The sequence below is a fragment of the Prionailurus bengalensis genome, chromosome D2 (assembly GCF_016509475.1).
Source record: "Prionailurus bengalensis isolate Pbe53 chromosome D2, Fcat_Pben_1.1_paternal_pri, whole genome shotgun sequence".
NCBI classification, from domain to species: Eukaryota; Metazoa; Chordata; class Mammalia; order Carnivora; family Felidae; genus Prionailurus; species Prionailurus bengalensis.
The window spans coordinates 74,936,951-75,180,743 of record NC_057351.1 but is presented as its reverse complement, the minus strand read 5'-3'; the positions used below and the strand labels follow the sequence as shown (position 1 = coordinate 75,180,743).

The following is a 243,793-nucleotide window of genomic DNA, read 5'->3' as shown; positions in this document are numbered from 1 at the left end:
TGTTGCCTTTGTCTGCATTGTAATTCCCATGTGTTATCCCCACGCCTTCATTTTAAAACAATCATTTGTCTTAGCTGGCACTAGGGAATTGAGAGAAAGGCATGTGACCACACTGAGACCCAGAGCTGTGTGCAAGCAGACTGGCAGCAGCCCAAAGAAGCTTCTGGAGCAAGGGCAAAAAGGGAGCTGAGAAGCCCAGAGCAGCTGTCTGCCATGGGGCAGATGCCTGAGGTGAGGAACACGCCTAGGATCAATATGGGCAACATGAAAGATTCTTTAGGGCTCTGGAGAGGCCCAGGAATGGAAAGTGGTAAAAGGCTGGGCCACTTGCTAATCTAGGTAAATAAAGGCTCTTGTGGTAGGAATTTGGGCTGCCACTATTGATGCCATTTCTGCCCAGCATGTCAGAACAGAATCAATGAACATATACGCCTGAAAGGGCGGGCCTACGCCGGCCGACTCCATCTTGTTCTGTGTCCTTCACCTTGACCACACCTCCTCCCCTTGAGTAACCCGCCCCCCCTCACCTGCCTAACAGGACTCAGACCCTGCCCCATTCAGTCAATCGGCTGAGGCCACAGCCATTACCTCACCAACTGCCCCTAGGCCCCAATAAAACCTTTGTCCTTTTGAAACTCGCTCTCTCCCCGGTATCTCACCTCTGCATCAGTGCAGGTAAGGGATTGAGCTCGAGCTAGCTCAAATAAAGGCTCTTTTGCTTTTACATCAGACTCGGCTCCCTGGCGCTCTTTGGGGATCACGAATTCTGGGCATAACAACGCCGTCATCATTCAATCATTTGTTATTTCCTTCCTTTGACATTTATTGAGTGACTACTAGGCAGAGAGCCTACTTAGGTACCGTGGGAGACCACAAAGATGAGTAAAACATGCGAGTCCTGCCTTTAAACAACTTCTAGGCTCTTGGGACCAACCAGTCACACATTCAAGAAACCGGAATAGGAGACAGATCAATGTGAGAAGCAGAGGTTGCTGAAAGGAGGTTTTAAACTGCTTGGATCCAGTGTTGGCAAAATCTAGAAGCCACCACTTTCACTCATTGTGGAGGGAGCGTGAACTAGCACAGCCTTTCTGGAAGGCAGTTTGGCAAAACATACCAAAACTCATAAATACACATAGAACACTTAGTCATAGTAGTTTCACTGGTGGAACTATACCCCAAAGATACAGATAAGAATGTGTGCAAAGATGGCCTACAGGATGGATAAAGATCATAATAGGGAGAGAAATTTCAAGCAACACAAACCTCCACCAATAGCAGATTGGTTAAGTAAGCTCTGGAGCAACACTTCAGTGGTATACCTGTCAACAAGGTTCAACCCAAATCTTATCATGAGGAAATACCAGACAAGCAGACTAAGAGACATTCTACCAAAGGGACAGCCTGTGTCCTTCAACACAGTGATGGACAAGGAAGGTAAAGAAAGAGTGAGCAACTGTTCCAGATTAAAGGAAACTTAAAAGACCAGAAAACCAAATGCAAGGTGTGATTTGGGAATGGATCATGGAGGGGTGAGGAAGATTGTGTGGCCAGCTGTAAGGACATTTTTAGGACAATTGATGAAATTAAATATGGTCTGGGGATCAGGCAGTTGTGTGTTGATGTTAATATCCTAGATTTTGATCATTGTACCATGGTTATTATGAAAAAGAATGTCCTTGTTTTTAGGAAATACACTCTCAAGCAATGAGGGGCTTCAGAAAAGTAAAGTGTCATTCAAGCTGCAAACTAAGATAGCCATCAGAAATGATTAAGACACACAACATGATTCAAATATTGGCTCAAGGCAATGGTAGGGTTTTTTGTGTTTTTTTAAATTTTTTTTAACGTTTATTTATTTTTGAGATAGAGAGAGACAGAGCATGAACGGGGAAGGGGCAGAGAAAGAGGGAGGCACAGAATCGGAAGCAGGCTCCAGGCTCTGAGCCATCAGCCCAGAGTCTGACGTGGGGCTTGAATCCATGGACCGCGAGATCGTGACCTGAGCTGAAGTCGGACGCTTAACCGACTGAGCCACCCAGGCACCCCAGAAGGTTTTTGATCAAACACACAGGATTTATCTCCAAAAGAATTATGTTGATGATAGCTGCCAAAGGCATTTAGGAGACATAAGTGTCAGCTGGGGAGGTCAGAATTGCCTATATATGTGTGTTTTTAGCCAGGTCTTCAACCAGACTCGTCTAAATGGGCTAGGATTCTGCCACGTGCCAGCCACTGTGCTAGGTGCTGAGGACAGAGTAATGAATAAGATAGGAGCAGCCCTTGCCCTTATTGGGGCTTGTATGTGTCTGAACAAAGGATACAAACAAGGGCCGAGAGAGAATAACACACACAGCCTTTTTTTTTTTTTTTTAATGTTTGTTTGTTTTTGAGAGAGAGACAGAGTGTGAGCAGGGGAGGGGCAGGGAGAGAGGGAGACACAGAATCTGAAGCAGGCTCCAGGCTCCGAGCTGTCAGCACAGAGCCCAACTCGAGGCTCGAACCCACGAGCTGTGAGATCATGACCTGAGCCAAAGTCAGATGCTCAACTGACTGAATCACCCAGGCACCCCAACACACACGGTCTTTAAGGAAGTCCTCTTGGTGAGAATGACAGCTAAGCCGTGACCTAAATAAGGAGAAGGAGCTAGCCAGATGTGAGTGGACAGCATTCCCACCAAAGAGCACATCCTGTGCTGGACGTCCTGTGTGGGCAAAGTAGGAATAGACCGATATGGCTGAAGCAGGAATGGGGTGGCAGGAGCCCAATGTGTTTTCTGAAAGGAGGCAGAGGCCCAGACTGTGTAGGGCCTTGTATGAATTTGGGTTTTACTCCAATGCACTGGGGAGCCATTGGAGAGTTCTAAGTAGGACATGAACTGACCTGCTTGGTGTTTGAAGAAGAGCCACTGTTGCTGCTTAAGTGAAGAACAAATGGGAAGGAGGCAAGAGTGAAGGCAGAGAGATGGGTTAGGAGGCCTCAGGGAGGGGAGAGGGCGAGGAGGAGGAAGGCTCGCTTAGACTTCTGTAGTGTCTCCAAACCAAGTTCCGCTTAGCATTACAGAGAGAAGCTGATGGGGCTAAGAAGGGTGGCATTCATCCTCTGCTTTTCAACCTGGTTCCCATGACCAGCACTCCTGGCCCAGAGCGCATTACAAATGAATATTTCTACCTAAATTCTATGACCAGCCTGGGGATAGCATTTTGTGTTACAATTTTTATAGTGCTGTGTCCCTATAGGGTTCTCCTAGACCCTGAGACAAATCGTACGGGGAAATGGCCGGCGAGGGTGTTGTTAAGTCACTTCTGTGGGTGACTAGAACTTAACTGGTGCGGACACTCCGGGAAACACAGCTCAGCTCATCTACCCAAGTGGCTGGGGAGCTGTGGTATTTCTACACCAAATCCGTTCACCCGGCCATTGCAGGCTGGCTGCCAGGAAGGGGGTTAATTCTCTCTCATTTCTGCCTTCCTGGAGGGATGGGTCCATCCCCCTCCCCAGTTATGAAGAAAGCCCTCAGCACAGAGATGCAGGTGTCGGTGGTTGGGAACCTCTGGAGCCCAAAGAAGTGGCAGGGTCTGAGGGATTCTGGAGACATACAACAGAGTGGCCTGGACTCTGCGTTGTGTTTTCTTTCACTTTTGAAATAGAGCTCAGATGATGAAGGTGACTGAAACTCTTTAACCACCAGGAGACCCTGAGAAGCTAGGAAAGGATTCCAGGGAGAAAGGATGATGGCTTGGACTGAGGAGGTGGCCATGGAGGTAGAGAGAAATCGGTGTATAATTTGAGTGCTGGTTGGGGGTGAGGAAGGCAGCAAGGAATAGATTTGAGGAGAGAAAACAAGAGTTTGGTTTTGTGTCTGTTAAGTTTTCGGGGTGTAAGGAACATCCAAGGGGAGACGAGGCAGGACTGGAGGCACAGCTCCACAAAGTGGATGGGTCGGGGGCAACTGGGTGGCTCAGTCGGTTAAGCATCTGACTCTTGGTTTCAGCTCAGGCCATGATCTCATGGTTTGTGAGTTCGAGCCCCATAGTGAGCTCTGGCTGACAGCACAGAGCCTGCTTGGGATTCTCTCTCTCCCTCTCTCTCTCTTCCCTGCTCACTCGCGTGTGCGCTCTCTCTCAAAATAAATAAACTTAATAAATGAATAAATGAATGAATGAATGAATGAATGAATGAATAAATAAATAAATAAATAAATAAATCAGGGTGCCTGGGTGGCTCAGTTGGTTAAGCATCTCACTCTTGGTTTCAGCCCAGGTCATGATCTCATGGTTCACGAGTTCGAGCCCCAGGTAGGGCTCCACATACTGACAGTGTGGAGCCTGCTTGGGATTCTTGCTCTCTCTGCCCCTCCCTTGCTCATGTGCCCTCTCTCTCTCTCTCTCAAAATAAATAAATAAAAATTTAAATTAATAAATAAAAAATAAAAGGGGACGGGTGGCCAGGGGTTAGGGTGGAAGAAGGGAAGAATTGAGGGAGCACAGAGGATGTTTAGGGAAGTAAAATTATTCCACATTAATGGAAACATATCCTTACATACTCGTCCAGACCCATAGGATGTACAACACCAAGAATGAGTCTCAGTGTAATGAGACCTATCTCATGACCTATCCGTGCAGGTGATGCCTTTGGTGATGACCTATCCATGCAGGTCATGTCCTGTAACAAATGTACCAGTGTGGGTGTGGGTTGTCGGTGGCAGTAGGCTGTGTGGGTGTGGGGTCAGGGAATCGATGAGTACTCTCTGAAAGTCCATCCAATCTTGCGGTGAACCTAAAACTTCTCTAGAAAATAAAATCTGTTTTTAAAAAGTTGGGGGTGTGGGATAGGTTAAGGATAGGCAACAAAGATAAGCAGGGGAGAGGTTCAGAAGAGAGCAACGATGTGCCAGAGGCCGGGCAGAGGAGGAACCTGCACAGGACGAGCAAACAGGAACTAACCCCAGGCCTGCTGGGTGTAGGTACCCCCTTACTGCAGCTTCCTGGGAGATGGGTGTTCTTAGATGGGGACCCTCAGACTCTGAAAGGTGAAATAACCCACAGGTTTAAACTGAGGACAAGTGACTCCTTCCATCACTCTGCTGCCTGCCATACAGAGGACAACCTGGAGTAGTAAGGCAATGAAGGGATTGCCAGGGGATAAGACTCAAAGGAGAAGCCTTTGCTAGGAGGTATGTCTCTGCTTTGAGGCTTCACCTCCCCTGAACCCAGGAGAGAGTTGAATTTGGGGCTCCTCATCAATGAAAAAAGGAGAGAGGAAAAAAAAAAAAGAATGATTTTTGCCATAGAAAGAGGAAGAACTGGGGCACCTGGGTGGCTCAGTCGGTTAAGCGGCCGACTTCGGCTCAGGTCATGATCTCGTGGTCCGTGAGTTCGAGCCCCGCGTCGGGCTCTGTGCTGACTGCTCAGAACCTGGAGCCTGTTTCAGATTCTGTGTCTCCCTCTCTCTCTGACCCTCCCCCATTCATGCTCTGTCTCTGTCTCAAAAATAAATAAACGTTAAAAAAAAATTTAATAAAAAAAAAAAAAGAAAGAGGAAGAACTAAGCAAAACCCAGAGTAATGTTGACTGTCTCTAATTGTGGCCCCAACTCGCAGAACGTGACTTGTGGTTCCAGGGAGGTATTTTCCTAATTATCATAAAAAAATAGCATATATCTTTTCATTTGCCTTTCTCTCAAAAAGGTCCAAAAATTCTCCCAAACTCAGAAAGGAGGAATTTAGTTATTTTCTACTCTTTTGGTAATGTGCACAAGGTCAGTTTGTCTTTCTCCTTTAGCAGAACAATTTGTGTCCTTGTTGTGACAGTGAGAGAAAGCTGAATAAAAAAGATGTTTTTTCCAGGACGAGTGTGGAAAGAACGTTTTGGCCACCATGTCGGCCACTGCTTATTCATTCATTTGACAAACTTTTTTTTGAGCAGTTGCTATGAGCCAGGCACTAGCCCAGCCATTAGGACCTTAAAGACGAGTAGACAGGAACTCTATCCCCAAGAAGTTCACAGTATGGTTAAGACCCACACAAGGCAACAGAAAATTCCGCTATAATATGACAGGAATAAGGAGAACCAGAAAGGCATGTGCACAATGCTTTCTAGGTACCTGGAAGATGGACGGTGGAGGTGGGCAGGGAAGGCTTGGCAGAACAGTGCCCATATGGTGATTAAACACCAGTCACGGTTACATTTGCATGGAATGGACGATTGGAGGACTCTGCTTCCTGTTTTAGGGGAAGTCTCTGGCTGCAGCCTGGGATGAGCTGAAGGCCATTCACTTTGTAGTTCTGAACAGACCATTGGAAGGCTCTTGCATAACATTCCTTCTGGGCCTCTGGGCCTGAGATTCTAGGGTATTTCATTCCCTTTAGGATAAGAGAAATCAGGCTTTAGTCAGAGATCAGCAGACCAGGAGACCCAGCATGTCTACTGAAGGGTCCTTGGTTCTAATGGTCCCCGAGCCAATGAATCCCTGTGTAACTTGAGGAAAGCTCGTTAACCACAGGCAGCTGCCTCAGCTTCCTGTTTGGAAAAGAAGTGATAAGCAGTGAGACTTCCTCTCCTATGGCCAAAGGACTTGAAAATCGGGCTGCTGTGTTGGGCCTCTGCTTCGTGTTGAGGGAAACAGTGATGCTTTGTTGAGCATGCTTAAAATGCCAGTGTGAAGAATGACTTTGGAATGATTGAGATTTATGAAGATAAAAATTACAAAATGTCCTGGCTTGATTTATATTGAGGAAAAAGGCAAAAAGACACCTATAAGGCAATACTTTCACAAGGTGAAAGTTCAATCATGTATTAAAACCATAACAAATTTAGATACACACACACACACAATTTAGACACAAGTTAATACAGTAGAAATTAATGCCTTCCATCTGACAAAGAGAATTTCTTTCAAACTTCTACCAAGCTATTGGATACCCAACAGGTAAGAAACAGAAATCTGCATCAAGCCTAGATATGGTCACTATTTCTTTCTAATCAGAGCTAAAACTCATCTCAGGTAGACGGGGGTCTGACAAGTGCCTTACCATGATGGTCACCCTTATTCCTCAGAGTTAGTGTTAAAAGGAAAAATAAAAAACTCTAGGTTTCTTGAGTAAGAGCCTAGTCCTGGGGCAGGGACTGTGTTAGGCAGAGAACGCTGAGCTGCAGTGAGCCGGTACGTTACTTCACTTCTTCCTTTCCTTGACTTCGTGTCCCTCTCACATCCAGAAGAGCCTAATTTGAGGCATTTGGAGATCAGAGCTTGTGCAAAAACCTCGTTCTTCATTCCTGAATGAGAGAAGGGAGAGGAACTTCATTACTTTGAGAAAAACAAAATGTATTCAAAGTGTGTGCCTGCTGTTTGAAAATGCCGCAGGTCTGCTGGTGGGCAAAACAGTAACTGATATCTGTTTAACCCTACTCCATGCCAAGTACTCCCCTAAGCATTTTGCCTGCACTGTCTCTCTCTCTCTGCACAGCTAATGATTTAAGGTCGATTTCGGTGATTGCTCTCATATTACAGATGCAGAAACTGAGGTGTAGAAAAGTTAAGCCACAAGGGATGCTTGATGCCCAAGACATACACCCCGCCCTCTAAGACCACAAATGACAAAAGAAGAATTTGATCCCAAGTCCTGGTGGCTCTAGAGCCTGTGGCATTAACCATTAACCATTAGCGCAGTGGGTTTTCAAATGGGGATGATTTTGTCCCCCAGGGGATATTTGGCAGATAGTTTTGGTTGTCACATCTAAGTGGGTGCCTTTCTCTCACAAGCTCTGCAGGAAGACAGGAGCAGAAGAACCTAGAAAAGAAAAAAAAAAAAGGCTGAGAAAAAAAAAAACAGAAAAGAAAAGGCTGAGAATAGAGTGGGTAATACCAGGCAGTTTCCCACACTGGTGAACATCAATTGCAGGGGTAGAATCAACAAGAATTGCTCAGACGAAAGAACAGAGAGTACAGAACACATAAAGGAAAGCATCCCTGTCAGGCTCAGGAACAGAGTATTTGGGGACATTTCACCAAAGGACAGATGGCCAATACTCCCCCAGGTTTGGATTCAGACCACCTTTTTACAAATATTTCCTATTAAGCCCTATTAAGCACCTTATGCTTCAACAAATATGGCAGAAGGGAAAACAACATCAGGTTAAGAAGGGTTTCTGCAGTCCGCTTTTGGGGACTGGCTCCAAAAATCCTGGCTCCTTCCCTTTCCCCTTGTGAGAATTTGGGCAAATTACTAAACCTCCCTCATCTTCAGTATCCTCACCTAATGAAATGGGGATGGTGAATTAAAAACAGTACCAATCTCACAGGTTGTGTGAAGACCATAGAAGCTACTGTTTTCAGCCAGATCTTGGCCCTATAAGTTCTCAATAAATGTTGGCTGACACTGATAGAAAAACAAGGAGACAAAGGTCACCAATTCTCTAGGCCATCTTTTTCTTCTTCTTCTTCTTCTTCTTCTTTTTTTTTTTTTTTTTTTTTTTTTTTTTTTTTTTAGAGAGAGAGAGAGAGAGAGCACAAATAAGTGAGGGGTCAGAGAGAGAGAATACCAGGAGGGGCAGAGAGATAGAGATAGATAGAGAGAGAGAGAGAGAGCAGCGGGGCTCACCTGAAGCCGGGCTTGAGCTCACCCGACGTAGGACTTGAACTCACCAACCGTGAGATCATGACCTGAGCCAAAGTCAGATGTTTAGTGACTGAGCCACCCAGGTGCCCCTATGTGCCATCTTTCCCTTCATCTTCTCCCATTCCTCCCTCAAGGACAGAATCTATCTATTCTAATAACACTTGTTTCCTCTGTGAGACCCTTCTTGAGCTCTCTTTCTCTAAACTCCCATAGCACTTTGCCTGGATTCCTTTTATTTAATGTAACAAACATTTCTAGTGCTCACTCTGTACCTGATGACTGTGCTAAGTGCTTTAAAATTTAACTCACTTATTCCTCACAACAATCCTTGGGGGAGGTATTAATATCACTCCCATTTTACAGATGGAAGAACATTCAGGGAGTTAAGTAACTTCTACAAGAGAGTTAAGCACTAAATGCCAGAACTGGTGTCTGAACCCCAGCTGTACATTCTGAACATGCCCCTGTCATGCCCCTTAGTATGATGGATCTTGGATTTGGTGGTTTTGTTTTTTTTTTTTTAATGTTTAATTTTGAGAGAGAGTGTGTGTGTGAACTGGGAAGGGGCAGAGAGAAAGGAAAACACAATCCGAAGCAGACTGCAGGTTCCCAGCTGTCAGCACAGAGCCCAACGCGGGGCTCGAACTCACAAACCGCGAGATCATGACCTGACCCGTCGGACGCTTAACCAACTGAGCCATGCAGGCGCCCTAAAATCACATGGCTAATTGATGCAAAGTCATCCAACACAGAAGGCTCTACCTGGGACCTAAGTAGGAAAGGAAATGCATTATTCCAAACGCTAAAACGGCCTTGGGGCAGGGAGAATCCAGGAACCACACTCAGATGAATGGCAGCAGGAGGAGGATGGGTGAAGTGGACAGAAGGTAATGATATCTTTAAGCGTAAACAGGCCCCACCCAAACAGACAGTACTAACTAAAACTTCAAAATTTTAAAACTGAAACCAAGATGAATAAGCCTAATCATGAAGGAACTCCGCTCTGCTTTGTGGTTCATCGCAGTGAAGTGTAGTTATGAACCAAACTGCCTATGTGTGGAAACTTAGATGTGCATAAAATAGGAGAGAGAGGTGCCCTTGCAAATGCTGGAGAAAAGGAGAGGTGGACAGTAAAGGACTATGGGTCTCAGGAACATGGAAAGAGAATGCGATCCCTTGCCTTTTCTTTGCCTCCTCCCCCTCACCTTTGCCAGCTCACATACTGGCTGGCCAGGTGTGACGATGTTCTGGGTTCTAGTCCTCTGCTTCCAAGCAGCTGCGTGACTTTGGGAAGGTCTCTCCATCTCTAAAAGTCTGTTTCTGTGTCTACAAGACCAGTGCTCTAACCCTTGAGCTACGGAGCCTGTTTTTACAGTGTCTACAAAATCACAGGGCTAGACCACAGCATCATTTTTGTATTTGTTGTTAGTTTCTATTTCTTCTTCTTTTTTTAAAATTGGGGTAGGGGTGCCTGGGTGGCTCAGTCTGTTAAGCTTCTGTCCGACTTCGGCTCAGGTCATGGTCTCACAGTTTGCGGGTTCGAGCCCCATGTCAGGCTCTGTGCTGACAGTGCAGAGCCTGCTTGGAATTCTCTCTCTCTCTCTCTCTCTGCCCCCCTCCCCAACTCGCAAGGTCACACTCTAAATAAATAAATACATACCTAAGAAAAACTCATAAATTGACGTAAAATTCACATGACATAGAATTAACCACTTTAAAGTGTACAGTCCAGTGATATTGAGAACATTCACTACATTGTGCAATGACCACTTCTATGTAGCTCCAAAACATTTCCGTCACCCCAGAAGAAAACCCCGTACCCATTAAGCAGTCAGTCCCCTCGCCTCCTCCTCCTCCCAGCACTTGGCAATTGCCAATTTGCTTTCAGTTTCTATGGATTTACTTGTTTTACGTATTTCATATGAAAGGAATCATACATCTGGCCTTTTGGGTCCGGCTTCTTTTACTCAGCATAATGCTTTTTTTGAGCTCATCCCTCTTACAGTAGGTATCAATCCTTCATTCCTTTGTATGGGATTAATAATATTCCTAAAGACTACAGTACAACTTTGAGTTCCAATAGTTTGACCCCCTTTCCTTTTCAAACATCTGTTCATAAACACATTATGAGCAGCAATTAAAAAGAAGGCAGGTACTAAGGGGAAATACTTGGGGTGCCTGGGTGGCTCAGTCAGTTAAGTGTCCGATTTGGTTTCGGCTCAGGTCATGATCTCATGGTTCGTGGGTTCGAGCCCCACATTGGGCTCTGTGCTGACAGTGCAGAGCTTGCTTGGGATTCTCTCTCCCTCTCTCTCTGCCCCTCCCCTGCTCACTCTATCTCTCTCTCAAAATAAATAAATAAACATTTTTTAAAAATAAGGGGAAATTGTTGAGAAATGTGTAGCCCCTTGCTTTATATTTATATATATATAAATTTATATATAAGTTTATATATAAACAATTTAGATATATATATTTATATTTATATATTATATATTATATATTATATTTATATATATTATTTTTATATATATTTATATTTATATATATAAGTTTATATATAAATATATATGTTTATATATAAACTTATATATATATATATATATATATTTATATATAAACTTATATATAAATGTACATAAATATATATATGTTTATATATATTTATATATAAACTTATATATAAAGCAAGGGGCTACAAATATATATAAGCATATATATATTTGCTTATATTTATATATATGTTTTTAATATATATTATATATATATATGTTTAATTGGAGTATAACATTTAAAAGTGCCCAAGTGTACAGCTTCATGAATGCTCACAAAGTAAATACAACTATTAACTTTAAGCTGGGTCAACACACAATATATTATTCACACCCCATTCTTGTCTTCTCATTACCCGCCCCCAATTCTCTCTTTCTCAAGGTACCACCATTCTGACTTCAAACGCTATACGTTAGGTTTTCCTGTTTTTGAACTTCATGTAAAGGGCACCACAGATTATCACTGTTTTTACACCTGGCTTCTTTCACTCAGTATTACGTTTGTGAGACTCTTGCACTCTGTTGCATGTCATCGCGGCACATTCATTCTCGTTGTTGTACGGTATTAATAATATCGCAACCTACTTATCCGTTCTGTGGGTGATGGGCACGTGAGTAGTTTTAGCTCTGTGCCATATAATAGTGTTGCTGTGAACATTCTAGCCTGTTTTCATAAACTGATGCTCACACATCTTTTGGGCATATGCCTAGGACTGAAATTATTTGAGTCGTATATTCAGCTTTACTCATACGGACACAGAATTTTCCAAAATGGTCAGACCATTTTGGATTCTCATCTCTTGCTTCTAAGATAATCCTTTCCAAAGCATGGGGCTAGTACCCACCGCTGTACTAGTGTTGCATAGAAGGATCTATGTGAGGAGCAAAACAAATAACATCAGGCTCCAAAGTGAGAAAATTATTGCCCGTTTTAACGCTCTTTCAGTCCTTCTGATTACATAAAGAGAATCCCATGTGATGCCATGTTGCTAGCTACCTCTCTGTCTGTTTTTATAAAAAGTCTGGGACTCTCAGCAGGCAACTGTATCTACTTGATACTTAGTAACATTTTGTTTTAATGTATTTGTTTTAATTACTTTCTACTTATGGCAAGTGATAAAAGGTTTCTCATTTTAGTTATTTAGCATTTTCTTTCAAATAAATTCATTTAAGGGGTGGCTGGGTGGCTCAGCTGGTTAAGCGTCTGACTCTTGACCTCAGCTCAGGTCCTGATCACACTGTCAAGCCCCGTGTTGGGCTCTGTGCTTGGCGTGAAGCCTACTTAAAATAATAATAATAATAATAATAATAATAATAATAAATTCACTTAATTTTTTCAAAAGTGAGTCAACTTAAAGAAAATAGTAAACAATATTCAGATGATATGCAGCTTCCAGAAACGAAGTTGGTAGTGGAATGACTCCTGTTTGGAAAATACCCACTTAGAGTGTGCATGTATTTACCAGAAGGCCTCCGTGTGATTTTTATCTGCATTTGATGAGCTTACTTCAAAGTACCAGGCTCACCACTGAGCACTTGGCTTTACTAATCGACAGAAGACAAATTTTAAATTTGTTCCAACTCTAATTTGCGGAAGAGAGGCCAAAATGAAGTCCATACACCATTATAAAGGTCTTCAAATACCGAAAACTTGATGTGTCTGACCAGCTTGGCTTATTAATGGACAAAAATCGCATTGAAATTACTTCATTTCATGCAGAAGTCAGAAGGCTCTACTTGATGCCTAAACAGATATGAGAACCTTTTGCAGAACCGGTAGAAACAGTCATCCACACAGGTTAACAACAAAAATCTGTGGAAATATGAAACTAAATATCTAGTTCCCCACCTGGATTAGTCCTTTTTGGGTTGGGGCGACAATTAGAGACCAAGTGTTGCTTTCCCCAGCATTCGGCTACTCAGAGGCCACAACGGGAATCCTCTCATAACTAGGGCTGAGGCGCCCAACACGTAAGTTAACGCGGGGAAGCAGAAGGTAAGTTGACGCGAGGAATCAAAAGGCCACGAGGACTTCTCTCCGCCCCCGCTCCGGCCCAGGCCCCGCCCCGGCCCAGGCCCCGCCCCGCCGCCGAGGTCCCGCCCCCACATGCCCCGCCTCCTCCGCTTCCCAGTCGGCTTCGCGAGTCCCGCGCGCACTGGAGATGGCGGCCGCGGTGGGAAGGTTTCTCCGGGCCTCGGTGAGTGGCTGCAGACAGGGGACAGGCGCGGAGACACTGCAGTGGCACCGAGAACGTAGCTCCCAAGCAGGATCCTGCTCTCTGCCGTCTGGGGGCCTTTCGCCCTTCTTGGAGGGCACCAGCGGGTAACGGACCCCAGAGGCCTCTCCTCTAGGGAATGTGCCTGCGCAGAATCATCCTCCCCCCGCCTCCTCCTAGCTGTCCCCTCTTCTAATCCCTCCTCACCCAGGAGTCGCGGGTCCCCAGGCCTTTTTCCACCTGAGCACCTGGTCCCGGAGGCAGGCGACCTGGGCTCTGTTCCCTGTTCTGTAGCCTACTCTGTGACCTTGGACTGACTCCGAACCTCAGTTTGCTACCCTTCCTTACCTTAAGATAGAAAGAGTGATGGCCTACATCAGGGCGTTGCTGTGAGCATCCACTCGATGCTGGATGGAAACCAAAGTGGTAAAGTACCAAGTGCTAAAGTGCAAAAGGCACTTCCCTTCTCCCACCCCAGGTCTGTCCCCACGCTTCTCAGGCAAAGCCTAGTTCCCTCTTGGTACCCACCCTCCCCTTTCTCCTGGCGGGGTTCAACGCAGGCTCCTTCTTCCTGAGTCACGCTAGACACTGTAGTTGAGCACACAATTCCCTTGAGCCCTGTACACACTTTGCCGGAGCCTGAACTTTGCTCTCCTTGTTTGCTTATCTGTGAGGCCTTGTCTTTTCTGGGAAAACCTTGACGCGGTAGAAATTGCTTAGCAGATCGTGCTGGTAAAGGGCTTAAATACACAGAGCATGGCCAAGGCCTCTTGGTTTTTGGACCCTCTGTGTTGTTCTTAAGAGCATGGCATCTTTACGGTCTTATAATTCCCCTCTGCCTTGCAAGATTTTAAACAAATTATTTATATACTTTTAAAATAAAAGTTATATCTATATAAGATGTACAACGTGATGATTCGATATACATAATGAAATGATTACGACCGTCAAACTAACATATCCCTTCACATAATTCCCTTTTTTGTGTGTGATGAGTGTGCCTGAAATCCATTCTCTTAGCAAATTCCCAGGGTTCAATATAGTATTATTAAGTATAGTCATCATACCCCTCTACATTAGATCTCTAGACTTTATTCATTTTGCATAACTGCAACCTTGTACCCTTTTACCAACATCTCCCCATTCTCCTCTTGCAGTCTTGAAGGAGAAGGAGGCAGAAGAGAATGTTAGGAACATGAAGATTCAGGGGTGCCTGGGTGGCTCAGTTGGTTAAGTGTCCGACTCTTGGTTTTAGCTCAGGTCGTGATCTCACAGTTCGTGAGTTCCAGCCCTACATTGGGCTCTGCCGTGATGGTGTGGAGCCTGCTTGGGATTCTCTCTCTCTCTCTCTCTCTCTCTGCCCCTCCCCTGCTCATTCTCGCTCTCTCGAAAAAAAAAAAAGAAAATGGAGATTCAATCTATGCTCTTAAAGTTTTGGGTTTGATATTTGGTTCACAGGAACAAGGATAGCTGAGGCCACCAATGGCCTGATGCCCTTTCAGCAGGGCCAGCCTTCAGCTACCGTTCTGGGGCTACTTCCTAATATAAAGTGTTTCTCTTTCCAGGTTGCCCGACATGTGAGTGCTATTCCTTGGGGTATCTCTGCCTCTTCAGCCCTTCGACCTGCTGCTTCCCGAAGAACATGCTTGACAAACGTATTGTGGTCTGGTTCTGCTCAAGCAAAATTGGCTTTTAGCACCAGTAAGTGTTAATGCCTTGGGTTGACCCTAGAATGAAAACAGGAATCCTCATCTCAGGACAAGGGTTCTGAACCCTGTCTATGCGTTGGGCTCACTTGGGAAGATTTTTTTTTTTTTTAATGTTTATTTATTTTTGAGACAGAGAAAGACAGAGAGCGAATGGGGGAGGGTCAGAGAGAGGGAGACACAGAATCTGAAGCAGGCTCCAGGCTCTGAGCTGTCAGCACAGAGCTCAATGCGGGGCTCGAACTCACGGAGTGTGAGATCACGACCTGAGCCGAGGTCAGATGCTTAACTGACTGAGCTACCCAGGCGCCCCGGGAAGATTTTGAAAACATACCACTGCCCCAGTCCCACTACAGACAAATTAAGTCAATCTCTGAGGTGTGAGACTGGGACATCATTTTTTTTTTTAATGGAAATGTAGTTGATATGACAATGTTATTAGTTTCAGGTGTACAACGTAGCGATTCAAGATTTCTATATATTAGGTGGTGATCACCATGATAAACCTAGCTACGGGCCGTCACCGTACAAAGTTGTTACGGTATTATTAACTGTCTTCACTGTGCTGTGCATGGCACTCCACCCCGTCCGTCCGTTTGTAACTGGAAGTTCCTACCTTTTAATCCCCTTATCAGTGTATTTTAAAAGCTCTCCAGGTAATTGTGATGTCCAGTCAAAATTGAGAATTGCTGAGGCAGACAGCCCTTGTGTCACATTACCATTTTGGTCATCAGAGGTTTTAATCCTCTGTGTTGAGGAACATGGAGGGAGGGAGGTGGTACTCAGATACCTCTGGGCCTCGCTGTGTATGAGGGGATGTGAGGTGACCGGAAGTGGCCAACAGCCTGTCGGAACCAAGGCTTTTGGATTCAGACCTGTGTGCTAGTTCTAGCTGGCCACATGAGAGCGTGGACTCCTCCACGACCTGAGTAAAACAAGGCTATTTCTTGAGATTTACACTCCCATTTTCTAGAATGTGGGTTTTGCTAAGATGAGCCTCACATAATGAGTGATATTTGAAAATACCTCCTTTAAATTTGTCCCACCTTGTAAAAAGCACGTGCAACATGTAATCGCTTGAGAAATATACTTCAGCAAAGCCTTTGCTAATTTTACTACCCTGGAGCTTTAGAAAAAATTTCTAGTAATTTGATGCCCCGCATATAAAACTTTCCTTGTCCCCTGTCCCAGACCCACTCCAGCGGCCCCCACCGTTTCTGAAGCCTGGGTATTTTGACACTTTGCAGCAAGTTGCCAGTGGAAGCAAGTCCTCTCTAGTTCTGACACATCTCTCGTACCCTTTCCTTCCCTCCTGTCCTCTCAGGCACACCCCTCCTGTCCATACCTCTCATTTAGATAACTGCAACGCCCGCCTACCATCAGTCTCCCTTCCTCCTGCTCCCCTTACCCTCCCCTGCCAGACTAACCCTCCCAAGAAGAGTTGACTCATCTTCCATCTCCTGCGTGAAACCTCCAGTGAGGACTCTGTCTTTTTTTTTTTTTTTTTTAAGAACAAACTCTAGCCTGATATTTCAGGGCTGTCACAGCCTGGCTTTCAGTCATTCTTCCTTTGTCTCTCACACTTCCTTCCACACACCTGCTCTCTCTGTTCTTTTTTTGTTTGTTTAATGTTTTTTATTTTTTATTTATTTTTTTTTTTTCAAAAATTTTTTCAATGTTTTTTATTTATTTTGGGGACAGAGAGAGACAGAGCATGAACGGGGGAGGGGCAGAGAGAGAGGGAGACGCAGAATCGGAAACAGGCTCCAGGCTCCGAGCCATCAGCCCAGAGCCTGACGCGGGGCTCGAACTCCCAGACCGCGAGATCGTGACCTGGCTGAAGTCGGACGCTTAACCGACTGCGCCACCCAGGCGCCCCAATGTTTTTTATTTTTAAGAGAGAGAACGCACACACGAACCGGGGAGGGGCAGAGAGAGGGAGACAGAATGCAAAAACAGGCTCCAGGCTCTGAGCTGTCCGCACAGAGCCCGATGTGGGGCTCGAACCCACGAACCACAAGGTCATGACCTGAGCTAAAGTCGGATGCTTAACCAACTAAGCCACCCAGGCGTTCCTGCTCTCTCTGTTGTAATCAAACTGTGCCACAGGCTGTTCCCCACACTTGCCCAGTTCCCTCCTCCATGCCATTTGCCCTGTCCCACGTGGCCTTGGCAAAATCTAAACCATATTTAGAATCTATGTCCGGGCTCATGTCTTCCTCAGTTCTGTCTTAATGCCATCCCCACCATCTCTGGCATCATCTTTTTCACCTTTTTAGTTCCCATAGTACTTTGAATTGAATTAGTATACAGTCTAGACTACAGAAGGTGGGGGGGGAAATTCCCTAAGATGTACAGTTGAACTGAACCTTTTAATTTATGCTACTAATTAATTACTGTGAGAGATTTGCATAAAGTCAAGTAGGTGCGTGAATAAGCAGATGATGAACTGTACGTGCGTGTGGGCTTCCTTCAGGTTCTTCATACCATGCTCCTGCCGTCACCCAGCACGCACCCTATTTTAAGGGCACTGCCGTTGTCAACGGAGAGTTCAAAGACCTAAGCCTTGATGACTTTAAGGGGAAATATTTGGTGCTTTTCTTCTATCCTTTGGACTTGTAAGTATAATTTCTGTGATGCTTGATGTCATTCTGAGAGCAAGCAAAGGTCCCTGCTTCCCCCTGACATTTCCTATCTCTGGTTGCTCTTCTGGTCAAGGGAAGGGTTCTTTGGGTTGTTTATCGCCAGTGGCCTTGCTCAGTACAGCTTGCAGCTGCAGCTAATCTGATACCTGTGGAGGATGAGGTGGCATTCTTAGTGGGGTTGGGTTTTGATATGGCTGTTTTCTGTACTCCAGAGCAGTGGTTTCTGTAAGCCAGTCTGTCTGTAAGGAAGCTTTCATTGGCCTGGGGGAAAATGAGAAAAGTAAAGATAGTAATAAAATGAGTTTTCTCATAAAGTTATTTATTTTGGGGGGCGCCTGGGTGGCTCAGTCAGTTAGATGTCCGACTTTGGGTCAGGTCATGATCTCGCAGTCCGTGAGTTCGAGCCCCGTGTCAGGCTCTGTGCTGATAGCTCAGAGCCTGGAGCCTGTTTCGGATTCTGTGTCTCCCTCTCTCTGACCCTCCCCCGTTTATGCTCTGTCTCTCTCTGTCTCAAAAATAAATAAAGGTTAAAAAAAAAAATTAAAAATAAATAAATAAAGTTATTTATTTTTTTCTTTATTCTTAGAATATGCCTCTTTTCCCCTGCCCACCCCCATTTTTTGATATGATTTTTTTTTTTTATGTTTGAGAGAGAGAGAGGGTGAGCGCGTGCTTGCAAGCAGGTAAGGGGCAGGTAGAGAGGGCAACAGAGGATCCGAAGCAGGCTCTGTGCTGACAGCAGAGAGCCTGATGTGGGCTCGAACTCACGAACCATGACATCATAACCTGAACCAAAATCAGCTCCTTGACTGACTGAGCCACCCAGGCATCCCTTGTGATATGATTCTTCAATAGAAAGGGAAGTCCATTGAGGGTGGTTAACCATTTTTGCTTTTTTCACCTATAAGCAAGTGGAACTAGTCTTTAGACTACGTATCGTTTAAATTCTAAATCCTTGTTTTTAAATTCTCTGATGGAAATTGCTTCCCTTTTTTTCTAGCACCTTTGTGTGTCCTACCGAAATTGTTGCTTTTAGCGACAAAGCCAATGAGTTTCACGATGTGAACTGTGAAGTTGTTGCAGTTTCGGTGGATTCCCACTTCACCCATCTTGCCTGGATAAACACACCAAGGAAGGTATAGACCTCAGTTACCCTACCTTTGCAGTTAGCTTCCTAAAAACTTGGAAAGATCCCATGAAAGACTAGCCGAGAAGTTGTTAGAGCATGATTAGTCTGAAATAGGCGTTCATAGGTCCTAAACTCCTGGCAAATTCTGTTAAACTCTGGCCATATCTCCCTCCACATTGCCTGGATTTACTGCCCACCACTTGTGTGTTTTCCAGGGTACAAACAGTAACAGAGACCAGTCTCAGCAGAGCGGGGCAGAACCAGCTGGGCATGGCTGCCTCCTCTCTGACCTGTACCTTGTACATCCCACATACCCGGCCTGGCTTGTGGGACGGTGGTTAATAATTTCACTCTTTTGCATGATCATTGTTCCTGCCTGAAAAGTTGCTTGGGAGAATCAAAATTTCTAGCTGTGTTCCCAGCCTATCAATACCAAATTATTCAAAGTCTTTATTACTCTTCCATTTTTATGCTATAGAAATTAATCTTCAAGTAAGAGAATACTTCAAGAATTAGGAAAAGAAAGTTTTACAGTATTAGCTGGGTTTAAATCCTGCCTCCGTCCCTTTCTAGCTGTGACCTGGAACAAGTTACCTAACCTTTGTGTGCCTCCAGTTTCCTCACCTGTAAAAAGGTGATTATCATGGTATCTACTCCAGGATGGTTGGGAGGAGGAAGTGAGTTAACAGAAAGAGCTTAGAGCAGCACTCGGCCTGCTGTCGGTGCTCAGTCCCGCTGCCTGCTGCCATTCTTGTTGGCCTCAGACATCATGTTACCTGGCTGAGACAGTGTAACAGCCCATTGCGTTTGCATTTTTATTAGAATGGCGGTTTGGGCCACATGAACATCGCACTCTTGTCAGACTTGACTAAACAGATTTCCCGAGACTACGGCGTGCTGTTAGAAGGCCCTGGTATTGCTCTAAGGTAAGATCCTGTTCCTTATGAACTTAAACTTTGTTTTTCGTGTTTAGCATCATCTCACTTAGGGGATTTGTAGAGACCTCGGTAAAGCGCTTTGAAGACCAGAAAGCCTTCATTCACCTTTACTTAGCTTTAGTAGCGCCAGTGAGTGCCTGCTGCGAGGGTTGGCAGAGGCTTTCAGAATGGCTGTGATAGACCCGCCCCCTGCAGCACCCTGAGTGTTGATGGTCACACTGCTGCACTTGCCCTAACCACCTGGGAGCCGCTTTCATGGTGGGGGGTAGGGGGTGCACTCCTGGCGTGTTTGGGGAAGGGGAGACCAGCAGCCCATAGGAGTCAGGAAGCTGGCGTGGGTGAGATCTTATTCAAGCCCGAGTCAGACCAGAGTTTGAATTTTGTTTTTTAACTCAGCTATTTGTTTAACAGCTGTAGGACTTTGGGAAAGTTAATGTAACCTCTCTGAGTCCCACTTTTCTGTCACTGAACTGAAAATGTACCTCCCAGGTTGGTTGGGAGGGCTAAATAAGGGGAGGCAGCCAAAGTTTACAGCACGGGTTCTGGTAGCTGTGAAGACCTTTGTCCCAGAATGTCATTTCTGTCCTCATGCTTTCAGTAGTTAGAACTTCATTCCTTTGAGTGTTGAAGCTTTCCTTCTCTAACAGTCCTATATGCAGGAATGCAGGCTTCCTGCCGGAGGAGGGGGTGGGCAGAGAATAAGAACTGAGGCCTTGGAATGGCGTCTTGATGACCACTGAGTGAAGGAGGGTTGGGCAGAACTTCACCTCCAGGAAGCCGATGAGGACCTCACTGGGATGCACCTTGCAGTTTTGCTGGGGCTGCTTGGAACCTACTCACCTGCTCTGTCTTGGTACCTCACTCTTCTCTGGCCCACTTTCCTTTTGGGTTATCCCTGGGATTTTAGTTCTCCACCTTGGAGCTTGGGCCTTTTTTACTCCAGGCAGAGTCTGTCTTTCTTTAATAAACTAAAACCTGGCTTTGGCAAAGTTGGCTAGGGAAGGAGAAAAAGAGTGCTGGCTTTTCCTCCCAGGATCCCCTTCCCTGTCGGGTCTTGCTGGTGTTGCCGTTACTTCCCTGCTAGTTTCACCATTAGCATTATCCGAGCCTGGTTTGTAAGATGAGGCTTTCTTTCTGGAGTCTGTGGGCCCTGCTCCGTCCTCGCTCTGCATCTGCACCATGGACTCCAGCTTGGCTCCTCTCTCTTGAGCGTGCTCCAGGACCGCTGAAAGCCTCAAAGCCCAGACCCCCAAGAGCTGGGCCCAGGGAGGAAGAAGCACCATTTTACCTTGCTGTTTTCTCTTACTTGCTTCTTCCCTGAACGATTAACACTTGGAATGCCACACCCTTTTAAGATGGGCTGTTAAAACCTGTGGTTTAAACATATCTGCATATGTCATAGTAACACCAACACTTGTACAGAAGATGAACACAGACTTTGGTTTTTCCTTTAGATTTCTGCCCTGAGGCCTTACTTAAGGCCATTAAATTCTTTCTGCAAAGATTTCCCCTGGGATTTTCCACCATTTCCCCAAGAATTCACTCATTTCATAAGTATTTACTGAATATAGATAAAATACATCTCTGTCTTGGGGCGCCTGGGTGGCTCAGTCGGTTAAGCGTCCGACTTTGGCTCAGGTCACGATCTCGCAGTCCGTGAGTTTGAGCCCCGCGTCGGGCTCTGTGCTGACAGCTCAGAGCCTGGAGCCTGTTTCAGATTCTGTGTCTCCCTCTCTCTCTGACCCTCCCCCGTTCATGCTCTGTCTCTCTCTGTCTCAAAAATAAATAAACGTTAAAAAAATTAAAAAAAAAAATACATCTCTGTCTTTCCCCTCTGCCTATGGTTTCTTGCCAAGGTTTGATACGGCAGCTCAAAGAACACCTGCTAAATATCACTAATAAGTGAAAGAAGTCTTTGCTCTCCATGACTTTTAGACTCTGTGTGACAGTCCAGTCACATTTGCAAAAGTGACTACCTGCTTTCCATGTTGTCCTGGTCCAGTCACACCTTTGTTAAGGCATCTCATCAATAGGAGATGATCAGCTTTTTATATAACAATGAAAACACCATGTTTAAGCATATGATTGAATTTAATAAATGTTTTATTGATGAGAATTAAAGACAAAAGTGGGTAGAAGTTGGACTTTCTAGTTCTCTCTAGAACATTCTGCCGAAGTACTAATGAGCACAAATTCTGATGCAGAGGTCTCTTCATAATTGACCCCAATGGAGTCATCAAGCATTTGAGTGTCAATGATCTCCCTGTGGGCCGAAGTGTGGAGGAGACCCTCCGTTTGGTGAAGGCATTCCAGTTTGTGGAAACCCATGGAGAAGTCTGCCCAGCAAACTGGACCCCGGATTCTCCTACAGTAGGTTTCTTTTCCAAAAGCAATGAGGTCCCAGCATAAGGATCCCAGGTCCTTATTGCCTCAAGAGATGCTGGCCTGCAGCACCCACAAAGGAACCCACCCTTGGTGCCAGGGTGCAGATAGTGTGCAAATGGGTGAGGCTGCCGAGGGGTGGGGGTTGGGGTGGGATCAGGCAGGCTGTTAAAACAATTATCATCCATGCATTTTACAGGAAACAGACCACACTTTAAAAAGTAAAAGAACTTTGGGTCAAAAACTGAGCTTTCAACTCACTTTTGAGACTGTTATCTTAAAGGCAGTTACCTGATTAAATGTTTTCGTACTTTCAGATCAAGCCACATCCAGCTGCTTCCAAAGAGTACTTTGAGAAGGTAAATCAGTAGGTCATCCATCCCCTGCGTACCTGCAGCTTCTCCCATCAGAAAGAACCACATTTGGACTCATCTATTAGCATTTCAAAGATGATGATTTCTAGAAGACGAAAAACCAATTATGTTTGCATTCATAAATAATACTCTGAATGTTTTCTTTTTGTAACATTGGCTAAGGCTTTTTTAAATGTACTCACACATACAAAGCGTCCTTTATTGGTAACTTCTTGGTGGCTAGTTTATAGAATTTGCTAGTTCACCTATTCCTTCGATTGTGTCTTCAATGGGAAGAGCAAACACTCTTCTTTCTCAGCCTTACTCGAACTTTTCTGTGCAGCAGAGAAGTCAAACGAGCCCCTAAAGCTTCTGATCAAGGGTCCTGAAATTTTCTTCTTGGATTTGTTTGTACTAAACTGAATTTTCTTTTCAGGTAACAAAGATCATAGTTTGAAGGTGTTAATGTCAGCAGTCTGCTTTAACTCTTGCAGTGGACGTATATGTACTTGAAACAAACGTGAATCATGTTTTTAAAAACACACAGTGACAAATGAATTAAGCGATCATGCATGTTTCTCTTCCCTGAGATTAAAATAGTTATTTTACTTATTTGCTAGCTGACATAGTGTCCACAAATATTGTAGATATTGATTGGGCGTAATTATAAAGCATATTTATTGAATCCAGTAATTGCATTTTGAAATCATTGTAATTATTTTCTGAAGTGCTCAATGTAAAGTACATAATAAACATTTTTAAATATTTGCATGCTCAACACCATTCATTGTTGTTTCGCCTTATGTTGTGGGGCTCTAGGTCTCCTACTGATTAGAACAGCAAACATTTATGGAGCATTTAGCTCAGGGCCCCCAAATAGGAATAAGATGCTGGCTCTGTACCCAAGGAACTCAAGTTAGGGCAAGAAAGATATGGAAGCATCTATTCATTATATCAGTAAATCCCGGATGCTGTTTTGGAAGCATAAGGGTGAACAAAAAGAGACAACCCCCTTCCTTCATGCAGTTACATTCCAGAGAGGGAAACCCAATAAATATAATAAAAATACATAGAATGTTTGAAAGGGAAATAAAGTAGAGTAGGGCTAGAGCAGAGAATTGAGATGTTCTAGATGGGGTCGTCAGGAAGGCCTTAAAGTCAATGTCCAGGTCCGTTTGCTCATCTAAAATGAGGGCAATAATTGCCATACCTCAGGGTTTTGATGAGGATCAAGTGAGATAAAACATGTAGAAAATGAGGGTGCTAGGCAAAGGGTTTGGCAAGTGCAAAGGGCCTGAGGCAAGAGTAGGCATAGAGTGGGTGAAGAATTGAAGGGGCTGTGAGACTGCAGTGGTGAAGGAGGAGAATGGTCACGGGGAGCCCAGAGTGCCTTATGGGTAAACTGGGGACTTTGGACTCTCTTCTAAGAATTTAGAAGGTTTAGAATTTAGAAGGTCTCTTGGAGGGTTTTGACTGACAAGAGTCGCCTCACGCGTTTTTCTAGGAGGATCACCCTGGCTCCTTTGTTAAGACTAGACTATAAGGGTCCAGAGAAGAGAACCTGAGCTGGATTTGACATACTTGAGGGTAGAGCCAACAGAAAATCATACAGGTGTGCTAAATACTATGGCACAATACGCAGTAGATGCATTCCTGGGGTGTGAGGGGAGCACTGGGGAGGGGGGAGCTTACCCAGCCACTGGCATGGGGGTGAACTTCCTGGAAAAGGAGATGAACTCTTGAGGTTATTTTTTTTTTTAATTTTTTTTTTCAACATTTATTTATTTTTGGGACAGAGAGAGACAGAGCATGAACGGGGGAGGGGCAGAGAGAGAGGGAGACACAGAATCGGAAACAGGCTCCAGGCTCCGAGCCATCAGCCCAGAGCCCGACGCGGGGCTCGAACTCACGGACCGCGAGATCGTGACCTGGCTGAAGTCGGACGCCTAACCGACTGCGCCACCCAGGCGCCCCTATGAACTCTTGAGGTTATTGAAAAGTGAGCCAGGTGAGCTGAGCAAAAGGGGGCACAAATTCCCATCAGCCTGCATAAAACCTTAAGCTTTCATGTCCCTGGAGGGAAAGGCAAGACAAGGCAAGGGACAGAACAGGCCAGCTGGCTGTTAAAGGCCCAAACTGAGCTTTTCCAACGGACCCAGGGTCATGTTAGGGCTTGTACATGTTTTGTCCCATTTGATCGGCAACAAAACCTTAAAATGGGTACGATTACTGTCCTCTTTTTACAGATGACTAAATAGACCCATTTATGTTGATTTCACCAATGCCATCCAACTAAGTAACTTATGGTCTTCAACCCAAGACTCCTGAAGACCCCTGAACTCCCTAAACGTCCAGGAGCACACATTCTACAACCACCCCACCCACCCCAGTGCAGGGCCAGGATGTAGGGGAGGTAGCAGCAGGAGGAGGGCAGATGCATTTCTTCTCCACAACCAGACCCTACTTGATCTGGTATTCAAAGGAAGGAACTGAAACTGCCCCAGCACTAGAGAAGAACTTGGGAGATTGCACTTTATGCAGTGCCCTCTTCACCCGCAGGGTCAGGGCCCCACACTTAGAAGGGCCCTAGGCCTGGTTTAATGCTCAGGATGTTGACTTTTTGAAACTCAATCGTTTTTAAATAAGGCGTGCCACATTTTCAAATTTCACCGTGAAAATTAAGTAGCCAATCCTGACTATCCCCAACGCCCTTCCAAAAGGTTGGCACACCTGTCATCTGGGTAAGATTCAGGTTCTTCTCAGTAGGTACTGTGATGGGGGGGAGAGGGGTCCATAGGTGACCCCTCCAACCTGGAAGCGGTCCAGCTACCCTAAAGGGAGAATAAGGTTGGAAAGACTTGGTCTGCAGGAGGATGGGCAGGTGCACGGGGACGGAAGGCGCACGGGAACCAGGGCGGGATGGAGGCGTGGGATCTGGACGCTGGAGCGTGGTGACAGCGAGCATCGGGAGTTCGGGGACCCGGCAGCGGGAATACCGGGCGCACGGGGTTCCCGCCACTGGCGCGCGGCGACAAAGAGCAGCGGGCGAGCCAGGAACCCGGCAGCGGGAACACGGGACGCGCGCGCGCCTGGGGCGGGGCACGCCGCCCGGCTCCTCCTCCGCGCCTGGCGGGGTGGCGGCGGCCTCCCTCCACTACATAGGTCCCAGGAAGAGGAGCAGGAGGAGGAGGAAACGCGGGGGCCGGGCGGCTCCCAGGGCGCAGCGGCGCGGCCCCCGCATGGAGCCCAACGTGCGCTTCTGGATCACCGAACGCCAAGTACGGCCCGGGCCCGGCGCGGCTGGGGGCGGGGAGGCCCTGGGCCGCGTGAAGTCACCGGCTGGAGTGCTGGCTGGCCCGGGTGACCTTGGGTAGGCCACGTGGTCGCACCACCCGCCTTCCCATCTCAGACCCCGGGAGGGGACGAAGGGGAAACCCAAGCGTGCGGGAGGCCGACAGCCAGGGCTGGTACCGCGTGTCACCGCTACCCCAGGCCTGGCTAGCGAGGGTCGTCACAAGGTCACCCTACCCATCGCCCTGAAGAGTCAGGCCCCGCCTCGCAGGGGTCTGCCCTCCGCTGCCTAAGCTGTTGCTGAGCACCAGCTTGGAAAGGAACAGGTGCATCCAGGAGCCACCCCCGCCCCTCCTAACCTCCGTAGGCTCAGCCACTCGGAGGGCACAGGGGCTGTCGGCAGCGGTAGACAGGGAGTAGCGCGGGCCCCGCCTCCAGGCGGTGACTGGGCGGCGCTGCCCAATAGAAATACGATGGGAGCCGCAGAGGTCATTAAAATTTTTCTAGTAGCCACATTCAAAAGGGTAAAGAGGAACAACAGAAATTAATTTTAACAGTCTATTGTATTTAGCCCAACAAATATAAAATATTAACGTTTCAACACGTAATCAATGTAAAAATTATTAATGAGATATTTACATCCCTTTTTTACATCTTTGAAATCTGGTGTCTATTTTACACATACAGTATATCTCAGTTTGGCCTGGCCACATTTCAGGGGCTCCAGAGCCACACGGGGCTAATTGGACCATACAATTCTAGGGTGTTCTCTTTCAGCCTTACCTAAAGGAGGGCCTAGCTTGGTTTTGAGTAGGGAAGTTGAAAGGGGACAGGGAACTCCAGCTTTCCAGGCAGAGCCAGGACCGGAAGCCAAAACCATTGCAGAGGTGGTGTGTGTTGTGGGGGAGGGGAAGGGGAAGGTTTTGGAAGCCAACCACACTTCCTCTGTCCACATGTGAACTGAGCTGCCTTTATTGATGCCTGGCTGGGGCGTCGGGTTCTTTATGACTCAAGTTAAGTCTTAGAACAATGATAAGAGGGTAAAGAAGAAGCTTCTGAGAACTTTCTAGGTAGTTCGCTCCAGGTCATTTGTGCAATGTGAACATAGATGGGCCCATTTGACCCCAGAGTCTGAGCTTTTAACCCTCGAGAGTAATTTGATATTAGAGTAGTTAAGAGCAAAGGCTGCTGGGTTTGGTCCCGGCTGGGTTTTCTTGGGTACGTTCATGAGCTTTACCTCACCTGTAACATGGGGATGTTGCAGGAGCTGCAGTTAGAAGCCCTGTTAGGGTCTCAAACATTATGTTCACCGTTATTATTACCATATATCTTTTCTTTTCTGCCACCACTAACCTCTCTGGTGCTCTTCTCCCTCTCCAGTCTTTTATTCAGAGATTTGTTCAGTGGACAGAATTATTGGATCCTACAAATTTGGTCGTTTCAATTGTGAGTATTTCCTTGTTTTCCGAGATAGCGCATTTCACATCTTATTCTGAAATGGGAAGACCGTGTGTCCCTTTTGAAAAGCAGTGGAAACAGAATCCATATATATTATCACGTTTTCATTCCTTCAGAATGAGCTTGTTAGATTGGAAGGTGGGTAAGCATGCTGACAGGTAATACCAAGCTCTGGGCCAGGTGCTGGTGGTTGAAAAGGGATCAAAACAGTCATCCCTGGTCATGGAGGACAGACTGGCAGAGGTGGTCACAGACCTTGACCTTGGGTTCTAAGGGAGGCGGAAGGCCAGAGGGAGGAGGCATCCAGGAAAGGTCAGATAGAAGGGACTGTAAGCAAAGCCCAGGGGAGAGAGCGGGTAGTCCGGTCAGTGCGTTGGGGAACCAGGCAGTTCCTGAAGGGCCTTGTGTGTCATTCAGATGAGAGGGGTTTGCATTTAGCCTGCAGGGCGAGGTGGTGAGGGTCACCATGTGGTGAAGGATCAGAGGGACCAGACTGTAGATGAGGTGAGCTGTTCAGGGAATGGCTCAGCTATCTGAGTGAAAGACCAGGGTTTGAACCATGTGTTGCTGAGGGCAGAAGAGGAGATGCCCTGTCACCAGCAATACCCCTCAGGGCCAGAGCCACAGGGACACTCCCATTCTTGTGTTCAAGTTGTTCCAGGCAGCCTTGTTTATTTATTTTTATTTTTATGTTTTTTTTAATGTTTATTTATTTTTGAGGGAGAGAGGGAGACAGAGTGTGAGCCGCGGAGGGGCAGAGAGAGAGGGAGACACAGAATCCAAAGCAGGCTCCAGGCTCCAGGCTCCGTGCTGTCAGCACAGACCCGACCTGGGGCTTGTGAGATCATGGCCTGAGCTGAAATCGGATGCTTAACCAACTGAGCCGCCCGGGTGCCCCACAGTCTAGTTTATAATAGAGAAAAATAACCTGAATGCCCATCAGTAGGGAAATAGGAAAATATAATGTATATTCATACAGTGGAATACTAATAGAAGTTGAAAATGATGATCTAGTTAGCGATGTATTTTTTTTTAATTTTTTTTTCAACGTTTTTTTATTTATTTTTGGGACAGAGAGAGACAGAGCATGAACGGGGGAGGGGCAGAGAGAGAGGGAGACACTGAATCGGAAACAGGCTCCAGGCTCCGAGCCATCAGCCCAGAGCCCGACGCGGGGCTCGAACTCACGGACCGCGAGATCGTGACCTGGCTGAAGTCGGACGCTTAACCGACTGCGCCACCCAGGCGCCCCGCGATGTATAGTATTAACATGGAAACACGTGTATGATGTTACATGGAAAGCATCTACAATGTTAAGTGGAAAAAGCAAGACGCATAAAGTACATTTATGCAGATGACAATATAAACCAAAACTACATCTTTGTTTACAGATACATGTATTCTTATTTGTAGAAGTATAAGAAAGTGGACTGGAATTTCATACCTTGAACTCATAATACTTTCTCTCTGATAGAATAGGGAGACAGGAGACTGCGGGTGATGGCTTTTGGGGGAAAAAGAAAAAAAAAAAAAAAGAAAAATTGGAAGCAAATATAACTGAATGTTTGCAGCTGTTAATTCTGTGGAAGGGGATTGGGAGTATGTACTCATTCTTTGTATTTTCTGTATTTAATTCTTTTTTTTTTTCTCAAATTAAGAAGAAATGAAGAGAGGAAGTAAGCCTGAATGGATCAGATGTGGGGGTGAGAGAGAGGAGAGATCTTCAGGTTTCTAACTCTCAAAGCCAGGCAGATGGTGGTGGCTCTCACGGAGACAGCTGACATCAGAGAATGGGAGGGAGGTGGCAGCACCCGTGGCTTGAGCTGCTGGAGCTGTCTGGGAAGCTAGGAGCTCTGGATCTGAGTGCCACACGGGACTATCCTCATGGAAACTCTAAGGGAGTAGAGAACATCATCAGTGTGTTGTACTGAAATCAGATGTCAAGGAGCATGTGATTCCTAAATCTGAGGATATAGCTAAACAATATTGAGATCATTGCTTGATTTTTTTTTCTCTCTGATTATAGGAAAAAATAGAAAAATCAAGGCAACTATTGTTAACAAATGAAGATGCATTCATACATGACTTGGAGGACCGAAGGGTATGTGTCCCGTGCCTGGTTCAGGGTTGGATGTGGTTGCCTTCAGGAGATTCTGCTTGCATGGTCTCAAATCAGATGGAGTCTTGTCATAGTGAACACTGCCCAGGGGATCTGCTTTTTAAAACTGGATTAGTTTTTTTTTTTTATGTTTATTTATTTTTGATAGAGAGAGACAGAACACAAGTGGGGGAGAGGCAGAGAGAGAAGGAGACACAGAATCTGAAGCAAGTTCCAGGCTCCGAGCTGTCAGCACAGAGCCCGACATGGGGCTCGAACCCACAAACCGCGAGATCATGACCTGAGCCAAAGTCGGACGCCTAACCGACTGAGCCACCTAGGAGCCCCATGGATTAGTTTCTTTTAAATGTAGTGAGGATTCATTCTCGTAAACCAGATTACTAGCAGAAGGAGCTAGTATTAAGGAAAGGAGAAAAAAGCATAGGGTTCCTCCTGTGCTTAGATATTAGTGGGGATCCTCTGTGACTGATCCCTGGAGCCCAACGGGAAACTCCAGAATTCAGGCAGGCCTCTGACGTCAGAATCTATTTCCCATTAGAGGCAGTGGTCCAGGTCAGGATTACACTCCTGCCCAAAGAGTTAAACCAAGCATTTGTTATCTACCTTGTGGTAGATGGGGCTTTCCAGAGCCTACAGACATCAGTCCTGTGAGGCAGCCTGTGGAAAGCTCACATATTTAGTTTGGGGTGTGTGTGCGTGTGTGTGTGTGCGTGTGTGTGTGTGTGTGTGTGTGTGTTTATGAACTTGATAGGGCCTCTGGGCTCACAGCCTGGCTCAGATGCAGGTGCCTTGGCTAATGGCATGGTGCATCACCTTGCCTGCTCTTCTCTGAACCAGGGGCAGGCTAGATTCAGGTACTCACCTGAAGAGTAAGTTAGGTGTTGGCCTCGAGTCCTCTCCAAGGTAGGAGATTTAGGACTTTTTAATGTTCTGGCTGTTTTCTTTCTGTGGATCATCTTATTGCTTATTGTTAGTTCATTTGTTTGTTTGATACATTTGATTAATTTAAAAAATTTTTTTAAACATTTATTTATATTTGAGAGAGAGAGAGTGAGAAGGGGGAGGAACAGAGAGAGAGGGAGACACAGAATCTGAAGCAGGCTCCATGGTCTGAGATGTCAGCACAGAGCCTGATCGGGGCTCGAACTCATGAACCGTGAGATCATGACTTGAGCTGACGTCAGATGCTTAACCGACTGAGCCACCCAGGCGCCCTTGACTCATTTATTTTGATTTATTCTGTCCATGTGGCATTGAACAGTTCTGGCCTTCACTCTCTGAAAGGTGGAGTAAAGGCGGCACCAGAAATGAGACTGGAGAGATTTTCTTTTTCTTTTTGCTGCCAATTAACCTTTAAAAGCTTTGCTTGTTTTTTCTCTTTTTAGGTACAAGAAGCTTGGAAGAGAAGTCTTGTAAGTTTCAGCCCCTTGCTAATTTTTAGCCTGCTACGATAACAAAACCAAACATCAGACTGACCCTTGTGTTTGCTCTTGTGAAGTCAACAGTGCATCCTGACAACAGCAAACTGATCCCCGTTCCTTTTCGACCTGCAGGTGAGCAGATTCCAATTTTCACAAGCGGGTTGAGAAAACATGGCTTGTAACAGTTAAAAAACTCTGTCTAGAAGGATTTCTGACAGTGAGTCTGGAAACAGCTTAAAAGGGATGTTTGAAGGGTCTAGGTGCTGATAGTGGAGAAGAGCAGGTTTGGGGCCCAGAGCTGCATCCAGTGCTGTGGAAAGATCTGGAAGGTTGGGGGTGAGGGCACAGGCCTGGGTCTGAAACCTACTTTGCTCTGTTATCTGCTAAGAAACACGGCCAATCATTTCATTGATGATGGTTCTAGAACTGGTAACTCATAAGTGTTTTGGATTCCATGTAGTATCCTCTCTCTCATATCTTAATTACAATGAGGGGAATAAAACCTATGATCATACAGGGCCCTTTTAACTATAAATTCTCTCTGTGATGAACAAAAAGCTGGAAACACCATAATATCCAACAATTCAGACTATAGTTAAATAATTCATTAAAATGAATGAGGTAGGGGTGCCTGGGTGGCGCAGTGGGTTAAGCATCCGACTTCAGCCAGGTCACGATCTCGTGGTCCGGGAGTTCGAGCCCCGCGTCAGGCTCTGGGCTGATGGCTCAGAGCCTGGAGCCTGTTTCCGATTCTGTGTCTCCCTCTCTCTCTGCCCCTCCCCCGTTCATGCTCTGTCTCTCTCTGTCCCAAAAATAAATAAACGTTGGAAAAAAAAATTGTTAAAAAAAAAATAAAATGAATGAGGTAAATCCCATGTGCTAATGTAGAAGAATGGGTCTCCAGGAACTCGTATTAAGGGGAAAAAAGGCACAATATGAAACAGTGTATAGTGATCCTGTTTGTATGAGTAAGTGTTGTGAGCATGAGAGAGCACCAGAGAGTGTGGGAGTTTCCATCTAGTAGAGGAAAAACACTTGTCTCTCCTTTTAATGCCTCACTTCTGACACCAGAGACATGGGTTTTTCCCACACCCTTCAATTCTGTGACACCAGCCAGGTGTCTTATAGGTTTTTGATTTTCAAAAAAAAATTTTTTTTACATTTATTTATTTTTGAGAGACAGAGAGACAGAGCACAAGTCAGGGAGGGGCAGAGAGAGAAGGAGATACAGAATCCGAAGCAGGCCCCAGGCTTCGAGCCATCAGCAAAGAGCCCGACGCGGGGCTCAAACTCACAAACCGTGAGATCATGACCTGAGCTAAAGTTGGACACTTAACTGACTGAACCACCCAGTGCCCCTGGTTTTTGGTTTTTTTTTTTTTTTTTCAACGTTTATTTATTTTTGGGACAGAGAGAGACAGAGCATGAATCGGGAAGTGGCAGAGAGAGAGGGACACACAGAATCGGAAACAGGCTCCAGGCTCCGAGCCATCAGCCCAGAGCCTGACGTGGGGCTCAAACTCACGGACCGCGAGATCGTGACCTGGCTGAAGTCGGACGCTTAACCGACTGCGCCACCCAGGCGCCCCATTTGGTGTTTTTTTTTTAATGTTTATTTATTTTTGAGAGAGAGAGAGAGAACTAGCAAGGAAGGGAGAGAGAGAGAGAGAGAGAAAGAGAATCCCAAGCAGGCTCTCTGCTGTCAGCGCAGAGCCCGACATGGGGCTCAAACTCATGAACTGTGAGATCATGACTTGAGCCAAAATCAAGAGTCAGACGCAGCCACCTGTCCTACAGTTTTAAGTCAGTCCTGACTGTCGACCTGGGGACAGCGACAGACCCCACAGTTTAAGGGCTCAGGCCCACAAGACCACCCCAACTTCAGAGGCCAATTGAAAGTCCAGGTTCTCTGTGCTTCTGACGAACCTGCTATAAATTGGAGGTCCTCACACCCCCCCCCCCCAACCCCCTCAACTCCTGGGGCTTGAAATTGCTAGACTGGCTCACAGAGCTCAGGAAGACCATTTACTTACTAGATTCGCCGTTTATTATTAAAGGATACAGTTCGGGAACAGATGGAAGTGATGCACAGAGTGGGCTGGGGAAGAAAGAGCTTCCACACCTTCCCCAGGCCTCTGCTCTGCCAGCACCTGCTGGTCCTCAACAACTGAAACACTGTAAAAAGCAGGCTTTATCACTATGGTTGACTAGATCATTGGCCCTTGTGACTAGCCCCGCCTCCAGCCCCTTTCCCCTCCCTGGAGGTGGAGGTAGGGGGTGGGGCCGAAAGGTCCAACCCCCTCATGCGTTGGCTGGTTCCCCTGGCAACCAGCCCCTCCTTAGGGGCGTTCCAAAAGTCACCTCATTAACATAAACTCAGGTGAGCTGCACCGGGGTTCTTAGGAGTACAAAAGCCACTCATTTCTCCTTCACTGCTGTTCTCATTGAGGAAATCCCAAGGGCGTTAGGGTCTCTGTGCTCGGAACAGGGACGAAGAGCAAATACGGATTTCTTATTATAAATGACTGCATCACAGATGTACAAAGTTCGTGCAGAAGGACGAACAGGTGCGGGTTCACAGCGTTGCCCTGAGTTGGAGGGACTGGGAAGGCCCGGGGGGGGGGGGGGGGGGGGGGCGGGGGCGCCTCGCTAGGTCTTTCCTTGCTGTGCTGATTGAAATGCTTGCCATACGCACATAGTTATTATTAGGAAAAAATGAAACAATGAAGACTGTCCTTTGGCGTCTGTGCCTTCAGGGCGCTGGAGAGGAGGTTCTCGGGTAGGTGCCCCCCCCCCCCCCCACTCCGCCTGCCTCGGCGGCTGCAGTCACTGACCCTCTTCTCTTCCTTGCCAGCTCTCCTACCTTTCACGGCACCCATGGTGAGTCAGCTGAGACCCCAGGTTTAGGAAGATGTCCACTCATCTCCTAACCTCAGCGGTTTGTGTCCTCCAGCTCTGGAGCCCTGTCCCGCCCCCCCCCCCCCCCCCCCCGCCTCTGACCCTTGTCTGCTCTTCTTGTATTTTCACCCTGACCCCCACACTTAATCCAGTCAGGCATCTGGGCCTCTTGAAGGTCCCTGTGTCACAAGGTAGTCCTTTCTCTGGAGGCCTACTGTGCTCAGAGCGCTACAAGGCGGATGAAGTGCTCCCTGCTGCAAGCACACGGGACTGTCCGTGACCTTCTCTCCCTTAACCCTCCACCCCACCCCTGCCCAGTGCAGGCCCTCTCCTGGGACCTGGGATTGCCCCCCCACCCCCACCCCAGAGAAGCTGTACCACCGTCACTCTCACGGGGTGCTTTTTCACCAAGTGACAGCATTCCTCCGTCACTTCTCCCACACCCGTCCTGTGTGTGCGCCCACTGGCAAGTGCAGACTTCTCAGCTGCCCCGCCCTGCTGCATCGCAGGTCTTTGAGGCAGGGACCCGTGTGAGAGTCCCGGGTGTCCTCAGTGCCCTGTAGGCGTCACTTGCCCTGTAGCCTTCTGCATCTGGACCTTCGCCTCCTTGTCCCAGTTCCTGGGGGGCCCAGTCCTGCATCTCCCCTGGGAAGTCCTTTGCCCGGCAGCTCCCCCTCCCCCAGAACACTTAAAACTTTGCTTTATTTTCTTAAAAGATCTTTTTGTCGATGCTGTCGGTGAAAAGTCTGAAGTCCCTGATTTTACCTCAGGTAACAACTGTTTCTATTTCATGATGACTGAATTCTGTTGTGCTCGAAACCAGTGTGTGATCCGCTTGCCTCCGTCTTTGTGCAGGTTTGTTTCTACACCTACACTACGGCATTCAACATTGTCAACGGAAACGCAAGTTATGTGAGTATTATGAGGCCCAGGGGATACGCAATGCTCTGTTATTTCTTTTGGAGTTTTGTTTGTTTGTTTGTTTTAATTATCCTTCCAGGGTAAAACTGTGGTATTTGCTAAGTATGTACTTTTGTTTTTTCCTTAGAATCGTCGCCCACATGAGAGTCTATTACTAGGGACAGGAGTAATTGCTTCTTCATCCTTTTTTGGAGTGGGTATTTTAAAAATCTGTCAAATCTTATGTATTCCTCAGGACAAAACAAAATATTCTGAATTAAAATTCATGTTTCAACTCAAACTATTTTTTTTAATCTATGTTTTTTAATTCAAAAAAAATTTTTTTTTTTTTTTAAGAGAGAGAGTGCGTGCGTGAGCAGGGTAGGGGCAGAGAGAGAGGGAGAGAGAATCCCAACACAGAGCCTGACATGGGGCTCTATCCCACAGCCCTGGGATCGTGACCTGAGCCGAAATCGAGAGTCAGACGCCCAACTGACTGAGCCACCCAGCCACCCCCTCAATTCAAACAACTTAGAAAGTATGACTAAGAGATAAGAAAGGAAATGGTCACCTGTAATCCTGTCACCTCCCCCCCCAAATAAGCGTATGAGCATCCCAAGTTTCTAGGCATATACTCAGTACTCTTACCTTTTTAAAAAATGTATTTAGGCTAGATAAACATGTACAAATCATATATTGCTTTGGATGTCAGGGCACCGTGATGGTTAAAAATGCAGACATTAGAGTCAGATAAGCCTTGGTTGGCATCCTGGCTCAAATTCTTAGTGACTCAGTGACTCTGGACAAGTTATATAACCTCCCTAAGCCTCTGTGTGTTCCGCTGATAATCGGGAGAACACCTCAGCGTTGCAAGAATTAAAAAATACACGGAGAGCATTTGCAAAGGCCTGACCTGTGCCAGGAACTAAGTCGATGCTAACTCTTGCTATTGAGTATGTTCAGCTCATTTTTTGGACCTAGGCAATAATGATTTTTCTCTTGTTTTTCTAGTTACTCCCTCATTTGCTCCAGATGCGGCTGAATAACATGTTATTGAAAAAAGCCCTTCCCATCATCATTCTGAGTAAGCAGGAAGCATGCAGTCTCTGTGGTCTTTGAGCTTTCCTTCATCTTTGGGGACAGCCAGGTCCCTTGGCCACATTGTGACTGATGACAGCTGCTATTTGTAGCTTTCCGGGGTCCCCGGGGCCAAACTAGGTCCTTGGTTTGAGAGGTGACACTTGCTCTGTAGATATACTCTTCATTGTCAGAGGATGAACACAATTACATTTGCAAGACTGTGCAAGCCCTGTGCATGTATTATTTCACTTAATCCTGACAAAAATGTATGGGTAGCAATATCGTTAGTCCATTTACAGAAGCAGAGGCTGAGGCAGGGGAGCATTAACTGTCCTAGGGTCACACAGGGAATAGGTGGCAGTAGGGGGGATTCCAGCCTGGTGGACAGACTCTAGTGGGAGCAACAGAGATGTTAACCGTTTCAAGGTTGCCAGCCTGCAGATTCACTAATTCACACTCCGTGTTTGACTCTGGAAATCATAATAGCGGTTTGAAGTGTTGGCAGAATGATGTGAGCGGTAAAATTTGGGAGAATGTCATAGAAACCTGATCAGACCAGCTAAAGCAAAGAAGGGGGGGTGTATTTCCAGGACCCCGGGTTTCTCCTGGAATCCTCCCAGGGAGCTGGGCTGGACTTCCAGAGGTGCTGAAACCTGGTGCCGGGTCCTGGTCAGGGAAGGACCAACTGACTGGGAAGCCAACAGTTCTGATCCAGCTCCACAGCCCCAGGACAGAGCTCGGTTGGCCAGCTCCCGCCAGGTGACCAGCTGAGGGCGGAGGAAGCATAGCCATCAGAGAAAGAGGCGTGACATCAGAAAAGGTGTTCCTTCACTGGGCCAAACTCACCCTCTGTTGTGCATTTTCTTCTCTACATCCACAGCCCACATCAGTGCCATGAATGTTGTTGCAGCCCGAAGCCTTGAGCCCATTCGAGGGATTGAAGTCATGGACAAGGAAGGCAATGTCATGGGCTATTCCAGAAAAGCCGGGACAAAGGTAAGGGGACACAATGGAGCCTTAGCTGGCTTGCCTCTTGGGTAGAGCATTGAGTTTTCTGTTTGAGACCTGTACCCAAGTCATGTCTCCCTTCCATCTTTCCTTATCCTGTTTTCCCTCTTGCAGACAGAGCGGTTTTCCATTTTGCACTGTGATGTTTAAAATGATGTTTCCATTTTACACCAGTAATATGCAATTAGTCTGAGTTCTCCAGAGAAACAAAACCAGTCGTATGTATGCATGTGTGTATTTATTTTAAGTAATTGGCTGATTCAATCGTAGGGCCCATAGGTTGCTCAAGTGTAGGCCAGGTCGGCAGGTTAGAAACTCAGGAGCCGTTGAGGCAAAATTTCTTCTTTGGGAAAACCTTCTCGATTTTGCTCTCAAAGCTTCCCAACTGATTAAACAAGGCCCATTCACACCATGGAAGGTAATCTTTGCTTAAAGTTAACTGATTATAGATGTTAACCACATTTACAAAATAGCCCCACGGTAGCACGTCAGTGTTTGGTTTAAGTACCAGGTCCCATCGCCTAGCCAGGTTGACACATGAGACTGACCGCCGCAGACGGGCTTCCACCAAATGCTAGGCCACTCTCTGAGGGTGAGATTTTATTTTTCCAGCTCAGCATCCACACACACACACCCCCAAGGCTGCTCTGCACTTGTGGAAGTCAGTGACTCCCTGTCTGGATTTGAGAGCAATGTTCGCGGTCCCCCTCACAGCAGATTTTCTTATAGTCTTCGTCTTTCCGGACCAGTCTGCTGGCAAGGCTGGGCTGAGAAAAACCGTGCTCTGACCAGAACTCTTCAAAAAGGCTTCGGTTTTTAAAATTTTGTTGTAAGTTTATTTATTTATTTTGAGAGAGACAGTGCATGCCAGAGGGACAGAGAGAGAAGAAGAAGAAGAAGAAGAAGAAGAAGAAGAAGAAAGAGAGAGACAGAGAGAGAGAGAGAGAGAGAGAGAGAGAGAGAGAATCCCAAGCAGGTTCCACGCTGTCAGCACAGAGACCCACATGGGGCTCAATCTCACGAACCTCGAGATCACGACCTGTGCTGAAATCAAGAGTCAGACACTTAGCCAACTGAGCTACCCAGGCGCCCCTCGAAGGCCTCAATTTTTAATAAGTTTTATTATTAAATAGTTGAATTCTTTTGCTCAATTCAGCACCCTGGCTTCTGTGTGCATTCAGGTTGAAGAAACCGGACTGGCCTATGGTGGTCTCATTTGGGGTTTGAACTTTTTGTAAAATTACTTTTTCAGCAGGTGAGGTTTTTTTGTTTTTTTGTTTTTTGTTTTTCTCTGTGGAATGCCATTAGCTAAAGAATCATAGCATAAGGCAATTGTGTGCAAATGGCCTGAACAGCAGCAAAGAACAGCCCAATAAGAAGTGAAGGGAATAATAGCTTCTCATGCTGTCAGTGTTCAAGGGGACTCCTGTCGGGACACCCTCTGCCCTATGTGTCAGCAGAAGAGGAGGTCAGAAAAGATGGCTGATGGGGCGCCTGGGTGGCTCAGTCAGTTAAGCGTCTGACTTCGGCTCAGGTCATGATCTCACCGCTTGTGAGTTCGACCCCGCGTCGGGCTCTGTGCTGACATCTCGGAGCCTGGAGCCTGCTTCGGATTCTGTGTCTCCCTCTCTCTCTCTGCCCCTCCCCCACTCACACTCTGTCACTCTCTCTCTCAAAACATAAACGTTACAAAAAAATTAAAAAAAAAAGAAAAGATGGCTGCTCGTTCAGTTGGTAAATATAGCGTTGTTTGGCTCACAAACATCTTGCTGTAAACCCTGTCCGTGATTCACAAAGCTGAATTACAAACCATTAGCTACATGCCTGCCACCAGATTCCTGCCAGAACGTTTAGTAGCATGTCTGAAAAATAGGAGCCACCTTTTCTTTCTTTTTTAATTTTTTTTAACTTTATTTTTTATTTTTTTTAATTTACATCCAAATTAGTTAGCATATAGTGAAGCAATGATTTCAGGAGTAGATTCCTTAATGCCCCTTTCCCATTTAGCCCATCCCCCCTCCCACAACCCCTCCAGAAACCCTCAGTTTGTTCTCCGTGTTTATGAGTTTCTTCTGTTTTGTCCCCCTCCCTGTTTTTATATTATTTTTGTTTCCCTTCCCTTATGTTCATCTGTTTTGTCTCTTAAAGTCCTCATATGAAGGAAGTCATATGATTTTTGTCTTTCTCTGACTAATTTCACTTAGCATAATACCTTCCAGTTCCATCCACATAGTTGCAAATGGCAAGATTTCATTCTTTTTGATTGCCAAGTAATACTCCGTTGTGTGTGTGTGTATATATATATACACCACATTTTCTTTATCCATTCATCCATCGATGGGCATTTGGGCTCTTTCCATACTTTGGCTATTGTTGATAGTGCTGCTATAAACATTGGGGTGCATGTGTCCCTTCGAAACAGCACACCTGTATCCCTTGGATAAATGCCTAGTAGTGCAATTGCTGGGTCGTAGGGTAGTTCTAGTTTTAGTTTTTTGAGGAACCTCCATACTGTTTTCCAGAGTGGCTGCACCAGCTTGCATTCCCACCAACAGTGCAAAAGAGATCCTCTTTCTCCGCATCCTCGCCAACATCTGTTGTTGCCTGAGTTGTTGATTTTAGCCATTCTGACAGGTGTGAGGTGGTATCTCATTGTGGTTTTGATTTGTATTTGTCTGATGATGAGTGATGTTGAGCATTTTTTCATGTGTCGGTTGGCCATCTGGATGTCTTCTTTGGAGAAGTATCTAATCATGTCTTTTACCCATTTCTTCACTGGATTATTTGTTTTTTGGGTGTTGAGTTTGATAAGTTCTTTGTAGATTTTGGATACTAACCCTTTATCTGATATGTCATTTGCGAATATCTTCTCCCATTCTATCGGTTGCCTTTTAGTTTTGCTGATGTTTCCTTCACTGTGCAGAAGCTTTTTATTTTGATGAGGTCCCAGTAGTTCATTTTCGCTTTTGTTTCCCTTGCCTCCGGAGATGTGTTGAGTTGAGCTGAATTACAAACCATTAGCTACATGCCTGCCACCAGATTCCTGCCAGAACGTTTAGTAGCGTGTCTGAAAAATAGGAGCCACCTTTTCTTTCTTTTTTAATTTTTTTTAATGTTTATTTTTGAGAGAGAGACAGACAGACAGAGTGTGAACAGAGGAGGGGCAGAGAGAGAGGGAGACACAGAATCCGAAGCAGGCTCAGGCTCCCATCTGTCAGCACAGAGCCTGATGTGGGGCTCAAACCCACGAACTGTGAGATCATGACCTGAGCTGAAGTTGGACGCTTAACCGACAGCCACTCAGGCGCCCCGGTAGTGGCCACCTTTCTAAATGAATTACAGGTAACAAGGGGACAAGTGGTTGCCTGAAACACCTCGTTTTCGAAACAAAGGTTTTGTGCCTAAGAACCACCCTAATGAGACATTTTTAATAGCTTTATTGAGATGTAATTTATATACTATAAAATTCACCTGTGGCGCGAGTATAGTTGGATGAATTTTAGTAAATTTAAGCAGTTATGCGGCTATCATCTCAGTCCAAATCTAGAACATTTTCGTCCTAAAAATCTCCGTTGTGCCCATTGAACCACTCCCTTCTCCCACCCCCGGCCCCAGAGAAACACTGATCTGCTTTTTGTCTTCATAGTTTTGCCTTTCAGAAATTTCATGTAAGTGACTTGTACAAGTGTTTTTTTGTGTCTGACTTCTTTCACTTTTGAGGTTTATCTGCCTGTACCAGGCGCCGAAAGGTTGTTGCTTTTCATTGCTAAGCAGCATTGCATTGTATGGATGTGCCTTCCAGGTTTTGTGTATCCATTCCCCGGGCAACGGATATTTGGATTATGTCCAGTTTGGGGCTGTTATGCATAACGCTGCTCTGAACTTCCACGCAAGTCTTTATGTGGATGGCCATCTGTCTGCATCTGTCTTCAGCTCCCTTTACCTGTAGGGTGCTAGGGCTGCTGTGAATCATTTGCACAGCTGAAGAGAAGAATAGAGCAGGTGTATTTATTTTTAAGAGCCAGAGTGAGCAAGACAGGGGGAGAGGGGCAGAGAGGTAGAGGGAGAGAGAGAATCCCAAGCAGGGTCCATTCAGTGCAGAGCCCATCATGGGGCTCGATCTCACGACGCTGGGATCAGGACCCCAGCTGAAATCAAGAGTCAGATGCCCAACCGACTGAGCCCCCCAGGTGCCCCATGAGCAGGTGTTTAATCTGTGAGTTGCTCCTTGGCTCCTCGTGCCCTCCAGGTGCTGTGTGAGCACAGCCACACCCTTGGCCTTAGGATCCCTTCCCTCCAGGAGCCAGGAGCTCTCAGCCTCCCAGGGGAGGCAGCCTCAGGCTCTGCTAGCTGTCAGGACGTCTAGTCCATCTGTCCAGGAGGAGCTTCATTTTTGCATGAAGGCCAATTTAGGGTAAAAGATTTGATGGGGTCTGCTTTTAAGAAAGAAAGAAAGAAAGAAAGAAAGAAAGAAAGAAAGAAAGAAAGAAAGAAAGAAAGAAAGAAAGAAGACTGAGCACCTGGGTGGCTCAGTCAGTTGAGCATCTGAGGCTTGATTTTTGGCTCAGGTCATGATCCCAGAGTCGTGGGATTGTGCCCGCATCAGACTCTGAGCTAAGCATGGAGCCTGCTTAAGATTCTCTCTCGCTCATGCTCTCTCTCTCTCACTTGTGCTCTCTCTCTCACTTTCTCTCCCCTGCTCCCCCTCTCTCCTCTGCCCCTCTCCTGCCCCCTTGTGCATGCATGCACGCTTTCTCTTTCTCATTCTCTCCAAAATAATAATAATAATACAAAGAATAGTGTCTGCAACTGTGCATAAGGATAAGCATTCTTTCAACATTTCCCTGTCACCAAAAGTTTTATTTTCTGTGGCTAAAATTTCAGAAACTATGCAACCAGCAATATCTGATTGTAACAGGGCACCTTTGATCAGATTTCAGGGACCAGTCTGCGTTGTTTTCCCTTGACTGGCCTTGGAAGGCACTCCGCCGCGAAGTGCAACACGTCTCCCAGAGCCCCCCAATATAGGTGTCTGCTTTGCAGTGTCCTCCCCTCACACACAAGTGGAGAGAGGCCGGCCTCGCCCCACTGACGTGGAAATGCACCACACTCGGTAGCCGCTTTTCTCTCCCTGAAGTTGAGCAGTTGTATTTTATATTCCTGAAAGTTTAAGTGCCACCCTCCTCGGCCCCCTCTGTCCCTGTGGGGGAAAGGCGTTCTCTGCAGAGGAGTCGGATGAGCTGAGCATCATCTGATGTGGGAAGCAGAGAGCGGGGCTGGCGGGCATGGGAGGGGAACCCAGAAGGCAGGCTGTAGGCACGTCCTGGGAAGCCAGCTGTGGAAGAGACGGGGTTGGAAGGGGACAGTTGGCCTCATGCCTGTTCATCTTGGGCAGAGCAGTGCTGTCCGTGGAGTCATGCCTCACCTGGGGCTGGGGTTCTGGAGTTAACCTGTGAGTGTCATCTATAGTCAGAATTTCCCCGGAAAGTCTCTTACGTTGCCCTTGAGTACACATGACTTTGTGCATATATAACCCATACAGTAAATAACATGTCTAAATGTTGGATGTATAGAGTAATGTGTATTATAGAAAAGATGACAAAATGTTATCAACCGTACAACTTACTCGTGCAAAGTAAGATTTTGTAGCACCCCTCATTACACAAGCAAAAGGTGGGTGCACGCAGGTGGATCCGTGCATGGCACGTGTGGGTGTGATGCCACGCCAGTGCCCTCTGAGCTAGACTTCTGGAACGTTCCTACTCAAAGGGGTAGGAATATCTGGGCTGCTGCTCGGGATCAGGAGGCCTGTGGCAGCGTCCTGGATTGAAAGGAAATCATGCAGCAGTCCTCGGGGGGCCCTTCCAGCATTTCCACCAAGGGGCCTGCCCTTTGGTTCTAGGTGACGATTTTTCTATAAGCTGCCTTTGCTTTGTACTTTGGGTGGTTGGCAGGCCAATGGAGACCACTGTGGAGTCAGGGGAGGCAAATCCCGTCTCCAGTTGCTCCTGCACCCGCCCCAGCGGTCCTCCAGCTGCACGCCCGTGGGGCTGCCTCCACCTCTCTCCACCTGCATTATTTTTCTAAGTGAGAAAGGAGAGCGGCTGAAGGATATCCGGAAATGGCCTCATGCCGTGTGGTAAGGTGCTTCCTTTCCATTTCTACTAGGCCGTTAAAGATACGGCGACGTCCAGAATCGTGCTGTTTGGGACCTCCGCTTTTATCCCTGAAGTCTTCTCCCACTTTTTCATAAGGTAAGAGGCAGGTAGGAATAGACGTTTGACACTCAAAATCCTTACAAAACTTGTCAGACACCGAGCCTGCTGGGAGGGATGGGAAGAAGTTTCTTTGGTCAGCTTCCTGCTACATTCTGTTCATCACAGTTAAGACAGCAGGATTCACTTGGGGCACGCATGGAAATCCAGATTTGTCTGTTCCTTAAACGTGGAATCTCACCCAGACCCTGTCCTCAGCTAGCTGTGTGTTCCTGGGTGTGTCCCAGCACCTGCTGAGGCACAGCCCCTCAGGTCTCGAATGCTGAGTCGAGGTGATTGGCAGGTTCTCCCAGCTCTGATGTGTTGTGAGTGTGGCTCAAGCCTGCCTTTCCCCTTCATTCAAGCATGTGTTAAATTAGCCTAAGTGGCCTAGATTCAGCAGACCATCATCCGTTTTGAGAAGCAAGAAATGGCCGGTTGGGAGGAAGTCCTGGGGACCTGCCAGTGACAAGCCCAACACGCAGTAGCTTAGGCCAGAAGGCAGATGTGTTGGTTTAGATACTGGGTGAGGGCAGAGAGCGTAGCCCAGGGCAGCTGAGCAGATGCCCCACCGCAGGGACAGTCCTATCTTCACGGTGTCAGCTTCCCTCTGTCCTGCCACACGCTGGCTTCTTCATGGTGATGAGGGACGTGACTGCCAACGCCTCCCAGCTGCTATCCTCAAAGAGTCCGGAGGAGTGATAGAAACATGGCAAACCCCAGCAGAGACAGGGAATGTCTTCCACTCAGTTCACAAACTCCCAGAGGAGGACTCAGTTGGCCCAGATGGGGTCACCGGAACTGATCCCCTCTATCCAGCGTGGTGAGTTAGAAAGCCTTCGTTAGGACCACATAAGGAGTGTTTTCTAGAAGTAGCAGCATGCTGCTCAGAGCCAAGTGTTACTTCCCATGGGCCACCGGCTGGATGGCCGTAGAGACTAATGCTGGCCAGGTTCTTCATGGGCCAGTCTGGCTGGGTCAGAGCTGGGCTTCCTCTGAAAGCTGGCACCCTCCGGTCTATCCCTTGAAGCCCACCTAGTGACCCGAGCGGCCTGGGGAGAAGGGATGGTGTTCATTTCATAGTGGGCCCTCACAGCTATGATAGTATCCAACCTGGAGTGACCTCGGTGGCTCTTCTGACTCAGCCCTTTTATTCTGCATGTGAATGAACCCAGGCTCAGAAAGGGAAGGTGTCTTGCCCAAGACTCTGCAGTCTGTCAGTGGCAGCCGGACCCAGGCCCCTGGATCTCTGACTCCCAGGCTGGGTCAGAATGTCACATGCATGTCAGCAGAGCCCAGCATCTAGAATCTGGCCTCTCACTTTGGCGGTGTGGGATTTTGGACAAGTGACTTAACTGGTCGGTGGCTGTGTCCTTGTTTGTGTGAAAGGGGGTGATGATAACACAAACTTCAAAGGGTTGTTGGGGATCAAAGTGGGCAAATGCCTGGGAAGTGCTGAACCCCAGGCCTGATGCCCAGCGAGTGCTCCGTCGGTGCAGCTGCTGGTATCGCTTGTTTGCTGGTGAGTGGGGACCAAGGCGTGGGCCCGACCGGCTGCACGTAAGACCATTAGAGCGGAGGGCCAACCTCTGAAGAAAGCCCAGTAACCTTGTCTCTTACAGGACCCAGTTTTTCCGGCAATATCCATGGTCATTATGGACCTTCAAGCTGTCTTGTACTGTCTTAGTAATGGGACTGATGGTGCCAGTTTCTTTTAGTATGTACCCACAAATTGAACGGGTAAGTGCCCCCTATTCAAATTTCTCTCAAAACAAAAACAAAACAAACAAAAAAAAAAAACAAGCCTTTTTCTTCTCCTCGTTGTAAGAGAAAGAATTCTAAGAAATCTGCGAAGTTTACAAAAGTATAAAAATAACATTATTTAATCCCGTCCCGCAGATCACTTGTGCCATTTTGGATTCTATTTTTCTTAGTGATATACCAGAAGCATTTTTCTGGGATATTTAAAAAACCTTTGAGATATTTTAAATACCTCATAACGTTCCATAGTGATGCCTCATCCAATGGGACTTTCTGCAGCGATGGAAATGTTTGATACGTATGCTAATACAACCACCTCTAACCACATATAGCTGTTGAGCACCTGCAGTGTGGCTAATGTGACTGAGGAACAGAATTTTTTTTTAATTATTTTTTAAAATATTTACTTATTGTTGAGAGAGAGAGAGACAGAGTGTGAGCAGGGAAGGGGCAGAGAGAGAGGGAGACACAGAATCTGAAACAGGCTCCAGGCCGTCAGCACAGAGCCCAAGGCGGGGCTCGAACTCACAAGCTGGGAGATCATGACCTGAGCCGAAGTCAGGCTTAACCGACTGAGACACTCAGGTGCCCCTGAATTTTTTATTTAATGTATTTTAAGTACTTACATGCAGCTAGCGATTTCTGTATTAGACGATGTAGTTCTATAGACTAGGATATATTATAATCGATGATGAGTCAGACTACCTGGATTCAAATTCCCAGCTCCTCCATGACCTCGGTCAATTTATTTAAATTCTGTGAGATTCAATTTCCATATCTGTTAAAGAGAATTAAAGATAGTATCTCCGCAAAAGGCTGTTGCTGCTGTCAGGGACATTGTTGATGTCACAGCTTTTGGCGATTCCTGGCGTTTCTTAGCTGAAAATTTCAAATGTTTGTTTCTGTCACTGAACTTAAAAATCAGTGATGTCTTTAAAAGCATTTAAATTTATGGAATGAGCTTGTTCAAAACCCAAATCTAGGTTCATAAAATCATTAATTCAGGTAACTTTGCCATCACCTAACATAGAAACTTATATTACTAAATATTTATTTATTAAAATAAAATGTTAGAATATATTTTTAATCCTTACAGGCCCACCTGTATAATAAGAACATGGCTTATTATAATAAGATTGTAATAAAAGTGAACTCTTTTGCAAATAATTACTTCTGGTCGCACTGGCGCTCAGAGTGAAGGAGGTGGCTTAACCTGCAGAGGTTATGTCATTTACAAAAGTCGTTAAATCTTGGGGGAAGTTCCCACTCCCCTGCTGCCATGATGTGGTTTCCTCCTGGGCTCTTGTATTCATTCCCCAAACAGTGATGGGGGGCCTATCCTGCCAGACCAGCTAGGTGCTGGGGTCAGCGGTGAGTAAATGGGTCTTGCCCTATGTAGCTATGAAAAAACAATGACCTGTGGCCTGCTGGGCGTTTGGGGAAGTAGGGGAAGGGGAAGCCACAGAGCCCAGGAATCCCGACTGGGTGAGGGTGGAGGTCCAAGGGAACAACCTTTTGCGGAACTCCCTTCGCTGCCACGGGGGAGTCAGAATATGGAATCCGCAAGTTGTTAGATAATCAGGTCTCTTTCCAGTTTGTCTTGTACACATCATTGTGGGTCATGGGATTCGCTTTTCCAATGTTAGGAGTAACTTGGTTCTTTACTCTGTGATATCATTTTGGTCCTCAGCTAGTGGCTACTCTATGGCTGGGTCCTCCAAGGGCATGAGGTCACCCTTCTTCTGGGAAGGCTAGGTCCAGGACAGCCTGTCAGAGGGCAGGACCAGAGGCGATCCTCCCCCACTTTGCTGCCGCTGTTCTCACTGGCCTTCTGGAGTCAGGTGGCCACTAGACTTAAAGTTACAGGGCCGAATGGATGTGTTGGGGTCCTCGGGCCCGTGAGGGGGAGACTCCCACACGCAGGTAACTGTAGACACAGTGGGACTGCAGTGGAACGCAGTCACACATAGGGGTGGTGTGGGCACAACAGAGGCAACGTCGGTGCAGCCAGGGGCTGGGGGCCGTGGCAGGGGATGCGTGGGGGGAAAGGCAGCCTGGGCCAAGGGCACAGCTTGTGCCCAGGCATGGAGTGGTGTGGTCCACCCCGGGCACTCTGGTCCCACATGGCTAGAGTGTGAGAGAAGAGGCTACAGGTGTTCTACGCCTAATAAGTGTGGCTTCTGTTTATCCAGCATCTTCTGTGTCCTCGGGACTGTCTGCCTGGCAGTTAGTCTCCTGTCTTTAAGACAGCTTTTCAAGGTAGTTTGTATTCCCACTTTACCGACAGGAGCCTGGGGCTCAGGGGAAATAGGAAATTCGCCTGTGGGCTATTCAGCTATGGAGAGGCGGGGCCAATGGGGGGAAGGACCTTACCAGCCCCTCATGGTGATAGAACTTTATACGGAGGCAATGAGGGAGACGTTTCGAGGAGGGAGTGGCTTAGTCAGATTGTATTTTAGAAGTATCACTCTTTGGATGTCACAGTGTAGATGGGGGCAGTCCTGGAGGCTAGGAGGACAGCTGGGGGGCTGTAGACACATTCTGGCTGGAGGTGATGGGGGGCTCAGAGTAGGTCCATGGTAGTAGGTTAGAGGGAAATATTGAATTAGGCGAGTTAGAATTTGTGAGCATTCAGATTGGGGGTGAAAGTAAAGAGAAAAGGATCCAAGGGGCTATCCAGATTTCTGGTTTACGTGTGATGCCAATAACCAGGACAGAAGGAAGGAAGGGCTCTGTATTAACTAGGATTACGTTTGGGGCATGTGAGTAGCTCAGCTGGTTGAGTGTCTGACTCTTGGTTTCAGCGCCGGGCATGATCTCACGTTTCATGAGTTCAGCCCCGCATCAGGCTCCACACTGACATGCAAAGCCTGCTTGGGATTCTCTCTCTCTCCCTCTCTCTCTCTGCTCCTTCCCTGCTCATGCTGTCTCAAACTAAATAAACTTTAAAAAAATTTTAAAAATAAATTAGAATTACATTCGGTTGTAAATGAGATCGAAAATAACAGCCTGAACAAGATAGAAGTTGTTTCTCACTCACATAAAGTGTGTCATGAGCACGCTGGGAAGGCGCACACATGAGTTGTGTTTTTCCACAGTACCTTTTCCAATAAAGTACCAGTTTTATTCAGTCATAAAGCAAAGGGAATCACGATTCTGAAAGCAGGTTCAGGGTTCCAAACTGGGTGACATTTCACCATGTGATTAAACTTGGCTTCTTACACAGCGCATGGAGCAGAACATAAGTCACACAACAAACAAGGTAACAGAAAGGTGCAGAAGTTAGCGAAGCAAACGTGAAGTCAGTCTGTGGGTGCGCAGTTGAGATAAGGCCGTGGTCCAGCCGGGTCAGCTCTCGGCACTTACCGCTTATTATGGTCAAGCCGTGAACGATCTCAGTCATGTTCGAGATCAATCGGGTAGTGCCCTTGGCGGCAGCTGCTTTTTAAGTGGTCATAGAGGGGTCACATCAGAAGAGTCTGATGGTTTGCTGCAAAACTCGTCCCTTTATGAAGAGCCCCTGCAGACCTCCTCTGGTTCTGCTTGTTGTCAGTGCTGGGGTATCAGCTGATGCCGGTCCCGGCGATAATCTCGGAGCTGCAGTACCTCTGACTACTTGTGTCATTGCTTGACATCAGAGGCTCCATTTTGCTTTCTACTGCGAGGTGACCAGCCCAATAAGGCAGCGATGCGTCATAAAGTCCTCAGGGATCTTAATTCCTTCCAGGCCAGCATGCCACCATTCCTAGGGTTTGGCCCCATCTTCAAGGTACCAGATGGTACCTTTCTCATTCCACTTGGCCACGTGCCACTTTCACTTCATCACATTGGCCAGAACTTAGTCATGTGGTCAATCCTCACCGCAAGGGAAGCTGGGAAATGAGGTCTTTATTTTGGACCTATTTAAAATTCTGCTGCTGTGGAAGAACAGATGGGACAAATGGCAGGAAGGGTAATGTGTCACATATGGAAACAACTGTTACCTGCTAGGAAGTAAGTATGACCAAAAGGCTATGGGGAGATCAGGGAAAGAAGAGAATTGCCGGCTGATCCAGGAAGACTGCCTGGAAGAAGTAGGCTTTGGACATGGATGGATTTCAACAGGCAGAGATGGGGGAGTGAAGAGGGCATTCCAAGTCAGGGTATAGGAGAGCTGAGGAGTCCAATGTAGCTGGGCACAAGTCACTGAGTGTGACTGGCAACATGCTTGGGGCCAGATAGCAGGGCCTGTGTGGCCAGGCCCAGGAGGCAGGCTGTACTCTGAAGGCAACCGGTGGGTCATGCAAGGCTTGAAGGGGCAGGGCTCTCAGAGGCCAGAATAGAGGCAGGAAATGGAATCCATTTCCCCTCCTGAGCCTCTCCCCGCCAACCTCCAAGCAAGTCTTGGCATTTGCTAGACCTTGAAAGAACCTTGTTGGTCCAAGGTGGGCACAGAGGTGGCTGAATGGTGGTCCCCAGCCAGTGGGGTCCCCAAGCCCTGCCTCCTTGTCTGGCCCCCGCCCAGGACCAAGACATCTTCTCAGACGTACCACGGGCTGCAGCAACCTTCAGGTCTGGAAACTCAGTGACCTTGACAGGGAAACTTGTCCCCTGCAAAACTCCTTTTCCACGAAGCTAGTACTTCTGCCACCTCATGAGACTAAGAACCGTGACTGGGGATTAGGAGGATTGTTGTTAACTTTGGTGGGTGTGATGACAGCAGAGTAGTTGCATAACAGAGTCATTGTCCTTTGGAATTTCATACGGAAGCATTTGTAGGTAAAATGACAGATCTGAGAATTGCCTTCAAATACTCCCGAAAATACCCCCAAATTGGGATTGGGAGATGCCGGATGAAAGGAGATTGGCAGGTTGTTACTAATGCTGAGTGATGAGTAGATGAGGGCCCATTGTATTCTTTCTGCGTGTGTTTATATTTGAAATTCTCCATAACAATGTGTTCAAGAAGTTCTGCTTTTTTGTTGTCGATCAGACGTCACTGAAAAAGTTGGACTGGAAAATAGATGCTTTCTGTAATATATACATATATTTTTTTAACTTGGCTCTTAAGGCAAGAAAAGTTAATATCAATATTAAGAATTTAACTTTGTTTTTCAGATACAGTGCAATAAGCTTGAAAAGGAAATTCAGTCTGCAACAGAAGAAACGGAACTCTTCTATAACAGAGGGGTATAGGGATAAGTTTTTGGTGAATTTGTTCTGTTCCTGCTTGAACGCCTTCCTCTCTGCTCGAGGTGTCCGTTCCGAGGACTCTACCAGGGGTCTGGAACCCGAGGTGTCTGTGCCCCCAGGATGGCTTACAATTGCACAGGCCAGCGCCCTTTCCAGGCAGGTTCCTGGGGTTTCAAGCCTGGATGAAAGGAGAAACAAGAGGCTGTCCTGTCTGGTCCACCCCCATGGGGTTGCTGAGGGGATGGGTGATAGAAGATTCGATTCTCTAGGTGTTTGTTCATCGGCCTCTGAAGGGATACTGTGAAATTACTAATAAACTTATTAAAAGTTGAGTATTTGAAAAAATAGAGGAAAAGGGTCTCCCGCGCCCAGGGCTCAGGCATTAAATTGATGGCCCACCTCAAGGTAAGTGGGAGCCTCTGGTGGGCGCTGAAGGCCTCCACCCCCAAAGCGATCCTCTTTCCCTCCTCAGCTGACTCCCATTTTGGACTGAAAATCTTTGCCCCCGGGGCCATCCGCCTCCTTTCTCCTCTCTGGCAAATGACCCTGCCTCCTCCCTCACAGTGAAAACAAGGCTGTGGACCAGCGGTGGAACCTCCTGGCGTCAATTCCGCAGACCTCTTCCCACCCACGCCCAGCCTTCCCTCCTCCTCGCAAGGTCAGCTGTGGGCCGGGCTCTGGGCCCTTCCTTTCCGATTTCCTCAGGGCCTTCCGTGCCTGTGTAGCTTCCCTGCCTCTGGCTCCAGACTCCTCCCTCCTTCCCAGAAGCAAGGGAACTACTGGAGTCACCAGCCTCGTTAAAATAGCTAACATCCTTCCGGAGCCAAATGTTTTCAAGGATTGTCTCCCCTCACTGTGCCCACCACCTTCCACCCTGCTACAACTGCTCCCCACCCCGCACCCTACCCGAACGCTGACTGCCAGTCTGCTGGGTGCTCAGACTCAGCACGGGGCTTGCTCCCCTGAGCAGAGGCCCCCCTCCTGCTGCCCCCCGTACCCCGCCCCTCAGACATCCACTTGAGACCATCTTTTCCTCCCCGTCTCAGGAAATGGCACCGCCACCGACGAAGCAGCGTCACCCAAGATCATTGGCGTCACCCTCTCTTCTCCCTCCCCTCAACCCCATTCAACAGCTGAGCCCAAAGGTGACAAGTGCTACAGCCTGCCCGGCCCATCAGCATCCCCTGCTGGCGTTACTCGATTATCTCTGCTGGCTCCTCCCTTCCCTGCCTCAGCCTGCTCTGATAAACACCTGCCCAAAAGCCTTAAATGGCTTCCCAGTGTATCAGGTTCAAGTCCAAATTCCTTACCCGGCAGGCAAGAACCTTTACCTTATTCATTTCCTGCCGCCCCTTTTCTTCACTTTGGACCATACCCTGTTCCTCATGTGGGCTGCAGTCTTTCCTTCCTGGGCCTTCATACCAGCTGTTCCCAGCTCCAGGTTAACTCTCATGCATCAGGTCTGACTTGGACATCAATCAATCACTCCCTCCAGGAAGCCCTCTAGGATACACAGTACTGAATTAGGTGCCGCTGCTATGTGCTCCCATAGCACTCACACTGTATCTAGCCTGGCCACACCACAGTGGGATAGTCTGTTTGCTGACCCTGAGCCCCCCCCAGACCACATACCTTGAGAGCAAGAAGTGTGTGTGTTGTGCATCAAGGAAAGCCTCAGGACACAATGCAGTGCATGGCAGAGTAGGCACCCTAACATCTGCATGCTGGAGGAACATTTCCAACACACCCGTCCCCAAATCATCAAAGAATGTATCTGAGGCTTTCAATGTTCCCTGGGCCAGAATGATGGTTATCTGCAAATTTGGTTATAAAAGGGTTTCACAAAAGCCTAAACGAACAAAACTGTTTAAAAAAGCCTACCAGATGGTTTGGTACAGCCACAGGCATACACGAAACAAAATGAAAGAACAAAACACACAAAGGACCCAGGTGGAGGCTTAGCCACTAACAGATGACAGAGTAGAAATGCGAGGGCACCTTTTCAAAGAAGACACAAGTGCCAGCTCTAGGAAATGGGGGATGGAGAAGGGCGAGGGCAGGGAGGGCAGGGGGTGAGCCAGGCACGGAGGCAAGGAGCTGAACGCCTTAACTTTCAAACAGGCCTTGTAATAACTTCCCAGCACGTCTGCATTGACAAAAGGGTTTTATCTTTTGTTTCGAGTGGGGAGCATTACAGAAAGAGGGCACAATTCTTCATCTGCCTAAATGTCGTTGGATATCAAAATATTTTCATTTTATTTCTGCATCATAAATCTGTAATTTTAACAACTTTGATCATTAACTGCTATAGTAATACAAAAAATGGAGATAAAGACGTTCATGTTCGTTTTCATAAAGTGCAGATTTAATTTTCAATTGTTTGCCTTAGTAAACATCATCTCATTCCAGATCCTCCCTGTCCCCACCCAAGGAGGGAGGGGAAAAGGCTATTTTTTATTTTTACTTAACAAATGTCTAACACAAAGAATAAATGACAGATCTAATAAAGACAAGATTTTTTTGCAACTGTTTTTCTGGGTAAGATTTCTAAGGACAACAGTAGTGAGTGTAAAATAAATTTTCATAATTAATATGAATACATATAACAAATACATAATTTAGACCTCTATGTTTATTTTGCAACTTTTAGGCCTCCAATTATGAAAAAGGTACATAAGCTGAACAAGAATACTTTCCAGTGTGGCCAAATTACTTTCACTGAAGTATGAAGACACTCTCCGGTCTTAGCCTTTGTAATTATGTAAAGTTGCTATTTTCTTCATACCCACATTTATACCCAAAATGGGCTTATTTTTGCTCTATCATATAAGGACTGGCATCTTTTTCAAAAGAATATTGCTAGCAACAGGGTTAATTAAAGAGTACTAATGGCTTAAGTTTGCCAAGTGCTTACTTCTGTGACAATATAAATATGGATTATTAAAGTTGTCTACTCAAGTATAAAATCTATGCAAAATCCTCATAATATAGGCAAAAATGTTGAAAGGCCGAGAAAAAGAATTCTTTTCTTTTACAAGAAAGTGCAACTGCAGGATCTTTTTTGAATGATCTTCTGGACAGTTCTGCAGAAAACTTAGTAGTTTGGCTCAGAAAGTAGAGTTCCTCATGAGGAATAAAAGTTCTTCCTAGAAGAATACAAAGCAAAATTTCAGGCAGCTTTCTGAAAGTAAGCCATTCGTTTGTGGCTACGCAATGGGACGAGTGGAACTGATAATAATGAAGGCTTTCGGGTTTGCTGTGATTTGCACTAAAACTTGGCAGAGCTTTTTTTCTCTTACGCCGGGACACCACGTCGTTGCTCACGTCATAGGTGGTAGTTACAGCACTTGGTCTGACCCTGACCGCAGGCATGAATCTGACCAGGAGGACATCGGAAATGTTTTCATACGTGTTTAAGGGCTTTTTCAGGTCAAATCTCAACACTTTCACATAAATCATTAAAAATAGAACATTTTCTGTGCTATTTTCAGTATTTTACACAGTGGATAACCATGGTGAGAGAACTTTCTATCATTCATCAGGGATATGCTGTCACACAGTCAGATTTTCAGCATTTGCTCAGCTGCTGCTAGATGGTAAAGGAAGTTTTCTGTTGCTGGTGGAAATCGTCTTTGCTTTAGTGCCTCAAAATTGAGAACTAGCTTTTCTCCATCACCAGAAACTTCTGAAAATGGTTCCAGGTGGGTGAAGATTTCTCTAGTTTTTAGAGAAATATCCTTTAATGGAACAAGAAAATATGCCATTAAGTTAGCATCAAAAAATATGAATTTTTGCTGCATTTGGAGAGATTCTTCCTATTTTTTAAGTTTATCAAATTATTTATGCATTACAAAAAATGAAACAAACTTAAAACAGAAAAACCACCATGTTTTTGCCATTTGAGCCATTTTTAAGTGACAACAAGTACATTCAGTGTTTTATGACCCATTTCCAGAACTTTTTCATCATCCCAAACTGAAATCTTGTACCCATTAAACAGTAACTCCCCATCCCTGTCTCCAATGCCTGGTAACCACCATTCCACCTTTTGCTTCTGCGAATCTGCCTGGTTCTGGGTACCTCATATAAGTGAAATCACACAACATTTGTCCTTTTGTGTCTGGCTTATTTCACTTGGCATAATGTTTTCAAGGTTAATACATGTCGTAGCACATGTTAGAACTTCATCGCCTTTTAAGGCTCAATGATATTCCACCATACGCGTATACCACGTTTTGTTTATCCATTCATCCACTGACGGACATTTGGGTTATTTTTACCTTTTGGCTATTATTTACAGAGCTGCTGTGAACCTGAGTGCACAATTACTTATCTGTGTCTGCTTTCAATTCTTCCTGAAATATACCCAGTAGAATTGCTGGGTCTATGGTATTCCTATGTTGAATTTTTAAGGAACCCTGGTATTGTTTTTAGAGCAAATCTCCCCACCCCCCAAAATCCTCTTCTACCTGGAATAAGTAACCCAGCACCTGCCACATGGGCTGTATTCCTCTTTCCCGACAGTCCTTTGCATGGTTGATGACTCACGAGAGCTCACATTAAAGTCATGTCTTTTTCTTGGTTTGCTGACATCATTAATTCAAATATTTTCAAACCCATACAATATAATATGCCAGGCAATTTCATCATACATTATACTGAGTCACCTGCGTATCACTTTTAGTCCACGAAAAACGCAGTAACACAAAACTCATGTTTACACAGTTAACCAACGTTGTAAAGAGCCAGCATTTTTACTTGAGCGTTGATGGAGGGATGGATGGGCAGTGATGATCCACACGGTAGGAAAGGAAGAGTCTCAGCTCTCAGGACAAGCCCCGCCCACTCTTCCTGGCCTGAGCCGATGGGCCACCAGCGCTGAACAGAAAGAACGGTGCTGCTGGTGGGTTCCTGTCACACCTGTGGATCCTCTCAACCTTTAGCTCACGTGTCACCTCCTCAGAGAGCTGTCTAATCTCTTCTCTAGTATTCTTCACCTTGACCTTTTGTTTCTATCACAGCATTCATTTCTCATGGCTCACAATGATCTGGCATTTACTTTTTTTTAAGTTTATTTATTTATTTTGAGAGAGAGAGAGAGAAAGAGAGAAAGAGAGAGAGAGCGAGCATGATCTGGGGAGGGGCAGAGAGAAGAGAGAGAATCCCAAGCAGGCTCTGTGCCACCAGCACAGAGTCCGACGTGGGGCTTGAACTCACAAACATGAGACCATGACCTGAACTGGAATCAAGAGTCAGACATTTAACCAACCGAGCCACCCAGGTGCCCTTACATTATTTCCTATTCATCTACTCCAATAAATACAACCCTACTGCCCCATGCCTGACATATAGTCAGTGCTCAATAAATATTTTCTGGATAAATGAATGAATAAATGGAAAAAAGAACCGGGTCCAGCCAGATGAGTAGGGCCTGCCTATCAGAGCCCCCCCACCGCCACCCCTGATGAGGCGGCACAGGTACAGACAGCGGGAGACAATCCTTCCAGGCCTCTGGCCCCCACGGGATGACACAAGGGTCTAGATGAGCCAGGGCCTGGAAGCCAGGATGGAAGCATATCCCGGGAGAAGAGTAAGGAGCTGGGAACAGGCGCAATGCAAACCGGCAGCAGACAGGAAAGGAGCTGGCAGGCTGCAGTGCACAGGAGGGCCTGTCATCACCACAGGGACAGGCTTAAATAAACTCTCCAGCCATCCCCATCCAGAAAGGGGAGAGGGGAGGATCCACATGGAAGCTCTGGTCAGCTTGACAGGGAGACCCCACAGCGGGGCTAGCCCTGCAGGGTGTGAGCCCAGAGTCTGCTACCTTTGGCAGGGATCTGACTACATGCTTGCTTACTGCTGTTCTGGACACAGTACATCGAAGCTAGACTGAGACGCCCTCTCTAGTCCTCAGCAGCAACTATCTCTTGAAAGTTGTTCCTCCGTGAAAATTCTGCTGGAGCACAGAATGCGTTCGCTCAGGAAAGCGTTCCAGACCAGCTGGGGGTCACACCTGTCACCAGCCCCCCGCATGTCTCTGTCCCCAGAGCCTGATAACTATTTGGCTACGGTGGGCCTCTGCCTGCTCCTCTAACCAGGGCCACCCTGCAGACCCTCGTGCCAGCATCTGCCTACGGCTTCTCACGGCTCCCCGCACCCCAGGCAGTTCTGCCACACGCTGCCCGGCACCACCACGGCACAACTCTCAGTAAGTCAGGGGACTGAGGAGTTACCTGTATGACTTGGCTGTCTGACTTCTCCGGATCTTCTGCAGATTGAACAATCAGCTGACCAATTTCTTTGTGCAGTTTGCCCATTGTCATGGCCTCTGGTGAGATCAAGCAGAAGTTATGTAGATGTTTAGAAGTTTACATAATAAAAACCAGGACGCCTATTTGAAAATGTAAACCATCATACAGAGGAAATTTTCAAAACAACCAACAACCGCCCACATTTCCATCTTCATCCTGAATGCAAATATGATATCACTCCAAGGTACGTGCTAGGAGGCACGGCATAATCACGATTTATACTTCGTTCAAAATAAGAACATGCCAATACCAGGTTTCTCCTTCACAACTACCTGATAAGAATTTTTGTTTTTCTTCCTAGGCAAGACCTAATGAAAACTACTGACTACAAGTAAGTTGTGATTTTAAGCCAAGAGCCTGACCTCCCTACGCAGATCTTTACGGTTAAGAATTCAAGTGTAACTCGGGGGCCTGGGTGGCTCAGTTGGTTAAGAGTCCCACTTCGGCTCAGGTCATGATCTCACATTCGTGAGTTCGAGCCCCGCGTCGGGCTCTGTGTTGACCGCTCGGAGCCTGGAGCCTGTTTCGGATTCTGTGTCTCCCTCTCTCTCTGCCCCTTCCCCACTCATGCTCTGTCTCTCTCTCAAAACGAAATAAACATTTAAAAAAAAAATTCAAGTGGAACCTTCTGGTGGGGATCCTATAGCAGCAGAGCGTCCTATCAGTTCTGCAGAAGCCAGCTGAACATTCCAGGGTGTGAAGACCCTCAGAATGTGCAAAGGAAACACCCTAAGTCACACGATTTACATACACTGCTCCTTTTCTGCAGCAAAAAGATGAACAGAAATTTCTGTTTGTCCCTCCAAGGGACAAACTCCATTTGAATGGTGTTGATTTGAGACGAGCTCATCTTATAGACTCGGAGCAACAGAAGGCGGCAGGAGATGGCCACCCTTTCTGGTCCTAATGCTTCAGCAATATAAGTGGCCCTGGCCACAGCTAGTATCCTATCACTCTGGCTTTACAAAGGGCAATACTCACCTCCATTCCCTTTTGCTTACTGACACACTGACACATCGTTCAAAAAGATTTTCCATACAGGATTCATGTTCAGTCCTTGTGCAATAATAAATTTCTACGCCCTTTTTCATTCTCTGTCCTTTAAGAGGTGGAGCCTACTTCCTCTCTCTTACGTGGGGACTGGACTTAATGGCTTCCTTCTAACAAATAGAATATGGAAGAACTGGTATATGACTTCTGAGACTAGGTCATAAAAGGCACTGTGGTCTTTCTGTCTCTTGGACCACTCACTCTTGGGGAAGCCAGCTGTCATGTCATGAGAATACTCAAGCTGCCCTACAGAGAGGCCAGGTGGTGAGGCCTCCTGTTAAAAGTTAGCTTAGAAGTTGAGACTTTGGATGACTGAAGCCTTGGGAATATCTTTGTTTTTTAATGTTTATTTATTTTTGAGAGAGAGACAGAGCATGAGCAGGAGAGGGGCAGAGAGAGAGAGGTAGATACAGAATCTGAAGCAGGCTCCAGGCTCTGAACTGTCAGCACAGAGCCCAACATGAGGCTCGAACCTACGAACCATGAGATTATGACCTGAGCCGAAGTCGGACCCTTAACCAACTGAGCCACCCAGGTGCCCCTGCCTTGGCAGTATCTTGATTGAAACCTCATGAGAGACCCTGAGTCGGAACCTCTCAGCTAAGTCAGTCCTAAAACTGTGAGATAATAAATATTTGCTGTTTTAAATTTTTTTTTTCACGTTTATTTATTTTTGAGACAGAGAGAGACACAGCATGAACAGGGGAGGGGCAGAGAGAGAGGGAGACACAGAATCTGAAACAGGCTCCAGGCTCTGAGCAGTCAGCACAGAGCCCGACGTGGGGCTCGAACTCACGGACCACGAGATCATGACCTGAGCCGAAGTCGGACACTTAACCGACCGAGCCACCCAGGGGCCCCAATATTTGCTGTTTTAAACTACTAGGTTTAAAAGTGATGTGTTATGCAGCAATAGGCAACTCATACAGCTTGTTTAAACAGAAAAGTTGAGAAACGAGATAGAGACACTATCCTATTGGGGCACCCAGGTGGCTCAGTCGGTTGTATCCACTCTTGATCTCAGTTCAGGTCATATCTCAAGAGGGAGCCCCACGTCCGGCTCTGTGCTGACTGCACAGAGACTGCTTGGGATTCTTTCTCCCTCTCTCTGCCCCTCCCCCACTCACGCTTACTCTCTCATAATAAATAAATAAACATTACAAAAAAAAGATACTATCTTATTAACATATACTGTACAGCATAAGCACCCAGAATGTACTACTAACATGGCTGGGCCTGTAAGAATAAATGCTATGTTCCAGACACAGAAAATCTCTCCAGTTTCAGCACAGCGGGCAAAGCAGGCCTTTGAATACCAGTTTTAGAGCATCAGCCTAAAGATACAACTGCTTCAGGGGCGCCTGGGTGGCTCCGTCAGTTGAGCGTCCGACTTCAGCTCAGGTCATGATCTCACGACTCGTGAGTTCGAGCCCCGCGTCAGGTTCTGTGCTGATAGCTCGGAGCCTGGAGCCTGCTTCATATTCTGGGTCTCCCTCTCTCTCTCTCTCTCTCTCTGCCCTCTCCTGCTCATGCTGTCTCTCTCTATCTCTCAAAAAAAAAAATTAAATAAATAAATAAATAAACATTAAAAAAAAATACAACTGCTTCGGGTGGGCAGGAGGATGGGTGAAACCGATCAAGGAGATTATGCGCACACTTATCTTCATGAGCCCTGAGTAGCATGTGGAAGTGTTGAATCACTGTACTGAACCCCTGAAACATAACCCTGTATGTTAGCTACACTGGAATTAAAATTTTAATAAATTAATTTTAAAAAGTATAACTGCTTGGCTTACATTTTGTATCAACGACGCAAGAGAGAACTAACCTTTCGCAAGTGGGGCAATGGTAATCTCACGATCTGCCAGATTCACAAACACGTCATAGAGGTCTGACCTGTTGCTCACCTCCAAGTCCACAAACCCAGCGATGTAACCTGCATGACAAAGATGACCCACATTACCGGGATGGGAACAAATCCTGTTGCGAACGGGTCAAAAGAGAGTGGACTCCAAACGTTCACCGGCTGCTTTTCTTCTCTGCTTTATTCAGGGGCCATCAGCCGTACCCTCTGGCATTTCTTCAGACCACATTATTGCCAGTTGCCTGCAGAAACCCTTCCAACTCAAAACGTCCCCAAAACTACATTGTGGTGTCAAAGGAGAAGGCATTTACTTTTCAGTTCCTGCTATTCAGGTCAAGAATGACAGCCGAGGTAGAGGTAGCAAGGATTCTCTTGACCAATGTTCCCCCTGTAGGTCTCTGTCTCTAAGCAACCACAGCCACACGCCCGGCTTTCTCAGGGACAGCGTGCTGGGGACGGCATCATCTTTCACCAGTTTCAGATCTGATACAAATAAATGCTAAAGGAATCAGGACAACTCAAGAATTAACAGAAGTTTGGAACTGATGTTAAGAAAATAGCTACCAGACTTTCCACATTTCACAGAGCAATACAATTAAAAACAAATAAAAAAAATTGAGGACCAATTCACTATTGGGACCTCATCAAAACAAAAAGCTTCTGCACAGCGAAGGAAACAATCGGCAAATCTAAAAGGCAACCGACAGAACGGGAGAAGATATTTCAAAAGACATATCAGATAAAGGGTTAGTATCCATAATCTATAAAGAACTTACCGAACTCAGGGCGCCTCAGTGGCTCAGTCAGTTAAACATCAGGCTCAGGTCATGATCTCATGGTTTGTGAGTTCAAGCCCTGTGTCAGGCTCTGTGCTGACAGCTCAGAGCCTGGAGCCTGCTTCGGGTTCTGTGTTTCCCTCTCTCTCTGCCCCTCCCCCGCTCGCACTCTGTCTCTCTCTCACTCTCTCTCTTAAAAATAAACATTGAAGAACTTATCAAACTCAACACCCAAAAAAACAAATAATCCAGTGAAGAATTGGGCAAAAGACATGAAAAGACACTTCTCTAAAGAAGACATCCAGATTGCCAACTGACACATGAAAAAATGTTCAACGTTACTCATCATCAGGGAAAAACAAATCAAAACCACAATGAGATACCACCTTACACCTGTCAGAATGGCTAACATTAACAACTCAGGCAACAACAGATGTTGGCGAGGATGCCCAGAAAGAGGATCTCTTTTGCATTGTTGGTGGGAACGCAAGCTGGTGCAACCAATCTGGAAAACAGTATGGAGGTTCCTCAAAAAATTAAAAATAAAACTACCTTATGACTCAGCGACAGCATTACTACGTATTTATCTAAGGGATACAGGTGTGCTGTTTCGAAGAGACACATGCACCCCCATGTTTATAGCAGCACTATCGACAATAGCCAAAGTATGGAAAGAGCCCAAATGTCCATCGATGGATGAATGGATAAAGAAGTGGTATATATATACACAATGGAGTATTACTTGGCAATCAAAAAGAATGAAACCTTGCCATTTGCAGCTACGTGGATGGAACTAGAGGGTATTATGCTAAGCAAAATTAGTCAGAGAAAGACAAATATCATATGACTTCACTCCTATGAGGACTTTAAGAGACAAAACAGATGAACATAAGGGAAGGCAAGCAAAAATAACATAAAAACAGGGAGGAGGACAAAACAGAAGAGACTCTTAAATATGGAGAACAGAGGGTTACTGGAGGGGTTGTGGGAGGGGGGATGGGCTAAATGGGTAAGGGGCATTAAGGAGTCTACTCCTGAAATCATTGTTGCACTCTATGCTAACTAAATCGGATGTAAATTTAAAAAAATAAAAATAAAAAATAAAATAAAATGTGAAAAAAAATAAAATTTTTAAGGAAAAAAAAATTGGTCGCATTTACCAAAGAAATAATGCATCATCAGTAGTCCCTTTGGGAAGGCCAGAAAAAAGTCCTCCCCCAAACCAGGTGAACGCCAAGCCTCTCCTCCTGCGAGACCCCCACCGTCTACCTGGGCACATCCGCAGGGCTTCCAGCTCCTCGGCACTGAGGTGCACATAGGAATGAAGTATGGTCCAGTCCTGTCGATGCCACACCAGGGCAGGCAGAGTCCTGGGGAACGAAGACAAGAACTCAAATGGTTGCTGGCCCGCACCCGCACCCTCCTCCCTCTTCCTCCCGAGGACAGAGCTAGCTGTCAGAGGCAGAGGGGAGAATGAAGACTACACGTGCCCCGACCTCCAGGCTTCAAATTAAAGTAATGCAATGTCTTCAACTCTGCCTTTTTGGGTCAGATTAGCTACAAAAAGCTCAAGGTGAAGTTTCAAAACATCTCCGTGGTGGCAAGGAGTAACACTTCTGAAGTTTTCCTCCAAATGCCTCACTCCGCAAACCGCCACGGAGGGAGTCTGAGGGTAAAATCCAGAGCGGGGCCCTGCAAGCAACATATTTTTTTTGAAGTCTCTCGTTTCTATGTTTAAAGTTCCAATCGAACTTGCAAACCACTTTGTGTTTGTTTTTATACAAAGTAAGTTTCCTTGAAAAAACCAGTGAAACAGCTGCCGCAGAGAGAGGTGACGGATTGAACTGAGGTATGGTGACTCCGCTGTTGCCCTGCTAGGTTTCCCAAGCTGTGGACATCCCCGTTCCAGAAGCATAGGGGGAAAGGGCGACTGGGTGGCAATCGCAATGACAGCAGTCCTCACTTCCAGAGCGCACGCGATGAGCAAGGCACACGCCAAGTACTTCACACACGGCATCTCCAGTCCTGACAACAGGCTTACGAAGTGGGCACTGTTATCTTCATTTTACAGATACAGAGACGGAGGCTTAGAAAGTTTAAGTATCCTGGATGCGGTCACAGAGCGAGTAAAGCGCCCTCCAGGATTTTAACCCAAGTTCTTCTGACTACCAAACCTTCTTTTTCCCGTTTTCTAACCAGTCAGCCTCCTGGAGCCTCAATTTTCTCATCCGTAAAAGAAGGCAAAGTTCCTTGCAAAGTTCGTGTCACGAGTAAATTTAATAATTGAGGTGATTTATACAACAGCTGGCATACAGTAAGCACAAAAGCTAGGTCCTCTTGTTTTTAAAAAAGAATCTATGAACAAGTTAGATTTGGTAAAGAAAAAACTTTCAAAACATCTTTATTATAAAAATAAGAGAGGGGCCCCTGGGTGGCTCAGTCCGTTAAGCATCAGACTCCGGCTCAGGTCATGATCTCGTGGTCTGTGTGTTCAAGCCCCATGTCGGGTTCCGCGCTGACAGCCCGGAGCCTGCTTCAGATTCTGTATCTCCCTCTCTCTCTGCCCCTCCCCCACTTGTGTTCTGTCTCTCAAAAATAAATAAATTTTTTTTTTTTTTTAAAAAAAGAGAAAATCTGTGGTAAAAGTGAAAAAAAAAAAAGAAATAACTTACTTAAAACAGGGGTCAGGAAACTATGGCCATGGATCAGCTGTCTGTCTTTGCACATAAAGTTTTACTGGAACACAGCCATGCTCATTCATTTACATATGCACGACTGGCAGTTGGGTGGTTGGGACAGAGAACTTATGGCCTCCAAGCCTAAAAAATTTATGGTCTGGCAAGGAAAAGTTCAAACTCCCTGCTCTAAAATATTCTTATTTCTAAATTTAAAGAAGAATCTGCCCAAATTCGGTGACCTTGAACTACTAAAGCTCACCTGAAACATTAGACCAAGATAGCATTTCACCCACAGCCTACCACATTCTATTTATACCAAATGTGTAACAGAACAGAGCACACAGGAACACAGACTGCCCCAAGTCAGCTGCCAACAGAGCCTCTACTTTTTAATGACCAGAGACATACCTGGTGAACTCCTGGACAGCTTCTATTTTGGGGTGATAGACGACAATTCTTTTCTTTAGCATCAGTGCTGTGTGTAAGATAACGGTTTCCATTCCAAACTGAGATACAATGTCTTAAAACACAAGAAATTATAATATTACTGCATTAAATAATATGTAAGAAAATAACATTTTTATTGGAAGGAATTCTTTCCAATAAATGCAGAGTTTATTTTCTGTATACAGAATTACTTTCAATACAGAGAATAAAAAAGCACCTTATGCACTGGATGAGCATATAAATCCAGACATCTGCTCCCTAGGATGGGTGCTATGACAGCCTAAACCTGACCCTCCTCCAAGGGACTCTGCACTGGATGCACAGATGAAGCCAGAGCCCAAAGAAAGTGGAATAAATGATATGAAGGGAACCAGTATCTTTCTGTGTCATGAAACACCCTTAGGTTTAAAAAAAAAAAAAAAGTTTACTCTGGAGCACCTGGGTGGCTCAGTGGCCTAAGCAACTGACTCTTGATTTCGGCTCAGTTCATGATCTCACAGTTTGTGGGTTTGAACCCCACATAGGGCTCTACACTGACAGTACACAGCCTGCTTGGGATTCTCTCTATCTGCCCCAACCCCGCTGGCTCTCTCTCTCTCAAATAAATAAACATTCAAAACTAATAACAGATAAATAAAAGTTCATGGACACCACCCCTCCACCAATACATACGTCATAATGCAAGTCCTTTTGAGACAGCTGAACAAACCTGTCAACAAGGATGCTTAGAAACCATATAGAACAGCAGGTTCAAGAGCTAAGACAGGCACTGTAGGAGGGCAAGAGTGAAGGCCAGCGTTTCCCCTTTCCTCCCTTTTAAGGACCCTGAAATCTGTGGCTTAGCCCTGCACTGCTGTTTTGGATTTTCCAGTTGGGAGAGGAAGGCAGAGAGTTAGAAGAGGAACTCTGGGTCAGGGGCCTGAGCTCTCCACATGTAGGAAGTAACTGCTAAAATGTAAGGAAAGAAAAACTATGGAAGTCGGCAGACACTCAAGCTGTGAAATTCAGCTTACCCACAAAAGAACATTTCTGTATTATTAACAGTCAGAAGAGTGTGGAAAGGGCCACCACAAAAATCTGCTTTCCTGCAACAGAATTCTAATCAAATAAGGCAATGTAGAAGTTGAACTACCCTCCTGTATAGCAAATAAATATTACATAGATGAAAATATACAGAAAGATGGAATATTAGAATACAATGAGGATTGCCCTTGGCTTGGGGATCTTGTTGTTGGGATGGAACCATCCGGGACGGGTTTTTGTTTTGTGGGGTGTGTGTGCGTGCGTGTTCACCTTTGATGGAGCCTGCAAGATAAGCCTTTCGGGCATCAAAATCCTTGCTAAGGAAAGAGCCATTTTCTTCACTCTGGCATATCCCCTTTGTGAGTACTGCAATATAACTCTCCATCATTTTAACTGGGCTCCCATGTTTCAGGTACATTCTGTAAGAAAAGACAAAAAACAACCATGCTTTTATATAGCATGAACCACACAGAGCAATGCGCCCAAGGCTGGGTACGGGTACTTCCTAAAAAATCTAAGTCAACCTGCTGATAACGCTTCTGAATGCCTGAAACTTTTTATGACATGACTACTTCTATAATTTAATTTGATAATGTATTGAAAAAAACAACCATTCAAGAGACCTCCAACAACTCCCTCAAGCTGGCTTTCTCCTTCCATCTCTACAGCCCACTGGAGCAGGAGAGTAAGCTAAGGACTTTCTAAGGACTCATTTCTCTTTTCTTTTTTTCCCTAAGTTTTATTTTTTAAGTTTATTTATTTTGAGAGAGAGAGAGAGCATGTGCACACCCGCACAAGTCAGAGAGGGGCAGAAAGAAGGAGAGACAGAATCCCAAGCAGGCTCCACACCATCAGCACACAGCCTGATGTGGGGCTTGAACTCACGAACCCATGAGATCATGACCTGAGCTGAGATGCTTAACCAACTGCACCCAGGCACCCCTGAGGGCCCACTATTCTTAAAAAAAAATATTGCATTTTTATCTGTCTTATATTCACAAATGGTGCTTCTAGCCATAAGGACTCTAGTATTGCTGGGATTTCCTTTGACAAGAAAGGAGTTTTACACATTGTTCACAGAGAAAACAGTAATTATAGAACCTATATTTATTATCAGAGTTCCCAGAGGTAACTATATTTAGATAATTAAGAAATCAAACTCCTTTAAGTTTCTGGTAGTAAGTATACACTAGATATATTCATCATCAAGTTCTAGAAAACGCTGACAGGAAACTGCCTACATTTATAGCTCACATGTGAAATCAGTCTCTTCCCCTGAAATCTCTTCCTGTGAGTAAATAAATCTAAATTTTGCATGAGAAGCAGGACTGGGCCTACTTGAGCCTTTTAGTAGCTAAGTGGATTAAAAAACTGGAAAGAAAATAAAATTATTGTTTAAAACAGATCATTTGAGGGATACCTGGGTAGCTCAGTCAGTTAAGCGTCTGACCCTCAGTTTCGGTTCAGATCATGATCTCACAGTTCGTGAATCTGAGCCCCTCGTTGGGCTCTGTGCTGACAGTGTGGAGCCTGCTTGGGATTCTCTCTCTCCATCTCTCTCTCTTCCCCTAACCCACATATGCTCTATCTCTCTCTTAAAAATAAACATTAAAAAAAAAAAGATTTAAAAATTTTTTAAAAAATAAAATAGATCACTTGAAACTGTATTTATTGTAGGTTAAGTGAAAAAAGCAAGTGTTGTAACTACTAGCCAGTCAGTGTTTTTAAATTACTTCAATGCACAATTGAGGGAAAGAGGTAGAGAACAATGAATATGGTAAGCTATCCTACATGTAAAATAGTCAAACCCATGATCTCATACACATGCTTCTATATGGAGAAAATATCTCTGGTATGATATAAAGAAAACAGCCCCAGGAGTGCCCCGGGGTGGGGGTCAGGAGGCAGATTTGAAGGCTAGGAATAGGGAGAGGAAGGGACCTAGTTTTCACTGTATACCCTTCTGTATTGTCTGTATTTTTTTCCTGTGTGCTTACGTTACCACCACCAAACAAACAATATACCATTAAAACTGTAAAACAGACGGGCACCTGAGTGGCTCAGTCAGTTAAGTGTCCGACTCTTGATTTCTGCCTAAGTCATGATCTCACTGTTCGTGAACTGGAGCCCTGCATCAGGCCACATTGTCAGTGTGGAGCCTGCTTGGGATTCTCTCTCTCTCCCTCTCTCTGCCCCTCCCTTGCTCACGTGTGTATGCGTGCACACACACACACTCACTCTCTCTCTTTCTCAAAATAAATAAATAAACTTAAAAAAAAAAAACCTGTGAAATAGAAACAATATACTGTAATGGAAAAGAGAAACACAGGAAGGGTAGTAGGATAAGATCACTTTTTCCATAACAACCCTGGGTGATGAACTACTGACAGAAGGAAGGATCCCCCCAAATCATTCCATAGGAAAACCACAAAGTGCAACCCAGGGAACCTTACTCAGATGGAACAACCGGAGGCTGTCACACCTGGCCCGGACAACTGGTTCCAAGTGAAACCCTGGTTCTCTATCACGGCCACTAGCTGGAGGCTCCGGAAGATGAAGGGGGTCATGGCAAATGACCTGGATCCCACACAGGGAACGAACCCCCTCGTGTGGGCTTCCGCTGCCACTGTGAGCAGCGTGCTATGGAAGGCACGCCTGCTTGTCCCCTCCCCAGAAACGGAAGGGAGCACCTCCATGGTAAGCAGCAGCATCGAAAAGTGTTGGTCTATGTACTTGTGCACACAGACATGTGTTAATGGGGAGAGGGAGTGTGTGCGTGTGCAAGAGCATATGGGTATGTACACATGCAAGGGTAAGTGCAGTAAGGTGCAGGGGGCAGAAGAGATGGCTGCCAATAGCTCTCAGTCCTCATTTCTCCTAAACTGTGACAGGAGAAGAGTCCAGAACCCAACAATGCCATGGCACTACAGAAGCTGAGGAACCTTCCAGCTTCCTCCCGGGCAGGAAGTGGAATCTAAAGCAATCTTAAATTTTGAGCCCAAGAATATTTCCCAGTGAATTCACTGGGAAACCTAACCCTGACTCAGTCAAATGAAATGGGAGTCCAACGTTTGTTCAAAAGCAGCTTTACGGTGTTTTTAGCTCATGGCTTCTAGATAGCGTCTCTTCTCACAATAATAATCCCCCTTTGTGTCAGTGCCATGGTAGCAGACAACTGTTTATATTCCACAATGAACCATATACCTGGGACTTATCTGAAGAGAGCAAAAAGGTTTTCTTATCATAGCCGGCTGCAAAACAGTAAAACTTCATTCTGTCAAAATACAATCTACCTGAAACCCTTAAGTAATTAGAAAGTAGTCTGCTACATGTAGATATAGATATATAGATATAGATATAGTTATGGATATAGACATATAGATATAGATAGCCAGAGATAGATAGCATGTGTGTGTACACATAAAAATGGCAAAAAAGCAATCATTCATCAGGCTTATAGTGAGGAACACAAAAACAACTCCCTTTGCCCCCCACCGCATCTAAAACAACTTACTGAGCATAAGCCTGAGGGCTGATGTTGTAATACATAACCTCTAGAATTACAATTCCATCTAGTAACAACAATATTGAAAAAAAAATCTAAAACCCTGTCAAAGCCCTGATTGAGGAAAAAACTAATTTCCCCAACATACAAGAAAGGTTTGATTAACTCCACTATATACACTCACCAAGGCAAGAAAGCAAACTGGTATATTTTACATAAAATTTTTCAACAGCTGGGATAAAACTAAAGAAGTTTACCTGAATCACTATTAACCAATTAATCAGATTCTCAGCTTCCCAGCATTCCAGCTAAGCAGTATTTTCCTGCATTTTTGCATAATTCAAAATGCTCATTAACTTTCCCCAAAATGACTCCCCCACACAGACCTTGACACGTATAAACTAGCTTACCACTTCGCCAGCACTTAATTTATCCGTCCTGCTAAGGAAAGTTCTAGATTGGAAGTGAGCAGAAGTTGTCAGGCCAAAAGTAGCAAGTGACTCAAATACCCAAGAACTACAATGGTTGTGTAAATTGCTTTTCCTCCTCCCTTCTACCATTTTCCCAAATAAGAGCAGTGTCATAAAAGCAGAAGAGAAAGTTCCTCTTACAGAAGTTTCCAGAGGGCCAGTAAAGATTAAGTTGGGGAAGCAGAGGGCTGAAATTTGCTTCCTCCGTGTAGAAATCTGCTATGTAACTACCAAGCAAGATCTTCATTTTTGTAGGATAGCATTTAATACAGTTTTCATACAGACCTACACAATATCCTAGTGAAGGCGGCATATTTCTCTGGATTAAAATCTTTGGCGGTCAGAACAATAGAAAAATGAGTCACCTGTCCAAAAGAAACAAAAAGTATACTTTTTAAAGACACTTTCACAGATTTAAATTTTATTACTACATTCTAGCAAACCTCTTGTACAAGACATAACAGCATTAAAAAGAAAAGATCAAAACGTAACCAAGGTCTCACTTCCTTGTTTATACGTTTATGTTTATATACACACATATAAAAGATATGTACTTATATATACCTATATATTTCATTTCTTAGATAAGAATGTAGTACTTTTAGAGTTAACATCTTTTCAAAAACACAAATATATTTCAAATATCAAAAATGTGAGTTTTCATTTAAAGTACTCTAACCTCATCAAAGCAGAATTAGAAATGTCATATCAGATCTACCAATTTATCAACTCTTAATTAATGAAAGAGGATACAAAACAACAAAAATACACACAGTAAGATCACACAGTTCCTGAAATAGTCAATGCTCTACAGAATGCCATATAATCTCTGTAGAAAGCACACTGTAACAATAAGCTTCATTTGTCTATACTCCTCTATTATTATAAATATAAATTTCTTCTAATCATATACCTATTATTCCCATTAATGAGATAAAATTCAGGACTTTATAAAAGGCAAAGCATTTAAGAAATACATTTTTAGAAATCATATTCTTAAATATAAGAACTACCTCTAAATCTTGTCATTTTTCAAATCTGAAAAGCAGATTTGAAATCGATGTTGCTGCTTTGGCATTCTATGGAACAAAACACAGATAAACCTATTCAACACATCAAGACCTTTCAGCAAGAACTTAATGAACATAAACCAAAGATTTTATAACACATTGAAAACTATCTTTTTGCAAATTTACATTTTCTAATTATGAATCTGTTTTGTTTGAAACCTCTAACAGTTTTAAACTGTTGCCTTCTTGTTACTTTAAAAGTAACTCCTTAAATTTAAATTGATATCTTGGACATGTTTCATGATTATTGGCTATAAAAGTAGCCCTAGATGGTAAAAGAAGTCCCCACACAGGCACACACCAGGAGCTTCGTCACTTTCCAATATTTCTTTATTTGAAAAAAAAAACAAAAAACAAAAAAACAAAAAAACCCTGCTGGTTACTTGGAATTAGAAAAGCCCACAGTGACCACATACTGGTTTTCAACATGTCACATTGATACTGTTCATATATCAAATGACACACACACAAAAGCCTACTTAATACATGTTTCCTTAACTCTCCTTTCTATTCCTAACATATCCTTACCATCCATAAATAAATGAAAAAAAGTTTTCTTAATTATATCAAGGATAATTTTATCTTTAAAAATTTTGGGGGGGTAAGGGGCATTAAGGAATCTATTCCTGAAATCATTGCTTCACTATATGCTAACTATTTTGGATGCAAATTTAAGAAAATAAAAAATAGGGGCGCCTGGGTGGCTCAGTCGGTTAAGCGTCCGACTTCAGCTCAGGTCATGATCTCACAGTCCGTGAGTTCGAGCCCCGCGTCAGGCTCTGGGCTGATGGCTCAGAGCCTGGAGCCTGCTTCCGATTCTGTGTCTCCCTCTCTCTCTGCCCCTCCCCCGTTCATGCTCTGTCTCTCTCTGTCTCAAAAATGAATAAAACGTTTAAAAAAAATTTTTTTTTAAATAAAGTTAAAAAAAAATTTTTTTTAATATTTATTTATTTTTGAGCAGGGAGGGGAGGGAGACACAGAAGGAGAGATGGAGACACAGAATCGGAAGCCGGCTCCAGGCTCTGGGCTGTCAGCACAGAGCCCGACACAAGACCCGAAGCCACTGAGGTGTGAGATCATGACCTGAGCCAAAGTCAGAAGCTCAACCAACTGAGCCACCCAGGCATCCCAAGGATAATTTTATCTTTTAAAATAGTTTTTGGGGCGCCTGGGTGGCTCAGTCAGTTGAGCTTCTGGCTCTTGACTTCGGATCAGATCATAATCTTGTTGTCTGTGGGTTCCATCCCCATGTCAGGCTCTGCACTAACAGTGCAGAGCCTGCTTGGGATTCTCTCTCTCTCCTTCTCTCTACCCCTCCCATGCTCTGTCTCTCTCTCTCTCAAAACAAATAAACTTAAAACAAACAAACAAACAAACTTAGGGGTGCCTGGGTGGCTCAGTTGGTTAAGTGTCCAACTCTTGATCTTGGCTCAGGTCATGATCTCATGGTTTGAGTTTGAGCCCTGCACTGGGCTCAGTGCTGACAGTGTGGAGCCTGCTTGAGGTTCTCTCTCTGCCCCTCCCCTGCTCAATCTCTCTCAAAATAAATAAACTTAAGAAAAAAAAAAACTTAAAATGGTTTTTAATTATGGACAAATGCTTCTTTCCACTTTTAATCGGTCACGACTTTGCACGTCTACATTTCTACTCCATCAGAGTATAACCCAGAAAGAACTTCACTACACCAGCCATAGGGTCAGTCAATAGAATGTATACTAACCAATATTCATAGAATGAATAAGAGTGAAATTTGAAAGGGGACATTCCCAGTGAAAAGCATATCTGGTATTTTTCAAAAGTGTATTGTGAGCGATAATGTCTAAAGCTAAGAGTCACTGGAATAATGTTACGTCACTTTAAATATTTTTGGTTGTTAGACCTTCATGCAGTCGTACCTTTATCAAAACTGAAGAATCTGGAACTTCAACTGTTGTGATATAAAACCATGTTCTTCTGTACTGACCAAAGACGAAGGGATGGAGAAGTTTGTTTTCATCTGTAAGGCAGCATTTTCTCAGCAGTAAATTCCTTAAAGTAGCTGTCGTGGAAGGATAACACCACACCCACAGAACTTCTCCATTTGTGTCCTTTTCTACGGTGGAAAGATGGTCACTGTGAGAATGTCAAACAGCAGCAAGGAAGTGAATTGATTGGTTACTCAGAAGCACTTAGTGGAATCAGTTTTCACATCCCATTTTACAAAGCATCCCGGAGCATGTGTGACCCCAAATTCCCATCCACCTCTGCTGGTCAAATTATGCAGCTCTCCTGATCTTGAGTTTTAGGCCACCTGAGTAAAAACCTTTTACAACAAATCATGAATGAAAACTTAAGGGGCACCTGGGTGGCTCAGTCAGTTCAGCATCCGACATTGGCTCAGGTCGTGGTCTCATGGTTCGTGAGTTCGAGCGCTGCATCGGGCTCTGTGCTGACAGCTCGGAGCCTGGAGCCTGCTTCAGATTCTGTGTCTCCCTTTCTCTCTGCCCCTCCCCTGCTCATGCTCTGTCTCTCTCCCTCTCTCAAAAATAAATAAACATTAAAAATTTTAAGGAAAAGAAAATCTGAGCCTTAAATTTGGCAGAGTTCTTTCCTATCTCCTCCCACACAAATTCATAAACTCAGCATTTACATTTTGTTTTAATTTTAATTAAAATTAAATTTTAATTTTTAATTTTTTTTTAAGTTTATTTATTTTGAGAGAGCAAAGAGAAGACAGAGTGAGAGCAGGGGAGGGGCAGAGAGAGAAGGAGAGAGAGGGTCTCAAGCAGGCTCAACGTTGTCAGTGGAGAGCCCAATGTGGGGCTCAATCTCACGAACCTTGAGATTATGACCTGAGTTGGTCACTTAACCAACTGAGCCCCCCAGGTGCCCCCTCAGCATTACATTTTTATCAGTTAGAAGGATCTTTAATAAATACACAGGAAGTGTTTGTCAAAAACAAAACTGGAGATGAAGAAAATGGTGAAATTTCTTTTAAATCATGTTATATACTGATTGTATAAATTCTATATTTAACATTGTAATAGTAATAATAATGTAATAATAATAGTAATAATAATAATGGTTATCCTGTCACATAATGTAGTTTCCTCATCACAGTAAACACCTCAATAACCTAGCCTAAGCTCTAGAAAAACAGTTACTGTGCATAGCAGTATGGATGCAGATTTTTGTTATGGAAAATATCAAGTTCATAAAAAAATGAATTCCCGTCTCCATCATTCAGCTCCAGCAATTATCAACACCTGGTCCCTCCTTGTTTCTAATGGTCCCCCTCCCCCATTATTTTGAAGTAAATTCCTTTTAAATCCGTTTCCATACAAAAAATAAAAATCTGAATTGAAAATATGAATGTAAGTCATCTTCGTCTTTGCTGTTACCAGATAAAGTCAGAATTTAACCTAACCTTATTCACAAGTACCTTCAAGCAGGACTAAGATGCTTGAAGTACTTAGGTTTTGTTTTGAAGCAGTTCTAAAACCACATTAGAAATAAATACAGGGGAAATAAAAAAAGAAACACAGGAAGCCATTCCCAGATAAATGCACTCCTTTGAGACACTGAGAAATAATCAGCACAGTTAGCCAGTTTTGCTAAACGCAAGCAACGTTCTTCCACACTGGAGGAATAGAATGTTATCTCAATGGAGTATTACTTCAAAGGTCAACGGCACGCAGGGAACCGACAGACGTTCATTCAAGCAACCCGCGGCCGCCAATGGGATGAATGGTTCCTTGAAACACCCAACCCTGAGACACTGCACACGGCTCAGGCACACCCAAAGATCCCAACGTACTTCCTCAACCACCAATTCCTCAAATCTAACCGGGATCCCGCCATACATGATTGTGTAGACACGCCGGCTACGTGCCTGAGCTCTATCACATGATACAGGATTCCTCCACTGGTGTGAGTTGGGGCTCTGCGGCTAGACCCCAAGGGTCCCCACCCTGGCTCCGCCGCTTCCTAGCACGCGTCCGTGCGCAAAGCACACCCTGGGCCTCCATCTGCTTCTCCGAAATGTGGTCACCAAACATTACCCACACCCCCTGGAGCCGTGGTAGAAGTTTAACGGGAGATAATCCATGCATGATGCTCAGCACTCGGGGCTGGCACAGTTGGTCACGGTGACTCGAACTGCTCAATCACGTTATCGGGGCCAGCCGGGCGCCAGGCAGGCGGTCACGCGTGCCTCCCGCACGCTCCGGGGTCTGCCCCGCCGCCTCTCCCCCCTCCCCCGCCCCCCCCGCACCGCCCACTACCCGCTCTCGGCCCAGCCCCTGCCCCGCCTGCGCAGCGGCCCCTCGCAGCCGCCGGAGCTCCGTCACCCCCGACGTCCGGGCTTCTGTGCATCATGGGGCGTCCGGCAGGAGGCCCGGGGTCCCTCCGCCCTGCTGCCCCGCCCGGACGGGTCCCACGCGAGGCTACAGGCGGACCCGCCCAGGGCGGCTGGCCGGGTCCCCCGCGCCCCGCAGCCCCCCGCCCCGGCCCAACAGAGAAGGGGCCGCGACCTCCTCACCGCAGGCGGCGCCGGGGACCGCGGGAGCAGAGGCCACCCCGGGCCCAGGCGGAGGCCGAACGGGGGCGCGGGACTGCGGGGCAGGGCGCCTTCGTCCTCACCGATCAGCCCGACTCCGAGCATCAGCTGAGTGTCCGCCGCCTCCGCAGCAGCCATTTTCCGCCGCCGCCGCCGCCGCCGCAGCGCGCCGCTCCCAACAATCCGCTCGCAGGCCCCGCCCCTCCTCCAGGACACGCCCACCATCCGGCCCCACCCTCAATCAAGGCCCCGCCTCTCCCTCTGGCCCCGCTTGGGTCCCGCTCGCCCTGACTTCCTGCTCCTCCCACCTACCTTCAGCCCTCACATCTTTTTTTTTTTTTAATTTTTTTTTTGTTGTTGTTATTTATTTTTGAGAGAGACAGAGAGACAGAGCACAGGCAGGGGAGGGGCAGGGAGAGAGGGAGACACAGAATCCGAAGCAGGCTCCAGGCTCTGAGCTGTCAGCGCAGAGCCCAATGCGGGGCTTGAACTCACAAACCATGAGATCATGACCTGAACCCAAGTCAGACACTCAACCGCCTGAGCCACCCAGGAGCCCCAGCCCTCAGTTCTTCAAGCTCGGAAAACTCCTCAGCCTGGGCATCTTTCCTCAATTCCTCTAATCCAATCTTCATAAGCCCTCTCTTCAACCCACTCCAATCTTCCCTCCCCTCCTCAGTCTTTTCTCATTCTACCTCTGCCCTCCAGGCCTGCTAAAAAGAGGAGTCATGAGTATGGAGGAATGGTCTCCATCCATACACCCACCCATCCATCCATCCATCCATCCATCCATCCACTCATTCATCCATCCATCCATCTATTCATCTATCCATCCCAAAAACAAAACAAACAAAACCAAAACGAAACAAAACAAAAAACCCGGAAGATTTGAAAAAGCTTTGGGAATATAGTGTTGAACAAGATAGAGCATTCTAGTGGAGGGAGACAGACAATTGCTGAGTAAAATAATACAAAACAGCCTAGAGTGATAAGCCCGTTGCAATAACATAGTGGAGTGTGTTAGAAAGTGGAGGGGATGTACGGCTTTAAAATAGGTGTCAAGGAAGGCTCCTCAAGGAAGAGATATTTAGACAGAGATAGGCATGTTGAGAAGGAGCCAGGCAGTTTGTGTAGCTCCAGGATCCCTCCTCATGGATCTTCTGTGCCTCCAACCCCAAACCTCACAAAACTAATTAGGGAGGGTCTTTGGTATCTACAGGAATATCATACCATCTCCATCTCACTTGACGTACATTTTAAACTATTTAATACAAAATATTATATATATATACACCAACTGTTACATATATACATAAATGCTAATTTAAGGAAAAGAGGTGGTTATCCCCCAGTTTAAGAAATAAAGCATTACATGGGGTGCCTGGGTAGCTCAGTCAGTTAAGCCTCTGACTCTTGATTTTGGCTCAGGTCATGATCCTGTTGCATCCACACGACTCCTGAAACAGAATGCTATGGGCACCAGTGACCGATTGGGACCAACACTCTTGATAAGAGTGTGGCCCGGAACAGCCGGGGTACAGAGTTTTTAAAGCCGATCACATCGTTTTATCATTATCTGGGAACAGAACAAAGAAACAGTTCCCAGATGAGTTAGAAACAGTTGCCAGATGAGTCAGAAACAGTTATTGACTGTTTTAGACTTTCTGCTGCTAAGTTGCAATCAGTGGATCTCCTTGACCTTGTCTCTGATGCTCTTTTTTTGAGCTTTTGTTTCCTTCATTGGTAAAGCCTGATTCACAAGAGTATGAAGCATGATTTACAAGAGTAAAAGCAAGGCTGTTACCTTTTTATCTTTAGTGTCAGAACAAAGTTGTTATCTTTCAAGCTAAGCATTAGCCCTACACTACAATTTAACCCTTACAATCCTAGCGTTGTGGGATTGAACCCCACATGGGACTTCTTGCTGAGTGTGGAGCCTGCTTGAGATTCTCTCCCCAATTTAAATACTCTTTCTCTTAAAAAAAAAAAAAAGCATTACAAATATAGTTGAAGCACTTCCCTTCTCTTCTCCAACCTCCTTCCCCTCCCTGTCCCACAGAGGTGACCACTGCTCTAAGTTTGGTCATTGTCATTTTCCCATTAGGTTATTAAGTTTTGGTTTATTTGTATGTTTCACTCAACAAAATATTGTACTCTTTCTTTTAAAACTTTACACTGGTGCAACAATAGCTAACATTTACTGAATAGCAGACATTGTTCTAAGTATTTTACTTGTTTTTTTTTTCCTTAAATCCTCAGAATATCCTTTTGTATAAGTCCTATTATGATCCCCAATTTATAGGTGAGAAAACTGAACAGTGGCACAATTTGCCTAGGATCGCATACATGATTGCAAGTGGTGGTGCCAGGCCACAGACCCAAGCAATGAGACTCCAGCCACACAAGAAATCACTGTGCTACAAAGCCCTTCCATTCTGTTGCATACTATTTGTATTCACTTGTAAGTTGCTTTTTTTGCTCAACTTTGTTTTTTTTAAAGATTTATCCAAGTTAATACTTATAATTCTGGTTCAGTAATTTTAACTGAGTGATACTTTTGAGTATGAAAATATGATTAGTTCCACCAGCTATTAATGACAATAAATTTGTTTCCTGCTGTTTACTCTGTAATCACAGTGCTGCTATATTTTCAACAAGTCTCCCTGTTCTACTTTCTCCTTACCTTGGGAAATTCTACATCTTCAAGGTTCAAATACCATTTCTGCCCTCAACCCAGGCAAAACTAAGTTCTCCCTCTTCTAAGGTCTAATAGCATTTGGCCATAGAACTAGAATTGGGAATATATATGGCTCTTCTTTAAATTTTTAAAAAATGTTTATTTTTGAAGGAGAGACAGAGCATGAGCAGGGGAGGGGCAGAGAGGGAGACAGAGAATCTGTGGCAGGCTTCAGGCTCTGAGCTGTCAGCACAGAGCCCAACGCAGGTCTTGATCGAACTCATGAGCTGTGAGATCATGACCTGAGCCAAAGTTGGACACTTAACTGACTGAGCCACCCAGGCACCCCATATATGGCTCTTCTGTTTCTCTCATTAGACTGAACTTCCGGAGGGCAGCACCCTGAATTATGCCCCTTGGATTGATTCCCTATGCTTACTATTGTAGTAAATAGTTGCTGATGTTTCTAGATCTCACAGAAAATACAAAGGTGTTAGGGGCTGAGGAGTGGGATGCAGATTTGGAATCAGTTTGGAAGCCAAGTAGACACTTGCACTCATGTTTCATTGGCTTTTACAATCTCCTGCAAGGTTGTACAGATAAAGTGTTCACAAGGAAAATAGATCCTCTTGTAGATTCCCTTTAACGTGAACAATGCACCAATCTCCATCAATCTGCACCTTAAATACCTGCTTTTGGTGAAGGTCACTGTCATCCAATTAACTAGGATAATTAATTATATAAAATCCTAACATATTTCAGCTACCGTGATGGGCTGGAATAACTCCATAGTTATATGGTATAGGGCTAACCTCACCACCTCAGGATGTGATTGTCTGTGAAGATAGGGCCTTTAAAGAGGTAATTTAATTAAAATAAGGTTGTAAGGGTGTGTCCTAATCCAATCTAACCTGTGTCCTTATAAGAGGAGGAAATCTGGACAAAACAAAGAGATATCAGAGATGTGGCTGCCCAGGGGAAAGGCATCTGCAAGCCAAGGAGAGAGGCCTTAGAAGAAATTAAACCTGCCAACACCTTGATCTTGGACTTTTTATATCTTGAACTGTGGGAAAATGAATCTCTGCTGTTTAAGCCCCCTAGTCTGTGATATTTTGTTGTGGCAGCCATAGGAAACGGATATAGCTACTCTTCAGCCATGTGTGTTAAGTTTGAGAGAGAGAGTGAGAGAGAGCAAGAGAGCACACATGGGGGAGGAGCAGAGATGGAGAATCCCAAGCACCGGGAGTGTGGAGCCTGATGTGGGGCTCAGTGCGGGGCTCAAACCCACAAGCCTTGAAATCATGACCTAAGCTGAAGTTGGGATGCTTGACAGAGCCACCCAGGCGCCCCACTCTTGGGCCATTTGTATTGGGTGTGTTTGAAGCACCCTACTGGAGATTGTATTTCTGCGGGGTTTTTCCCCCTCTTCTCTGATAAAAGAGAAGCTTGGAAAGATTGCCTTTGAATCACTAAGGGTAAACCCCTCTTCTCTCTGCAGTAAAGGTGTGGGCCCCTCAAGTTCACTGGCCGTCTTCCTTGGGTGGGCAATTGCTCCTTTATCTGGGGTTAGGACATACTGTCACGTCCTTTTGTGGTTGAAGAGTTTCAGATGTGCCAGGCACCTGGGGAAATTCCCATAGCTTGGAGGAGAGAAAGCAACAAAGGATCTTTGTTCCTGGAGTGACGGACCAGGGAAAAAGCCCTAACCTGCTGCTCCTGAGGGACTGGAGTCAGAGTTCATCAGTGAATCAGGGAGAGCATTCCTCCTCTCCCCAAAAGCAGCACTAGGATCTGTGCACTGAGGAACATCCCAGGTCCTGGATGGTAGCCAGATGCTGCAGGCTCAGTCTTCAAGAGCAATCTTTGAGGCCAGAAGAGCCACAGCCAGAAGCAGAGTGCCCAGAACTATCTCACAGTCTCCCTGGATTTGTTTGCTGGCCCAAGAGTAAGCCCCTGGGGTCTGGGACAGTTGGAAAGAGACACTGAAGAAATACCAAAGTCTCTGGTAATAAGGCAGTTTTTAATAAGAAAGATAAAAGCAATACGAGCATAATTACCTGTTGAGTTTGTGACAATTTATGCTGACTTTACTAGGGAATACCTTGTTTTGTTCAATACGGGTTTTATGTATTTAAAGAAGATGTGTTAATGAACTGAAGACTTTCTGGAAGGCAGTCTGGCAGTATCTAACAAAACGCTGAAGTGCATACCCAGCGATTTACTTTTCAAAAATACACATACCAAAATATGCCTGTTTAACGATGTTCATCTGGTGCTGCTAGTAATCACAAAAATATGAAAATTACCTAAATATTTACTCATGAAGAAACTAAAAAAAAATAAAATAAAGGCGTATTCAACCATCATAGAGTGCTATGGAGCTATTAAGGTGAGGTAGACATATTTGTACAAACTCACTATAATCACATCTGTGTGTAAAACTCCAAGCTGGTCTGTATATACATAGGATTGGAAGGACGTACACCCGGATACTGACAGTCATTACTTCAGAGGAAGGGTGTGGGGATAGGGTATGAAGGAAGGTATGAATTGTATAATAAAAATACAAATATAAATATTTGGAAATGTATGATATGAATATATACATTTATAAATATGTATAGATGCATATATTTAATACATAAAGACATTAAATGCACCAATACAAGGTCCGTAACTGAAAAGATGTCATAGGACAATATAGAAAAATAATAGTGGTTTCCTTTAGGTGGGTAAGACTTTAGCTATTTTTCCTCCTCCTTTTACTTTCATTTCACAATTTAAAAGATAAAGAAGTATTTGTTGCTTGCAGTAGTTCAAATTAAGAAGTCTCTGAAATTGGGATGTATCCTACAATTATAATTGAAAATGTTTTCAAATGTATGGTAGATGTGCTTAAATGATGTGCTTAATCACTGATGGCATTTCTAGATTTGATGAAAGACAGTACACAGAAAAAATGAGAAAATATGTTAAATCCACAGGCCCCGGATCTCCTGTCCTTCCCACCTCACCAAGGTCATTTGCTGAATCTTACAGGGCCACATTTAGCTCCAAATACATAATATAATTTTCTGTGGTATTTGGGCTTGGAGAATCATTTTCCATTACATTGGCAGGGGTATAGGATCAGGAAAACTCCACTTCCCTTGCACAGAGTGCAAACATTTGCAAAGCACACTGTGAAATGGGCCAAAGGCTGGGGAGATGGGTGCACAGATAACCTCAGCAGAACTTGTGCCTGTGACCACCTTACAATCAGGTGGGAAAACAGAGAAGGGGTGGGGGAGGGCCTGACCAGATCTATTGCTTCTGGGATTTCAGACCTAGAGATCCAAACTTGAGGAAAGGGAAAAAGGAGACAATCTCAGAAGTAGAAGAGCATGAAAGCACCTTACGTGTATTGCCTCTCCTTGTTCCTGGTTGACTTGTTCATGCTGTGTCTCCTGCAGTCCCTGATGCCTGCTGGGCACTCTATTTTCTCAGTGAATGAGTTAGGGAGCAGCCCCTTGTGGCGGGGAGAAGGATAATGAGGCTGTGGCCAGGCTCAGGACACAGGGCAGGGGTGGGGAAAGAACGCATGCCTCCCTCCCTTCCATTTCACTGCTGGGGGCTGTCAGACCTGCCAGACAGGTTCACAGAGTTGAGGGAAAATGAGTAGAGGGCACAGAGAAGGGGAGGTATTTCTAACCTTAAGCAATAAGATGCTGCCTGTCATAGATGGAAGGGGGTTGGAGGGTGTGGAAACAGACAAGCCTGAGTTCAGATGTCACCTCTGCCATCTTGGCTGCCAAATCTCTCATTTTGCTACTTTCTGTGTACTTGCTTCCTCAGTGATCAAATGGAACTAATCATACTTTCTTCTGTGCCTTTCCCAAAGTTTGAATCAAGAAAAATCTTTATGTTAATATTATAGATCACTCCCAAACCCAATGATTTCTTAGGGGGCCCCCGCAGGATTCAGCACACAGCTGTGCTCATGGCTAGGATTCATCAGCAAGGGGAAAAGGCACATGGGGGTGATTTCCAAAGGAAACTAGGCCAATAGGCCAGCTTCTAAAAGTCCTCTCCTAGTGGAGTCACACAGGACATGTTTCATTCCTCCAGCAACAAGTTGTAACAACACAAGTGAAATATTATTGAAGAGGGAAGCTCGTTAGAGACAGGCAGGTTTTTATTGGGGGACAGTCAGGTGGCACCTTCTGCCGAGCAAGTACCCAAATTCCAGTCTCTCAGAAGGAAACACGTATTCAGCATGAACCCCACTGTTTGTGCAAGGAGTCTAGATAGTCATTCTTATCAATTCCAGGAATGGTGGGAGCACTCCCGAAATCCAAGTTCACAGATACCAGCCAAGGGCCTACCTTATCAGTAGGCTTTTCTAAGGATAGCTGGCTGAGGCCTGCTATGTCTTATTTGCACAGCCTGCTTGCTCTTTGCTCCCTGGGAAAAGAGTTAAGATGTTATTGGCACTAATATGGATTTGGAAATGCCCCAACTCCCTGGGCATGTAGGTAAGGCACCCCAACATCTTCTATAGATGTTCCAATTCCCAGATCCCTGTGAGCCAAATGTGGCTTTTCTTTTCATCATTTTTCCTTACTTGTATTTAATAAGAGGTTAGGCATATGTCGGGATGTCAGCTCTTTTCAGGGATTCCAGGCTTGCTTGGGGCCCAAGAAGTCACCTCTGAAAGGGGCTTTAGTCAAATGCCTTGACACTCTTTGCTGATGGTTAACTGACTTCCAGATTATGTGAGGCTTTCAGAACATTCCCAAGGGAAAGTCATCCTTCTTATGTTCTCCATCCATAGTTTTAGGGTGCTGATATTGGAACCTGAGTAGATCCCAGGCCCCAAAAAGCCCAGCTTTCAAACTGTGTTGTATTAAAAGAAACAGATCAGCATGAAAATGTAATTGAGATAAATTCTGATCTGTATTTGCATTTTTCTTTAAAAAAAAAATTTTTTTTTAATGTTTATTTATTTTTGAGAGAGACAGAGACAGAATGCGAGTGGGTTAGGGCAGAGTGAGAGGGAGGCACAGAATCCGAAGCAGGCTCCAGGCTCTGAGCTGTCAGTACAGAGCCCAACGCAGGGCTCGAACTCACCAGCCATGAGATCATGACCTGAGCCGAAGTTGGACGCTCAACCGACTGAGCCACCCAGGTGCCCCTGTATTTGCATTTTTCAAAGAATATTAAAGATGATATAATTCATTACCTACAGTGCTACGTCTTAAAATCCCTTTCCCCTATTTTATAAATAGATATTTTATTTTTCTTTTATCATTTTTAATTTTTTTTTTATTTTTTTGGTGCCAAAGTCTGGGATAAATATTTTATTTTAGAATAGTCTTAGATTTACAGAAAAGTTACAAAGATAGTATCTAAAGTTACCTACCATATACCCCTCAACTATTTTCCTCTTTTGTTAACATCTTACATCAATATGATACGTTTGTCACAACTAACGAACCAATACTGACACATTAGTAACTAAAGTCCATATGTTTTTTCCTTAGCTTTTTACTTATTTTCTGGGTTCTGTTCCAGGATCCTATTTAGGATGACACTATATTTAGTCAACATGTTTCCTTAGGCTCCTTTTGGCTGTGACAGTTTCTCAGACCTCCCTTGCTTTTGATGACCCTGGCAGTTTTGAAGTATGCTGGCCAGGACTTCCATGGACCGCCCTTCAGTTTGTTTTTGTCTGATGTTTTGCTCACGATTAGACTGGTCCATGCGTTGTGGGGAGAAGTGCTCCTGTCATCACATCATATAAAGGGTACATGGAGGTGTTAACCTTCATCACCTGGCTGAGGCAGTGTTTGCCAGGTTTCTCTCCTGTAAAGTTACTCTCCTTCCTCCTTTCTACGCTTTCCGCTTTGGCAACCAGTCACTGTGCATGGCCCACGCTGAAGGAGCGGGGAGTTATGCTGCACCTCCTCCAAGCCAAAGCGTCTACACAAACTATTTGAATTCTTCTTCCTGGGAAATGTGTCTATTCTCTTCCATTTATTTACTTCTCCAATCGTTTGTTCACACTGGTGTGGACTCCCTCCGTGTTTTTGTGAACCATCACTCCCATTCAGCGGCACGGGTTCTGAAATCTCCCTCCTCCTCTTACAAAAAGCTCTTCTTGTTGTCATCTCCTCTCTCCTCTTTCCTTTTCTTCCTTTTTCCCCTACCCCTCTATTTTCCTCTCTCATCTCAGCCCTTTCCTACTTGATTCTCCCACCTGACTTTTCCAGCTGTCCTCCCAACTGATTACCTTATGTATTTAAGAAGGTATAAGTGGGGGGCGCCTGGGTGGCGCAGTCGGTTAAGCGTCCGACTTCAGCCAGGTCACGATCTCGCGGTCCGTGAGTTCGAGCCCCGCGTCAGGCTCTGGGCTGATGGCTCAGAGCCTGGAGCCTGTTTCCGATTCTGTGTCTCCCTCTCTCTCTGCCCCTCCCCCGTTCATGCTCTGTCTCTCTCTGTCCCAAAAATAAATAAACGTTGAAAAAGAAAATTAAAAAAAAAAAAAAGAAGGTATAAGTGGGAAAAAAGGGGAGGAACACAGGGGGAAATGCCACTAGTCGGTAGATGATGTTAGCAGTTGAGAGGGCAGAAAGAGGCTGTGAATATTTCATGCATTGATTATTTGATCTCTCTTACATGTCCATGTATGAAAAAGACTTCTTGAGAGCTTGTATCAAGGACAGTGTGAAGGGTGCTTGGGGTCGTATCTCCTTCAAACCTTGCCCGACTCATGCATATTTCACAGGTGAGAAAATGGAAGCTCAGAGAGATTACTTGCCCAATATCATAGTGCTAATAAATGGCAAAGCTGGGAGCCATTTGACTCCAAATGAAGCCAACTGGCTCCAAATCTGGCATGCTTATTGGATGAACTGAGGTGTATTTATAATTCTAAATTCCCTAGGAAATGAAACTTAACCCCTAGTTCTAAAAACACCAGTGTGGAGTACTGTAACACGTTCATAGTCTCAGATTCCTTCTAAAGGGCTTTTGCTTGGACAGTCTGAATTTGTAAAGTTAAACCTTACACAGTCTTGCCCTTTTCTTCTACTGAGCTGTACCTTTGTTTTCATTTCATGCAAAGCAAAGTCACTTTAGAATGCTAGACTCCATTTGTGTTTCTTTCTTCTTTTTCTAGAAGTTAATATGGAGAAAATTTGTTAAGGTCTCTGTATTAGTTTTCTATTATCATGTAACAAGTTGCCACAAACTTACTGGCTTCACACAACACCCATTTATCACCGTGCAGTTCTATAGACCAGAGGTCCAAGCATGTAATGACTGGGCCTCTGCTCAGGCCCTTGTCAGGCTGAAGTCCTGGGATGGCAAGGCTGTATTCCTTTCTGGAGGCTCTGCAGAAGAATTTCCCTCCAAGCTCATCCAAGTTGTTGATGGAATTCAGTTCCTTGCAGTCGTGGGAGCGAGGCCTCCGTGCACTAGCTGGTTTTTGGCTGGGGGCGTCCCATATCTAGTAGAGGTCACCGACAGTTTTTTACTATGCAGCTCCTTCCATTTTTCCTCTCAAGCTTTGAATCTCTTACTTCCTTTGCCAGTGACCTCTAGACCTGGATTCATAGGGCTCATGTGATTGGTTAGGCCCATTCAGAAAATCTCTTCTGAAAGTCAACTGTGATACATAATATAACTTAATCACAGAAGTAACACCCCATCATATTTACAGTCTCAGGTATTATACAGGGTGTGTACATCAGGGACTGGGAATCTATGGGCATCTTACAATTCTGCCTACCACATTCTCCACTCCTTTATTTATTCACACACCCCATATTTATAGAGTGCCTGCCCTGTGCCAGGCACGGTTCCAGGAGTTGGAGCTACAATGGTTAACACGACAAGCTTGGTCCCTTAAAGATTACCATCTAGTGTGGTGAGACAGATGGTAACCAAGGAAACAACGAAAACTATCCATTAGTGATGAATGCTGTGCCGAGAATTAAAATAGGGTAGACTTCAGGTTTAGATGGGGTGGTCAGGAAGGGGCTCTCTGAGGAGGTGCCATTTTAGCTGCTTCATGAGAAGACGGCACAATGAAAAGGTCCATGTGAAGATTGTTTAATACCCACAAGCCCAGAATGAAAGCCCACACCCTGTGGTTCCAGGGTTCCTTCTAATCATATTTAACATATTTAACACAGAAGCCTATTTTCAAACCACACCCTAAACCACTCTGCCCAGCGTCTTACTCATTCTGCTCTTGGCCCTGGTTGGTTGGTGTAGCTTTGAGCATAATCTCCTAAACTCCCAGATCCCAGGCGGGAGCTGGGCTGTGTGACATGTCAACAATGGAGACTATGGACACCAGTTCCCACAAACATGCTTCTCTTCTCCCCCTCAGACTTCTCCTGGAGTCGGGCAGAATATTGATGGTGAGGACTCCTGGGTGTAAGATGCATTTCTCCCAATAAATAACAAATACTGCTAGGACAGATTTCTGCTAAAAATCTACTCAACTGAATCTCCATTCCAATTTCCTGCTTTAAAGTTACACAACCCAAAGGTTCACTGAGAACTGTTTGGCCCAGGCACAGCGCTCCCCACATCTGCTCTTGGTACACCACCGTTGAAAAGATTTCCAACCCTCATTGGTCACTTCCATGGTTAAGAACGCAAAGGTGTGGGAAAAAAAAACCAACAAAACCCCAAAGGTGTGAGGTTTTGGACCTTGTGTATCACCATGCAGTTTGAACCATCAAGGTGCTCTGAAACATACACTGAACAAACACTTTCCGGGTATGGACCATGTCCCTACCATCAAGGGACTTCCAGTGTCATGGAGGAGACCAACATGCAGGTGGGCAATGATAATACAGGAGGCTTGCTTTAATGTGTTAAATGATTTTTTCAACAAATATTTATTGAGTGCTTACTCTGTGGTAGGCACTGTTATAGGTGCTAGACTTAATATAGCAGTTAAATGGAACAGACATTAATCCCTGTCCTCATCAACCTTATTATATTCTAGAGGAGTATATCATGAAATATATAAGTAAGATGTTGATAGCTAAATAAATTCTGTGGAGGAAAATAAAGAAAAGGGTGCTCAGAAGTATGAGAGGAAGGGGGTGCCTGGGTGGCTCAGTTGGTTAAGCGTCTAACTTCGGCTCAAGTCATGATCCTGTAGTTCATGGGTTCGAGCCCTGCCTCTAGCTTTCTGCAGTCTACACAGAGCCCACTTCGAATCCTCTGCCCTACCCTCTCTCTCTCAAAAATAAACATTAAAAAAAAAAAAGAGGGAGAGAAGTATGGGAGGAAGGGAGGTTATTATCACTTTAAAGAGGTGAGGGAAGGGGCACCTGGGTGGCTCAGTCGGTAACGTGTCTGACTTTGGCTCAGGTCATGACATGAGCTCACAGTTTGTGAGTTGAAGTCCTGCATTGGGCTCTGTGCTGACAGCTTAGAGCCTGGAGCCCACTTCGAGTTCTGTGTCTCCCTCTCTCTCCCGCCCCTTCCCCACCCCCATTCACACTTTGTCTCTCTCTCTCTCTCTTGAAAATAAATAAACATTAAATAAAAAAAGAGGTGAGGGAAGACAACAGTGAAAAGGTGACACTGGCATGGCCTGGGAGGGATGGGAATGGGGAAGGGTAGAATGGGAACGGGGAATGGTAGGGTCTCGCAGGCCACTGTATGGACTTTCACTTTGACCACATGCACTGGGTAGCCACAAGAGCGTCTTCATCAGGGGACTGGCATGATCACCTCCTTTTTGCTCCCTGCTTGCTATGGTGGAGAGTAAAGAGAAGGGGGCCAAGGGGAAACAGAAAGACAAGTGAGCAGGTTATTACATATTCTAGGTGAGAAATGATGGTGACTTGGACCAGAGTGATAGTTATGGAGGTGGTAGAAATGAAATTTGCTGATGGATTGATTGCATGTGGGGCTGTGGCAGAAAATGTGGAGTCAAGGATGTCTCCAATATTTTTGGTTTAAGCAACTGGAAGAAGGGGGTTGCCATTATTTCCATGGGGAAGATGATGGAAGGAGCAGGTTGGAGGCCAGAGAGACCAAGAGTCTGGTCTGGGGCAGGTTGGGTGTATGTTGTATGTCAAACGCTTAATGGATGTGTCAAATAGGCATCTGGGTGTGAGACTGGATTTCAGGAAAGAAAGAGAGAGAGAGAGAGAGAGAGAGAGAGAGAGAGAGAGAGCACTAGTGATATAATTTTGTAACTTCTAAGCACAGAGATGATGTCTAAAGCCATGAGTTAGAACCAAAAGATGGATGTAGTTAGAGAAGGGAGAAGTCCAGGGCCTCGGCCCGAGGACTTTTCAACCTTAGAGGTCTGAGAGGTGAAGAGATACCAGTCAAGGAGACTGAGGAAGAGTCAGAGAAGTAGGAGGAAAATCAGGAGAGGGTGACCCTGGAAGCCAAGTGAGGAAGTATTTGAGGAAGGATGGAGTGAACAACATTCCGTGTGAGAGGAGACAGAATCCAGTGCACTAGTACAAAAGGCTGGCCTGATTTTTAAAATTTATTTTATTTATTTATTTATTTTTACTATTTTATTCTTAAAAAAATTTTTTTAATGTTTATTTTTGAGAGAGAGACATAGAACGCGAGCAAGGAAGGGGCAGAGAGAGAGGGAGACACAGAATCCAAAGCAGGCTCCGGGCTCCGAGCCATCAGCCCAGAGCCTGACGCAGGGCTCTAACCCACGAACCAGGAGATCATGACCTGAGCTGAAGTCGAACACTCAATCAACTGAGCCACCCAGGTGCCTCAAAAGGCTGGCTTTAGAGAGGAGCACAGACTGCCGGGTGAGAGTAGGGAAGCAGAGTCTCCGAGTACAGAAGCAAATGGGTGGGTAGATGGCAGAGTGCAGAGGCAGGTTCTCTGCTCGCTGCTCCACTGCTTACAGTGCTACAGAAAATGAAGCCATCAGCTGAGAGCAGAGGATTGGAGACAGGAAAAAGTACGAAACAGTCATTGGGGAGACTGGGGATGTGGCCTAGAGAAGTGTAGTAGGATGGCTGAACAGCAGCACGGTACTTGTTGGGGCTTGTGGTCAGGAATGTAAAGTGGGGCTTGTCAACATGGTTGTGCATTTTTCCCCAGTCATACTGGGCTGCAGGCAAGGAGCAGGAAGACACTTGGATTGGCCAGGGTTGGGGTCAAATAAATGGAAAGCGGAGCAAGAAAAGAACCACATGATGGAATCCAACTTGGGTGTGGAGGAAATAGAGGACATGGGGGACGAGGAACAGTGAAAAGGAAACAGGATTTGTGAATGGAATTGCAGGTCCCAGTCAGGCAGCAGGACCGCTGGGGTTGTGGTTCACTATGAACAAGAAAGTGAGATACTTGAAATCACAACCTGGGAACTGAGAGAGTGGGTATGACAAGGTTTAGTTAGGGGTCAGCAAACATGGCCTATCGGCCAAAGTTGGCCTACTGCCTGTGGTTTACACAGCCTTGAGCTAAAAATAGTCTTTACTTTTTTTTTAGTCTTGATTTTTTTTTAGTCTTAAATTATTTTTTTAGTCTTAAAAAATTTTATTTTTATTTTTATTCCAGTATAGTTAACATATAGTATTACATTAGTTTCAGGTGTACAATATAGTGACTCATCAATTCTATATATTACTCAGTGGTCATCAAGATAGTTTTTATATATTATTTTCTTTTTATTTTTTTCTTAATTATTTTGAAAGAGAGAGTGTACACATGTGTGGGCTGGGGGAGGGGTGGAGGGGAGAAGAGAATCCCAAGCAGGCTCCTCGCTCTCAGCACAGAGCACAATGTGAGGCTCGATCCTATGAACTGCAAGATCATGACCTGAGCCAAAATCAAGTCGGACACTTAACTGACTGAGCCAACCAGGCATAGTTTTTACTATACAACCCAACATAGTTTTTACATTTTTAAATGTAATATACACACACACATACATACATACAAGGGCAATTATTCTTTTGGCAAGAACAATTGCTCTAAGAATTGAAGACATTGCCTCCTGGCCTGCAAAGCCTAGGCTACTTACTACTATCAAGCCCTTTACAGAAAGTTTCCTGACTCTTAGACTCTAGGGTATCACCATGGGTGTGAGTAGCTGAGGTAAGGTAGAGGACACAATTGTAAGGGCCAGGTGGCCAGGATATTGGCAGGAATATCTACACGTGTATAGAAACTGCTAATAATTATGACAGTGTTGGAGAGAGTGGCAGGGAGCTAGAACTAACAGTTAAGGAATAAGGGGTTGTGACCTGGGATCTGTAGATGCCTACTGAGGACTGCAACATAGAGGAACCACATGTAATCTAATCTGATAGCATGAGGTTCAACATTCAAAGTTAAGGGAGGAGGGAGAGAATGTTCTAGAAGTAGCTGGGGGAAGAGCTAGTCAGTCATTGGTACTCCTTTGGGCACCGGTGGTTTGAGGGATGAATACAGCTACCACTCGACAGAGCTGCAGGGGAAGCAGAGTGCTCAGAGATGGCCTGGGTGACCAAGTTAATGGTGCCTTGAGGAAAGAGCACAAGTGAAGGGGCAGTTAAGTCAGCCCCCACTGGCTGGAAAGACTTTGCAGAGGAAAGCTTTGAGCAGAAGCTTAAAGTATTGGTAGGACTTAGGTAAAAATGGGTGGGACAGGAAGAAGGGAAGGGATATATAGGTGTAGGAAAGCATGATATCTTTAAACACTGACCTCAGAAAGGCACAAATGAACTTCAGTACAGCTGGAGGTTCAAGACCAGTGCAATTAGGAGCTTTGGGAGAAGAGCATTATTGTTTCTTCTTTAGTATTTGCATGCTGGGGCTTAAGTAGATTGAGGGCCTCACGTAGATAGGTAAATGCTCTATAAATGAAAGAAAACCACACAATCAACTTGCAGACTTGTTACTTCCCCACAGGTATAGTAGAAACTGTTTTAAATAAATCTGTTTTTGCGGATTCACTCATTCATCTCTCAAGCATTTTTTGAGAGTATCTCATCTGCCCAACGCTCTGCCAGGCATTGGGGGTGTAGTGGTGAACAACACAAAAGCTTCCTTCCACTCTCTGAGCTTATAGTCTGCAAGTATTGAAGTGTGATCAGGCTCAGATAGGATGTTACTGGTGCTCACTGCTTTGGCATCTAAACCAATATGGGGGCCAGGGAAGAGTCCTGGAGGAAGTGACAATGTGGAGAAATAGGTTGTTGTTACAACAAGGAATGGGTGGTGGTGGAGAATGTTCCAAGTGAAGTGACAGCACTCATTGGGTTGGAGGTGGGAGAAAGGGCTATTTAAGGCACTGAAGACATGGAGTGTGGTGAAAGATGGACTCGGAAAGACGATGGGGGTCTAGCCTGGAGTGGGGTCTGCATCCTCAAGAAGCCTCTGGCAAAGTCCAAGAAGGCAGGACCCATGTCTGTCCTGTTCGCTGCCTTGCACCTGCTATCAGGTGCTCACTTCCCATACCGGCACGTGGTAGGTACATGATAATGGTTTGTGGAAGGAGTGTGTCACTGTGAACCATAATCTAACGCTCTGAAAAAATCATTAGTTTATCAGTATAAATACCTTCATTATTCTTGTAAACAAAATGACAAATGTGAAAGCATTTTGTAAACTGTAAAACATACCTGATTTAAAGCTATATTATGTTGCGATATGTATAATGTAGTACCTCTTTTGTGCTCCTAACAACTGTTTTTTTTTTTGAGACTCTTATTTACTCAACTCAAAATCCCCAAAACATTGTATTAGAGAAATTATCCAGTCATATGTAGTACAAAAGTAGCTTGATTAGGGAAAAAACCTTCATCAGCCCGATCACTTCCTTTTACCGCTTCCTAAGGTGGCTTCTAACATATTCACATTGCTTGTTTTCTATGAAGTGAGCATAAACCAACAGAAAGTAATCACGCTTTTCTCCTGGTTCAGAATAGATCCTACCTTGTTCCTCACTGTGTACTCCTCTATCTCCACCAGGGAATCATCAACTCCTTGGAAACAGGTGTCTTGCATCGTTTATGCCCAACATCCAACATTATGGCTATTAGCTGGTATTTAATACCTACTGGCTACATTTAATAAATTTATTCTGGAAGTTGGGACTGTTCACAAATACAGTACTAGAGCCTAAATAATTATATTTAATGCACTTAAATGATCATTGGCTATTATATTACCAAATGTTTCATATACTTTAACTTGAAAGGGAAAAGAATGAAGATGCAGAAATATTGAATTTCATTTTTTCTCCGAATTTTCTAGAGTTTGTCTTGTTTTAGGTCTACCACATAATGAGCAATAACCCATGAGATCATTTTACCATCTTCTTTGATATATAATGCAAAGGTAATAATGTTGAAAAGCTTTTTCTGATATTTAGGCCAGGTTTCCTTTTATTTTATTCCGTCACATCTCTCTGTGGCCTACTAAATAGTTTTCTATCTACGGCATTTAAAAGCTATGCTTGCTCTTATGTTAAGCTCTTTAATTCTGACTTAATTATCATATACACAAACGAGTCTCTTGATCCTGCCCCATAAAACAGTTCCTGTAGCTTCTTAGTACTTGTTGCTCAACTCTGTCTGGCTCTTATTTTGGGGGAGGAGGGTAAGTTTAATTTAGAGTGGCCCAAGCATTTTGGAGAAAGAACTCTGAAGCTAATTTTTAAGTAACCTCTTTTAGAATTTGTGATTTTTTTTTTTTTTGGTCTATGTTTGCATTTCCTAAGTTTTCTTTCTTTACAGTGATACATTTAGTTACATAGAAAAACCTCTTCGCTCCGGTAGAATGAATGAGAGGAAAAGGCTTTTTGTGTGTATGTGTTGTGGGTTCATTGTTCCCGGATGTAGTATTCTGTCATTCATTCACATGTACCATCCATTTTTACAAAACGTGTAAAAAATTTGTAACAATGTATCCCACTGCTGCTTTCTGATTTTTTTCTGAACTCATCTTAATTTCATACCAAGGGCTTGAGTAATTAGATTCAGTTTAAATGGCTTTCAAGTTCCAGGTATAATAGTTACTGATTAAACATTAAAATTGTTGGTCAAGAGGCACCTGGGTCAGTAGAGCACCCGACTCTTGATCACGGAGTTGTAAGTTCAAGCCCCACGCTGGGTGTGGAGATTACTTAAAAAAATAAAATACTCAGGGGCGCCTGGGTCGGGTCCCTCAGTGGGTTAAGCTTCCAACTGCAGCTCAGGTCATGATCTCCTGGCTCGTGGGTTGGAGCCTGGAGTTGGGCTCTGTGCTGACAGCTCAGAGCCTGGAGCCTGCTTCAGATTTCTGTCTCCCTCTCTCTCTGCCCCTCTCCTGCTCACACTCTCTCTCTCAAAAATAAACAGACATTAAAAAATTTTTTTAAATAAAATATTCAAAAAAATTGTTGGCCAGTAATAAAAGGCTGTAGCAAAGGACCTGATAAATTGATTTTTTTTCCACTAACACTCATTTTTCTTGTTTGTGATGTGTGCTGAATGTAAAGCTACCACTCAAGTATTTTCAAACTATGCAAAATCTGTTCTGCTGCAGAGCTTCTGCGCTCTTGCCTCGTTACTCTCTCCAGCCTGTCCCCACCTTTTAGGTCTCAGCTCAAAACTCACCTTCTCTGAGTGTCCCTATTCCCCAATCTTGGTCTCACCAACTTTTTTACTTTACCGATATGAAATAAACTTGCTAATTTACTTATTGCGTCCCTCCTCCCACTGCTAGTCCGTCAAGGGTCGGGGCACTATTACTTCCCAGAGGTGAGCGGTGCTGGGCTAGTGATACCTGCTCGATGCGTTTCTGATTAACGGATAAATACGGCATTTTCACTCAGCGGAGACAGGCCATTCCCCAGGCGGAAGGGACCGGCCTGTAACTTTGCATGACTGCGCACAAAACATGCTCAAAATGACCCTCTGCAGACGCCTTCTTTCTCGCCAGGCAGAAACCCTGACCCCACTTTCACCTTTCCCACCCCGTTTCGCGCTCGAGGAGTGAGGGGTGAGCGGTCTGAAAACCTCCTCCCTAACGTTTCCCGGCGGAGGCCGGAGGAGGAACCGGCGCGCACGTACTGCACCCGCCGCCACGTCAGCCGGTGCGCGCGACGGTAGCGCGCCTGCGCGCGGAGGACCGCCCCGTACATCCGGGGCCTGGGCGGCGGCGGCGCAGCCGTGCGGGGGTCACGTGGCTCTTTCCTTTCCGTCTCTGGCCGGCTGGGCGCGGGCGACTTCTGGCGAGGCGCGTGGAACCTCGCGCTGGTTCCCTTTCCTCTCCTCTCGCGGCCCGGGCCACCAAGGAGTTCGCTGACGCCGGTGAGCTGAGCCGCCCGCCAAGATGCCGGCCTATTTCCAGAGGCCGGAAAATGCCCTCAAACGCGCCAACGGTGAGTAGGGGATCGGGGCGCGCCGGGCTGGGTCGGCCCGAGGCCTCGGAGGTCGAGGGGCCCGGGCCTCCTTCTCCCTGCTCCGCCTCCCGTCTGCGGCTGCAGAGGTGGTCGATGAGACCTGTCTGCCGCCGTTCCAGCCTGTGGTTGGGCATGGTTTCCCTTCTCGCTCCTACCGACCGCCGTTGGGGGGGGTGGGAGGTGCGGAGCCGGGAACCGTCGCTCTGGGGGGGCCCTTCCTTCCCCCCGCCGCTTCCTGCTGCGTCTCAGGGGCCGCGGCCCCGGAGACAGGTCTACCGGGGTCTGGCCTCCTTAACCGCCCCCCACCCCCACCCCGTCCGCCTCCGCCCGGCTCCCCAGGCCTTCGGGCCCTCGGCTGCTTAGGCCCCGCGCCCCCAGCCGCCATCTGGGAGTGCCGGGGAGGAAGAAACATGGCTCCCTCCCGGGGACAATGCACGCGAGAACCTCGACTCCACCTCCTGCCGGCGCCGGGAGCCGGCCAGTCCCACCTCCCGCCCTCTCGCAGACACCTCCGCCCCCCAAATCCAGCGCCGGGCTTTGCTGGGTCAGGGTCCACTTAGCCTTTTCCCCAGTCACTATAGCTCTGCTTCGGGGACTCTGACCCAATTAACCGGTTGTCTGTTTTTTCCTGGCATTGATTATTCTCAGTCCCAGAGCCTATCCCAAATCACATGAAGTTGGAACATTGTTAAACCTGTAAGAGACTTCAAGTTCTTTCTTAAAGATAACGAAATTGAGGCCTACAGGGAGAATGCTTACCCAAGGTCACTCCGAGAGTTAGTTGTGGAGCCAGGAGACTAGAACCAAGGTCTCTAGACTTCCAGATGAGTTGCTTTTTTTCGCCACAGCGCTGCTGCCTGCGATTTTTATTTCCATGTGTTCTTATGCCACCGGCCCTTTCGCGAAAAGTTGTGCGTGTCTCGGTCTATTCAAGAGGCATTTATTACGTTCGCATCATGGGGGTGCAATGTATTATGCATGGCTCTGGTCTTTAAAAACTTTTTCGTTTAGAGTTTTTTAAGCCTAATAATTTCCAAGTGTGTAGGTAGTTGATAGTTCTTATTTCAACCCTTCCTGTACCCCAGACAAGTTTCGAGTCTTATCCCATTTTGTAGGTGGATATACTGTGTCTCTTACAGTCCTTATGTTGGTGGAGCTTATTTTGTTAGCTTGTTTGGAAATTCCTCTTGTGGAAATGTCAATTTCAGTCGACACAAAATTGTTAGTGATCATCTGTCGGGGGTAAGGGTGCCTTCCTCACATGGTTATTTTTAAAAGCAACAATTTGGGAGGGTGGTAAGAGTGTGAAATAGGATAATGCCACATTCTTTGGAATAGAGTAGAGTAATTGTTCTAAAAATCAGTTAAAAGTACAACTTAGATCTGATGACTGCTCATTCTCACCAATGATCTAATGGTTAGGACAGGCAAGAATTAAGGACGTTAATTTATAGGAAAGAAACTCGGTGGAAATGGAGATTTATCACCAGAAAATGAACTGTAGCAAAGTTAGAATTTTTTTCTTACATTTAGAAACTTAGAAATCTATATTATGGTATACAAAATGACTTGGATTCAATTGCTACTGTAATTGCTATTGTAGATTTGTTCTACAGTTGTTTGCTTTACCAACAGGCATTTTTCCTTCTAATAGGCTGAAGCACTGTAATCTGGATAGCCTAAGTATTACACATTTGATGTGCTCCGGCCTTGTTGCTTTCATCACTCCTCCCTTTTGAATCCTCATATGAGTTTACTATTTCAGTAATTCTTTAAATTAAAAGGGTTATCTCCTGTGTAATGAATCTTAAACCTCTTTTTCACGTTTTCTAAGTTGAAATAGCCTTGACTCATGAAGGGCAAGTTAGGGAAAGCATCTGAAATTAAAGTAGGCAAGATGAGAAAGGGGCACTGTGGGGGGGCTTTTATTTGTGTAGGTTTTTTAAAAGTCTGTACTGACTCCTTGCTGCAGCCCTTTTAAATTGTAGGATGGGTGTTACAGTAGAGAGAGGCCTTAGCTTTCAAGTAGTTAGTTCTGTACCTTTGATCTTGTGAATGAAAGATCCTGTCTGAAAGTGTCAAAGTGAGCTGAATGTGGATGGCACATGGCACCGCTTACAAAACTTTAAATAGGATCGTAAAAGCGCATTTCATTCCATGGAGATAATCTCATTTTATGTAAACGTTTTATCTATGACATTTGTAGCCTTAAACACATTTAGACCTTAATCCACTGCGTTACCGTAATAAAATGTGAGTATGTTTAAGTAGAATAGTTCTTCAAGTCACTCTGAGTCTGTAATTCAGAACCATTCCTTTGGAAACTATTATAGTAATCATTCAGGAAGATGAGAACTTGGCCTAAGCAGTTACAGACAAGAAATTTATACCCCAGAATCTTTTGGAAAAAGACCCTTTTGCAGATTATGTTGTCAGTAGTGCAGAATTAATTGCTCCTGACCTTGTAACAACCTTATAATTTAGTTCTACCAGTGACTTATAAATAAAGTTATTAAACCCACAAATCGAGTAACATTATAGCTTATCTACTTGGTCTGTTGCCCAAATAAACTAGTAATGTTGAAGGGCCGACCTAAGCTTTTTCTTTTATAAATAGATACAGTTTGTCACTGTGTCTGAAAGGTAAGCTCAGCCTGTCCACCCTCCTAGTAACAGTTCATGATGCTAGATTTTTATTTTTATTTCAAGAATATCAGTTTGGAAATGAACTTTTTTTTTTTTTTTTAACATTGCAATAGAGCTTTTAATATGTGGTATGCCTTTCTAGCCTCAAAAAGTTTTTTTTTTCCCCTTACTAGAGAATTCATAGGAACTAAATTCTCCCTGTATGTGACTTCGGATAAAGACAGGAACTCACCCTCATGGACTATCATATCTGTTCCCATTCAGGTTTTTTCCCTTTAAAAATGTCCTTGCTTGGTATCCATGTTTGCTTTTTTCCCATGATGATGGTAGGGTGTCCTATAAAAATTATTTTTTAGTGCATTTGCTTTGTTTGAACCTATTGTTTCAGAGTTTGAAAGTGAATTTGTAATAATAAATTCTGATTGGCTGTTTAGGAAGTGAAAAAAATCATTTTTCTATCCCTAAACAAGATTTTTTATTTTTTATAGTGACATTAAGACACCACACTCCCCTATTTAAAAATAAGAGATAGGGTAGGTAAATTATTTTTACATAGTTTATTATTTTGTCATCACCATCCCGGGCACAGTTCTCAACTTTAATTCTCTTTGTGCCTGTTCTGTGTTACAAGCATTTTGACAGTGTTTATATACTTAACAGTATAAGATTTAAATCCTCAGTGTAAGATTGGGAATTGGATATAATAGGTTGTTCTGGTGCTGATGCTGTGCTCTTTAATATGAATGCTAAATTTAACTAAAAACATTTACTTCCAAATTTTTGGGTGATAGAGACTTTTCTGTTAAATAATTGTTAAAAACACCTAAGGTACTGTTGGATTTTAGATGATAACCTTGTATGAATGCTCCAGTTTAAAGACTGTAACGTCCTCCCCTCAGAACAGGAAGGCTTAAAAAACAAAAAACACCCAGGAAAGGCTTAGTATTCTAACAAAGTATCTAGTTGTGTTACATCTTTGTTTCCTCTTACAAGGTGTTTTTTTTTTTTTTTTGGTTCTTTGTTTTTTTTGGTAATAGCATTGACTCAAATGAAAATGGACTTTTTCTCCTAACAGTACTATTCATGTTGACATTGACGTGAATTACTGAAGAGGGGTTTGTTTTCACTAACCTATGAAGAATAGGGCTTAATATGATATGGGAAGACACAGGCTATCCTTTAAAGATAAGAATTTCAGTATATTTTGTGATTTGTTGCAAACTTCATAATATACCAGAGTTGGAATATTGTTTGTAGTTTTCCTGGAGGAAGGAACGTTCAGAAGCAGCATTCCTGAAAGATGTGATAGTTGGGAGAAAAATTACTTACTAAATCTGTAAATCTGGTAAAACTCCCAAATAAGCAGTGTTTCTGCCAGTTGTTTGCCTAGCACAGTTACATGATAATGCTGTACGCTGTTTGGTTAACTCTTAAAAATAATTCTTTGTCAAAGATTTTTTTTTAAAAAAAAAAAAAAAAAAAAAAAAACAGGTTAGAGTGGGAGAGAGCCAAAGCATAAGAGACTGTTAAAAACTGAGAACAAACTGAGGGTTGATGGGGGGTGGGAGGGAGGGGAGGGTGGGTGATGGGTATTGAGGAGGGCACCTTTTGGGATGAGCACTGGGTGTTGTATGGAAACCAATTTGACAATAAATTTCATATGTTAAAAATAAAATAAAATATCATTTGACTACTTCAAAAAAAAGATTTTTTTCTTAGGAAAATAGTGATTTTTAACAATAGGGATGTAGTGTTTTAAGATCTTTTTTAATAGTGTTAATTAGTGTTTTGGTTCCCCAAAGTATGTTTCAAATGTTCAGTGAAAAGATTTTTTCTTTGTGAAATTTGTTAATTACTGAATTTTAAGTTGAACATAACCAAATGACTTAGGTTAAATAGCCTTCCCCTTCCCTCAGTTTACTAAGTTTTGTGCAAAAGTAAATAAAGTAAAAGATGAGAAAAAAGATAAATTTTAACCTTTGTCAGAAGTAATGTGATAGAGGACTCTCTGCTTTTGAGTGAATTTCAAAATGAGCAGTGTACATGAAACCTTAGATTGGAACTGGATTTTGAAATATTGCCACTTGCAGAGTGCCTTCAGGTTTAGGTGGTAGTAAATTCAGAAATGTGTAATTTTCTCTGGTGTACATTCTAAAATTTTTTTTTATTTTTAAAAATAAACTTAATTTTAAAAGTTAGAGATTTACAGAATTATTGCAAAGATAGTACAGAGAATTCCCATATACACCATAACCTATTAATTTCTTCTGTCATTTTGGGACATTTATCACAACTAATGATCCAATACTGATAACATTATTAATGAAAGTCCATACTTTGCTCAGATTTCCGTAGCTCTCCCTCATGTCCTTCTCTGAATTCCAGAATCTCATCCAAGATACCACATTATATTTAGTCGTCCTGTTTCCTCAGACACTCTCCTCCTCCCCCCCTTGGTTATGACAGTTTCTTAAACTTCCTTGTTGGTAACCTTGACAAATTTTGATGAGTACTGGTCAGGTATGTTGTAGAATGTCCCTCAATTGGGGTTTGTCTTAAGATTTTTCTCATGTTTAGGTTGGGATAAATAAATGGGAGAGATATTTCATAGATTGGAAGACTATTGTCAATTCTTCCAAATTTTGATATGTAGATTCATTAAATCTGAATGAAAATTCCAGTGAGCTATTTTGTAGATATTTACAAACTAATTGTGAGTTTATATGGAAAGGCAAAAGACTTAGTGAGCCAAACAATACAGAAGAACAAAGTTGGAGCCCTCCTACTACTTGGTTTGAAGACTCTACTATAAGTCCATGGTAATCAAGTCAGGGCGGTATTAGAAAAAGACTAGATACATTGCAATAGATGGTGATAAGAATAGAGAGCCCAGAAGTAGACCCACATAAATAGTCAATTGATCTTCAAGGAACAATATCTAATTGACTGTCTTATTGAGTCTAATGATCCTTTTGCCTAGAGCAGAAATTGTATCCACCAGATCATTGTGACTAAAGTCACATTTCACTTTTCTTTGTTTGCTGGGAGGAGATTTTTCTCTCTCATAACTTCAATTTTTGGAACATGGCAGTCATTTACAAGGGTTCGGTACAATGTAATTGAGTGAAATCGTTTTATCCATAGACCATATTTTGAGATAATACCAGTCTTCATTGTATTAAGTTGGGTAATTTCGGCATGGCTTTAAATGTCAAAAATAAGTGTGCTCTAAAAAGAGATGGTAGTGAGTTTAGAAATTAAAATAGCCAACTTAAGCAAGATTTATACTTTAGTATAGTATACATACCAATTTTAATTTTTCTGAATTACTTTTCCAGAATTTCTTGAGGTTGGAAAAAAGCAGCCTGCTTTGGATGTTCTTTATGATGTTATGAAAAGTAAGAAACACAGAACATGGCAAAAGATACACGAGCCAATTATGTTGAAATACTTGGAACTTTGTGTGGATCTTCGCAAGAGCCATTTGGCTAAAGAGGGATTATACCAGTATAAGAACATTTGTCAACAGGTATGAAAAGAGCTGGGTTTTATATTTTAAATAGTGCTTTAATGATTTTCAGAGAAGTTTACCTTTTAAAGGTAATATGCTTTTATGTCATAAAATTTGCTCTTAAAGCATTCTGTGGTTTGTTGAGAAGTGTTTTAAGGTTTTCTCTCTCTCCCTCTCTGGTTAGGTGAACATCAAATCTCTAGAGGATGTTGTTAGGGCATATTTGAAATTGGCAGAGGAAAAAACTGAAGCTGCTAAAGAAGAATCTCAGCAAATGGTCCTAGACATAGAAGATCTGGATAATATTCAAACTCCTGAGAGGTATGTAGGTTAAATTGCTAATTCTTTTTTTTTTTTTTTGCTAATACATTTTTGTCAATGTTTTTCTTTACATGTGTCTCCCTCATCCTCATTTGAAGTATAGATGTTTATTAGAAAGAATGCTTACCTTTGGAATTTTAACTGTCTAATAAGAAAGCCATACTATTCAGAATTCATAAAGGTGGCAAATTAACAACCTTCAGATAGTCAGATACTAATTTAAATGGTTGTCATATGGGTTGGGGATGCAAATACTTGAACACTTACATGGCATCTTTACAGTGTGCCCAAAGTTGTAAGAAGGATTCACACTTTCTTACACTGGTATCATTGTTGGTTTTGTTTTTTTTAATCTTAGGGCAAAGTAGGAAATCGTGTCTAAAATTGTTTTTAACTTAAATTTTTTTTTAGTGTTCTCCTAAGTGCTGTAAGTGGTGAAGACACTCAGGATCGTACTGACAGACTACTTTTAACTCCGTGGGTTAAATTCCTTTGGGAGTCATATAGACAGTGTTTGGACCTTCTTCGAAATAATTCTAGAGTAGAGCGTCTCTACCATGATATTGCCCAGCAAGGTAAAATGAGAACTGATTTGAAAAGTTGACTTTTAGGAGAAGACTTTGCAAAAGATTGACAATTAAAGTTAACCTGTTTTTCTTCATCGTATTTATTTTATAGTTTTTATCCTCATTGAGAGATGGTTGGCATTCATTCAGATAGTAACTAAGTGACTACAAGAAGTTTGTTTTACTAGTTAGGGTAATTATATGAAATCCACTTCATGGATGTCTGAAAGACAAGTCATTTTGGAATTTCCCAGGTGACTAGAAAAACAAATGTAACTTTTTGATTGCTTTCTGATAAATGTGACTTGTGCTTTTTGACGTCACCTACTGCATATATACTTAATCATGCCGTGGCTTTTTATTTTTTTTAATGCTTATTTATTTTGAGAGAGAGAGTGTGAGCAGGAGAGGGGCAGAGAAGGAGAGAGAGAATCTCAAGCAGGCTCTGCTCCACCAGCACAGAGCCTGATGTGGGGCTCGAACTCATAAACCCGTGAGATCATGACCTGAACCCAAATCAAAGAGTTGGCCATTCAACCAGCTGAGCCACCCAGGTTCCCCATGTAAGGGTTTCTAAGGTCTTTTTAAGCTCTGGGCTTCTGTGATTCCTTGAAAAATGCATATTTTTATTTTCTTAAACAGTATTACTGAACATAGAAATAAGTCATCTTGATGACTCTGGATCATCTTAAAAGGTATCCAGCTGTCATAGTGCATATACAGTTGACACTTGAACAGCTTGGGGTGGGGGGGTAGAGGCGCAGACTGAAACACCCCTTTGACCCCACTCATGCACCGTTGATCTGCCTGTGATTTGCCTATCCCAAAACGTAACTATAGCCTACTGTTGACCAGAAACCTTGCTGGTAACATAAACAGTTGATTAACACATTTTGTACGTTATATGTGTTATATACTGTATTCTTAAGGTAAACTAGAGAAAAGAGAAGGTTAAAATTATTGAAAAAATCCACATGTGAGTGGATCCATACAGTTCAAACCCTTGTTCAAGGGTTACCTGAACTTTCAGTCCTAAAGAGCTGCATCAAGTCTGTTATCTTAATCTCGTGTCTTGTCTTTACTGTCACTTATCTTGCTCTTAATGGAGCTTTCTAACTGTATACAAAAGGGGTATGTGTGACTTGAGAGTAGCTTTTGACTTTTTCTTACTTTGGCCTTAGTACAACCTTATGTTGCCATTCTTCTCACTATGGGGATGATTGGCATTTGTTTTATCAAGTTGTAAGTGACTTTAAGGAATATTTTACCAAAAAAAAAATACTGTAGGGGCACCTGACTGGTTCCATTGGTAGAGTATATGACTCTTGATCTCAGGGTTGTAAGTTGGAGCCCCATATTGGGTGTGGAGATTACTTCATAAATAAATGCTTATAAAAATATTTTACTAAGAGTATTACAACTTCTGTTTTATTTATATAGCATGTGTGAATTTTCATTTAAGACAAGTAAACTTGGGCTTTTTGCTAACTACTGATACATAAATGTTAACTTGAAGTTAAACTGCATCCCTTCATTTTGGGCCTATTGAAATAGAAATGCTCTCTCTTTTTTTTTTTTTAGGGCAAAGGAATTCTGAAAAAATTGTTATATTGCATATATGACAGTAGAAAATTATTTTAATGACAGAGCAAGTAGTTACGGTATACATCTATGTACACAGTTGAAATCAGGTTATCATAAGCCCAAATTTTGTTAGATAAGAAGGCTCTTTGTATTCCAGGCTAGAATTTTTTGTTCTTTTAGGATTTGAAGTGGTAGGTGTTTGAAAGGTGAGTCCCTCCTACACTTCAATTGAATAGCTTCCCATTTGTAAACTCTCCCAGAATCCCAGAAACAAATTTTAGTCCTAGGCCAGGACTATGTCCAGTAGATGGTCAGGACACAAGTGACTAATGACCTTGATCATTTCTGAAGACTGATTATAAGTTTGGGTAAATCTTGTTAAAATAACTGATTTCAGTATTTGAAATAAAACTTATTCACATACTTGTTGATGGTGGAAAGTACCTAATATATTTTATAATTATGTCTATAGCTTTCAAATTCTGCCTCCAATACACCCGTAAGGCTGAATTCCGTAAGCTTTGTGACAATTTGAGAATGCACTTGTCACAGATTCAACGCCACCATAACCAAAGTACAGCAATCAATCTTAATAATCCAGAAAGCCAGTCCATGCATTTGGAGACCAGGCTTGTTCAATTGGACAGTGCTATCAGCATGGAATTGTGGCAGGTACGTTGTGAACTACTATCTGTCTTTTGTAGTAACAGTAGCCCATGTTATTATTATTTTCTTTAATGAGTATCTTTCTCTTGATACTTACTGGTTAATTTTAATCATTAATTGAAGAATTTAAGATCATCTGATGGATAACCAAGAGTTCTGAACAAGCAATCTCAGAATATCGTGGTTCTAGTTGCCTGCTGTGAAATGGGGGCCAAATGTGTGCTCTTTTGGGCCCAGTGGCTTTCATCCTCAGTGCTGCTCCAAGTGTGGTTCATTGCCTGGTGCCAGTCTGTGAACTATCAGATTGAAATAATTAGGAGAATATGCATTTACGAAGGGTTTTTTGGGGGGGAAGGATAGCAATTTCATGGTGATGGTGTGTGTGTGTTTTACTCTGTTTAGAAAAACTGAGCTTGTTTTTCAATTTTTGTAATAATTTTACTGTATTTTATAAAAGTATTGGTGGCAAAAGGTTGGAAATTAAAAATGAAATGAAACAAAACAAAACTTGTCCTTTGCTGTAGAGAATTGGAGAAGCGCACTGGATCGTCTCTCAGATTTCTTGGTGCTGCTTTGACTTAGTAAACATGCATGGGGAATATCCTACATGGGAGATCGCAGTGTGGTGCTGGGAGTCTTGCCCACTACTTGAGCTTTTTACACTAAGAATTGTGCAAAGACATTTTCACGTGATTTTGTAGTCACAACTTGAGACTTCTACATGTTTGACCAAAATATAAAATCTAATTGAAATTGCAAAGAAAGAGTGGTAGTTTTTTGAGCCAAGTGAAAATGTGATTTCCTGCTCTCCCAAAATATTTTCCATTTCTGTAGGGACACCCTTAAAATACTACCTGATGAAATAGGAAAAAGAGGTTCTATAGAAGGTAGACATACTCCTTATAGAACAAATGGATAGATAAGTAGAAAGAAGGAAGTAATACTCACATGTTATCACTCAGAAATAACCTCTATGTTTTGTTTTAATGTCCTTCTAGATATTTTTTCTGTATATCCCAAGTGGTATGATAATCACTGTTAAAAAAGAATTTTAAAGTCACATTTATTGATGTGTAAGTTACATCCAGCAAAACTCGCCCTGAAGTCTGACAAATGCAGTAACCACCATTATCAAGATGTAAAACATTTCCTCAAAACTGCCTTATGCCCCTTTGCACCCAACCCCTCCCTGATCCTTAAGATCCGCTGATCTGTTTTCTGTCAAAAGGATCAGATTTAATCATTAAAACGATCTATTATGGAAAAATTTGTAAGCATATAAAACCATGTTTGCAAGGGTACTTTGAAACATTTTTAGGACAGTCAATGGGATTTAAAAATAACCTTTGCAAATTAAACCATAGTTGGCAAAGTTGTCAAGATAGTCGTAGAATAGCTAACCTGGTTACTGTGTCAAGCTTTAGGCTGGGGCTGGTTGGCAGAAAGACTAAATAAAATTGAATTCTACAAAATTCTCTATAGGGCAGATAGATGTTTGTATAGATATTTGGCACTTTCTCAAAATACACCCCTGCTACTACTGTGAAAGAGACAGAAAGCAAAACACTGTGTTCTATACGTCAGCTGGCACATGTTCAAACCTGTGCCAGTTCAAACCTGTTCTGTCTAATTTTAAGAAGTTTAAGGATTTAGTATGTTTGTGATCATAGCAGTTTTGTGAGATACATCAGATACTAGATTATAGATGAATAAAAGGAACCACACATAAAGGGATTTTACTTCCCACTTTTATTCTTCAGTGTTTTGTGTTTTAGGTTTCATGAAGAGATTTGGATTAGATTTTTTGTTCGTTTAGAATGCAGTGACTAATTTATACTCCTAATTTTAGGAAGCGTTCAAAGCTGTGGAAGATATTCATGGACTATTTACCTTGTCTAAAAAACCACCTAAACCTCAGTTGATGGCAAATTACTATAACAAAGTCTCGACTGTGTTTTGGAAATCTGGAAATGCTCTTTTTCATGCATCTACACTCCATCGTCTTTACCATCTATCCAGAGAAATGAGAAAGAATCTTACACAGGAAGAGATGCAAAGGTAAGAATGTTGAAGTCAGATAATATTGAAAGTATGAAACAAATATCTCCTACTAAATGGCATGGTTCCAGGTTAGGGTTTCTCAGCTTCTACACTGTTGACATTTGGGGCTGGATCATTTTCTGTTCTAGGGGACTATGCACGAAGGATGTTTTGGAGCATCCCTAGTTTACCAGATGCCAGTAGCAGTTCTTCCCTTCTATCAGAAATGTCTCTGGACATTGTTGTTCTTTGGTAGTAGCAAAAACCTGATGGAGAAAATTGAATATTAGGAAAGACAGTGTTATGGTATGAGCTTTCTATCCATAAGTGGTATTTAGAATCTAGTTTTAGAACAAATAAGAGAGTTAAAAAAATAAATGCTGCCATCATGCCTGATTATAAGACATTGACTGAGTGTGTGTTTGAACATAAAAAAAGGGTCTATGACTTAGCAATCTAAAGACCACTTTTTTCCTTTAGCATCACATGTAACCTATTTTCTTCCAGTCAAATATATATATTTTTTAACGTGTTTTGGTTGGACTCCGGCAGCTCACACACCACTCTTTTCTCTTATTGGCAGACCATGTTATTTTGGCCTCCTTAATTCTTTATGTATACCAAATTGTTTTTCTTTTACCTTTACAGCAATACACGGAACCAACTAAATTAATTTTTCTAGTATATTCTCTTTGAAAGTCTTGAGGACAGTGTTCACTCATTGTCCTTCATGTAATCCGTGTCTGTTTGAGATTAAAAAACAAAACAAAACAAAACTTGGTTTCCTTTAAGGTACCTATGTACCATCCCTTTATTTTTATTTATTTATTTAGTTTTTTTTTTTTTACATTTATTTATTTTTGAGAGACAGAGACAGAGTATGAACAGGGGAGGGGCAGAGAGACAGGGAGACACAGAATCTGAAGTAGGTTCCAGGCTCAGCGCTGTCAGCACAGAGCCCTTGCAGGGTTCGAACCCGTGAACCGTGAAATCATGACCTGAGCCGAAGTGGGCCGCTTAACCGACTGAGCCACCCAGGCGCCCCAGTACCATCCCTTTAGGGTTGGTACTAAAGGGAAACTGCTGTAATAGTATTATAATAGTAAGTATTAGGCTATGTAGCTCTATGTACATTATTTTGTTTAATCTTTACAATAGCCTCATGACTCAAAAAATTGCCTTAGGTTTCAGTCTTGGAAATGGTGAGGCTGCGATTCTGACCCTTCACCCTTTAGCTCCAGAGCCCACTATCCTTAATGTAATACGGTGATCTGAATTCAACCTGACTTGCCTCTTGTGTTTTAAGGAAGCTAGGATTTCTCTCCACCACACGTCCTCCCAACACTCCTGTTGTGTTCACTGACATTCTTTGTAAATTTCCACCCCTTTCTTAGTGTCATTTTTCTTAGCTTTTAAAGCTGCCTTGTTTTTCTAAGGAAGCATGGGATATACAAAGGTATCTATTCTACATTTTAACCTCCCAGTCTTTTTCTATAGCTGGAAAATATTGACAGTAGTAAGTGGGTAGATGAAGTTCTGATTCTCCCAAGTACTCATTTTAGTATGGCCCATTTCTCTTAATTTCCTGTTTTGATGAATAATATGTATGAATATAGTCCACCAAAGGTGGTGTACATATTCTGTCACTGGCATATCTTACGAAATGATTAAAGAGAAGTGTCTTTCTTTATGTCAGGTAACATTTATGAATGTAACAGATTTGTGATTTTGTTCTCCAGAATGTCTACTAGAGTCCTTTTGGCTACTCTTTCCATCCCTATTACCCCTGAGCGTACTGATATTGCTCGACTTCTGGATATGGATGGCATTATAGTCGAAAAACAACGTCGCCTTGCAACGCTGCTAGGTCTTCAAGCCCCACCAACACGAATTGGCCTTATTAACGATATGGTTGGTATAAGTTCGAGCATTCTTACAGCTCAGAATAGGAAATTTATGGTCAGGGTTTACAATTCGTGCCAGGTGGTTCTGATGAATGGACTGTTTTGAGAACTGCCGGTGTAAGTCAGCACAGTGTTCCTTTAAGGTGATTCCTCTGTAGGGGGTGGACTGAAGTTACATTTGATGTAGTAGGTGAGAGTTGGACTACCTCTGAGGAATAATGTGGACCACTCAGTAAGAGACAAGGTAATGATGGGTAAGGTTCATGGCTTACTTCAGAGGGCTGCAGGAAAACTAACCAAGCTGACAGATGGTAGAAATGGGGTGATGAGTATAGGAATGAATGTGAAGTTGATTAGGCCTGATTCTGGACAATGGGAATATTTCCAATTTTTCTTTCTCTTTTAATGTTTGTTTATTTTGAGAGAGAGAGAGCACAGTTACGAGACCATGAGCTGGGGAGGGGTAGAGAGAGAAAGAACCCCAAGTAGGCTGTGCGGAGCTCAATGCAAGCCTCGATCCCATGACCATGAGATCATGACCTGTGGCGAAACTCAAGAGTTGGAAGCTTAATTGACTGACTCACGAAGGCACCCCGTGAAGTACTTTTTAAAATGCAGATTTCTTAAAAAAAAAATAAAATAAAAAATAAATAAATAAATAAAATGCAGATTTCTAGGGGTGCCTGGCTGACTCAGTCTTCTGAGAAGAGCATGTGACTCTTGATCTTGGGGCTGTAAGTTTGAGCAACACGTTAGAGATTACTTAAATAAAACTTAAAAAAATGTAGATTTCTAGGTTGTACCCAGTACCTACACCAATCAATTTCAGAATATGGAGCCTAAGGTTGGTGTATCTTTACAATGTTTATGTTGATGGACTTTTGCATTCACTGGAAATTAGCATGTGAGTGTGTATTATTTTCTTAATGTTTATTTATTTTGAGAGAGAGAAAGAGAGAATATGCTCCACGGGGGAGGGGCAGAGAGAGAGGGAGAGAGAGAATCCCAATTTCGGGGCTCAATCTCACGAATCACAAGACTGGGACCTGAGCCCAAACCAAGAGTCTGCTGCTTAACTGACTGAGCCACCCAGGCGCCCCTTGCACGTGTGTATTACATGCCAGGCAATTAAGATTTACAACTTTAGGTTTTAGAGAGTCTGACTCACAATAGTCAGACTTAGTAGTTACTGTAATATAATAGCCCAGTAAATTACTTTGGAACAAGAGAAATAGAGGGACAGTTGCTAGAGAAGAGGCTTTGCTTTTCTGGCAGAACCCGTTAAGTAAGAACTAATCAGTTTTCTATGTAGCAACACTTTTCCCTTGGAACACTTTTCTGTAACAGTAGGAAGGCAGATTCCCTTTGTTGTCAGTTTTTATTTTTATTTGTTTGCTTGAGAGAGAGAGTGAGAACTGTGTGTGCAAGCAGGGGGAGGGGTGGGGAGAGAGAGAGTCCCAAAGCATTGTGGAGCCCGACGTGGGGCTCGATTTCGCAAACCGGAGATTGTGACCTGAGCTAGGAGTCAGATGCATAACTGACTAAGCCCCCCTGGTGCCTGTTGTAAGCTTTTAACAAGAACTTAATCTGCAAAACAGCACTTCTCTGTCTCTGTATGCCTCCATGTTTTATTTTGTTGCCACTGGCCACAGGTCACTTTGTGTTTTGACGAGTTTTTGTGGGACTTAGAATTAAGTGAATAAAATGATAGCATTTTCTTTGGGAAGAGATCTTACTAGCAAGTAGTGTAAAAAAATTTTTTTTTTATTTTAAAATACTGAACAAGTGTTTAAACCGGAAAGAGAGTCCATATCTCTTGAACTTTTATCTACATACCTAACACACACCTTGATGTTAAAGTTGGTGTCTTACACTGGTTTGTTTATCATTGTTGGAGAGCTTTCGGCCAGCAGCCAGGACATCCAGACTTGGGTCCTTACTGTGCCCATAGACAGGTATAAAAGTTTATGAGAACGGTATAGGTTGGTATCAGGTCAGTAGATTAGCTGGCTGTCAGTGGGCATTTATATAAGTCTTTATGAGTTCACCATACATTCAAGATTGAGATCTGAGCTTTGAACTCCTATAACTGAATTTGTAAACACCGAGAGAATGATTTTTCTAAATTTATTTTTTAATGTTTATTTATTTTTGAGAGAGAGGCAGAGCACGAGCGGGGGAGGGGCAGAGAGAGAAGGAGCCACAGAATATGAAGCCGGCCTCAGGCCCTTGAGTTGCCAGCACAGAGCCAGACGTGGGCCTCGAACCCACGAATCGCGAGATCGTGGCCTGAGCCGAAGTCAGATGCTTTACCGACTGAGCCAGGCACCCCGAGAATGATTCTCTTATCTCAGGAACATATTCAGATTAACCAGAGTTCATAAGCAACTCGTTCTTAGATCAGAAAGCCGATTATAAATCTTAGAAATGTTTTAACAGATTACAGTAGCCCATGGTAGCATATCTCCTCTTTGGGGAAAAGGGTGCTAAATGGAGAATCTAGAATAATTTGATAGGAATACAATTACAGCTGGGAGAATTTTATTTGAATGCTTATACCACACCACACTTAATTTCAATAAAGGCACTTGTGAGGGAGGTACATTCCAGAAATGTGGAAATCAGTCGTGCACCCATTTTGGATAGGAGGTAGAGTAGAGTGCTCATGTGTGGGGATAGGATCTGCTGTCATTTGCCTCAGTCTTGCGACCAGTCTTGTGGCTACACACGCAATCCTGCAATCCTGTGCTTGCAAGTCTTGCTGTGTCTCTGCAGGTAGTCTGCTGTCTTTGGGTTTGCAGTTCCCCACATGTAAAGGGTAAAGGTCCGTGTGCATTATATATTCTAGTTTATAATTTAGGTAAGGTATGATTTAATTATGGGCAGTTTTGAGGTTTATAAAGTTTGGCCATTTTTTGTCTCCCTTTTTAAGAAAAGTTATTCAGGTGGCACCCTTAGTTGAGTTTTAGTCACATATAAAAATGTGATTGGGTACATTGTCATGAGGTGGTTTATAGTCCTCACTCCCCATGCCCCCCAAAATAGCCACTTGCCCTGATATGCGACACCACACATAAATTTGCCTGTGTACTTTATGTGAGATTTGAGGTTCACATAAATGCAGTATGTTAAATTCTTGTGAGATTTATTCACATGTGTGTAGCTTTTTTTTCTTCGATCATTTCTGTATAAGAACCTATCCCTGTTTGTCCTGAGTTTTTTCTAATAGGGGCTTTTATGAATAGTGTTGGCATGGTAATTTTTGTGTGGTACAGTAATTTGTGAACTGTGGGATTTTACTTGTTGCTGGTAATTAGGTTGGCCACACTAGTTGTCTTTGTAAATATTTTGTTGGTTTAGAGTTTTTATATCCTTATTAAGCTCTTGGGAGACTTTTCACTGTAGATAGATACATAATTTGGGGTAAGAGACCCAAGTGTAGTTTTCTTTTAGAGTCCTCTGGTAAATTTAAAGAGGATTGAGGCTGGTCTTTCAGACACTTTCTAGATCTCCAATCCTGTATTTTTCTTCTTTGTATTCAATTCAGTTGGGAATTTAGTTGGAAAATTTCCTTCAGCAGTTAAACCTTTTGTTCATTGTAGGTCAGATTCAATGTATTGCAGTATGTTGTTCCCGAAGTGAAAGACCTTTACAATTGGCTGGAAGTAGAATTTAATCCGCTAAAACTCTGCGAGAGAGTCACAAAGGTAAGGCTTAGTGTTCTAGTTTTGGTTATATGACCTTTGCTAGCTGGCCTTTTTTCAGGTTGTATTTATACTGAGGAGAGAGAAGTATTGTCCTCTGTGTTTAAATTCAGTGCACATTTCATTGTCTTTTTTTCTTTATGTTAAGGGAAAAGATATTTCTGATGTGCTAAATAAATAAGCCTTTGGAGGTAAATTAGCAGCATGGCTAATTTAGTCATTGCTGTCAGTCACCTTCAGACAAGCATCAACATAGTTTTGTATTACATTTGTATTTCCCTGCACTGTGATGTTTCTGTATGTTAAAAAAAAATGAAAAACTTCATAAATGTTTTACTGCTATTAGAAAGTATGATCTGTTTTCAATGTAATGGACTTTACAGGTTCTAAATTGGGTTAGGGAACAACCTGAAAAGGAACCAGAGTTGCAACAGTATGTCCCACAGCTGCAAAACAACACCATACTTCGTCTTCTGCAGCAGGTAAACATTTTTAAATAAATGTTTTATTTAGAACTGGAATTTCTCCCCTTGATTGTTTTTATCACAACACTAAAAAATTGAGGAATGGCCTAGGATTTGAACTCCTCACCAAATTCTATCCTTGCCAAAATTAGTCTTAATTTATTTGATTTGAAAAACAATATTTTACGTATAATTTGTAGTTTTTTTCTCCTTTATCGTTGAACACTATCTACGTACATTTCTCCTCATTAGTAGTGTAAATCTAATTCAACACCTACATGGTTTTAAATTGTCTAAAGGGTACTGTGATTTATTCAGACTCTACCGATGGAAATCCGTATTTCTAGGGGTTTTTCTGCTATTAGAAAATGTTGTAGCAGTGAACATTTCCATACATGTGTCTTTATGTACTTCTGTGACTTTGTGTAATATCAGAAGTGGAATTAGTCACAGAGTTTACACATTTAAAGCTTTAATAGCTCTTGAAGAGATTCAGTTAGTGAACCCTCCTACCTGTGGTGAGTGGGGAAGCCTTTTCTCTTACTAACGCTATTTATTGTTAGTCTTTTAACGTACTTTAGGCTGACTTATGTAAGTTTGAATATTAGGGTTTATAATATGGCTTAAATGTTCCTGTTTTGTCTTCCATTTGTTTCATTGGGAGGGGGCTTTTACTATATTTTCACTTCAGTATTTATGCACATTTCATTGACCTGCTTTCTTTTGTATATGTGAGCAGTGTTATTTCTTATGTGCTATACAAATAGTTGAAGGCTAATTAGCAGTATAACTAAATAGTAATGCTGCCAGTCTCCTTCAGACAAATAATTTTATTAAAAGTGTTCAGATGAATTAGGTAAGTAGCAGATCTCTACAAATATATGGCCATTCAGGGCTTTTTGTTTGATGAAACTAGGATTTGAAAGGATTATGCTTTTGAGGAATGGTATAATGTGATGGTTCAGAGCATAGCTTTTGGGGTTGATAGCTTTGAATTGTGATTCCAACTCTAGCAGTGTAGTGTTAACAGTTAACTTTGAGCTTCAACTTCTCTTTTCTGGGAAATGGACATAGGTTCTACTCATAGTTGTGTAAGACTGCACATAAAAATGCTGAATAAATTATAGCTATTACTGCTAACCTTGTGTCCTTTATGCAGGTGGCACAGATTTATCAGAGCATTGAGTTTTCCCGTTTGACTTCTCTGGTTCCTTTTGTTGATGCTTTCCAACTGGAACGGGCTATAGTAGATGCTGCCAGGCACTGTGATCTGCAGGTATGTGCTGGAAGGGACACCGAGGTAGAAGGCCTTTAAGGACTAAAAAACACCTATCCTTTGTTTCTCGCAGTTTTTGGTTCAGTGGCACCATTTTAAAGTTGTACTGAATGGGTTTTCTAGCTTTTGTATTTAACATTCTTAATGTTTTCTCATATTCATTTGAAATTTTTTATCAAAAGTTACTTATTTGTGGGGCGCCTGGGCGCCTCAGTCAATAGGGCGTCTGACTCGGCTCAGGTCATGCTGTTGTAGTTCACGAGTTCAAGCCCTGTGTTGGGCTCTGTGCTGACGGCTCGGAGCCTGGAGCCTGCTTTGGGTTCTGTGTCTCCCTCTCTCTCTGCCCCTCCCCTGTGCTCTGTCTCGTGTGCACACACGCTCTTTCTCTTTTCCTCTCACTCAAAAATAGACATTTAAGAAAATAATAAGGGACCCGTCTGTAGAATGATTTCGTATTTGTATATAGATGTAACTATTGATGAGGTCGTTTAATTTTCAAAGGTTCGTATTGACCACACTTCTCGGACCCTTAGTTTTGGATCTGATTTGAATTATGCTACTCGAGAAGATGCTCCAATTGGTCCTCATTTGCAAAGCATGCCTTCAGAACAGATCAGAAATCAGTTGACAGCGATGTCTTCAGTACTTGCAAAGGCACTTGAAGTCATTAAGCCAGCTCATATTTTGGTATGCATCTTGGGGAGAAATGAACTACAGAATCTTTCAGGGGCCCTTACGCTATGTCTTGCACAAAAAGGTTTGTTCGGGATGATGTCTGAGAAAAAGACTTTATTATATATTTCCTATTCAGTTGTATTTCTTAGTTTTGGTATTGTACCTATCACATATAAGAGGATATCCCCTCTTCACCCCCTCTGTGGGATTTTTCCTTCCTGCTTAACTTCTTTCTTTGTTAGTTTTGTTAGCCTTTCTCCTTGGCTTACATGCTATAAAGTAGATTTGGTGCAGAGAACAATGGACCTAGCAAATAAAGCTTCTTCAGATATGTCGCTGCTATTAAAGATTTTGTATAGGTCATAGTATTTGGTGCTGGGAGCTAGTAGCTTGAATAACATCATCTCTGGTTATTAAATGCAGATATACGTAAGGGTAATAGGTCAGGATTATTTAGTAATTTTTTGGATGCCTAATACCCTGGTGTGTCATGTGATAATTTTTTTAATCCATTTATTTTGGAAGCAAGAGAAAGAAGAACAGCATCAGTTGGCTGTTACTGCATACCTTAAAAACTCCCGAAAAGAGCATCAGCGTATCCTGGCTCGCCGTCAGACAATTGAGGAAAGGAAAGAGCGCCTTGAGAGTCTCAATATTCAGCGTGAGAAGGAAGAATTGGAGCAGAGGGAAGCTGAACTTCAGAAAGTAAGGAAAGCCGAAGAAGAGAGGCTGCGACAGGAGGCAAAGGAGAGAGAGAAGGAGCGCATTTTACAGGAACATGAACAAATCAAAAAGAAAACTGTCCGTGAGCGTTTGGAGCAGATCAAGAAAACGGAACTGGGTGCCAAAGCGTTCAAAGACATTGATATTGAAGTATGTAGCTCACTACTTGTTACGGTCTTTGATCCACATTTCAGAAGCACAGTTCTTTACCAATTAGTGATTTACTTTGAGTAATCTGGTTATTTTCACTCGTTTGGTACAGCTGATTCATTAACTATAATCTGTGAAGTAAGCATTTGTTTTAAATGGCTCTGTGCAGTTTTTAGCCATTGTTAAAACAGAGTTGGGTACGTGCAGGTGGGCGGAATGAGAAGTAGATGTTAAGATTATGTTGTTTTTCCCTACACAGAAGTGGAAATATGGCTATTGTAAAACATTCTTACGTTGCCTAACTTTACCCGCTGGTAACACTTACTCATTGTATGAAAAGTAACTTAGGTTTTGATTTTAGAAAACATTGCTCCATACGCCTTTCTTCTATATTCTTATTAGTGATTGTGCGTTTGTAATACTTTACAGGATCTGGAAGAATTGGATCCGGATTTTATCATGGCTAAACAGGTTGAACAACTGGAGAAAGAAAAGAAGGAACTTCAGGAACGCCTGAAGAATCAAGAAAAGAAGGTGAATGAAAGGACTGGTTGGTAAACTTACAACATGTCAGGTTAACAGAAATTTCTTTCTTAAATACTTTTGTTTTCATGTCATTCAGATTGATTATTTCGAACGAGCTAAACGCTTGGAGGAAATCCCTTTGATAAAGAGCGCGTATGAAGAACAGAGGATTAAAGACATGGATCTGTGGGAACAGCAAGAAGAAGAAAGAGTAAGATTTACATTGGACTGTAACACTTTTAGACTGTAAGCTATAATTAAATCCTCTGCCAGTAATGGGGCCACGGTTTCAGAACTGATCATTCTGTGCTCTTTTGCGAGGAATGGTGGCACTTCAATGGCTGAATACAGACAGACTGGTGGGCAGATAGATGTTTTTACAACAGGTTAAAAAATGAAACTTGTAGTAACGCAAAAGACAGGTGAAAAGTTCACTTAAAAAAGAGCTTTATGAGGATATAACTCACATGCCACACAATTCACCCGTTTAAACTGTAATTGATGGGTTTTAGTACATTTACAGAATTGCACAGCCATTAAACTTTACCCCAAAAGAAACACCACGCCTATTAGCAGTCCCTCCCCATTTTCTCCACACCACTTTGGCCTTATGCAACCACCAGTGCCCTGTCTGTCTCTAGATTTGCTTATTGTTTAGATATTTTATATAAATGGAATCATACAGTACATGGCCTTTGGGGACTAGACTGTCCCTTCTGTATTTATCTAATGGTACAAGAGCAAGGCTTTCAAATGCTCGTGATTAAATTGTGATTAAAAACTAGTGGCCCTGTTCTAGTTTAAAAAAAAAAGTAAATACAGACAGACAACAAACCTGTGGGGACTTGCAGTGTGGAGAATGCAGCCTCTTGGTTCCACTGGAGTGTTGCCATTCTTTGCTTCGTTTGCCAGTTCCTCCCATTCTTTCAGAAGTTCGAATTTTTGTGATAATGTGTAAAATCAGAGAAAACAGAGTGCAGACCAGATAAAATATTTGAGGTGATTTGTTGTAGTCTCTGCCCTGAAGCCTTCCATTTCCCTTTGGAGTACAGAGAGAAAAGTCTTCTTAAATCATTAGTGCACTCTGCCTGAACCTCCACAGTTTTCTTTAAGGGAGAAAATATCTTTCATAATTAGATCGTAGTGCTTATTACCATGAGGTGTTTACTTTTTGTTTTATTGTATACATTGTAGTTTTTCCTTTATAAAAATTTTCAGTACCATGGGCCTAAATAAGAATTTCTTACAGATGCCTCAGGACTCTTTTACCCGTCTCCTGTCCCTGATTTCCGCCTAGGGACACATGGGCATAGATATAGTAACCCTTCCATTTTTATAGCAAGATAGAAGGGGCAGAAGATCTGCTTGTCATTCTTTGAGAATATCTGTCAGGAATTGAGAGTAAATTATTAATCAGAAAGTGAATGCTTTGAAATTTAACTTCATGTTATGTATTTGCAGATTACTACCATGCAACTAGAACGTGAAAAGGCTCTCGAACATAAGAATCGAATGTCACGAATGCTTGAAGACAGAGATTTATTTGTAATGCGACTCAAGGCCGCACGACAGTCTGTTTATGAGGTGAAGTTACTGGTTTCAGGGAAACATTTATTCATGAGCTTTTTTGTTTTGCCTTAAGGTTCTTCTTTAATGCAGTGGTACGTTGTGTCCTGAGCCAATGTTTTGTAATAATCATTTAAATAACATTTTAATAGAAACGTTCTTGAAAATATTTCGTAGGTTATTAAGCAGTCAGCCATCACTATAAACAAATTTTCTGAAGGTGCAAGTGGACTGCATTATATTTGCTTTGGATGTAAGTTTTGTTTACTGTTGGATTTAGAAAGGAAATAATAGATCAAAGTATCCTGCTCTTAAATTCTAATTTAATTATTTGATTTGGTTTGTATAAAAACAAACCCACTGGTGTAGGAAAAAATAACTGGCCACAACACGTCACAAAAACCGGTCATTGGGAAATGTGTGCGCATAGGGTTTCAAGAAACTTGCGGTGCTTTTGTAAACTTCAAATTTAGCTGGTTTGTAGGGCTTCAAAAGATTGGATTTTTATTGTCCATTCTATTAATAGGAAAAACTTAAACAATTTGAGGAGAGATTAGCAGAAGAAAGGCATAATCGGTTGGAAGAGCGCAAAAGGCAGCGTAAAGAAGAACGCAGAATAACCTACCATAGAGAGAAAGAAGAGGAGGAGCAAAGGAGGGCAGAAGAACAGATGCTGAAAGGTATCGCTAGACCAAGGTTGGAGTGTGTGTGAGGCAAGGTTGATAGTCTGCCTTATAGTAATCTTACTTAGAAAATACAGGAATGAGGAACCAGGATCAGTGGCTTCTTAATTGCAGTTAACTTAAGCTAACTTTTAGTTGTCTGAAGTTTGTTTTAGGTGAGGATGTTCTGTCCTCTTCTAGCTTATTGCCACATCTTTTGTTTTGTTTTTTTTTTAATTAATACCATTCTTTAATTTTTAATTTTTATCACTCAAGTTTATGTAGCACTGACATGTATTAAGGAGCACATACTACATGGAGTCTGTCAGATGGTCCTTCTCTGGAATCCCAAGATGCTCAGGAGTTGGGGAGGCATTCGAGTATCTTGTCGTTACAAAAGTGTCGAGTGGCATCATACTTGTTTTCTTGAATATCTTCTGCCCCTTAGCTCATTGTAAAATACACACAATTTTTTAAAAAGAATTTTCCTTCTACCTTACGCTGCCTGCTGAATACCAGCAAAGTAGACCTAGTTCTAGGGCAAAGACTTGGCACACTTAATAACCTAACCCGTTATCTAGAGCGTGAAGAGAGAGAGCGTGCTGAACGGGCAAAACGTGAGGAAGAGCTACGAGAATATCAGGAGCGGGTCAAGAAATTAGAAGAAGTGGAAAGGAAAAAACGCCAAAGAGAGCTGGAAATTGAAGAAAGGGAACGACGTAGAGAGGAAGAGAGAAGGCTTGGTGACGATCCACTTTCTAGAAAGGTGAGTGTAGAAGTTAACTCTGTTTTTATGTGCTGTGCTTATCACCCGGTTGTCTTGCATGGTCCACATGCCTCAGTGCACATATCAGTGTCTCAGCTTCATGTTTTACTTATTTTGTTAATGTTTATTTATTTTGAGAGAGCAAGCGATCAGGGAAGGAGCAGAGAGAAAGAGAGAAAATCCCAAGTGGGCTCTGTGCTGACAGCCCAGAGCCTGATGTGTGGTTTGAACCCATGAACTGTGAGGTCATGACCTGAGCCAGAACCAAGAGTTAGACGCTCAGCTGACTGAGCGACCCAAGCGCCCCAGAATCTGCATTTTAACAATATTTCCAAGTGATTCAAATGCCGCCCTAAATATTTTTAATATGCGCTCACGTCCAAAACTGACTTTTATTCCCCCTCTAGTTTGTGTCTCTAATCCCTGCTCCTGATTGGTTGCACCGTTACCCATTTAATCTTAAGAGTTTTGAATCTACCCCCTCTCCTTTCTGTTCTACGTTCCTGGCTTAATTTAGAATCTTCCTTTGTCTGTATTATTTTACTGGTCTCCTTACTGTTCCCTCTGATTATAGTCTCTCCCCAGCTTCAGACCTTCCTCTACATTGTGGCCATTTTTTTCATGATGTGTATTTGATCATTTTACCTGCTCTTGGGTTTCAAACTTTGATTGGTACTCATTACTTAGAACCAAAGGTAAAACCTGCCTTAGCAGTCAAGGCCTTTCTTGTTTCCTGCTTTTTCCAGTAGCTTTGTCTGTCACCATTTTCTTCTTAGTCATCTATACTCTAACCGTTTCTGAGCTCGTTTTATGCCTTATGGTTCTTTGACATCTGTCTGCATTCTCTTTGTTTCCCCTTGGATGTGCCAGTGCTCCCTCTTAAACAAGATACAGCTTTGTTTCTATGTTCAGACTTGAGGAGCTGGAGGATTTCTTGCCTGCTGCCTGTCTCCATTCCTTCCTCCGTGCCATACCTTGTGTCAGTTTTCTTGGATGACCTGCTGTTCTTTGATTTCCGTTTAAAATGTATATGGATAGATTTTTGGTTTTGTTACTCCTGTTACTAATTTTTATTTTTACTTCCTTGTTACTAGTGAATGTGGCCTATACGATTCCTAATTTTGTGTTCTAAAACATGATGTGTTACGCATATTCTTTTTCTATTGGGCACAAAGTTGTATGTGTATATGGAATCAGAAATGTTACTTATTTTAATTTGCTACATTCTGTTAACTTACGGGAGCTTCATCTTCTGAAGAAAGGGAGGTGACTTACTTGGCTGTGATGATGGATTCCTGAGTTGCTTTTTTTTGTTTTAGTTTTCGCAAATCTGTCCATTTTCAGTCTTTTGTTTCTGTTTTGTGCCTCCCCCTCCCTACCGTCCCTTTCAGTTAGAGTCTTTAATTTATTTACATTTAACATAGTAATTATTATATTTTTTTACTTGCTTCCATGTTCCTGCCACTGCTTTCTTCAAGCCAAATTTAAGAACTTTTCTCAGTACACTTTTGCTGTCTCTAGTCTCTTAGTGATTATCACCGTTTTTTTAAATTTATCTCAACTTCACAGTCTGTAAATTTTGGGAACTCTGTCTTCTCAGAACAAAAAAATTCTGAGCATCCTTTACTTTTATTTATTCTATTGCAGTAAGTTGAATATTTTTACATCCAGCTCACTAAAACATGTTAATCTATTTAGGACTTTCTTAACAGTTTTCCAACAAGATTGGTAAACATGATTTAGTTTCAAATATGTTTACACTTACCACTTTTTCTCTTTTGCAGATAACATTTTTTTTGGTCTTGTTTTGTATATCTTTTCAATTTTTTTTTCCAGGCTGTCTTTGTATATATCTCCAAAGAGGTTTCTCTTTTTTGTTTCCTCCCCTCAAAGTTGAAAAATGGTGTAGTGGTTTGGTCAGTTCGAATCCTCCCTCAGAAGTTTCACGACTGCTCAGTATCCCAGTACACAGTGAAGGGAGGAGATCGTGAGAATAGTCTTGGTCTTGCTACTTCTGTAGATACTCTGTATTATTCCTTGGGAATTTCAGAATATTCTGTCCTTAGAGTAAAAGGAGCATGAAGATTTTCCTGAGACTTTGTCCAGTCACCTAAGTACATAGCCTTTATTATTCACCCATTTTGGCACTTGTGCCTTTTGTAGTCAGAGGATGCAATTTATTTACCTTAGAGAAGATTATATTTCCTTAATCTAGGGAAAGCTTTTTCTCTTGTCTTTATTTGCCTTTCAGAGCCCTATTGTTTTCTTTTAATGTTTCCCTTTTTAAAAAAAAATCTCTTTGTCCTTTTGAAACTGGTTCTCTGAGATTCCCGTTCAGTTTATATGTTTATTAGTGGGGCCTGTTCTGTTTGATATATGAACTGAGTTAAAAATTTTTGGTAATCATGTTGCCTTCTGGAATTCTTTTTGTTTGTTTAATGGCTATCATAGCCATCCTTGAAAATCTTCTTTGAGGGTCTAGTTGTGTGAAAACCTCTAATAACTTGAATTCTTTGCTGAGTTTACTTTCTAGGGCGAGTATGAAGGGTGGGAGAAACTTGGTTTTCTGGGTGTTGACATTCCCTGCATTGTAGTGACCTTAAGTTTTATGGACAATTGAGCTCCTCTTTTCTCCCACGGTGTCCACTTGGGAAAGTCTCTTAGAATAACCTCCACCTTAAGAGTCCAGAGTCCATTGCGATGGCAGGTGACTTACCATCTCTGCCTCTTCTTCCCTTCAGTTTCTTATGTTAATTGTTATTGGAGGTTTTATTACCAAAACACTTCTTAAAATTTAAATAAAGATCCTCTTATACACCACCTACTTGGAATTGTTAGCTTTGTTAGATTTTTACCTTACTCCTCCCACCCTTGCCGCAGATCTTGTTTTGTATTTTCCAGAGTATTCTTAATTGCTGACTGTGGCCTTAGGTTATGTTTGTAGGAGCCATCAAACTGTGTCAGAGCTGTATGGGATTAAAATTGTGTGCTTTTGCTCTCTACAGAGGTTGTACCACATTTACATTTCCACTGTAAGCGTATTTATCTCCCTATACTCTTTTCCATAATTTTTAATGACAACATAGTACTTGGAAGAGGGAAATACTGTTAATAGAAACATCCCTCATTTGACATTTCATTTGTTCCATTTTAGGAGGTCCTGTGCAATGTACGTTTGGGGCACCGAGCTTTTTTCACGTAATCTCAGGAGGGAATTTTGAGGATCAAAGGATATCTGCAGATATTTGAATAATTCCAGGGGTTGGGTGCCAGATTGCTCTCAAGGTGGTATTTTGTTGATTTATAAAGCCAGTCACACCAGTTTCACTGTACTACCACTCTGACTTTGGGTTAAAACAAACCATTTTAAAACTTGTTTATATTTAAGGACTTAAGGTTAATATAAGTGCAAAAACATTTGGTAATACTAGTAGTTGTAATAAGTGTTGCCAACGTAGTGCCTCACATTAACTTTGGTGAATGTAGGACTCTCGTTGGGGAGATAGAGATTCAGAAGGCACATGGAGAAAAGGACCTGAAGTAGATTCCGAGTGGAGAAGAGGCCCACCAGAGAAGTAAGTAGAGTCAAGGAAAATAGTACCAATTAGACAGAGGTCCTGTTAATGCCTCATTAGCAGTTTTCCAGTTGGGTTTATTTTATAGAGGTGGGGAAAGGAGAACTATGAAGAATTGTATGCATGTCTGCTACCAAAATGTTTTTATAGTTTACTTCAACGGTGCTATAATTACGGACTTCTAGATATTTTGAGAAATAAATGCTTCAGGGTTTTTGTTCCCTAATGGAATAATACTGAGATTACAGTAAGAATGAATAGTTCTAGAACGTATTTTCCTTTTATTTTTTTGCTTATGATTATTATGATTATTATTTTGAGAGAGTGAGGCAGGGAGAGAGGGAGAGGGAGGGAGAGAATCTTAAGTAGGCCCCATGCATGGCGCAGAGCCCGGCACAGGGATTAATCTTACAACCATGAGATAGTGACCTGAGCTGAAATCCGGTCATGATTACCCACTAAGCCACCCAGGTGCCCCTTCCTTTAAATTTAAGTGGATTGAACCATCCTTCAAAAATGACTGCTCATGATAAGATGGCTGGTCATAAGTGCTATACAGAAATTAAGTTTTGAAAGCTCATAGTAATGGATGCCAGGATGCTTCTGGTAAAGTGCAGGTAGATACCTTTAATTGTCTACCTGTTTGTTTATTTGTTGATGTAAGATTTTATATTTTGTGTTATTTTTTTATTAGGAGCACATATTCTTTCAGGACTAGGAATAATGAATTTAGGCTGAAGTGGTTTTTAGAAGTGAATGAAATAATTCCCAAAAGGATCATTTGCTCTTAAGAAAATGGACTCTTAAAGATGTTTGGCTTGTTGCTCTGTAGGGAGTGGAGACGTGGAGAGGGGCGGGATGAGGAGAGGCCTCATAGAAGAGAGGATGATCGGCCAAGGCGACTGGGGGATGAGGAAGAGAGAGAGTCTTCTCTCCGAGCAGATGATGATCGCATTCCCCGGCGTGGCATGGATGAGGACAGAGGTCCCAGACGTGGCCTTGATGAAGACCGGTTCTCTCGCCGGGGGGCAGATGATGACCGGCCTTCCTGGCGTAGTGCAGATGATGACAGGCCTCCCAGGCGAATTGGCGATGAAGACAGGGGAAGCTGGCGTCATGCGGATGATGACAGACCACCTAGACGGGGACTGGATGAGGACAGAGGAAGCTGGCGAACAGCTGATGAGGACAGAGGACCAAGACGTGGGATGGATGAGGACCGGGGGCCACGGCGAGGAGGTGCAGATGACGAGCGGTCTTCCTGGCGTAATGCTGACGACGATCGGGGTCCCAGGCGTGGCATGGATGATGACCGGGGCCCGAGGCGTGGGTTGGATGATGATCGAGGACCTTGGAGGAATGCTGATGATGACAGAATTTCCAGACGTGGTGCAGATGATGACCGGGGGCCTTGGAGAAACACAGATGATGATCGGATTCCCAGAAGGGGCGAGGACTCAAGGCCTGGTCCCTGGAGACCATTTGTCAAGCCAGGTAAAATTCTGGTATTCAGAAAACCAGCTTAGATGCTTTATAGACTCTGCTTGATGTGTTTTACAAATGGAAAGTGTAATCTTGCATATGCTAATCACTATTCTGTAGTGTTTCAAACAGGGACATTTCAAATGACTGTATTTCAATATCTAAATAAAAAGTTATTTTTTAGCTAAAAAATGAAATTTTAATGTATAGATAACAACGATTAGGCTATATTGTTATTAGTTTCTGGATAAATTGGTCTTTTATTTTCCCTTAGGTGTTTGTGCAGTGACTTTTATCTCAGGAGCTTGGCTTTGATATCCCACACACCAGAACAAGTTGAATAACCTTACCCCTTTTTCTGCTTAAGCGATTCGTGCTTTTTTCCCCCCTCTGCCTGCTGACTGCTTCTTTGAGGGCTCTTGTCCCATCCCTGTCCCTTAAGTATTGGTGTTTCTCAGGTTCTGTCCTACACCAGCCTTCTTGTGTAAATAATGAAAAAGTGTACTAAGTATTTGCAGTCTTGCCTACCATGGGGTTAGGCTTATGGGAAGAGCTGTTCCTTACTTTCTCAGTCTTGGGCCTGCTCATGTTTTCATACTTTTTTGTTCTTGAGCAGTTGTACATAATCTGTGACTTCTGTTACCATCTTCTCCAGGTGACTTCTTTCCTTACCTTCAGACCCATGTTACCAGCCTCATGCTGCACACCATACAGTTCTTCCTAGAAATGTCTCTGACGTGTCGCCTTTAGCCTGTTGAAACTGAATTCACACCCACAGGCTTCTCATCAGGGCCACCGCCATCTGTCGGATTTTATAACCTAGAGGTCTGGGAGCTGTCCTTTGCCCTCTTTCATCCTTTATGATAAGTCTTTTCATTTAGTTCAGTTCTGTTTCCTTATGTTCCTTAAATCCACACACTTCTCTGTTCCCCTACAAGTGCTTAGGTCTGGGCCGCTATCATGCTTTCCTTGAACTCTTGCTGCTCCTGGTCCCCGCAGGCTCTCCCACTCCCGACTCGGAGCAGTAACCGGAGGCAGCCGTCCTAAATGCACATTTCAGTGAGCAGCTTCCTTTCCTTTGCCCTTGCTGTTTCTGTCTCTTCTGGGCTCCATTCCTTCCACTGTCTGGCTGTGTGACATTTCTGTGCCTTGTGTAAAACAGGGATAACGGTGTGGTAGGTTCTCATTAATTCTCGATAGACGTTTTATAGTCACTGTGAATACTGAATCATTGCTCTGAAGGAAAATACCAGATTAGGTTCCGTTAAGCCCTCTGCTCACAACATTTCTGTCAACCAATGAACGCAGAACCTTCTTTGTGCATTTCTGTTTTAACATGTTAATTGACTCATTAACATTGAACTCGTGGCCAGCAGCACTGTATCTCCTCAATGAAGCTTATCTAAAATGGTATTTTTTTCTGTAAGGCGCATCCATCACCTTCTTGTGCTTGGGACACGAGACAGCACTGCAGCACAGTGCTTGAGGGCCATTTTAAACCGTGAAATCACCAATAAAACACAAAAACACAAAGATGTGTTGCTAAATTTAAGACCAGCAAAAGGATACTTGTTTTAAAGTATGAGAGCTGGGGCGCCTGGGTGGCTCAGGCAGTTAAGCGTCTGACTTTGGCTCAGGTCATGATCTCGCGGTTTGTGAGTTCAAGCCCCGCGTCGGGTTCTGTGCTGACAGCTGGAGCCTGGAGCCTTGGATCCTGCTTCAGATTCTGTGTCTCCCTCTCTCTCTGCTCCTCCCCCACTTGTGCTCTGTCTCTATCGAAAATAAATAAAATGTAAAAAAAATTAAAAAAAGTATGAGTGCTGCAGCAAGAAGACAGGGCCGTTGCCTTGTTCACCCTCCACTGTGAATGGGCTCTTCCGGCGACTCAGATACCATTCTGCACGTGTCTGCGAGGGACTATAAAAGTGCTTGAGTATTAATTTTAGCAACTTACAAATTTTAGCAAGTATGTAAAGTGGCAGGTATGGGATTTACTTATCTCAAAGCTATGGAAAGGATTAAATGAGTTAATATACACAGAAGGTTTAGAATAGTGCTGTGGCACGTTGTAATAGAAATGTTAGCAACAATAATAGTCCTGCAAGGGTAATAGATTTTCATGTAAATCTGCTCCCTTTGGCCTCTTTGTGCAAATATATTACATTCCTAGGTTTGGGCATCCCAGCGTTAAGTGTGAGGTGATGGATAGGGTGGGGTCAAAGGATTGATCTTTCTTTGTTCCGTGATTGCATGGGTGGTAAATGGTGGAGGGCAAGAATATGAAAAGAAAATTTTTAGTTACAAAGGTTTTGAAAATGTTGCAACATGTGAATGAAATTACAGTTGGGGCTCCATCTCAGATCTGTTTCCTAATCCTCCACTTTTTAAGTTTTTTTGCTTGAAATGAGTTGTCTATTTACCATCAGAACAGATTTTTATAGCCATGATCTCAGCATATGAAACAACCCAGGCTATATAAATTTCCCTTATCTTACATGTTCCTCCTTGTGTGTTAGAAAAACAATAATAGGTAGCTGTAAATACAAGCTGGTGATTCTGTAAAATGATATAAGTAGCTTTCGTTTTTTAAAAAAATTTATTTTTATTTTTTTTTCATTTATTTATTTTTGATAGAGACAGAGCACAAGTGGGGGAGGGGCAGAGAGAAAAGGAGACCCAGAATCTGAAGCAGGCTCCAGTCTCGGAGCTGTCAGCACAGAGCCCGGCACGGGACTTGAACCCACGAACCGCGAGATCATGACCTGAGCCGAAGTCGGACGCTTAACCAACCGAGCCACTCAGGCGCCCCTAGTTCTTTTTAAAAATAAGATTGTATTGTATTTTTTTTTATTGTTTATTTTTGAGAGAGTGAGAGCGAATTGGGGACGGTCAGAGAGAGAGGGAGACAGAATCTGAAAAGTAGGCTCCTCACTGTCAGCACAAAGCCTGATGTGGGGCTCAAACCCACAAACCATGAAATCATGACCTGAGCCGAAGTCAGGTGCTCAACTGACTGAGCCACCCAGGCATCCCTGGAGTGTCTTAAATTAACATACATAATGGTGATATTAATGTCAACATAAAGATGTGTAGTCATAGTTACCAACTTGGGTTTCTGGAGTATTAAAAAAAATCTTATTTCTTAAAAAAAAAAAAAAAAACCAACAGGTGGATGGAGAGAGAAAGAAAAGGCCAGAGAAGAGAGTTGGGGTCCACCTCGAGAATCAAGACCATCAGAAGAACGTGAATGGGATAGAGAAAAAGAAAGAGAGCGAGATAACCAAGATCGTGATGAAAATGACAAGGACCCAGAGAAAGAAAGAGAGCGAGAAAGGGACAGAGAGCGAGAGGGGGATCGAGAAGACCGCTTCAGACGGCCGAGGTTTGATGCTCTGATTGGGACTCTTTGTGGAATTACAGCTGGGATTCTCCTAAATACCCTTGGGTGTTTTCCCAGATCACGTTGCGAAATGGTGTGCTGCATCCCTCAACTGATGTCCCTTTTTAACAAAGTTGAGGAAGTGAGGCTGACACTGTGTAGCTTTCTGTAGGTTTTGTAATGATTTAGTAAGGAAGCCAGACCAGGTATCTTTACCCATCTGTTGCCTATCCTCTGTGGTTTAAATTCTTCAGTTACATAGTCCTTAAACTAGTAAAAGCCCCTTTTACTTTTATTAGCGGTAACGGTTCTAGCTTGCTTCTTCTGGCCAAATTGGCTTTGTGCTGATGAATCTAAACCAGCACTGTTTATAATACAGTTTTCTGCAAGGATGAAATTGTCTTGGATCTGTAATATCCAGTATGGTAGCTATTTGAATACTATTTGGCTATTGAACATTTGGAACGTGGTAGTGCTATTGACAGAAGGTCTGACTTTGTTTCAGTTAATTTATGTTTAAGTAGCTACATACAGGTTGTGGCTGTTAGGTTGGAAAGCACAGATCCAGATAATCTCATTTGACCTCTACACCTGAGGCATCAGGTTGAGATCAAGTTATTAATCTAAACTTCATCCCTGTTAGGTTTGTAAACTCTCTCAGCACCGACTCGTAAATGATCTGTTCACATACGCTATCATGTAGTTTAACAACAGAATTTAACATTTTGAATGGCTACAGGGATGAAGGTGGCTGGAGAAGAGGACCAGCGGAGGAATCTTCGAGCTGGAGAGATTCAGCTCGCCGAGATGATAGGGATCGGGATGACCGTCGTCGGGAGAGAGATGATCGCCGTGACCTAAGAGAAAGGCGAGATGACAGAGACCGAAGAGGACCTCCTCTCAGATCAGAACGTGAAGAAGGTATGGATGGCCTGCATGTTGCTGGACTATCAGAAATCCATAATTTCTGGGGAAGTTTTGAGTTTTATTTAATTATCTCACATACTCATGTAAGCATCAAAAATAAGATCATGAATATTCAGTTTAAATCTATAGTTTTCGTAATCTTCGTCACTCTGTGAAGTTAGCTCATTTCTAAATTCAGAGTATATCAGTAGGCTAATTACGTTGGATAGTAGTGATACATATTGCTTTGAAAGCTTATTTTATGTAACCAGGAAATAGTGTATTTGTTCTTTAAAAGTAAGATCTTGGTAGATAAGCACAAAGTGTAAGACATTGTTTCTCTGAAATTGTGACTATTGAAACTTTAGCTTAAAAAAAAAAAAACAAACAAACCCGTGCTGGGGGTGCCTGGGTGGCTCAGTCGGTTAAGCGTCCGACTTCAGCTCGGGTCATGATCTCATGGTCTGTGAGTTCAAGCCCTGCGTCGGGCTCTGTGCTGACTGCTCAGAGCCTGGAGTCTGCTTCAGATTCTGTGTCTCCCTCTCCCTCTGATGCTCCCCCGTTCATGCTCTGTCTCTCTCCGTCTCAAAAATAAATGCAAAAAAAAAAAAAAAAAAAAACAACAAACAAACAACTATGCTTAATGGCTACTTTGCTGTTCGATTTTAATAAGAGCCAAGAATTTTTTTTAATTTTAAGTTTTCATTTAGATTTTTGTCACCTTGTCTTAAATTACTAAATTTATTTTATTATTTTTTTTTATGGGGGTTCTGCATTGTTACCTTTAGTACAGGATTTCTGAGTAATTGGAAACATTCTTTTTGCTAAAGTTCTGTTTAGTCTGAGCCAATACAGTACAGCACTAACTTACTCTCTTTTTCTGTTAAACTTTTAGTAAGTTCTTGGAGACGTGCTGATGACAGGAAAGAGGAGCGGGCAGAAGAGCGGGAAGCCCCTCGTCGTGTTCCTCCCCCAGCTCTTTCAAGAGACCGGGAAAGAGACCGAGAAAGGGAGAGAGAAGGTGAAAAAGAGAAGTCCTCTTGGAGAGCTGAGAAAGATCGGGAGTCTCTTCGTCGCACCAAAAATGAGACTGATGAAGATGGATGGACCACGGTACGACGTTAAATCTCAAGATAATGGATTCAAACTCATGTCTCACATAGGTTTGATCCCATTCAAGGATTATTATACTTGTGCGTCAACCAGTCTAAATTGGATTCTTTAATGTTGTTTCACCATAACACAAAAAGCATGAACTTGTATTAATCCTCTATAATAGATTGATCATGCACCGTACCCACAGGAGGTTGGACGACGAGGCCATTTTCTGGAATTTGAGGTGTTGCATTATTTCATCAATCATTTGTTTACAAAAGAGAAAAACTAAAAAATAAATTAAAATGTGAACCCTTCAGGTATGGAGTAACACCTGTATCTTGGTATAGAACTGATTTTTTTTTTTTTTTTTTTGAAATACCATATTCATTTGGAATGAGGTAAGGTTCTGTTATAGAAAATGTATTTGAAGACTCTTCAAAGCAGGGGCTGAAACAATTTCCACACCATTAGTGGTTGAGACATACCTCTAGATACTTTGAGGTATTTACTATATTAACTACATTTAGAAAGTTTTTAGGTTCACTATAAGTGCAGTAAACATTACAAACATTGGATACAGTGGGATTTTCTGTAGGTTTTACTTGAGAGGTGAGTATAAAGCAATTTGCAGTCATGATTGTAATGACAAGAATACTGCTCAAGTGTGAATCCGAAACAGTTACAGCTTTTAAATTTTAAAGCATTTGGTAAACTGTTGCTGAGTTTTTTCTGTTGCCAATAGCAAACTGCTTTTCCATTAATGGAGAATTCATGCCTTTCAAGCATTTTAAATATGACAATATTTATAAATGTGTGGTTTGGAGGAATTGTTTAAATTCTTTTTCCTAATTTCCTTTCTCTTCAGGATAGATTCTTTGAACAAGTAATTTGTAGTAATGACTGTGTTGACTTCAATTTTGGAGTGTTGTAGCTATGTTAAAGATTAACTATTTGGTCTTATTGAAGCCAACACAGAACTTGCTGCTGTGTTTTTTCTTCAATGATAAATAAAATACTTACAGAATTTGTTTTAGTGTTGATTTGTAGTTACAGTCAAAGTGTTTTATTTATTATGATGAGTTTACATATCCAGTTGAGTGTGGTTTTGAGTTTTTTGGGCCATTAAATGTCTCAGTATGTAGGATCAAAGAAAATAACCCAAATATAACAGAGCAGATGTGGCTACGATGTTTCCTTCCATAATTAAGGATCCCCTTAGTTTCCTTGTAATGCCATCCTCTCTGTGAGTTTATATATATGGGGGGTGGGTGGGTGAGTGGTTTACTGTTTCAGGTATTCTCCTCAAATTAGAAACATCATAGTTTCAGAGAGTGTTAGTTGCAAATTGATAGTGGCTACAGACATGTAAATTATTTCCAGTGTTGAGTGGTGGGGAGAATTCCTGTTGGTACAGCTATAAGGCCAGAAGAGGGAGTATTGATGCTTCTTTACTTAATCAGATGCAGCGTTTTTGGTTTGATGTTACCAGCAATGGAAGCCACTGTTTTCAACATTTAATCTTTTTTTTTTTTTTAAGTATTTTCTAAATGTTTGTTTATTTTGAAAGAGAGAGAGGGAGAGAATCTCAGGCAGGCTCTAGACTGAGCCACCCAGGCACCCCAACATTTAATTTTCTTAATATATTTAGGATTTCAAAAAGTGGAAATCTTAAAAGATATTTGGGGGAGAAGGCCTTTTCTTTGTAACCAATAAAAGAACTTGGGGCAGTAACCCGCTGAGTGTCCAGACACTAGAGCAGGACTGTACCTGTGACATCACTGATTGGCCCCAAGGTACGATTTATTAGCTGATTAGATGAGTTGTAGTTGCATGTCTGACGGTTAGCCTGCATTTCCAGGCTAGTCTGCAAGCTACTAGGACCCTTTCCCAAATATAGGATGCCCCCCAGGTTCTTTGTCCTGGGAGGTGTGAGTCCAGAGCACGGGATAGGGTCAGAAGAGTCAGCTGCTGCTCTGTGGTCCTGCTCTTAAGTTTCAACTCTGAAGGCCTCCCCACCCCAGTATTCACAGGTGTCAAAGGAAAACCGAACATCCAATCTACTCACTATGTGTAGAATGTCTTCCATGTTTCCAGTGGCATCTGCTTTTTTTAAGGTTTACTTATTTTAAGAGAGAGAGCACATAAGGGGGAGGGGGAGAGAGAATCCCAAGAGAGAGAGAGCACATAAGGGAGAAAGGGGGAGAGAGAATCCCAAGCAGGCTGTGTGGTCAGCACAGAGCCTGACCTGAGGCTCGAACCCATGAACTGTGAGGGATGATGACCTGAGCCAAGATCAAGAGTTGGACACTTAACTGACTGAGCCACCCAGTCTGCATTTTTAAACCAGAACACCATTGCTATTAATACAGGTGAATTCTAAGAGTGGAGACAGTGGCCCAGAAAAGACTACAGCCATCTAGCTGTCTGTATTGGCTTCCAGGAAGAAGTTGGCGTCTACGTATTGGGATGCTTTTATGTTTTAACTGTGTTTTGTTTTTACCCAAAGACATTTGGACTGTGGATTCATTTTATAATTTTACAAGTCTAATGGATATATGTATTGGACACTGGAAGGAATGAAGGAATGTTCCTCGTGCCTAAGCACAGACTAGAAGGTTAGGACTGACACTAAAACTTGCCTGCCCTTTCCCTTGAGGCACGCATATTTGTAGTATAATTTTAAAATACATACATAATTTTGGCTTACTTACAATCTATGCCAAAAGTTGTAATAAAAGTTAATTCTGCAGCTTCTAAAAAGCACTGCATAGGAAAACTAAAATACAAAGAAATTAAAAGCTACTGCAGAGGTCTCTACAGAAGAGGACAAGCAAGGTAGGGCAGTCTAGTCTGCCTGCACAGCTGGTAAAGCTCTTTTGAGATTCCATACATTGTTTGATTTTTAGCCAAACATATAGCCATATTTTTATAAAAACAAGATCACTTTGTCATACCAATTATTTTATGTATTTTTTAAACTTTGGAAAATTGGATTTCTTTTACCCTAAATAAAAAAAAATTTTTTTTTAAGGTTAAGCATCTGACTCTTGGTCTCGCCTCAGGTCATGATACCGTGGTTTGTGGGTTTATTCCCCAAGTAGTCAGGCTCTGCATTGACAGCGTGGAGCCCGCTTGGGATTCTCTGTTCCTCCCATGCTTGTGTGTGCTGTGTCAAATAACCTTAAAAATTTTTAAATTTTAAGTCAACTCTGCCACCAGTGTGGAGTTCAAACGCACGACTGACTGACTACAAGATCAAGAGTCACTTGCTCTGCTGCCACTGAGCCAGCCAGGTGCCCCACACCCTAAATTAAATTTTGCAAGTATTTAAAGTTTTAGATCAAGAGGTCTCTAAGTCTGCTCTTAGGTGCATTAGAGCGTGGTCAGATTTTCCCTAAAAGATCTCTAGAAAATGTAACTGTAATGTTTCCTTTTCACGCTTCAACTCCCAGCATTTTAATGTTAGCTGGGAAACAGGAAAATTTGGGGGGGGGGGAGGGGCTGAAACAGGTGCATTTTAAATGGATGAACATGATGGTTGCTGGTCCAGGGTCTTTGGGATACCTTTCTTGATACTCTTCACTTCAAGACTTGAATAAACTCCACGTTGCACATGTTCACAGTTTGGATAAAACAGTGATCGTGTCAATATCAAATCCTTATTAGGCACACCTCATCACTGAGGGATTCTCCTATTGAACGAGCCACGTGCCCGAGATCTAGAAACAGTGTCTAGAACCATTTGGATCTTTGAAAATACAAAGCGCTTGCCTGCCTAGTTCTGGGTTGCAGAAGACATGGGCCTGTAGTGATCTTTGGAAAGGTAGAACAGTAAGAAGCTAACGGGAGTTCCTACTGACCTGACACCTCCCCCAAACCAAAAGTAAACTGGTATATTTTCTAGCACAATAAGAGAATAATTACATGGTTTTTTATGAAACTACTTGAGTTTAGGACTAGTCCTATCTTAAGTTCTGTGATCTGGGGCTAGACTAGCAGGAATGGATCGTCTCTTGGCTAATGCACTGTTTGCCAGCACCTCTCCTCCTTGTTCTGATGCCGTTTCCCTCCACCAAAAAAGGCCCCTAGCCTTCCAGTGTTATTTACTCCAGCCTGTATTCTACCTTCAAAGGAGTGTTCAAGCCAATTTGTTGTAGAGGAAATTAGTGGTTTGATAAAAAAACAATCTAACGTAGAGTAGCTCAACTCTCCTACTTGAATCTATATATTTATAACTAAATCTCTTGCTGGTGTTTTCAGATAGTGATGTATTTTGTACATTCATATGCGTTCATCCTAATTCACTGTTTTTGGCTCTGTATCTGTCCTGATGGTAGCTGCATGCCATTGTGGGACATCCAGCATGGATGTAAAAATAAGGGTGCGACATAAAGTAGGGATTAAGGATGTTTGCCTAAAGATCGGGTCTAATCTCCAGATAAGTGGTGGGATTCCAGAAACAGACTAGGGTCTTTGAGGGAAAAAGCACGAGGGTGGCCATGTTCCTGGTCTTCAACCCCCCACTCCACAAGTAACTCCTTTAGTGCTTATTCCGGTTTGAAGACTGCCTGTGCCTCAAGCCAGACACAGCCCATAGTGGAACCTTCTTGAGCACAGGTAATAACATTACCTTCTGCAGCTCAAAGGATTGCATCTTCCATTTAGTTTGAGAGACAACAGCTGGAATGAGCTTTCCACTATTAAGGAACCTTGAAACTGATGAGCAGGGTGACTAAATACTGCTCCCTTTTGATCTTACAAATGTTTTTCAGCAATTGGAGATGGGGAGGTGGGTGCATATGGACAAAAGGCCAAGTAACAAAGTTATAGGCAAGATTAATGAATTCATATACTGTTACTGTATAAATACACAAGTCAGGTTTTTTTAAACAGCACCAATTTCCAAGTGTATACACAATAAGATTTTAACTTGGCACAATTTTTCAAGGTGGAAAGACTAGTTCCTAGTTCGGTAATAAAAAGATCTGGTACATAAAACGATAAGGAGCTGTACTCTACCTGCTACAGATTGTACATTTTTTACACCTCCAGCCAAGACCGAAACAAGCCACAAGGAGGGAGTAACCCACACAAATCAATACTGGAAAGTTTACTAAACCTTCACTTCTCAAAACAGTGATGCTGCCAGGGCTTGCTTCACCTGGAATTAGAATAACTGATTTAAGGACAACTAAGAAATTGTTTCAAACAATAAAATAGTCAATTTGCCGACATTCCATAAAATCGTCAGTTTCAAGTCCAGTTATGAGGCTTTTAAAAAAATATTCTAGACCTAGTAAAGTGCCTCCATAAAATTAAACATCCGAGATTAGATGGAGCCACTTCATACTGATGCGCATCTAAAATAGATCGACGTATACCGTAAATAAACAGCGCCACTAAGTTGCCATATTTCAGGTAGTGGAATACACACCCAGCCTTCACCGTCTGGATGTGCACAAACTGGAAACTATAGACATAAATCAAGATGTTAGCGTCTAGTCTCAACCGCTCTTCGACAGGAAAGTACTCCGTACGGCCGGCTTGCTTAGACAAAACCAAGACTTCTTCCCAAGCTGAGCCAACTGCTGATCTCCAGGCCTCTCCCACAGCGAGGGGAAAGACGGTGCGCAGACCAAAAATGAGAGCGCGGGCAGGCCGTGACCCTGGTGGCGTCAGGTGGGGGCAGACGGGAGCCCAGGCGCTCAGCGCAGCTTCTTCCCCGGCTGGCAGTCCCTGGCGCTGCGCGGCGGCGGGCGGGCGGCGGGCGGCGGCGGCACTTTGGAGAGCGGGCAGTACTTGATGGTGTGCGCGTTGTCGCCGCTGGCGCCGCACAGGGGACACGTGTAGCGGCGCAGCACCGGGCACAGCACTCGCCCGTCGGGTCCCTTCAGGATGTGGGTGGTGTAGAGCGCCACCGCCTCCTTGTTGTTCCGGCAGAACACGCACACCTGCAGCTCGGGCTTGAGCAGTCGGGCGGCGGCCGCCCCGGAGGCGGCGTGCAGCCGGGGCTCGGCCGCCCACGCCGGGGCCCGCTCCTCGCGCGGCGCCACCTCCGCGGCGGCAGTGGCGGCAGCGGCGGGCGCGCAGCCTAGCAGCACGGCGGCGGCGCGACCGGCGAACGGGCTCAGCTCGGCGAAGCGCTCCTCCAGCAGCCCGGCCTCGGCGGGGCCCGCGCACAGCTCCAGCGCGCGCAGCTCCAGCGCGCCGCCCAGGTAGCGGCCCCGGGACCCCGGCTCGTCGCTGTCGTCGTCGTCGTCGTCGTCGTAGTCGGGCGGCCCCAGCGCCGGCCCCAGCGCTCCGGGCCCGGTCCCCGCGTGGGGGGAGCAGCAGGACGACGAGGAGGAGGAGGGCGGGGAGGCGCCGCCGCCGCCGCCGTCCCCGCCGCGGGCGCAGCCGAAGCGCGGCTCGCCGTCCACCGCCTTGGTGATGAGCGTGGCGAGCCCCAGGTAGTCGTTCCACGAGCTGAAGGGCTGCGGGTGCGCCGGGCCCTGGGCGCTCACGTAGCGGGCGCTGGGCACGAGCGCCATGGGCGGGGGGGCGCGGCCGCGGCTGGGCGAGCGGGGCGCCCAGGGGAAAGCCTCCATGGGCGGGCTGCGGGCCGCGCGCGCCGCCTCCCCGCGGCCGGCGCGGGCCGGACGGAAGGGAAGCGCGGAGCCTGCCCGCCGGCCTGCCGCGGGGTGGGGCCGCCTCGCAGCCTTTTTATCGGGCCCCGCTCCTCCCCGTTCCCCCGGCCTCGCCGCCGCGGCCCTGCCCCCTGCGCTACCCCGCCCCGGCCTCCTCGCCCGCGCCTCGGACGGAGGCGGAGCGGAGGCGGGCGCGCCGGGGGCGGGCGGGCAGTGCGCGCGCTCCGCTCCGGCCCGCGCGGCTTCCGCGCCCCGCGAGCTGCGCCAGCCTAGCCAGCTGCGGGCGGCTTTCATTCCGGGAGGGGGCGGGCGAAGCGCCGCCTCGGGGCCGGCCGCTAATTGGCTGCTGACCAGAGCCCCCTGCGCCACGGGCGCCGCTCGGGACGCCGATTGGTGAATCTGGGGGAGGGGCGTGCCCTGCCGGAGCTACTGGGAGGGGAGGGCGAGATAGGGGGAGAGCAGAGGAGCGGAGGGGAGAGGAGGGGCGGCTGCCGGGACCCGCCTTCGCCCGAGCGCTGTGCCTTGGGTTTGGAACAGGTGACCAGGCCTGGGTCTGCCTCGGCCGGGTGGCGAGATTCGCCGAGGAAGCGAGTAGGCGTGGGTATGGGGTGGGGAGAGTGCCCCAAGGTTAGTGCGCCCATCTCCCACCTCCCCGGGGCAGCCTTCCGAGAAGCCCCTTCTCCCGCCTCAGCTGGAAAAGCTGTGGGGGAGGCAGGATTTGGCGCGCTCTGAGGATGCAGTCGTCAAGTCAGAGCTTCCCAACAATCGAGAAACTTCCGTTTGCACAGTGCTTTGGAGAGCTTTCCACTGGGTGAAATCTTCGCACAAACCTGAGGCTCGGAGGGTTATGGTTCTTGCCGTAGTGAGTAGGGGTGGGATCAGGACTTTCCCACAGCGCGCGACACACTCCCAACAGGTGTTCAGAGACTGGGGGGCCATTAACTGGTGACTTCGTAGGGATGAGGGCTCGGCCAGAAAATCTTCCAGCCCTCGGACAGTGATTGGGGGCGTGTGTGTGTGTGTGTGTGTGTTTATGAAGCCCCTCATCCCTAGGTGGCCATATCAAAACCTGGGCTGCCTGTGCAGTTTGAAAAATAAACCCTGTTCAGCGTCACAATTTAATACTTTAAATGAGTAAAATATTTTTGTAAAAACAATGGAAAATAAATTGGAAGATTTTTTTCTTTTTTGAGAGAGAAGGAGCCAGCGAGCGAGCAGGGGGGAAGGGCAGAGAGAGAGGGGGGGAGAAGGAATCCCAAGCAGGCTCCCAGCCGTCAGCGCAGAGCCCAGCAAGGGGCTGGAACTCACCAATCATGAGTTCAGAACCTGAGCTGAAATTAAGAATCCCATGCTTAAACGGCTGAGCCGCCTAGGCGCCCCAGATTTTTGATTAGGAGGATGTGAGGTGGCCATGCCCTTCCCAGAAGGGGCAACACTTTTTTTTTTTTTTTTTTTTTTTTATGGAAAGCAGTAAATGTTTTTGGTATTGTGACAGGTTCTTTAGGGTTCTGTGGGACTAGGAAAATGCCTCCTCTGGTGGCTGGGCTGGCAGGCAAGGTGGGCTGCAGAGGGCAGGTCAGGACTTTCCTTCCTCTCTCTGGCTATGCTGTGGCTATTGAAACAAGGGTGGGGGGGGGAGCAACTGACAGCCCTCATTAGGCCTGAAGCTGTGAGTCTGACTGTGTCCAGTGGGTCTAGAGTGGCCCAGCAGGGGATGCCGGGAACCTCATGCTGGCTCTGGTGTATGGTAGAATGAACGAGTGGATCAGAATGTCAACGGTGGAAGGGACCTTTGGGATCCTTTCATCAATCCAACCTTCCTTTACAGATGAAGCAAATGAGAGCCAGTGAAGAGAAGGATTTCTTCAAGGTCACACGGTGAATATGTCACAGCCAGAACTAGAACTCAGGTCCCTTCACGAATGGCTTGGTGGCTTTCCTGTTACACATGGACCCCGAAGGTATTTCAGACTTCATGCCTGGGTATGCATCAGCAGAAATCAAGTGTGGAACACAGGGGAAGTTGGAAGAAGAGAAAGGAGGTGGGGCCATGTGCCTTTGGCTTGATCTCCTGCCCTCAGGGAACAATCCAGAAGCCAGGTGGTGGGCATGGGGAAGGAGTTGGAACAGTACCATGATGCATATTCCAGCCACCTGTTTGCACGAAGAGTAGAAGCTATGCTTCTCAGCCTCTTCTACACCTCTGGCTCCCTCACGGTGAAGCCATGAAACCAGGCAGTAATATTGTACACTTGCCAACCCAGTTCCTTCTTCAAGTTTGTGTTGGCACTCAAGTTAAAGAGTCGTTCCTTCTCTTTCCTCCCCCTCTCCCACCGAAAATAAATAAAAGAGCCCGCAGAAGCGTGGCGGGTTTGCTGACACTGAGCTCTGAGCTCTTACACAGGAACACCGGCCCCTAGAGTAGCATGAAGATGATTATTCTATAAATGGAAAATTCCACTCTGTTCGCACAGCCCTGCAGCTTGCATGCTTTCAAGGTATGCAGACTTTTCAGCTCTGAGGAGCGGGAGCCACTGTGCTGAGAATAACTTGTGTAAGGAAAGTTGAAAACCACCAGCTGCGTTGGCTTCCCTTTGGTCAGGCCAAAGGGGATGGCAAGGGAGTGAGACCTTTCCTCTCCCACATGATTTTTAGCCCTTGTGGGTTTTTTTGTTTTTAATGTTTATTTATTTTTGAGAGAGAGAGAGAGAGAGACAAAATGAGGGAGGGGCAGAGAGAGAGAAGGAGACAGATAATCCCAGAGAGGCTCCTTGCTGTCAGCACAGAGCCCAGTGAGGGGCTCGAACTCGCAAACTGTGAGATCATGACGTGAGCCGAAATCAAGAGTCGGACACTTAACCGACTGAGCCGCTCAGGCACCCCATGTTTTGTTTTGTGTATAAGGGGAATTAAAGCTTTTAAGAGAATGTGGGTAAGAACAAATGCCTTGCTGTGGGGCTGCAGGCTGGGTGGGGGGGGAGGTAGTGATGATGGCAAAAAAGATGCCCTGGAAAGAGGTGGAAGGGAGCTCCTGTGTCCCCGGGGGTCTGGCTACCTGCTTTTTCCCCAGGCTGCTCACCTTATCTGCTACCAGCCTTTCCCTCACAGTAGGTGGTTTGATCTGGAACATCTGGAAGTGGAGGCAGAGTGCATGATGGCTTTTTTTCCCCTTTTTCCTCCTGCACGTGTGGCCTCCGTACCCTGGGAACCTCTGCTGTTAGTTCCCACAGAAAGGCCAGAGTGGGTGCCTGATCCAGTTCTGGGTTTAGCAGACAATTACTTTTATCACTAAGCACAGGCTTCAGCTGGGCCATGAACTCTCCAGGAGCTCTCTCCAAGGTGGTGGAGCTGACCTCAGACATGGTCTTAGCACCTCGATGAAGTCGGCCTGCTTCTTGCCCCCCTTCCAGAAGTCTGCAACAAAGTGGACAGCAATAGCCAGAGCATGAGCATTTATTCAAGGGATGCCCTCTGATTGGTGCAGCAGGAAGACAGGCTGGTCCAGGCCTCATCTCAGAGGTTAGAAGGTGTTGCTCTGTCTTCTGGAATGGGGCCTGTGTGGCACAAGCAGGAGGCTCTGGTGGGACGGGGTGGGTGGTGGGGTGGCCGCTTGGATTCTCCGTTTTCACCTCTCTGTACGGCTCCCAGCCCCCAGCCTGAGAGGCAACACACGGACCTCAGGCATCTTGAGGATCTTCAAAAATATGAGGTCAGCCCTGGGGAATGAGGCAGCTTGGCGGGTGTCCAGGTGGCTATAGAGATGCTGTTTGTCAGGCTCTGGGTTCCTGCTGACTTGCCTGCCAAGTGCTTTCTAGGGGCAGGAAGTGCTTTGGCTTCCCCAGCTGTGGGACTTGTAGGCCAGTCGGACACATTTGTGTGCTTTGGGAGCTCTCTTCTGTAACAGTGTTGACTTTGCCTATTTTATGCCTCTAGCCGGGCTCAGGGAGTCCTGGAGATGGGGCTCCTGTCCTTTGGGGGCTTAGAGTCAGCTATAGTTAGTTGAGAAGCCCTGTGGTGAAGTGCAGGGAGGCGTCCTGAGCCTGCGAAGTCACATGCGGCTTTGAATGAGGGACTTAACCACTCTGGCCCCCAGCTCCTTCCTCTGATCCTTGAGGGGCTCATCATGTAAAGTGGCAGCCACTTTACCCTTCTTGCTGACTCCAGCTCCAGGAGAGTCTCTCCATGGGCCTCGGGGGTTGAGCCGTGACAGGTGTAGGCCAGCAGACATATCTCATTCCCCCTTGGGCATGATTGGTTTAGGAGGGGGTTCTGGTCCTTGAAATAAATATAAGAGGAAGTCTGTCAGGAGGACTCTGGGAGGGGATTTGCTCCCTGGCTTAAAAAGGAAAAAACAGGGCACCTGGCTGGCTTAGTCGGTAGAGTGTGCGACTCTTGATCTCGGGGCTGTGAGTTTGAGCCCCATGTTGGGTGTAGAGATTATTTAAAGATTTAAAAATCTTTTTAAAAAAAAGGCCAGGAGCCTCCAGTTTTTCCAGCCACCAGCCGGTTATGGAGCTGAGGCAGCCCTGAGGTGGGAAGTCTCATGGACAAGCAGCTAACATACTGGTGATCCCTGACCAGAAAAGTTATTTAAAAAAAAAAAAAAAAAAAAAAAGCCTCAGGGGCATTTTTGTTGATTCCTCGGTGACTTGTTGCACAAGACAATTAAACAACTTTATTGTTTCAGCCCCTGGAAGTCGGGTATTTTACTTGCAGCTGAATTCATTCTAACTGAAACACACAGTAACATGAAAAAAAGATACATTTGGTAATTCTATCAAAAAGGTAGGATTTGGTACTCTGGCCAGGGGGAGGTGACGCCCATGCCAGGATTGTGGGTGTGTTGTGGGTGTGTGCACAGGGGTGGAAAGAAACACGGGGGACTGGGAACAGCGTCTCCTCTGTCACCCACCCCGCCTCCCGCCAGAGTCTCCCAGCTGATAGTAATGAAATACCCGCTTCAGACCAGCATCGCCTCGTGGACCCCCACCTGCTACACAACCGCCCCGTGACCCGGGTTCTGTGATCGCCCTCGCGGTGCAGAAGAGGGGCTGCATGGCTCACAGCCAGCGGGGCTCAGAACCTGTGTCGCTCTCATTCCCAAGTGGGGCTTGTGTCCACTTGGAAGTACTTAAGCCTACTCGCCAGGGCAGGGGGCTTCCGCAGCCTGTATGGGGGAGGAGCCGGTGCGAGGAGCTGCGGGGAGCAAACCTGGGCTCATTCCAGTGTGTGTCACAGATTGTCCCCCAGCAAAACCAATTCCAGTTGAAAGAGGTTAGGTTTTTCTATTTATCCAAGAGAGTGGGTACTTTGATAAAGTGAGCAATCCTCTCTCTTTGTAAGGAGATGCTTCCCCCACTCCTCCCAGCCAGGTGGTCTCCTTTCAGAAACCTGGATTGTCCCAGTTTTGTTTAAAGCAGTACATGTAGGCCTGGAAGGCAGAGGTCCTGAGATCAGTGATGCCAGGAATGATAGTAATAACAATAGCTCACAGGTATGGAGCCCTTTCAAGGCACTAAGCATGAACTCCTGTCTTTCTTAGACCTTCCCAGTAGTTCTGCAGTGATACCCGTTTCACAGAAAGGAAAAGGAGGTTTGGGGACCTAAAACAGTACCGCTCGGCATCTCCCAGCTAATTAGTGGGTAGGATTTCTCCGTGGCCTGCACTCTGGGCCTTGACCATCTCGCGGCCCATGGGCATTCGTTCAGTTAAGAATTCACCAGTCCTGCCTCCCATCTCCGTAAATGGGACCATCGGCCTTCTTTTACTCATCTTCAATCCCTGCTGTCTGCAAGAGGGGAGGAGTAAAAGCTGGGGCCTCTAGTGGAGGAGTTATACATAAAATGATAAACTATAAGGTCAAGATTGTTCTCCAGCAATGCATAAAATGATGAATTATAAGGTCAAGGATGTTCTCTAGTGGGCCTGAGGGCTGGAGTGGGGATGGCGGGGAAGATAAGATCAGTGAAGGGGATGAGACCAGACTGCCAAGCAGGGCCACTGTGTATGGTTCTGCAGGTTGTGCACTGCACAAGGACTTCCCATCTAAGGGAGTACCTTTTACTTCACAGATGTAGTAATATGTATGAGTGAATCTAAAATAGTTTATTGGTGGATATGGGATAAATTATCTTTTTTAATGGAATCATTATATTGTGACAGTTTTTCTGACAGATGGATAAAGCTATCTCGTGGGAGAAGTGTCTTTTCCTAATTTGCCCAAAACCCAAAGTTTTGGTTCTAGGCAGAGGCATGAAATCGCTATGCTTCTTGAGAGCAAGTCTTTTTTTTTTTTTTATTTTTTTTTTCAACGTTTATTTATTTTTGGGACAGAGAGAGACAGAGCATGAACAGGGGAGGGGCAGAGAGAGAGGGAGACACAGAATCGGAAATAGGCTCCGGGCTCTGAGCCATCAGCCCAGAGCCCGACGCGGGGCTCGAACTCACAGACCGCGAGATCGTGACCTGGCTGAAGTCGGACGCTTAACCGACTGCGCCACCCAGGCGCCCCGAGAGCAAGTCTTAAGTTTGCCATTAGCTAGGTGCCCAAGGGGCCTTTTCAAAGCTTCAGGGGCCTTTTCTTTTTTATTAAAAAAAATTTTTTTTTCAACGTTTTTTTAAATTTATTTTTGGGACAGAGAGAGACAGAGCATGAACGGGGGAGGGGCAGAGAGAGAGGGAGACACAGAATCAGAAACAGGCTCCAGGCTCCGAGCCATCAGCCCGGAGCCTGACGCGGGGCTCGAACTCACAGACCGTGAGATCATGACCTGGCTGAAGTCGGACACTTAACCGACTGCGCCACCCAGGCGCCCCGAAGGGGCCTTTTCAAAGCTTCAGGTGAAAGCCTCTGTCTAACTGAGCTGACCAGGCCGGGGCCATGCACGGGTCTGCTCTCGTAGTTAGAGGTGGATCAACATCTCTGTTGGGATTAACATCTTTAAGATTGCTCAAGACATTTAAAACATCTCCTGGTCTTACCTGGCTTACACTTATATTTTCCCAGCTGTCCTGAGTTCCCTAGGGATTTCTCATGCCCTGCCAGTGTCTGTCCATGATGATAAGTTGGCGGTGGTGTCTGTCCTGGGGCGTCTGTGGCTTAGGAAACAGAAGGTGGGGGGACTGCCGAAGACGGTATAAATTAAGTAGCCTGGAGCGAATCATTTTCCTTCTCTGGACTTCAGTTTTTTTCTCTCATTTAAAATAACTGGGTGGCCTAAGTGATTTCTTGGCCCTATCTAACTCTAAAGTTTATGTGTTCACCATCAAGGCCTGGGACTGAGTGGTGAGTGAGACCTATGACCTTCTGACCTCATGGAGCAGATGCACAAACAGTTGATGCTTTGGTGGGAGACCTATCTGTTTTCTATTGGTGCTGTAACCAATTACCAGCCACAGAGTGGCTCAAAACAACAAAAAGAATCTTTCTTCCCGTTCTGGAGGTCAGAAGTCTGGAATGGGTCTCACTGGGTTAAAATCAAGGTGTCTGCAGGGCTGGTCGCTCTAGGGGAGAATCTATTTCCTTGGCGTTTCTGGTTTCTAGAGGCCACCTGCATTGCTTGGGCTCGTGGCCCCCTTCCTTTTTCAAAGCCAGCAACAGCAGGTCAGTCCCTCTCATTGACCATCTCTGTTTTTTCTTCTGCCTCCCTCTTCACTTTGTGATTACAGAGGACCCACCCCGATAATCCAGGTTAATCTCCCCATTTTAATGCCATCTAATTAGCAACTTTAATTCCTCCTAGAACCTTAATTCCCCTTTGCCATCTAAGGTAACATTCTCGGGTGCTGGGAATTAGGAGGTGGGCATTTTGGGGGGCCATTCTGCCTCCCACAGGAAGAGTACAAAGGACAAAGGGGTGTCATGGAGTCCCAAGACCTTAGCACATCCAGAGGTCAACTGGGCTGGTCAACCTAGATTTTCTTTGCCTGTTAGGACCTGACATGGTGCAGGGGAAGCTGTAGGATGAGGGAAGCCCTATGTTTTGTGTGTGTGTGTGTGTGTGTGTGTGTGTGTGTGTGTGTGTCCATCTGTTCATCTGTCTCTTGGGCAAGTGGAAAGGTCTGAGTTGCAGGAAGGAATGATGAGCAAAGGAAGTAGAATAGGTATGGAGTACTCTAAAACTTAATAGTGATGATGATGATGTCACTTAATTTGTGGTTAAATCAAATAAAACAAACAGCCAAGTACAATAAAAACAGCAACAGCAGTATGTACTTTGGGCAGAGCAGCTGGAGTGAATGTCTTGCTCAGGAGGAGGGTAAAGATACTGACAAGTTTAATATTTTTTAATTTTCAAGCATTACAAAGTAAAGGTCGTGGTATAAAGGACCTAACCCAATTTACCCTTGGTACATGACTAATCATATCTCCACATCTATTTTTCACTCCATCTCCCTCACTGTGGATCATTTTGAAGAAAATTCTGAACACTAATGTTAATTAAATTTAGATTTTGATAGGTTAGGCACATATATATTTATTATCTATATACATGTATATATAAATATAAAAAAATATATATGGAAATGGTAGAACAAATTGGAAGTATACAATAAGATGGTTGAAATAAAGCCAAACATGGAACTACTTATAATAAATGTAAATGGACAAAATGGTTCTATTAAAATACAAAATTTCAGGTTGGATTTAAAAAACGGCCATGTCCTCTGGAAGAAACACATATAAAATGTAAGGATGCAGAAAGGTTAAAGGGTAAAGGTAACAGGATGAAAGAAGATGCGCCAGTAGACGCTAACAAAGGAAGTCAACATTGCTGTGCTGAGAGCAGACAAATAGGCTTTATGGCAAAAAGCTTTACTAGAGATAAAAGGGTGGCTTAAAGATTCGATTTACCAGGAAGCTGTAACAATTCTAAACTAGCATATACCTAATAATTTGGTTTCAAAACATAGGAATAAGAAACTGAGGAAATATCCATAAGGAGATAGGAGACTTGAATGACAACAAGCTTGACTTTACATATACATCTGTACATGTGTATGTGTAATTATATAAAATTATCTATAAACACTGCTTTAAGTGCAGAATTTACATTCTTCCCAAGCATGCAGCACATTTATAGGAGTTCTGTGCCATTACCCAAGTATTAGCAAATTTGATAGGATTGGTGTCACATCGGATTTTCTGGACACAATTCCATTTCATTAGAAATCAACAACAGATGGTAACTAGAAAAGAACGTAATACAGGTAAGGGCAGGGACTGATGAAACGGGGAATGAAGATATGCTAGATGGTTGACAGAGCTAAACAGTGGATTCTTATACAAGACTAATAAAATTAATCTATTTGGCAGGATCCAGATAATCAAGACAAAACACAAAAATAAAAGATACAAATAAAAAGTTTTGTGGTAGACGCTTCATAAATCTGAAAATGTATATGAAATGGAAAAAAACAAGAACTAAAGAAGAATTTAAAAACCTTGATGTCCTGCAACATTTATATAAATTGAATCAGAGTTTAAAAATCTCAAAAGGGAAATACCAGATCCTGTTGCCTTTATTTTTTTTCCAGTTGACTTTAAAGATAAATTCTATTATTCAAGGAACATGTAATTTTTTAAAAAGTTTATTTGTTAATTTTGAGAGAGAGAGAGAGAGAGACAGAGACAGAGAGACAGAGAGACAGAGAGGGAGAGAGAGAATCCCAAGCAGGTTCAGCCCTGTCAGCATGGAGCCCAACATGGGGCTTGAACTCACAGAACTGTGAGATCATGACCTGAGGTGAAACCAAGAGTCAGTCGGCTTAACCAACTGAGCCACCCAGGTGCCCCCAAGGAACAAATAATTTCAAATCTACACAAACCATTTTAGAATTTAGGGAAAAGGGAACTGTTTTCTAATTCACTTTATAAGGTTAGTGTAACCGGATCTAAAACAAAACAAGTGTAGGGGTGCCTGGGTGGCTCAGTCTGTTGAGTGTCCAACTTTGGCTCAGGTCATGATCTCATGGTTCATAAGTTTGAGCCCCACCCACATCAAGCTTGCCGCTGTCAGCCTGTCCCCTTCTCTCTGCCCCTCCCCTGCTGGTGTTCTCCCCAAAATAAATAAATATTTAAAAACAAAAGTATAAGAAAGGAAAATTACAAGTCATGCTCAGTTGTAAACACACATACAAAAGTTGTAAACAAAATATCAGCAAACCCAATTCAGTAATGAAAAAAAAATTGTCAGACCCAAGGTAGATTTAGCTCAGAAATGAAATGTTGGCTTACCATTAGAAGTCATTCATGTAATTCACATTAACATATTAAAGAAAAAATATGACCAGCAGAGGAGATGCAAGAAAAGCATTTGATAAAATTCAACATACGGTTATGATCCAAACTGTTGGAAAACTCGAAAAAGATTTCCTTAACTGATAAACCATGTCCACAAAACCACAGAGCGAATATATTTAACTCTTCTATTTAATATTGTACTGGAAGTCTCAGAGGCCATAGCCAGTACAGTATGGTAAGATACAGAATTAACATTAGAAGGTTCAAGAAGGGAGAAACAAAACTTTGACTGTTTACACATCACACGATTTTTCTATGTAGAAAGTACAGGAGAAGCTACAATAAGTTGTTAGAATATTATATCATCAGAAACAGAAAATGTTGGTATATTGCCAACAACATAAATGATAAAGTAACATTTATATTAACACTAAGAAATCTCTCATACCCCACCACCCCCCACAAAGAAAACACCAGATCTAGATGACTGTACAGATGAGTTCTATTCAAGGAAGAAATAATTTTAGTAATCTGTTAAAATATGTACAAGACCTTTATGGAAACAACTATAAACTTTATTGAAAGACATTGATGGAAACCTAAATTGGAGAGAGATGCCAAGTTTGTGTATTAGAAAATTCACTATTATAAAGTTGGTTCTTCCAAATTCATCTGTAGATTCAATGCTATTCTAACCAAAATCCTAACTGTGTGTGTGTGAAATTTGACAAGCCAGTTCTTAAACTTCTATGGAAAAACAAAGGCCAAGAAAGCCAACACACTCTTGAAGAAAAAGAACTAGATGGGTAGTTGTGGGGGCTTGTCAAAGATGAAAATTAATATAAGGCTTTAGCAATTCAGGTGTTGGGCTACTGAGACAGCCATTGGTTGAGTGGTCAAGAATCAGACCCGGGGTGCCTGGGTGGCTCAGTCTGTTAAGCATCTGACTTCAGCTCAGGTCATGATCTCATGGTTCATGGGTTTGAGCCCCCATCAGGCTCTTTGCTGACAGCTCAGAGCCTGGAGCCTGCTTCAGGTTCTGTATCTCCCTCTCTCTCTGCCCCTCCCCTGTGTGTACTCTCTCTCTCAAAAATAAACAAACATTAAAAAAATTAAAAAAGAACCAGACCCACACATATAAAGAAGCTTGATCTATGTTGGAAGCCTGATCTGTGATGGACTTTCCAATAAATAGTACTTGGATAATTGAGAATCCGTATGGGAAAAAAAAAAAAAGCAATAGATCCCTGTATTGCATTTTAGATAAACATCAATTTCAGGTAAAGATTAAATGTGAAAGACAAAACTGTACAGCTTTTAAAACTCTAGCTTTTAAAACATGATATAGGAAAATATCCTTATGACTTCAGGGCAGGAAAGGATTTCTTAAACAAGACACACACACATAAACCCCACTAACTATAACAATAAATATTACTTATGAAAAGATGCTCATCACTCATCATCAGGGAAGCACAAATCAAAACTACATTGAGATACTACCCCACACTGGTCAGAGTGGCTAAAATTAACAACTCAGGAAACAACAGATGTTGGCAAGGATGTGGAGAAACGGGAACCCTCTTGTCCTATTGGTGGGAATGCAAACTGGTGCAGCCACTCTGGAAAATAGTGTGGACGTTCCTCAAAAAATTAAAAATAGAACTACCTTACAACACAGCAATAGCACTACTAGGAATTTATCCAAAGGTTACAGGAGTGCTGATTCATAGGGGCACTTGTACCCCAATATTTATAGCAGCACTTTCAATAGCCAAATCATGGAAAGAGCCCAAATGTCCACCAACTGATGAATGGATAAAGAAGATGTGGTTTATATATACAATGGAATACTACTTGGCAATGAGAAAGAAGGAAATCCTGCCATTTGCAACAACATGGATGGACTGGAGGGTATTATGCTAAGTGAAATAAGTCAGAGAAAGAGAGATACCGTATGTTTTCACTCATATGTGGAACTTGAGAAACTTAACAGAAGACCATAGGGGTGAGGAAGGGGAAAAACAGTTTTAAACAAAGAGGGAGGCAAACCATAAGAGACTCTTAAATACAGAGAACAAACTGAGGGTTGATGGTGGGGGGTGGGAGATGGGAAAATGGATGATGGGCATTGAGGAGGGCACTTGTTGGGATGAGCACTGGGTGTTATATGTAAGCGATGAATCACGGGAATCTGTTCCCCAAACCAAGAACACACTGTATGCACTATATGTTAGCTAACTTGACAAGAAATTATATTAAAAATAAACAAAATCAAGTAAAAAGAAAAAGGAAAAAATTATGCATGAAACCTGAAAAAAATAATAAACGTTACTTAATTAAAATTAAGAACTCCTGTTCCTCAGAAGACACCACATAGTAAAGTAAAAAGGTCACGATGAGATGAGCTATTCACAATACATGTGATTGAGTAGGGTCTTAGCACCCAAATGATGTAAAAGAACCCCTAAGAATTTGATATGATTCATGGAACCCAATAGAAAAATTGGTAAAAAGTGTGAAAAGTTACCGATAGCAGAGGAAATTTGGCTAATAAGAGAATAAATAAGGTTATAATGTGGGGAATGCAAACAGACTGCCCGATCATAGGTTATGTGTGGCTTCAGCCTTACTAGATCTTTCCAAATTATTTTCCAAATAGTTTGTACCAGTTTCACCCCCTCTAGCAGTGTGTGGGAGTTCCAGTGCCACCACATCCTTTTTTTTTTTTAAGATTTTATTTTTATTTTTTTAAGGTTTATTTATTTTGAGAGAGAGAGCATGCTCAGGAGGGGCAGAGAGAGGGAGAAAGAGAATCCCAAGCAAGCCCACCCTGTCAGCACGGAGCCCAGTGTGGTGGGGCTCGAACCCATGAACTGTGAGATCATGACCTGAGTGGAAATCAAGAGTCCGACGCCTAACTGACTCAGCCACCCAGGTTCCCCAAGATTTTGTTTTTAAGTAATCTCTACACCCAACGTGGGACTTGAATCTACAACCCCGTGATCAAGAGTCACGTGCTCCACTGACTAAGCCAGCCAGGTGCCCCCAAGAGTTCCATTCCACCACCTTCTTGTCGACTTTGAACACTGACAGAATATTTGATTCCGCCAGTCTGGTGATGCACACATACGTACATCACCTCTTTGATGATTGGTCTTCTCCATGAAGGCAGACACCAGTCACCAGTTAGGGTGGCTTCAAGGAGTATCCATCCTTCCTTCTGGTGGTGGCAGATCGTGGATAGTGAAGGAGAGCACAGGGAGCCCCAGGGTAGGACCCTTGCTTCTTAGGTTGAATGTGGTGTGGTGGGATGAGGAGGTCCAGGAAAACCACCAGCATCTACTCTGGTGATAAGAACTGAAAGACAAGGAAATTTGAACCTGCGTCTGCTTGTGTGAGGAGCCCTGCCACAGCAAGGATGCTTGTAGTTTATGTGTCACATTTGGAATGGTTGCTTTGGGCCAAACTTGAATATCTTCTGGATGGTTATTTGGCTCTGTTTACAGTTTTAAAAAGTTGCAGGGAACTTTGCCCTCATGGCCAGCATTTCATGATTGTAATGAAGTTATAAATTAAAGAGTTAAATGTAAGAAGTTAAATGACACCACAGACAACTTAGAAGGAAGTGCACGTAAACATTTACCTCATCTCTGAACTGGGAGGGTCTTTGTGAGCATTTAGATGATGGACAAAATCCCAAAAGAAAAAGTCCTAGATCTGACAACATGAAAATGTATGAAAAATTAACAACAACAAATGGTAAATGGCAACAACGAACAACTATTTATGGCAAATATTTCCCCCAAACAAAAATGTATGGCAAGTGTTTTCCAGAATATATTTGTCACATAAAAACACAGGTCACTGTTTTTTTTATATGAAATTTATTGTCAGATTGGTTTCCATATAACACCCAGTGCTCATCCCAAAAGGTACCCTCCTCAATACCCATCACCCACCCTCCCCTCCCTCCCACCCCCCATCAACCCTCAGTTTGTTCTCAGTTTTTAAAAGTCTCTTATGCTTTGGCTCTACAGGTCACAATTTTTTATGTTCATATGTATATTCATTTACTCTATTTTATGTTAACTTTCTGATCAATTTATGTTTTAGATATTATTTATATATATTTTATAAGAAATATATATAAAACACAAATGGATTAGAAAATTAACACATAAATAGAAATATGAGAAAAGAACATGAACAAATGATTCATAGGTGACATAAAAATTGCTTGTAAATGTAAGGGGAAAAGGTTTAACTCCACTAATAAGCAAAGAAAGGCAAATTAAAACAAGATCCTATTTTTACCTATCAAATGATTTTAAGAATCATGCAGATTTTCAAGAATTTGAAATGGATCCTCTCCTCCCTACTCTCATGACACTTATATTCAGGGCTCACCTCTGGGAAGAAAATGATAAAGCGTAGGAGTTAGGGAGATAAAGCAACATATTAGCTTTGTCTATATTATTTGAATTTTTCACAGTAGGAAGTAACCTGCTGCTTGAATAATTAATATTTATTGGTAATACTTTCATTGGAAAGGTACCTTTTGTTGGAGAGCCACTTGTCATTATCTATTGAGAGCCTCAAATGTGCATACCCATTGGATCAATGCTTTGACCTCTAGGAATCTGTTCAAAGGAAGTAACCCAAGATGCAATCAAAAGTTCAAGCAAAAATGTTTCCTGAAAGATTGTTTGTAATACTATAGAATTAAAAACAACCTAATGACCAAATAAAGAGAAGCAGTTAAATAATGGTACATAAATGTGATTACCTATTATGTGATCAATGGAAGTTATGTTTTCTAATTTAAAAAAAAAATTATTCAATGTTTATTTTTGAGACAGAGAGAGACAGAGCATGAATGGGGGAGGGTAAGAGAGAGAGGGAGACACAGAATCCAAAGCAGGCTCCAGGCTCTGAGCTGTCAGCACAGAGCCAGACTCGAGGCTCGAACTCACAGACCTTGAGATCATGACCTGAGCCGAAGTCCGACGCTCAACCGGCTGAGCCACCCAGGCACCCCTATGTTTTCTAATTTCTAATGACAAAGGAGAATACTCATCATATAAATCCATAACTATGCTGTAATTCTAAAATACTAACAATTGTTATCCCTCGGCTGTGGGTATGAATTAGAAGCTGTGGGCTCCTTCTAGTGTTGTGTTAAGAGCTAGACTTTGGAGTCACACAGACCTTCCTCTTCAAGGCCAGCAATGGCCAGCTGACCCTTTCTCAGTTCAAGTTTGTCTGATACTGACTCTTTTGCCTCTAACTTCCCTGTACAAGGACCCGTGAGCTTACGTTGAGCCCACCTGGATAAGCCAGGATAATCTCTTTATGTTAAAGATCAGCTGATTAACAATCTTAATTCCATCTCCACCTTTAATTCCCCTTTGCCATGCAGGGTAATATATTCACAAGTTTGGGTGGCCATTATTCTGACCACCACACTAGCTGGGTGACCTTGGGCAAGTTATTCTCTTGAACCTCAGTTTCTTCATCTCTAACAGGGTTTCTGAACCTCACCACTATTGACATTTTGGGATGGATAATTCTTTGTCATAAGGGATATCTTGCAGATGATAGGATATTTGGCAGTATCCATGGCCTCTATCCATTAGATGCTGTGCAATTGTCCCCTCCACACAATGTGACAACCAAATAGATCTCCCAACTTTTCCACATGTCCCTTGTAGGAAGAATTGCCCCTAGTTGAGAAATGGCCTATAAAATGACTATAGTTTTTGCCTCATAGTGTACTTGTGAGTATCAGACTAGATGGTGTGTATAAAAGATTTAACATAGTGGCTGGGGCATAGCAAGGTCTCCCCAGTGGCATAGATCTGTAGTTTACTTTTTTCTTTTTTAAGATTTTATTCAATCTCTACACTCAACGTGGGGCTTGAATTTACAACCTCAAGATCAAGAGTAGCATGCTCTAGGGACACCTGGGTGGCTAGGTCTGTTAAGCGTCTGACTCTTGACTTCAGCTCAGGGTATGATCTCACAGTTTGTGAATTTGAGCCCTGTATTGGGCTCTGTGCTGACAGCATGGAGCCTGCTTGGGATTCTCTCTCTCCCTTTCCTCTGCAACCCACCCCCACCCCCCAACTTGTGCTCTCTCTCTCCCAAAACTAACTAAATAAATAAAACACACATAAATAAATAAAACTTTAAATAAAGAAAAAGTCCCATGCTCTACCAACTGAGCCATCCAGGCACCCCTGGATCTGTGGTTTATTTTCTGAATGTATAATACTGCTATAGTAATTTAAACAGAACTTATTAGAAATAGGCACTTAACAGTTGGGCAGTAGGCCTGAAGAATAAATGACATCCAAAAGCAAAAATACCTTTTCAATGAAAATATTACACATAAATTTTAGTTATTCAGATTGAGGGCTGGGGACACCAGGGTGGCTCAGTTGATTAAGTGTCCGCCTCTTGATCTCAGCTCAGGTCTTGATCTCAGGGTTGAGAGTTCAAGCCTTGCATTGGCCAGCGTGGAGCCTACTTTAAAAATAATAGAGGTTAATTCCTATTTTGAAAAACTCAACTAGTACAGAAAAGACTAGTATTTTCCTTTCTTTCCCTAACCCCCATCCTCTATCACCCTCATCCTGAGACAACCCCTGAATGTAAGGGTCATGAAAGTAGTACTTCATTTGTATTTTTCATCATTTATTTTTAATTTTTAAAAATATTTATTTATTTTGAGAGTGAGAGAGAGCATGAACAGGGGAGGGGCAGAGAGGGAAGGAGAGAGAGAATCCCAAGCAGGCTCTGCACTGTCAGTGCAGAACCTGACACAGGGCTCAAACTCATAAACCATGAGATCATGAACTGAGCCGAAATCAAGAGTTGGCCACTTAACCAACTGAGCCACCCAGGTGCCCCCATCATCACTTTTCAAGTAGGCTCCACGTTGGGCATGGACCAACTCGGGAGCCTGAGATTAAGAGTGGCATGCTCTGCGGACTGAGCCAGGCAGGAGCTCCAGTGGTTTTCACCATTTTATCTCTAGAGGCTGAAGGAGTGTCAGCCACACAGGAGACATTCAATTCATCTTTGTTGAATGAATGAATGAATGAATGAATGAATGAGTTTAATGTGTATTATTCCAGTTCTTTTAGAAGATTTGCTTGTAAATCTTAGTGGTGTTATTATTATATTCTAGTCCCACAGTTTGTTAGCCAAATGGTCCAATTACCTAACCACAAAGAACCTTAATAATTTCATCTGCAAAATGGGGTTAATAATACTACTTCATGGGGTTGTTGGGAGGATTCCAGTTCTTCAGCCATGCATTTCTGTGGACATATACACATTCTTAAATTTGGTGTATCTGAGACCCTCTGTATTGTTATGCAATTTGCTTTTTTTTTTTTTTTAACATTTAATGTGTCTTAGGAGCTTTCCAGGTCAGTATATATAGAGCCACCTCACTCTTTTTAGCTGCTGTTACAGATGAACCCTGGTTTATTTAAGGGATGGTGTCAAACTCCCTGCCCTCCTCCTGTGTCTGGCAGGTGCTCAATGAACAAATATCTCTTGCTGAATCACTGATGGGGCAAAGTGCTCTGAGAACTGGAGGAGCCTGTTGATATTTTAGTTTTCATCGACTGTGCAAGTCTTTGAGTCTTTTTGGTTTGAGTGCGTCAGAGTCTGGTCTGGAAATCTACCAGAGACTATTTTTAGCCTATTTGGCCAGAGGATCAGCTGCTCTGTGGAAATGTGAACTCAGGGCTGGGGCCTGTCTGCACGTGCTGCCTCTAGCAGGTGGTCACAGACTCTGGAAGAAATACCTGGGTGTAGGGTAGACATGGCTCAAAAGCTGATGTGGAAACTTGAATTCTTGAATCTTAAAGCAGGACTGGGGGGTCTCCTGGAATTGGCTCCAGCCAATCAGTCAGGGACCTGAGGGAATTCCTGGGCATTCTTTCCTCATCCTGCGTGGACTGTGACTGTAATGGTTGTTGGATACTGATGGGACCTCTACACTCTGGCCTCAGCCTCTGCCCCAGACCTCCTTCAGCTCCAGACAGACTGTGAATGTTCACACCTTTGTGCCTTTGCTCAAGCTGTTTGCTCTGCTAGGACCTTTTCTTCCCTCTTTTTGCACTCAGGGCTCAGCTCAAATGTCCCCTCTTTTGGTAAAGCTTCCCCCTTTCCTCCAGGGGAAGAGCTGGTCACTTTCTTCTGAGGGCCCAAGGACTTTATACCTGCTACGGCCTGGTCACAACATAGGACTGACTTTTACTACCTATCTGTTCCCTTCACCAGATGAGGGCTTCTGGAGGCAAGGACTTGGCTGCCCATCCTAGGGTCTGGCACAGTATGGAATTTTGCAAATGTCTGCTGGCTGAGGGAAGCTCTGTGAGTGTAGGGCAAAGGCAATGAAGAACAAGCCCGGGAACAGAGAGAGTGCTGCATGAGGAGAAGGAGCTGAGCAATCATGTGATTTAGAAGCATAGGCTGTCTTGAAGAGGTCACTCATTGGCTGTCCTTGGGATAACGTCCTCATTGTCTTTAGAGTGTCCATATGGCCTGGAACCCAGAGCATCAGGCTTCAGTTCCACTCAGATGAAATTTTTGTCTAATTTCTAGAAAAATACTAACAGAAGATGGCAATCATTTCAATGATGATAATTATACATAAATGGAAAAAAGCATCTTGAAGCACTCTCCATGTGAACAGCCATGTCAGATGAGGATAATAATGGTCACTTTAATCAGGGTCTGACCCCCCAAACCTCAGCCATCCAGAATGAGGCTGAGTGGGAAGTAAGAGGCTTTGGGTAACTATCTCAGAGATTTATGAAAGCATTTTTGCTATGTAGAAGAGTGGGGTCCTCTCTGGGAACCTATTAACTCACACTTTACAGGCCCTTTGATCTGGATTCTCAGCTCAGACCGTAAGCTGGTGGTGATAGAGGAGGTAGTAATGTTGAAAGGGGAGAACCTGACACTGAGAGAGGACATTGGCAAACTGTAAAAAAGCTGATACAGGCACTGTTAGGACAGAGTGACCTTGGGTTAGGCCATGCAGAATTTTTTTCTTAATGTTTATTTCTGAGATGAGAGAAAGACAGAGTGCAAGCAGGGGAGGGGCAGAGAGAGAGGGAGACACAGAATTTGAAGCAGGCTCCAGGCTCTGAGCTGTCAGCATAGAGCCTGACATGGGCCTCGAACCCACGAACTGTGAAATCACGAAATCATGACTGAAGCAGAAGTTGGACCCTTAACGACTAAGCCACCTAGGTGCCCCAGGCCATTTAGCATTTGAACAAATAACCCAACTTGCATCCAGTTGCCTCTATAGATATGGTGGCAGGATATAATCATTTGGTGCTGTTAATTCTAAATTATCTGCTTAAGAAGGCAGGCTATGTATAGTGCAGTTTAGAAAATGATTAACACCTAGACTGGTTTGTGGTATGTCTATCATGTGCCTATATTCATTTATGTGGTATCTCTCCTTTTTCAAAACCACCAGGTAAATAATGATTAATTGTGGGTAATATGTCCAGCACTATGCTAAGAGCTCTACCCTGTTACCTCATTTAATCTCTAACAACCCAGGGAGATAGAATTTTGGATAATCCCATTTTATAGATGTGGAGGGTGAGGCTCAGAGAGTAATGGAACACATCCAAGGTCACACAGCCAGCAAGAGCTGGCTGACCTGGGACTTTGATCCCAGGTCAATAGGCTCTAAAGGCAGTGCTCTTAACCCATTAGCCCTGAATCTATTGTGGTTTTCCTCCCTCATCTCAGTGGACTGCAGTCTGGTGGGTGCATCTCCTGCTGTCTCTTTTCTTTTTTAAGTTTATTTGTTTATCTTCAGAGAGAGAGGGTGACAGAGAATCCCAAACAGGCTCAGCATGGAGCCCAACATGGCTTGAACCTTTGAACCGTGAGATCATGACCTGAGCCAAAGTCAGACACCTGACCTACTGAGCCACCCATGAGCCCCTCCTCCCATCCTTTAATCTCTGTACTTGCCCCATCTCCCGGTAAAGTTCAGGGTGATGGAGTTGCCTCCCAGGAGGCTAGATACATTGTCAGAAACCCTGGTGTCCGCTGATGTGACATTTTGCTGATGAATAGCTCCCTTCCTGGAGCCGAAGAGTATTCATTGTCCAGTCACAGGAAAAACACACCATGTGTCCCCTGACAGCCCAAAGATGAGTCGTGACTGTCTGGACATGTTCAGGGTGTACCCATGGCCTTTGGTTGAACCAACCACACCTTGTCTCTAGGCCAGAGGTAAAGTCTAGGGCCATCTGTCTGCCTAGTGACTGGGTCCAGCTGGAGGCAGGAGATGGCAGCTCCTGGGAGGCAGGGCCCAGGGTCCTGGCCAGGAAGTCATGTGGTTGCCCTGAAGGCTGCTGTGAGGTTGAGGGTGTGTGAGCCCTGGAATCTGCTGGGGGAGTTGAGGCATGTTGAACACAGTGTCATATTCAGAAGGGAACTTGCCACGCAGCAGCAGCACAGACTGGAAAGGGCTCTGAGTGAGCCAGAGCTTGGGGGCTTTTTGACCTCCCTATGTGACAACAGCAAGTTTCCTCCTCTGGACCTCAGGTTCCTCACTGCTAAATACAAGGACAAGCAACGGCATGGAAAAATGGTAATACATATCACTGTCAAACAAGATCATGAAACAGTAGTACCCCTCCCTTTTTGTTAAATGAAACAGTTGGTATGTATATTTGTCTCTATATCTTGTGTAAAAAATATAGAAACTTGTAGGGGTGCCTGGCTGCCTCAGTTGGTAGAGCATGAGACTCTTGATCTTGGGGTTGTGAATTCAAGACCCATGTTTGGCATAAAACTTATTTAAAAAAAATATACATACAATATATATAATATATATAATAATATATTCTATTTATATATTCATAAATTCATGAATTTATATGTATATATTTATATCTATCTATATATATGTGAAAGTATATGTGATATAGAAGGATATACATAAAATTGGTAACTGAGGTCATCTCCAAGTGGTAGAATTATGGGTGATTTATTTTTCTGCGTATGTATTTTCTTATTTTTGAAAAGTACAAAAATTTCCAATCTGAGATGTCAGATTCCAAACCTTGTGCTCCTGGCTCATCTGTACTGCTGCCTCTGCTATTTAAGCCCAACAGTGACTGTCCTCTGTGGTCCCGGGAGACCAGAAAGTTCTGGGGAACTGCACCTGCTCACTCTGTTCCTTCTTCCCACCAGGTCCTTCATGTTGCACACGAGTGTGCTTTCAGCCAGAATTTTGTGGTGCTCAGTGGAAGTCTGGGGCCTGTATGTTTCTTCATCTCTCACCACTGCACCGGTTGGCCCCACCCTCAGATCAAACAGCATGATGGCCCTGGAGAGATGAGCTGGAGTAGATGAGGCAGGTGAATGGTGCTGTGTGATGTCTGCTCTGCTTTTCTCCTTGTCTCAGCTCAGGCTGCTGTGATAGCAAGATACCAGAGATTGGGTGGCTTATAAACAACAGAAATTTATTTCACTGTTCTGGAGGCTGAAAGTCCAAGATCAAGGCACCAAAGATTGGGCGTCTGGCTTACAGATGGTCATTTTCTCCCTGTGTCCTCACATGGCCTCTTTTATAAGGGCACTAATCCCCTTCATGAGGGCCCCACCCTCATGACCTAATCATCTCCCAAAGGCCCTGCCTCCTAATGCCATCACATTGGGGATTAGGTTTCAATTTATCAATTTGGGGAGAACAGAAACATTCAGTCTACAGCATTCTCCTTCTCAGCTACTCTTTGGGATCACAGCTGTCCCACACCCCTTCCCTCCACTCTCCTCCATCTCCCCTAGTAAATCCTGCCCAACTGTCAAGGCCAGCTCACATGCCACCTCGTCAGTGAGGGCTTTGGCGCTTGACTGGGGAAGTGAGTTTCATCCGCTTGGTTTCCCACACTCCTTCCTTGAGTTCCTCTGGAGAACTCGCTCATGTTATGTGGTTTGGTGGGGCTGTCAGTCATAGCACTGCCCCTGCCAGAGGCATGGGCACACAACAAGGGCTGATAAATCAGAGGATCCAACCTCACTGGCCACAGAGATTGGATCAGTGATGGGCATGTGACTCAGATAGGACCAATCAGATTCCTCCCTGAGACTCATATGCAAAAATTGCAAGAGAAAAGCGTTCTTTTTGCTGTCCTTGCTTACCTGTGTGTGATGCTATGAGTCTGTAGCAACCGGCGGCCATCTTGCTTGCATCAAAAGAGCACTTTTATGCAGAAGAAGACCATATACAGGCAGAGGCTGAATGACACCATTGCTTCAGCATCTGCATTCAGCTATACCTGAAGCAGATACTCCTGCCTTCCCAGTTAGGTGAGCCAGTAAATCCTTTGTTTGAGCTGGTTTGAAATGGGGTTCTCATCCTTGCATCTGAAGGACACCTGACCAGTATAACTTCCCTGACACCCCCTGGTGTCCCCTACCATGTCATTCTTTAGAGTTAGTAATTCATACTCCTGTGCTGCATTGTTGCCGCTTGCTACTGTCCTCCTTCTCAGTAGGACCTCCCTGCTCCTTTTTCCGCCCACAGCTCTGAGACCATATATCATTAAAATTAGTGAAGGGTGATTGAGTGAATCGGGGAGGGATGAGTGCATAACGGCCACCTTGACACCCTTTTGGCAGCTGCTAACACTTCTACTAAGGATAAGCTGGGTCTGAACTTACCCTGCAAGGAGACTTGAAGAAAACAAACAGTTAGTTAGCCCCACCAGCCAACATTCCTACTTCAGGAATGAGGCTGGGCTTGGGCAGTGCCTTGATGATCCAGTTCTGACCTGCCGGTGGCTTAGAGAACAGACAGAACTGTTTCCGGAGGAGTAAGAGAGCCCGAAGCCATAGCACTGGCACTTGTCAGGGACAGAGCTGCCATCAGAGCACTTCTTGGCCCCTTGGAGGGTAGTCAGGAGCTGGCTAGGAGGTCAGAGGCAGGACCCCTTGAGATGCTGGAGCCACAATGAAGACAGGGGTCCATTTGGAATGGATGGATGGAAAGCTGACTTCCTGCCAGGAATCTTAACCATGCACAGTCTCAGCTCTTGGGGAAAAGTTCAGATTTATTTAGTGTGATGCAACCCTGGGACATAGGCACTGTTTTCCATGTGGCTGCAAGAATAAAAGTTATGATGGATTTTTTAAAAAAATGGAATCAAATGATCAACATGTTTCCAGGTCTGCAACTTGTAGAAAGCTTGGTGGACAGTTGAAGAAATGTTTCCCTATAATAAATTAGAAAGTGTTTTATTTTCCTTCAGCTAATCTTTCATAATAATTTCGATTGTGGCATGGGAAGGCAGGATTCTTTTAAATAATTCTTCCCTGAAACATAACATCTGCCGGTCCCAAACTGCCAGAAAGGACCACTGATTACTATGAAATAGATGAAGATTAGATATTAATTCTACAATTTGCCCATATTTTATTTTCATTTGTGGATGGCATCCCCTCCTTATGCTGGCTCTCGAGAAAATACCATGATTGTGACTTAGGTATGCAGTAAGTCCATGGATGGTGGTTGTAGCAAAAACATGGACAGCACGAAAGGCAAATCCATATTTAAATTTTTTTTTCAACGTTTATTCATTTCTGCGACAGAGAGAGACAGGGCATGAACGGGGGAGGGGCAGAGAGAGAGGGAGACACAGAATCGGAAACAGGCTCCAGGCTTTGAGCCATCAGCCCAGAGCCTGACGCGGGGCTCGAACTCCCGGACCGCGAGATCGTGACCTGGCTGAAGTCGGACGCCCAACCAACTGCGCCACCCAGGCGCCCCTGCAAATCCATATTTAAATACTCTATTCCAATGAGAAAAAAATGGCCGCTCCTTCCACGATGGAAGTGATCCAATGTAATCAACTTGCCACCAGATCACTAGCTAGTCCCCTTGGGGAGAGGAGACATTGTAACCATATGAGCCTTAAAGAGTGGAAGTCCGCGTTGTTGAGCTCATGCATATTTTCCATTCATCAAAGTGCCATAGCCACTTGGGTTGATGTTCAGAGGCAGTGTTCAGTAATCTCTAAAAGTCTAGTTATTTCCCCTTCTCTAAAGCAAAACCTGGTAACCTGCTGGAAGACTATTTTAGGGTAGCAGAGTTCTTTCTAACGGGGACTGTGGCAGATTGTTTTTTCCAAACATGGCTCTGTTGAGTGTAGTTCATCTCACGTGTTTTTCTTTATGATATGCTGTTGAGATTACTCCACTGAGTGGTAGGGCCTATGATCTCTTTCTCTAAATATGGGCTGGTCTTAGTTCTAAAACACAGAACATGGCTGTAATAGTCAATTTTATGTGCCAATGTAACTCTGCTAAGGGAATGCCAGATACCTGGTAAAACATTATTTCTGGGTGTGTCTGTGAGGGTGTCTCTGGAAGAGATTAGCAATTGAATTGGTGAACTGAGTAAATCAGATGGTCCTCCCCAGTTTGGGTAGGCAATTGCCAATCTGCTGATGGTCTAGATAGACAGCCTAGGGCGAATTGTCTCTGCTTAAACTGAGACATCCATTTTTTCTTGCCCTTAGACATCAGTGCTCCTGGTTCTTGGGCATTCAGACTCACATCAGGGTTTACACCATTAGCTGCCCCCACCCCTCCCTGCCTCCATTCTTAGGCCTCTGGACTCAGACTGAATTATACTACTGGATTTCCTGTTTCTGCAGCTTGCAGATGGCAGATTGTGGGACTTCTCAGCCTCTATAACCATGTGAGACAATTTCTATAATAAATCTCCTCTTCTATCTATCTATATATATCCTATTGGTTCTGTTTCTCTAGAGAACCCTGACTAATACAATGGCAGTAGTGATGGTTGGCATGAGGCTAGGTTAAAAAAAGCAATACAGTTTCCATATGGTTTTCTCTCTTTCTCTTTTTCCTTCTCTGTCTCTCTCTCTCTCTCTTTCTCTCCACACACACACACAGCACACATACACACACAATACATGAATATATATACATATCACACACATATATGCACATCACACACATGCACACGTATATGCATGACATGTGCCTTGGGAATTCTGAACCAACCTATAAGAAGTCTACCAGCTATCCTGAAACTGCCATTCTGGACAGACCACATGTGAAGTTTCCATATAGAGAGAGATGGTTGAGGGGCCCAGTTGTTCCAGTCCTTGGCTGTTTGCGTCCTCTGAGCTTTAACAGCCAGACATCTGGATGAGACTTCAGATGATTTCAGCCCCCAGCCTTTCAGTTGCCCAGCTGATGCCAAGTAGAATAGAGATGAGCTATTTCCACTGAGCCCTGACCAAAATACAAATTTATGAGCAGAATAAATGATGTTTTAAGCACCAAGTTCTGGTTTGGTATATAGCATTATTTTCAGAGTCTCTGGGCCTCTGGACTGGCTCAAGTCTGGGAAGGGTTTGAGGGGCTTTGATTCTGTTGTGCTCATTCAAGTCAAACCTTTGCTCACCTGACCTAGAGCTTTCTCTTTATGCAAATCAAGTCAGTAGAAGGGTCCTTGTCTCTTTCAGTTCTAGGGACACCATGATCTCATGATCGTTAGCCAATACTGAGGATCTCTGCTTGCCAGACCAGCAACACTTGGCTCTGTTGCTCATTATAGAAACCATGCTTTACCTTGTCTCTGGTGATTGAATACCATCCTCTGGCCTCTGCTTCCTAGGATTTAAGCTTTCCTATTGAGTTCAGGAAACGCTATTTGATGATGCCATCATTGTGGAGAACAACCACAATAAAGACCTTCCAGGATGGTATGCAAACCTCATCAAAGTATTTCTCAGAGCCTTGGTGCAGGGAGTGTCCTCTGGGTCCTCCCAAGGATCCTGGCTGTAGGGTGGGTGGAGCAAGTCTCACACAGCAAACCTACTTCAGCATCCCAGTCTCCTCAAGACTTTGGACACGTCCCCTACAGTGTACCACAGAAGATTCGGCACTTCGGCCTCATTCAACATTGACATGTTTGAGTCAAACCAATGAAAAATTGGAGCCCTAGGCCTATGACACCTTTCAGTGTAGAGGCTGAATTTCAAGATGTGCTAGAGGGCTTCTCAGTTGAGATATTGATGTAAAAAATATAGTCCCTCTTGTACACCTTGCAGAAGCAAATATGAAACTTTTTTAAATGTTTATTTATTTTTGAGAGAGAGACAGGATGTGAGTGGGTTAGGGGCAGAAAGAGAGGGAGACACAGAATCCGAAGCAAGCTCCAGGCTCTGAGCTGTTAGCACAGAGCCTGATGCGGGGCTCAAACTCACGAGCTATGAGATCATGACCTGAGCTGAAGTTGGACGCTCAACCAACTGAGCCACCCAGGTGCCCCAGTATGAAACTTTTAATAGAAATTCTTTCATAACTCACAGCCATGGGACTGCTTTAGATACACTCAATCCCAAATCCCAAATGATATGATATGAAGAATCACTATGAGGAAGAGACAGCATATAGGATTAGTATTTTTTTTATTTTTTTTAATGTTTATTTATTTTTGAGAGACAGAGCACCATTGGGGATGGGCAGATAGAGAGGGAGACACAGAATCTGAAACAGGCTCCAGGCTCTGAGCTATCAGCACAGAGCCTGACGTGGGGCTTGAACCACGCACCATGAGATCATGACCTGAGCTGATGTTGGTTGCTTAACCGACTGAGCCACCCAGGTAACCTTAGGATTACTATTTTAATAACCCCCAAAAATGTAAACGTACTAAAGAAATAAATAAAATGGAAAGAAGCAATAAAGAAAGAACAGGATACAATAATAAGAGAAAAAGATTTGAACAAAAAAACCCTACATTGAATTTATAGAAATGAAAAAAAGATAGCTATTGAACTAAAGATACTCAGTGGATAGGTTAAATAGTAGGTTAGACACAGGCAAGAGAACATGAGGGATGAAATTATCTCAAATGCAATACAAATAATAAATGGAAAATGGGAAAGAGATTAGGTGACACAGAAGATTGAATGACAAGTCCAACGTGCATCTAGTGGCCATTCCAGAATGAATAGCAGAAGGAGAATAAGTGAGAAATGGTATTCAAAGAGATAACCGCTGAGAGTTTTCCTGAATTAATGAAAGCTATGAATTTCCGTAGTGTTGATAACAAAGTGTCCTCTGAAGGTAAAAACAAGTAAATCTACACTTCTATATGATGAGTAAATTTTTGGAAAGCCAAAACAAAGAGAAATCTTAAAAGCAACTGTATGGCATTGACAGATTACCTGTAAAAGGACAGTGATCAGGCTCACAGCAGACTTAGTAACAGTGGACGCCAGGAGACAATGGAACTACAGTAAAACTTTAGTTTTACTGTAACTTTGGTTTGTGAGCATAATTCATTCCAGTAAAACTTTGGTTTGTGAGCATAATTCATTCCAGAAACATGCTTGTAATCCTAAGCACTTGTATATCAGAGCAAATTTCCCCATAAGAAATAATGAAAACTCAGATGTTTTGTTCCACAACCAAAAATATTCATATAAAATGATTATAGTGCTATAACATGACACAAAATAAGAAAGAAAATACAAAATATAAAAAAAAAAAAACAGGGGCACTTGGGTGGCTCAGTTGGTTAAGTGTCCGACTTCAGCTCAGGTCATGGTCTCGTAGTTCATGAGTTCAAGCCCCACATCCGAGCCCGCTTCGGATCCTATGTCCCCCTCTCTCTCCGCCCCTCCCCTGCTCTCTCTCTCTCAAAAATAAATATATGTTTAAAAAAATAAATTAACCTGTAAGTACCTTTGAAAACCTTCAAGGCTGGTGTGAGGGAGACAAGAGAGAGGAGGGCCATTGTGTAGGATGACTTTCACTATCACTGATGGAATCACTACTGTCTATTGGCTCAATGGAATCTTCTTCTGCTTGGGGGCCATTGTATATGCTTGCACAGATGTTGACTACAGTAAAGTATTAATAAACTCTTATCATCTACTGTATTTAATGTAACTGGCAATAAGGCAGCAGAGAAAAGGGTCTATATCTGCAGGCAGTCTGACCTAGAATGAAGCAAAGCATTCCCATCCCAAGCTTACTCTTGTATGGAAAAGCAAAGGACTGTCCATAGGTGCTTTTAAGTGACAAAAAATACACTACTGCCAGTTGTAGGCACCTTCCAATGTTCTGAAAAATCACTGATTTCTACCAGACACTGCAGCCTGAGACTGAGCATCTGAGCATGGGAGACGATCACCCACAATCCTGCAGTGAGAGAGAGAGAGAGAGAGAGAGAGAAGAACCATTGGCTCAGTTGTGATCATGTGACATTCCGTGTCACATACTACTTGTATTGTAAGACATCACTCGTTTATCAAGTTAAAATTTATTAGAAATGTTTGCTCGTCTTGGAGAACACTCACAGAACAAGTTACTTGCAATCCAAGATTTTACTGTATCTAATAAAGATGCCACGGTAGATAATTGTCAGTCAAAAAGTCTGTAGCCAGCCAAGAGTTAGGGCAGATAAAAGACATGTTCAAAGAAACTCTGAGATTCTAAGGCTCACAGACCCTTCCTGAAAGGATCATTAAAGGATGTTCTTCATTAAGATGGAGTTTAGCCTAGAAGGAAAAGGTGGGACATAAGAAGTAATTTGAGACAATGATAATTATGTACATAAGTCTAAAGAAACATTGGGCATATAAAACCAGTAATTAACAACCAGTACTGGGGATTCAGAAACAGGACTGAAGTAATAGATCACAACAACTTGGTGAGATTGGAGGCAAAGGTTTTTGAGGTCCTTGTGTTACTGGGGTGGAGGATAGTGACATTGCTTAACTTGGAACCGTGTTAAGTATTCATTTTATTTATTTATTATCAAAAAAATTTTTTTTTCAACGTTTATTTATTTTTTTGGGGACAGAGAGAGACAGAGCATGAATGGGGGAGGGGCAGAGAGAGAGGGAGACACAGAATCGGAAACAGGCTCCAGGCTCTGAGCCATCAGCCCAGAGCCCGACGCGGGGCTCGAACTCCCGGACCGCGAGATCGTGACCTGGCTGAAGTCGGACGCTTAACCGACTGCGCCACCCAGGCGCCCCTTAAGTATTCATTTTAAATATGCTAGGAACTAGCTATAAGAGTATAAAAAGATGTGTGATTTTGAAATCAGTAGAAGAGGAATCTTTAAAAAAAACTCCAATCCAATAAAAAGCAGGAAAGGAGAAAAAAGCAAAGAAAAAGCAAGGTAAACGGAAAACACAAAACAGGATGATAGAGGAAATCTGAATACTTTAGTCATTACAATACATGTAGGTGGATTGTACTGGATACCTAAAAGAAAATTCCAGAACAGGTTAAAAAATGCAACACCACCAACACCTCAAACCCAGCTTCGTGCAGCCAACAGTGGCTCATTTAAAACAGTAGAAAGATAGAAGGTAGAAAGATATGGGAGAGGGTACGTCCCACAATTACTAACCAAAAGAAAGACAGTGTAGCAATGTTGTTTTTTTTTTTTTAATTTTTTTTCCACATTTATTTATTGTGGAGAGACAAGAGAGCGACAGAGCATCAGTATGGGAGGGACAGAGAGAGAGGGAGACACAGAATCTGAAGCAGGCTCCAGGCTCTGAGCTGTCAGCACAGAACCCAACACAGGGCTTGAACTCACAAACTGCAAGATCATGACCTGAGCCGAAGTCAGATGCTTAACTGACTGAGCCACCCAGGCTTCCCTACCAATGTAACAATGTTATTATCAGACAAAATGAATGAGAAACAGGGCCTTCCTTATGTCATTCATAAGGTCAAATTATGTCAATCATATGTCAATCATATATCATTATGTCAGTCATAAGGTCATATGTCAAAGGAACAGTTCACTAGGAAGATATACTTGGATTTGTATCCCCTACCAACATTATTTCAAAATATACAGAAAGTACACAGAATTATGAGAAGAAATGGAAATGTTTAAAATTTTAGTGAGTGATTTTGCTACAGCTTTCTAGAACATAAGAGCTCTTGTAGACAAAAAAAAATTAGTAAAGACACAGAAATTTTGAATGTCATCTTTATCAGCCTTGGTAGGATGAATACATAGAGAATACTAACCTTGAATTTGTCATTTGAATACATATTTTTCATGCATATGGGGAACATTTACAAAAATTGATCACTTACTGGCCCAAAGCTAGTCTCAACAAACATTAAAGAATGACTATCATATATAGACTATATTCCCAAACCACAATACAAGGAAATGACAACAATAAGGAGAGGTTAGCCAACAAAGGAGAAAAGCTTATTCTCAGGATTTCCAGCCGCACTCTCAACATCATGACATTGAGCACGGGAGCCAGGCAGATAGTTATCACTGTGGGCAGTTATGCTCTGTAATTTGGGGCAAACCATCCCTCCCCAGCCCAGTGTGTAGGTCCAAGGACAGAGAGTACTTTGCCAGCAAAGTCAGCAGGTATGGTGACTGGTGTGTGAGTCCTTGAGGCTGACTCCCTAGTGGCAGCAGCTGAGTCAAGGGACAAACTAGAGACAACCCCTCGGAACTCTTCTCTTTTCCCTTCTCTCTGGTTCCCCACTGACTCCAGATTCAAGTGCAGATGAAAAATCCACCTTCAGGCTGGAGACAGCCTCTGCTCTGAGTGCTATGGGGCAGCTCTCTTTTCACCTCTGCTTGTCTGTGGTTTGGACCCTGCCATGGCTTGAGAGTGGGGTGGGGTGTTGCTAAGTGAGCATCTCACTCTATATGTTGGCTTTAGGGTAGCTTTGGTTGGGGCCAATGCCAGACCCCTAGACAGGAGAAGAGGCAGGATGTCATATGGAGAACTGTCTGCAAGCCAAGCAGCCTGAGTTCTGGTCTCTGCTCTCTCACGAAGCAGTTTCACAACCTTGAGCAAGTCACTACTGCCTTGCGCCCCAGCAAGTAACCTTCCTAGACACTCTGGTAAACCAGAGGTAACTTAGGAATCTGGGAGTCCTTATCCAGGACTCTTGGTTGTGAGTGACAGAAACCCATCTCAGACTGGCTCAGGCAAAAGGAGAATTAGTTGGCTGATGAAACTGGAAAGCTCAAGGGTGCCACTGGCCTCAGATATGGCCGGATCCAGAGCTTCAAACAAGATCATTAGGACTCTGCCTTTCTCTTCACCGCTTAGCATTGCTGTCCTCTGAGCTGCCTTCGTCTCAGGCACTTGCTCCACTTGATCCCACCTGAGGATCAGGCTTCCACCCAGTCAGCTTCAGAGCCCTCCGTGGGAAGGTAATGTCTCTTTTCTGGCTGTTTCCACACAAATCCCAGGACTGGATCTCATTGGTCTGACTTAGGTCATGTGCCTGTCTCTGAACCCGTCACTGTGGTCAGGCGTTTGGATGCTCTGATCACGCAGGGCTTGGTCAGGGGCTCACTGCTGGAGCTGAGGGAGGTGATTTGCCAAGACCTCCAGGGTACCCGGGAAGCAGCGGGCAGCTCAGAGGCGGTTGGGTTGTGATACTCTCCTCCATTCCACGCCATGGTTACTAGGCATCTGGCCTGGGATACAGAGATGAGTTTACATCTTAATTTGCTCACAGTCTGGGGAGGGCAGATAAGTACACAGTGAACCGTAATACCAGCTGGACCCTCTCTAAGGCTGTCATGGCAGCTGACACCAAGTGCTCCAGAGCCCAACGGAGGTAGGAATTAATTGTGCCTGGGGGCTCAAGAGGGCTTCTCAGAGGAGGTGATATCTATCCGTCCTGCATCTCTCTCTTTACTTTCTGCCTGCACTCAAAGGCGGTTGGGACCTGCAGTGACACAGGGCTGACCCAGCGCAGGACCCGAGCCTCTATTCCACCTGGCGGAAAAGGCTGAGAATCGGCTACAGCAGTGCAAATCTGATTATCAGGAACTGAGTGGCTCCTGAGGAGTCCTGGACCTTGGTTGCACACGTCTGAATATGGAAATTCAATAACCATACTCGATCTAACCCTACATCTCTGTCTGTACCGCCGCAGAGAGAAAATTAGTCTTGGTGTTTGCAGTTTTACAGACATTAGGGAACTGGTACAGAAAACACTGGTCCCTGAACTCGTGGGTCTCAGGTGACAGTGGTCGGGTTGTTGGTACGATCCTAGCACGTGAGAGATGGGTGGCCTGAGAGGTGATCCGGGCCAGGGGATTCTTCATGTGGAATTTGTTAGGGCTCCTAAATTGGAGACAAAATTGTGCTTTTGTGTGTGCCTGTGTGTGTGTGTGTGTGTGTGTGTGTGTGCGCACATGTGCAGGTGTATGCTCTAGGGAGAGGTTCATTGCTTTGGTCAGATTCATGGAGGGATCTGTGTGCACCAAAATACCGAGAGCCCTGAAATGGGGCCAAACCTCTCGTTTGGTGGTGGAAGAAAATAAAGCCCTGAGGAGAAAATATTCCTGAGAGAGCCCCTCAGGTCAGTGTGTGAGCAGGTGCTGAACCTCAGCTGTCCAGCTCCTGGGCCATGAGGTCTTCCTCTAAACCAGGGGCTTCCTGAGCCTGACTGGGCATCAGAACCTTCTGGAGAACCCAGTTTCCTGGGTTGGCACCAGACCCACTGAGTAGAGTAGGGTGAGCCTTAGGAACCTGTGTGGTTAGCAGGCTCCCTAGCCTGGTCTAATGCAGGCCACTGAGACGTGGTGCTGGGACAGAGGTCTGGGACCAGAGCTTGAGAACATGGCCTGAATGAGTGGAGGGTCAAAAGGCCATCTTTGATGAGGGTGAGTGGCTAGGTGGGCGTGTGAAAGGTTTCTAAGACCACCCTGAGGCCTGGTGATTCACTAGAAAGACTTCTAGAATTCAGCATATAGTCATACTCATGGCTGAGATTTACTATAGCAACAGGATACAAAGAAAACCAGCAAAGGAAAAGGCACATGGGACAAAGACCAGAGGAAACCAGGCACAAGTTTCCAAGGTCCTGACCCAGGGAGTGACCCAGGGCCCCAGCATCAGATTGTGACAGCAGGTGTGAGTGTTGTCTCTCACGGAAGCTGTTTGAGCCCAGGAGTCCAGGGTTTTATTAGGGGTCAGTTACATAGGTACCCTCTGCCTAGTGTTACCAAAATTCCAGACATGCAGGAGGAAAGCAGGTGTCAGCACAAACCATATTGCTTGGACAGACATTTCTGGTATTCCCTAATTGATAAGCCGAGAACCCTACCATTGTGAGGTCCTGAGGGTTAGGACTTCGACATATGAATTTTGTGGGCAGGGGATACAATTCAGCTTACAACAGTAGACAATTCCCCAAAGATAGACCAGGGGCTTGGAAGCTGGGCATCCCCTCCTGAAGGACAAAACTGAGATTTTAATGTCTGGCAGCTTCTGTGGTCATGGTCATTGTGTTCTGAGGTCTCCCCCCGGTAATGTGAATGTGTTCTCCCCCTATCCCTCCTAGCCTCTCTAGAAGCAGCCCTGGTTTACAGAAGGAGAAAATGCCAACTGGTTTTTATGCCATAAAAACACATCCATCATCCAAATACAGCCAGTCAGGAGAGTCTGACCTGTGTGGCTGACCTCTGGAGCCAGGCTGGGGTCTCAGCCATGTGGAGACTGCGGGAGAAGTCAGTGTAGCTCTGACCACCAGGCTCACTGGCTGGCTCGCTCTACCTGCTCCAGGTGCCGTTGGCTCTGACTTGAAGGTAGAAGAAGCCGGAGGCAACTTTCCCAACCAGCACACAGCGTCATTTCTCCGTTTCTTGAAGAAGGCACCCTGGTTCCATAAATAAAGATCCTTGGGGTGAGTTGACAGCTGCAGAGGCATTTTGGGAGCAGTAACTGAGCTGCCACATTGCTGGAGTATGGCCAGGGACCTGCTGAAGAGAGAGAAGCCATCAGGGTGGGCACAGGCCTTCCCCCTACACCTCCCAGACCTTGACTCTGCTGCTCGAGGTACCCCAAGGCCTGCTGTGATGAGAGACAGAGAGAGAGAGAGAGAGAGAAAGAGAGAAAGAAAGAAAGAAAGAAAAGAGAGAGAAAGAAAGGAGAGAGAAAGGAGAGAGAGTGAGTCACTTCTTGCATAGAGGCAGAGCAGGGCAGGCAGAGTGCTCACGGGGCACCCTAGGTGGGTGGTGTCTAGGGAGAGCCATGTGACTTTCTGGCCCTTCATTTCCTCATCTGCAAAATGGGAGCAATGGTCCCTGCTCAGCCTCCCTCACAGCATTGGGTGAGGATGGAATAAAGAAGGTAAAGCAGTATTCCCAGGGACCCTCAGTTCACAGAATGCCAGTTTACAGTGTAACAGGGTTGCACTGTCTTTTGGGATCTATGGCCGGGAGGCCCGGATTTCAGCCTGTGACTGCCCCCAGGTGGGCTAACCATGTGGGACCCTGCCCACTGACAGCCCTCAAACCCTCGGGCTGCTCATATTCAGAGGGCAAGTCTGGTGTTTGGGCAGATGGGGCTGGTGTTGGTCCTGCTCACATTCCCCCCACCACAAGCAGAAGGTTGCTTTCAGAACTTACCTGACTTTGTACCCTTTAAAATGGTAAAAAAAAAAAAATGCACCTTTTGATTTTGAAGGGCAGAGGCTGCTGCTTTCAGCTGGGGGCCTGCACTGTATGAGGAGAACTTCACAGGAACTGTGAGGATTTGCTTAGAGTCAGCAGGGTGGGGAAGGGGGGAGCGGTTCAGCCTCGGACTCCTGATTTCAACTCAGATCATGATCGATCTTGTGGCTGGTGAGACCGAGCCCCTCATTGGTTCTTCGCTGACAGTGCGGAGCTTGCATGGGATTCTTCCTCTTCCTCTCACTCTGCACCCCCCCACCCCTGCCAAGTAAATAAACTGCTTAAAAAAGCAGTTTTAGGTTCACAACAAATCTGAGAGGAAGGTGCCGAGTGTTCCCATATGCCCCTGCCCCACACACGCACAGCCTCCTTATCAACATCCCACCAGAGTGTACGTTTGTTACCACATTACCACCCAGAGTCTATAGTTTATCACACTGTTCCCCCTTGGTGTTGTACATTCTATGACTTTGCCAATGGATATGACGTGTATCCATAATACAGTATCATGCCCACCCCCGCCCTCAGCTGGGTTTATATACTTGCCCACACTTGTGTCTGTGAACCGTGTAACCAAAGAGCCTCTTGGCAGCTGGGATCTAACGAGTGCAGTGAGGTGGCAGGAGGGGTCAGCAGGGGCCCCCTGGGCACCAGGTTTGGCGTTGGGCTTTGCTGGCCACTGAGAGACCTGAGACATGTCACTATACTCTCACTGAACCTCAGCTGCACTGTCAATGACACGGGGGCGGGAGGGTGGGGTAGAAACTCTAGACCAGGTGAGGCTAAGGCGAGGAGATGAAGGCATTCTGTGAACTGAGGGGCGTTGTGGGTGGTGCAGTCGTACCTCAGCCTTTGCTCCTGGTTGCTGACCCCTCCAGGAAATTCTGATCCTCTGTCGCCTCCCTGCCAGAGATGAAGGGAGGAACAGGGACAGAGGGGAAACAAATGGCCAATTAACGCCAGCCAGGGCTGCGGGTCAGGGCTGGACACACTGTCCGAAGGGTGCCCCCTGGTGTCCGTCACCCGGATGATCAGACCTCGGTTGGCAGTGACACAGCGATGGGTTCCCCCTTCCCTGAGTTTCTAACCTTCTCGTTTCCTGCTGCAGTCCCGAACTGAAATGTAAAGTAGAACTTCATATGCTGAGCCAGTTCCGCTGGGCAGTCCTCTTACTTACCCTGTGTGCGAGGAGAGAACATGCACGGAAGTAAATGGGCAATTAATACCCACTGCTTGTTCTGAAGTGCAGGGAGCTTAGTTTCTGTGTCCTGCTCAGGCAATCTTTGCCTGCCCCAAGGTCACGAAGATATTCTAATTACTTTCTAGAAGCTTTTTTTTTTTTTTTTTTTTTTACTTTCCGTGGTCTTTACTTTAAAAAACAACTAAAATTTGCTTAAAGAACAGAGAGATTGGTTGCTGTGGAGTGGAATTCAGTTTTGGGCAAAAATAGGTCAAATACACCTAAGCTTTGGTTTCCTCAACGGGGAAATAACTGTGCCAGGATTGTTGTGGCGTTAAATGAGATAACAAAGTGCTCAGAGCAGGGGAAGGCTTGCAGCAAGTGAATTCAGTGTAGGCCTATCACTGTTGTTGTTTTTAAAGCTGTAGCCGGGGCACAGGGGTGCAAGAGAAGTTAGCTTCAGGGACCCCAAACAGACCAGGTGCAGCCACTCGCCACTGACAAAATCCGAAGGCAGAGAAATGAGCGGTGGTGGAACAAGAAAGGAATTTATTTCAGTGAGGGCAACACCGGGAAGACAGCACACCAATATCTCAAGGACTGTCTCCAAGGTGCTGGGATTCCTGCCAGGTTTATATAAGGAAAATGTGGGGCAAAGGCAGGTGAGTCTGTGCCGGTGGGCAGTGAAGGGCAGATTGGTCATTGTCTTGGGGTCAATCATGGGTGGGCCTTGCTGGCTGGGGCTGGTCCTCCTGCTTCTTGAGGGGGTAGTTTCGGTTGCCTCAGGGGCTGCTTTGCCCTTGGGACCTTCCACCTGAGCCCAGAGAGAAGTTGGAAAGAAGAACCCAACTGGAAAGTTTGAGGCCATAATGGAACCAGCTGCGATCCTCTTTCGTGGCTGTCCAGGATTGTATTTGACAGTGATGGGCATGGAGGTAGTTCTGTTTTTCCATTCTTACAATCCATGCTGCACTGAATATGCTTGCAAACACAGGCATTTACGAGTATTTCTGCAGGACAGGTTGTATTATTCTTTTGTAATGTTTGTTTATTTTTGAGACGGAGGGAGTGCGTGCAAGTGAGGGAGGGGCAGAGAGAGAGAGAGGAAGACGGAGGACCAGAAGTAGGCTCTGCACCGACAGCAGAGTCCGATGTGGGGTTCGAACTCATGAACCGTGAGATCATGACCTGAGCCAAAGCTGGACACTTAACCGATTGAGCCGCCCAGGCGTCCCTGTATGTATTTCTTTTAAGATTTTTAAAAGTAAGTAATCTCCACATCCAATGCAGGGTTCAAATTTACAACCGTGAGATTAAGTGTCTCATGCTCTACCAACTGAGCTAGCCAGGCGCCCCTGGTTGTATCTATTCTTGATGATTCCATGTACCTCCTTCAAATGTCCCCACCAACTGAGCCGGAGGAAAAGACTGTGAAGGTTCCCCCAGGTTCCCAGCCTGGCCTAGGGGAAGGGTGGGCCAGGAGCCGCAGCTGAGAGGCTGCTGGAGGAAGGCCAGGAGAAGACAGATCTCTAAGATTTGCCCTCTGAAGAGGGAGAGCGGCCAGGATGCAGGTGTGGAAGGGGAGCGTTTGCTACAAACGGTGAGAAAATAGCTTGTGGGAGCCTTTGTTCCTTCAGAAGAGTGATTGCCTTTGATGGGCTGTTAATAGGAGTCATTACGTGGTTATTAAGAAGGGAATGCAGTCAGCCCAGCTTTGAATAGCTAAATTCAGCGGTCTTCTGGTTTAACCGTTATCTTTCCCTCTGCAAATACGGAGTGCAGGCACCGTCCCTGGAGCCCCCTAAAATTAGGGGTTTTGACATTTTAGCTCAGCAGGATGGACGATGCTTGCGGGTGCCAGTGAACAGCTGGGGTAGCTAATGGGAGGGCCGAGGTGGAGAAAGAAATGGAAGTCAGAGCTGAGAAGGGAGGTGGGGGTGGGCATCAAGAGAGGCAGTGATGGAGAGACACAGGAAGAAAGAGGGCAGGGGAGAGAGCCAGAGAGAAGCAGGGACAGAGATAGGGAGCAAAAAGAGAGGAAGAGACGGGGAGGAAAAATTTCTAAGAGCCTAGATTCTGGCCCAGGGCCAAAGACATCAGCATCACCTGCAAACAAATGCAGATTCCCAGGCCATCCAGCCCTGCTGATTTAATTTCTGCATTTAACAAGATCCTCTGGTGATCACTCTTGCGTGTTCAAGTTTGAGAAGCCCTGGTTTGGAGCTTCACCAGGGTAAGGGACCCAAATTGGTCCACAGGCCTGGGGCTAGGGGTGGCCATGCATGAGCCGAGGCTCCGCGCAGAGGCAAGCTGGGTTTGATCTTGAGAGCAGTGCTCAGGAGAGGAAGAAAAGCAGAAGAGGGGGTTGGAGAGGTCGGGGTTGGGGGTGACTTTGGGGCAGGTGGTCAGAGACGTTGCTAAGGTGACGTTTGCAGAAAGAGCTGGATGGAGAAAAAGCCCATGCAACTCCTGTAGGCTGGGTTCTGTTCTGAGTTCTTCACTGTATTAGGTCATTTAACCCTCGCCCCTTGAGAGGGAGGGTCAGACCTCCTACCCCATCAGGTGTTCACAGCTCACACTGAATTCAAAGCCAGGAGGAATTGGAGCAGTTCTGACCCCATTACCCACCCGGCACAAGCCCAAGTCACTGGCTAGGGAGAGCCATATCTGCTTCCTCTTGCTTCTCCCCCTCAGTGTTTCCCAGCCATCACCTGTGTCACCAGGGGCTGTCTGATGTCCATTTCTGGAAACTCTGGAGTTCTTTCCAAAGCCAGAGACCCTTATACTTCACCTAAGAGAGTGGCTAAAAATGCATTTGGGTGGTGGTTGGCGGGGGGATGCCAATGAGGGACTGTGTGGGGACAGCTGTAGGCCTCCTGCACACCCCCCTTTCACGGGCCTTAGTCAGGATGGTGACCTGCTCAAGGTCCTGCAGCCAGAGCCTAAGCTGTCCAGGATGCTGGCCTGTCAGAGCCCAGAGAGAGCACGGCAGTCTTCTGCCTGGGGATTTGTGATGTGGGGTCACAGAAGTGGCTGAATGAGAGCAAAAGTGGGTGCGGCTGTGGACTCCAGACTGGGAGACCAGGATACTAGTCCAGCCAGTGGTACTGGGCAAGTCCCTTTACCCGTCTGGGCCTCACTTTCCTTATCTGTAAAATGGAGATAATAAAAATAGTACTAACCTGTAGGGTTGTTGACAGTGTAAGTGTCATCAGTGGTCAGCAATAGTAACACATTTTGTCTGTATCGTTTTGCTCTTATTGTCGCCGTGACTTCCTCCATTTCTGGCTCCGCGGTTCAGCTGGGAGGAGCCTTTCCTGCCTGCAGACAGGAGTCAGGCTGCCTGAGGAGCGCCAGTGGTAAGGGGACACGTGGGTCACTCACAGGCCAGGGTGAGCCTGGGTGAGGGTTAGGGCTCCACCTCAGGCTGAGAAAGGAGTTCAGACAGGAGAACGAGGTCTCTCTCTGGGGAGGCAGTGTCTGCCGCGCCAGAACCTGAGGAGTTTGCAGCCACCTGCAGGGACAGGAGCAGGTCTCCGTGTTCCAGGAGCAGCCACCTGGCCAGTGTTTCCATCAGCTGCCCCAGGGTGTTTGCAAATAGATGGCAGGTGTTGGGGTGTTTCATGAATTGTCTTGTCAAGCCCCAAAGGGCTTTCCCTTCACACCTTCCATCCAGGGCCACGTCAGTGTGTGTAGACAGGAGCCGGCACTGACCAGGGGCTCAGTCCAAAACAGTTTTAAATACATTCAGGGTGTCATCTCAGACCTACAGTGGACCTGGGGATGGTCAGAGCCTCTGCCCCTTGCCGGCATTTTCTCGTTTTCTTGGGCCTCCTGGGTCCAGCTGGCTCGGGCAAAGTCCAGACTGCTTGGTGCATTGCCCACGGCCCTCCAGGTGCTCAAGACCTCCATGCTCTGGCCCGAGGGCCCTCCCTTCCCTCACCTCACCTCACCTCGGCAGCTGGAGACCAGGGCATGCCTTGCTCCGTCTGCACACATTTGAGTCAGCTGACCTCCCTGCCCAGCCAGCCATGCCCACCCCCTTTCCCTCCTGACTCCTACAGTGAGTCTGCAGTGGGGCCCGTGACTCTCAGGGAAATTGTCCCACCCCCTCCCTGGCTTAGCAGGCACTTTCCACCTGCTTACCGACCTCCTCCTCCAGGCTTGTTCAGCATCTCGTTTCCAGACCGTCCGCTGACTCAGTGAGTGAAGGAATGCCCCTCCTTCTCCCAAAAGAGTTCCCTAGGTTTGCTTTCTAGAATGAAGGCTTTCTCGTTACAGTCTCTGCCCCTGCTTTCCACCAAAATGTCAAGGAGTTCCCACTTTTCCAGACAGATAGGGAGGAGAAAGGAAACTAAATTTATCTGGTGTTTGTTTTGCATGAATAGCATGGAGCCAGGCTTTATCAGATCAAGTGTATCTAAATGAGAAAGATATGGCTGAAATGCTATTTTTCTCCTCTTGTCCTTTTCCTTTTTCTCCTCCTCCTCCTCCTCCTCCTCCTCCTCCTCCTCCTCCTCCTCCTACCGGGGCTGCTCCACTCCAGACCATGTGAATCATCAGAATCTCAGGGGGATGGGACCAAGCTTGACTGCTTTTTCCTTTTCCCCTTTCTTCCTTCCTTCCTTCCTTTCTTCCTTCCTTTCTTCCTTCCTTCCTTCCTTCCTTCCTTTCTTCCTTTCTTGTGTCCCAGGTAATTCTAATGTGTAGCCTGGGCTAAGAACTTCTTCAGGGTAATTGTTGTCATTATGACCAGAAATCCCAGAGGCCATAGATGTGGAAGGGGAGCTGCTGTGATAACACTGGGATGTGGCTTGTCTCTCTTTCCTTGTTCCTATTGTCCTTTACATTGGTTCCTATTTCAAGCCCTAACCTCAGAGTCACAAGATGGCTGCAGCAGCTCCAGGCTTCACATCCTCTTACCTTCAAGCCCTGTGGGAAGAATGTCCAGCTGATGATTGCATCTCATTGGTGCTTGCTCTCCGTATCTCCCACTGGCTTGGTTCTGCTTGTTTTCATTTCTATGTGTAAGCTTTCTCCAGCAGGTGGATGGGTGCAGTTTCAATTTAGGGTGGGTGGGCAGTTATAATGGGGGAGGTGTGAGGTGCTGTGGGAGCAGAGTGAGGTTGTTGTCTGAGAGAGGTTTGGAAACAGCTAAGAGGAGGCCTGGAGGAAAGAGTGTTCCCAGCAGAGGAACCAGGGTGTACAAAAGCCAGAGGAGAACCTGGGAGGATTCAGAGCCACTTAGATCCTGTGGTCAGCCTGATGGGGAGGTGTGATATTGTAGTTAATAATAAGAAATCTGTCCTTGGTCTTTATCCTATTCATTGCACCTTCTAAAAACCCTTGGAATTTCCTAAGTGGTAAGAGGATAAAGGTGTCTTTTGTTATTTATAACAAGCCCCTTTCAACCACACCTGAGTTTATGTTACTGAGGGGCCTTTTGGAAAGCCCCTACAGCTGGGGGCTGGTTGCCAGGAGATTAGAGGTTTGGAACTTCCCCACCCCACCTTAGGGGAGGAGAGAGAGGCTGGAGATTGAATGGGTCACCAATGGCCAGTGATTTAGTCAATCCTGCCTGTCTGATGAAGCCTCCATAAAAAGGCTTCATCAAGAAGGAGGGTGCTCTCAGAACTTTCAGATTAGTGAACAAAAACACATCCATGTGCTAAAATGGGGGCTCCATCCGGACAGAGGCTTCTATGCTGGGGACAGACCTCGCCATATGTATCTCTTTATCTGGCTGTTCATTTGTATCCTTCAGTATACTTTGTGACAAACCGGTTATCTAGGAAGTAAACGGGTTTCCTGGGTTCTGAGTCACTCTAGTTGGGAACTTGTAATTTATAGCCTATAGGTCAGAAGAACAGGTAACAACTTTTGGATTTAGGATGGGGTCTGAAGCATGGTGGGCTGTTTTGTGGGGTTGAACTTGTGTCAGAGAATTGCTTGGAGGTATGGGTACCACCCCCACAGGCCACCCCATCCGGCAGTGATCAGAAGTGTTAGAAGTATTGAGTTGAGAATAGACTGAACACAGGTGTGTTTCCTATCCTGGAGGCAATGTACACACAGCTTAACAAGGTATATGGTTAAAAATTAAAAATTAAATAGTGCCCTCTGAGGCTTATAATGTAAAAACTACAAAACCCTATCCCTGCCCCCATCTTCCTGCTCAGTGGTAATTTTTTCGGCTTTTCTAGAGATGTCTTCTGGTTTCAGCATCTGTATTCTAGTGTTTATGCCGCACTTTCTTGATGTTTCTCTATTTTAGACACTGATGACTTCCTGGAAGATGGAGATTTAACCTATTTCAACCTCCTCTGTCCCCAGCCCCCAGATGTCCATGCCTTAATCTCCCAAACCTGTGAATGTGTTACCTTATATGGCAAAAGAGATTTTTGCCCATGTGATTCAGGTTAAGAACCTTAACATGGGGAGATTATCCTGGGGTATCTGGGTGGGCTCAACCTAATCACCTGAGTCCTTAAAATTGAAAAGCAGCAGAGTGGGTCACAAATACTACAAAGGAAGGAAAGGCCAGAGAGTCAAAGCCTCTGTTGCTGGCTTTGAAGATACAGGAGGGGGGCCCAGATTCAGGGAACTGTGGACAGCCTCCAGAAGCCAGAACAGACCTCAGCTGGCAGCCAGCAAGGAAATGGGGACTTAAGCCCTACCCATGGCAAAGAACTGAATTCCACCAACAACCTGAATGAAACAGGAAATGGACTCTCTCCTAGAGCCTCCAGAAAGGATGCAGCCCTGCACACGTGTTGATTTTTTTATCCTAGTAAGACCTATTTCAGACTTTTGACATCCAGAATGGTAAGAAAATAAGTGGGTAGTTTTTAAATGACTTTATTGGCTTAAGCTACTAATTTGTTACAACAGCAATAAAAAACTGAAAGATGTTCCACCCTAACACGCATACTTAACTTCCTCTACCCCCTCTTCTGAACGCATTTATAAATTTATATGAGATTACAGTGTTTTCATTTATAAGGCTAAATATTGTTCCCATGTAATGAACCGTGGTTATTTGTTCTACATTTTATTTACTTGGAATGAATAATTGCCTTTTTTTGATTTACTTTTTTGTGTACTTATGAATTCAGCCCTAAATATTTGGTCATGGTTTATTCATCACGTGCTTAGTTGCAAAAATAATGCACTCTAGCTAGAAGAGGAGACCGTTACAGGATGTTGACCAGCTGCAGGGTTTCCATCCAGGTTGAGGGAGAGTTGGGTTTGGAGACCTCACGGCCAGGGTCCATTATCAGACCGCAGGGGCTGGATGTCAGGAATGCCTATCTTTCCTTGCTCTTGTTCCTGAAAATTAAGTCCCTCCCCCCACCCCCAATCTTCCCCCAGTGATTTTCACTGACACCTGCTTCTTTGATTTCTCTTGAAATGAAATCTCACGTGGATCCCCAGTTGGTGGGGCTAAGATCACGTGTTCACACCTAGCTACAAGGGAGCTTGGGAAAGCTCCCCTCTCCTCTGGGTCAGTTGCTGTCCAGATCTGCTTGACAGCAGTCATTCTGGGAGCTTCCTTCACATCTTTCTAGGTATTTTCCTTTTTTTCGTCTCTGCTGGACTCCTTGCTTCCTGGGTTCCATGTCTTCCTCTTCCTCATTTCGGTGGAACATCTCCAGTAACAAGAGGGAGAACATTCTTGATTCTTGCAAGTCTGGGAATGTCTATTCTGTTAGTGAATTGACAGAAACAAAGTTCTAGATTGAAGATAACTTTTCAGAGTTTTGAGTTCCCTTGTATTCTAGCCTCTAATGGAGAGAAATTCCGTACCATTATAATTTTTGATCTTCTGCATGTAGACATTTTTCCTCTTTCTCTCTGGAAGCCTGTGGAATCTTCTCCCTGTGTGAAATTTAAATTTCACCTTGCCTTTAATGTAGATTTGTTTTCTCCATTATGCTGGTACTTAGTAAGCCTTTTTAATCTGGAAGCTCAGGGCATTCATCTTGGATTATCTTTATTTTTTAAAAAATGTTTATTTCTTTAGAGAGAGAGTGAGGGTGAGTGTGAGCAGGGGTGGGCAGAGAAAGAGAATCCTAAGCAGACTCCTCAGTGTTAGCACAGAGCCTGACTTTGGGACTCGATACCATGAGTCATTAGATCATGACCTGAGCTGAAATCAAGAGTGGTATGCTCAACCACCTGAGCCACCCAGGAGCCCTTGAATTTTTTTTTTTTTTTCTCTCTCTTCTCTCTTTCTGGGATACCTATGATTTTGATGCTGAATCTCTTGAAGTTTTCCTCTACCTTTCTATTTTTATTTCTTCTATCTCTCTGCTTTTGGGAAGGTTTTTTTCATCTTCAACTTCCAAACCTTTGAGATTTTTATTTCTACTGTCCTAAGATTATGGTTCTAAGTATTCTTTTAACAATGATAGTGTCCTGTTCAGATTTCATGGATTTAATGTTTTGCATCTTTGAGCATCTAAGCCCTGAGAAATTAATGATTCTCTTCTTCCCCCAAAAGATTTTCTCTTCTTTTTCCCCCACCCCAGGGTAACCTTTTAATTTTTTATTTTTTTAAAATAGATTATTTTTAATTTTTTAAAAATTGTTTAATTTACATCCAAGATAGTTAGCATATGGTGCAACAGTGATTTCAGGAGTGGATTCCTTAATGCCCCTTGCCCATTTAGCCCATCCCCCCCTCCCACAATCCCTCTGGCAACCCTCTGTTCTCTATATTTAAGAGTCTTTTATGTTTTATCCCTTTCCCTGTTTTTATATTATTTTTGATTCCCTTCCCTTATGTTCATCTGTTTTGTATCTTAAATTCCATATATGAGTGAAGTCATATGATATTTGTTTTTCTCTAATTTCACTTAGCATAATACCCTCCAGTTCCATCCACATAGTTGCAAATGGCAAGATTTTCTCTTCTGCATAGTTCGTTTCCTCCTAATTGTTTTATATACAATTGACCCTTGAGCAATTAGGGGTTAGGGTTCCAACACTGTACAGTTGAAAATCCGCGTGTAACTTTTAACTCCTCCAAAGCTGACCTAATAGCCTGTCGACCAGAAGCCTTCCCAGTAACAGGTGATTAACACAGCCTTTGTATATGTATTATATACTGTATTCTTACAAAAAGTAAGGTAAAGAAAATGTTCTTAATTACAAGAGAAACTACATCTACGGTATTATATTAAAAAAAAAATCTGCAGGGGCACCTGGGTGGCTCAGTCAGTTAAGCATCTGACTTTGGCTCAGGTCATGATCTCACAGTTCGTGGGTTCGAGTCCTGCATCAGGCTCTGTGCTGACAGCTCAGAGCCTGGAGCCTGCTTCAGATTCTGTTTCCCCCTCTCTCTCTCTGCCCCTCCCCGGCTTCACTCTGTCTGTCTCTCTCTCTCTTTCTCTCTCTCTCAAAAATAAATGTTAAAAAACAATTTAAAAAAATCTGCATGTTAGTGGACGCACAGAATTCAAACCCATGTATGTTTAAAGGTCCACTGTACTTGATTGTTTTGGTCTGTCTTGTTAGAGATTTTCCTCAGCTATCTGGTGACCCTGGTCTGACCAGTCATATTACTTAAAGGTAGACATTAGTAAGTGGGTTAGATACTATGATTACACGAGTGGGCTTGTCCACCACAAGCTTCACTGAAAGGCTGTGTTTTTCAACTTCTGCCCGTGACAATCACCTGGGGAGTTTTTACAACTGTGATGCCTGACCCCTCCCTGACTAATTAAATCAGAATCTCTGGAAGGCTGGGCTCTGGGATTGGTTTGTTTTTAAAGCTCCCCAGGGAGGTCTAATTGCAGGTGAAGTGGAGAATCCTGCTGCAGGGTGATCCAGTTCAGCTGTCTTGGAATGGCAATAGTAGCAGAAACATAAGTAGATTCCCTACCCCGCTAATCCTATGTGTCAGATGCAGTATACTGTTTCCCCTGCTCTGAAATAGAAACTACAGGCAATAAGAGAGTTGGTGTAGGAAATTGTGTTTTCTCTGACAGAAGTTAATTCTAAATTAAGTATTCCTGTAAGAGAAGGCACACCTTTTTACCCATCTATCATTTGTCCTTGGAGGACACAAAACAAGTATGTCAGCACCCAGGGCTCTTCTCCGTTGAGAATTCCACCCACGAAGAATTTTCCAGTCTTCTGCATTTTTGTTAGCCTTCTGAGATCTGAGCGGAGGAAGAAGACTGTGGTTCTCCATATGCAATATATAAGCTTTGATTTAATTTTCTGGTTTGGTACAGGCCCTCCCTCCCCCTGCTTCCTTGATATCCCCCAGCATAGTGGTCCTGTTTACGGTCCCCGGTGACTCAATCTCCATTCTTCTCTGGGGGCAGAAGGGACGTTTGCCCAATTGCACGAGTGGGAGAAGTAATCAGGGTCTAACTGCTGGGTGGGCAGGCTTTCAGTTGATCTTCCGAGTTTCAGCCCCCCTCTCACCCCTTCTGCCAGGGGCATAAATAAATTTGAGACTGCTTTCTCTATTCTACTCTTGTCAGTTACAATTTATCCGTCTGCTTTCCAGGTTCCAACATGCTGTTTCTGCTGTTTCTCCTTCTGTTTGTCCTTGTGCGTTGGTCCCTTTAAAGAATCCCTTTACTAATGTTTTAATGGGATTTGGGGAGGAATCCCAGGTGAATGTGCTCAATCTATTGTCTTTCATCAGACGTTTTCACCATTGCCATAGTAAGAATGTATTGTATTGCTTTGTGTGGACATGTGAGTTATCTTAACTTTAGGGAATGGCTACTTTAACAGTTCACATGTAATTTATTTTCTGTGAGGCATCGACTTGAGCGCAAACAAAATGGCCTTTTGGAACTTTCCAGGGTGATGATGGGGCGGTGTGTGTGGAAAGGCTCTGTGTTGAAAATTTTTTTTGAGAAAAACTTTTTTTTTGAGACAATTTGGGTCCCATTTTGCACAGAAATATCATGGAATATATCACAAATGCTGCTGAGTGGCATACTTCTGGCTTCATGTGGGTTTCCATTCACAATGGCTGCTGGAATGTGTTCTAGAAGATTTTCCCAGAGAGCTAGAGTGGTACATTTAATTTTGTTCAGACACCAACATTTCTCCCTTTGTTGCCCACCAACAGGATTTGCAACGTTGAGCTATGCACTGTGGACTGAGAAATGTATTTGAAATAAAAACTCAGAGTTCCTGGGTATTGGATTTCCAGGGAGGCGTCTTGAAATAGTAGGGATCCACATGGTTCTATTTTTGACTGAGTGGTTCAGGCAGGCGTCGGAGGGATGAGGGGTCCATGGGAGAGATTGTTGTGTCCCCAGGGCTCTTTCTGCCAGTTGGGGAGGAGGCGGGCACAGCTGTGGCCAGGTTGAGCACCAGGTTACTTGGGGGAAGACCCCAGGCAGCAGGTGGGGAAGGAGGTGTCCAGAATGCCAGACTCTTGGCTCCACGCATGTTGCCAACTCTGGTGAACTTTTGATGAATTATTTCAGTGTCTTATCCAGAGCAGGTGTGGAGGAGTAGGAAAAGGCCATATTATAAGGCAGGAACCCAGATCTTGCTCGTTAGAGAGCACCCCCCCCCCCCCAACTAACCCTATAGAGGTTTGCAGACTTTATACAGTGCCAGGGAGCAAAAATTACAGGCTTTGTGGGCTGTGCAGTCTCTGTTGGACACACATGTTTGTTTGTTACAACCTTTTAAAAACAAAAAAGTGCGCTTAGCTTGCTGGCATACAAGGAGGCTAAGGGCAGGATTTGGTTGGAAGGTTGTACTTTGCCAAACCCCGCGTCCTATCGTTCTGTTTCCCTCATAAAACCTCCCACAATCTGAATTATTTTATTTTCTGTTTCCTCTGTGAACTTTGAAAGGGCAAGAGCCTTGGCTGCTCTATGTTCTGCTCTGTCCTTAAGGTGTAGGGCAGTGCCTGGCACAGAGGGGCACTCCAATATGGGCCGAATGATTGAATGTGTTATTAGTTCTAATTTCATCTCTGGTAACTCATCTGTGAAACAAGGGACATGACCTGGGTGGTCTCCGAGTGACCTTCTAGAGCTTAAGCTCTGAGATTCTAGTTCGAGGAGCGGTGTGGGACTCAGGCTTGTATCACAGCTGTGTGTGGATTCTCCAGACATCCCAGCCTGCATCTGAGTGCAGTATGGGGGTGAAGCCCTGGGGGTGGGGAGGGGCCTAGCTCTGCCTCTCACCTGCATCCTTCTGCAGAGTCCGACCCATTCTGCCTGTGCTCGAAGAGAGAGTTTTCTTTAAAAACAAATCAGACCAAGGGCGTCTGTGTGGCTCAGTCAGTTTAGCGTCTGGCTCTTGATTTCGGCCCAGGTCATGATTTCATGGTTTGTGAGTTCCAGTCTCATTTGGAGCTCTGCATTGACAGTTGCAGAACCTGCTTGGGATTCTCTCTCTCTCCTGTTCTCTTCCTCTCCCCTGTTCACACTCTCAAATTAATTAAAACTTAAAAATAAACAACAAATAAAAACAAATCAGATCCTATCGATCCTCTATTGATAGTTTGGGGCTTCAGTTCCTGTCCAAACAGGTATGATGGTCAAATTGTTGAACAGCTGGTATGAGCACAGGTACCCATCAGGACAGGTGCTGGCCACAAACAGCTGGAACTGCTGGGGGTGATGCCTACAGCTGTTCTCTCCGCCTACTTCTCCAAGCGTTCCCTGGGCTGTTCACCTGGGCATGAGCATTCCATGCCTCCCTCCTTTGTTCCTGCTGTTTCTTCCACCTGGGATGGCCTCCCCCAAGCTGCTTTTCTCTTGCCTAGCAAACTCCTATGCATCCTTTAAGAACCAACTTGGCCATCAGTGTCTCTGCCCCCCGGACACTCTTAATTGTTCCCTTCCCTGCCTTCCCGTAGTACTTTTAACTTCTCTGGGTCATCCCACTTCTATGGTATTATTGTCATTGCCTTAGGTTTGTCTCCCCTCTGGACTCGATCCTCAATGCCTGGCTCCTAAAAACCTTAATGAATGTTTACAGAAAGGGATTTAAATCGGAAGAATGAGACTCACACGGCAGATTTCAGGGACCACGAGTCTGGCATCAATATGACATTTCCTCTCCTGGGTTTGATACTTGGCATCATCACAGCTGTAAGTGGGCATTTGTGTGAGGCTCTTGCATGTTGAGAGAATTGGATGGCAGCCCTGGGCAGCTGGGCCTGCAAGAACTGGCACCTGTACTAATGGTACCCCAGGGCACTGGGACCACCTGCAGGGGGTGGGCAGGAGGGGCCACAACCCGGGAGTTATCTCACTTGTGGGGCCCTGCTTTGCCTCCCTTTTCCCCTGGAGGGATCACTGCGTTGCCTTTGAGATCCCTTCCAGAAGTAAAGTGTGATTCCACGGAAGAAGTGTTGGCTTATCAAATCGGATTCTTTATCTGCTGATCAAATACTACCCAGTCTTTAAATACCTCCTCTGGGATGTCTCTCGGGCATCAAAGTGGCATCCTCCTGCAGGACCTCTGTGCTCCTCAGCACATGTGCACGTGACACCATTGTAATTCTGGAACCCCAAGGCTGTCTGTTAGAACCCCCACCCCGCCAAGTGCCAGGCACCGTGCCAGGAGTACAGCTGACATTTCTTACTGCTCAGCCTTTCCAACACTTGTGCCCATTTCTCAGGCTCAGAGAGGCGGAGGGAATGGCTGAGGGTGTGCGCTCCAGCCCCTCCCTAAAGTCACCTACAGACCGTCCCTGCACACTGGTGACTTCCTGCGTCTCTTTCCGAGGCTGCTCTCTGGCTGGGGTGTGTGCTGGCCTGTGTGCACAGCTAGTATGAAGTGCTGGGAAACTGACACCGTGGAGCCTTCCCCAGATCTCCAACCACTTGGGGGGGGGAGGGGGATGGTAGATGAATGCCTGGCTTCTGCGCTCTCAGTGGGACAGCTCTGGGAGCTCCCTGTGGGTTGAGCTCCCACAGTCAGCACTTCCTGACGTACCTCTTGTTGGCCTTCCTCCCTTCCCTGCCCTACCTCCCTGCTTCAGAGCCATGTCCCAGACAAACTACCTGTACCCACACCCTTCATCATGGTCTGCTTTTGGGGACCCCCACAAAGTGCTAAGTAGTAAAACCAAGATTTGGCCAGCTCAGGCTGACTCTGAATCCCCTCCTCATATTGGTGGTTTTGGGTCTGTGGAAACTTGAAGGTCAAGACCAGAATCTAGGTCTGGTTTGTTTATGGCCCAGATGTGGGATTTCAGTGTGGCCTGGATAGCCTTTCAACAGACATTTGCCCACTAGATGTATTTCCTTCCACTCCAGACCTCGAGGAGAGCCCTGCATCTTGCCTGGGGGCAGGTTGTTGGCCGTAGGATGTTGGGGAGGCAAATTCGGGAGGTGCCACCCCTCTGGTCACTCATGCTTCTTTCTCTTTCCCGAGCTTGTCCCGGCCCTGCCTGGCATCCTAGCTACTACTTTCAGGCTCTGTGAACTTGACAGGAAAAAGGAGGTTTTCTCCTAAAGGCGTGACCAGCGAAACTGGATAACTGTCTGCAGGCACCGTGCGGATGTGAATGGTGTGCATACTCCGGTCACTACCCTGGAGGTCCAAAATTGGCTCGGGAAACCGGATTAGCCTCCAAAGAACAATCACGTCTATAGCAGCTCAAGAGAGGAGACTGGAGTAGTCCAGGGAGAATTTCTGGAGAGGGTAGAAAGGTCACTTAGGCCTTGGCAGGGAATAGAGGGGGCCCCCAATGGGGTCCCTGAGGTCCCTGCACTTAGGGACCACTCACAGAGGGGAGTATGGGGAAGAAATAAATCGCCCTGGGATGGGGTGCTCACCACTCCTGGCTAGAAGGTCAAGGCCAGCTAGTGGTATCAGAGCCTGGAGTGGAGCAGCCCACCTCGTCTGGAGCTGTTGGCCTGAGGGTGGGGGGTTGTACACTGATCTTCTGTAGCTGAGGACTCCATTCTCTGACTACCCGTCCTGCCACCCTCTGGCTCTTGCTGGGACCTCCATGCGATGAGCCCAGCTGGAAGTCGAGGCATGCAGGGCAGGGCGGGGGAGGCCGGGAAGACATCCACCTAGTAGGGCTTCCGTGGATCCTTGCCCATAGTTGCATCTGAGTAATGTCTAGTACACAGAGGCCTGTTTTCACAATCCTGCTCCTGTTCAATCAGAAAATGCACCAGTCCCAGAACTCCGTGTGTGGCTTTCTTTCCGACTGGATGCCTCCCTTTCTCTAAATGTAAAACATTTGAACAGTCCCGCATTTGGAGTGATTGCTCCTTCTGTTCCTTTGCTTGTACCTCCCTGACCTTGAAAGAGCCATTTTCCAGGACTGTTGCTAATGGACCTTCACATGATGACGATAAAATATCCTGGTGCTCGGAGAAAAGAGAGGAGAAGCCCTCTTGAGTGATTCTTCACATTATCCAATGTCTTATGAAATGGCCCAGGTGACGGATTCCCTCAGCCGTACTCCTGTGGCACCTTGGCCCCATTTGTTTGGCCCCCACCTGATGCTGGGAATGATGCTGTTTTAAAATACCCTTTTTGCAAAACCCACCTCAAGTAATATCATGGCCAACGGCTGACCCCCGGGGAGGCTTCACCAACCCACTGTGTGGGGAGGATCCTGTGAGTAGATGCATTGGAAATGTTCAGTGAGTTTTCTGAGACCTGAAAGATGCCTTTAACTAGGAAGCTGGATCTTTGAGCTCCTGTGCTTGTCATTTCCCTTCACTTCCAGCATGTAGCCAACTTGGAGCTTGCTGCCTGTCCAGAAGTCCTGATGTTCAGATCCCCAGCTGTACCTGCTTACTCCCTCCTGGTTAGAGGGTGGAAATGAATCCTTGCAGGACCAGCCTCTCAAACCTGGACTGGGAATGAGTGACTGCTTGGTTGGAGGCCTTGGCTGTTGTCTAAGCACCGTCTAGCAGCTGCAGGAGGATTCCTTGGGGTGAGCCACTGTGGGGCGCCAGTGGGGCTTTGACCCGCCTCTGAGCCACGTCTGCAGAGGGTGTGAGTGCAGGATGCAGCGTTCTTGTGGGGTTTGAGATCCACGCTTAGGTAGAAGGACAGGCTGTGATGCCAGGAGCCTCGTCCCAGGGCTGCAGCGTTCCCCATCTGCTGATAGAAGACCTTGGTTCCCTCCAGCTTTGGCCTCTAACTTCCTGGGGACCCTAGACAAGTATCCTTTGTCCTTCATGTTTCTCATTAGCAAAGTGAGGTCCCGACTGGACCTGACAGCACAGCTGGGCTGCCACCAGGGTCCCTTTGCTCATGACCCAGCCCCAGACCAGTAACCGTGGCTCAGAGTACCAGAGGATGCCTTTACCATGAGCCCAGTACTCCTGCAGTGTGGTTTTGATGAGCTCCTCACTCACTGGGCAGGGACCCGAGGAGGAACTTTGACCTTGCTTAAGGTCCACTCTTTGGAAGGGTGACCGAGGTCAGCACTTCTGACAGTAAACCTCACACTTCTTCTTTTTTTTTTTTTTCAACGTTTTATTTATTTTTGGGACAGAGAGAGACAGAGCATGAATGGGCGAGGGGCAGAGAGAGAGGGAGACACAGAATCGGAAACAGGCTCCAGGCTCTGAGCCATCAGCCCAGAGCCCCACGCGGGGCTCGAACTCACGGACCGCGAGATCGTGACCTGGCTGAAGTCGGACGCTTAACCGACTGCGCCACCCAGGCGCCCCGATTTTGAGAATTCTGTGCTGACAGCACAGAGCCTGCTGTGGGGCTCGATCCCGTGAACCAGGAGATCATGACCTGAGCCAAAATCAGGAGTCGGATACTCTACCGACTGAACCACCCAAACCACCCAGGTGCCCCTGCCACCTCTTGTTTTAAGGAATCATGTGACTAGATTGGGCCCTTCCAGGTAATCCAGGACGGTCTCACCATCTGCAGATCCTTAACCTTATTCACATTTGTAAGTCCTGTGGCCATGTAAGGTCATCACAGGTTCCAGGGGATTAGGGTATGGACATTTTGCGGGGGGGGGGGGGGGGGGGGGGGAGGGGGGGGAGGGGGGCATTATTTTGGTGTCTCCATCCAGGTGCCGGAGAGGAGCCCTCTGTGATGGTACCAGGCTAAGGCGGCTGGTGTGTGTACCCTTATGGCCCTGGGAGTACCCTGTCACACATATCACTATGCCACGTGGCATGGCAGTGCTCATGGGTGGGAACGCGTGGGCAGGGACCTTGCCTTCTCTCTGCGTCCTGTGTGTCTGGGGGTGGTGAGTGGGTATATACGGTGGCCTCAGGAGCCCCTTCATAAGCTGTTGAACAGTACAGAGAGCTTCTCCAGGGCTCCCAGCTGCAGACAGGGCTGCCCTCATGCATGTCCACTGATCCTTTTCTTTGGTCCTTGGACAGTCTTGGTGGCAAGGTAAAGCGTGGGTCATAACCCCCATTTTACAGGTGAGAAAATAGGCTCTGAGAGGTTGTGTGGCGGCCAGGACTCTCTGGGGAGGTGGCAGAACAAAATTCCAACTTGGGCCTCTTACCTGCTGTCCTCCTGTCCTCCGTGTTGCTCAGTTACCCTTTACTCCTCGGACTGTCTGCTGTGGGTTGAATTGGGGCCCCCAGAGATTTAGATGTTCTAATCACCAGTGCCTCAGAATAGGACCCCAGACCTCAGAGGTGAAGGCTAACTGAGCGGGCCCCTCCTGGGCCTCCAGCCACATTTCCCATCCTTCCCTCCACGTGCACCCGCCACACTGGCTTTCCGTATATTCATTTCTTAACAGCTTTACTGGGCCATTATAATGGACACAGAGTAAGCTAGATGTTGTGCAATTTGATGAGTTTTGACATATGTATACACTGATGCAGCTGTCACCACCATCAAGATAATGAACAGGTCAGTCACCCTTGGTAATCTCTCTCCCTGCCCCACCTCCCAGCCCAGGCAACCACTGCCACTATAGATTACCTCTTTGTAGAATTTTATATAATTGGAATCTTCCAGTGAGTATTCCTGTTTTGTACACTGGTCTTTTTCCAGGTTCTTGCAACTCCGGCTGCCTTCCTGCCATGGAGTCTGACCTTGCTCTTTCTCTGCTCCTCCTCACTTCCCTTTAAGCATCACTCAGCTCTCACTGGTTCCTCAGAGAAACCTTCCTGGACCTCTCTCCCCCGAGACCCAAAGGTCCCTGATTTAACATACTGTGCTGGCCCTGCATCCTCCCTGGACAGTTTCCACAGGTGCATTTTACGTCCTCTTTGTGGTTAATGCTGTCTCGCCCACTGACCTCCACCAGCAGCAGGCCTGTGATGGACTCTGCTGTCTGTTAGCCCTGGCACCTGGAGAGTGGTGGCACACTGGAGATGCTGGCTGGACAAATGCATACTCACAATGGGAGTGTCCAAAGCATGGGGCTCAAGAGCTGGGTCTGTGTGGTCAGCCTGCCCGATGGTCTTAGGCAAGATCATCCAGCGTTCTTTATGCCTTTGATTTCCCATCTTTAAAATGGGCACATTAGCAATACTCACCTCACTATGTTGTAAAGTCTAAGGAAGGTGATGCATGGAAGGAATTTCAGGAAGCACTTGACACATAGTTCGTGTTCAGTTAATGATGGTCATTTTGGGAGCTGTAAAGGAATATGAGATCGTCCTGTGGCTCAAAGCTGAATTTCTCATCTTCCAAATGATGGGTGTGCAAGGCTGTTTTTTTTTTTTTTTCCTTCTTGCTAACAGGCCCATAGTTACAAGCCTCTTGTTGGATCAGTAATGCGAGAGAACTAACTGAGCCAGGATAAATCACTGTGCGAGCCTGGTTCCATTCCAGGGTTGGGATTTCATTAGCTGTTGGCAGTGCTGTACTCTCCTCAAGTCCTCTTCCTGGGGACTCAGGCTGGGTTTATTCGGTGCATATGTTTATGCAGTGGGCCCTGAATAATGGCCCTGCGGGGTGTGTTGGAAAGTGTAACCGACAGGCGGGCAGGCAAGAGGTAACTGTGGCTGTGGAGGGCAGATTTCCCACCAAGTTACGTTGATAAAGCCCCACAGGCTTCTCCAGCCAGTCCCCATGGGTTGTGCTCTGGCTGGTTTAGAGTGACAACAGGTTGGGACCAATAGGATTTTGAGTGTGATCGTCTGTCCAGACTGATGAGGCCATCCCCAACTGAAGGAGCCCTGAAGACCAGGGCAGGGGACATTGAGCTCTGTAATGAGGAGAGATGCTGGTCCAGGGCTGTGTGGGGTCTGGGTTCAGGGCACAACTCTGGACATTGAACTTCACGTGAATGGTACTCCCCGGAGTTGTGCAGTGTGCAACCTGTGTGGCTGTATGTGGTTGCTCTGTCCAAGGTACTGGATTGTAGATTAATATTTCAAGGCAAGCACTCAGACCCACGGGAACACTGAGGAAAGCAGTAAGGAGTGGAAGAAAAAGCCGGCAATCTGTGGGCAGAGAAGATGGCATAGAGCCAGTTCTTCCACTAAATCTTAGGATGTCAGGCAAAGCCCTTGGAGCCTCTGCTGTTTCATCTGTAACACGGGGATCATCTGTCATGCCCCAGTCACCACACAGGGTTATTGGGAGGATTACAGGAGCTGGGGCATAGAGAATCTTTGTAAGCTGCTGAATAGGATGGGCAAGTATTGCTTAGTTTTTTTTGTACTCTGGTCCAAGTGTGAGCTACGGGCCCTCCAAGTTACAATTGCCCCCAAGAGAGGCACCGGAGCAGTTACTGCCTTGAAGTGAGATTTTGGTTTTCTGGGAGAGAGCCAGGGCCCTACACTGGTGAGTATTGGGAGGCAGGAGAGGACACCAGAGGAGACCTCTCCTCCTACCCAGCCTCCTGTTCCTGGAGATTGTGCAGCTGAAGGTGGCCAGGAGGCTGTTAGCAGGAGTCCCACCTGGCAGGTGTTTCCCGAGGCCCAGGCAGTGCTCTGCTCTTTGTCCCCACACGGCATCAATGCACACCGGCAGGAGGCCACAGCCCTCACGTGCCAGGAGCAGGTTTCTTCCGGTCTCTTGCTGTATCGAGCCTTGCGGGCTCTGGAGCTAGCCACAGTGTGGTACGACTCTCCTATGGTTCTGTGGCCTTGGAAGAACTGGTTGACCTCCCTGGGCCTCAGTTTCTCCACCTATAAGATGGGGATAGCAATAGCACTACCCTCTCGGGGTCCTCTGTGAGGATTCAGTGAGCTCGGTGCTGAGGTGCTCTGTACGGGCTTGGCAAGAAACAAAAAGTGGCAGCCGAAGTGACCTGTTTCCCCCAGGGGTCACCAGTCCCTGAAAGTGGAAAACGGGGGCTTCGGGCTGCTGGACCGCCTCTGCGTGTGAGGCGTGTTTTTGTCGTTCACAACCGGGGTGGGAACTGAGGTGGGAACCTCGTCAGCTCACAGTCCCAGGAACTGCTAGGATATTTTCTGGAGGGAAAAGCACCCACAATAAAAGCCCCTGGAACAAAACCCAATAAATCTCAAAGACTCACATAAATGAGATGGTCCCCAAATGCAGACCTGCCTTCACAGACCCTCCAGGAAAGACACATGCAAACAAAGTCCCAGAAACATGGATTGCCCCACGGTATCACAAGCTGCGTATCACAAGAGGAGAAGTTCTTCTGAATTCTCAAGGCAGCCCCCATGGATGAAAAAGGCAGCATTTCTCTGAACGGTCACCAGCTGGTCCTGGGTCTCTAGGTTATTTGGATAAATAGCAGGGTGGCAATCACTCAAAGTCCCTTCTGTTTCCTGGGATGAATCCTATGGCTTGAGGCTGCACCTGGACTCCTGACAGAGGAGAGTTGGGCTCCATCCATCAGCATTCTGGAACCTTCCCTGCTGCCCAGGGCCTACATGTGCCAGGGGTCTAATGGGCTATTCATTTGTGGGTATCCTGGCCTGGCCAGGAGACACCTTTCTCCATGGGTATCTTTTTTTTTTTTTTTAATTAGAGAGTATGTGTGTGTGCATATGAGCAGGGGAGGGGCAGAGAGAGAATCCTGAGCAGGTTCTGTGCTGTCAGCGCAGAGCCCCACGAGGGGCTCCATCCCACAGACTGTGAGATCATGACCTGAGCTAAAATCAAGAGTTGGATGCTCAACTGACTGAGCCACCCAGGCGCCCCTCTCCATGGGTATCTCCACTTCAGGTGTGTGGAACCTCAGGGAAAAGTGACAGGCACAGGCTGAGCTGGGTGTCTGTGGGGAAGGAGACTAGGGACCCAGGGCTTTTGAGGATTGTGTTTGAGGATCTCCCTCCTCAGATCAAACAGTCTGAGTAGATTATTAATAGTAGCCAAAAGAAAGATCATTTATTTGGCATTTACTCTGTCAGACGCTGAGTTTGAGGTAACCGGGTTATTATTACTGGGTCCCTCAGGTCCCAGTCTCTGTGGGGAGCTGCTTTCAAGGAATGTAGTGTGGCACCTCAGAAGCAATTAAAGGTAGTTCAAATGCTGACTCCTTCTCTTGAAGAATATCAAAGGCAGAAAGAATATTCTCCGTGCGGTGTGTGAATTTCTTCAGAAACACTTTTCTCTCTACTTCTGCTTTCCGATGCCTTTCCTGTGGTTGTTGTCCCAAACTTGCCCTTGTTGAGGGGTTAGAGGCCAGAGTGAGGGGGTCAGGGGCTCAGTCCTCCTGGCCTTCACTGGACATGTCTCACCTTTCCCCTCAGCCGCCCCACCCTTCTCTTCTGACAGGCAAGGCATGAGTCCAAAATGGCGAATGTAGTTGGTGGCATTCATGAGTTGGTGAGTCACTTTGTTTTTTTAAATGAATGAGATTAAAACTTTTTTTTCCACAAAGGACAAAGTTTTTTTCTGTATGAGTTTATTGTAACCCGGGTTGTTTCAAGGAATGGGTATGTGGAAGCTGGAACACCAGTATTGTATAGATCAGAATAAGACCAGCTTTCTTCCTGTGGTGGCCCATGTTCATCTGAAAGCCATGTGACAGCATCTGAAGTTAGAGAACAGCGAGACCAAGTGTCAAGGAGCAGTCACTCCAGCATTAGACTCAGGGTGGCAGAAAACCAGCTCTGGGATCCTGTTTCTAAGGATTCAGGCACTAGCCTGGGAAGGTCAAATGACCACTTGGAAAGTTTCCTGGGAAGATTTCCATGACTCTTCATGGGAAGTGATCCAGGTACAGGTAGCTCCAGCTTGTGGATCTGTCTGGTTATTTTTAATGGGCTGAATCAACTGCATCCTTTCCAAATCCCCAAGCCTGGGGGAGAGGATACCACTTGTCACAGCTCCTTCTGCCTTCTCCCTGTGCAGCCCGGTGTCTCCATAGATGGGAGACTCTACGTATACCTCCTGCCATCTTGCCCAGGGCCACAGCTGGCCTGAGGAAGAGGGGGGCGTTGTGGTATTTTTGCATGCCAGGCCGGCTTTATCATGGGGAGAAAATAGACCAGCTCCAGGCTTTCCTTTGTGTGGTGTTTTTGTTTAGGACTGGGAGAAGCTCAAAGCAAACTTTCTTGGAATTTTAGTGGAATTTCTTGACAGAGCCTCATCTTGGGAAGGAAGAAGCTTCCTGAAGGTTTGGACCAGTGGTGGGAGGGTGGGTTTTGCTGGGGGCCCATTGGCTTGAAGACTTATTCTTCTCCTTTGTGGGAGCCCCAGGTCCCCCGGTGTGGTTCTTTGGCCCCTGTCCGCAGGGTTGAGTGTAGCCTTGTGCTGGTCTGACTTCGGATGGATGAGAGTGATGCTACCTAGTATGCACTCCTTCCTCTGTGGAAGGTCCTGTTCCTTTCTACATGGTCCAGATATGTAAGCTGAGGCCCAGAGGCGTTGTTTGCCCAAGGTCACATAGCTAGAAATAGGTGGAGTCAGAATTTGAACCCAGCTTTTGCAACTTGAAGTGTGGCTGTGGGTCAGAGAGCCTCCTTGGACATAGCTGGTTTTAGTGTTTTCTTGTCCCTCCTTTTCCTTCTAAGGCCCTCGCTGTCTTCTGGCTTCTAATCTGCCACACATATGCCTCCTTGGCTGGAATGCCCTGCAACCCCCTGCCCTACTCATTTTCAGGACCTGGCTCAGTGACTGCTGCCTCCAGGAAGTCTTCCCTACTGCCCCCCGCCCCCCCCCCCCCACCACCAGAGTCCAGCCTGGGTGGCTCTTCTGGTGCTCCCATGGCATCCTGGGCTTCCTCCCAGCAGACTGTTGGCCACCCACTGTTCTATTTGGGGCTCTTCTTGTCTGTCTCCTCCTCCAGTGCAAGCATCTCGAGGGTAGGGGCAGCTCACCGAATGTTTGATGAATGACTGAATGGTTCGCTCCTGTCTCTTGCTGCCACGTCTGGGGTTATCCGTTTGTTTCCTGTCAGCAGTGTAGTCTGCTTGCTTCGGTTTCTCATCTGGAAAACGCAGAGGATCCTAGTTCATCTTTTTTTTTTTTTTTTAATTTTTTTTTTAACTTTTTTTTTTTAAATTTATTTTGAGACAGGGAGAGACAGAGCATGAACAGGGTAGGGTCAGAGAGAGGGAGACACAGAATCCGAAACAGGCTCCAGGCTCTGAGCTGTCAGCACAGAGCCCGACGCGGGGCTTGAACTCACGGACCGCGAGATCATGACCTGAGCCGAAGTTGGCTGCTTAACCGACTGAGCCACCCAGGCGCTCCCCTAGTTCATGTTTGTAGGGTTGGAGTGCAGCTTAAATAACAACACACACAGCCCTCAGAACAGCCCTGCTGCCCGTGAGCTGTCCTGACTCTGCCCGGTGATTTGCAGCCTGGGGTGGGGAGGCTCTGCCCCGGGCTGACCTACTTCTTCCCTACCCCCCACCCCTGGCCCAGGACCACTCCCTGAGGTGAATGACTCAGTACTTGGAAATCGCTTTCCTTTTTTGAGGAGCCAGATCATTTCCCCCATCAAACCAAAGACAGTAGACAAGGTTAATTGCCAACTGATGAGGTGGGGGTGGTGTTTGGGGGGGGGAGTTGTGGAGGTGGGGCTGGGGGTCAGGGGATGGGTGACAAGAAAATCATTCAGATAGAACCAAAGAGAGCATTTGCCACGGAGGGCAGCAAATAAAGTGTGAGCGTGTGTGTGTGTGTGTGTGTGTGTGTGTGTGCGTGCGCGTGTGCATAGGAGTGAGGGGAACGGGACAGGAGATGCTTGGAACACAGCTGTGAAATGAGACTCAAAGTGATACTCATGGTCACGGATCTGTAGCTATAATAGCCTGCAATGTCTATGCTCCCTAATTCGACCCTGAGGTGACTCCACAGGGAGGCAAATGTGTCTGGATATTCCTTTTCTCTTGTGCTGTTTTTGAAACTGCATCCTCTAGAAACAAGCCCCTCCAGAGGCTCCTGGAAGAGGATTCCGTGGTCACATAAATGTGGGAGCCCACTCCTGTATCCCTCCCAAGCATTCACAAGGCATTAGCACGGGAAAGGCCCTGAGAAGTCCTGCAGTTAAGAAGTCCTTGTAACTTTGTTTAGGCCAGGGTTTCCCTGATCAGGGAACCCTTTTCCCATGTTACACCCATCTACATCCCATAGTTCCAGGAAATGCTTTGGGAACGCCTCCACCAAAATGACTGGGACACAGTTCATGTCATTGTGATTGAGTGGATGTTTTCAAACTTAAAACTGAAAAATTAGTTCAACTCTGTATTAGTTTCCTAGGGCTGCTGTAGCCAACTTATTTTTCGCAAATAGTTTCAGGTAGGCATCCACTGGTACTTTCTTCCAGAAAGAGCCACGTGGGCTATAGCACCATTTGTAAATAAACTGTCCTTTCCAATTGATTTGCTTTTCTCCAACGAGGATAAAATGGAAAGTGTCATGGAGGAGGTGGGATTTCAGGAGCTGCAGGAATATGGGGGTGAGGGACTCTGGTGAGGGGATGTCCTATGGAAGAAGGGAAGGGAGCTAGAGACAGAGGCGTCTGAATGAGGAGAAGGGCCAGGTGCTATGGGCTCAGAGGGCTAAGCGACACCAGGTTAGCACTTACAGGACAGGGCACCCCTTCCCTTCCAGCGGGGGTGGGGCCAGAACTCCTGGAACACGGAACCCCTGGACAGAGTGTGCCTGTGTCTACAGGGCGTGGTCCCAAGTGATGGTCACTGGAGATCTGGGGTGTTGACAGGAAAGCAGAGCACAGGGCCTGGGAATGGGGGACAGGAGCCCAGGGGGATAGCCCAGGCTGGAAAACTGAGCAGGAGCCCTGTCCCCCTGATGTGGTTGGCAGATGTGTCCGCCTCCCTGGGCACTCACTTTTCCATGAACACTGATCAGTCCTGGAGGCACCTGCTTCTTGGCCTGAGTGTGTGCTCGCAATGTGTGTGGGCAGCCAGAAATGCTAATTAACTTGTGTCTCCAGGAGCATCCCTAACCCAGGGCAGATGAGATTTGGTATGTAAACCTCTAGCTTTCTTGGCCCGTGGGTGGGTAAGGGTCTATCCCCTCTCGCAGAGATCCTCAGTGGGATTGGGCCCCAGTTACTGATGGCCATAACTCGCTCAGGGACATGCCTTCCCTGTCCCATTTCTTTACTCCCCTACCTGTGATCTCTGGGGTCACCTCCCAAACCAATTCCCACACTTGAATCCTCATCTCAGGGTCTGCTTCGGGGGAAACCCAAACATCTATGTTAGGTCAGGCCCCAGAGGGCTGGTTGGAACCTGTCCCATCTCTCTCTCCTGCTTCACATGCAGTTGGGGCCAGAGCTTGGTGGAAGGGGAGTGTGAACCTGTGGGAAAGGGAGGAGAGACTTACAGAGCTTGCCACCCAGGAATGCTCAGTTTTGGAAGTTGTGAGTCACAGAAACTACATTCTAAGTAGCTTAAACGACAAGGGGGAGGGCTCCTGGGTGGCTCAGTTGTTGAGTGTCTGACTGTTGATTTCAGTTCAGGTCATGATCCCAGGGTTGTGGGATTGAGCCCCATGTCTCAGCATGGAGCCCGCCTGAGATATTCTCTGTCTCTCTCTCTCCCTCCCTCTGCTCCCTCCTCCCCACCCCCCCCCCCCACGGGGGAAATGTTGGCTTATGGAACTGAGATGTTCTGTTGGTGACCCTAACTTGAGGCATGGCTGGGTCCAGGGGCTCAGATGAAGCCATCAGATGTCTCCATCACTCCTCTGCTTTCCTTGCTGTTGGCTTTGTTCTGGAAGGGTGGGGGGTGTTCTCCACATGGCTCCCCCTGCCCTAGCCCCAGGTTTATATTCTATTAGCTGAGTAATCTCAATAGTAAGAGTGCCTCTTTTCAGATAATTTTAGGAAAAGTCCCAGCCCTGACCCTACTGAGTAAAGGACCAGTGTCTGAACCAACTCCGATGGCCATGGCAGGGAGTGAGCTGACTGGCCAGGACTGGTCCTGGGGGATGTCTCAGCTTCAGAACTAAATGGTCTGACATCCTTTCTCCTCCCAAAGATGGGATCTATTCCCTGTGGAAGAGGGACAGGGAGGTGGAAACAACAGATGATTATGGGCGGGTTGGGTAGACAGGGACAAAGAACAGAACACCTGAGAGACGAAGGCAAGGGGCCAAGGGTGTGGGGAGAGGAAAGACCTTTTTGATGAATCTCTTGTGGAGCCCAGGCTGTCAGATGTCTGCCCTGAAGCACTGTTAAGAGAAGGCAAGGCTTTTTAAAAAATACATATTTGGGGGCATTTGTTTTAAAACTTTTTGTTTTGAAAGAATTTTAGGTTTACCTAAGAGTTGCAGAGATAATACAACTTTTCTGTACACTCTCCTCTGCTTTCATGGTAACACACTCCTTGTGCAATTATCCAAACTGATAAGCTAATGTCACTGTTACAGTTAACTAAACCACCCACTTCATTCACATCTCCCCATTTTTTCCCACTGATGTTCGTTTTCTGCTCCAGGATTGAATCTAAGATCCTCCCTGGCTTTTAGCTGTCATGTTTCCTTATCTTATTCTAAATCATCGTGTGTCTCTGATTGGAGACACTTTTCTCCATCTTTCCCTGCCTTTCATTGCCCAGACACTTTTGAAGAGATGTGGGCAGATATTCCATAGAATGTCCCTCAAGTTGAGTTTACCTGACATTTTCTCAGGAGTACACTGAGGGTGATGGATTTGGGGAAGAACACCACAGGGGCGAAAGCTGCCCAAGGATGCAGGATACCAGCATGACTTCTTGCTGCTGCTGTCTCCCAGGGGGTCACCGGTTTTGGTGCTGCCTGTCAGGTTTCTCTAGTGTCAGGTTTGTGTTTTCCCTTTCCATGCTCTGTTTGGAATGCAGGGGTTTTGGTTGAGTTTGGTCCCAGGAAGGGAGAACAAACATCCTCTCCTCCCTCCCAGGTCCGTGCTCTCTCAGACCAGGCCTCCACTTACATCTGCTGCCAAATGCTAGAGCAGACACCAGACCTGTGTTCTCTGTCGCTCCTGGAAGGACGGCTATGCCTTCTTTTCAAGGGCCTTGAGTCTCAAGGGCATCCTGTATGTGTGCCAGTTCACGGAACCGTTGTGCTCCAGGTATGCCTGGTCTGGGGCTGTGGTTGCCCACACCTGGATTCTAGCTGGGAAACCTGTGCCAAAGGCAGAATGCAGTTTGCCCCAACTTCTTGGAGAAAGCTGGTGTTTTCTCAGGGGTGAGGAGGGTTTGCTCCGGGGAAGGAAGGATAGTTTCTCACAGAAGTTGGGAGCACCTGAGTTACCTAGGAGGGCACTGGCTGGGGGAGGGAGGGGTAGGTGTCTCAATTGACACGAGGGAGGAGGAGATAGGGAGCTCACTGTGTAGGAAGAGGCTGGGCCCAAGACACCCGCCCTGGCCCAACCAAAGACACTGTGGACGACAGCCTGTTTGGCAGTGTGTTTGTTGACCTGCAGCTGCTCTCTAACAGTTAAACAGTTTGCAGATCCACTCCCTAGGGTCCTGTTTGCAGTTATGTTCTGAAAGATAATCAATTAATGAAGCCAGGAAGACCCTGGCTTTAAAAGGAAACCAAAACTGTACAAGTAACTGTGGTTGGAGACTGAAAACACTGGAGGTTTGTACAATTCCTGTGGAATTCAGACCCTTCACCTCTGACCGGAATTGAGGGACAGGTTGGGAAGGCATTGGATTTGGGTTTGGTGTCAGCCCCATGAGGTTCAGGCCTTGGTGGTACCCTTTATTAGTTTGGTGTGACCTCTGGCAAGCCACCTGGCCTCCTGAGACCAGTGTCTTCTTTGGGAAATGGGGACAGTAATAGTGTAGCCATCGAGTCTTGCGGCCCAGGGGCTGTTTGGATTTGAGGTGATTAGAAAGGCAGGAAACTGCGCCTGGGTGGCGCAGTCGGTTAAGCGTCCGACTTCAGCCAGGTCACGATCTCGCGGTCTGTGAGTTTGAGCCCCGCGTCGGGCTCTGGGCTGATGGCTTAGAGCCTGGAGCCTGTTTCTGATTCTGTGTCTCCCTCTCTCTCTGCCCCTCCCCCGTTCATGCTCTGTCTCTCTCTGTCCCAAAAATAAATAAACGTTGAAAAAAAAAAATTTAAAAGAAAGGCAGGAAACTAAAAATATATATGCATGAAGGATATTCTCTATTTGGCCCAAGGAGGAGGAACAAGATTTGGGTGCAGCGTGCCTGGGGCTGAGAGGGGCACTGGGGAGGGAGGGCAATGTCTGTCTGCCTTCAGGACTGGCTTTGAGCCTCTCTAGAAGCGGGAAACAGAGTAGCTGCTTTCACAAAACACGGGGCTCAAGCAGCGCTCCTTGGAGGCCCTGGGGACAAAGTGGGACTTTGTCTGGAAGGACCCCTGCCCCATTTGAGCCTGGAATACAGAGCGGGAAGGAAACGCGGCTGGCTGGCTCCTCATGGGTTTTGTGGTCTTGGAGGCAGTGTCTGAACACCAGCACAAGGGGCAGCATGAGACATGTTCCCCCGAATGGCTTGGGGGCAGCAGTGAGGAGGCCAGAGTGGATAAGGGTGATAGCTTGAGCCTGAACCCACGGTAGCCCTGGGAGTACCAGGGAGGCCTCGGGCAGAGGTTCAGAGTGGAGCTGAGATTCTGAGGATGGCGTACGTGAACTGGAAAGATGCAGGCTCAGTGGTCACGAGCCCACAGATGGTCCCCACTTGCAGGGCGGCTGAAGACACCTGGGTCGCTATGAAAGCTGCCTTGTAAGGTGGGGGTGCAGTGAGCGCATCTGGGGCAGGCGTTCTGACAACTCCCAGTTGTCACTCATAGTTGTCACAGCTATGACAAAGTCCATACAGCCCCCTCAGCTGCCTTTCTGTTGCTGGGAGCCTCAGGTTCACATCTGTGAGATGAGGATGATGAGAATGACCTCCTTCAGTCAGGGTTGTTACGGGGATCCAGTGACCTAAAAATTACTTCTCAGAGATTGAAAGACATACACAGAGTCCCACGGCTAAAAGAGTGGGTGCCAGCGTCTGTTGGACCTTTTGTCCCTGCATGGCCACTGCTCAGTGGATGTGGTCAAAGGAAGAAGTGAATGCTGTTTATGTGCTCTAGAGTGCCTTGTCAGAGCTCAAAAGCACTCTTTGAGGGAAGTCCTGTCATGAACACACTGCCACGGAGGTAGAAGACAGAACCTGAACCCCAAGCATGAAGGCAGCGAGCCGTCATTGTGGGCTGGCCCTGCCAGCTACTGGGTATTGCTTTTATAACCCTCACAGTGACCCTATGAGGCAGGTCCTATCCTGAGACCCAATTCCCATTGTATGTAACTCTCGCCATGTAGAAAGGGAAACCACATCTTGGAGGTTAATCTCCCCAAGGTCACAAGGAGGTAGGAGACAAAGCCAGGATTTGAAGCTGTGGTTTTCTCCAGAGCCCAAACTCTCCAGTCCTTGGTCATTTTGTGGTCAATGAAAGCATAGGACTTGGTCTCTGTTATTAAGCCCTTCTATGGTTAACCAACTCACGACCCCCACTGCACCTCACCACTACCGAGCAGTTTCTAGGCGGTCGCTGCCAGGATACGAAAGACCCCAGGCTTCCTTCAGGAATTACATTAGGGGATTGAGAGAGATTATTTCAGAAGAGCTATTGGAGGCACCCGTTATTATTTTTTTGGTACAATGGGTAAAAATTTCCTCTCCGTTCTTACTCCCCTGCTAAAAGACTCAATTGAATAAGTAAGAGAAACAGCAGCATGTGTTATTTGAAAACTGTTTAGTGCAATTACTGCTGTAGACTTTACTGAATTTGAAAATGATAGATGGCAAATCTTAATTTCCCCAGCTCTCCATCCTGGCAAGCAGTTTGTTAAAGACTAGCGGTGCGGCTAATCGCCAGTGCATAATGCCCACACATACACGTTTTTCCTTTTTATATAACACATTATGCTAATCACCCTGTATTCCATTTTTCAATAAAAGGTCAGCGGAGCACTGTTTGTTCAGAATGTGCAATTTAAACTTCATGTCTGTCATTAGAGATAATCTAGGTTTGCTGTATCAAGTGGGGTTGTCATAGAAACCAGACCCGCAAGCTCTGTTTATGGCCTTTGGAGAATAAACACTTTGCATTTATTTCTCTGGCAAGGAAAAAAAAAAGTCAGAAATCATCGAACAATTAAGTAAGGTTTGAAAACAAAGGGGTAATAGCCCAGAAGAGAGAGCTATGTCATTCATCAAAAATCAATAATTGTCACACAGTCGGTGTACCCGGGCATTCAAGCAGGTGACTGACAGAAGTGGTCAAGTATTTCCCCTGGGACGAACAAGTAAGGGAGAGTGGATGTGTTACTATGCCGAGTACAGAATTAATTTAAGTGTGCTAATGGGTTTTATCCAGGCTATTATACCCTTGAAAAACATTGCGTGTAAGTTGCATTGAGTGTCTGATCAGGTTTTTTTATGCCATGTATTTGGTCATTTGTGAACTCCAAATAGCTGAGATGATTTCATATTGTTTCTCTGATCTTCCTATCATTTAGAAGGACCTTCTCCTGAAGCAGTTCAGGGATCCCGAGCCTTAGATTTTTTTAGATCCTGCCTGGGAAGTATCATTTTTTTTTTTAATTTTTTTTCAACATTTATTTATTTTTGGGACAGAGAGAGACAGAGCATGAACGGGGGAGGGGCAGAGAGAGAGGGAGACACAGAATCGGAAACAGGCTCCAGGCTCTGAGCCATCAGCCCAGAGCCCGACGCGGGGCTCGAACTCACGGACCGCGAGATCGTGACCTGGCTGAAGTCGGACGCTTAACCGACTGCGCCACCCAGGCGCCCCTCATTTTTATTAAGTAAAAGGACAACCTAGTTCAGTTTGAACACATTTTTTTAGTATATCTCCAATATTGCATGGCTATACTTCCGTTAAAATTATTTGTTGGTTATCTGAAATTCAACTTTAACTGTATGTCCTGTATTATATCTGTTACTTTGTGTTTGAGGGGTCCAAGGAGATGAAGAGGTAATTCTCTGAACTCTCCTAGCAGCCTCAGGCCTGTGCTTCCTTTAACAGGGGAATGAGAAGTGTGTGCACAGGATGTGTGTGCATGACTAATCCTGTTAAATTACAGTGTAATTGTGGCTCTAATTTGCTGGAGGCACCAGCAAAGTCAAATTAAAAAAAAGTCACCTGCTCGCAAATGACCAAACATCCACTTGGCATAGCCACTCTGTAAGGGGAAAACTTCTGTTTTTTAAAAAAAAAATTTTTTTATGTTTATTTCTGAGAGAGAGAGAGAGAGAGACAAGCATGAGCCAGAGAGGGGCAGAAAGAGGGAGACAGAGAAGCAGGCTCCAGGCTCTGAGCTTTCAGCACAGAGCCTGACGCGGGGCTTGAACCCATGAACTGTGAGATCGTGACCTGAGCCGAAGTCAGATGCTTAACTGACTGAGCCACATAGACGCCCCAAAAACTTCTGATTTTTTTATTTTAATTTTTATTATTTTTTTTTACCCCCTCTGGAAGAGGGTTGTTGAACCTGCTTTCCTAGGGGAGGAGGTAACCACTTACAGTTGTTTTTAGAGCTGGTCCCTAGTTATTTTTTGGAGCTGGGCCAGAGGAAGGACCTGAGCTTATCTGTTGGGCATGATGTTCAATCTGGGGTGGAAGGGTTAGGGTTTTATGAACTGTGACCCTGCCCGAGGACAACCTCATTGCTGTAATCTCCACCCACACAACACAATTCACAGAAACCTGGTAATTGTCAGACGAAGCATTCACTAGACTACTGTATCAAATTCAGGGTGATGGAGCTAAATAAAACCCAATACACACATTCAATGTAACAAGTAGGAATTCAGTCCTGGGTCAGGAGCTCAAGGGGACCCCAAGCCAGATGACGGTTGGTCTTCCAGGGATGCCTTGGCCAGTGGGAGAGAGTTGAACACAGAAATCACTTTAGAATCAGGAGACAGGGCCAACTGCTTGAGCAGAGACCGAACAAAGTGCCATGGGAACATAGAAGAAGAAGAGATGAATTTCATCTGGGGAGTCCAGGGAACCTTCTTGGAGGAGGAGGGGGATTCTCAGCAGATCTTTGAAGTGGCCGTTTATTAAATCATATTAACACTAGAAAAGTATGTTTCTTACAAGGATACTGTTACTGGATTTGGGGGCCACTTCAATTCAGTATGGTCTCATCTCAATTCTTCATCTGCAAAGACCTGAGTTTCCAGGTGGACACAAATTTTTGGAGGACATTATTCAACGCGCTCCAGTTGCCAATGATTAAAACTTGGTAGGTTTCAAAAAAACAAACTTGATAGGTTTCACAGAGATTTCTCCTGAACAATCAGCTTGTCCCAATAGGCCTGCAATAGACTGGGGCTGAGAGGCAGCTTGCTATTTCCCTAGGCATGCCTTATCCAGGCACCTGGGTGCTCTGCTTAGTTGTTCACCTGCCAGGCCCTGATTTAGTTCAGGTGGAGCAGTCATGAGCCTCTGTGAGGCCAGAATCTGCTGCTTGCTCTCCCACCTCCTTCCTGGTACCTCCTTAGTGACGGGGACTCATTTATACTGTGCACGAGCCGTTGGTTAACAGTATTTATTTCCAGAGTCAGAAATATTTGATTCCAACTGGGGACACCAAATTGAAACCCATGCAAGTCCAAAATGCAGGTCAGGTGATAACGGAGAGCACGCTATGACATAGGATAGAGAAGGAGCGTGTAGGCGCCTGGAACAGGCAAGCCACGAAGTTCCCATTCTGGCCCCTGTGTGGTCTTGAGTAACTCAGTCTCAGGTAGCCTCAGTTTCACACCTGTGAAATGGGTATAATTACAGTTCCTTTCAATGTTATGAGAGCTTGAAATACTATATATAAAGTGTCTAGCACAGTCCTGGCATGTAGTCAAGGCTTAATAAGTTTATAATGAATAAATGATGAATGAATGAATCATTTGAACTTTGCATTACCTTCCAGCTGAAAGAGGAGAAATAGTTTAGATGCAAATAATAGCCTTCAAACCACACTGACAAAAAAATCAGAAAATAAGACGATAGAATGTTCCCAGACAGATCTTCCTTGGCCCTGCATTGGAATAAATTATGCATTTTTCAATCAAAAGGGAATTCACTCAAAAATCAAGAAGTAGTAATTCCAGAAGTAGTAATAATGATAAACACCAATGGTTATCCCAACAGATGTGAAGTTTATATTTATATAGAATGCAAAATAAGAGATTTTTCAAGCATCTAGGATAGCATTTCCAACTGTGTGTGTTCTAAAAGGAGGTAATGGGTGCTCTATGAAGAAACAGTCCTCGTTAAATAATTTGGAAAGATACCCTAGTATAAAAGTTTCTTTTTATTGCAGGACTTTTCAGAACTTTTAATATGTTAACATGCAGTGTGAATTTCCTAAATGAAGATACAGCGTGGAGTATTTTCCAAATATATTTGGTGATAGGAAATGCCCCCTCACCATCCCTTTTCTTGGAACTAGTGTTGCATGGAACGCAGCACAGGGAAAATACACCCTGATTTTTGATCAACGGCTGTCCCCCACCAAATGCTAGGCATTCTTATAGGTTTTAGGTGGCCTCTAATCCTGGGTGAACCTGTCTGGTTGCACAGTCCTGTGATTTTGGTTTTTAAAGGACAGGCTGATTAAGAGAATTTGGGTGTGTAAGGAAAGCCACCAGGCATTGAGAGTGTTGAGAGATGTCACCTTCAGAGAACTGGTGAGTTTCCTGTAGGCCACCTGCACGCTGTCCAAATAGGAGGGGCTGGGGAGAGTCAGGACAGGGTCCAGCTGCCCCAAACAGGTTCTCCTCTTTTGCGCTGCTTTCAGGTCCTTCAGCACAAAGTCTGATTTTCAGAGGGGCTTCTGCAGTGCCTTCTACAGTGCTTGAGCACAGATGGATCTGACTGGGGCTGGAGACGGCCTGTTTCTTGAGTTGTCACCTTTAGTCTCCTTATCTCTATGCCACCAAGTCTCACCACTGAGACTCTGTGCAGCAATCCTTGGAGCCAGGCAAAAGTCATCAACCTTAAATCCCTTTACCTGGAGGGCTCCCAGTTCATTTCTTCACCCATTCCTCTTCATAATTCCATCCCATGACTACTCTAGCCACAAGAGGCGGGGAGCTAGGTCTTTCACCTGGATATCCTTGTGCCCAGCTAAAAATCTCTTAAGAAGGAGACCAGGGAGGGGTGCCTGTGTGGCTTAGTCGGTTAAGTGTCCGACTTTGGCTCAGGTCATGATCTCATGGTTCGTGAGTTCGAGCCCTGCATCGGGCTCTGTGCTGACAGCTCAGAGCCTGGAATCTGCTTCAGATTCTGTATCTCTCTCTCTCTCTTTCTCTCTGCCCCTCCCCTGTTCACACTTGGTCTTTCTCTCTCAAAAATAAATAAACATTAAAAAAAAAAAAAAGAAAAGGAAGACTGGGATGATACTGGGGTGTAACTAGCAGTCTGCTCTAATATCCCTTACTTTCAATAAGACATTCTTTTGATTTATTATTTTTTTAATTAAAAATTCTATACATGGCCATTGGTGAAAATCTGCAAAACATTGACAATTTTCAAAAAAGAGAAGAGCTATCTGGGGTTCCTGTGTGGCTCAGTCTGTTGAGTGTCTGACTTTGGCTCGGGTCATGATCTCATGGTTCGTGAGTTCGAGCCCCGTATCGGGCTCTGTGCTGACAGCCTCAGAGCCTGGAGGCTGCTTTGGATTCTGTGTCCCTCTGCTCGCACCTGTGTGTCACTCTCAAAAATAAACATTAAGAAAAATATTTAAAGAGGAGCAATCAATGACCACTAATACTGCTTCCTAAAGATGAACATTATTAATACTATAGATAGATGTTTTCCTGCCCCCCAATTTTGAGGTCATATCTTACATTTGATTTTATATCCTGCTTTTTCACATTTTCGCATGTCTTTGAAAACTCTACACAAATCTTTTTACCAATGACATGAGATTCTATCATATGACTGATTACATGTACCACAATTTGCTTAGTCATTTCTCTAATGGATATTGAAATTGTTAGCAATTTTTCATTATTAACAATCAAGAACATTTCCTGGGCTTTGACCTCCTTTTGGATTATTTCCTCAGGCTTGATTCTGAGAAGTGAAATTACTGGTTCACACGGGCTGGTATTCCAGAGTTTCTTGATGTGCAATGCCAAATTGCTTTCCTGAAAGCTGACTCACATCACTCTGTCCAGGACTAAGAAGAAATCTAGACTTAAAAAGTCATCTGGGCTTTTACATTTGTGATGGTAGGGGTCAAGTAATTGTTGAAACTTTTCCCTCGGTGCCCCTTTAGCTAGCTGGTGTCTTACCACACGGCTGATATCATCATGCTGTTGAGAGGCTGGGAGCCATGAACATGGGTAGCTCACAGACTGGGCAGCTGTTAGATCTCACTGATGTTCCAGAGAGATCTTCAGCCACAGCTCTGTGCCTCATATGTTGGGCATTTCTGACTGTCTCAACAGTAATGATGTTTCCACCCTTCTCCATGATTTCCTGCTTCTCTCTGTCCCTGGCTGGTTCTAAGGGGTAAAAACTACCATTACACTCCAGCTTGTCCATTATGGAGGGTCAGTGTCACTGCTGTCCTTAACTCCTTCCATCACCAGTTGCCTTGGTGATATTGTCATCAGTGTTTTTGGATATGGGCTAGGGGCCAACCTTTTGGGCCAGAGCAGAGATAGGACCAGTTCCTATCTGGACCAGTTCCATGGCAGCAGCAGCTGGGTCAAATAAACCTGGTTGTGGGATGACTAAAGGAAGTTGAAGCTTTGCCTTCTGCAAGCTTGAAGACGAAAGCTCCTAGCCTTTCTTTAAAAAAAATTTTTTTGAACACCCTTTTATTTTAGAACAGTTTAAAATTTATAGTGAAATTGCAAAGATGGTACAGAGTTCCCATATCCACCACACCCAGTTTCCCCTATTAAAGTTTTGCATTTGTGTGGCTCATTTGTCATCATGGATGAACAGATATTGATACATTATAATTAAGTCCATACCTTATTCAGATTTCCTTAGTTTTTAACCAGATGTCCTTTTTCTGTTCCAGAATCTCACATTTTATTAGTTGTCATATCTCCTGAGGCTCCTCTTGGTTGTGACAGTTTCTCAGACTTTCCTTTTTTTTGGTGACTTTGACAGTTTTGAGAGTACTGATTAGATATTTTGTAGAACGTCCCTCAGTTGGGATTTGTTTGGGAGGAAGACCACAGAGCATTTAGCAATTCTCATCATATCAAGGGGATAGACTATCAACATGATTTATCACTATTGGTGTTGATTGATCACCTGGCCTAGGTGGTGTTTGTCAGTTTCCTTCCCTGTAAAGCGCTTTTTCTCTGCCTCCTTTCTATACCACGCTCTTTGGATGGAAGTCCCTATGTGCAGCCCGTGCTTAAGGAATGGGGAGTTATGTTCCACCTCCCTGAGGGCAAGGTGTTTACATAAATTATTTGGAGTTCTTTTGTACTTGAGGTTTGACTATTCTTCCCCATTTATATATTTATGTGTTCAGTCATTTATATCAGCATGGACTCATGGATTCTTATTACACAAATTAATAGCTATTTTATATCTATCTATATATATATACAAATATATATGTGTATATATATGTTTATAAGAACTTTATTGATACATACCACACAATTCACTCATTTAAAGTATATGATTCAGTGTTGTTGTTTTTTTAAGTAATCCCTACACCCAACATGGGGCTCAAACTTATGACCCCAAGATCAGCCGCCACATGCTCTTCCACCTGAGCCAGCCAGGCACCCCATGATGCAGTGGTTTTTAGTATACCCCGAGTTGTGCAGCAGCTATAGCTACAATCAGTTCTAGAACATTTTTGTCCCCATAAAAAGAGGCGTCGTACCCATTAGCAGTCCCTTTCCATTTCCTCCAAATCCCCCTGACCTAAGGCAACCACTAATCAATTTTTTGTCTCCAAAGATTTACTTATTATGGACATTTAATTTTTTTAAATGTTCATTTATTTTTGAGAGGGAGAGAAAGTGAGCAGGGGAGGAACCGAGAGGGAGGGAGACAGAGAATCCAAAGCAGGCTCTGTACTGTCATCATAGAGCCCAGTTTGGGGCTCGAACCCATGAAACCATGAGATCATGACCTGAGCAGAGATCAAGGGTCAGATGTTTAACCAACTGAGCCACCCAGGTGCCCCTGTTTGACATGGTCTTAATTTCTCTTGAATATATAACTCGAAGTGGCATTTCTGAGTAGTGGGTGTGAAGTAGTATTTCATTGTGATTTTGGTTTGCATTTCTCTGAAGGCTAATGATGCTGAACATCTTTTAATGTATTGGCCATTTACATATCTTTGGAGATGTAATGGAGAAATTTGGGGAGAATTTATATCCTGATTATGTTGAGTCTTCCAGTCTATGAACATTCATATTTCTTTTTATTTAGAAATTATTTAATTTCTTTCATCAGCATTTAATATTTTTCAACATTCAAGTCCTGTCCATGTTTTGGAAGGATTTATTAGATTTGTATCCAAGCATTTCCATTTTTTGGAGCAATTTAAAATGACATATTTTTTATTTCAATGTTCACATGTTCATTGCTAATATTAGAAATACAATTGATTTTCATATGTTTATCTCATATCCTGTAACTTTGCTATAATCATTTATTAGTTTTAAGTTTTTATAGATTCTTTTAGATTTACTATGTAAATAATTACTTCACCTGCAAATAGAGAATTATTTCTTCCTTTCCTATATGAGTTTTGTATCCTTTTCTTGCTTTATTGCTGTGGCTAAAACATTTAGTAGTATGTTGAAAAAGAGTGGGAAGAGTGAATATATTTTCCTTGTTCCCAGTTTTAGAAAGTATTAGTCTTTCACTGTTAAGTATAATGCTATAGTTTTTGTAGATGCTCTTTATCAAATTAAGGAAGTTTCCTCTGTTCCTATTTTGCTGAGAATTTTTAACATCAATGTGGTTTAAATTTTCTGAAAGGATTTTTATTTCTGCATCAGTTGAGATGATCATATGATTTTTCTTTTTTAGCTTGTTAATATGGTCACTGATTGATTTTTCAATATTGAACCAGTTGTGGAATAAATTTGGTCTTAGAATGCAATTCTTACTATATATTGCTGAATTCATATTGTTAGCATATTGTTAAGGATTGTTTTGTTTATATTCGTGAGGGGTATTGGTCTATAGTTTTCTGTTTTTGGATTGTCTTTGGTTTTGGTATCAAGGTAATAGTACTTTCATAAAATGAATGGGAAGTTGTTACTTCCTCTTTTTTCTTGCAGAGATTGTGTAGAATCAGTGTTAATTCCTCTTTAAACAATTTGTAGAATTCAGCAGTCAAACTATCAGGATGTGGAGATCTCTGTTTTTGTTTTGTTGTTATTCGTTTTGTTTGTTTGCTTTTGAGGATGGTTTAAATCATAAATTAAGTTTCCTTAGTAGTTAGAGGGCTATCTAAATGATCTCTTCCACATTGGATGAGTTGTTTTTTGATCACTTCATCCAAGTGGTCAAATTTATGTGTGTAGAGTCATTCACTGTATTCCCTTTATATCCTTTTGATGTCTGCAGGGTCTATAGTAATATCCTCTCTTTCATTCCTGATATTGATAATTTGTCTTCTCTCTTTTTTCTTTGGCAGTATTGCTAGCAGTTTGTCAATTCTATTAACTTTTTAAAAGAAACAGCTCTTTGTTTTGTTGATTTTTTTTTTCTATCTATTGAAAATCTGTTTTCTCTTTTTTGTTTTTCTATTTTATTTATTTCTACTCATAGCTTTATTATTCCCTTTGTTCTGCTTGTTTTGGATTTATTTTGCTCTTTTTGTCTAGGTTCTTGAGGTAGGAATTTAGGTTATTGATTCGAGACTTTTTTTTTTACTAATATATTTATTTTAGTACTGTAAATTTCCCTCTCAATACTGCTTTAGCTGTGTGCCCAAATTTTTGATATATTGTATTTTTCATTTTCAGTCAATTCAATCTGTTTTTTTATTTCTCTTGAGACTTCCTCTTTTGCCTATGAGTTATTTAGAAGTGTGTTGTTTAGTTTTTAAGTGTTTGGAGATTTCCTGTAATCTTTTTTATTGATTTCTAGTTTGATTCCATTGTGGTTGCAAACACATCCTGTATGATTTAATTCTTTTAAATTTGAGGAGGTTTGTTTTATGGCCCAAAGTAAGGTCTATCTTGGTATATGTTCTGTAGACACTAGAAAAGAATGTATAGTCTGTTGTTATTAGGTGGAGGGTTCTACAGATATCAATTAGATTCTGTTGACTAGTGTTGTTGAGTTCTTCTGTATTCTTGCTGACTTTCTGTCTGCCCAGTTGTTCAATCAATTGTTGAGAGGGGTCCTGAAATCTAATGATAATTGTGGATTTGTTCATTTCTCTATCCAGTTCATCAGTTTTTGCTCATATATTTTGTAGCTCTCTTGTGTAGTATATACACATTTAGGATTGATATGTCTTCTTGGTCATTATATAATGTTCTTTGTGGTAATTTTCTTTCCTCTGATGTCTACTTTATCTAATAGTAATATGGGCACTTCCATTTCCTTTTTTTTAAACTCCCATTTCCTTTTAATTAATGTTTGCATGGTATTTTTTCCATCCTTTTAATTTCAACCTGTCTGCATTGTTATACTTGAAGTGAATTTCATGGAGACAGCAGATAGTTGGATGATATTTTTAATTTTTTTTTTCAACGTTTATTTATTTTTGGGACAGAGAGAGACAGAGCATGAACGGGGGAGGGGCAGAGAGAGAGGGAGACACAGAATCGGGAACAGGCTCCAGGCTCCGAGCCATCAGCCCAGAGCCCGACGCGGGGCTCGAACTCACGGACCGCGAGACTGTGACCTGGCTGAAGTCGGACGCTTAACCGACTGCGCCACCCAGGCGCCCCAGTTGGATGATATTTTTAATATACTCTGCCAATCTCTATCTTTTAATTGGTATGTTAGATCATTTATGTTTAATGCAATTATTGATATGCTAAGGTAAGTCTGTCATTTAATTTTTTTGTTTCCTGTTTCTCTTTTTTCTTTTTCTCCTGCATTCCTGTGAGTTACTTGGACATTCTTTAGAATTCCATTTTTATATATCTGTAGTATTGAACATATCTCTTTATTTAGCTTTTTTGTTGGTTTTTCTGTCTATAGGTATTACATTATATATACATAACTTATTACAGTATATCCTTATTATTTTACTAGTTCGCATGAGATACAGAAACCTCACTTTATTTATGTCCCTTTATCCTCTTGCATTTATAATATAACTGTCTCCAATATATCTTGTGCATACATTTAGAATCACACTAACAGTGTTAAAACTTTTGCTTCAACTTTCAAGAGGAATTTAGATAATTCAAGAGAAGGAAAGTTTATTGTATTTACCCATATTTTTGCTTATCATGTCCTTTCTTTCTGATGTTCTAAGGTTTTTGTTTTTAAATTTTTTTTTTCTGTTTAGAGAACTTCCTTTAGCTATTCATTTGAGTAGGACTGCTGGGGATAAATTCTTAGTTTTTCTTAATTTGAGAAGGACTTTATTTCCCTCTCATTCCTAAAGGATATTTTTGCTGCTTATAGGATTCTAGGTCAACAGTTCTTTCACCACCTGAAAATTATTATTCTACTTCCTGCTGGCCTTCATGGTTTTTGATGAGAAATCTAACGTCATTTTAATTGTTTTCTCCTAAAGGTAAGGTGTCACTTTTTTCTCTGCTTGCTTTTAAGACTTTTTCTTTGTCTTTAGTTTTAAACGTTTAATTATAATGTGTCTTCTTGTGAATTTCTTTGGGTTTATCCTGTTTAGGAGTTCACTCCTCTTCTTAAATTGGCAGGTTTATACCTCTTGCTAAATTTGGAAAGTTTTCAGATGTTATTTCTTTGAGTACCTTTTCAGCTCTTCCCTCTTTCTCCTTTCCTCTGGGACTCTGCTCCCCCTTTTTGTTTGTTTGTTTACTTTGTTTCTGTTGTTCAGGTTGGGTAATTTCTTTTGTTCTATCTTTCAGTTCACTGACTCTTTCCGCCACTTCCCATTTGGTTATTGAGGTCATCCACTGAGCTTTTATTTCAGTTACTGTATTTTTCAGTTCAAAATTTATGGTTCTTCTCTACATATTCTTTTTCTTTGCTGAGGCTTTCTATCTTTTCATATGCCTCAGGTTGCTTGTTTAAGCATTTTTATCATGGCTGCTTTTAAATTGTAAGTCATGTAGATCTTACATTCTTGTCTTCTTGGTGTTGGTGTCTATTGATTGTATTTTTTTCATTTGGTTTGAGCTCTTCCTGGGTCTTGGTATGATGAGCGATTTTTGCCTGAAACCTAGACATTTTTGTATTATGTTGTGAGATGTTCTATCTGATTTAAACCTTTTGTTTTGGCTGAATTTCTCTGACACTTCTTCAGTAGGGAAGTTGCAGTGCTGCCTTGTTCCTGCCAGGTGGAGGTAGAATCCAGGTTTCCCATATGGCATTTGTTGACATCTGAGGTGTGGGTGGAGGTGCTCCTTGTTACTGCTGATTAGGAGTGCTGGCTACCCACGTGGTCTTCACTGACATGGCAGGGGTAGGGTTTCATTACCACTCTGCAGGGATGGAATAAAAGCTCTGGCTCCCTACTTGGTCTTCTCTGATACTGACTGGATATGGGTGGTGGGGCATCTTGGTATAGCCTCATGAGGATGGAAGTCTAGGCTCCACGCTTGGCTTTTGCTGGCATCAGTAGAAATGGGACCACAATTTTTATTGTAGTCTTTAACTGGAGTAGAGTGATTATTGGCTAAAAGTGTTCTGTCTTGCTGGACTGGTTCTTTCCAGACCCTTCAGCTGGAGAGAGCAGGCTTCCCCACCCCTGCCCCCTTGTGTGTTGTTGGCACTTATGGGTTGTTGGCTTCTTTATTTCCTATGTGGAATATATGAAGCAAAAAGAAAATCCAGGGAACTCACAAATTCATTTCTTGGATACTGAGGTCCCTAGCCCATCTACCTTCTTCCCTTTACCTTTTAGCCTACTTATGTGAGTTTGATATATAATGTTATATTGTTTAGGGGTTTTAGTAGTACATACTGGAAGACACAGGGGAAAAAATGTCTATTCCATCTTTCTAGAAATGGAAATATACTCTGGACTTACGGATATTTATTTTATACTTTAGGTTCTAATCCAATACTATTTTCTTTTTTGCTCAAAGTTTTCCACCCATATTAGGAGTGGCTTTCCTTTTTGCAGCAGAATCCACCTGGGTTGCTTCACTGGCCAGGGAAGGAGGGAACCTCATCTCATGGAGGGGCCAGGCCTCCATTTCAGTGTGGAAGGAGAGGCTTGGCTTCTTTCAAGCCCCCTTCGATCTGACAGCTTGAGTAGAGGCCTTACTTGAAACCATTTCTGTGACTCCCCCAATAGTTTTTCTACATAAATTGGAGGTAGGCTAATTAGTTGATTTCAGGGCAAAGGCACCAGACTCCTCTCTCTCCTCCCTAGAGCCTTGATCTTGCCCATTTGATTGCGACAATTCTTCCTGCCATCTTAGCTTGTGAGGAAATGGGATACAGCTAAGGTGATCACTTATCTGGGGTGACAGCAAGTAAACATGAAAAATGTGCTGAGGAACACAAGAGGACAGTGATCAGAAAGGCTTTTTCTTTCAACCTAAATCATGATGTTTTGGGCGTCGGCTAGAGTTTTACAAGTTATTTATAACTGTCCATCCCTGTTAGGGGATATATGTTTTATCTAAAAATAGGTAATCTTTCCTAATCAGATGATAAATGTGTGTGTCCCAAATGGAAGCCCCATAGTTAGCCACCTCATTACAGAAGTTCAGGTGAATAATGGAAATATTACCAGCATGACACTGGATCAGATGCTTTAAGATACTCAGTGTCTGGAAGTTAGGGCTCTCTGAGTTCTTTGGTGGAAGCTCCTTCATGTTAGTAGAGGTAGCCCTTACAAGCCAAGTCCTTTTAGAATGATATTCAAAGTACTTCTTATTCCTAGCAGCTAATGATTGTGTGTGTAGGAGGTTATGTTGTGTTCCTTTGGAGTTTATGTTGCATACAGCCAGCATCTGGCTCTTTATCTCCAATCCTTTTTGAGGGATCCCAATGGGGCATCTCAGTCCCAGGCTTAGTGGGTGTCTAGTACTCATTTCCTCTTCACACAATGGGAAATTCAGAGTGTCAGAGCTGGTAGGAACCTAATTACTGCTTCTCAACCCTGGTTGCTATTTAGACATATCTGGAAAAATAAAAAACACTAACACCTGGGCCCCATCTCTAGAGATTCTGACTTTTTACACCAGCCTGACAAAGTAGGTAGTGTTGTTATTTCCACTTACTAGATATAGACCATGAGACCTGGGCTAAAAACTTTCTCTCAGACTCCATAGTTACCCATGGAGAAGAAGGATTTGAGCCCAAGTGGTCTGAATTTGGAGTCCTGTGTTATAATAACACACTACCTGGAGGTGGGACTTGACACACATGTTTCCTTCTCCTATGCCAGAGATTCTTCAGTTGGAATCACCTGGGGGAGATTTTAACAAACATGGATACCTAGATCCCATCCTCTGAGATTCTGGTCTGGGTTGGGGCCAGTGCATTGATGGGTTTTTAAATATCTCCAGGTGATTTTAGTGGGCATCCAGGGTCAAAAACCACTGTCTAAGCTTGATCATTTGGACCACCTGCCACTTTTTAGAAATAGACCCAATGCCCAGAGGTGGAAGTGAGCCAGAGGTAGTGCCAGGACTCATATGCTGCTCAACTTTCTACATAGAAGAGGCATCTGGCTTAATAAGGCCCTTGATCTTTTTATTTATTTACTTACTTCTGAGGGTTACATTTTTATTAAAATACGTTTTAACCAGTTGAGGACATTGCAAGATTGGGAAATTTTACATAGAGGTCCAGATTTCAGAATACACTAGAAATGTCAGAGCATCTAGTAACACTTGGCTGCAGCTGAGCACTAGCTGATGCCTTGTGGCAGGGTTGTCCTCACCAGTTAGAGCCATCCCATTGCCTTCCTGACACTCCCATCACTGGCTCCCAAGGGTGCTGGAGTTTACAAGCACCATATTCCTCCCATGCCATCCTTCATCATAAAGAGTTGTTTAGTTGTCTTAGTTGCTTTTCTAGATTGCAAACACCTTAAGGTTTTCAACCTGGGGGCAACTCTTTTCCCTAAGGACATTTGGCAATGCCTGGAGATCTGTTTGGTTGCCACACTGATGGGGGTGAAGTGGGGAGACAGCACTACTAGCTTCTAGTGGGTAGAGGTCAGAGAGGCTGCTAAACATCTTACAACAAACAGGACAGTCCCCACAACTAAAAATTATCTGGCCCTGAAGGTCCGTAATACTGAGGTTGAGAAACTGCCATAAGGGTAGTGTCTGTGCCTCTTGCTCACCTCTGAATCCCCGGCCTGGCTGGTGGCACACAGTAGACAGTCAATTAAATATCAGCTGGTGGCCTGACTGATATCAGACTGTTGGCTTTTCCCCTGCTCCCACTGGGTTTCTGCCTAACGCACTGTTGCTTTGCTCTGTGTGCACCATATGGCCCTGCAATAAATGAGTGAGTCAATAAAAAGCCTGCCATATGCGAAGTAAGTGATCTTATGAATGAAATCCAGAGCAGAGACACAATTATTTCATCTCAAGAAAGAGACTAATTAAACACTCGATTGCAGCAAGCACATTTGTTGGGAGAACTGAAAGCTTTCTGCTACAGGAAGATGCATTGCTCATTCCTAAAGAAGGGTAATAGGGAGGAAGTCTTAATCATGCTTTTAATGATCAAAGGTGTCTTTAAAATCAATCCTTTCATTAACTGGGTGAAGAATGATTCTGACCTAGTGGGACATTTCAGGCGGCATAAATTAATTATAAATTGCTGCAAACGATCTGCCTGGTATCTAGCTCCTATACCTTTGCTGGAAGGGGTAGGAGAAAATTCAGTTAAGGCTCTGACAAAGCTAATATTAAATAACCGTACCAGCTGGGGTATGCTGAATTAAGGGTCCTTGTCACCCTTTTGATGACCACTTGGTAATGAGGTCCAAGCTGGACTTAGCCTGGCTACCACTGTGTCTGGCTTTGCAGCTATATCCAGAGTAAGGTGACAAATTTAATTTGTCTGGGACTGTCTCAATTTTAGTATTCAAAATCTGTGTCTGGAAAATCCCTTCCCAGGATGTGAAAAGTTCTGAATTTCAGTGATGAGTATAGAAGATTATGGGAAAAGTACAAAAACCATACTATGGCCCAAAATATAGGGCTGAAAGCAATACTGTTTTAGTGTCAACGGGATATGGAATAGGTGGTAAGTTGCCTTCTGTAGTTGCTGTGGCTGTTTTTGCCCCTGACTGCTGAGGTCGGCAACCATGGGCAGCCTTTTGAAGGTGCCCTTTGTTCATCCTTGCTCATCCAAGCCCCTCCCCCGAGACTTGTAATGAGTGTCAAATGAGACAATGCCATCAAATGCCTACTGAAGAGCTTGGTTCAGAGTAAGTGACCAACAAATGTTAACTGCCATTAATGAAATAATTGTACCGCAATGATTATTGTTAGTGCTATTATTATTACTACTAGTGTAATCTGCTGAGTGCGTGTGGTCAGGCAGGATGGGACCGCACAAGTCTTTGCCCTGAACATCTTTTTCATAAGCACCAGATCTTCTGTGGATGTACAGGGAGGTTGGGGATTTCTGTTGTATGTGGCAGAGAGACATGGAGCGATTAATTGCCTTGGACCAGGCTCTCTGGTGGGCCTGAAGTCCAGCCACCTAGGTAGAGACTTTTGGGGGTAGAGATGGGAAATAGAGAGACCAGTTGGGGCCCCCAAAGACCCAAGTTTAGAGTGATGATGGACTTACTCAGCCTTTTCTGTAGAGAAGTCCCTTCCATGAGTTGTGGTTTGGGTGTCATATACACTGTGACACTATTACCACAGTGAAGAAAATGAACATATCCTTCATGCCCACAGCTTGTACAGTCTCTCATTTCCTAACCTAAGGCCTAAAGATTTTCTTCTCTGTTTTCATCCAGAAGTTTATTCCCTAACCTTTTACACTTAGGTCTATGATCCATTTTGAATTGAACTGCAAAGTGTGGATCAAGGGTTAGGCTATCACCATTTGTTGACAGCATCATTACCATAGTTCCTTTCACAAAACCTAGTTGCTGATATATATGTGGTCATTTTCTCAACTCTCTATTCTGTTTCATTGATCTCTTTATCTATTTTGATGCACTCACAACACTGTCAGGACTATTGTAGCTTTATAATCAGTCTCCAATATTGTTCCTCCTTTTCAAGGTACCCTCCAATACAATATTAAATAGAAGTGATGAGTTGGCATCCTTGCCTCGTTCCTGATCTCAGGGAGAAAGGCATTCAGTGTTTTGTTTTAATGAAGGATGAGGTTAGCTATAGGCTTTTTGAAGATGCCCTTTATAAGACTGAAAAAGTTAGTCTATTCCTAGTTTACTGAGAATTTTTATGTGAAGAATGGATGTTGGATTTTGTCAAATGCTTTTCCCAAGTCTGTTGAGATAATCACAAGGTTTTCCTATTTTTAACTTACTAATATATAGTGAATTATATTGATTGATTTTTGAATGTTAAATAAATCTTGCATTTCTAGGATAAATTCCATTTGATGACAATGTATATTATTATTTTTTAAAGTTTATTTATTTTGGGGGGGGAGAGAGAGAGAGAGAAGGAAAGGAAGGAAGGAAGGAAGGAAGGAAGGAAGGAAGGAAGAAAGGAAGAGAATCCCAAGCAGGCTCTATACTGGCAATGTGGAGACTTACACGGGGCTCGAACTCATAAAGTGCCAGATCATGACCTGAACTGAAATCAAGAGCCAGACACTTAACTGAATGAGCCACCAAGGCGCCCCTAATATATTACTTTTACATAGTGTTGGATTTGATTTGATAAAATTCTGTATAGAATTTTTGCATTTATGTTCATGAAGGTTATTTGATATTTTTTTATGATATCTTTCAGGCTTTGGTATTAGGGTGATGCTGGCCTCAGAGAAAAAGTTGGGAAGTATTCTCTTATCTTGGATTTTCCAAAAAACTTGTATTGGTATTATGTTTTTCTTAAATGCTTAGTAGAATTTACCAGTGAAACCATCTGTGCCAGGAGTTTTCTTTATAATCATTAAAAACATTTTTTTAAATATTTTATTTTTATTTATTTTTCTTTCTATAATTCATTTATTTTTTTATAATTTACATCCAACTTAGTTAGCACATGGTACAACAATGATTTCAGGAGTAGATTCCTTAAGCCCCTTACCCATTTAGCCCATCCCCCCTCCCACAACCCCTCCAGCAACCCTCTGTTTGTTCTCTATATTTAAGAGTCTCTTATGTTTTGTCCCCCTCCCTGTTTTTATATTATTTTTGCTTCCCTTCTTTTATGTTCATCTGTTTTGTGTCTTAAAGTCCTCACATGCGTGAAGTCATATATTTGTCTTTCTATGACTAATTTCGCCGAGCATAATACCTGCTAGTTTCATCCACGTAGCTGCAAATGGCAAGATTTCATTCTTTTTGATTGCCAAGTAATACTCCATTGTATATGTATGTATCTATATCTATATCTATATCTATATCTATATCTATATCTAATCTATATCTATATCTATATCTATATCTATATCACATAAGATTTTATTTTTAAGTAATGTCTACTTAATTCAGGGCTTGAATTCATGACCCTGAGATCAAGAGTTGCTCACTCTACTGACGGAGCCATCCAGGTGCCCTCTTTGTTATAGTTTTTAAACTATAAGTTAAATTTCTTTAATAAATAAAAGGCTACTCAGGTATTTACTGCTTCTTGAGTGAGCATTGGTAGTTTGTATTTTTCAAGGAATTTTTCCATTTAAATTGCCAAGTTTTATTGGCATAAATTTGATCATAATATCCTGTTTATTATCGTTTTATTTGTAGAATCTATAATGATATTCTCATTCCTAATGTTGGTAATTTGTGTCTGCTCTCTTTTTGTTTTTCTACCTGATCAGTCTGCTTAGATTTATCAATTTCATTAATGTTCTTAAAGAATCAGCTTTGGGTTTTATTGATTTTCTCTATTGTTTTTCTGTTTTCTGTTTAATTGATTTTTGATCTTTCTGATTTATGATATTTCTGCTTAGGTTTGATTTGTTTTTCTTCACTTAGTTTTTTAAGGTGGAAGTTGAGGCCATTGATTTGAGATCTTTCTTCTTTACTAATATGCTTTTTAGTGCTATAAATCCCCCCTTACACACTGCTTTAGTGGCATCTAACAAATTTTTCAAATATATTTCATTTTAATTCACTTCAAAATACTTTCTTTTTCCTTTATGGTATTTTCTTTGACCTATGGGTAATTTAGAAATGTGTCATTTAGTCTCTAAACATTTGAAGACTTTCCAGAGATCTTTTTGTTATTGATTTTTAATTAAATTCTGTTGTGGAAGGAAACTATACTTTGTATGACTTGAATTTTTAACTTATTGAAACTTGTTTTATGGACCAGAATCTTGGTAAATGTTCTGTATGTATATGAAAAGAATGTGTATTCTGCTATTATGAAGTCTTCTATAAGTATCAATTAGGTCAAGTTGATTGATTTTATTCAGTTTTTTATATTCTTACTAATTTCTTGCCTACTTGTTCTATCAATCATTGAGAGAGGGTTATTGAAATATCTCACTATATATTGAAATATCTTGCTATATTTGAAATATCTCACTCTTTCTCCTTTCAGTTCTTTTTTTATTCACGTATTTTGAAGCTCTGTTATTAGGGCCATAAACATTTAGGATTGTTATATCAACCTGATGAATAGCTCCACTTATCATATTGAAATGGTGTTCTTAATTCCTGGTGATATTCTTTGCTCTTAAATGCAATTTTTCTGATATGAATATAGCCAACCTGATCCATAGAAACTGAGATAAATTTTGTTTTGCTATAAGACTGCAAGTTTGTGACAGTTATGCAGCAATAGAAAATCAATACACAGGGTATAGAGTTTTAGGATGGTGATTTTTCTCTCTGTACTTTAAAGATGTAATCCCACTCTCTTCTTGCTTGTATTACTTCTGATAAAAAGTCTGCTGTCATCCTTCTCTTTTTGTTTCTGGGTATGTAATGTGTCTTTGAAAAAACTGGCTAAAAGCATAAGACACTCTTAAAAACTGAGAACAAACTGAGGGTTGATAGGGGGTGGGAGGGAGGGGAGGGAGGGTGGGTGATGGGTATTGAGGAGGGCACCTTTTGGGATGAGCACTGGGTGTTGTATGGAAACCAATTTGACAATAACTTCATATATTGAAAAAAAAAGAAAAAACTGTCTACTTTTAAGGTTTTTTTTTTTAATTAAAAAATTTTTTTAAGTTTATTCATTTCAAGAGAGACAGAGTGAGCAGGGAAAGGGCAGAGAGAGAGGGAGAGAGAAAATCCCAAGCAGGCTCTGCACTGTCAACCCTGAGTCTGATGCAGGGCTCAAACTCATGAAATGTGAGACTGTGACCTGAGCTGAAATCAAGAGTTGGACGCTTAACTGACTGAGTCACCCAGGCACCTCTAAGGTTTTATTTATTTTTTTTTTGTTTTGTTTTTTTTAAATAAGTGATTTTGAGTAGCTTGACTACAATGTGTCTTGGGATCATTTCTTCATATGTCTTATGTTTAAGTGCATTGAGCCTCTTGATCTGTGGGTTTATAGTTTTCATTAAATTTGGAAAAATTTCAGCAATGATTTCTTCAAATATTTTTTCCTGTGGTCCTAGTCCTCCTGTCTCTTCTCCTTTGGTGACTCAGTTACATATATATTCTCCTTTGGTGACTCAGTTACAGATATATTAGGTGGCTCGAAGTAGTCTCATAGCTCATTGATACTTTGTTTATTCAAACAATTTTTTCTCTATATATTTTCATTTTGGAGAGATTTTATTGCTATATCTTAAAGTTTACAAATCTTTTCTTTTAAAAATTTTAAAAAAATGTTTATTTATTTTTGAGAGAGAAAGAGACAGAGTGTAAGCCAGGGAGGGTCAGAGAGAGAGGGAGACACAGAATCTGAAGCAGGCTTCAGGTTCTCAGCTGTCAGCACAGAGCCTGACGCAGGGCTTGAACCCATGAATGGTGAGATCATGATCTGAGCTGAAGTCGGACGCCCAACTAACTGAGCTACCCAGGTGCCCCACAAATCTTTTCTTCTGTGATGTTTAGTTTTCCATTATTCCATTGAGTGTATCTTTAATCTCAGACATTACAGTTTTAATCTCTTGGGTTCGGTCTTTTATTTATTTGTTTATTTTTGACATCTTCCATTGCTCTACTTAACTTTCAAACATATGAAATACAGTTTAATACTATTTTAACATTCTTGTGTGATAGTTCTAATACCTGTGTCAGTTCTGGGTAAATTTCAGCTGACTTTTTCCTCATCATGGCTATTATTATTTTTATTATTTTTAAGTTTGTTTATTCTGAGAGAGAGTGTGTGAGCAGGGGATGGGGCAGAGAGCGGGAGAGAGAGAATTGTAAGCAGGCTCTGCACTGTCAGCACAGAGCCCGACATGGGGCTTGATCTCATGAACTGTGAAATCATTATCTGAGCTGAAATCAAGAGTTGGACACCTAACTGATGAGCCACCCAGGCACCCCTATTATTTTTATTTTTTTAATTAGGGAGAGAGAGCAAGCAGGGGAAAGTGCAGCGGGAGAGACAATCTCAAGCTTGGGGCTCCATGTGGGGCTCCATCTCATGACCCTGGGATCATGACCTGAGCTGAAATCGAGAGTTAGACACTCAATCAACTGAGCCACCCAGGTACCCTGATCATGGCTGTTATTTTCTGTTTCTTTGCATACCTGGTAATTTTTCATTGAATTCCACAATTTGACTTTTACCTTCTTTGTGCTGGATGTTTTTGTTTCCCTGTAAATATTTTTGAGCATTGTTCTGGGATGTATTTACATTACTTGGAAATAATTGATCCTTTTGAGTCTTGCTATTAAGATCTGTTAGGTAGGACCAGAGCTGTGTGTAATTTGGGGTTAATTATTACCCACCACCGAAGCAAGGCTCTTACCCTGTGAATTATGAAGTTTTCCAGTCTGATGGTACAGGAACTTTCTGGTCCTCTTGAGTGCGGTGTATTTTTCCCTCTTATGCTTTTAGTTGATTCATTCTCTAGTCTTGGGTAGTTGCCTCATGCACTCTGCTAATAAGTATTCTGCTGAATGTTCCTAGAGGACCCGCTGCAGATTTCCAGAGCTTTCTCCATGTGAAAGTCTCTCATTTCTGATACTTTGTCCTGTGAACCTTAGCTGCTTTATCTTCCTGGGCTTTCAGTTCTGTCTCTCAGGGCTTCTCCTGAGTGCTGCACAGATTTTCCCTTTTAGTTTCACAATCTGGAAACTCTGCCAAGGCAGCAACCTGGCCACTGTGGGTTCATCTGGTCTGTATCTGACTCTCTGGGACCATTGTCCTTCACTCTGATAATCAGTCTCTTGAACACTGTTGTTTCAAACATTTTTGTCCAGTTTTTTAGTTTCAGGAAGTAGGGTATATCTGGTCCTTCTTCTACCTTGGCTGGAAGCAGAAGTCCAAACCTTTTGTTTTATTGCTCAGATTCTACCTACATTCTGGTTTCACCTCACTGTTGTGGTTTCAAGAGTTAGAACATTTTTCTATCTTTCCTTTTTTTTTTAAAGATTTTATTTTCAAAGGGTGCCTGGGTGGCTCAGTCAGTTAAACATCCAACTTCAGCTCAGGTCATGAGCTTGCAGTCTGTGGGTTCAAGCCCCACATCAGGCTCTGTGCTGACAGCTCAGAGCCTGGAGCCTGCTTCAGATTCTGTGTCTCCCTCTCTCTCTGCCCCTTCCCTGCTCACACTCTGTCTTTCTCTCTATCTCTCAAAAATAAATAAACATTAAAAAAAAAAGATTTTATTTTCAAGTAATCTCTACACCCAACATGGGGCTTGAACTTAGAATCCTGAGATCAAGAGTCACATTCTCTACCAACTGAGCCAACGAGGGGCCCCACTACCTTCCTCTTCTTATCTAGTCTGCTTTCCACAATGTTTTGGTGACCTCTATGCTTTCCCCTGAATTCTGTGACTTAATAAATTCTATTTATACTCACTAATCTTGGTTGACTTTCATCCTCTAATGTAATAAATTTCTTTTCTGACCAATTGTATCTGACATATACACAATGCATTTCTTCTTCACCCTCACATCCATCAACCAAGGAATGGCAGTACTGCCCTGCTGCCATTGACTGAATTGTGTCCCTCGAACATCATATATTCAAGCCCTAACCTCCAGTGTGTTGGTATTTGGAGGTGGGCCTTTGGGAGATAATTAGATTTAAATGAGGTCATGAGAGTGTGACCTTTATGATGGGATTAGTCTCCTTATAACAAGAGCTCCCTCTCTCCAGATGTACACACTAAGGGAAGGCTATATATATGAGGACATTTTGAGAAGGTGGCTGTCTGCAAGCCTGGAAGAGCTCTCACAAACCAAACCCTACTGGGCCTTGATCTTGGACCTTCCAGACTCCAGAACTGTGAGAAAATATATTTCTGTGGCCAAAGCCACCCAGCGTATGGTGTTTTGTTATGGTTACCTGAGTAGATTAATACACCTGCCATCTTTATGCAAACATTTGCTCTTTCTCTTCCTTTATTCTTACTCAGGCTGCCATGTTGGGGTTTTTCTCCCATTCAAGCTATTGTATAACCTGTGGTCTAGTGTGTTTCATCCCCTCCTTCCCCTGCCCTGTTCTAGGCTAAGCCTTCCTGGTCTATAACAGCCTTTTTCTTTCTGGCTCTCTACACATGATGCGATGGTACTTCTATAAAGCTCAGTTCTGGTTATGGCACATCTCTTTTCATATACCTTCAGTGACTCCCACTGTCCTCAGAGATGGGTGTTTAAAGTTTTTCAATTCTGTCTTCCAAAATGCTGTTTTTAATATTCCAATTGGATGGGTGTATTTTCTTCTCTCTGCCCCAATAGGGTGTTTCTTTTCCTTTGCAGCCATTGCATATATCCCTGTCTTTCTGGTCATAAGTTGAACTGCTGTCTCATTACTGGTCTGAAAACTCCCTGATCAGGGTGAAAACACCAGGATCCGCACACCTCACAGAGCTTTGCACATATTAGATGCTCACCGAATGCCTGCATCACAGGCATCTTATTTCATTATTTTATTTTAATTAAAAAAATGTTCGTTTATTTTTGAGAGACACAGAATGTGAGTGGAGGAGGGACAGAGAGAGAGGGAGACACAGAATCCAAAACAGGCTCCAGGCTCTGAGCTGCCAACACAGAGCCCAACATGGGGCTCGAACTCACAAACCGCGAGGTCATGACCTGAGCCGAAGTCAGGCGCTGAATTGACTGAGCCACCCAGGCACCCTTAATTGTCTAGATCTTAAAAATGACATGAGAAGAAATGTTTAGAAAAGAGTAGAAAATCACCATAACATCCCTATCCTAATACAACTCATCCAATTTTTGTTCTTCACCTCTTTGCATCTGCATTTTCAGCACTATATTCACAATGAACATACAAACCACAATTCTTTTTTTTTAAAGCATACTATGCTGCACACTCCCCCCTGTGTTTAGCTTTATCATTTTAAGTAATTGTGATATTCCATTAAGTAGAAGTACTGTAACTTACCAGATTAGATTAAGGTTTATTAGATTCATGCCTGTGGAAATGTAACCTGGTATCAGGTTTCCCTTTGTTCAGGGGACCTGGGTCTGCTTTGGCCCACACCCGGGCCTGCAATTAATGTAGCTTAGCCCCTTCACTGGTTTTCATGAGAAATACAAGCAGACCAAGCACTTTTTGGCCTTGTTTACTAAAGATCTAAGGGCCTAGGCAGGGATCACACTGCACAGTGCAAGTCTTTACTTGAAAAATCTTCATTAACCGTAACCCCCTCTCTGTAGAGGACCCCCAACTCCAGCTCTCACTCTGCCCCACCCCGTACCTAGGGTTCAGCCTTCCTTCTCAGTTTCCCCAGAAGTGAAAATTTCTCAACATGTTTTCCAGGGCAAGTCACTTTGCCCCAGTAAGTTCATTAAGTGAAACAGTAAAACAGTCTTCCAGGTATGGGATTTACCCTAACCCTGGGTAGATACAAAGCATAAGGGGTTACAAATAACATCCCTTAAACCACTCTCCACCCTAGGCTATCTATATAAGGGATGGGAAGAAAAGTGGTGAGTACAGCACAAGGCTTGCTATGGGCTCCCTGCCTGTCTCTTGAGGTGAAACTTAGTCTGAGTCTCCCTGGGATGCCCTGTCCATGAGTACCAATGGTTCTCAATCCAACCCGAGGTCTGCCAAGGTGGGATGCTGACTCATCTTTGAAGGTATTGGCTGGTCTTGGCTTTTGGCATACAGGAAAGGAAAATGTGGACGAATGGGTGCTTTTCTGGCAATGCATTAACTTGGAATGGGATTCATGGTGCTACAATAATGCCGAGGCAAGTGTTTCTCAGCTCAGGGGAGCTGAGATGCCTGCTTGTCTTGGAGGGGAATTGCTGTAGACTGAATGCATCCCTCTTCTTTCTTTCTGTCTTCTGGGAAAACCAGCATCTTAATGGTGCTGGACTCCTACTACTCATGGCCAGTTACTGGGATCTCTGGGTTGAAGAAATCTGGATCAGATTGGCCTAAGCTGCAGGGGTCTATGGCTCATGTTGCTGGGAAGGGCTCTGTGACAACTCATGGAGTTGGTAAAGGAGCTACAGCAACCAGGTTTGGGACTGAAATTTTACTCAAACCAGCTATGATTTGCTCTTCTCCCATGTATGTCCCCATTTTATCTCATGCTTGATAAATTCTCTCCAGCTGAAAACAGGCCTCTTTCTCCATGTTTCAGGGTGGAGAGCCAATGGTATTCACCTCTCACCTCCATGTTTTTCCAGTACCAGAATTGGTCTCAGGGGGAGACTTTTGGTTCAGCCTGGGGATCCTCTAGACCAATCCCACGCAGGAGAATTGAATACTGTGATGGGTCACAAGTCTCAGATATAGAGGTAGATAGCAGAAAAGGGGAGATTGGAAAGCTTGTATGTCAGAGAAACAGTCCTGTGCTATAGCAACTGGGCCCTACTCCTTCCTGCATCCAAGAAGTCACCAGTATGGCTGCTCGTATTGGTGACTCAGTTTTGAATTGAGGTCTCTGTAGACTTTGTACCCAATTCCAGATAATTAAATTTCACTCACCTTGCTTAAACTCAGGTGCGATACTAATCCTTTTGAAACTCTTTTCTAGAAATCATATTGAAATGAATGTGATCATATGATCCATCATACATTAACACAAAGTACCTTTCTACTCCCTTGTATAAAGGTGTTAAATCTCTAGGTACACATTTCATACAATGTCTGTGTATATGGTCAAGCATGTCTAATTTGAACTACTTGTGGGAAGAGCAGTCTGATTTAGAAAAACATCTGAATCCTAATTTATAATTTTAAATAATTCAGGTTCCCAAATTACTGATTAGGGTGCTAACTACAGACAAATGATAGCACTCTGGATGGTTTAGGTAGAAATGACTCTGGGAAGTCTGGTTAGCCCACGGAATGGTAGGGCTGAAGAGAGTCTTGAGTCTACACTCCAGGAACAGCTTCTAAAACCACACTGTAGAACTCAGCTACCCAGGGAGCTGCTGCCTCTCCATGATCAGAGAACTGGTGAACAGGAACACCACCTGCCACAGCTCCTGCCCCAGAACTGTCCCATCTCTGCTGCAATCTGTCAGGATGGGTGCATTGCACCTCTCTCTCCCCACGTAACTCCTTCCCAAGTCAACACTTTATGCAAGCACTTTTTCCTCCATGCAACTTAGTTCTCAATTGATATCTTGTGCAAGTACACGACACATGACTGTTGGACCTAAATCACACCTGGAACTCTAGCTGCCAGGGAACTTAGGAAAGCCCTTGTATGAGCTTCCTGGGAGTGTTCTTCTGTGCAGCACAAGGGGGTTGGGCATTGGAACAGATGTTGAATGAGCATCTTCTCTGTTTGCATTCCCCATAACGCCTCATATAGAGAAGGTGCTTGATGAATGTTGGTTCAAATGTGTGTGTGCATGTGTCAGTGTGCCCACATGCTCACTATAGACTGAATGTTTGTGCCCACCCAAAAGTCATATGTTAAATTCTAATGCTCAGTGTGATGGTATCTGGAGGTGGGGCCTTTGGGAGGTGACTAGGTCATGAGGGTGGACCCACATGAATGGGATTAGTGCTGGAGGCTCCCTGGCTCCTTCCACCTTGTGAGGCTACAGTGAGAAGATGGTTGTTGATGAACCACAGGGCTCTCCCTACATACTGGATCTGCTGGCACCTTGATCTTGGACTTCTCAACCTCTTCTGTCATTTGTAAGCTACCCAATCTGGTATTTTTGTGATAGCAGCCTGAATGGATCAGATAGCAGCCTGAATGGATCAGTGTGTGGATGAGAACAGAAGGTGCTGGACTGAGAATCAGCTGACCCACATTCTGAGTAAGTTCCCTTCCCTGTCTGGGTACCACTCTATCTGTCAGATTACGGGATCTGGAGAAAGGGTCTCAAAGGTCCTTTCCAGTTTGGATAGTCCATGATCCTCTGAATTTTTTCATGATAACTGAGATCCAGCATGGAAATCAGTGAAGTCAATAGAAAAAGCTTTTGCTTTTGATATGCCGATGCCTGCCTATTTCCCTAAGAGGATGTGAAGAAATGAGTAATCTTTAGATATTTTCACATTATATATACACACTCAATGCACATCTTTGCCCAAGGGAGAGTGGTTGTTTTTTTTTTAACTCCTTAGCACCGTAGAAAAGCTAGGGAAATTCCCTTCTGTCACTGATGCCTCCTACTGCAGAACAGTTCTGGTTCTGGGGATCAGAATATCTTGTGCCTGTAAGCTGGATAAAATATGTAAAGAAAACAAGACTTACAGGCATGGTGTAACACGTGCCTCGAGTGATCTTGTAGTAGAAATTTAATTTTGTTTCTAGTTATTTGGGGTTATAGATAGGATTATATCTCTCAGGCAGAGAAAGTCATTAATCAAGAAAGGGGCCTCTTAATCCTTCTCCCGATTTCAGTGAGACACTGTAAAATGCCTTTTGATGGCAAATGGCAAGTATCAACTGGGTGTGATTAGCAGGCTTCCATGGCAGGCTTGCCGTGGTACCGTGTACCCAGTTATTCACCAGCATAATCCCGTCTGACTGTCCTGGGGGCAGAAATGGGCAGAGGTGTTATGGTCTCTCTTAAATGGCAGGCCAACGAGGGAGAACCTGGATGTGGCATATGGGGTAGGTCCTTAGATGTCAGCCTCAAAATATTAGAGGAGAATTTCCAAGGGATGTTGTATATGCCAGGAACAGAGCTTCACTGTCGGCACATGGGTATGTCCCTCCTTTGTTGAGGTCAGAACTTCAAACCAGCTAGAGTGGTATGGGAGGGCCAGTCTCTCTCTTCCCTCCCTGTGCCAGTAGCTGTGCTAGTCCCTGGGGACACAGCAGTGTATGAAATGTAGTTCCTGTCTGCAAGAAGCCCAAAGAAGAAGAGTGACACATGGGTTTTCCTGGTCAGTTATTGGGGCATAACAACAACCTCAAGATCTTAGTTTGAGAATAAGTGCTTATTTAGCTTATGTGTCTGTGAATTGGCTAGAAGTTGGTCAATGTAGGCTTGGCATACACATCCTCCTCATGACGTGGGGAGCAGTTCACCAGGGCAAGCAGAAAACACCAGGCTTCTTAAGGCCTAGGCTTGGGTTGGGCACGCTGTCACCTTTATCACATTCTATTGATCAAAGCAAGTCACTTGACTCAGCTTTGAAAAACCAAAGGGTGGTTGCCTTGAGGGGGAGAATTCCAAAGTCATATGACACAGGGTGTTAACACAGGGGCAATAATGCAATCAATCATGATTAACCAATTGGAGTGATAAAGCATTTGTATTAGGGTACTTCCTGTTGCAAGTATCAGAAACACTCTGCAAACAAAGCCCAAGCGCACGTAGCTGGCATATACAGGAGCTGACTGTGCATGGCTGGGTCCAGAGGCTCAGCCCTGGACCTGTTGTCAGGGATCTGTCTCTCATCCTCTTGGCCTGGCTCTCTGGTGTGTTGGCTTAATCTTGCAGATGGCATCTTTAATGCGGTTAGGTAAGATGGCTCTAGCAGTTTTGGGCTTTCTCCGTCTTTATTGCTGCCACTGGAGGAAAAGACACACCTCTCCCACCTAGTGAGTATATACCGAAGTCTTAGAGAAGGCTTTGGCCCACGTTAGGCCATGTCCTCATTTGTGATCCAATCACGTGACCAAGAGAGATGGAGAATTCTGATTGGCTAGTCTGTGCCACATGTCCAGTTCTGCATTAAAGGGACCGAAGGACCTATGATAGGCAAGCCAGGCACAAATAAAATAGGGAAAGGTAGTTTTTTCAGAATAACAGGGCATTTTCACCAGATGGCAGAGGAAGGGTGCTGGGCACAAGTGAACCTCAGATGTATAGGGTCCAGTAGGGGCAAAAATAAAGGAACAAAACAACCCTACTATTGATGGCAGACCCATCCCACTGCCCTTAGTGGTGTTTAGGAACAACACAAGGGCCAGTGATATGTTTGGGACAATAGGTCATCAATAGGAAAGAGCATTGGTCTGGCAGGCAAAAGACTAGGGTTTATGACCCAGCTCCACCACCCAATTAGGGTTAACAATAGACTGCGCCATCCAGGTTAAGACCGACACTGCATACCCAGGTGATTTGTAAGCTCTCTTCCTGTGTCTGTGCTTTGTGACTCTGTCATTGACCTTAAAGGATGAGCTGGAACATCTCAATGGTGACTTACTTTCTTTCTTTCTTTCTTTCTTTCTTTCTTTCTTTCTTTCTTTCTTTCTTTCTTTCTTTCTTTCTAATATAATTTATTGTCAAATTGGCTTACAACACCTAGTGCTCATGCCAACAAGTGCCCTCCTCAATGCCTGTCTCCCATTTTCCCCTCTCCCCCACCCCCCATCCACCCTCGGTTGTTCTCTATATTTAAGAGTCTCTTGTGGTGTGCCTCCCTCCCTCTCTGTTTGTAACCAATTTTTCCCCTTCCCCTCCCTCATGGTCTTCTGTTAAGTTTCTCAAGTTCCACCTATGTGTGAAAACATAGGATATCTGTCTTTCTCTGGCTGACTTATTTCACTCAGCATAATACCTTCCGGTTCCATCCATGTTGCTACAAATGACAGGATTTCATTCTTTATCATTGCCAAGTAGTATTCCATTGTATATATGAATCACATCTTCCTTCCATAATTTGGGTATCGTTGATAGTGCTGCTTTAAAGATTAGGGTACATGTGCCCCTATGCATCGGCACTCCTGTATCCTTTGGATAAATTCCTAGTAGTGCTATTGCTGGGTCATAGCTATTTTTAATTTGTTGAGGAACCTCCACACTGTTTTCCAGAGTGGCTGCACCAGTTTGCATTCCCACCAACAGGACAAGAGGGTTCCCATTTCTCCACATCCTCGCCAGCATCTGTTGTTTCCTGAGTTGCTCCATTTTAGCCACTCTGACTGGTATGAGGTGGTATCTCAGTGTGGCTTTGATTCGTATTTCTTAAGGGTGACTTTCTTACCTCAACCATGTGGATAGAGATCAGGCATAGGTCTGCCAAGACTGAAGATGTTACCTGTATTATTGCCCATTCTGATGCAGCTTTTTGGCTTTCAGAGTGGGCATTGGTCTTTGGTGGGGAACCATGCAATGCATGCAAATGATTTAGCTCTGAGTTTTATTGAGCACCACCATTGCTGTGCCTGGCACTTGGGCAGGGGACTGGCATTGCAGGTTCACAAGCCAAACGTGGTCTGTGCTTTCAGAAAGAAGTACAGGCTTGGGTGGTCACTTAGCCTCTTTGAGTGTCAGTCTCCTCATCCATAAAATGGGGATGATATCTATCTGCTTACATCACAGGGTTGTTGTTAGGGTCACTTTATAGAAAAGCAAATGTGCAGCAGTATTTTGTACAGGCATCATACACCTGCAAGGGATTACATTAAGATAGGATAATTATCTAATTGAGAGCAATGATTCCATATGTTCTTTTTTTGTATATGTACCTTTAATTTAATTTTTTATTTTTTTAAATTTATATCCAAATTAGCATACAGTGCAACAATGATTTCAGGAGTAGATTCCTTAATGCCCCTTACCCATTTAGCCCATCCTCCCTTCCACAACCCCTCCAGCAACCCTCAGTTTGTTCTCCATATTTATGAGTCTCTTCTGTTTTGTCCCCCTCCCTCTTTTTATATTGTTTCTGTTCCCTTATGTTCATCTGTTTTATCTCTTAAAGTCCTCATATGAGTGAAGTCATATGATTTTTGTCTTTCTTTGACTAATTTCACTTACCATAATACCCTCCAGTTCCATCCATGTAGTTGCAAATAGCAAGATTTCATTCTTTTTGATTGCCGAGTAATACTCCATTGTGTATATAAACCACATCTTCTTTATCCATTCATCCATCGATGGACATTTAGGCTCTTTCCATACTTTGGCTATTGTTGATAGTGCTGCTATAAACATGAGGGTGCATGTGTCCCTTCGAAACAGCACACCTGTATCCTATGGATAAATGCCTAGTAGTGCAATTGCTGGGTTGTGGGGTAGTTCTATTTTTAGTTTTTTGAGGAACCTCCATACTGTTTTCCAGAGTGGCTGCACCAGCTTGAATTCCCACCATATGTTCTTTAATGACACTCTCAGGATTACCAGAGAGCACCCACCAATTGACTACATGAGGAAACGGGGGTACACAGAAGCAGTGTGACATAGGCAGGCCACATGGCATGTCCGAAAGAGAACACGATCTCGTGATCTCAGACCTGTGACCCTTACCTGGAGCCCCCTTAGTGGAAAACTTTTGGTCTAGGGGTAAGATTAGGTCCCTGATAGCATTAGAAGGCATTCTTAGCATTTCTTGGGCATAAGCCACCTCAGCCCCTCTGTGGGGAGTGTGTGATGAGAGAGGAGGGGCCATGGTACCATGATGATTCTCTCCTAGGACCTCCATGCCTTCAGCCTCTTCCCCCACTCTTGTCTCTTGCATGACATTTCCTTTTCTCCTTCTGCCTTTTGTTAAAATCCTGAAGGTCTGGCCCTTTAATAGCACCTCTGCCCCACAGGAGGGCAAGACACAACTCTGGCTGCCTCAGAGCACCTTGGCCCCACTAAGTTTATCAGAGCCACTCATGTCCTTGAGCTCTATCCCTGGCTAGGGCTGGGGCCGGAGGCTTCAGCCTGCAGCATGGGGCCCTGCACTGGAAGTACTGGGGGCAATACTCAAGGGCGCTAGAAGAAGCCATGCGATGCAGAACCTGTGTGCCACCTGCCTCCATGAGGGACTTGGAGTTAACGGTAAAAATATGTATGTGGGTAGAGAGCGGTACATAAATACAGGATAAAAAATCCTATATGGGCGTGCCTGGGTGGCTCCGTCAGTTGAGTGTCTGACTTCATCTCGGGTCATGATCTCATGTTCGTGGGTTCGAGCCCTGCATCAGGCTCTGGGCTGACAGCTCAAAGCCTGGAGCCTGCTTCGGATTCTGTGTCTCCCTCTCTCTGCGCCTCCCCTGCTTGTGCTCTGTCTCTGTCTCTCAAAAAATAAAATAAAATAAAACTTAAAAAAATTTAAAAACTATACAGATAAGGAGAGATAGTAGCAGAAACAGATATTAAGTAATTCTCTGCAATCGAGGTCTAAATTTGGCCCTGGACTTCGTGGCATACAAGACAAAGAGAGAAATATGATGGGTTTCCTAGTCTCTTCATCGAAAGAAATGAAATGTTTAGAGAAGGCATTTTCCCTCTGGCACAATGGTCTAGGAGGATTTTATCCCCTGGGTCCTTATGTAAAGGATACTGTGTAACAGAAAAGTGGCACATAAGTAACCCTTGATCTTGAGCTCATGAGCAGATACCTCATGAACTGATGCGTTTGTGGACTTTGTTATTTTTAGTATCTGTGTTTCCTCCCAGACTGTGGGTTCTGTGTAGGCAGCAGTCTGGTTTGTCTTGTTGATTGCTGGGTCTCTGCATGGGACAGAGGTCTCCAAGTTTGTTATTAGGATTTAATAAGAAGCATTTTAGGGGAAAGACAAGTATTTTGTCAGTAATTAGAGGGATATCCAAGCCAAATCTGCAATGTCAGTGGAAGGTAAGGGATGGTTCTCTGGGAAAAGGAGCATCTTAGCAGAGACCTGCAGGAATTAGGTAAAAGGACAGGAAGAGAAATTGGTCAAGAAGAGAGAACAGCAAATGTGAAGGCCTGAGAGAGAATGCCACTAGATGAAAGACGTCAGTCATGGGCTCTCTCAGCGTAGAGACAAGGTGGAGAGTGGGGGAAGGAGAAGGTTGGAGAGATAAGCAGGGGGCTTTAAATGGGAGACAGGAGGTGGACTTTTCCCTACAGGCAATGGGGAGCCCCTGAAGGGTTGGGAAAGATCACTTGGCCACGTGTTCCTCCAGACATCTGGCTCAGATCTCCCTAGGCTCAGAATGAGAGGATCAGGATGGCAGGCACCCCAGGATTGAGATCTCTGGCGAGAGCCTCAAATGCACATTCGGGCCTGACTGTCAGCTCCCCGAGGGCAGGCACACTGGCTGTGGTGTTCACCATATGTCACAGTTAGACATTCCCCTGCCCAAGGTCTGATCCAATTGAGAAAGAGTTCAGAAGAGTCAGCAGATGCAAGCCTGTGTGAAGGTGGTATTTGCAGATGTGGCTTGGGCTGATTTCCCACAGACAGGGGGCACAGGTGAGTGGGGCAGGCCCCTTAGAAACTGTCACATGGAGGAACCTGAGCAGACAACTAGGGAGGGGGCTGGGCTCTGCATGGCCTATTTCTTTCTCCAAACTCACAGATCAGCTCATTTTTTTCCTCTCTCTGGGCGAGGAGTAAAGAGGGATAGGAGAGTTTGCTCAGGGAGCCCCTTCCACAGGGAAGGACACATCAGAAGTAGGAAAAGCATTGCCTTATCACCCAGCCCGGTCCCTAGCACATAGTAGGCACTCAGTAAACTCTGTGCCTTGTTTTCTCTGTGCCTTGAATGGGTACCTTGTGTGCACTGCAGATAGAAAAAAAGTCTTGTTCCTTACCTACCTGATTATCAGAAGGTGGTCTTACCCCCTGTCTTTAAAACCACTACCACCACCAGACCAGTGCTTGTCCTCCATGCTTTCCCTGAGGAAGGCCATCTCCCCTCCACCCCGTGGCTCTGGAGCTTTTTGTTCCTGGTCATTAAGCCCCCTCAGTTCCACCGTCCAGCCTGCCTCCTTGGACTCGGTGGAGGTCAGTGTCTGTGTCGCTGTCCCCTGTGTGCAGCACTTGGCCTGGCGTGACTCACAAGTAACCTGCCCTCTCCCAGGTGTGTGTGTGCTGAGGCCTTCCAGCTGTCCAAACTGGCAACAGGGATCCCCGTGAGCCTGGAAGGAAGGGGACTTAGGCCAGCTTGGGGTTTTGGTGGCTGGAAAATATCCCTTGGCCTGTGGATTTGCAGAAGGAGGGTGTGGCCTCATTAATATTCATGTCCTTGAATTAATCCCTGGATGGAAATCCCTGAACCAAATCCAAAGTTTTCCTTTCCAATCCCTCCAAAGTAGGAAGTTGAGAGGAGAGAGAAAAACCCACAGAACAGTAAATGAGGACGAAGCCTTGTGTCTCAGGACTTGGGAGGACCAGCTAGGAGAAGGGTCCTTCCTGTGTCAATGGCCAGTGGCTGGGAGCAGCCCTCAGCTCTTCCTGGTCTCTGGCGTTGGCAGCAGGAGTTGCCTATACTGGCCCTGCTTGCATTAGATGGGTTCTGATGCCATCTTCCCTACTGATTGGTCAGGAGGAAAGGAGAGGGGCTCGGGATGAGAGAAATTCTCTCCACTTCTCTCCCCACGGGATTATAGAATGTGAGTACATTTGTTTCCTATTGCTGCTTGTATTGAATTATCCCAACATAGAGGCTTAAAGCAACCCAAATTCACTCTCCTACCACCCTGGAGGTCTGAAGTCCTGATATCAAGGTGTGGGCGGGGCTGCATTCCTTCCAGAGGCTCCTGGGAGAGAATTTGCTTCCTTACCTTTTTCACCTTCTGCAGGCCACCTGCTGTTCTCCACTTGCCACCCCTCCCTGTATCCTGCACGTCCGCAGGGCAAGACTTCCCAGCTGCTCTCAGCTTCCATCATGCCACCATCTCCGTAATCTCTCTTCTGCCTCCTTCCTAGGAGGATCCGTGGGAGTACATCGGGCCCACCTGGATAAATCTCCCCATCTCAAGATCCTTAACTTGATCACATAGGCAAAGTCCCTTCTTGCCACATAAGGAAACATGGTCACGGGTTCTGGGGAGGAGGACGTGGACATCTTTAGGGGGCCCTTATTTGGCCTACCACCTTGGGCATCTGGCTCCGTGTTTCCCAAATGAGTGATCCATGGGGCCTGGCACTTCGGTGGCTTGCAGGGTGGGGCAGGAGGGGCCAGCTCGGATGCCCACCCACTTTAGTCATGAGAAGCTGTATTTTTCTCTCTGGTGTTTACTGGGGTTCCGTGGAAGGTTTCATATGAAGAAAAGGTTTGAAAACTGCTGATTTAATCTGATCTCTTTAGAATGAGGTCCAGAAAGGGCAAATGATTCACCTGATAATGAACAGTTAAAAAAAAAATGGCAGATTCAGTGCTAAACTCTGGTCCCCTGACTAGGTCCCACAGGTAAATGCCCTTTCTACTGGTCCCTCTCAGGGATAAAAAAAACAACCGAATTAAGAAGGGATGTGTTTTCAGTCAGAGTGGCTAAAATTAACAACTCGGGAAATAACAGATGCTGGCGAGGATGTGGAGAGACGGGAACCCTCTTGCACTGTTGGTAGGAATGCAGACTGGTACAGCCACTCTGGAAAACAGTGTGGAGGGTCCTCAAAAACTTAAAAATAGAACTATCTTATGACCCAGGAATAGCACTACTAGGAATTTACCCAAGGGATATAGAAGTGCTGATCCATAGGGGCATATGTACCCCAATGTTTATAGCAGCATTTTCAACAATAGCCAAATCATGGAAAGAGCCTAAATGTCCATCAACTGATGAATGGATAAAGAAGATGTGGTTTATATATACAATGGAATACTCCATGGCAGTGAGAAAGAATGAAATCATGCCATTTGTTAACAACGTGGATGGCACTGGAGGGTATTATGCTAAGTGAAATGTCAGTCAGAGAAAGTCAGATATGTTTTCATGCATATGTGGAACTTGAGAAACTTAGCAGAAGACCATGGGAGAAGGGAAGGGAAAAAATTAGTTACAGAGAGGGAGGGAGGCAAACCACAAAAGACTCGTAAATACAGAGAACAAACTGAAGGTTGATGGAGGGAGCAGGGAAAACGGGAGATGGGCACTGAGGAGGGCACTTGTTGGGATGAGCACTGGGTGTTGTATGTAAGCAATGTTATCACAGGAATCTACCCCCAAAACCAAGAGCACACTGTATATACTGTATGTTAGCCAACTTGACAATAAATTGTATTAAAAAAATAATAAAAAGGAAAAAAAAAGGTGTGTGTGTGTCCTCATTTACTGGTACAATGATCCTGAGTGAAAAGCAGAGGGGCATTGTTTTTGGGAGGGGTCTTTCTTCTTCCCTCCCTCCCTTTCTTTCCCTCTGTTTATGCTGAGAAATGCCCTGTTTGGTGACAACAGGTGGAGTTGCTGAAGTGTCACCAGGAAGAGACTTGAACCTGGCCGAGACCTTCAGACAGGCCGCTGTTCCCATACCCGGCCTCTGCTATTCCCTCCTGCCTCCCCACCCCCGATCCTGGCTCTGGCTAATTGAAATTGGTGGCGAGTCAGACACTCAGCCGTGTTCCTGCTCTGGGGCTTCTGGACCACAGATTGTCATTAAATTAACTGTGAAGATTTTCTGTGTGCACTGGGAGGCAGTGATGCAGGGGACATGGAGGGACTCGGGAGCTGTCATTTGCTCCTCTGGCCGAGGCTCAGAACTGTTGCCCTGAGCGGCTGGAGATGCGATAATTCAGTCGGGGGAGCACTGCCTCCCCCAGCCTGGGCCAGGCCCAGACACACGATCCAACCGACCGGCAGCCAGACTGATTTGCAAAATGGAACAATTAAATCTAAAGCGAGCTGTCTGAACTGATTTTTCCCCTTCATCCTCAGCCAGTTCTACAAACCCTTTTCCCGGCATTGTCTTCATTAGTGGCCAGGACAGCCTGGACAGGACTCAAATGGCTGGCTCCAAATTGTGTGCTCTGTGCCCTGAAACTCAGGCGTCTAATACGCTCACCACCTGCCTGCACCGTTTGGATGTCCCTCTCCTGACTTCCCCAAAGTCAAAACTCTGGGGCATGCCCTGTGATTTCAGGGGCTGGGCAATTGTACCCAGCCACACAGCTGTGCAGGACCCAACTCCTGGGGGCAGCATTTGCTTCGAGCCCTATGTGAATGGTACCTCCTGGTCTTATGCAGGCAGTGCCCCCATTCTGTCCGCACAGGATCGAAAGGAGGGATCATTTCTGTGGTTGGTGCTTATGTTCTGACTCTTTTGTGTCTGGTGCTCAGTGGGGATGAGGTGGAAGAAAGAAAGGCTTTTCTCTTCAGCAGATGGAACAGCCCCGTTTCATTGCTCACTTCCGTCTGACCTGATAGATGGACACAGGATTGCTGCCCCTCTTATCAAGGGGTATAGGTTGAAAGGCCAGGGGTAGAAAGAACAGGGAAAAAAGAGGAGTCTTCCAGAGGCTCTAGGCAACATTCTGACGTAGCTTCTTAGAAAGATCACATGTCAGTACTCAAGATGGGGAAATGGAGGCTCAAGAAAGGGCAGGGCTCAAGCACACCATGGAGGGAGATGGATCAAGGGTAGCTTCTTTGTTATTCCTTGAGACCCTGGGCACATAGCTCTTGGGCTCAAGCATAGTACCTGGCATGACTGTATATTGGTTGACTGAATTAATAGGAGTACCGATGATATATTGAAGAAGAAATGACAACTAGACCCACAGCTCTTCAAAGCCAGCGCCATCTTGTTTTCATCTGTACATTCCCAGGGCCCAGAAAGGCCTGGTATGCAGCAAATATTAAATAAGGATGCATTAAAGTCAATGTAATTGGGAGCCAGATGGCTGGATCTGAAACAGAGAGGCCATCCCTCCCCTATTTAGTAGTTGTTTGGGGAAATTAAAGGGAGCCATCCTCATTGGAACTTTTGGCTAGCTGTGGAGTATTCCAGAGTGAGGAACATCCTTCAGCATTGGGGCAGTTGTCAACAAAATTGGACTCTGGTCCCCATGATGTGTTGATGGCTGAGTCTCTTCTCTTCTCTGGACCTAGGTATCCCCTTCAGTAAAAGGAGGAGGATGGGCTAAATGGTCCCCATGCCCTTCCCAGCTCCAACATCTTGAGAAAGCCTAGGGGATTCTAATGTAGCCTAGGACCCAGGGCACATGAGTCTGTGCTACTGGGTTCTTGTCCTAATGACCTGGGAGATGTGGAGAGTGTCTGCTTCCCAAACACTTCCAGGCAATAGAGTCTGGAGCAGCCTGGGTTTCAGGGCCAGGTATCTGGAGGGAAAGTGAAGTCAGGCCCTGGTTTTTGGACTAGTGAGGGACCAACTCCCTAGCTGCCCAAGCAAGGAGGGCCTCTGGGAGGAGTTAGGACCAAGCCATAAACTGGATCTTGATGGCCTTGAGGCTGATGACATCCCTGGGGGCTCCACCTGGGGCACGTTGCTAACCTTGGGACACTGCATGGCAAAGTTGCCATTTCAAATGTCACTATTGCTAGTCCTGTGGGTGGGGGCACTTCTGGGGAGACAGGCTGGGCTGTAGAGGACATTAATGGACAGTTTAGTGTTTACATGGCCCTCAGAAGAGCTTTGGTTTCTTTGTATTCCTGAGTGAACCCCAAACTGCTCTGTAAGAGCTGAAGGAAGACAGGTAGTCCCCATGGTAACCTAAAGATTCGTTCCTGGAATTGTTGAGTGACTCAAATGATCTGCCATTGAACCAGGTCACATGCAATGTTTCTTATCTTTTCCCCAGCCATCTTAGGGTCTGTTCTCCTATAACTCATTCTTGGGCCATATTTCAACCTTTGTTGAAATACCTTATCTAGGCTCTCTCAATAGTATTATCTCAATAGCTGCAAATGCCAACGTTTACTTATTGTAGTATATACACATGTACAAATATATGTATATATGCATATATACACAGAGGAACAATACACAAGATCTCAATGCACACATGAAGATCTGGAATCACACAGACCAATGCTTTGAGCAGCTCAGGTAATCTTCAACAAGGCTTCCCTCCTTTGTTCTCTCTCTCTGTGAACAACACGATTCACCGAGAAATCCAGAGTCCTTTGTCACTTAGATACATAATTCACCAAACCCTGTTGTTTCTACTGCCCAAGTGACTCTGGAATTCCGCCCACCATTTCTTTCTCTGAAAGACGGCTGCTTCTCTATGGTTTTCTGGGCCATTGGCCTCTGCTCTCTGATTCAGCCACATCTCTGACTGCTCCCTTGGTCTCTATGGCTCAGCCATTCCCAGGCCTCGTGGTTCCCTGAATATGCCAAGCTTCTTCCTCTGTCTGCCTTCCTCTACTTGGAACACCCTTCTACACCTCTGAGTATTTCTGTGACCAATGTGGATTATTTTTACTGATTCCTCTGGATTCAGCCTAGATATCTATTTCTCTTGCTGCCTTCTGCATTCCTTCATGTTGTTATGTAGTCTTCATTATAATCAGTTTCGTGCCTTCATAGGATTCTATCTGCTGGCATTCCCCCCTATCACATATTACTAGGCATAAAATGTGCTTCCTCTGTTTCACCGTTATAGGTAGTGATGCATGGTGTTTTCGTGATCTTTGGGGAGCACTGTAGGGCAGTAATTAAGACTGGCTCTAGATTTGGATCCTGGTTCTATGGCTATATCAAAAGTTGTCAAACTCTTAGTGTCTTGGTTTTGTTATCTATAAAATGGGCATAAACAGTATCCATTTCACAGGGTTGTGAGAATTACGTGAGAAAACACATATATAAAGTGTTTAGCGTCTGGCTCAGTTACTATAACCTATTATTTCCTTTCTTATTGTGGATTGTGAAGATTATTGAATCAAAGTTTAGAAGGTTTTTATGGCTCTTGAAATGTTTTGACAAATTGCTTTTGAAAAAATTATGCCTCTTTCCCTCACACCAGCAATACCCCAGCAACAGCTGGTTGCTTTCTCTTGTCTACACCATAATTCAAAGTGCAGATCTTAGAAGATGAAAACCATGATGGATTCCATGTCTGTGCTTTTGGACCCTCTGCTGGCTCACTTCCACTCAGCTCAGTCCTGTGCTCCTAGCCCAGAGGGCTGTCTCTTGCCTTTAGTGTGCCCTGTACTGCTTGGCACTGTATTTTTCTAATTGTTTTGTGCTATAATGATTTATTGAGATATTAACATGTTTTGCTCTCACCGTGATTACTATCATTCCCTCTCCAATTCAAGATGGCAGCCATGCTTATTCTCTCCCATTAGTTGGGTTTGTGTTGCAAAGCATTGTGGGACCCATGTGCAGCATGGGGGTGAGCAGGGCAAGAGCAAGGAGATGATGGGTACTAACCTGACCACTGGACCTGCCTGTTGGGATTCAAGCTGGAGCTATTGAAGCACTCAGAGATGGGACCAGATGGCAGGTGGGAATGCAGAGTCAGGTAGAGCTGCCTTGGGGACCTGGGAGGGCAGGGGCTTTATCTGTCTCATTCCCTGTTGCTAAGCACTTAGCTTAGCAAGTGCTTGCTAAGCACTTAGCACAGTAGTAAGTGTTTAAAAATACTTGAAGGGATGTATATTGAGGACAAGATCTCTGTGGGTGGCTGTGAGCATGAAACCAAGGTTCTGGTCAAAGATCCTGGGCTCAGGGTGGGGCCTGCTTTATATTTATATATATATATACACATATATATATATATATATATATACACACATATATATATATATATATATATATACACACACATATATATATGTATATATATGTGTGTGTGTGTGTATACACACACACATATTTACACACATATAAAGTATATATATATATTTATACATATATAAAGTATACATATATATAAAGTATATGAAGTATATATATGTATAAATATATATATGTATATATATATAAATACATACATACTTTATTGTCAAGTTGGCTAATATACAGTGTGCTCTGGGTTTTGGAGATAGATTCCTGTGATAACATCGCTTACATACAACACCCAGTGCTCATCCCAACAAGTACCCTCCTCAATGCCCATCACCCATTTTCCCTTCTCCCCCACCTCTCCATCAATCCTCAGTTTGTTCTTGGTATTTAAGGGTCTCTTGTGATTTGCCTCCCTCCCTCTCTGTTTATAACTACTTTTCCCTCTTCCTTCCCCCACTGTCTCCTGTTAAGTTTCTCAAGTTCCACGTATGAGTGAAAACATGATATCTGTCTTTCTCGGGGAACCAGGCAGATCTCAGAGTACAGGTCCAAGTAGAAACGCAGGCAATGAGTTACCTACAGTCATGGGAAGAGGGGATGGTGGGGTTTGGGACCCAGAATGGCCCTGCCTCTGCTCCTGGCTCTGGCAGGCTTGCAAGCTATCATTCTAGGCCATACTGCATGGTAGCCTGGAGTCACCCCCAACCGTGGTCATGGTAGTTCTGGCCTTCACCCTCAGTATGAGTAGTAATGCATGACTGCAGAAAGCAAAGGCCCCAAGGCCATCAGTCAGGACCAATAGCTGTTGTGGGTATGGCTGTTGTCCTGACAAACTTGGGTGAGTAAGAAATGCCCTGACACCTCTTTAAAATCATATTGGCTCTCTAAGCCCTTCATCCTGCCAGGATGGTTATGTCTTCTGATCTGATCGAGTCTCCTTCCTCTGGCCCAGGGCTCTGTGTAGGTCTCAGGGGTCTCGTGCTGAGCAAAGGCTCCTGCAGCATCTACAGCTGCCCAGGCTTGGTCTCAGGAATCCTGGTACCTCAGCCAGCCCCTGGGGGATCTCCATCATCACCTCCTCCACAGGCTACTTCGGGTCTATATCCAGTACCTGCAGACTTCTAACTTCCTGACCTCTCAGATAAACAACCTCACCTTCTCCAATTTCCTGCTGTTCTTGTTCTGCCCCTCTTCAAAGAGACACTGCTCTCTTCTCATGTCCTGGATCACCGAGCATCAGCCACTAATGAGCTGATGCTCTCATAGAAGCCAGGAGATTTTCTGTAAGCAGCCTCTATTTTAGGCCCTGGGTAAGCTAGTTGCCTTTGAGCCAAGGGGTTACTCAGGCCCTGGCCGCCTTCTTGGAGGGTGGGGTGGGGGTGTGAGGAAATTGCAACAAGAACAAAATGCAGATGAAGGTTACAGCAGATGACCTGTCGCCCCAGCATCAGCCATGCGGGGCATACGGTAGGAGTTTCATAAATTTGTGCCTGTTGATTGATAATTCAGGTTAAAAAAAATGTCCCTATTATAGAAAAAGGGAGCCTTTTGTGTGCGTGTGTGCACGCGTGCGTGCATGTGTGTGTGTGTGTGTGTGTGTGTGTGTGTGTGTGTGTGTGTATTTTGGTGAGCAGAAGACCTGAGAGAATCTAAGGCACTATTTGCAGAGACTGAATTCAACACATGCTACCCAGAACTCAGCGACTGCAGGCTGGTTAAAAGGTTTATAATTAAGTTAATATTGCATTGTCATTTCAGGTTCCAAACTGGGAGATCTTTAACCCCTCTCCCCCCAGCAGAAAAACTCTCAAGTCTACCACTAAATTACAGTCAACACAGCGTTGATTTAAAAGAACAGCATGAAATTATTCATCAGGCATCAGGTCCAACAAATCTGAGTTGGTTTTCCTAAGTCATTTAATAGCTAATTACATGCTGCATAAGGTAAAAATGCAGCAAGGCCCCACTAAGAATAAATCCAGTTGTTTGCAAGGCACATTATAGAAATTTAAGTTGAGCCTGCTCCTACCTTCAGTGACTGCATATAGCATACAGTGGTTTTTGGCAAGTGAAAGACCCAGAAATAGAACCGCTGTTTTTGTAACAACCCTGTTACCTTTAATGACCATTTTCTTCCCTTAAGTGCAGCAAAGTATGAAAATATTGCTGTGCTCTTTGGTGCAATTTTCCTACTGTGATTTTTTTTTTTTTTGCCATTAAAAGCCCCAAGAGAGTGCATTTCTCTGCCTACTTATTAGCTACTGTCAAAAGATAGTGAAATTCATGAAAAAGCTCAACTGTCAATCCCCAACAAATATGCAATTATTTCAGGCTGGTGTTTTAAGCAAAAATGGTTTTCATGGCAGAAATTTGCTTCTATTTTCTGAACAGGGATGGGGATGTTTTTGCTTCTACCTGTTCCACTTTCTCTGGGCATCTCTCAGGAACAGCTGTTCGAACACACAGAGGTGAATTTCCACTAGCAGGGCCCTGACATTCAGCTGAATTAAATGCCAGTTTGGGTGCCCTTTTGTGCATCCGTTGGTGAGGGGAGAGCACAAAGTAATTTCTCTTCCAGCCTCACAAAGCCCATCATTCCAGGACGTTACACCGGGATGCTGGGCAGTAAATGACAGAAAGGCTTGGAAGGGAGGAGAAAATAGATGATCCTGTCCCTACAATAATACAGGGAAGATATATAAAGGCAAGTAAGTGGTAATGTTCTTAAAAGATAAACAATTGACTGCCTGTCACAAGTAATTGATGACTGAGATCCTGAAGAATGTGGCCATGATAAAAAATACATAGAGGAGCATACACACACCATATTCTCCTGACGTATTGTTGCTTTCCTCTTTGTGGGAATCTTTGCAGGATCAAATTAGAAGTACTATTTGCTGAGAGGCAATATTCTCCACTCTGAAAGCAGAGCTCCTTGTCTCCCGGGGAGCCTTCGTTTGACTTTCATCTTGATATTGAATTTAAGCCTCGTATTTTATGATAAATGCATGTGGCCCTTGGCCCACCTGGTAATAACTACTGCCCTGAAGTGGAAGCTGCACTCACCTGAAGGACTGGGAGTAGGCTTGTCTGGTGACGTAAACTTCTTGTATTCATTAACTAAAATCTTTCTCTGGTTTGAACAGTCCTTTGTGGGGTTCTTCCCAAAATGCATTTGCTTGCTTTGCTGTCTTGCCAGAGTTAAGAATACCATCGTGAATGGAATTGAATTCCTGGAGGAAGGAGCCTTCCTGTGGTTCTGCATGGCTCAGAGGGCAATGCCAAGGCCAGCAGGTGGAAGCCGCAGGGACCCTAACATCAGTTCCCTGGGGGCAGGGGGCTGGCACAGAAATGCTGGGCTGCCTTGGGAGGTGGATAATGAGTCCCCTACTACTGGGAGGAATCATCAGTGGAGCTGGAAGAACTCTTGGAGAGTCTGCCTGCCAGTTGGCGTCACTGAATCACACAACCTTTAAGGTTGGTGACACTGTGATCCACCCATATGCCCTCATCCTTACTGCATTCGTGCACGAAAACCCAACTTCTAACCCTCAGCCCCTGAGGGCACTTTTGTGGCATTGAAACCATTTTGCTTACCCATGCTGCTCACGCTGGAAACACAGGAATTAGTGCCTCCCTCCCTGTAACCCTCAACCAGTGACTGGTGGCTGTAGATACCTCATCGTCAGCACCCTTCAGGGATTTGGATCTGCACTGGCTCTCAGTTTCCCCAGGGGGATTAAGCTTCTGTTGCCTGCAGTGGTAGCTGGCTTGATAAAGCACCATTAACTGGATCAGTGTTAGAGGTGCCTTCCCTTTTATGCCCCATATCCTCAATCTTCTACTCATTTGTTCTTCACCCCCAAATGTACCACTTATCCTTATCTCAGGGTCTGCTTCCAGGGGAGCCCCAATTAAGGTAATGACTATCGTTTCC

The 243,793-nt window shown here is 44.5% G+C and overlaps 5 protein-coding genes, 1 long non-coding RNA gene and 2 other non-coding genes across 11 annotated transcripts; 5 read left to right on the top strand and 3 right to left on the bottom strand.

Moving 5' to 3' along the window:
- The first annotated feature begins 13,275 nt into the window (after positions 1 to 13,275).
- Positions 13,276 to 23,308, top strand: PRDX3 (peroxiredoxin 3). Its single transcript, XM_043597687.1, has 7 exons — positions 13,276 to 13,371; positions 14,955 to 15,090; positions 17,572 to 17,713; positions 18,741 to 18,876; positions 19,692 to 19,795; positions 22,012 to 22,177; positions 22,507 to 23,308. The coding sequence occupies exons 1-7, from the start codon at positions 13,336 to 13,338 to the stop codon at positions 22,558 to 22,560; spliced, it is 774 nt and encodes a 257-aa protein (XP_043453622.1). The 5' UTR covers positions 13,276 to 13,335; the 3' UTR covers positions 22,561 to 23,308.
- Positions 23,309 to 25,652: 2,344 nt separating this feature from the next.
- On the top strand, positions 25,653 to 50,236 carry SFXN4 (sideroflexin 4). Its single transcript, XM_043597686.1, has 14 exons — positions 25,653 to 25,820; positions 27,214 to 27,279; positions 29,318 to 29,392; positions 30,796 to 30,822; positions 30,909 to 30,963; positions 33,686 to 33,711; positions 34,446 to 34,499; positions 34,585 to 34,641; positions 34,778 to 34,843; positions 35,641 to 35,713; positions 36,590 to 36,705; positions 42,886 to 42,971; positions 44,594 to 44,711; positions 49,830 to 50,236. Exons 1-14 carry the CDS (start codon positions 25,782 to 25,784, stop codon positions 49,905 to 49,907), a joined length of 936 nt encoding a protein of 311 aa, XP_043453621.1. The 5' UTR covers positions 25,653 to 25,781; the 3' UTR covers positions 49,908 to 50,236.
- Positions 50,237 to 52,247: 2,011 nt separating this feature from the next.
- Positions 52,248 to 73,868, bottom strand: DENND10 (DENN domain containing 10). Of its 4 annotated transcripts, XM_043597682.1 has the most exons (10): positions 73,719 to 73,822; positions 70,994 to 71,190; positions 68,314 to 68,393; positions 64,324 to 64,472; positions 62,992 to 63,103; positions 61,175 to 61,275; positions 59,094 to 59,201; positions 56,138 to 56,232; positions 54,663 to 54,782; positions 52,248 to 53,641 (listed from the first exon to the last, which is right to left on the bottom strand). In XM_043597682.1, exons 1-10 carry the CDS (start codon positions 73,771 to 73,773, stop codon positions 53,465 to 53,467), a joined length of 1,194 nt encoding a protein of 397 aa, XP_043453617.1. In that variant the 5' UTR covers positions 73,774 to 73,822; the 3' UTR covers positions 52,248 to 53,464. The 4 variants fall into 4 exon arrangements, with proteins under 4 accessions (XP_043453617.1, XP_043453618.1, XP_043453620.1 ...); XM_043597683.1 differs by lacking the exon at positions 54,663 to 54,782 and having other exon boundaries at positions 73,719 to 73,868; XM_043597685.1 differs by lacking the exon at positions 54,663 to 54,782 and having other exon boundaries at positions 70,994 to 71,210; positions 73,719 to 73,831.
- A 15,129-nt stretch (positions 73,869 to 88,997) lies between these two features.
- Positions 88,998 to 92,358, bottom strand: LOC122493304. Its single transcript, XR_006299860.1, has 2 exons — positions 92,063 to 92,358; positions 88,998 to 89,148 (listed from the first exon to the last, which is right to left on the bottom strand). It is a non-coding gene; the product is annotated as an uncharacterized LOC122493304 (long non-coding RNA).
- A 1-nt stretch (position 92,359) lies between these two features.
- On the top strand, positions 92,360 to 127,894 carry EIF3A (eukaryotic translation initiation factor 3 subunit A). The gene is made up of 22 exons (XM_043597680.1): positions 92,360 to 92,660; positions 98,666 to 98,856; positions 99,023 to 99,159; positions 99,571 to 99,734; positions 101,782 to 101,981; positions 103,825 to 104,033; positions 105,755 to 105,926; positions 109,522 to 109,626; positions 110,007 to 110,105; positions 111,247 to 111,363; positions 111,865 to 112,050; positions 112,564 to 112,911; positions 113,341 to 113,445; positions 113,534 to 113,647; positions 114,898 to 115,020; positions 115,529 to 115,682; positions 116,246 to 116,430; positions 119,917 to 120,005; positions 120,838 to 121,499; positions 124,656 to 124,869; positions 125,606 to 125,787; positions 126,668 to 127,894. The coding sequence occupies exons 1-22, from the start codon at positions 92,612 to 92,614 to the stop codon at positions 126,895 to 126,897; spliced, it is 4,035 nt and encodes a 1,344-aa protein (XP_043453615.1). The 5' UTR covers positions 92,360 to 92,611; the 3' UTR covers positions 126,898 to 127,894.
- On the top strand, positions 109,736 to 109,869 carry LOC122493622. Its single transcript, XR_006299978.1, has one exon. It is a non-coding gene; the product is annotated as a small nucleolar RNA SNORA19 (small nucleolar RNA).
- Positions 110,784 to 110,913, top strand: LOC122493621. The gene has a single exon (XR_006299977.1). It is a non-coding gene; the product is annotated as a small nucleolar RNA SNORA19 (small nucleolar RNA).
- On the bottom strand, positions 127,209 to 133,711 carry NANOS1 (nanos C2HC-type zinc finger 1). The gene has a single exon (XM_043597681.1). The coding sequence runs from the start codon at positions 133,455 to 133,457 to the stop codon at positions 132,576 to 132,578; it is 882 nt and encodes a 293-aa protein (XP_043453616.1). The 5' UTR covers positions 133,458 to 133,711; the 3' UTR covers positions 127,209 to 132,575.
- Positions 133,712 to 243,793: the final 110,082 nt, after the last annotated feature.

Excerpts from the sequence above, each read along its gene's own strand:
- PRDX3 (XM_043597687.1), top strand. The coding sequence starts at position 13,336 with ATGGCGGCCGCGGTGGGAAGGTTTCTCCGGGCCTCG. Across the intron at positions 15,091-17,571 it reads AAAATTGGCTTTTAGCACCA|GTTCTTCATACCATGCTCCT; the intron begins GTAAGTGTTAAT and ends GGCTTCCTTCAG. Across the intron at positions 19,796-22,011 it reads GGCCCTGGTATTGCTCTAAG|AGGTCTCTTCATAATTGACC; the intron begins GTAAGATCCTGT and ends ATTCTGATGCAG.
- SFXN4 (XM_043597686.1), top strand. The coding sequence starts at position 25,782 with ATGGAGCCCAACGTGCGCTTCTGGATCACCGAACGCCAA. Across the intron at positions 30,823-30,908 it reads AAGCTTGGAAGAGAAGTCTT|TCAACAGTGCATCCTGACAA; the intron begins GTAAGTTTCAGC and ends GCTCTTGTGAAG. Across the intron at positions 42,972-44,593 it reads TTCTCCCACTTTTTCATAAG|GACCCAGTTTTTCCGGCAAT; the intron begins GTAAGAGGCAGG and ends TGTCTCTTACAG.
- DENND10 (XM_043597682.1), bottom strand. The coding sequence starts at position 73,773 with ATGGCTGCTGCGGAGGCGGCGGACACTCAGCTGATGCTCGGAGTCGGG. Across the intron at positions 71,191-73,718 it reads GCTCGGAGTCGGGCTGATCG|AAAAGGACACAAATGGAGAA; the intron begins GTGAGGACGAAG and ends TTTCCACCGTAG. Across the intron at positions 68,394-70,993 it reads ATTCTTCAGTTTTGATAAAG|GTGACTCATTTTTCTATTGT; the intron begins GTACGACTGCAT and ends TCTTTTGGACAG.
- EIF3A (XM_043597680.1), top strand. The coding sequence starts at position 92,612 with ATGCCGGCCTATTTCCAGAGGCCGGAAAATGCCCTCAAACGCGCCAAC. Across the intron at positions 105,927-109,521 it reads TTGGCCTTATTAACGATATG|GTCAGATTCAATGTATTGCA; the intron begins GTTGGTATAAGT and ends TGTTCATTGTAG. Across the intron at positions 110,106-111,246 it reads TACTTCGTCTTCTGCAGCAG|GTGGCACAGATTTATCAGAG; the intron begins GTAAACATTTTT and ends TCCTTTATGCAG.
- NANOS1 (XM_043597681.1), bottom strand. The coding sequence starts at position 133,457 with ATGGAGGCTTTCCCCTGGGCGCCCCGCTCGCCCAGCCGCGGCCGCGCC.